The 279,589-nt window shown below is 50.4% G+C and overlaps 9 protein-coding genes across 13 annotated transcripts; 2 read left to right on the forward strand and 7 right to left on the reverse strand.

The window, feature by feature from the left end:
* Positions 1-8,252: 8,252 nt before the first annotated feature.
* On the reverse strand, positions 8,253-16,240 carry LOC113989607 (protein SCO1 homolog, mitochondrial). Its single transcript, XM_027724349.2, has 6 exons — positions 16,100-16,240; positions 15,927-16,017; positions 14,959-15,156; positions 13,933-14,025; positions 13,706-13,821; positions 8,253-9,212 (listed from the first exon to the last, which is right to left on the reverse strand). The coding sequence occupies exons 2-6, from the start codon at positions 15,955-15,957 to the stop codon at positions 9,084-9,086; spliced, it is 567 nt and encodes a 188-aa protein (XP_027580150.1). The 5' UTR covers positions 15,958-16,017; positions 16,100-16,240; the 3' UTR covers positions 8,253-9,083.
* On the forward strand, positions 16,006-18,994 carry ADPRM (ADP-ribose/CDP-alcohol diphosphatase, manganese dependent). 2 transcript variants are annotated; one of them, XM_027724348.2, is made up of 3 exons: positions 16,006-16,873; positions 17,374-17,490; positions 17,817-18,994. In XM_027724348.2, exons 1-3 carry the CDS (start codon positions 16,321-16,323, stop codon positions 18,101-18,103), a joined length of 957 nt encoding a protein of 318 aa, XP_027580149.1. In that variant the 5' UTR covers positions 16,006-16,320; the 3' UTR covers positions 18,104-18,994. The 2 variants fall into 2 exon arrangements, with proteins under 2 accessions (XP_027580149.1, XP_039239994.1); XM_039384060.1 differs by lacking the exon at positions 17,374-17,490 and having other exon boundaries at positions 16,267-16,873.
* Positions 18,991-25,286, reverse strand: TMEM220 (transmembrane protein 220). Its single transcript, XM_027724350.2, has 6 exons — positions 25,145-25,286; positions 24,978-25,007; positions 24,094-24,154; positions 21,592-21,715; positions 20,740-20,799; positions 18,991-19,670 (listed from the first exon to the last, which is right to left on the reverse strand). The coding sequence occupies exons 1-6, from the start codon at positions 25,214-25,216 to the stop codon at positions 19,538-19,540; spliced, it is 480 nt and encodes a 159-aa protein (XP_027580151.1). The 5' UTR covers positions 25,217-25,286; the 3' UTR covers positions 18,991-19,537.
* Positions 25,287-28,273: 2,987 nt separating this feature from the next.
* On the reverse strand, positions 28,274-30,326 carry LOC120323755 (maestro heat-like repeat family member 5). Its single transcript, XM_039384063.1, has 6 exons — positions 30,235-30,326; positions 29,814-29,969; positions 29,273-29,374; positions 28,898-29,000; positions 28,567-28,626; positions 28,274-28,480 (listed from the first exon to the last, which is right to left on the reverse strand). Exons 2-6 carry the CDS (start codon positions 29,934-29,936, stop codon positions 28,344-28,346), a joined length of 525 nt encoding a protein of 174 aa, XP_039239997.1. The 5' UTR covers positions 29,937-29,969; positions 30,235-30,326; the 3' UTR covers positions 28,274-28,343.
* Positions 30,239-36,316, reverse strand: LOC113989605. Its single transcript, XM_039384062.1, has 14 exons — positions 35,460-36,316; positions 34,904-34,983; positions 34,586-34,711; positions 34,361-34,440; positions 34,123-34,243; positions 33,720-33,809; positions 33,222-33,326; positions 32,841-33,006; positions 32,272-32,366; positions 31,669-31,818; positions 31,334-31,488; positions 30,838-30,973; positions 30,619-30,753; positions 30,239-30,411 (listed from the first exon to the last, which is right to left on the reverse strand). The coding sequence occupies exons 1-14, from the start codon at positions 35,587-35,589 to the stop codon at positions 30,319-30,321; spliced, it is 1,662 nt and encodes a 553-aa protein (XP_039239996.1). The 5' UTR covers positions 35,590-36,316; the 3' UTR covers positions 30,239-30,318.
* Positions 36,317-38,538: 2,222 nt separating this feature from the next.
* LOC120323758 (maestro heat-like repeat family member 5) lies at positions 38,539-40,591 on the reverse strand. Its single transcript, XM_039384069.1, has 6 exons — positions 40,500-40,591; positions 40,079-40,234; positions 39,538-39,639; positions 39,163-39,265; positions 38,832-38,891; positions 38,539-38,745 (listed from the first exon to the last, which is right to left on the reverse strand). Exons 2-6 carry the CDS (start codon positions 40,199-40,201, stop codon positions 38,609-38,611), a joined length of 525 nt encoding a protein of 174 aa, XP_039240003.1. The 5' UTR covers positions 40,202-40,234; positions 40,500-40,591; the 3' UTR covers positions 38,539-38,608.
* Positions 40,504-48,004, reverse strand: LOC120323757. Its single transcript, XM_039384068.1, has 16 exons — positions 47,934-48,004; positions 46,261-46,380; positions 45,725-45,856; positions 45,169-45,248; positions 44,851-44,976; positions 44,626-44,705; positions 44,388-44,508; positions 43,985-44,074; positions 43,487-43,591; positions 43,106-43,271; positions 42,537-42,631; positions 41,934-42,083; positions 41,599-41,753; positions 41,103-41,238; positions 40,884-41,018; positions 40,504-40,676 (listed from the first exon to the last, which is right to left on the reverse strand). The coding sequence occupies exons 3-16, from the start codon at positions 45,813-45,815 to the stop codon at positions 40,584-40,586; spliced, it is 1,623 nt and encodes a 540-aa protein (XP_039240002.1). The 5' UTR covers positions 45,816-45,856; positions 46,261-46,380; positions 47,934-48,004; the 3' UTR covers positions 40,504-40,583.
* Positions 48,005-55,560: 7,556 nt separating this feature from the next.
* Positions 55,561-149,996, forward strand: MAP2K4 (mitogen-activated protein kinase kinase 4). Of its 3 annotated transcripts, XM_039384053.1 has the most exons (12): positions 55,561-55,600; positions 88,818-88,920; positions 101,256-101,351; positions 106,924-107,098; positions 115,376-115,495; positions 128,401-128,520; positions 129,780-129,831; positions 130,220-130,347; positions 143,883-143,960; positions 144,939-145,087; positions 148,399-148,444; positions 149,047-149,996. In XM_039384053.1, exons 1-12 carry the CDS (start codon positions 55,576-55,578, stop codon positions 149,158-149,160), a joined length of 1,206 nt encoding a protein of 401 aa, XP_039239987.1. In that variant the 5' UTR covers positions 55,561-55,575; the 3' UTR covers positions 149,161-149,996. The 3 variants fall into 3 exon arrangements, with proteins under 3 accessions (XP_039239987.1, XP_039239988.1, XP_027580156.1); XM_039384054.1 differs by lacking the exon at positions 101,256-101,351; XM_027724355.2 differs by lacking the exons at positions 55,561-55,600; positions 88,818-88,920 and adding an exon at positions 99,341-100,936.
* Positions 149,997-161,264: 11,268 nt separating this feature from the next.
* Positions 161,265-196,401, reverse strand: MYOCD (myocardin). Of its 2 annotated transcripts, none has more exons than XM_039384067.1 (12): positions 196,293-196,401; positions 185,978-186,043; positions 181,743-181,798; positions 177,277-177,352; positions 174,938-175,099; positions 170,818-170,993; positions 170,002-170,127; positions 169,258-169,511; positions 168,757-168,910; positions 166,711-167,661; positions 162,915-162,972; positions 161,265-162,266 (listed from the first exon to the last, which is right to left on the reverse strand). In XM_039384067.1, the coding sequence occupies exons 1-12, from the start codon at positions 196,345-196,347 to the stop codon at positions 161,704-161,706; spliced, it is 2,697 nt and encodes an 898-aa protein (XP_039240001.1). In that variant the 5' UTR covers positions 196,348-196,401; the 3' UTR covers positions 161,265-161,703. The 2 variants fall into 2 exon arrangements, with proteins under 2 accessions (XP_039240001.1, XP_039240000.1); XM_039384066.1 differs by lacking the exon at positions 196,293-196,401 and adding an exon at positions 195,531-195,599.
* Between the last annotated feature and the right edge of the window lie 83,188 nt (positions 196,402-279,589).

Below are 279,589 nucleotides of genomic sequence, written 5' to 3' on the forward strand. Positions count from 1 at the left end.
GCAGACAAATAGTCGGCTTTTTGCCTTTCCTTTTAGGTCACCAGATTTGCTCCTAAGGGCAATTCAGTAAAACTGACCTGCTTATGAGTTCACGTCTAACAGCAAGGACTGTGGCCGTTCCCCCTGTAGCACAGACCAGAATATGTGCTTCGCTCAGTACAGACTCACTGCCCCAAGGTTGGGGAGCTCCTAAGCAGCCCCAGCACACACTGTCCTGGAGAGACAGCTAGTCCAGTAGCAGGGACTGGAAAGCCTTGGCTGTAACTAGCAACTTCAGTGCATAAGGGCAGGCTGTACCCAGCTCTTTTGACTCCTCAGAAGTCCGTACATTGCTTCTTTTACCTGACTGAAACACAACCTGATTTGCAGCCAGGTGCTGGAGAGCCCAACTCAATGCTCAGACTCCAGCTCCATCCATTAGTTCACCAGAGAGCATGTGAGACCCCTCACTCATCCCAGATCCTAGCTAGGGCCCGATGGGAGCACATCTTTGGAATGCAGGGTCAGTGCTGGGACCGTGCAAGTCTTATCAAGTGAGAAAAGGCTCACAAAATGTAGATATCTGCAAAGGCACTGAGAAAGGAAGAAAGAGCAATGATATCTCCAACCATACATGGCCTTGGCCCAGGGTGGGGATGGGCAAGACTTGCTCTCTTCCTCAGGCTGTGAGCAAGCAGCAAGGATGAAGTGGCTCTGGGTGGCTGCAGGAGGATGCTGAGTTTCAGCTTCCCACAATGACCAGAAAACTTTGTCACTGAAGCTCAGTGCCATGGTTGCAGTTTCTGAAGAACTCCCACAACAATAGCTGACCTGAACCCTGAGTCTGCACCAGCTGAACCCCCGTGTGAGCAGCACAGCACTGCTCACCCCAGAGGAGGGGGTCAGGGAAAAGCAACAGAGCTGGGAAGAGCTCGGAGGGTTGCAGAGCCTGTGGCAGCCGCCGTGGAGGAACACGAGCAGAGCGGCAGCCACATGGCCAGGTGTCAGCTCAAGTGCACACCTCGGTCTTCCAGGCACCCCACAGTTGCCCCCAGGTCGTTCCCATCCCTTGGCCTAATGCCAGGTGTTTTGGTGCCCTCTGCAAAATCTGCTCTGGCCTGTGCTTAAGGCAGCTGTGCCAGTAGAAACCCCCCTGCTGCCTCCTTGTAACCCCAATATCCAGGAACAGGGACCTAAGACACAGAAGCAGCTTCAAATCCATGAGCCCTTGCAACGGGCACAGCAGAGCAGTCCTGAGCACTGCAGCCCTCTTCCCTGCCCTCTCTCACTGCCACTGCAGCTTGCCCCTGAGTCAAGCTGGCTAGTTTGTGCTTTGGAGTGGCTTGGAAGTGCTCCTGAGATTGTTTTTGTCTCAAAGAAGGTGCTGGTACAAATCTGTGCCAAGCGGAGCATGGTTGGCGACAGCTGGGCCAGCAACTCAGGAGCACCCACAGAACCAGGCCAGCAAGACCCTGTGGTGACCCACCAAGCCCTGGAAGCAGAGGGGCCCAGCAGGCACCAACAGGAATGGGAGCTTGTTTGGAGGCAGCAGGTAAATCTAGTCCTGTGGGAAACACCTGCCCTGAAATTGTCCTGGACAGTCCCTCCAGGGTACACAGCAGGATGCTCTGGCTGGGGACAGACCCCAGGGACTGCACAAAGCCCTGTGTGAGCACCCATGACCAGGGCAGCCCTCACTGCCCCAGCACAAGGCTGGAGCTCCAAAAAGCCCTGCTCCAAAAGCCTCACGCTGGGGAACAGCTCCAGCTCAGTACAGAGAGCAGAGCTGCTCCACAGCTCCTGGGCAAAAACAAACTCCTTTGGCATGAACACTGAGGACCTGGCCCAGACTGGACCAGGCCAGGGAGCCACAGCCTCTGCTGCACCCGCCTGCACAAGGGAGCTTGGCAGCTGCTCATGGAGCAGATACATTCCTGTAATCTCCTTATGATCAAAACTGGATTTGGGCTGAGCCCTTTTGGCTATCCCTGCAGGCACAGAGAGTATTTTCACACTGGGAGTATACATGTGACAGAGTATGGAAAAATAAAACCTGATTTGGATTTTGCCCAGATGACTGTGGACCAAGGCCCAACCTGCCTCCCACATCTTCTCAGGAGACATCAGCTTGCTTATCTGAGAGGTTTCTTCTTTAGATGCAGACAAAAAATAGTGAAGAGGGAAAAAATGCACACAGAAATGTGTTTGGAGTACATCTCTGGGACATAAAAGAGGTGCCTGGGAACAGTCAGTGTCCATTTATCATGAAGTAAATCCCAATTGCCTTTTGTGATGGAATGACCAGATCTGCAGCTGTAGAGAGAACAGTGGGCACTGACCAACCTCAGCTTCCAGAACCACCTGCCACAACACTGTTGGGTCCAAGAAAGGAGTTCATGGCCTGGTTGGGTGGGCAACTAGATGGGTGAAGAACCTGGCTGGCAGTAGGAGAGAACAGTTGTTGATGGGTCATGTGCTTGGAGCAGCCCCTTTGTCAATCACCCAGCAGAGGAAACACCACACTGGCTTATCTTGCTTTGCAGAGGGCAACATGGGGAGGGACAGCCAATACCTCTGGATCAGAGCTGCCATCCAGAGGGATCCAGGCAGGCTGGAGGGATGTGCTGACAGGAATCTTATGAAGTTCAACAAAGACTAATGCAAAGTCCTGCACCCAGTAAAGAAATCATCATCATTATCATGGCTAGGTTTGGTGAATGAAGATTTGGCAAGGACTCTATCCACACTTGCGACAAAACCTTCGAGCTCGCGAAATGGATTTTTTAGGTGAGACACAGCATGCGCAGAACTGGGTCCACCCTTTAGTCCTAAGGTTCATCTGCCAGGGCTGAGCGAGCTTGGACGGTGGCAGCGAGGTCCTCAGGACGTAGGTTTAATTAGAGTGACCTTCTCTTAGATGGATGGCCTTACAGGGCTGACGAGCTCCATCTGCCCGGGTTTGGGATTAGAGTTGTCCTTCTAGGATGACTGCCAGAAGGCTTGTGAGCCCATCCTGCCCATGGACACATTTTATCTGGCCCTTCAGTTTTGATCTGTTTGGCATAGGAGACCCTGCCGAAGGCATGTACCATCGCCAGCATAGCTCGCAACCTCATAGGGGCACACAAGCTTCTCCCCCGCTAAAACGATTGGGGCAAGCCTTTCACTCCCTACTTTTCCCCCAGTCACCTACACTCAAACCCAGGGATATTCCCAGGGACATTCCCTTGCCCAGAGCACCCTTTCAGGATACTATAGTTCCAAAACAAACCATTCCTGGGCAGTAGCCACAAGCGAGCCAAGCTCAGCACATTCTGCCCTCATGGCAACAATGCCAGAACAGAGAGTGATCCCAAAGGCACCCCCGGGCAGGGTGGGCACACAGATAAGGGGTCCCTGCACCCACCCAGGGCTTGGGTACCTCCCACAGCCCCAGCCCAGCCTAAAACCCCCAACCCCCTGGAAGAACCCAATACCTACCCTGACCTTACCCTCCCCCTCACCGTGTTACCACAGATCTTCCCTCACACTGCTCACTCGAGACACTCCAAACAGGACTGCCCCGTCCACCCTCCCGCCAGTCCAGGGACCCCATGGCCTGCCCGACCACCTCCCTCTCCCCCAAACTGGACTGGCAAACCTCTGTGCGCTCCAAAGTTTCTCCTCTCCTCTCCCTCGAGGCCACAACCCCTGCCGGGCAGTGCAGTGTGGCCCCCAGTACGGAAAACATCCTTAAAAAAAACCCCACATGCTGGGACTGGGCTGGGAACAGTTTGAGAATCTGAGGTCAAGACAGTCAGGGACCTTGAGCTGGTCATCACATACAACACAGAGAGGACGAGGGAAGAGGGCTTGCCCAGACTGGGAAGGACAAGGTTTCAGGAGGATCTAACAACAGCCTTCCAATACCCATGAGAAGGCTGTCAAGAAGATGGAATCAGTCTCTTCACCCTGAAGTTAAAATGCTGATTGAAATGAGAAGTTCAAACTGGATTTAAAGAAAAATACTTGCTTTAGCAGGAAACATTTTTTTACCCATCTAGAGAGGTTGTGCAGCCTCCATCCTTGGAGGTTTTCATGCCCTAGCTGTTTAAAACCTTAAGCATCCTGGTCTGACCTTGCAGCTGCCCCTACTTTGAGCAGGAGGTTGGACTACAAACCTCCCAAGGGTCCTTCATATCTGTGTTATTCTATGATCTGGGCTGAAAATGTAATACAGGGTTTTGCAGATGTTTAAAGCCACAGTCTGTACCTCTTCAGTCCCTGGCTCTGCCCATGCTGGTGCTGAGAAAATTCCTAAAACAGCCAGCCTCATCCAGGTGGCTTAAGTGTCACTCATTAGTTGAGCTCCTCCATGGCATGAGGAATGCGTTGTCTTCCTTGGGTAGACAAATGAAGCTTTTCCTCATTCCTCGGATGGGTATCTTGTCACTAGCCCCCAGCCTGGGATGGCACCAGTGTTATGGATCTCAGCCACTCAGAGGAAATGGTATTTTCCAGGACACATATCCTGGGGTCGGGTGTGCCTTGGGCACACACAGCAGAGCTCTGTGGATTGGCCCCAGCCAGGACTGTGCTCTGTCCTCCCTCTGTCATGGGCACTCAGGGGCTCCCATCTGCCCAAGGTAGCACAGGTTCACCTTGCACAGCACCAGGCTCCAACAAATTTGGTTCCCAAGTGAAACTTGTCCTCCAGTAGTTTCCAGAGGGGAGACTCACTTAGGGAGCCCAGCATCCCCCAGCCCCAGCCCAGTGACCAGTACAGCCCCACCACAAACCTGCCCCTGCCAGAGCTGAGCTCCCTCCCTGTGGGCCGGGCACTGTGCTCGGGGCTACAGGGAATTTGGGTACAACACCTACAGAGGGAGTTTGATCCATTTCTAATACTGGACTGGAGAAACACTGAACATCCACTGACAAAGCATCTCCAAGCACCCACAGCACATTTGCTGTCGCCTCCAACCAGTTCTGCCTCCTCCCACTGATCACCTGGCACAGTCCTTGGGCCTCCTAAACATGCAGGGAACAGACCTGTGCTCCCTGCTGTCAGCAAGGCAGGGCAGTGAAATCCTAACAGTTGCCTAAACAACATTTTTATTGTTTTTAATAAACAAACAAAACTCCAAACAAATAAGAAACCAAATACCAAACAACAACAACAAAGCCAAAACCCCACAAACAAACACAACAAAAACCCTGCCTTACTACCAAAGAAAGCTTCCCTCCTGGGAAAGGCCAAGGGAACAGTGATTGGCACAGTCAATGTGAGAGGCAGAAGGGAGCAGGACATCCTGTTGGGAGGCAAGGGACACATCCATCCGTCCTACATTTCTCTGGGCCCTTCCCACACAACCCTAGGTCAGCTGGCTCTGCCTCTCAGGGCACAGAAAAACAAGACAAAGGACATGACACTTCTGTCAAAACATTTTGGAGAAGTCAGGAACCCTGCATTTGTCTCTGTAGCTGAGTCAGCTGCAAATGAGCTTTAGGGAAATCAGTGTAGATGGGGTGACCCTTCCCAGGCTGCAGCCCATGAGCGGAGTTTGCAAAGCCTTGGGAAAGAGGCACCCCTTGTCCAAATCCTGCTTTAACTTGGCTCAGCTGTAACACCAATTCTTTCTTCTGAGCAGGTGTTTCTGACTAATTTGTGTTATTTTTACTTACTATTGCCTCATACAATCCTGGTTTTACACTGACTGTACTCTGTGCAGAATAAGGTATTTGGCACTAACACACTGCTACAATATTTGAAATACAAGCCTGCTGTGACAGCAGAGACCTTGAGAAGGGCAGACAAAGGCTGCTGTGCAGAGCAGAGCCACGGGATGGTAAAAGATGGGGCAGAGACTTGTCCCTGAAGACTCCACAAACACCAACAACTCACAAGGGGTTGAATAAATGACCTGAAGGTGTCACTCATGAAAGAGATCGAGTACCCAATGTATGTGAAAATGCATGGGAGGGGTCATGTGGAGTCACGCAGCAGAAAAGGGAGCATCTTGCAGTAGGACCGACTTCATTACAGAGCCAGCACTTGTTGCACAGACATGGGGTGAGCAGTAGCTGTTTAGCAGCAATTTACCATTATCCAGCAATCATAGAATCATAGAATCAGCTGGGTTGGAAAAGATCTCTGATATCATCAGGTCCAACCCTTGATCCACTGCTGCCGTGGTTACTAGACCATGGCACTAAGTTCCTTCAGGAACTACAGTCAGTATCCACTATTTCTTTCCTGTTGCCAGTAACAACTGATCAGAACCTACTGCCCATCATTGTGGTGAGCAACAGGCCCTCTCCTGACATTTTTGCATGAGTGTCTCCTTTCCATCAGCTAAACCTCCTCCCTCTAAACTCCTCCTGCTGTGGAGCCTGCACGTGCCCCGTTCCATGCAAACCACCAGCAGCACAGTGATTTTGGGGAAAGCTCAAGGAAACTGCCATGCTTCTCATAACCTGGGAAACAGAGGGGTAGTCAGAGCCCCCAAACACCAAGGGAGGGTTCAGTGAGGAGTCTTGGCACTGGCGTGGGAAAAGGGAAACACCCACATGGCACAAAGACAATGCTGGTATATCAGTGCTGCTGCTGACGGAGATTCCCACGTTGCCACAAGAGATAGGGACCCAGGCCATGCCCTGTGCTTGGAACAGGCTACCTTACAAACTCAAACCATTCCTCTACTCAGTGATCAGTTACATAAAATGGCTTTTAAATAAATACATCCTCCCTCTTCCTTAGCCCCACAATCAACCCTCTGCACTTTTACCTTTGAAATAGTCTCTTTCCCGCTCCTTTTGGAAGACAGATATGGCTGAAAAACAAGTATTATGAGTCTTTCCATTCCCTAAAGAGTCAAATTACAATATTGAAATCCATCTTTTCTCCACAGGCTATCTTAAGTGCTTGGGAATAATTAGGAGAAGCACAAACAGACTTTAAAGAGGCAAACAAAGTGTCCTCCTGGATCAGCTGCTCCATTGCTCAGTCCCAATCCCATCACGTCTCCTACATCAATATTGGATGCACATTGGCTGACAGGAAGCTCAGCATTCCCAGCAATGTTCACTGGGAGCCCAGAAAGCCAACCATACCCTGGGCTGCATCAAGGGAAGCATGGCTAGCAGATCAAGGGAGGGGATTTTTCCCCTCTACTCTGCCCTGGTGGAGCTCCAGAGGTCTCCAGCCCAGCTTCCACAGGATTATCAGCAGCAGGTCAAGCCATGGCCTGTCTTGTTTCAAAACAAACTGGTGCACAAGCACCTGCACATAGAAATGCAGGGCCAAGAGGTGCCAAAAGTCAGCTCTGTAAGGGAAGTTTTGAGAATTAGTTACCTCCAGGATTGTGGGGAAAAACAAACAGCGAGGAAAGGCTTTTCTGAAACAATGCTGACACTTGCAACCCATCCATGAAAACAAAATCATTATTGCCAGGGTACCACTTATCACAGACACTAATACCATTGATAACACATTGGACTTGATGCACCTTCTTATTGATAGAAGACTCAAGTGTGAAATTTCCTTTGGAACCACTCCTATTGCCTACTGCAATCAACCCAGCCAGCACAAAGAGGAAAAATAAAAACTAATTTCCTTTTCAGCTGTTGAGGTTAAGCCTAGCAGGACACTTTTCAAAACTCCCACTGTAAACCGATAAAAAAAAAAATCTTGCTTTAAAAGACAAAAAAACCCTTCTTTAAACTATGTAGTATTTGAAAGGCAAAGAAAAAAATATCCTATCTTGGAACTTTGGGAATCTTCCTTCCTTGAGAGACCTTTACAAGAAGAACTCCGTGTGAGACATACTCTATCACAGCAACATTCCAGACACCCTCAGGAGGCACTACAGTACAGGGCAGTTGATGTGGGCCTGCACTCCTCAATTGTGGTTTAGAATTGCTCTGGAACAGGTCAAGTTTACTGTTTTTCACAATTTTGGAAAGACAGAAATTTTCTATAGACCCTGCACCTTCCCTCGGACAGGAATGTTCTCTCCCACACTCAGAACACCAGTGCTACCTGCAGGAATACTTGTGTTCAGTCTAAGACACTCTGGGACTCACGCCAAGAACTCTTCTGGTTTGTCTCCTATGGGCCATTCTGTGGGGTTCAGCTGCCTTAAAAAAGCACCTTAGGCTTTTGGTGTGCACAACCAGAAATAAAGACTGCTTTCTGCAAAGAGGGAAAACACAGCAAGAACATGAAGCTTGACCGGCATACAAAGTTCTGATGATATTCTAGTCAAATCTAACTAAGGAAAGAAAAATATATATTGCCTATACAAAGAAATCTTTATTTTAAATGCTGCACTGCATAAAATGCATCTGATTGCCAGCCCTCTGCATGGACACAGCCCCCTCCACCCTCCTACTTCCCTGCTCAGCACAAGCAGAGCAACTATGCACACAATCATTTACGCCAGAAGAAAAACCTATTTGCAACCCATTTCTCTTTTCCTTATAAGTGAACAGTGTTCACCTGGAAAAATCATTAGAAAAACCCCTTTCATTTCTGCATTCAGATGAAGAGATCATGCACACTACAGGGCTGGTCTCACGCATGGAAGCTGCCGGTGCTTTCCATGCCCTTCACCTTCTTAACCTGGATAAAGGAGCACTCTTAAGGCTCTCCTGCTTTTAACAGTGCAACTGCCTCTCCCAGAAGGCAAGACAGTACAGAAAAACCAGAGGGCAGAGCTCCTCTGAGAATGCCATGGCCCCATGGCTTTTCACCAAGCAATCCTCCTGCAGTGACCATCCTTTGCTGGTGTCTTGCCAAGGGATACCAGTTAATTTTACCAGCAGCACACACATTCTTCCCAAATGAAAAGTGCTTTCCATTTTTTGCTCCCAACAATGTTTCAGAGAAGTCCCAAATTTCACTTGGTAGCCTGGATCTTGCTGCAAATAATATCCACGGGAAAGGCTCTGCAGAGATCTTTGGTAATGGTAATTTGCAGAAACAGGATTGCCTTTCTTGTTTGGAAGAAAGGACGCTTGTTGTGATAGGATGTTACACTTGTGTGCTTCTGCTTTAATGCCAGTGTCCAACCACAGCCAAACCCACAGGTGATGTTCACAGCAATCTTTGAAGACCTTGTGTTTTAGGATCTGTATTTTCTCATGTGTGCAGCAATAGAAGCCGAAATCTCGGTGCTCCTCTTATTCTGGCCATAATAGTCCACAAAGTCACCATCAGGCCCGAGGAGGTACATTATTATTGTGTGATCCACCTGCAAGAGAGCACAACACAGCTTGGTAAGAGATTACAGAATCACACACCACCAGGTCAGAAGGGACCTCATGGATCATCTGATCCAATCTCTCTTGGCAAAAATACAGCCTGGACAAGATGGCCCAGGACCCTGTCAAGCCAAATTTCAAACGTATCCAATGCTGGAAAATTGCCACTTCCCTGGGGAGATTATTCCAATGGCTGATTGTTCTCATTCTGAAAATTTTTCCTCTTGTGTCCAATTGGAATCTCCCCACGAGTAACTTGTACCTATTGTGCCTTGTCTTTTCCGCATGACTCCCCGAGAAAAGGGAGCTTCCATCTTCTTTGTAGCCACCGTTTAAATACTGGAACATCCTGCACATCTCTGTCAGCAGCAACAGTGTCTAGTTCAGCCTTCGGCAGCTGCAAACTTCTCCACAAGAAGGTAAAGCAAGACAAGGAAAACCTCAGCATCACTGCTTCTCTTCTCTCAGGCACATGCTGGGATTGCTGGGGTGTCTGTGCAGGGCCAGGAGTTGGACTCACTGATCCTCGTGGGTCCCTTCCAACTCAGGATATTCCATGATTCTATGATCACCTCAGTGACCTCTGCTGGTTTTACCCAATAAAATAAACAGAGAAAACTCGTTGCACCCTCAGAATGTGTGCAGAAATACTTTCAGCAGACAAGTCTTGTCTAAGCGGGGGCCCCTTCCTGCAAACCTGAGGCTGATGGTCTTCTCCCAGTTTCCCTCTACTTCTCATGATGCTCCATGATGGTCACAAGGTATTCAAGTTCCTGCTGCTAACAGAATGTAAATGCAATATAAACAGGAGTATTTTATTAAACCAAGCTCACTGTCAGCAAACAGCAGGATCCAGCACCTCACCATGGTGGGGGAGCGGAGCCAAGAGTGGCCACGGGATACAGGAACAAGCAGGGCAGGGGCCCCCCCTGCCGGCCCCGAGACACCCTCACACACGGATGTCCTGGGCACTCCCACTGGATTTATACCAAAATTACAGAATACACCAAGTCGGAAGTGACCCACAAGGATCATCCAGTCCAACCCTCAGCCCTGCACAGGCCCATCCCCAAGAGTCACCCCCTGTGCCCCAGAGGATCAGCCAAACCCTCCTGGAGCTCTGGCAGCCTTGGGGCTGTGCCCACTGCCCTGGGGAGCCTGGGCAGTGCCCAACCAGCCTCTGGGGGAAGAACCTTTGGCTGACATCCAACCTGAGCCTGCCCTGACACAGCTTCAGCCATTCCCTGGCTGCTGTCCCTGGTCCCCCCAGAGCAGAGCTCAGTCCCTGCCCCTCCTCTGCCCCTGCCCAGGAAGGTGGAACTGCAGTGAGGTCTCCCCTCAGTCTCCTCCATCTGAACACACCAAGTGCCCTCATTAACTCCACAGCACATTTATTTAAATGCCACTGCAAACACTGCCTGCACCCAACTGTGACCACACCTTTATCAACAAAGACACAAAGTACTGGCGATGGAGGCCACGAACCTGTGATTGCTGGGGACTGAAACACACCTGTGCACTGACTTGGGTTTAATTCAGATATTTTACTCCAGTTTCAAATTCCCAAGATCAGATCACAAAATCAAATTGAAGGAGACAATTTGTCTTAAGCAAGATAAATCACAATTTAGATCCTTCCAATGGAAGCTAGCATAAAAAAAATTGAAAAATCAGGTTGCCTGCTCAGGACATCTTAACTCCCTGGGTAGTTTGGGTGCAAAAAACAGTTTTTCAGTCTCTGCCTGCCTGAAGCCTGCACTGTTCCCACTGAGTGTTCTGAAGGTCACAATTTGAGTTTCAAATCTTGTAAATTGCAGACTAAAACATATAAATTGGATATTCTGGTATTGATAATTACAGAATTGAGATTATTAAATAGGAACTAGTAATATTGAAGTAGTACTTGAAAAATTAAAATAGAAACTATCATTTCAATGTTCTTTTCAAGTCAAAACAAGCAGCAAATGCTGCAGAGGACTTGTTCCTCTTCCCTACCCCACAGCAGACGACAGAGAGCCCACTCCTGCACAGACATCAGACTCCATCATCAGCTGGGAACACAGGTCCAGGCAAGACATAAGGAGGAAAAAACTGGAAGAACTGACAGAGTATAAATTACCTGGATCTGTCTCAGGTAGGCACAAGACCAGCCTCCAGCTCTCCCTCCCAGGCCTGCTGTTGCTGCTATCCTGTTTGCACTCTGTTCCTGAGTCCTGTGTCCCCTGCCCTGAGCATGCAGAGCCAAAACCCAAGAGCCCATGAAGAATCCTGGGGAGATGTAGATATACTCTTCCTCCCTGGCACCACATCTGGGGCTCCTAGGCTGCTCTCCTACTTCCAATTCACTGGCCTTTCTTCCTTGCTGCCCTTCCCTCCCCTCAGACTCACAGCCCTAACACAGAGCAGTGGTCCCCTCCTGGATCCTGAATCCCTTCCCCTATGCCCATTGTCACCCTCCAGCCTCCCTCCAAGCTGCTGTCATCCATGGAGTTATTCTTCTTGGCTGAACCCCCATATTGTCCCTTCATGGCCATGCCAGGATCCAGGTGTGCTTCAATAGAATCCACAAGTAGTTCACTTGCTAAGCACCAGCACTCATTCAGCTTTGCTGGCCTCTTTCCATCAGCCCTCCTCAACTTCAGCTCACTTATTTAGTGTCAGGTTCTATGGAGTTCTTTCCCTCTCCTGAGCAAGCATCCTTTGCCAATCCTGTTCCTATAACCTGTTGTTGCATTCCCACAAGCCCCCTTCTAAAAGTCTGATATTAGGCAGTATCTTTAGATTGATTTCATATTGATTTAAATTGTCATTCAATTTCTCCATTCAAATACAGTATCTTAGTCACAGGCTTCTGTATCTTTCCAGTTGCCATTTCAAGTGAAAACAAGTTATTGATCTCCCACGTCAGTGATGCAGAGCAGTGGACATCACCAGTGATTTCATCTTCTCTTCACTGAGATCATGTGTTGCTCTTGCTCCTTCTTTCCATGCACCACTTTTTTTGCTCCCCCAATCTTTTTGGATAATTTTTTTGCGGGAGTCACGTGGTTTTAACACAGATTAAGAATCAACAATACTGAATTAGACCAAATTCAATTTGCCTCAGCATCCCACCCCAAACAGTGGCCAACAACAGTCGCTTTAAAAAAAAAGAGTATAAAATCAGCACCAAAAATACGTTACCTTCCTCTATTACCTCCCAGTTTCCAAACACTGTCATCTCACAGACTTCCTGAACTACACAAGATTTCTGTGCATGTCATAACCCTCAAAAGATTGTTTTTTCCAAAGACTAAGAACAAGTCTCCCTGTGGACTTCCACCCTTTGCACCTGTACCAAGGGATTCCACTCCTCATGTGCTCACTGCAATGAGAATCATTACCTTTCCTTTTGAACCTGTTTTTAGTTTCTTCTGATGTCCTCAGTTCTTGTAATGAAGAAAAAAACAAGGCAGATCACGTAAGATGTAACCTCACTCTTCCTATCACCTGTACCTTCTTTACTCTTCCAGCTTGCTCAGAATTTGGCAAGACAGGAAGGTCTTGGCAGCAGCTCAGAGCCCTATAACCAGTCCTGTCCCTTCCAGAGAAGTGGAAGTTTGACTACCCAGTTCAGCCTCACTTAAACCTCATTTTCTTCCTTCACACTGTTACTTATGTATTTTATTCCCACTTAATTTAGCATTAATGAACATGCTCTCTCTTGCAGGTTGTTTGTCACAGGAAGAAGATGCTCACAGTATTTGCAGGGAGATATCCAAGTCTCTTGCCAGGAAGACTCCATTCCTTGGTGTCAGTTTGGCAGAGAATGAGTTCTTACTCACTTTTACTTCTCATTTCTCCTACTTCCTATTTCCTTATGTCATAGGTTTGAAAAGAGATGTTGGAACTTTTTCCTAGGGTCCCGTTTCCCCCCACCCATCTGTTTCTGCTCCCAGGACATTTTGCCTTCAGTTTCCCCCTTCCTTGCCCGGGTTGCTGCAGGTTTCTCCCCCTCCCAAGAAAATTGGGACTTTGTTTTGTTTCTTCTGAAATTTTTTGATTGCATCATTTGTTGTTTATTCAGATTTTGTTAATAAAAAGTTGTTCTTTTCCTTTTCCACACTTCCACCTGAGGTTTCTTCATTTCTAAGTTGTAATCTTGTTAAACTAAGACACCTTAATTTCCAAGTTCCATTTTCTCTTTGGAGCACACAGGAAGGCAGCCAGTCAAACACATTACATTGAACTAACTGCCAGCCTTACTGGTTCCTGTGCTACTGTCTGCAGGCCTGGGCTGGGACACGTTTTGAACACGCTTCAGTGAGGTTCTGAGCTTGTAAGAGGACACTTTGGTTCTGACTGAGACAAACAGCTTAACAGATCAGTGCAACAAGGGCTCTGTCACCTGGAACTTCAGCACAGATCCAACAGCTGGTTTTAAAATCTATATGCTGCTCTTATCCACAGCCTTTCAGTAGGCAAAGGTCCTACTCTTACTTACTATGTAGTCGTTGTCCTCATCCTTGGGGCCCTCGCTGTAGTACACACGATAAGCTTTAGCCACTTGGTCAATCTGTGCCCTGGTACCAGTCAACCCGACCAGCTTTGGAGAAAATTCTAGACAGAAACAAGACGTACGCATTTTAGTGAAAAGAATCCCTTCAAGAGGCTCCTTTCCAGTGCTCTGTATTACATGCTATGAGACACAGAGAAAGAAAGCAGTAATACCTTTAACATATTTGGCAATGGCTTCTTGGTTGTCCCTCTCAGGATCGATGGTGATGAAGAGTGGGGTCAGATTAGGCAAAGATGGAATTTGTTCTGTGACATTAACAATTATTGTTTATTTTACAAAACCAGAAATCATTTTTCATCTCCCTTCAAACAAACTCACAGCCAAGTAACATCAGGCCAAGCCCACCCTAAGGAACTAAAAAGGCCATTTTGTGCAGCTTAATCTATCTAATTTGTGAATGATTCAAATGCTATGAGACCCAATGCTCTGTGTCTGTGCTGGGAGCTTCCAGCTCCCCCGCCCCCGAGCCCCTGCCCTGCTCAGGAGGGATGACAGACTGGTTGTGCTGCAGAAGACGTGGTGGTGTGATGCACATTTGGAAGCACAGTGGCGCACACAAGAGAAGCATGCTGGGATGGGGGAACAGGAGGAAATGTGAAGACACAATTCAGGCTCTTTCCCTCATGTTCCAGCCAAAGCCTTGGCTGTATTTCCTTCTCTTTAGTCTGTTTTCCCACTTGGCTGGGTTTACCACTATCCCTGCCCCATAATTCTTCAGGGCCTGCAGGCTGAGAAACTCATAACACATGGCCTTCCCCCTCCCTCCATTCCACAGCACAGCCGTTCTGCTTCAGGAGAGACCCTCACAGAGATTTGTTCTCAGGATGAATAAAATAGAGGGAAAAAAATCCTAACACACCTCACAGTCACTTCTTGGCAAAAATATAATGCAGTGCATTCCCTGTGATCTGCCACCACCATGTTTTATTCCCAAGTCTCCTGTTATGGAAAGACCAGTGCTGTCATGTTAGACCCTAGTGACAGGCAGATTGATCTGTGGATCATTTAGCAATTAATTCAACTACTGAATAGCAGCCAACAGCATTTTTTAAAGAAGATCATCAGTTATCACCATTTGTGACATTTCATTAGAACAAACCTGACCCTCCCATTAGAACAAACCTGACCCTCCCATAAACAGGACCTCTACACCCACTGAATCCCCTGAATTCTCATACCAATTTCATCTACCACTGCAATCATTTTCTCCAGTTCATCGGGACAGACGTCAGGGCAGTGAGTGAAGCCAAAGTAGATCAGCACCCACTGGCCCACGTAGTCCTTGCTGGTTCTGGGCTGCCCCTCGTGGCTCACGAGTGAGAAGGGCCCTCCCAGCAGTGGCTTCCCAATGCTTCGGTTTCGTTCCTTCTCTAGCTCTACAAAACACAAGAGGAGATCAAACACATCCATGTCACAATCCCTGCTGCTTCCCCGGTGAGCCTTGGAAGCAGCCAAGTCAGGCACCACACTGGGTCATGGGCAGGGCATTGCCAGGTCAAGATCCACCAACACCTGTCACGTAGAACCCAATGTGCACATGGCTTCCAAAAAGCATTCCTTTTGGACAAAATCAAATATATCACTAAATTCCTCTGAAACATAATATCTTTCTTTATTGTTATCTGATTGCATTTTTGTTTAAAAAGAAAGGGGGGATAAAGAGAGAAAGGCGATTTCCCACTTGGCCTGGTGGAAATAGGAAAAAACAGCATCCTTTGCAAGCTGAACATACCCTAAGAGCTGTAATATCTCCGTTTCCAACAGTAAATCCATGAAAAGGAAAGGTATGGGCATTTCCTGTAGGAGAGGGCAAAGCTCATGTGCCTCACAGAGGGAACCCAATGTGCCCACAACACCCAGCTCCCCGTCTGAGCTGCATCGCCTGGTACAGCACATGCAGCCAAACACAACTATTCTAACCTCAGAACTTTCAAACGCTGAATTTTGCTTTTAATTTTTGAAAATTTTCCACGGCACTTCCGTACACACAGGCACGGAGTGACCCTCTGCAAAGCTGTGATACCGAGAGATGCCTGAGCGGATAAAATACACCTAAATATAAAAAATACATCGCCTGAGTACAAAAAATACATCGTCTGAACACGAGACGCGGCCCCGCCGCTGCTCCTCCATCGCTCGCACTCACCCTGCTCCTTGCGCCGCTTCACCGCCTTCATGCCGACCAGCAGCCCCCCGCCCAGCACGGCGGTGGCCGCCAACGACCGCCACGACACGAGCTGCGGGGACAGGGGTTCAGTGAGCGCGGAGGGGCAGGGCCGGCCCGCGCCCCCTGCCCACGGCCCTCCCTCCCTCACTCACCCGCCTCTGCCCGCCCGCCCGGCGGCCGCTGCCCGGCGGCAGCTGCGAGAACGGGCGGCTGTGGGGCGCGGGCAGCCCCGCCTGGACCCGCCCGGCCGGGCTCGGCAGCGGCCCCAGCGCGGCCCGGCCCCGCCGCACGGCCCCGCCGAGCCACCACAGCGCCATCGGCCCCGCCATTCCGCGCCGCCCGCACCGCCCCTTCCGCCCGGCCCGCGGCCGCCATGGAGGCGGTGCCGCGCGTCGCCTTCGGGGTCATCGCCGACATCCAGTTCGCGGACGCGGACGATGGGCACGACTTCGGCGGCAGCCGGCGGCGCTACTACCGGCACAGCCTGCGCCTGCTGCGGGACGCGGTGCGGGCCTGGGCCGCCGAGAGCCCGCCGATCGACTTCGTGCTGCAGCTGGGCGACAGCATCGACGGGCTGAACGCCCGGCGCGGCGAGGCCGAGGGCGCCCTGCGGCAGGTGCTGGAGGCCCTGGGGCGGCTGCCGGTGCCGGTGCACCACGCGTGGGGCAACCACGAGTTCTACAACTTCAGCCGGACCCGGCTGGCGCAGAGCGGGCTGTGCAGCCGCCCCGCGGGGGGCGCGGCCGGGCCCCCGGACGGGCTGTGCCAGGCCTATCACTGCAGCCCGGCCGCGCGGCTCCGCCTCGTCGTGCTCGACGCCTACGATCTGAGCGTCCTGGGCAGGGACCCCGACAGCCCCCGCTACGAGGAGTCCCTGCGGCTGCTGCGGGAGAAGAACACCAACGAGGACCTCAACAGCCCCGCAGGTACACCCGGCACGGAAGGAGCGCGGGCAGAGCGGCGGAGCAGCTCCCGGGGCTGGCAGGGGGGCTCGGCCGTGTGCCCCGGGGCTGCCAACCTCCTCCTCCTCCCTGCGGTCAGTGCGGCCCTAGGCGGGCACGGGAGATGCTCCGCCTTACCCGTGGGAAGGGTCTGTGTTGTGCTCTGTGCCCCACAGTATCAGAACACGGGGTAGCTGTTGGTGAAGGGGCTGTTGCAGAGCACCGACTTGTGCCCACCGCATCCCATACTGGGGGGGACACCAAGAGTGGAAACGCTGTGCATGCAGTGTGACCAAACCCCCTGAAAACACTAACAAAACGCTTCTCATTTGTCCAAGGACGCTGGAGTTTTAATCCAAGAAAAGCAAAAAAAAATCCCGCAAGTTATGAGAGTAAACCATCTATTGTAAGCAGATTTACATAAGGCAAATAGAGGAGCTGTGGGAGGTGTATGCACCTGTGCCTAACCTTCTTCTTCATTGTAGGGCTCAGAGAACCTCAGTTTGTAGCATTTAATGGAGGATTTAGCCAAGCCCAGCTGAACTGGTTCGATGAAGTCCTCAAGTTCTCTGATGAAAACCAAGAAAAAGTTGTAGTTATGGGTAGGTGGATATGGGGGATATATCATACAATCACAGAATTGTTTAGGTTGGAAGGGCCCTTAAAGATCATCTAGTTTTAACCCCTATATTTGAAGGGGGTATATATTCCCAGGGATATATACCGGGAACAGCTGGTGTATGTGAGTTGAGGAAAACATGTAGCAGCTTTGTAGCTCCCCTGAGATACAGATGTAACCTGTGAAGGAGCAGGACAGACCATGTCCATACTGGGGGCAGCTTTCTGCACATGGTTGGCTGAGCTTCACAGCAATGAGACAGACTTTGTTACAGTTTAACTCTCCTGGTTTTTTCCCTCTCAACTGCAGGTCACCTGCCCATTCACCCCGATGCTTCAGACAGGGTGTGCCTGGCCTGGAATTACGAAGCTGCCCTGTCTGTCATCCACTCCCACCGGTGCGTGGTCTGTGTCCTTGCGGGGCACCTGCACGATGGGGGATATTGCCTGGACTCCCATGGAGTTCATCACCTGACCTTGGAGGGGGTGATCGAAACGCCCCCGGAAAGCAATGCTTTTGGGACTATTTATGTCTACGAAGATAAAATGATACTAAAGGGAAGGGGCAGAATTGCAGACAGAGTTATGCAATTCTGAAATGCCAAGTAAATACAGATTGCTCTTCAGGAAGGACTCGGGATAAAAACGTAGGGGATTCAGCTTACTGTTTGCTTGTAGAAAGGTGCATGGCTGATCCTTATTGCTTTAGCTCAGGATACAGGATTTTAGAAATTACCTTTCTGTAAGGAAACAGACCTGATTTCTTTGTGAAAAATAGAGAAGGCCAGTAATTGAAATATTGAATGCAGAATGTTGACTTGAAACACCTAATCCAGACTGGATTTGTTACTGTGAAAACATGCAAACCATATTATGAATATTTTCAAAAAACCACCCACTGTTATTGTCTCGGTGAGCATTAAAGCATGCAGAGTTGTACCTGCCCAGCCGCATTTCAACGTATTTATTTTCTGTGAACATCATAAGGCAGTAATGTCTCATGTCTGGCAGAATACACCCACCCTGTAGCCTAATGCAGCTTTCCAACATTGCTTTAAAAGACTAAAGTAATCCCCAGAAAAGGCTAAGCCTAAAGAGAAGGGAAACCATCTGTGCTACAGCAGGGAATGGTGCAGATACACGGGCAGGGACCTGTGTGTGCACAGCTGTGACCTCCTGCAGCAGTGCTGAGGGAAGGAGCCCTGACACGGGTCTAAAGGTGTTGCTGTGCTGCACCTGGACCTGTGCTGGCTCTGTCCCACCCAGCTCATATGTCCAGTGTATCCACCTGTGCTTCCTTCTCCAGGATGAGCAGCGGGACATGCTTACTGCTGCTGGGCTGCTGCTTGGGTCCTGCTTTCCAGGAAAAAGCCAGTGAGCAGCAGAGCTGTGACAGTGCCAGCAGAGCTGTGACGGAGCCCACATCTGCTGGTGGCAGGCTCAAGTACACATCTCCCGAAAAATAAACTATATGGAGACTTTTGTTGAGTTTTCTTTAGAAAAATAGTGTTTATTACTCTGCAAAACTAGTGATTTTCAGTTAATAGCAAAAATAATTTTTCAAATATATTCTATATATCATTTTAGCACAGGAATAGAAATACAGACTGCTCAATTCCCAGTTAGTCTCAAATGGATTATCCAGGCAGGTATTTGGAAGTTCTATGGCTGTAAATAATCATGTATTGAAACAGTGTTTGCTTTACTTGTCCCTTATGTTACAGAACAGTAGATTTCCCAAAGTACGAGGTGGTTAGAGAGTGATCCAGGGATGCCAGGATATATACCATTAGAACACATTAGATCAACAGTGCTTTGAAAATGTAGGAAGCAGCCAGTTGAACAACAGTTTCCACAGAAAAATTCCTCATTCAGATTTGACAGTGTTCCTCAACTTTTTACCAAAACTCAAATGGTACTGCTAGAAGTAGCCAGGCATTCTTGTATCCTATCAAACTGACACTAATCTTTCATTAATCACCAAAAGCAAAGGCAAGTACAATCAGAATGTTTAGACTTTCTCCTACCCAGTTAAATCACTGTTTTGCAGTGCTCTGGCCAAGCCGCTCGCAGCTCTTTGTTCACATAAATGTACAGCCATGAAGCAAAGGGGAAGAGGGCGACCACGACTGCAGCGGCCAAGCAAACTCCTCCCAGAGGATTCCTATAAAGGAACAAATGCAACAGAGCTACATCAAATCAGAATTGTTAAGGTTGAAAAAGACCTCCAAGATCATCAAGTCCAACCTTGTACCACATACCACCACGCCCACGAAACCCTATTGTGAAGTGCCAGTCGTTTTTTGAACACTTCCAGGAATGATGACTCCACCACCTGGGCAGCCCCATCCAATGCCTGACCACTCTTCCAGAGAAGGAATTTTTCCTAATATCCAACCTGAACTTCCTCTGGTGCAACTTGAAGTCATTTCCTCTTGTCCTGTCCCTTGTTCCCTGGGAGCAGAGTCTGAATCTCCCCTGGCTCCCCCCTCCTGTCAGGGAGTTGCAAAGAGCAAGAAGGTCCCCCCTGAGCCTCCTTTTCCCTAGGCTGAGCCCCCCCAGCTCCCTCAGCTCCTCTTTGTGCTCCAGACCCTTCCCCAGCTCTGTTCCTTTCTCTGGACACACTCCAACCCCTCAATGTCTTGTCTGAGGGGCCCAGAACTGCCCTCAGGATTGGAGGTGCCTCAGCAGTGCCAGCACAGGGACAGGCACTGCCCTGGTTCTGCTGCCACACTATGGCTGGTACAAGCCAGGATGTCCTTGGCCTTTGTGGCCACTGCTACAACTGCTATGAAACATTCACATCTGCCTGCAGCTGGAAAGACAGCAGGGAGCCTTTAGCCACTTTAATGTGGCTCCTGTGGATGCATCAGCAGAATCCTTTACTGGAGAGGCACCATGTGCCAGCAGAAAATAATTTTCTGACAACTCAGCTACAAAACCAAGTTGGAATAAAAAAAAGCATCTTATACAAAGAGAAAGTGTCCCCATTATGGCAGGGGAGCAGAAAAAAATGTTTCGTGTAGCCTTACATTTCCTCCCGCCCTGACTTCTATCTGTGTGAGATCCTCCAGACTGTAGCACCAGCTGCTACTGCTTGGGCATCTGAAAGGTTCAGAGGGTGACATGAAACAGAAAAACAAGCTGCCAAAATCAACTATGTGTTTTCAAGGACCTAGTCACTAAGTGTGAACATAGTAATGGATTTAAAAAAAGGAGAAAATAAAACTTACTTTGCTGAACTGCGACAAAGACTCATCCATATTGTAATAATTACCAGACCAAACAACTCTCTAAAAAGCCAAATGAAAAATAGATCAGAAAATAATACAAGCAGATTTCTGTGTTCAGAGAATACAAATTTTACCTCCAAAACAAGTGGAGTAGCAGCTGCTCCTTTGGAGAAGTTCAATATATTTTACTAGCATTATAATTATAAAGGTATTTACAAGGAGTAACTTTGCATCACAAATCTACAGACATGACCTGGCTAAACAGCTGCAGAAATTCCTGCCTCCACTTTTTGCTCCACTGCTAGACTTAAGTTCCACAGCACATTTCTCTAATTAACACAGTGCAAACAGCAACCCAGTTTTCTAGACCATGAACAGCTGCCAGGGCTTCACCTCAATACAGTACAAGCACCTACTTTAGGCAACACCCAAACGTCAGGTGAGAAATCCTCCCTCCTCCTCAATCTCTGGCAGTCTGGAGGACTCAGCAGCCCATGCCAGATAAACATGCATATGGTATCACCTCAAGAGTTTTTGTAAGGTTAATTACCATTCCTGCAGCTCCAGCAAGAGAGTGCAAAGCTGTTTCACTGTTCTTGTGTTCTGGACTTTGAAAGCCAGAACTGCCCCCACATAAATCTACCTGCCACAATCAGGCAAGCAATGACTGCTCACTCTCCCTGAGTCCAAGGAATCACTGGTTTGGAGCATTATGGTCCCTTTGATCTGATTCCTCTGGACCAACAGCACTCACTGCAACAGCCCAGCAAATAAAGTTTTGGAAGGTGACACCAGGATGAGATGGCCTGGTGAGCTGGATTTGGGCAGGGGCAAAGAAAACCCACTGTTTACCTGCCTTCCTCTTCGTGAAAAATGTTTCCTTGAGCGTAAGCAAACAAAGAGCAAGCCAAGGCAATGGTCCCAACCACACAGCCAGCAGAATGAAAGTCACACAGGGTCCTCCAAACACCATTATCTGAGGAAAAGAATACACTGTCAGCAACTACCATGAAGCATGAAGTAAACCTATAAGTCTAAAAGCAATTGAGTCGCTAAAAAAAGGTGCCTTCAACACACACACCTTAGGCAGGAAGATGTCATTATTGCCAGTATCTTTATGACCAGAGAAATCTGCTAAAAAGTACTGTGAAAAATAAATACTACTGGGCCTAGGAATGCAACTTCTCGGCATCAGAACCTCAGTGAAAACTTTCCTGTTCTCTGCAGCAAACACAACAGGCTGCAGCATTTAATGTGCATGGGAAAAAAAAAAATCACAAGGTGTATGGCAAATGGAAGTTCTCCTGAGCAGGAGGAACAGCCTTTCTGGAGCTCACAGCCAAAACCAGGTGCTCAGCATGACCCCAGGGGCCCAAGGGAGCCCAGGAGAGGCCTAGCCCCTAGGCAGCCACCACTGTGGGGAGCATCTGACTTCACACTCCCTGAGGAGACTCTGCCTCAGGTGTTGCCTGATGATGATGAGCAACACTGATAACATCTCTGCCTGGGGACTGATGTTTTTAAACAGATAAATAGAGATGATGAGAAATATCTGAATGGCCCACAGGTTCTTGTGGCTTTCCATGTCCCTTTCCAGGGGCTCCTGAGGGGGAGGTAAGAAATGACACTGACAGTTCTCCCTGATCTCAGCAATGTCAACAGCAAAAAACTAAAGTTAAAAGCAGGTTTTCTGGGGCATTGACCCCTCTGGGCAAGCATTAAAGGTGATGAGCTGCCAAGACCCAAGAGCTCAGAGTGACCCAATGCTGTAATCAATTCCCCATTTGACTGAACTGCAGCTCAGCACAGGCAGAATCTGGGTCTTCCACAGACCTGAATGGCAAATATCCCTTGATGTATTTACATAAATCTCCAGTTATAAAATAGTTGTGTCATGACAATCTTTATTTTCTACAGATCTTGGCACAGGTAAAACTCTACTTGAGAGCTTAACATGCAGATTCTCTTGACAAGCCAAATGCCACTATGTTGAAGCTACACCTATCACACATAATAAACCTCCCCTGAAATGTTCAAAACCACAAGCAAACCAACCCTCAGGGATTTTGCTTTATGGCTGCTTCCACTTTATATGCCTAAGGCAGCGAATGCCTGCAATGGTGTCATTTGTGACAACAGCATGCACTCCTGAAGGTTTTCTTTTTTGGTGTTAAATGCGATTTTAGTCTATTCAAAACAAATATTCATCCAGAACAGATACAGTCACTTTGTGTATATAAAATGGCCTTATTCTGAAATTATTTCTACTGAATGAAAATACAAAAAAAAATTAACTACGTTCTGGAGTCCAGAAACAAATCTGGCCATAGAATCATAGAATCAACTGGGTTGGAAAAGACCTCAGAGATCATTAAGTCCAACTCTTGATCCAACACCGCCATGGTGGTGGCACTGATGCCACATCCAGTCTCATCTTAAACACCTCTAGGGGCAGTGACTCCACCACCTCCCTGGGCAGCCCATTCCAAGGTCTGATTACTCTCTCTGTAAAATTTTCTTCCTAATGTCCAACCTAAACTTCCCCTGGCACAGCTTAAGATGGTGCCCTCTTGTCCTTCTGCTGGTTGCCTGGGAGAAGAGATTGATGCCCACTTGGCTACAACCTCTTGTCAGGGAGTTGTAGAGAGTGAGGAGGTCTCCCTGAGCCTCCTCTTCTCCAAGCTAAACAATCACAGCTCCCTCAGCTGCTCCTCACAGGACTTGTGCTCCACACCCTTCCCCAGCCTCATTGCTCTTCTCTGGACCTGTTCCAGCACTTCAATATCCTTCCTGATCTGACTGATTCTCTGAACATGTGAAGTGGCATTAGCCCCTGTAGCATCCACCCTCGGAAATTTTGACCCCAGCCTTTGAACATTGCCATTGCTCCCTGCGTGCTCTGTGGGGCAGCTGCAATACCTGGCACTGAACAAGACTTTTAGTGCTTTCACAGGACCGTGCTGAGCTCAGCTGCTCTTGCATGAGGTAGATAAGCAAAACCATAGATTTATAACAAGGAAATAAAGTGAATTAATGTGCTAAGGTCAATACCAGAGCCAGGTTCAGAGTAAGCTCCCAGGCTTCTGAACTGGGGTGCAAAGGCAGGCCAGCCCAGCTGTGGACTTTTCTGCAGGGCATCTCTTCACCTGCAGCACATCTAGCCACCAGCATTAAACCAATGACCAGCTTTTGTAAAAGCGGGTCCCATAACCTTTTGCCTTCAAAAGATAGTAGGACATGTTCCCACATGGCCTGATTTTAATCTGTGGATCAATAAAAAACAAACAAACAAACAAACAACCATTTTGGGACAAAATCTGAACAGAGACACTGTTTTGCGCACCAGTATCATACCTGTTATTGAAGGGTTGATGCTGACAAGCAGTGTCAGGGCAGCTGGCACTAAGTACACAACCTGTTAATGACATATAAGTATACTCTGTAGCAAAACTGAGCAAGGTCAGGAAGCAGAAGTGCCTGCCCACAGCAATACTTCTCCCCTTCACAGCAGCTTGTCAGAGGCACAGAGCAACTCCCAGTGCCTCTCCCTCAGGCATTGTTAGTGCTCCTCTTCATCGTCACCACCCAAAATCTCGGGCCATCAGCCGAGCGCCAGCCTTGTTCCTTAGCTCCTGAGTTACCAAATGCTGGCTGCCTGATCAGTCACTGCAGGGCCCCTTCCCTAAATCCTGATATCCCAGGAAAAGCTCTGACAGGGTCCTCCCACCCTGTGTGGGGGGCTTTGCCCACCCTTCGGTGCCGCTGTCAGCGGGGCTCCACCGCCGGAGACACGCAGGGGCAGCCCCTGCCCACCCAACAGCTCCTGTCACACAAACAGACGGTGCCCCTCGCCCCCAGCCCGGCGCACTGGGCCGGGGCCACGGGCCGCTCCTGTGCCCGAGACAGGGCGGGCAGAGCAGGGGGTCTGTCCCCATTGCCCCCCAGGCCGAGCTGAGCGGCGGGAGCGTCCCGGGGCTGACTCAAGGCGAGTGCAGGGCGATGGGTCACGGGGCCGGCTCGGGGTGCTCCGCACGGGGAACCGATGCTGTGTAGGGCCAGGTGCAGATCTGGGGTGAAATACGGCAGATCCTGGAAGCATGGCCTGATTCCAGCCGTCGCTGCAGTAGAGAAATCGTTTTCCCGGCGCCTGCTCGCTCTCCAGCTGGAAGCCGTGAGCGGGTTTCCTGCGGCGACCCCAGCTCGGGGGCAGAGGAAGGGGAAGGGCGACCCAGACTCACCGTCCACAGCCCCGCGTCGGGGTCGTTCACCTGCGGCAGGAGGAGCGCGCTGAGCCTCCGCCGCCGGCCCGGCCGGGGCCGCGCCCCGCGGGAGGGACGGGGCCGACGGAGGGGACCGGAGGGGCCGGGATCGGAGCCGCCCCCAGCCCGGGCGACCCCGGCCTCACCTGCACGGCGGTCGCCAGCCCGAAGAAGGCGGCCATGAGGAGGTTGCAGAGCCGCCACAGCCGCGCCGCCATGGCCGGAGCGGGTACGGGGGGGGCAAGGCCAGAGGGGCGGATCCGCCCTGCCCGCCGGCAGAGATCCCGATCCCGGCCCCAGCCCCGATCCCGGCCCCGATCCCGGCCCCGATCCCGGCCCCGATCCTGACCCCGATCCTTGCCCCGATCCCGGTCCCGGTCCCCGTCCGCGCTGCAGCCCGACAGCAGCGCAGCCGCCTGGGCCGGACCGTCAGCAAGTCTGTACTGTGAGGGTGGGGAGGCCCTGGCACGGGGTACCCGGAGAAACTGCGGCTGCCGCATCCCTGGAAGTGTCCAAGTCCCAGTCTAGTGTCCAACCCCGGTCTAGTGGAAGGTGTCCCTGCCCATGGTAGCGGCATGGAACAACATGAGCTTTAAGGTCTCCTCCAACACAAGCCATTCTGTGATTTATCACTCCCGATTTTTATTGGGGACTGGAAAATGCTTGCACTCAAACTCGAGCCAAGTCCAGAGCCGCGTGGCGCTGGGTACACTGTGCATATCCCAGGAACTACAGAAAATCCAGGGTTCTCCAGCCCTTCACTGCCTGTACCGCTGATTATAAACACATAAACAGCTTCACACCGGCAGAGGGCAGGGTTACATTGGCAGTGACCCTGAACTGAAATGCCGCGAGAAGGCTCGGGCAGCAGATTCTCCTTTAGCCAAAGCATCTTCTCCCAGGGAAAGACCCAGCGAGGGCTCAGCTTGTCCCGGTGTCATCCGCCACCTGCCGCTAGCAACAGGTCCCAGTGCTTGTTGCCATGGCACCTGCCCCCGGCAACGGGTCCCAGGGAGCCACCACGCAGGCAGGAACAGGCAGGGTGTCCCTGGGGACACAGGCCTGCCTCAGCCCTTGGCACTCAACTGCCCTCAGAATGTCTCCAGACCCCACTTTGCTCTCGTGTCTCCTCGGGACATCCCAAGGAGCCCCAAGTTCAGACAGCCCTGCGTGCCCCCAGGACATCCCTTTCCTGTCCCCACACTGCAGAGTCTGGCCTCTGAGCCCTTCAGTCACATTAAATGCATAACGTTTGCTCAAGCTTAACAGAAACGGTGGCTTTTGTCGCCTCTTCTCTTTCTCCCACTGACCAGCAAGAGCTTTGCCCCACTCAACAGCTCTTCCAGCACCGGGCTGCTCAGGAGCCCTCCCAAGGCCCTCGCCGCACCCCAGGCCCCTGCGCGGCACCCTGAGCTGCCCCAGGGGTGGCTGAGTGGCCCTGCCAGGCTGGCGGAGTCCTGGGGGGGCTTAGGGCTGAAGGGGGGAGGATGGCACCCAGGGGGATCCAGCTGGAAGGGCTGGGATCCTCAGCGTGCCGGGAGCTGTCGTCTTCTGGCACAGCCCAGCTGAGCAACCGCATTGGTCCATCTGAGGGGCCAGGAGCTGTAGTCCTGCTGTTCTTGCCTCAGTTCTGTGTCTCTTCTACAAAATCAGACCAAAGAAGCCCCCAGAAGCCCAAAGGGCCCTGGAACAGCCCCTCTCTGACAGCCCCAGAGGTGCCCTGGAGCTGCTGCCCAGTGTGACCTCGCTCAGGCACCTTCCGAGCCCCGCTCTGCCCTGGGGGGCTGGTGTGGGCGTCCGCGCTGCCCGGGGACAGCCAGTGGGGACAACTGGCAGTCCAGGAAAGACGTGGGCAAGGCTATCTTGGCAAAGAGTCCCCCCACTTTGAATTTCCATCCCATCCCCTCAGGACTTGTTCATTTTCCCTTTCCTCTAGGCCCTCCAGGCCTAGAGCTCTCCTCAGACCCACAAGTCCTCTCTGAACCCTCTCTTGTGCTGGGGCTGCCTCAGCCTGGTCCATTTGCCCCCTCAGCACCCTAAGGCACCTTTTGATGTGCTCCAGAGGCCACAGTTTGTCCCCTTGGTGCCCACAGTACCCCTCCATCCCCCTCCTCGCACCCTCCCTTGGCCCTCGATGGACACAAAAGCCCACGGTTTGCTCTTCTGCAGCCAGGAGAGGCCTCTTGGCCACAGTCCCACCACAGGACTCCTCCACCTGCCCTGCAGCTGTCTTCAGGCCAGATCACACAATCACAGAACCATTTAGGTTGGCAAAGACCTGCAAGATCATCGAGTCCCAACTTGCACCCATCCCCACCTTGTCCACTAGAGCAGAGCACTGAGGGAGTGCCACATCCAGTCTTGTCTTGGATACCTCCAGGAATGGGGATTTCACCACCTCTCCGGGCAGCCCCTTCCAATGCCTGACAACCATTTCCATCAAGAAAAGCTTCCTCATGATCTCACACAAAGCCTCCTGAGGCCTTCAGTGCCCCCCAGGCCCCCCAGCAGAAACCACCCTGCCAGGGCTTTCCATGCCACAAGTGTAAAACAGAGCTCTTCACTCATTTCCAGCTTCAAGCTCTGGAGCCCCAGCAATTCCCAGGAGCTCTGGGATCCTCTGCAGCCCACTCAGGGCTGAGCGTTCCTTCATGATTCCATCCTTCTATGCCTAGGGGGTCCACCGGAGACCCTTTGAGGCCGCACAGCTGCAATGCAGGGCTCAGTGGGGCGTGTTGGGGTACCGGAGATGGAATTTGGAGCCCACCAAGGAAACGTGGGACTCTGCAGCTATAATTCAAGGGCTTGCTGCTGTGCCACCTCCTGGGGTGCTGAGCCTGGGAGGACACAGGGGTCACAGAGTCGGGCACTGTGTGGGGACACAGGGATAACTTTGGCTACCCAGGCTGGAGAAGAGAAGGTTTTGGAGTGACCTTCCAGCCCCTTCCAGTGCCTAAAAGAGGCTCCAAGGGAGCTGGAGACGGATTTTGGACGAGGGCCTGGAGTGACAGGACAAGGGGGAATAGCTTCACACTGGCAAAGGGCAGGGTGACATTGGCAGTGGCCCTGAAATGGGGCGAGAACACTCGGGCAGCAGCTTGTCCTTTAGCCAAGGCGGCTTCTCCCAGGGAAAGCCCCAGCCAGGGTTCAGCTTGTCCCACAAGCCTGGGGCCAGGGGTGCTGAGGGGGGAGCGTCCCGCTGCCTGCGGGACAGCCCAGGAAGGACACGGTCGGCTCGGCACGCTCAGCACCGCACAGCTGAAGGACACCAGGGCTTTGGGCACATTGTTCCAGCTTTATTCAGCCCCAGTCCTTTAGCCAAGGCAAGCTGCACCTCTGCCGGGCTCACGGCCAGCAGCAGCGCAGTGCTCGTAGGAGGCCTCTTGGTCTTTGCTGCACGCAAGGACTCCTCAGAATGGAGGTTGTCCGAGCTGCCAGGGAGCTGACAGAGATGTCCCAGTCTTTCTCCAAGGGCTGAAGTGCTGTGGCGGAAAGAAACAGAGCCCAGATAAAACCCCACATCTGCAGAGAGCCTCTGGATTCCCGACAGACGGTGCTCCCCACTCACCGCTCAGGATGTCAGCCTGACTCTCCGTGGTCTGCTCCCTCAGGCGCCGTGTGATGAGTCCTGGGCACAGAGCTCCATTAGCCCCTGCTCCCCAGCCTGCTCCCAACAGCAGGGCCCCCAGTCCTACCCTCCTCCCCCTCAGCAGGGCTGAGCCCAGGAGCCCCCAGAAGCTCAGGGCAGTGGGACTGAGCAAGGCGGCCACCAAGCCCCGCTGCGTGGGCAGGGCTGGCAGAGGGAGGCAAGGCCCTGCGCGGGGTGGCCGGGCATTGCTGGGGCAGCAGCGGCACAGGGGCCAGGCTGCCCCAGAGGCACCGCAGGGGCTGGCACTCACCGATGAACCTGACGGCCGCCAGGCGCACGTTGGCCTGAGGGTCCTGCAGGTAGGGCAGGCTCTGGTGGATAAAGTCTTCAGCCCTGCTCCTGCTGTTCTGAAGCTGCAGAGAGAACAAGGCATGTCTCTCCAGGGCTGTCACTGGGGCAGTTGGCTGGAGCAGTGCCTCCTGCCAGCACCTCCTGGGACGGAGAGGCCTCCCCTCCTGCTGGCTACAGGGAGGGGACAGGGGCCTGCAGAAGAGCCCCTGGGGCTCTGTTCTTGAGGGCAGCAACAGGGATGCAGCTCCAGGCTCTGCCCAGCTGCAGAGCCCCCAGCCCAGACCTGGGATGGGAGCAGCCCTCCCCCAGTCCGGGCTCCACAGCTTGTCCTTACCAAGCACGCTCCAAGCTCCCACAGCCGCTCTCTCTGCAGCAGGTGCTTGAGCGTCTTCCACTTCAGCAGCTCGGCGGCAGCAAGAAGGGCTTCCCTGGAGGCCTGCAGGACAGCATGAGCTCAGGGATGGCCCGGGGGCCTGGGCAAGGAGGCCTCTTGGCTCTGTTCCTGGGGGGGTCCTGCCTTCAGGAATCTGGGACGTGCCCTAGCCCAAATGTCTGGGAGGCTTTTGGAGACAGCCCTGGGGGACAGGCATGGAGGCTCAAAGGCCTGGCCTCTGACACAGCCTGTGGGGATGCCCCTGTTCAGGCCGTGGTGGCCACGGGCTGCTGCCGAGCCCTGCAGGAGCAGGCAGGGCAGGTGTTGCACAGGGCCGTGCCAGCTTCTCCGGCCCTGCTGGCGCTGGCTCCGCACGGACCTTCCCACGGGCTGTGCTGGGGGAGCGCTGCCCGCTGCCAGCAGCCCCTGCCCCGATGCCCAGGAGCCCTGGGGGCGTCAGCCCAGCCCTCTGTGTGTCAGGGCTCAGCCTTCAAACCTGTACCTTGGCCACGCTGGGGACCTGGTCGCTCATGCGAAAGAGGAGAGGCACCAGTGCTCGCCACACCTCCTTCCTCATCCTCTTCTCATCCCTGCCGACCACGAACTGCAGCAGCTCTGCGAGCATGCGGATGGACAGCTCTCGCAGCTCGCTGCACTCCTGGCAGGAAGCAGGAAAAGTGAGCTTTGCAAACAGCAGCTCCCTGCCCACAGTGAAGAGGGCCCTGATCATGGCTGCGGGGAGGGCAGCGGCTCCGGCCTCACATCCCAGAAGCAGCAGCACTGGGCTGCACGGCCCAAAAGCCATCCCAGGAGAGCCCAGGGGAGCAGAGCTGGCTCCAAGTGCTGCTCGCAGGGCTGGGCTGCAGGGCAGCTGTCATTGCCCAGTGCCCATCTGAGGGGCTCAGGCTCCACATCAGCCTTACCGAGTCAAAGAGGGGCAGGAGCCTCCCCACAAGCTGCACAGCGATGAAGCTGGCCTTGCTCTTCTTCAGCTGATGCAGCACATTTCACAAGGCCAGCAGGATCTTCACCTGGGCGTCTTCGCTGCCAACTTGCAGGATCTTTATCATGCCCGGCAGGAAGAGTTCAATATTTCTGGCCTGTAGAGAGAAGAGAATGTCCATTGGGTGAAGAGTGCTGTGCCGGAAAAGCTCCCCAGGCAGCCACTCCAGGCCCCACCATGGCAGGGAGGGTGTTTAGAGCAGTCACCCCACGTTCTGAGTCCCAGGCCAGGCCAAGTCACTGCTTTCCACACAGCCCCAGCCCCCGTTTGCCGACAGGGCTGCCCCTGACACCGCCCTGCTCACCATCTCGGCTCTCTGCGACAGCCCGACGAGCCCTTCCAGCAGCAGCCCGGCCGTCCTCACGTTTGGACAGCCCTGATGGCTCTCGACGTCGGGCTCGTCAGCCAACTCCTCCGACTCAGCCTTCCTGGAGGATGACTGCAGGAGCAAACAGAGCCGTGAGGGGCCGGCAGAGCCTGCAGGGCTGGCGGGAGGGGACCAGGGCCTTTAGTGGTCACTCACAGCCATGGGCTGGGTGCGGGGGCCTTCTGCGGAGCAGCGGAAGCACTGTGTGCACAGCAGGTTGGCAAAGTCCTCCAAGATCTTGGCCAGTGTCTCCGGCATGGAGGACATCAGCTCCCACAGCTCCGGCGCAGTGCTGGATGGCAGAGAAGGCAGAGCGCTGTCCGCAGGGTTGCCTCAGCCACAGTGCTGTGGCCTGGAGCAGCCCCCCAGAACCTACCCCTTGGAGCCCTGGCCGCGCGTCCCCGGGGGCCCTGCCCGCGCAGGCAGGATGGGGCTGAGGGCGTGTTCCCCGTGGGGCTGGAGCACCGTGCTGGCTCTGGGCTGGCTGGGCCAGCTTTGGCCGCTGTGAAGCAGGGCTGGAAAGCGTGGGGGGATGGAGGGCCTGACTCTGCAGGCTGTCCCGCAGCATTCCTTGACTCTGGCAGCCGGAGAGTCTTGGGGTCCCTCTCCCCACAGGGAACAAGCCCACCCTCAAGGCCATCAGGGCCAGTACCTGTCTCCTTGAAGAGCCGCCTTGCACAGGAGGATGACCACTGTGGTGGGGTACAGGTTGGTCATCAGGCGAAGGAGTGACTCCGCTCTCTCCCACGCTGCCTGTGTGCTGCAGTATGGCAGGCTCTCAAGGATGCTGCTGACTATCTTGGGCCCCTGCAGGAAATACAGGTGAGGATGGCACTGCCCCGGGAGTGCAGCCATGTCCTTAGTTGCCCTTCCCATTCCTCTCTGCTACCTTGAGGTGGCTTGGGGGGCCCAAGTCACCTGTGCCTGGGAGGGAGGGATGCAGGGAGGAACAAGGCCCAAGAGGGCTGAAGGGCACAGGCCACTTACGTCCGTCAGCCAGACGTCCGGGTCCTCCAAGGCCACATCCAGCAGGCTGCTGGGCACCTGCTGGTCGAGGATGCTGGCATCTCCCAACGCCTCGATGGCCACGAGGATGACGTCTGTCCTCTCGTGGGACTGCAGGTATTTTCCAAAGGCCTATGGCAGCAAGGAAGGAAGACATGTCGCGCTGAGCGCCCTGATGGTGCTGCTTGGCTGAGCAGCTCGAGCGGCCCTGGCCGGACGTGCCCACCACTGCTGACAGCAGCGCCCGCAGCAAAGCTGGCAGCAGTGCCTGCAGTCCCTGCATGGCAAAGATGAGCAGAGAGGGCCCTCCTGCTGGGGGAGGAGGGCTCATAGGCACAGGCTGCTGGCCCCACCGAGAACCAGGGACTTGCTGGTGGCCAGGAGCACCGGAGCTCCTGCTGGGGCTGAAGCTGCTGCTGGGCCACTGGAATGCAGCCCTCGTGCTGTCCTTGCTCAAGGACGGCGGGAACCCCCTCCCCAGGGAGCTGAAGGCGCGCCAGCCCCACTGCTGCGGGGTCCTTTGGCTCGCACCAGTGCCCTGCTGGTGCCACGGACAGGAGTCCCAGCAAGGGCGCAGCTCCTTACCTTGGCACAGTCCCTGGGGCTCAGAGAACACAGTGCGGAGGTGGTCACGGCTTCCCGGTGGACTTGGTCTGCTCTGTCCTTTAGCCTGGATTCGACTAAACACCAGGGCAAACACACAAGAGTCAGGAAGGCAGAGCAGCTTTACCAGCAAGCTCGCCAAACCTCCCTGGCATCTGTCGGCCAGGGGGCAGGACAGGAGCAGTCCAGGATTTTGGGAGGGCATCAGGAACAGCTTCTTGCTACAGGCACTGGAGGGACCAGCCAGGGTGGGGGATCTGCTCTTCCCCACCAGGGAAGACGTGGCTTTGGGACAGGGAAGTCCAGAGGGGCTTTGGCTGTGGGGCCCACAAACCAGCGGGCTGCAAGATCCTGAAAGGAAGGGGAGGAAGGAGAGCAGCAGCAAACAGATCCTGGCCTTGAGCAAAGCGCTCAGGCCCTGCAGCAAAGTGGCAGCTGGGAAGCTCTGGGAAGCAGCTGGGAGGGGCAAAGGGGGTCAGGAAGCAGATCTCTCAGGAGATGTCGGTGTGCAGAGCAATGAAGGCCACCGCTGCTCTGCCTTTTTTACTTACAGATGAACTCAGCCAGGGCAAAAAGAGCATGGAAAGCTGCATAGCATGTCAGCTCCTCAGAGAAGCGGAAAAGGATGAGTCGTCCCAGCAGCTTTCCTAGGAGCGGGAGCTGGATCTCCCCAGAGCAGACAGGTCCAGCAGTGCCTCTTCTGATGTTGGCGTGGGCCTGGATGAGGGAGGCATGAGCAGAAGGGCTGAGGGCACAAGGGTGGTGCCAAAGCCCCCCTCTCGAGAGTCTGCCCAGGGCTGGATTCCTGGAGAGACCAGGCTTTGCAGAGCCCTGCGTCCCCGTCTCTCAGAGTAGCCATGTGGGCAGCAGCCCTGGCCTGGAGAGCAGCAGGGATGGGGGCATGGCCTGGCTGGAGGGGGCCTGATCCTTACCTGCAGAGTGGAATAGTCGGACAGCACACAGGTCAGCACATCTATCCTTGCCATGGCCCTCTCCCTCACAGCCTCTCTCTCGCATCTGGTGAAGTCCAGCAGCAGCTGGGACGAGAGAAGCAGCGGGTGAGCCCTGGGAGCAGACTCCAACACCAGCAGCAGCACAGCTCCACTGCTGGGCCGCACTCGCCCCATCCCTCAAGGCTTCCTCTCCCCTCCAGCAAAGCCTGCAATGGGGTGTCTGCCCCAGGTCAGGCACAAAGGCCCAGAGCCAACCTCATGGCCAAGGAGGAGGGCAGGTGCCACCCTCTGCAGCCCCTGTGCTCCACGAGAGCCTGGGGCCAGCCCCCGCTTCCCCGCAGGAGGTGGGCACCCTCCCAGCAGGGCACTCTGCCTGCTCGGCCCTGCTCTGGGCACCACTCAGCCAGGAGTGGGCAAACCCTCCCCTCCAGGCTGAGGAACAGCCCTGGGACTCCCCCCTTTTTGCTTGTGCCAGACCTCCAAGATGCCCTGCAGCTCCTCGCTGACTTGAGAGGCAGGAAAGCTGAGCACCATTGTCCTCAGCATGCTGTCCATGGAGTTCAGGGTCTGCAAGGAACACAGAGAGCAATGGCAGTCATTCTGCTGTTCCTCCCAGCCCCAGGAGAGCCATCCGAACCCCCCGTGCCACAGGAGGAGGAGGAGGATGCCCACACGTCCCGGGAGAGATATGGGCATAGACAATCTGCGAGGGCAGAGCAGCCTGTGGCACGGGATGCGGCCAGGCCCATGGGAAGGGGACAGAGGCGCGAGGAGGGGAAGTACCCTGCCCTGCCTGGGATCCCTGCTCCTGTGGCAACATGGGATAGCCAGGGAGCAGGCCAGAGGGGCTGGAGGCCCCTGGAGCTCAGCCAGCACTTACCTTGATGTAGAGGGCAAGGTCCGCTTTTGGCATTTCCTTCTCTGCAGGCAGCCAGAAGACACTCGAGAAACACGCGCGGAGGAGGCTTTTGGCTTTGCCCTCCAGCGCTGTGTCCACCAAGCTGCAGGGAGAGGGCAGGACACGGGTTGCACACGGGTGCTGGGAGCAGCCCCTCGACGACTCGTGCGGGTGGCATCGGACCTCTGGGCCAGGGGGCCCACGACAGATGGGCAGGTACCTCAATTTCTCCAGAGCCAGCATGGAAAGATGCCGAAGGTCTGTGCACAGCTGGTCCCTTGGCTCTTCTTCCAGCAGCGCCTGCAGAGCACAACCGGGATGGCACCTGCTGGCAACTGCCAGCACCCAGGGCCTCCAGTCCCTGACCCGCCCCAGCACTGTCCGCACAGGTTGCCTGTGCCAGGGGGCTTTGCTCCCTTCGCCACATTGCCCAGGGTGCCCTCACCTTGATGTTCTCTGCCAGCTCGTACTTGTCACAAAACAGATCCAGGCCCTGGGTCAGGCCGTGGCTCAAGGCGCTTCTGCACAGCACAGAGATGCTCCGGAGAAATGTGGTCTTGTCTCTCTCCTCCTGCCAGCCGGGGGACAGAGACACAAACACGGATTGTGAGTGGGCGGACACAGCCAGCGGGACCGCAGCACAGGGGGTGCAGTGCCCTGCGGGAGAAGCAGCCCTGCCCTGCCAGCACCCCTCCAGCAGCCCGGCAGCACAGCCCCTGCCAGCAGACAGCAGCACAGCCCCCCTCCAGTTGGCCGCAGTTACCTTGTTGGGGCTGGTGACAAAGGCCAGGACGGAATCAACAGCTTCCTGCTCCTCCTTGTAGATGGGCAACCAGCTGGCATCTAAGGGGGGAAAGAGCAGGGAGAGCTGCAGAGGGTCCAGCGAGAGGAGGGAGCAAAGGATATCTGCCCTCCACCCAGCTCTCTGCCCACTGCCTTGGCACGGCCTTCCCTTGCAGCTCCTGGCTGGAGGGTGCCTGGCAGAGGAGCTGCCATGCTCGGGAAAGCCCCAGTGCCCCGGGCTGAGGAAGGCAATGGCAGACAGGCAGGAAAGGCCCAGGCTCCCACAGCACGACAGACTCATGCCAGCCCAGCTGGCCCTCTCTGCCCACAGCCCAGAGCCTCTCTGCCCTGTCCTTCTTTGGGAGAGGCTGTGCTGGGGCCACGCTCCAGCCCTGAGCAGTCCCAGCTTTCAGGCAACATCATGGCTGACCCCAGGACCCCCACTGTCAGCTGGCCAGGAAAGTGGGATCCTGGTGTGCTACAGGGTGTGGTGGTGGGCCCCAGCCCTGCCCAGCCCCACAAGGCCCCTCACTCACCCAGCTTCAGGGGCTGCATGGCGGTCACCTCGTAGGAGGACGGAAGCTGCAGGCCTGGAGAGCGGCTCTCCTGGGAAGAGCTGTCTTCCATCCAGGCCTGCCTGGGGCAGGCGGGGGGTCTCCTCTCCATCCTGTGAATCAAAGAACACAGGGGAGCCTGCCTGCGGAGGGCGTCCGAATGGTGGAGTCGAACACCCCCAGAAAAAATGCCGCGGCCAAATCGCCTCAGGCAAAGGGCCTCAGGCAAAAGGCCTCAGCAAAAGGCCTCAGCCAAAAAGCCAAGGCAAAGTGCCTCGGCCAAAAGGCCAAGGCAAAAGGCTTCAGCCAAAAGGCCTCGGCAAAGCGCCTCAGCCCAAAGGCCGAGGCAAAAGGCCTCAGCCCAAAGGCCTCAGCAAAGTGCCTCAGCCCAAAGGCCAAGGCAAAGCACCTCAGCCCAAAGGCCGAGGCAAAGCACCTCAGCCCAAAGGCCGAGGCAAAGCACCTCAGGCAAAGCGCCTCGGCCAAAAGGCCTCGGCCCAAATGCCTCAGGCAAAAACGCTTTGGCAAAACGCCTCAGCAAAACTCCGCGTTCCCACGGGGCCACCTGGGGTCGTGGACAAGACGTGGACTGCAGTCGGGGGCTTCTCGCCAGCGCTGCACTCCTCTCCTGTCCGGTCGCTGTCCTGACGGACACTGACCCACCGTGGGCCACGGTCGTGCTGAGCACACCTGCTGCAGTGGGTGTCACAAAGGGCCCCTCTGTGACCCGCTACCGGCCGCTAGCAACAGGTCCCAGTGCTTGTTGCCATGGCACCTGCCCCCGGCAACGGGTCCCAGGGAGCCACCACGCAGGCAGGAACAGGCAGGGTGTCCCTGGGGACACAGGCCTGCCTCAGCCCTTGGCACTCAGCTGCCCTCAGAATGTCTCCAGACCCCACTTTGCTCTCGTGTCTCCTCGGGACATCCCAAGGAGCCCCACGTTCAGACACCCCTGCGTGCCCCCAGGACATCCCTTTCCTGTCCCCACACTGCAGAGTCTGGCCTCTGAGCCCTTCAGTCACATTAAATGCATAACGTTTGCTCAAGCTTAACAGAAACGGTGGCTTTTGTCGCCTCTTCTCTTTCTCCCACTGACCAGCAAGAGCTTTGCCCCACTCAACAGCTCTTCCAGCACCGGGCTGCTCAGGAGCCCTCCCAAGGCCCTCGCCGCACCCCAGGCCCCTGCGCGGCACCCTGAGCTGCCCCAGGGGTGGCTGAGTGGCCCTGCCAGGCTGGCGGAGTCCTGGGGGGGCTTAGGGCTGAAGGGGGGAGGATGGCACCCAGGGGGATCCAGCTGGAAGGGCTGGGATCCTCAGCGTGCCGGGAGCTGTCGTCTTCTGGCACAGCCCAGCTGAGCAACCGCATTGGTCCATCTGAGGGGCCAGGAGCTGTAGTCCTGCTGTTCTTGCCTCAGTTCTGTGTCTCTTCTACAAAATCAGACCAAAGAAGCCCCCAGAAGCCCAAAGGGCCCTGGAACAGCCCCTCTCTGACAGCCCCAGAGGTGCCCTGGAGCTGCTGCCCAGTGTGACCTCGCTCAGGCACCTTCCGAGCCCCGCTCTGCCCTGGGGGGCTGGTGTGGGCGTCCGCGCTGCCCGGGGACAGCCAGTGGGGACAACTGGCAGTCCAGGAAAGACGTGGGCAAGGCTATCTTGGCAAAGAGTCCCCCCACTTTGAATTTCCATCCCATCCCCTCAGGACTTGTTCATTTTCCCTTTCCTCTAGGCCCTCCAGGCCTAGAGCTCTCCTCAGACCCACAAGTCCTCTCTGAACCCTCTCTTGTGCTGGGGCTGCCTCAGCCTGGTCCATTTGCCCCCTCAGCACCCTAAGGCACCTTTTGATGTGCTCCAGAGGCCACAGTTTGTCCCCTTGGTGCCCACAGTACCCCTCCATCCCCCTCCTCGCACCCTCCCTTGGCCCTCGATGGACACAAAAGCCCACGGTTTGCTCTTCTGCAGCCAGGAGAGGCCTCTTGGCCACAGTCCCACCACAGGACTCCTCCACCTGCCCTGCAGCTGTCTTCAGGCCAGATCACACAATCACAGAACCATTTAGGTTGGCAAAGACCTGCAAGATCATCGAGTCCCAACTTGCACCCATCCCCACCTTGTCCACTAGAGCAGAGCACTGAGGGAGTGCCACATCCAGTCTTGTCTTGGATACCTCCAGGAATGGGGATTTCACCACCTCTCCGGGCAGCCCCTTCCAATGCCTGACAACCATTTCCATCAAGAAAAGCTTCCTCATGATCTCACACAAAGCCTCCTGAGGCCTTCAGTGCCCCCCAGGCCCCCCAGCAGAAACCACCCTGCCAGGGCTTTCCATGCCACAAGTGTAAAACAGAGCTCTTCACTCATTTCCAGCTTCAAGCTCTGGAGCCCCAGCAATTCCCAGGAGCTCTGGGATCCTCTGCAGCCCACTCAGGGCTGAGCGTTCCTTCATGATTCCATCCTTCTATGCCTAGGGGGTCCACCGGAGACCCTTTGAGGCCGCACAGCTGCAATGCAGGGCTCAGTGGGGCGTGTTGGGGTACCGGAGATGGAATTTGGAGCCCACCAAGGAAACGTGGGACTCTGCAGCTATAATTCAAGGGCTTGCTGCTGTGCCACCTCCTGGGGTGCTGAGCCTGGGAGGACACAGGGGTCACAGAGTCGGGCACTGTGTGGGGACACAGGGATAACTTTGGCTACCCAGGCTGGAGAAGAGAAGGTTTTGGAGTGACCTTCCAGCCCCTTCCAGTGCCTAAAAGAGGCTCCAAGGGAGCTGGAGACGGATTTTGGACGAGGGCCTGGAGTGACAGGACAAGGGGGAATAGCTTCACACTGGCAAAGGGCAGGGTGACATTGGCAGTGGCCCTGAAATGGGGCGAGAACACTCGGGCAGCAGCTTGTCCTTTAGCCAAGGCGGCTTCTCCCAGGGAAAGCCCCAGCCAGGGCTCAGCTTGTCCCACAAGCCTGGGGCCAGGGGTGCTGAGGGGGGAACGTCCCGCTGCCTGCGGGACAGCCCAGGAAGGACACGGTCGGCTCGGCACGCTCAGCACCGCGCAGCTGAAGGACACCAGGGCTTTGGGCACGTTGTTCCAGCTTTATTCAGCCCCAGTCCTTTAGCCAAGGCAAGCTGCACCTCTGCCGGGCTCACGGCCAGCAGCAGCGCAGTGCTCGTAGGAGGCCTCTTGGTCTTTGCTGCACGCAAGGACTCCTCAGAATGGAGGTTGTCCGAGCTGCCAGGGAGCTGACAGAGATGTCCCAGTCTTTCTCCAAGGGCTGAAGTGCTGTGGCGGAAAGAAACAGAGCCCAGATAAAACCCCACATCTGCAGAGAGCCTCTGGATTCCCGACAGACGGTGCTCCCCACTCACCGCTCAGGATGTCAGCCTGACTCTCCGTGGTCTGCTCCCTCAGGCGCCGTGTGATGAGTCCTGGGCACAGAGCTCCATTAGCCCCTGCTCCCCAGCCTGCTCCCAACAGCAGGGCCCCCAGTCCTACCCTCCTCCCCCTCAGCAGGGCTGAGCCCAGGAGCCCCCAGAAGCTCAGGGCAGTGGGACTGAGCAAGGCGGCCACCAAGCCCCGCTGCGTGGGCAGGGCTGGCAGAGGGAGGCAAGGCCCTGCGCGGGGTGGCCGGGCATTGCTGGGGCAGCAGCGGCACAGGGGCCAGGCTGCCCCAGAGGCACCGCAGGGGCTGGCACTCACCGATGAACCTGACGGCCGCCAGGCGCACGTTGGCCTGAGGGTCCTGCAGGTAGGGCAGGCTCTGGTGGATGAAGTCTTCAGCCCTGCTCCTGCTGTTCTGAAGCTGCAGAGAGAACAAGGCATGTCTCTCCAGGGCTGTCACTGGGGCAGTTGGCTGGAGCAGTGCCTCCTGCCAGCACCTCCTGGGACGGAGAGGCCTCCCCTCCTGCTGGCTACAGGGAGGGGACAGGGGCCTGCAGAAGAGCCCCTGGGGCTCTGTTCTTGAGGGCAGCAACAGGGATGCAGCTCCAGGCTCTGCCCAGCTGCAGAGCCCCCAGCCCAGACCTGGGATGGGAGCAGCCCTCCCCCAGTCCGGGCTCCACAGCTTGTCCTTACCAAGCACGCTCCAAGCTCCCACAGCCGCTCTCTCTGCAGCAGGTGCTTGAGCGTCTTCCACTTCAGCAGCTCGGCGGCAGCAAGAAGGGCTTCCCTGGAGGCCTGCAGGACAGCATGAGCTCAGGGATGGCCCGGGGGCCTGGGCAAGGAGGCCTCTTGGCTCTGTTCCTGGGGGGGTCCTGCCTTCAGGAATCTGGGACGTGCCCTAGCCCAAATGTCTGGGAGGCTTTTGGAGACAGCCCTGGGGGACAGGCATGGAGGCTCAAAGGCCTGGCCTCTGACACAGCCTGTGGGGATGCCCCTGTTCAGGCCGTGGTGGCCACGGGCTGCTGCCGAGCCCTGCAGGAGCAGGCAGGGCAGGTGTTGCACAGGGCCGTGCCAGCTTCTCCGGCCCTGCTGGCGCTGGCTCCGCACGGACCTTCCCACGGGCTGTGCTGGGGGAGCGCTGCCCGCTGCCAGCAGCCCCTGCCCCGATGCCCAGGAGCCCTGGGGGCGTCAGCCCAGCCCTCTGTGTGTCAGGGCTCAGCCTTCAAACCTGTACCTTGGCCACGCTGGGGACCTGGTCGCTCATGCGAAAGAGGAGAGGCACCAGTGCTCGCCACACCTCCTTCCTCATCCTCTTCTCATCCCTGCCGACCACGAACTGCAGCAGCTCTGCGAGCATGCGGATGGACAGCTCTCGCAGCTCGCTGCACTCCTGGCAGGAAGCAGGAAAAGTGAGCTTTGCAAACAGCAGCTCCCTGCCCACAGTGAAGAGGGCCCTGATCATGGCTGCGGGGAGGGCAGCGGCTCCGGCCTCACATCCCAGAAGCAGCAGCACTGGGCTGCACGGCCCAAAAGCCATCCCAGGAGAGCCCAGGGGAGCAGAGCTGGCTCCAAGTGCTGCTCGCAGGGCTGGGCTGCAGGGCAGCTGTCATTGCCCAGTGCCCATCTGAGGGGCTCAGGCTCCACATCAGCCTTACCGAGTCAAAGAGGGGCAGGAGCCTCCCCACAAGCTGCACAGCGATGAAGCTGGCCTTGCTCTTCTTCAGCTGATGCAGCACATTTCACAAGGCCAGCAGGATCTTCACCTGGGCGTCTTCGCTGCCAACTTGCAGGATCTTTATCATGCCCGGCAGGAAGAGTTCAATATTTCTGGCCTGTAGAGAGAAGAGAATGTCCATTGGGTGAAGAGTGCTGTGCCGGAAAAGCTCCCCAGGCAGCCACTCCAGGCCCCACCATGGCAGGGAGGGTGTTTAGAGCAGTCACCCCACGTTCTGAGTCCCAGGCCAGGCCAAGTCACTGCTTTCCACACAGCCCCAGCCCCCGTTTGCCGACAGGGCTGCCCCTGACACCGCCCTGCTCACCATCTCGGCTCTCTGCGACAGCCCGACGAGCCCTTCCAGCAGCAGCCCGGCCGTCCTCACGTTTGGACAGCCCTGATGGCTCTCGACGTCGGGCTCGTCAGCCAACTCCTCCGACTCAGCCTTCCTGGAGGATGACTGCAGGAGCAAACAGAGCCGTGAGGGGCCGGCAGAGCCTGCAGGGCTGGCGGGAGGGGACCAGGGCCTTTAGTGGTCACTCACAGCCATGGGCTGGGTGCGGGGGCCTTCTGCGGAGCAGCGGAAGCACTGTGTGCACAGCAGGTTGGCAAAGTCCTCCAAGATCTTGGCCAGTGTCTCTGGCATGGAGGACATCAGCTCCCACAGCTCCGGCGCAGTGCTGGAAGGCAGAGAAGGCAGAGCGCTGTCCGCAGGGTTGCCTCAGCCACAGTGCTGTGGCCTGGAGCAGCCCCCCAGAACCTACCCCTTGGAGCCCTGGCTGCGCGTCCCCGGGGGCCCTGCCCGCGCAGGCAGGATGGGGCTGAGGGCGTGTTCCCCGTGGGGCTGGAGCACCGTGCTGGCTCTGGGCTGGCTGGGCCAGCTTTGGCCGCTGTGAAGCAGGGCTGGAAAGCGTGGGGGGATGGAGGGCCTGACTCTGCAGGCTGTCCCGCAGCATTCCTTGACTCTGGCAGCCGGAGAGTCTTGGGGTCCCTCTCGCCACAGGGAACAAGCCCACCCTCAAGGCCATCAGGGCCAGTACCTGTCTCCTTGAAGAGCCGCCTTGCACAGGAGGATGACCACTGTGGTGGGGTACAGGTTGGTCATCAGGCGAAGGAGTGACTCCGCTTTCTCCCACGCTGCCTGTGTGCTGCAGTATGGCAGGCTCTCAAGGATGCTGCTGACTATCTTGGGCCCCTGCAGGAAATACAGGTGAGGATGGCACTGCCCTGGGAGTGCAGCCATGTCCTTAGTTGCCCTTCCCATTCCTCTCTGCTACCTTGAGGTGGCTTGGGGGGCCCAAGTCACCTGTGCCTGGGAGGGAGGGATGCAGGGAGGAACAAGGCCCAAGAGGGCTGAAGGGCACAGGCCACTTACGTCCGTCAGCCAGACGTCCGGGTCCTCCAAGGCCACATCCAGCAGGCTGCTGGGCACCTGCTGGTCGAGGATGCTGGCATCTCCCAACGCCTCGATGGCCACGAGGATGACGTCTGTCCTCTCGTGGGACTGCAGGTATTTTCCAAAGGCCTATGGCAGCAAGGAAGGAAGACATGTCGCGCTGAGCGCCCTGATGGTGCTGCTTGGCTGAGCAGCTCGAGCGGCCCTGGCCGGACGTGCCCACCACTGCTGACAGCAGCGCCCGCAGCAAAGCTGGCAGCAGTGCCTGCAGTCCCTGCATGGCAAAGATGAGCAGAGAGGGCCCTCCTGCTGGGGGAGGAGGGCTCATAGGCACAGGCTGCTGGCCCCACCGAGAACCAGGGACTTGCTGGTGGCCAGGAGCACCGGAGCTCCTGCTGGGGCTGAAGCTGCTGCTGGGCCACTGGAATGCAGCCCTCGTGCTGTCCTTGCTCAAGGACGGCGGGAACCCCCTCCCCAGGGAGCTGAAGGCGCGCCAGCCCCACTGCTGCGGGGTCCTTTGGCTCGCACCAGTGCCCTGCTGGTGCCACGGACAGGAGTCCCAGCAAGGGCGCAGCTCCTTACCTTGGCACAGTCCCTGGGGCTCAGAGAACACAGTGCGGAGGTGGTCACGGCTTCCCGGTGGACTTGGTCTGCTCTGTCCTTTAGCCTGGATTCGACTAAACACCAGGGCAAACACACAAGAGTCAGGAAGGCAGAGCAGCTTTACCAGCAAGCTCGCCAAACCTCCCTGGCATCTGTCGGCCAGGGGGCAGGACAGGAGCAGTCCAGGATTTTGGGAGGGCATCAGGAACAGCTTCTTGCTACAGGCACTGGAGGGACCAGCCAGGGTGGGGGATCTGCTCTTCCCCACCAGGGAAGACGTGGCTTTGGGACAGGGAAGTCCAGAGGGGCTTTGGCTGTGGGGCCCACAAACCAGCGGGCTGCAAGATCCTGAAAGGAAGGGGAGGAAGGAGAGCAGCAGCAAACAGATCCTGGCCTTGAGCAAAGCGCTCAGGCCCTGCAGCAAAGTGGCAGCTGGGAAGCTCTGGGAAGCAGCTGGGAGGGGCAAAGGGGGTCAGGAAGCAGATCTCTCAGGAGATGTCGGTGTGCAGAGCAATGAAGGCCACCGCTGCTCTGCCTTTTTTACTTACAGATGAACTCAGCCAGGGCAAAAAGAGCATGGAAAGCTGCATAGCATGTCAGCTCCTCAGAGAAGCGGAAAAGGATGAGTCGTCCCAGCAGCTTTCCTAGGAGCGGGAGCTGGATCTCCCCAGAGCAGACAGGTTCAGCAGTGCCTCTTCTGACGTTGGCGTGGGCCTGGATGAGGGAGGCATGAGCAGAAGGGCTGAGGGCACAAGGGTGGTGCCAAAGCCCCCCTCTCGAGAGTCTGCCCAGGGCTGGATTCCTGGAGAGACCAGGCTTTGCAGAGCCCTGCGTCCCCGTCTCTCAGAGTAGCCATGTGGGCAGCAGCCCTGGCCTGGAGAGCAGCAGGGATGGGGGCATGGCCTGGCTGGAGGGGGCCTGATCCTTACCTGCAGAGTGGAATAGTCGGACAGCACACAGGTCAGCACATCTATCCTTGCCATGGCCCTCTCCCTCACAGCCTCTCTCTCGCATCTGGTGAAGTCCAGCAGCAGCTGGGACGAGAGAAGCAGCGGGTGAGCCCTGGGAGCAGACTCCAACACCAGCAGCAGCACAGCTCCACTGCTGGGCCGCACTCGCCCCATCCCTCAAGGCTTCCTCTCCCCTCCAGCAAAGCCTGCAATGGGGTGTCTGCCCCAGGTCAGGCACAAAGGCCCAGAGCCAACCTCATGGCCAAGGAGGAGGGCAGGTGCCACCCTCTGCAGCCCCTGTGCTCCACGAGAGCCTGGGGCCAGCCCCCGCTTCCCCGCAGGAGGTGGGCACCCTCCCAGCAGGGCACTCTGCCTGCTCGGCCCTGCTCTGGGCACCACTCAGCCAGGAGTGGGCAAACCCTCCCCTCCAGGCTGAGGAACAGCCCTGGGACTCCCCCCTTTTTGCTTGTGCCAGACCTCCAAGATGCCCTGCAGCTCCTCGCTGACTTGAGAGGCAGGAAAGCTGAGCACCATTGTCCTCAGCATGCTGTCCATGGAGTTCAGGGTCTGCAAGGAACACAGAGAGCAATGGCAGTCATTCTGCTGTTCCTCCCAGCCCCAGGAGAGCCATCCGAACCCCCCGTGCCACAGGAGGAGGAGGAGGATGCCCACACGTCCCGGGAGAGATATGGGCATAGACAATCTGCGAGGGCAGAGCAGCCTGTGGCACGGGATGCGGCCAGGCCCATGGGAAGGGGACAGAGGCGCGAGGAGGGGAAGTACCCTGCCCTGCCTGGGATCCCTGCTCCTGTGGCAACATGGGATAGCCAGGGAGCAGGCCAGAGGGGCTGGAGGCCCCTGGAGCTCAGCCAGCACTTACCTTGATGTAGAGGGCAAGGTCCGCTTTTGGCATTTCCTTCTCTGCAGGCAGCCAGAAGACACTCGAGAAACACGCGCGGAGGAGGCTTTTGGCTTTGCCCTCCAGCGCTGTGTCCACCAAGCTGCAGGGAGAGGGCAGGACACGGGTTGCACACGGGTGCTAGGAGCAGCCCCTCGACGACTCGTGCGGGTGGCATCGGACCTCTGGGCCAGGGGGCCCACGACAGATGGGCAGGTACCTCAATTTCTCCAGAGCCAGCATGGAAAGATGCCGAAGGTCTGTGCACAGCTGGTCCCTTGGCTCTTCTTCCAGCAGCGCCTGCAGAGCACAACCGGGATGGCACCTGCTGGCAACTGCCAGCACCCAGGGCCTCCAGTCCCTGACCCGCCCCAGCACTGTCCGCACAGGCTGCCTGTGCCAGGGGGCTTTGCTCCCTTCGCCACATTGCCCAGGGTGCCCTCACCTTGATGTTCTCTGCCAGCTCGTACTTGTCACAAAACAGATCCAGGCCCTGGGTCAGGCCGTGGCTCAAGGCGCTTCTGCACAGCACAGAGATGCTCCGGAGAAATGTGGTCTTGTCTCTCTCCTCCTGCCAGCCGGGGGACAGAGACACAAACACGGATTGTGAGTGGGCGGACACAGCCAGCGGGACCGCAGCACAGGGGGTGCAGTGCCCTGCGGGAGAAGCAGCCCTGCCCTGCCAGCACCCCTCCAGCAGCCCGGCAGCACAGCCCCTGCCAGCAGACAGCAGCACAGCCCCCCTCCAGTTGGCCGCAGTTACCTTGTTGGGGCTGGTGACAAAGGCCAGGACGGAATCAACAGCTTCCTGCTCCTCCTTGTAGATGGGCAACCAGCTGGCATCTAAGGGGGGAAAGAGCAGGGAGAGCTGCAGAGGGTCCAGCGAGAGGAGGGAGCAAAGGATATCTGCCCTCCACCCAGCTCTCTGCCCACTGCCTTGGCACGGCCTTCCCTTGCAGCTCCTGGCTGGAGGGTGCCTGGCAGAGGAGCTGCCATGCTCGGGAAAGCCCCAGTGCCCCGGGCTGAGGAAGGCAATGGCAGACAGGCAGGAAAGGCCCAGGCTCCCACAGCACGACAGACTCATGCCAGCCCAGCTGGCCCTCTCTGCCCACAGCCCAGAGCCTCTCTGCCCTGTCCTTCTTTGGGAGAGGCTGTGCTGGGGCCACGCTCCAGCCCTGAGCAGTCCCAGCTTTCAGGCAACATCATGGCTGACCCCAGGACCCCCACTGTCAGCTGGCCAGGAAAGTGGGATCCTGGTGTGCTACAGGGTGTGGTGGTGGGCCCCAGCCCTGCCCAGCCCCACAGGGCCCCTCACTCACCCAGCTTCAGGGGCTGCATGGCGGTCACCTCGTAGGAGGACGGAAGCTGCAGGCCTGGAGAGCGGCTCTCCTGGGAAGAGCTGTCTTCCATCCAGGCCTGCCTGGGGCAGGCGGGGGGGTCTCCTCTCCATCCTGTGAATCAAAGAACACAGGGGAGCCTGCCTGCGGAGGGCGTCCGAATGGTGGAGTCGAACACCCCCAGAAAAAATGCCGCGGCCAAATCGCCTCAGGCAAAGGGCCTCAGGCAAAAGGCCTCAGCAAAAGGCCTCAGCCAAAAAGCCAAGGCAAAGTGCCTCGGCCAAAAGGCCAAGGCAAAAGGTGCTAGGGGGGTGATTTGGGGCCCCTTTCAGTACCTAAAAGAGGCTCCAAGAGAGCTGGAGATGGATTTTGGATGAGAGTATGGAGTGACAGGACAAGAGGGAATCCCTCACCTGGCCTCTGAATATGTGCAAGAATGCCCTGGAGTCCGTAAGGAGAAGTGTGACCAACACATTGCAGGGAGTTACTATTTCCACTGTTTTTGGTTTTTGATGTACCTGCAACTTTTGTTTCTGTCGTGGGTCACCAGTGGACAAGTGCGTGGTAGACCCTGACTGGGGTCCTGCAGACAGCTTCCAGGATGGTCAGGAGTCCAGATAATGTGACTGCTTATGTACCTGAAAGAGAATTAGATCTTTGTCTTGGTGAATTCACGTGGACAAATTTGTGCAGTAAAACTGGCAAATTGTTATGCAAAAGTATAAACCCCTGGAGAGGGGCCTGCCTGAGCTGCTGTTTCAGCATCCAGCTCCAGCTCAGCCACAGCCTTGCCTGAGTTTGCCCATGGAGCTGTTGATCGAGCCCTTGACCCATGAGGTGACTTCCCAACTTGACCTCACCACCATGGATCTCATCAGCCATCACTGGGCTGTGTCTGATGCTGGTTACACCCACCAGGGCTGATCCTGACCCATAGGTTGACTTTCCAGCTTGACCACAGGTTTGCCTAGTCACTATGAATTGTGCTGGTGATCTGGAATCTCAGTTGGATCCAGCTGGGTCTGCCCTGCTTGCCCTGTGCCAGGGTGGTGGGATGGGCTCGGAAATTTGGTGATGTTGGAGAACCATGAGTGTAGGGAAAGAATAGTGAGTTGGAAATAAGAGGAGAATTCTTTCTTTTCCTTGCTAAGAGAGTGGGATTTAAATGGAAATTTTTGTAATGGTCTAGAATTAGTTTTGTATTTAAAAGATTCAGTCATTTTGTGTCATCTGGAGAACAAAAAAGGATATTGCTGCCTCCTTATTCGCAGATCATTTATGACCAAAAGTGCAATATGTGATGAATTGAAAGTAGGTGCTTTAGAAATGTTATATCTACCATATCCATCTGCCAAAACTGAGCCTCTGTCAGATCAGTTCTCCCACTGACTTCAGTAACAGCATCATACATTTCCCTCAGCCCCCAACAGAATCAGGTCTTGATAAATTGTTATGTGGAGGACGTGTAACTCTCCACATTTGTGGAGAGGATTAGTGCTTGTCTTATAAGATTTTTAACTGAGTCTTTCCTTGAGCAGGTTATGAGATTTACTGCTGAGAAAGCCACAGAGAAGTAAGAGTTGTCTTTGTAAATGATTGCCACTGTTACAGCTCCACTGAGCAGGCTGTATATTCATAATAATTGTGTTACTCTGTACGTTAAACAATGTCCGGCAGCTACAGGCAGAACAGTAGGCCATGTTCACTATAACTAAATTCCTCCCTACATTTACATTGATTGACATTCCCTTCCTGAAGCCCAGAAAAATCAAACCACTCTATGGGCCATTCACTTTAGAGTTGGACTCGATGATCCTTGTGGGCCCTTTCCAACTCAGAATATTCTGTGATTCTGTGATTGTACAGGCACACTTAGGAGTACAACTTTCCTCCTATTCACAAGCACTCCAGGAAGGGACTACAAATGATTAAAGGAAAGCTGGAGAACTGCACTCCACATTGTTCTCTTCCCAAACCCAGCTTGAAACTTTGATTATCAACAGCAACAGTCCAAATATTCCTGCAATTTCAGAGTAGGTCCCTGTGGGGCTGCACTCCCCAACTGAGGCACCATGAACTACATATGCCATTCCCCTGGTTTGGGTTTTTTAAGGAGGAGGACCTCACTGGAGAGCATGCAGCAATATTTGTCTTTCTGACGCAACCCCTGTCTCCAGTCCCTTCCCCTCACCTCAGAAGGAGTAGAGCTCTAGTAATGAATCACCTTCATGCCTTGTTTTCCGGTCTGGGATAGGCTCTTGATTGTATTATTTTCTAAGGGAGGAGAGGTTATTTTTGGCTAGAAAATGGAAATGTCAAGGGTTAAAAAGCAACAGTGGTGTTAAAAAGAGTAAGAAGAATGTAAGAGACAGCATGTCTTTCACTAGGGTAATTTATATGACAGGAAAATAAAAGCGGACAAGCTTTTCAGGCACAACAGCTCTTCTGCATGCGAGAAACAAAATTTTTTCCAACCATACCAGCTGATCTTCAAAAAGAAAACTGATCTATGATGAACTCTGACTCTTGAATTTGTCTGGTCACAAGCTATTGTGCAAAGCTGCACAGCCCACCTGGTTTCTGTCACAGCTGGACTGCTGCTTGCCACCTTATGGGCTGCATGTCAGGAGAGGAGAGACCAGCTGGGAGAAACCGGCGGAGACTGAGAGGGAAGCAGAGAAACAGCCAGACAGATACATCCAGGGCTCTGTGTGGAGTGGGACAAGGCTCTGCCGAGGGGATCAGGGGGCTGGGCTGGCAGAAAGCAGCTTCCGTGGGCACTTGGGAGGGATGGTGTGGAGGGTTTGGCAACCCTGTGAGTGAGCAAAGTTCAGTGACACAAGAGTAAGAAGGGGCAAAAGGCCTCTCTGTCGCTCCTGAGGGTAGGGTGGGAAGGAGGGGCTTGCTTTACTAACTGTGGCGTCTGAATCTGCCTCGGTCTTTGCTGCTCTAATTCAAAAGCAATCGAGATGTAGCGTGCCTTAGAAATAAAAAGGTCTTTCAGTGTTTGGTGTGCTTACTGCAAAGAAAAGGTCGAGGCTGTTCACTTTAAAGCTTTACCAACTATCCCGGACCACTTCGTATAACCACCCTGCTCCAGGGACAGAGACTGCCGGCAGTGTCCCCAGCAATACTGCCTTCTCCCATGAGAGGGAGGCCAAGCACCTTTAATACCCCTGAGTAGAACTTGAGCTACTTGTTCCTCAATATTACGCCAAACATTCCCCTCCTTATGCCTCTCTGGATCTGCTACTTACCCCACAGTAGTCTAAGCTTATCTCCAGCAACTCCGCCTGTAAAGGCTGCAGGGGTGGACCCAGCAGCCAAGCTGTGATATCCAGACCCAGGCCATTTCCCAAGATCCTGTACCACAGATGTTACTGAAACACTGCCATGGTCATCTATCCTAGTGACCCATTCCATAAGGGCCCTCATCCTTGTGCCACAAATGATAGATTGGTTTAGATTAGCTCAAAACTGCTGAAAAGACTCTGGGTGAGCAGGTGAAGGGTTTGGGAGCTTTGGTGTGTTCCTGACCCCCAAACCCAGACTACAATTCCAATATGGACATCTGGGAATAAATACATGGTCATAGGTGATAGTGTCAAAAGAGCTCTGGATTTAGTTGCCCTAACTGGTGGGTCAGGTGCCAGGAGCAGGAATGGGTGGAGCCCACCTTACTGAGGAAGGGAGCAGCCCCATGTTTCCTGATTGACCATCTTCAGGGGACATGTCTGAAGTGTTCAATAGATTGACCTTCTTCTTGTCCTTATTAAAATCCCATATTAACAACCTTCTTACTACCTCATTAGTTTTATAGACTTCACCTAAACTCATGGTTTATGATGGGTTATGCTTTGCCAGCTTCTTTCTTTAGTCCTAATTTAAAGTCCTTCTCAATTCCCAGAAAAGTTCTGGTACAACTCATTATACAGGGCACTTTTATGCACCTAGAACGCAAGGGGATGGACACCAGCCTTCGTGAACTCATCAGGAAGAAATGCTGACAAACCATTCTCATGTTCTGATGTGGCAAAATTTTTTAGGCATAAAGTGAAACATAATGACTTTAGGAGGGCTTTTAACACTGGCTGTTCTGATCCCTTCTTGAGAAGATATAAGGGCACAGTGAGTGCAAAACTGGTGAGATCATTGTACCTCAAATGGTATTTATCAGTGTTTGTCAAAGTGGAAGGACATAGTGAAGGGATTTTTGCAGGGGTCCATTCTGATGCCATGTCTTTTTAGTTACTTCAGTTAACAACCTGGATGATTAATCCATGAGTGCTTTATTCAACATGCTAATTACTTCAGGCTGTGGAGGACAGCAAAGACAACAGGATTCAGCACTAGATGGAGAAACAGGCTACAACCTACAGGGTGACATTCAACAGGTACAACTTCAATCATTACTTTTATGAGCAGGTTCAAGTGAGGGAACTGGGTGGATGCAGTTTTCCAAACAAACAAACAAACAAACAAAAGAGTCCAAGGTGTAAGAGAGGGCAAACTGAACACCAGCAATGGAAAAAAAGGCAAAGACCACCTGGAGCATGTGAGCTGTAGCCTCCAAGGCAAGCTGGAGTAATATGCCTAGCTAGGGATGCTGTACTTCAAAAAATGCAGATGGACAGAAAAAAAAACATCAAAAGAGGTGAGTGAAGATGCTGGGAGGCAGAGAAAATGTGAAGAAAGACTGAAAGAAATAAGTAGATGTAGTGTGTAGGAGAGAAAGCAGAGGCAAGGAGGTGAAGGGAAACATTGCAGTTCATTGCAGTTCATTGCACATCATCAAATGCCTAAGGGATGACTTTGAAGAAGGCCATGGCCACAGCACACAGGGCAGGATATACAGTATTTCAGATCAAACAAAAACCCCTGAAGTTAGACTTTCAGATAATGTTAGGACAGAAGTGTGCCAGAACAGATTGTTGGGGAATGGCACAATCTCCATCACTGGAAGTTTTTAAGGAAAGGTTTCACAAACATATCAGAACAGGTATTGTTGATCCTCCCAGATCCTCCAGGTATTACAGTGGGGGGAAAGTATGATTTTGTAAGCAATCCACATGCAGGTGTCGCAAAGAAGAGGTGGAAGCCAGCTGTCAGCTTGTGCCTGTGTTTGCCAGCAGGCACTGGGTTTCTGTATCGCAGCCCACAAGAAGCCAACCTTGGACATGCACTCAGGGTTAACACAGAAGAGAAGGCTTAAGCAACGTATGGAAGAGAAGGAAAAGATTTGAAAACTGGGGGGGGGAGGTGTCTTTTGTGTCAGCACCTGGACTGCACCCCCCTCCCCAGAGGTTTAAATCTCAGCATGTAAGGCCAGGTTGCTGATAAGAACAAGCAGATTAATCAGCATCAGGTGGCTTTGGAGCACTTGGAAAAAAAGAAATAGAAGAAGCCTGAGGGGGCAGGGCTTGTATGCATATATAGAAACCACTCTTCACTCTTTTCCCTGGGAGCTGTTTTTAGTCAAAGCTTTTACTTTGGTTCCCACATAGGCTGTGTTACAGTTGTGTTGCTGCTCTGTATTGCCCTATCCTGGGGCTGTGAGCCAGATCTGACCTGGGGACTTAACTTCAGCCCTGCCACACTGCAGTAGACTTGTTTGGAGTCCAGACTGAGCCTGGTCACTGCTGCCATGGGACTACCCTGATCCCCTGGCTCAGGTCTGGCCTCTGGCTGTGGAGACCACTGCCCATCCACCAAATTATGCTCCTCTCCTGTGTCCCTTCCCATGCAGAGCAGCCACCCATGGTGCTCCCCAGTGTTGTGTAGGTGAAGGTGTAGGGTTGGGATCCCGCTTTGTGCCAGGCAGGGAGATGTCCCGTAGAGGAATGTGGAGGAGGGCATAAGGGCATATCTTCACCTGGACGTGTGTGCTGTGTGCCGTGGGATCTGTGGTCTTTGTTACAGGCTCTGCCAGGTGGCGGCACTGATGATTACCACCTGTGGTGCCCACACAAAACCACAGTCAGGAAGGGCTGTTCCTGTGGGAAGCTCTGGATATAAGTGTATCCTGTTCCTCTCCAACCAAAGCAGTGGAGGGGACAGACTGGAAGCAGCTTTGGAAGAGTTAGCAATGTCCCTTGAGAGGGCAGAGGCTGGGGTGGAACAGTGTAGGGCCGCAGCCTAAGTTCAAACCCAGATCTTGGCCTGTGTGAGCAGGGTGATGGTGTTCCCCAAAAGAAAAGGAAAGCTGCATCCCTGACAGGGAGGGAGGTGATTTTGCTGGACTAGCAGGAGCTGGCAGCAGAAACAGGGAGATGGTCAGGGCCAGCTCTGACCTCCTCTGCTTCCTGACAAAGGTGAGCTTAGCAGAAAGTGAGCTGGGTTTGGGCAGAAGGCTGAGCTCCTCCTGTGCCCCAGAGACTACTCCAGCCTGTCTCCCTGCCCCCACACACGGCTGAGCAGGGAAACTAGAAGAGTCTAGCATGGGAGAAGATGTTTTCCCAAGTTCAAAGAATATGAGGAAATAAAAATCTTGGTGAGATAAATCAATATGAGCTGCGCTGGGGGAGGAAGAAGGAAAAACGAAGGCTGGGGGAGGGGCAGCTCCTCCTCCCCCATCGCACTAGCACAAAGGGTGATGGTTGGCAGCTCCTGGAGGCACTTCCAGTGTGTGTTCAAGGCTTGAGGAGTTTCCTGTATTATCACCTCCATGGTGGCCTGGGCAGTGGAGGAGCAGGGAAAAAGGCCTCACGCTTCTGTCCAACACTTGGACATCCATCTCTTTCCTCAGCAGATCTCCATTCATAAAGGGGGTCAGCATCATTTTTGTTACAAAAAGGAAGACACAGGGACTCCTGTAGGTGAAGGGACTCGCCCATGTCATGCAGAGAGCTGGAGGGAGCCCACGGCTCTGGGGAAACCATTCCACTGCTCTAATTCCCAGCATGTGCTGTCCCCACGACTAGGACAGTACGTTTACTGGAGTTAAGAGGACGGGTCAGAAACCATGTGGTGGAATGAACAGCAGCGGCCAAAGGCGGAGAGAAAAGAAGGGGGAGGCTGATGGTGGCAGGAAGGGGGATGATGCCCGGAGTGTCATGGAAAGCACGGGAGGGAGTCGTGCCTTGCGGTCTCGGGGGAGTCAGGAGAAGTTTGCAAGTGGGAGAATCCCCAACCCTGGAGAGAAGATGAGAAATACGATAGAGCTGCTCGGGCCGACCGCTGGCCCCCCAGGGGCCTGTCCGGGGCCGGGGGCCAGAAGCGCAGATGTCCGGGCACCCCCGGCCCAGGGGCTGCGGGCCCGGCGGTGCGGGGTCCCCGCAGAGGCTGCAGGCGGTGCCCCCCGGGCCGAGCGAGCGGGAGCGGAGCGGGGCCGGCCCGAGCGGGCCCGGGGGTGCCCCAGTACCGCCCCCGCCCCGCCGCAGCGGTGCCGCAGGCGCGGGGCCCCGGCGGGGAGGGGTTTGGCGGCCCCAGCCGGGGGCGGACGGGCGGCGGGGCCGTGTGTCCTGCCCTGCCGGGGAGGTCCCTGCGCAGCGCCGCCGCCGCCGCTCCCGCTCCGCGCACAATGGCGACTCCCAGCCCCAGCGGCGGCTCCGGCGGGAGCGGGAGCGGGCCCGGGCCGGGCGCCGCCGGCAGCGGCGGCAGCAGCAGCAGCAGCATGCAGGGTAAGCACCGCCGGCCCGGGCAGCGCCGGGCCGGGCCGGGGACGCCGCGGGGCTCGCCCTGCCCGGGCCGCGGGGACCCCCTGGCGCTGCCGCCCGCGCCCCCCGCGCCAGGCCGCGGCTCTGGGGCGGCGCTGCCCGCAGGGAGCCCCGGCTCAGCCCCGGCGGCCCCGCTCCGGCCCGGCCCCGCTCTGGCCCGGCCGCGCCCGGCGCGCTCGGCGGGAGGAAGCGCGGCCCTGGCCCTGCCCGCCGGGGCCTGCCCCGAGCTCGGCCCCGCCGCGGCACAAAGGCCGGACGGGACGCGGCTCCGGCCTCTCCCGGCCGAGCTCGGTCCTGCGGCCGCTCCGGGGGCCCTGCGCGGGCCGCGGCAGCAGCAGCAGCGTCCCCGGGCCGTGCCCGCCGAGCCCCGCGGAGCGGCCGGGCCGGGGCTGCGGCGGGACGGCTCTGCCCGGCCATCGCGGGCGCCCCGGCCCTCGCCTCCGGAGTGTGCTCTTCTCGAGACCGATGTTTAAGTAAAATCAGCTCAGCGTGAACTTGCGGTTCAGTTTTGTTCCCTTCGGATGGAAATTTACAGTGCTGCAGCAGGGTCATGTTGGTTCCCGCCGGCACTTGTTGATGGTTGAGCAGCCTTGCAAAAACGGTGGATATTTATTTTTTAGAAAGGCCTCGGCAAACACCGTTTGAGTTTCTCCTTTAAAGTTGGATCACTGGAAAATACTCTCTGCTTGAGCAGCATTTTAGTCCTTGTTAGGCTGAAGTGGCACAGTGCTGGTTTGTTTTTTTTCAAATTAAATACAGTAATGGTAATACTGAAAAGCTGTTTGACCTGTTTTGGGAGCAGGAAGAAGGAAAGGTTGCTCTCTTTGTGACAGAGGTGCGGGTACTGTCAGCAAATAATGTTTGTCACAGTTGTTTGCTATAGTCCACGTTCTGTTCTCTCTAGGATGGTCTGCGCTGAAACTGATGGGGACTTGTTTGGGCAGAGAACTGATGGTTAAACTGAAGAGTTTGGTATATGTGGAATAAGAAGGTGAATTTTGGCTGTTTGTAGTTTCCCCTGTGCAAAGGATTGGGTACCCACTGGGCCTTGTCAAGGTAGTACTATCCACCTTTCAAAAACCAGAATCCCAGACCTTGTGAATTAAATGCACGTGTTAAAAACTTGACCATGACATACCAAAGCTGTTGTGACTAAACAAGAACTAGCCTTGTTGCAGGGTAGTTAAAACCCTCCTTGTTGCCCCTTGTGTTTCCACCTGACCCATTTTTCTTATTTGCGTTGTTCCTCTGAATCCCCTGTGTCTCCAGGGCTGAGGGTTGGATTTGCACCGTGATCTCAGAACCTGTGATGCCCCGTGAGCTTGTGGTGGTGTATCATCTGCACCCTCTCTCCAGGTGGAGGAAGGGCAGTTGGTTCTGTTGTATCTGGTTTAAGTGGCTGTTTAAATATTGACTCAGGACAACGGGCCAGCATGATGATACCCAAGTGAAGGCCAGTGTTGGGGTGGTTTTTCCTAAGGCAACAGCTGAGTGTTTAGGTGCCTAGGAGGACTGGAGCGTAGGATCCTGGGAGCGCTCTTGAGCAGCAGGTTGCTGTGGTGGTGATGGTTCTTGGAACCTGCAAGAAACTCCGTCCCAGGAGGACAGAGATCCCTCTGTTACCATGCCATCTGTGGTCTGTGGGTGGGATAGGAAGGCACTGGACATCCTGCAGGTGATCTGCAGGCTGCTGGGGCAGGTCTGGCTGCCCTCTGAAGTGCTCTGTGGCCTTGCCCACAGCACATATCCCCGCTGATGCCAAGGCAAGCTGACATGAACAAAGTGAAGCCCCCAAAAGTGTCGAGTGTTCCGCAGTTGGGATGCCCAGTGTGTGCTTGTAGTGGGGCTGGGCAGGCATGGGAGCCTGGGAGGTGCAGGAATGCGTTGCTGGGTGGGGAGAAGAGTAGGTAGGACTGCGTCAGTGTCGATTTAATTGGTTTGAACAGCATGGCAGGGTGGAGCAGGGAAGTCATTAAGCTGGAAACAAGTAATTATATTTTAAAAAAAAAGTTTTACTCAGTTAATTTTCAGCCAGAAACACTCCGACCTGGCTTGTGCAACTGGTGCTGCGAGGGACGTTGGGAGCGGGAGAGAGTGGGACAACTCCCACGCCAAGGGGCCGTGGCAGTGCTCCTCTGGACAGCAATCTGTTGTATTTGGAGAGCCTGCCCACAGGACATGTGCTTGGGCAAGCTGAACTTAGGTGAGAGACCCTCGCAGGGAGTTCTGTTTTGCTGTGAGGGCTGGCAGTTTCATAAGGGGGATCTGCTATCAGGGTGTTTGGCAGGGGCTGGGGCTGGGGGATAGTTGGAGGGTGGTGGTACAGGGGAGAAGTCTTCATGGAAATTGAGACCCATCACATTGATGTCTGGGGCTAAGGCAGTAGATCCAGAAGGTCTCTACAGGCCACCTTGTTTTGTTTTTAATTTGATATCCTACAGCATTTTTGATGAACACAGACTCAAGTCCTCCATGCGGAGGTGACCGTATGGAGATGAGGGGACACTGTGCTGTCCTCGTCCTGGGCTCACAGTTCAGCCATGGTCCTCAGGCCCTCATGATCAAGCAAGGGGTTGCTTCAGGTCTTCTTGTCCTTACTTTTCTGTGTGCCCCAGCTTCATGCTCGTGTCTTCTCTTGTCAGCCTGCATTTGCCGCCCGTGCCAAAGGACCTGGAGCTTTATTTCTTCCCAAAGGGTCTGCCGGCCAGTGCAGTTCATGGTGCTGTGTTCAAGGCACAGCTAAGAGACAAAGGAGAGCTGGAATTCTAAGTGTTAAAATAGATCCTAATCCATAATTTTTTAATGTTTATTGCATGCACACTGGAGTCTGTCTGGATGCCGGTGACTGCTGGTGCAAAGAGTTGTTGTCCGTCTTACTTGCGTAATGTTGAAGCTTGGGAACGGTTCAGAATATTTAGTGTCTTGGATGTTTTGGGGAGAAAACAGATTCTGTGGGAAATGGGATACCATGCTTTGACAGTGATTTAAGGAAAAAACAACCCTCAAACCGTAATTGGAGCAATTTTGTGTTTCTCTCATTGCCAAAATTAGTAATAGTCATTACTGCTCACATTATGAAAAAAATGATCATTTGAAGAATGATGGTGTGAAATCTAAAAATGTAATTAATTTCAAGGCATAGGGAGAATTTTGATTCTAATTACAACCTTTGGAGTCACTCATCCTAACTTCAGTGCCAAACAGGAGTTGTTATGGACTCAACTTCTACGCTGGGCGTTGGGGAAGACTAGAGGCAACTGGGACTTCTCCAGATCCTTGCTGCATGCTCTGGTGTCTCTCAAAAGCCAAGCAGAACTACTGTATGTGTACTTCTCAGAGTGTACATGATGGCTCAGTTGTGTTGGGTGGGAATTCCTGACCCGTTCAGCTGGAATTCAGGATTCTAAGTTCCCTTCACATGTGTCTGTGGTCCTGTCTGTTCCCTCCTTGATGTCTTTACCCTCTGTACCTGGCTTCAGCCATAACCTTTCTGTTTTTAGCAAAAAACAGAGAAGGTCTTTCTCTGGTGAGAGAGTCCTCTGTGGATATGAGGGAAGGAGTCTGGGCAGGGAGGTTGCCAAGAGGTGCATGAGGAGATGAACTAGATTCCCTGTCTCACCCTTGGATGCCATTCAGAACATCAGTGACTTACTGGAATTGGGTGATCTGTTTCTGCCTGTTTATGAGGAAGCTCTGCCCTCTACCTTTCTCTTCCTGATGGAAAAGAGCTGCTGGGAGGCTTTTTAAGGCTTGGGAGTTGTTCGTGTTTGGCAGGTGACGGAACTGGTGAGCACTGCGATGGACTTTGTCAGTCTCCCAGTCAGGTGGGTTTGGTGTGGGTGTGTAACCGTGCCAGTGGGGTGGTTATGGCTCCTGCAGCAGTGCTGGGGGAAGCAGAATATTTCTTGAAACCATTTGTGGGCATCATGACTAGAGTGATCCTTGGTACAGGAATTCACTAAGAGATGCCATGATTCCTGTGTCCTCCTCTGCTGTAGCGCTGCTTTGGTGAGTGCATTGAGTGACTGGAGCAGCTCCCCTCCCCACTGCAGAAGGTGGACCCAGGTCTGGCAGGAGGAGAGAAGTGAGATATTGGATCTGCTGGAATACAGAGTGGGCACTGTCAAAAGGTTGGCTGGGGGACTTGCCTCTCTGAGCAGAGGGGCACCGTGGGTGGAGAAAGTGAGAGGAGTCAGCAATGTAAACATGGCAGTTTGCTTAGGGAACCTCAGAGGGGAATTTGAGGAGCAAGGAGTGAGTGGGAAGGTGCAGGAGTTGTGAAGGAGCAGCAGGTTAGGTATGAAGCAGTGTGTGGATGGCCAGGTAAAATGAAATGTATGATGTAGATATGAAAACAAGGAAGATGGAAAAGAACAAGATAAGAAAAGAGGGGACTGGAGGGAAGAATTAACCCATGTCCTCAGTAGGTAGTAAAATAAGCATTATCTGTCCCTGTGTATTAATTACCTGTTCTTATGCTAATATAGGCCAAGTGAGTTGTGTCTTCAGCAGATTGGAACTGATTGAATAAAATCAGAGGGTGCCTACACCTCCTCTTGCCCTCAGTGGAATTATCAAACCCGTATGTGTTAGCAGACAGCACTGGTGCAGGCTGACACTGGCAGATTGTTGGGTGTGTGTCTACTTGGACACGTTTGCATTTGTTATGGAAGGTAAAGATAGTTGAGTGGTGAGCAAACCAATGTATTTCAGTTCATTTTTGCCCCCAGTTTATTCCTTTATGGATCCTGTGGCTATGTCTGCTTTGTGTTTGAGTCTTGGCGGCATGTGAGCATATGTTTGGCATTTTGGCTTTCTATTTTGGTTTAATTGTAATCAAGTGATATTCTTGATCTGTCTGTTTTCCTGCTAAAGGGGCAGCCCAAAAGTACTAGTTAGTCTCCTCAGACATGGGAGGCCTTTTCAGTTATTTTGTGCTGATTTGAGGAAGCCAAGAGTTGTGGAAGTCACACTGTTGCTCATCAAAGTGAGGGTCATCCTGCAAGAGAAAGATGAGTTTTGAGAGGAAGCAAAAAAAAGTCAGAATGTGTACTTTCTAAAATTGATGTTGTTGAGGAGTCCCCCAAATTAAATTCATGTGTATGCAATGAAGCATTGCTTACAGGAATCTTGTGTAACCACATCAAGCTCTGCATGTATCAAACACACATAAACACCTTGTTAGTGTTGTATAGCTGGAATGTACGTGATCACTGTTTTGAAGTCAGGTGTCTTCTGTTGGATTTAGGTTTGATAAGATTTTATGTGAAACTAAAAGTGAGGGTCTGCTTCCCAATGGAGGAAGAGCTGTTCTAGCCTGTGGAGACTGGAAAGGAAAACTGCATGAGGGGAAGAGGTTTGTGTCGTGCTCTGCCCCATGGGGTGGGAACCTACAGGAAATATCCATCTAGGCTTCACTGAAGTGATGTTTAAAGAAATTAAAATCTCTGAATGGATGTGATGCTTCTGGCATCCTCTCACAAAGGCTGGAGTGCATTGATCTGGACCAGCTTTGGAAAGGTGCTGGTGATGTTCCCAGTTCTCGTGTACCTTATTTAAAATGGGCTGCATTGTATTCAAATACCTCCTTAGATGTGGATGTGAGTGTTGCCCTTACCTTGCCTTGTTGCACATGCTGAGACAGCAGCATCCACTCAAGGAGATGGGGATTGCTGTGCTGCAGCAGCAGGCAGAGGAGAACCTGCCTGATTTTGGGGCTGAACCTTTTCATTGTTGTTCAGGAGGCGTCACCTTGGGGTATGGCTTTTTCATGGATATTCTAGTCAGGATGGATTATTATTATTGTACATTCTGTCTACTGGCTTTGAAGAGATGAAAAAATGTTTTGGGGATTCCTGTGTTGATTCTAGTCATTTATGGTTGTTGGGCTGTAACATCTCTTCTGCAATGAGAAATTGAGTCCCTCTAAGTACACCACTTTAGAAGAATTTGTGTCTTTAAGTCAATTGGGCCAGTAGTTATTAATTTTTTAAGCTGTTTTTATATAGGTTTGGTCAGCTTCTGTTTTTTGGTTCTCCCTGTGCAGTTCCGCTGCCACTCCCTTGTCCAATGCCCTCAGTAATGTGAATCTTGCACAATGTTATTCCAGGCTGCTGGCATTCCCTGCAAACGGCTTTTGTCTGTCTTCTGGGTACTCAACGTTTCTTTTCATGTTGAGGACTTGTTTGATTGCAGAAGGGATGTGTGAGCCGTGGTTAAATGATAGTACAGTGCCCGTTGAGCAGGGAAAAAGGTCTTCCTTTCAAAAAGGTGTGTTGCTATAGCTAGATTAGTTACTGTGTACTAGTTACTCATGGTAAATCCTTGGTGAGAGACACTTCACCTGTGTTTCTTTGGCTCAGCTCGTAGATAACTTGGATACTGTGCCTGTGCTGGGCTAAGAGTGGAATAGCTATTACATGTTTCTTATCCTTCCATCTGCACATGCCCCTCTGGTGACACCAGCTCTTGTGTTTGGAGGATGTCTGAACAGGAGTGTGAGGCTCATCCCTCGCAGCTGGCACTCACTTGGGTGTTCGGGGGCTTTTAAAATATTGAAATATTTGATTATCAAAATCAATGAGAAGGAAAGTGCTCTGAGTTATCCTGAAGGTGCCAAGGGGTTATGTCATTGTCCATAAAGCATGAAATTGCAGGGAGAGTGGGTTTCATCTCATACTCTGGGATGGCAGGAAGGATTTATGCAGCCTTGGAGCCCTCTTTGGTTTTCGCTTGTGGTTCTTCTGATTGTCTGAACAAGACAAAGTAATTTTTGCTGTGACTCTGCACGCTGTTTTCTACCCCCACCCCACCTCCTTGTACTACTGCTGAGTTGTTGGACAAGTTATCTCTGTTACAGGTCTCTTGCTGAGGTTTGCTAGGTGAACTTACATAAACTGTGTACAAGATGCTTCGATAACTGCCACTGCAGGTGACACCATGTGTGGTGTGGCAGTCTCTCGAAGGGGTGGTCCTGTGCTACCAGATTTAAACTGACTGCAAGTGCTGGTACAGATGTACCTTTTACATACATATATTTTTAATATAGGCAGCCCCTCTGTTCACCTTGAAGGCATCTCCCTTCTTGGGGCCATGTTTGTCCCCTGGCCCCGTGAGCCGTCCCAGCTCAGGACCTGCCTTCCCCTTGTAGGGGCACAGCTCCCTGAGCTGCAGAGCGGGAAGGGGGCAGGATGATGCTGCTGGGGGTGGCAGGAGGGAGGAAACCCACCTTCTTGGAGGCAGGTGGAGAACATGGTGACTTGGCTCTATCACTTTTCAAACCGTGCCGGTATGGCATAGGGGTGTATGCTTGTCCTAAATCCTGTGCCTGCTAAACTGATCTAAGCCCGAGTCAGTTGGTCCCCTTGCAGGCTCCCTTGGGTGCTGACACTGTCAGCCAGCCCTCATAGCTGGCGTTGCTGGCAGGGCAGAGGTGTGTGCTGCCCGGGACAACCTGATGCTTCTGACTCACTGAGGAGCTGCTGTGCCGCTGCCAAAATAATCTGTGCAGCCTCCCCAGATGCTGTTTTCAATCTTTTGTGTGGGGGTGGGCTCGAGTAGTTCATCTGGCTTCTGGTTTTTTGTTTGGTTTTTGGGGTTTTTTTGTGCGTATTTTTACCTGTCAGGGATGAAGCAGATTTCCCCAGTTGCATTGGGCTGAGAAGCTGTGAGTGCAAGAAGCAGCTCTCTGGTGTACTTTGACCTTTACAGGTAGAAGAGCACCCTATTGGGTGCTTCCTTAGCTTCCTTTTTGCCTTTAATCCCAGTGTTTTTACCTCTTGGGAACTGTCCCTTAGTGAATTGGTCTTTTTCCCAAGACCCTTCCTGAAGTCGAAGGGAGATTTGCAGTGGGAGAGACCTGAACTTTCTGTGATTTAATATGGTAAACCCAGAGCACCCAGAGGACAGCAGGGAAGTGTTATAAGCCAAAGGATGTGAAAGAAGACTGATAAACTCTCGCAGCCAAATACATTTAGAAATTATAAGGGAGGCAGAGAGAATTGAAAACTTGCTCTGCCTCAGCAGTTGAGCTGCCTCAACCACAGCAGTAAAACTTTGTGTCAGCCTTAGCATTCAGGAGTCATCATTCTGAACAGGCTGTGGCACTGACTTTGGTTCTAAACTTTCCATTTCACTTTATTTTAGGTTAGGTTCATCTGGTTCTTATGGGCATCTGCAATCTTACTGGGATTTATTTTGTTTCAGGGGAAGCTTTAGATCTTGAAGATCTCCATGATGTGTGTTTTTTGGTCTGCTTAGGTGGATGTTTCTTCAAAATTTGTCCTGCAGGTGCAACACGTCTGTGCCTCCTTATGATTAGGTGGAAAGGTGCCACTGCAATTTTTATCAGATGCCACAGGTTTGTTTGCCGAGTCTGATCTCTGAAATAGTCACAGACCTGTGCATGGTCTGTGACTATTTCAGAGATCAGACTCGGCAAACACAGGTCCCACTGGAGCTCTCTGTGACCCTGCTGAGTGCCTGCTCCACGCCTGCACAGATCCCACACGGAGCCTGTGAGATATTGTTGGCCTGGATTTGCATCAGGAGCATCATGTGATGCTGCAGAGCATCTTCCAAAATGTGTTACCTTGACTCCTCAGGCTGTAGCCCTCTGTGGCTGGATCTCTTCTAATTGCTGTTAGTGAGGAAGTACAGCATGGTATTGCCAAGCATCCTGCTGCCTGTCTCCCTCCGGGCTCTCCTCTCAGGTGAGCTGAGCTGCTGTGCACGTGGAGAGTGCAGTGACGGTGGTGCTTAGCAGGGTACAGCCCATTAACTTCTGCATGAGCATCAAGGGAGAAGTGAGTATGTGTGTTGCACAAGTTGTGTATTTATTAGCTGCTAAATTGATTTCCTCTAATGCAAATCAAAGCCTCTGTGTTTGCCCTTTACCGGAGGTGGGGCCAGCCCTCCAGGAAGCAGACAGCTCTGCTGGTCCTGGAGCAAACAAAGAGTCCAAGTGCCAGGAATTAGTCTGTGTTTTGAATAATTTATTTGATCTTTCTGAGGTGCTTCAGGAGATGCCCTGTGGCTTAAGGAGGACAGCTGTTGGGAGCAGACAGCTGAGCTGAATGGGAGTTTATCCTTTATCTGTTTTTGTCTAGGCTTATTTTTTTCTGTGGACCAAAAGGGTTATATGATTTGCTTTGGACCTAATTCTCTGAACTGAATTAACCATCACTTTGCTTTTGGACCAGAGAGCAAAGTGTTTGTACTTTGAAGAGGTTTGTGGACAGAGATAAAACAGTTTCTCTTAAAAACATATGGCTGTATTGTTTGACCTGGGAGGGGTTGTGGACCAAGATAAAAGCATTGCATTTGGAAATCCCTTCTAGGGAGCAATGGGACCATGTCTGAGTTTTCCTGTAAGACCATTTCCCCTCCTGAATTGTGTCAATTCAGGACCTGGGCTCGTGTCAAACACTGGAAACTTCATCCTATCTTTGATATCCTCTTCTTTCCTCTTGTCCCACTCAGAAACCTGGGTAGACACAGGGTAGGAAGGGGGAAGATGATCAGGATGGCTCTATATAATGCTGGCCAAGACTTGTGGCCCAGAGCTGAGGAGGTTCGGTCCATTCTATGAAGTCTTTTTTGCCTTGGGTTAGTGAGGTCAGTCAGCACGTGGAAACTGCTGTGTTTTAAAGCTGATTTCCTTTGAGATTCAGGGAAAGGTAGAGGTCAGCTCTCTGCTTTCAGATCTAATATATAGCCCAGCTGTTGTCACTAGAAAGTGTGACACTGTGGTGTAAGTTTGCATGCAAGTTTACACAAAAGAATTGTGAATGAGCTCGGACTTCTGTTGGAAGAAGAAAGGGTTGGATGTAAAGGTTTGGAGATGTGCTGCTTTAGGCAGCAGCTTAGCGGTTGAGCTCTTTCTGCTCTGGGACCACATGTTGTAGAATATCTGAATAAGCCTGCCAGCATTCTCCTGAAAATCCAAAATCTATTTTAAAATGTATTTCTAATTAATTTATTTCTTTTTGAGGAGAATTGGAGTAATATCCTGGAGCTTATCCCCCCAGCTGGTTTCACCAGAGTGGTAGCCAGATACTCTTCCTGGGAAGCATTGCCACTGTGTATCAGTGCTAGATATCCTCTGGGCTGGGGACAAGAATTTACTCTCTGGCCTGTTCCCGTGGGTTTATCCCTGCTGATCCCGCTGATGAGGATTGCAGCTGAACAAACGGGAGAAGGCTCTTCTCAGCAAGTGGCAAAGGTTGAGACAGGAGTGGTGGGAGTTGGTCTGTGGCCCACGTCTGTATGGGGTGGGAGGGCTTGCCTGGCTTCCCCATCACGGACATGATTTGGGATCTTCTGTGACTTGAAGAAATTCCAAGTCTGATTTGTCAGGTCAGCTGCTTTTTTCCTGCCCTACAGAAATACGGTAGATGAAGAATGAGTGACTGCAGGATTTATTTCAGCGAAGCCCTGGAACATTTCTGTCCTGGTCATTTGCTTTAATATAGACATGCCTTAGTCAGGGCTGACTTGAACAGGAGCCTGGAACTGAACTGGCAGCAGGGAACCTGCTTCATCACTGAGCTGCCAAAGGTCTGAGCTGCACCCTGCACTGTGCCAGGGCACTGTGCTGCTCTCACAGCACGTGGGATACAGTCCAGGACCTGCTTGTCCACAGTGTGATTTCCTTTTAGTAAATATAAGCTTTCTGGGAAGGTTTATGTTGGGTTTTCCTCTCAAATCTGAGTGATACTGTGGCAGCAGAGCTCAGACTGCCCAGTGTTCATGTTCTCAGAATAATCCTGTGCTGGCATGTCCTGAGTCTTTGAGACCCAGAGAGGTCCCCAGCAGGGCTAACCCAGGTGTCTTCATTCCCTGTGGGTTCCGACATCCTCTGCATTTGCAGCAGGCTCACAGCAATATTTTTATTTTCTTCCAAGTTTCTACCTATAGCTAAAGTATAAAATTCCAGCTTGTAATGCAGAGGCTATTCCCAGTGCTTTGGATGTTGCAGAAATGGTAATTGTGAACAGAACTTCAGAGTGATCCTGTGAAGTACTTTTGCCCAGTGCTTCAGATGAACAAGGCCCCTCACTTTAAAAAGGACATGGAGATACTGGAACGTTCCAGCCAAAGGCAACAAGGCTTGTGAAAGGTTTAGAAAACATGTCTTATGAGGAAGGGCTGAGAGAGCTGGGTTTGTTTAGTCTTGAGAAGAGGAGGCTCTTCCTGAAAAGAGGTTGTGGTGAGATGGGGGCTGGTCTCTTCTGCCATGTCTGCAGTGAGAGGACCAGAGAAAATGGCCTCAAGCTGAGACAGGGGAGATTCAGATTAGATATTAGAATAAATGTTTTCACTGTTTGAGTGGCCAGGCATTGGAATAGTTGCCCAGGAGGTGGTGGAGTTGTACCTCCTCCAGGAGTGGTACCTGGAGGTGTTAAAGAGATGTCTGGATCTGGCATTAGATGATGTGGTGTAGTGGTTTAGGGGTTACAGTGGCAGTGCTGGGTTGATGGTTGGACTTGATGATCTTAAAGGTCTCTTCCAATCTTGATGAGTCTATGATTTGATGATGACCTGTATATGGTGAAAGAAGAGTTTCCTTAGTCCCAAGTATGGCAGTTGTTTTGGATGACTATGGCTTTGATGTGCTCTGGTCTGTGTAACAACTCAAAGAAATACAAAGACCCTTGCAAGTCTCTTTGAAAATAAAAGAAAAATAATCACAGATAGAAATGCAGTGAAAGAATTGTGTCTGCACTGCACGTGCACACACACTCTTCTGGGATCAGCCAGAGCCCAGCCAATGCTCTTACTCCCCTCTGAAGGGGGAACTGGCAAGCTTGGTGCTGGGGGAATCCTGCCATAAGTTTCTTATTTTGTCTCCACTAGTTACCCCTTTCTATCTCATGCATAAGCATATCAAGCTCATCTTTAAAACCAGTTTGGACTCTTGGCTTTCAGAAGACAATTTCATTAGCTGTGGATGTTCTTTGTGTTGTTGGACTGTGGTGATTTCATGATACCTGTGTAGCTGTTAGTGTGGCATCTTCAATAAGCATGTACTGCTCCCTCTGTAATGCCTGTTCCTCAGAGGTGTTGCAGGGTGTGATGGTATTCCTGCTGTGGTGTGCCTTGGGCTAGGCAAAGAACCAGCCTCTGTTCCCCTTTGGAGCATATGGATGCTCCGTTCCTGCTGATGGGAAGTTACTCCAAAGTTACTTTGGAGTTCTTGTTGTCTCTGGAGTTTACTGATGGTGTTGCGTGGAGCAGAAAACACGGCCAGCAGGGCCAGGCTGATACCTCAGCTTCCCCGTTCCCCAGATGCCGCCAAGGGCAGCAGCACCGGGAGCAGACCCAAGCTGTGCTGGTGCCACGAGCAGAGATGATTGTTGCATCATTGATAAAAGGTCATGCAGCTCTCACCTTCTCAGCAAAAAGTTGGGAGCCCTGCTATTGTGGAGAAATTGCAGCATCATAACCCAAGGCATTACAGGTCAGTTTGCTGTGGGGCAGGTGGGCGACAGTGCTGGCTCTGGCTGTGGGCTCTGCACGGGTGGCTGCAAAAGGGGAAAACTTCTCTTTGTGGTGCTCAGACACCTTGCAGAAGCCAGGAGGACCCTTGATGCTTTTGTGTGCAGGACTGATGCATTGCCTTTACTGCGAACTCGGGGGAGAAGGAGTTAATGGGGACAAGGGCAAGGGAAGAAGATAACTGGATCCGAGTTGGGGCTACTGGCTGATATTTTTGCAACAGTCTTCTGTTACCCAGCGTGAGACCATGGGGATTAGCTGGGCAGACTCACAGGCTCCTTCTGTACTGAGGGCCCTCCTGCCCTCTGCAGCAGCAGTACAGCATTTTTCCAAGAACTTTAAAATCCAGTGCACTTGGGGATTTTTTGTTAAGAGACTCTATGGTGCTTGTTTCTTTAGCAGAGAAATTTTGTTTGCCTCTAGTTATTTACCCTAGTAAAACAGCAAGCTTGCTGCTTTCCGTGAGTGTGACAGTGCCAAATTCTCCATGCACATGGCTTTAGTGCCTGCACCACCAGAGCCTGCTGGATCACATCTGCCTCTTCCAAGTGCTGGGTTGTCCTCACTGCTCAAGGAGCTGGAGCTTTGCCATGACCTGCCCCTTATGTCAAGCAACGGATCTGTACCCAGGTCTGCAGTGTGGTTGTTTGGTGTGATCCCTGTGTGATTAGGAATAAATTCTTTACTTAGGAAGAATTTTTTTCCCTGTGAGGGTGGGGAGGCCCTGGCATGGGTTGCCCAGGGAAGCTGTGGCTGCCCCATCCCTGGAAATGTCCAAGGCCAGGTTGGACAGGGCTTGGAGCAACCTGGGCTAGTGGAAGGTGTCCCTGCCCATGGCAAGGGGGTGGAATGAGATGGGCTTTAAGGTCCCTTCCCACCCAAACCGTTCTGCTGTTCTGTGAGCCTGAGTTTGCTGCTGGCAGGGGCGAGGAGGGTTTGGCAGCTCTGTGCAGAGGGCAGAGGGGCAGCGGGCAGTGCTGCTTGCCCAGGTTGCTGTTTCACAGGGGAACTGTTGTTAGCAGCACCCGTGGGGGAATATTGCAAAAAGCCATTGCCTGTGTCTTCCCCTGCTCTGGGCAGGAGTCTTTGATGGAGGTGTGGAATGCTGCGCTTTCCCAGCTCTGGTCTTGTGCTGCGGTGGCAGAGGTGGAGAGGTGGGCTTTTGTGGGAAATTGCCTGAGCATGAGCAACTGGACCATCTGTTTTAAAATACTGCTTAATATGGGCAGATTTACTGCAAACCTTCTGTTTTCTGGGGACAAAACAGTCTGTCTGGGGACAGTCTTAAAGTTTGTTGCTTTTACTCCACACGGTACGTTGGTCCACTCCTTTCCTTCCAGGTGCTGGTGCTGGTCCCCTTGCTGGTGTGTTGAGCTGTGCCACCCCTAAAGGTTGGTTTATAAAATGTTGGATCCTGACATGATGGGATTGCTCTCTACTCAAAGCAGCACAGTCTAAAGTTTGATCTAAAAGATCAATTTTATCTATGATTTTAGAGTAAATATTGAAGCATAAAAGGATATTCTTAATAGTGATGCTCTCCTTTGATTTTGAGCAATGCCTGAGAACTGGTCTCTTTTGCTTAAGAGTTTCAGAGAAACTTCTGTGAAAAAGCACAAAGAAAGCTATGCCATTTTTTTAGCTTAATTCTTCGTTTTTTATAAATATTGGTACTGAGAATTTGCTTTTTCTTCCAACTGACCAACTATTCCTACTCCTGAGGAAGCCCCCATTTCTCACAGTGCTAGTGCACCAAAAGCTGAATTTAAACTTCTGAAAAGGTCACCAATTGTTGAGGTGGCTTTGTGCCTTCTGCTTTGCCTGTGACACGACAGCAGCACTGTGTCACTATACAGAGGCGCTGCCCGTGGCTGGAGCGGAGGGAGCCCAGGGCATTGCTGCCTCCTGAACTGCCACCAACACCAGCTGCTGCCACTGGGGTTTGACTTGCACTTGTTAAAACTTCTGTGGAGTGAAGACCAGGTGCTTTTCCGTGGTGGTGAGGGTGAAGGTACCCATGCTCAGCTTACAGGTGAATACCTCGAATCTCAAGCATGGGTGGTATGGGCACCATGTACTTTTGTGGGTCCCTTCTTGTCCTGCCCCTTTGTAAGGAATGACAGCATGTGAAGAGGTCAGAGACCTTGTTCCCAGAGGTGGTGTGAGAGTCTCTCATGCTGTGTGTGGCCCCTGGGACTTGCAGAACTCTGGAGGGTTCATCTAGTTTCTGTCATTGCCTTAGATGTCTAGTCAAACCCCTGCTGCAGTAAGGTAGAAACTGTATTATGAACCAAGGCTCTGCATGGATTTTTTGTAGGTTTTTTTTGGTTGGTTGGTTGTTTTTGGTTTTGTTGGTTTTTTTGTTTGTTTTTGGTGGGGTTTTTTTGTTTGTTTTGTTTTGTGGGTTTTTTTTATTTTTTTTTGTTTTGTTTTGTTTTTTAAATCTGAATTGTAGAAATCTTGACTCTGCATTTCTTTCAAATTACATAAAGGTTTTTTGTTTGTACTCAATATGCTTATTTGTTACGGCAGTTTTAATATCTGGAGAGATAATTGTTAATGTTTTTTAAACATTCGGTATCTGTGGATTTTATCTCAGTATGTTTTGTGACTGCTGTTCAGAGACATTTCTTCTGAGGTACTGTATATAGAAAATGGTTTGTTGGCCATAACTTTTCACAGACTGATGCTTTTCTGTTTTGGAAAAGCTAAGAAAGATCTTTGCTTCAGTGTTCCAGCACAGAGTGAGCCTGCATGTCAGAATTACTCCCCTAGGAGAGGGTTGGAAAGCACCTATTTATTCTGAGCTAAAAGAAAGCTATTAAGGGTGTACAGATATCTAGGAAACTTGATGTTTGAAGCAGGAATTTCAAACCTCTTTTGCAGGCTAGAGCTGTGTGGCAGGATTACAGTTGGATTTATAGACCTTTCTGGTGAATATATGAGAGGACAGTGACTTAGGTGTGAAAGGAGGTGGAAGGGAAGTGTCTACCCCAGGGAGCTGTGGCCTGGAGGCATGTGGGTGAGGGAGCTGTGTTAATGGCTCTGCAGGTGAGACTGAATTAGAGATGGGTCTTGCTGGGAACAGCTGGCACCCAATGGTTCATATGAACTATGGCAGCCTAAGAAGATTGATTAATATTTTTAAGGACAATGGCTTGCTTTTGTGTCAGTCTTTTTGCCAATTCCCAGTTGTCTGGCATGTTAAGAAGACTGTAGATGCTTCTGGAGGAGATGAGTTACTTCCCCAGCAGTGCTTTCCAGCTGAAGCTGGGATCTTCTGTCAGGCGTAGACAGTCCATGTGTTTTGGAGGGGTTGAAGTCTTCTACAAAACAAAAAAATTCTGAATAAATGATATTTCAGGGGGAAAAGAAAGGAAATAAAAAGGCTTTGTCATCAGAAGGTTTTGCAAAATAATGAGGTTTTCCAGAGCTTGGCAGCTGGGTCTAATGGTAGGTAGCCCCTGGAGCAAACTGGAAATGAATAGGATCTTAGGGAAGGGTTTTTGTTATTTTCCCATTGCAGGAGTGAAGGGACTCTCAGGTGGCTGCAAGCTGAGCCCCAATAACCAGTGAATCCTTTCTGACCAGCTCAGTTCACTGTATTGGCTGTCTGAAAATTTAAGAAAACCTGGGAACTGCTTTGCTGGTGGCAGAAGACTTCACAGCACAGGTGCTGGCAGCACAGGGCCGGGCTGCTGCTGAGAGGCTTCCAGAGAACAGGAGACAAAAATCCCTCCAGCATCACTGTGACTTTCTGACCTTGGCAGTTTTGGAGTGAAAATTTATGTTTCCAACTCCGGAATCCTTAGTGCAGTTTGTTCCGCAAGCAGCGGTGTGCTGGTGGTTTGTCACCTGCTGTGCTGTGAGCTCCCCTCACAGCATGCCCAGAGGTTCATGGCTGGTAAGGCTGTAAAGTGCTTCCATTAAAATAATTTTGATTCCTATGCCTGGAGGCAGAAATGCAGGTAGATCAGACCCAGGAGGCTAAAAGGCATTAAAAAACCCCTCTAAACCAACACTTTAGCACTTCTGCCACAGAGGAGCTGCCACTGGAGCACCATAGTTTGCCTTTAAAATGCAGAACATACACCAGAGCAGCTGAAAATACCGGGTCGTGCCCACGATGCTTTTGAGGCTGGGGAGCTCCTGAAGTGTTGCCTAGTGGAGATCTTCATCCCCAAGAGTTGTGATAGAAATGAAATATGTTTCTGTAGGAACAGCTGCTGTTGTGCTTCTGAGCGTAGGTCATCCTGGTTTGAACACCCAAAGTTGTTCGTTGCCTGAGTTTTATTCCAGGGAAGGTTTCACTAAGGGAGAAGAGCGAGCGCCTGCTCACACACTGTGGGGTTGTTGGCCTGGTTCCTTTGCTGCTTTGGAAATCTGGGTAAAACATGGAACATTTGGTTGTTCCCCGCAGTTGGTCATTGAATCATAGAAAAGTACAGGTTGGAAGGGACCTTCTCATTCCATCCCCTGCCGAGGGCAGGGACATCTTCCACTAGATCAAGTTACTCCACGCCCCATCCAACCTGGCCTTGGACACTTCCAGGGATGGGGCAGCCACAGCTTCTCTGGGCAGCCTGTGCCAGGGCCTCACCACCTTCATCGCTAAACATTTCTTCCTCATGTCCAGGCTAATCCTGCCCTCTGATAGTTTAAAACCCTTGAAGGTAAAGATGAAATGTCCTTGGCAGGAAGTTTAAGCTAATAGATGAGGTGCTGGGAGAGTGAGCAGCTAGGAGGGGGCCTAGTTCAGCCTGTTGGGTGGGATTGGGGGAACCCGTGATGAGCTGTGGGGGCTGGATCTGGCACCTTCCTGCTGGTAGAGCCATGGCGGGAGAGCTGCTGAAAGGGGCCGGGGGCTTTTTTCCCCTGTAGACTTTAACCAGGTGAAGTAAGGAGTGACTAGGAAAGCACTCAAGAAGATTCTTTGACAGAACAAACCCCATTTGCTCCTGGCAAAAGTGATTTACAGCAAAGACAGATTTTGATGTTGAGCATTTTCCATTAAAAATACTGTTGACTGATACATAGTGACAGTGTGTTTGCTTCAATTACCCCAGAGTGTATTTTAATTGTAGTTTTCTCTTTAAACCACTTGATAAACTGCTGGGAGTATATTGCTGACTTTTTGCATGTTCTATGCAAATGTCACATGTATTTTGAAGGAAAGGATGATAGGAGCGTGAATGCCTTTGTGTAGTCTTTTACCCATTTAACAGCTTTTTGTTTCATAGGCAATTTCCGTAGGTATATTAGCTATTAATGAGAATGACAGGAGCTACTGGGTTTTAATGAATTTATTTTTTCAAGTTGTCAGTCAGTGCTCGGTAACTGTTGGTGGAGAAACTGGTGGTGCTTGCAGTGGGCAGGAAGAGTCTGGCTGGACTTGGCATAGGCTGGCATGAAACTGTTGTGCTCTCCCATTAAGGGGTGGTTTCGACTGTGCATCCACTTTTTTTTTGTTCCAGAACATCTTCAATCTGAAGGTGTTTTTTCTTTTCTGAGAAGGAAAAGGCAGTTGCTGTTCTCCATACTGGAAGATCAAAGGTGTTTAGTGGAGAGGGATGCTTTGCAGATCCTCTGCTTGTTGTAAAAGAAAGGAATGTAGCACAGATGTCTGAATTTGTCTTGTAAGCCATTGAGAAGTGGCAGGATTTCATCCCTAGCTCTCTACAGCTCCTTCAGGGGAAAACAGCAGCAAGTGTCTCAGTTCAGGTTGGCAGCTTTGCCTTAGTGAATAATTGGGCAAAACTGCTGTCAACTGAGACATGAGATGTGTTCATGTTCTGTTAACCTGGATTTGGGAGACCCAGACACGAACTGGTTGGTGTATTAAGAAACTGTGAAACGAAGGGGAAAATTTGCAATGCAACTGACTTCCTGCTGTCCTGAAGAGAACAGAGCTTGGCTCGCAGCTTCTGCCATGTGCTGGGATGCATCTCCGAAGGCAGTGGGACATGGCACCAAACCTCCTGTGGCTGAGGTCCCTGTCCCATGGCTGAGCACATCCCTGTCCCATGGCATTTCTTGCCCAGGCACCAACCCAAGCTGTTCTCCGTTTCCAAGCTGGGCTCCTGCCTGCGCCCAGCTCTGCCCTCTATGGGGACAGGGTTGTTCCCAGGGGTACTTCTTTCCTGTTTTTTTTTTTGCTGGTAAGTCTGTATGGTGAAAATGAAAGGGTCAATGTCTTTTCAGTATTTTTTTGCTGTTTCTGTCAGGGTTGCAAACATCCAGACTGAAGTGCATTTCCCAGACTTTGATGTGAAGATCCCCTCCCAATGTAATTTCATTTCTCCTCCTAAATATTTGTGTAGCTTTAGAGGAACGCCATGAACACATGAACAAGTGCATTTTCACAGGGTGATTGTTTTAGTGCTTTGGCTACTTTAAAAATAAAGAATACTGTGAATGTGTGCAGTGACACTTTTTGGAGTGACATCCATTGTATTTCCATGGCAGCAAGAGCTGGGCTTTTATTAGGCTTCCCTTCAGCTCCTTTCTCTTGTTTTGTTTTGATAATGAATCAACTGTGTGTCGCTTTTTGTGCTCTCCTGCACCCACTTGCTAATCTTTCTGATCTGGGGACATGTGAGACCTAAACATGGAATAAAACGTTGTGTAAAGGCAACAAAAGTGAGCATGGAATACAGCTTACAGCTGTCCTGTGCTTGGCAGGTCATGTTTAGGGGGCTCAGTGTGTGTTATTCACAGAATCACAGAATATGCTGAGTTGGAAGAGACCCACAAGGATCCACTTCCTGGCCCTGCACAGGCCCATCCCCTGTGCCCCAGAGGATCATCCAGATGCTTCTTGAGCTCTGGCAGCCTTGGGGCTGTGCCCACTGCCCTGGGGAGCCTGGGCAGTGCCCAACCAGCCTCTGGGGGAAGAACCTTTGGCTGAGATCCAACCTGAGCCTGCCCTGACACAGCTCCAGCCATTGCCTGGCTGCTGTCCCTGGTCCCCCCAAAGCAGAGCTCAGTCCCTGCCCCTCCTCTGCCCCTGCCCAGGAAGGTGGAACTGCACTGAGGCCTCCCCTCAGGCTCCTCTACTCCAGCTGAACACACCAAGTGCCCTCATTAACTCCTCACATGCCTTCAAATCAAGGCCCTTCCCCATCCTCCTTCCCTCCTTTGGACACTCAGTTTGGGGCAGTGTCCCCCCAAACTGCCCCAATACTGTAGGTGAGGCCACACCAGTGCAGAGAAGAGCATTCGGAATAAGAGGAGGGTAGCCTGCTCCCAGGAAAATGGAGCAGGAGACAGAAGAAGGCCCTGGCACAGAAACAGTGAGCAGGTTGGTCAGGTGTGTTTTCCTGAGGGCTCCCTTTGAGCTGTGCTCTGGCTGCAGGTGGGGCCCAGCTCTGAGCTCCCAGAGCAGGGCAGGATTCACATCTCTGCCCCATTTGCTGACAAGAAACCAGAACTTGGATTTAATCATCTCAGTGGTGATTCTCATAGCACCTATAAATGAAGGCAGTTACACTTTTAATGTAGAGTAGTGCTAGAAGATATTCCTTAGGCATATTTTCTTTGGTAGCGTCTATCAGAACAGATCTTTCAGGATACCAACCCTGGCTTTTTTATATCAATAATTTTTTCTTACACTGTGAATCTTAACATATAGGACACCAGATAGTAAGGTGCACATGATTTTCCTTGTCTTGTAACCAATATGTAAAGCTAAAAAAAGTCTGCTTTATGCTTTTAATTGCTGGTGAAATTACTGTCTTACAGTTTTCTCATTGAATAAATTTGGCCAAAATAAGAACTGGAAGCAGTCCAATTATCATATGAGGAAGTAAAAAGAAAATAAAATAGAATCAAGAACAACTCAAAGGGGAGTCTTACCTAAAGAGCATTACACAGTGTTAAAACTGACATGAATCCAATGTCATTTCAATTTTAGGCAGGTATTTAATACTTCAGGGGTAAGCTGTTTGCTTTAACAGCAAAATTGAGACATAATGAAGTTTCAAAGTGAGCATTTGAATATGTGGAACATTTTAATATAAGAATATTTGAACATGTGGAGCAGTTGGATGGCATTCTTCTCTGTGTCTGCTGGTGTAAGATTTGATACTCAGTAGGTTAAAGTAGCAAGAGGGTTAAAAAACAACCAACCCACAGGGAAGTGGTTCTTTGTGCACTGGGTAGCTGAGCTGTGGAAGCTGTGGTGCACAGTGGTGTGGGTTTTAAAAATAAAAATAAATAAATAAACTTTTGCCGAGTTCTTAAATGATTTTAAAATTTTTAACCTAAACACAAAGTAATGAAGTCTGTGACTTCAGTTCAATAGGGAACTTCGGTGCAATTATTGTATTCCACACTGAGATTAAACTTACTGTTTATTGTCATTCATTCATGTATTGGGATCTTTTAGTTAAATAGCTTCTTTCTCCTTATCTTTGAAGGTGTCAACAGTAACTAAGACTATATTTTTTAGGAAAAATGGCATTTTTCAATATGACATGTCTTGTTTGTGGATGTGACAGGGCCTGAAGCTGACCAGTCTCCGCTGGATGTCTCAGGGCAAAGGGACCACCTGAAAGGTAGAAACACTTCATTGCAGATGTGTCTCAGGGTTTCTCAAGCAGCATCAGAATAAAGCTGATGTGATTCTTACCAGCTTTTGTTCACAAATTAGAAATTTGAATTATTTGCTGTGATTTATACCTCTTCTTGTTCAGACTCTGTTTCCTTGTCCAAAAGCCTTGGAAGCAAACAGTTTCAGTAGAGGGAGGATGCCTAGAAATGGCTGTGACTTGCACAGGTAAATGTTACTTCTGACAGGCACTGACTGCTTCTTGTGAGATGTTCAAAAGAAAGGAATAAAAATTAGAATGGATTGGCATTTCCAGACAGATTTTGTACTCCTCCTCCTCCCAGGCAGTTTGATTCTGCATGGAGTCATTCACACATGTGGGACTTGTAAGTAAATACAAATTCAGAAACAGCGTGTGGCCGTGGCTTGCACCACCACTGGCCCACTGGAGATTCATAAAATTCCTAGCAAGTTTTGCTCTGCTAGAGAGGGAGGCCACAGAAATTACCAGCTGGAGGGAGCTGTAACTCCAGAACCATTTTGTTTCTTCAGAGATGCTGAAGCCTTGCGCCTCTGAGCAGTTGGGGTTATGGAGGAAGGTGCTGAGTGACTTGATGGTTTCGGTGAGCGACTCAGGGTGTGTTCCAAAATCTTGCAGAGACAGGTGGTGTGGTGGGTTACAGCCTTCTGCCTGGGTTCAATGCTCTGGTTCCAGGTGATGGAAAAATGGCAGTACTGCTGGAGGAGACAGCGGTGCCTTTCACACCCTTCCTGTGCTCACTCTTGTGAAAGCAGCTGGCAGGAGGGTGCTCAGGGCAGCAGTTTGGGTTAAAACTAACCAGGGGAAAAGGGTAGGGTTGAGCATCTGTGTGGGAAGGCAGGGCTGCTGATTGTGGGGTACCCTGGGTGTGAAGGGACTGGAGATCCTGCTGTGCTTGTCTCTGTGATGGCAGGTCTCCCTTCAGTGTGACATTACAGTGAGACTCCAATCCTCAAGTCAGGGCCTGCAAATAGTGCTGCAGGATAAATATGTATTAAAAAGCACTTTTTTCGGTATAAAAAGTGTAGCAATAAAAAGGTAACGTGTTGTCGTTGGAGTTCCTGTACTGGGGAAGGAATGAGTTTGTGTGTCCTTTGGGCGAGCAGAATGCTTTGAGCTGGGTGGTGGAAGGAGACCAGAGCTCTCCACAGAAGTTTCACCTCCTGACCGTGATCCATGTGCTGGAGCCAAGCTCTGCAGAGGCTTGGGTTTATCCTGGCTGGGAACACTGGGGTTTTACTTATCTGGAACCACAAAGAAAAGGAAAACCACAAAACCCTCAGCTTCCTGCTCTGCAGGTAACATGATTGCAGCTGCTTATTTCTCTATACTCTCACTTTTTGCACCGTGTTTGCTTGCATTAGGAATGGCTGTATTAGGATCTTTAGGTATAATTTTTTTATGTTGTCTTAGATCCATTCTCCCTGCACTGACAGGATACAAATTTTTTGTTTAGAGTTGCAACAGCTGATGTACCAAAGCCACAATCTGTTGTTCATTGCTGCAGATCCCTTGTCTGTTGTTTTGGAGTCAGTGTGTCCATCTATCCATTTCTTTCAGGAAGAAATGTAGATGTTGTAACACTTCAATCTGTATTATCTTTGCTAACAAGAACCTGAAGATTTCTGCCATGTGGGTAAATATCCACAGCAATGATGAGGTCAGTCAGCTGTTGGCTGTTGGAGGCAGTTTCAGCACTCTGACAAGCTCCTGACGGCAGCAGTGCTGTGCCCAAGTCCCTGGTTGACTCCACCCTTCAGCTGGTGTGGTACCTGCTGCCATCAGTCTTTCCAGCACAGCTGCAGAGCAGCGGCTCATTCCTGGCATTCCAGATGTTTTGTCAGTTCAATGACAATGTTGGGCAAGAGTGCCATCACCATGTGTCTTTCTGAAGAGGGTTCGATGCTGCCAGGCTATTAAATCTGCAAATTCTGTTGGAAACACCATTACACAATGCCTGGCATGTCTTGGTATTGGGAATCGCGAGCTCCTTCCGATGCTCATCCCGCTACAGCATATTGCTAATTCGTATTGAATGCTTCACAAGACACTGCAAAGCCAGAATTTTTATGAGTGCACAAGACTTTTTTTTTTGGTAAAAAAATCATCAGTCCAAAAGCTGGTGTTCACAGAGCTGTGGTGTGATGTTCAGCAAAGCCTCTGAGTGCTTATTAAATGTGTTATTTTGGTGCTGAGAAATAACTGAACTTAGAGATGCCTTTGGCTGTTTCTGCTGGATTTCAGCACAAGAGGAGGTTTGAACAAAGCAATGGAAATAAACCAAAATTGGTTTAAATTTTTTTAGATTTTTTAACTTTTTTTATTCCTTGCAGTGTGAATTTTTCTTTGGTTTTCCTTCTCCAATTCCTTGGAAAGCAGAGTAATTCCAGTGCTGGGAGACAAGCTGTGATGTGGCAGCAGGGCAGGGCACTTGTGGCCATGGTGGAGGCATGTGGGGCAACCCACCCCCAGGGCTGGGTCACATCTGTCCATTGCGGCATCAAGGATCTGCTGTCCTGCAGACAGGGAGGGAGCGTGTGTGGATCCGATGGGAGCGCCCTGACCCAGCCATGGCCAGGTCCGTGCTGCTGCTGTGCTGGACGGGGTCCTGCAGGTTCAACAAACTCAGGTTGTGTCTCAAGTGCAAGTGCCAGGGCAGGTCCCGTGTGACAGGAGGAGAGGGTGGGTGGTGACAGGGCACTGGGCGTGGGTGGCAGGTCCTGTCTCTTCTGACAGCCTGCACCTGTGGCTGAGCTGCTGGGTTGGGTTTGTGTTGCCAGACCTGCCTTCGAGCCCCGGGGCTCCAGCCAAGTGCTGGGTTGAGTTGTGTGAGCTCCTGCTGGCCCGGCATGATGGAGTCTGGAGCTCACAAGGAGACCAGAGAATGGGATATGGTCAGGGAAGTGAAACCCAGCAACAGTTATTAAATACAGGGATACCAGGGCTGGCAGAGGAGTGGTTAGAGGATAAAAGAATATCTGAAGGAAGGATGTTGTGGGGTTGGTTATCGCTCTCTTCACTGGCATCTTCTCGGTGCTGTGGGTGAGTGCAAGACCGCTAGAAGGACCACTGCAGCTGTTCTTACACTCTTTGTCTTTGGATCTAGCCGTTACTTTTGGAATTAGAACATCTTTTTCTGAAATCCATGTTGGAGAAGTACAAAAATACATCCTTGCCTTTCTAGAGATAACGCTTTTTAAGCTTAGCATAAAATTGCTTTGTATTTAGTGTCTAGAAGTTCTCTGAAGGACTTAAAAAAGTACAGTACTTTCAAAGAGAACTGAAAGGTTTATATGCACTGTAGACTTGTGTTTTGATGTCTTGCTTAGCAACTGTATACACCTCTGTTATAATTCAGCAGGACTAAGCAAAAATGCTTGTTGGGACCACAAGTTTCTAGGTGTTCTTAAGATCCAAATAAAAATCTTTCCCAGTGTAACAGTGCAGAAAGAACCTAGCAGCTGAGACCAGATTTTTAGAAGGGCTTAGCTCCTCTCTAGGTTGGTGAAGGTAGTGATCAAATGGTTGGGAGAACGGCACACCTGGGTGCTCACAAGCAACAAACCAGCTTATGTGAAGCAGATCCTAACTTGAAAAATTGGTTTGGTGTATTTTTAACTACACATAGATGTCAGGTTGGTAGTATTTGGAAAAAAAAGCATATAGTGCAAAGTTTTGGGTCCAGCCATGGAGATCTGCTGTGCTTGCATTGTGCAGAGGATTATGTCTTGTGGGAAGAGTGGTTGGGTGAGAAGCAGCCCAGTGCTGGGGTCGGAGTGTCACCCCTGCCCAGAGGAGTCTGGGGCCTGTTAAAAGCTTGCTCAAGTACAAGTCTCCTCACTGTAGCACAAGTTGATTCCAAAATTGGACATTGTGCAACTTCGACATTGTCACACACACTTTCTCTGCTTAACCTTTCTAGTTATTCCCCTCTGAAGGGTTTCTGAGATGTTCCCCTCTGCCTTCCCCTGCCCACTTGGACTGGTTGTTGCTTTTAAATAATTTGATCCCTTTTCCTAAATATGCATGTGTGCTGCATGTGGCTTAATGGTAAAATGAGGTGGCAACATTGGGGTGGTGGCACCTGTGTGTGCTCCATGCACTGCTCTCGTGGCTTCAAGGTGGAGCAAGGAGGGAGCACTGCAGTGGTGTCATCCTGACATGATCCTGAGGCTGAGTCCTGGCTGGGCATGTGGTGCTGGTGTTGCCTTGTTGGCTTGTCCTGTGCAGGTGGATGTGGCACCTGGGGACGTGGGTTAGTGGTGTGCTAGGCAGTGCTGGGGAAGGATTGGACTCCATGATCTTGGAGGTCCTTTTCAACCTAAACAATTCTGTAATTCTCTGATTTTGGGTTTCCTGGGCCTCTACTCATGAGCAAGGTTCTGTCCTGTCCTGCCTGCAGTGCTGTCCGAGCTCCATCCAAGCAGTTGACCTGTCTTTGCCCTCTGGTGGCACTTTGGTACCTGCACAGGTCACGCAGAGGCTGCAAGGGCTTGTTTTAAGGGGAGATGGGAATGTGGGAGTACACCTGGACCAAGCTCTTTAAGGACTGGTGTTGCCTAACTGATCCTGTGCCCAAATCACTCACAGAAAAGCAACACTTTGTGGGCAGTGTCTTCCACGTAGGTGATAGCAGGTTTCAAAAATGCCCACTGGATTTAACAAACTTAATGGGGGGAGACAAAAATGAAACTTCCCATGCCATGAGGATGTGGAGCAAAATGTTCTGCAGTGATGGGAAGCAACAGCAGGACTGGGAGGGGGAAGGCAGGGACAGAGAGATCAAAGTCCCTTTCACATCTTGTTTTTTCCTGAGGGGCAGCAAATGACAACCTGGTGAGCCAAGGGCTGGACACCTCCCCTGTGATGTGTGCAGGAGGAGTCAGATACTCCTCACATTTCTGTTGGCATTTTGAGGAATATTTTGCTTAAATGACTCCAGGTTTGCTCTGCTAATCCCATCTGAGACATCAGTGAGTCCGTGCCCTGTGGACCTCTTTTCTGTGCACTTGGGAAATCCCAAACTGCTGTGTCAGGAGATGCCTCCTGGCTTCGTGGCAAAGGGCTTTCCTTGACCTTCCCTACGGACATCTGGACAGCAATTCCTAACTCCCAGTGCTGTTTCTTGCTTTCAGGAGGGTTTACTTGTAGCCTCTTTTGTCTTCAGAATTAAAGAACTTGATATACTACTGCTGAGGTGAAGAGAATTGGTTGCTTCCTCCAAAGTAATTGAATCTCAAAATGGAAAAAACCACCCCCCAGCTCCTCTAATTCCTGTTCTTCCCAATCCATGAAGCTGTGAAAGGGGAGGGTCAGATTGGATCTTAGAAAAAGGCTCTTCCCCCAGAGGGTGGTTGGGCACTGCTCAGGCTCCCCAGGGCAGTGGGCACAGCCCCAAGGCTGCCAGAGCTCCAGGAGGGTTTGGACAACGCTCGCAGGGACAGGGTGGGATTGTTGCGGTGTCTGTGCAGGGCCAGGGGTTGGATTTGATGGTCCTGATGGGTCCCTTCCAAATGAGGATATTCTGTGATTCTGTGACTGTAGGACTCCTGGTGGCTGGATAAAAGGTGTTTCTGAGAGCTGGTGGGCTACAGGCTGTGATTGATATTGCCACACGTCTGGCCTAAGGTATCTAGAGGGATGATGGAAACATACTTGTTGCTTTATCCAAAGAAACTAAATCCTTTCCATTGACCTTAAGCAAAGGCCTCACAGGCAGACTTTTTTTCTTGCTTTTAGACCAAGTACAGGCTCCTAAAAATTAAAAAGTAAAAAAATAAAATCAACCAACCCCCTCCCCAGCCCTCCTCCCTACGTTATATTTTATAATTGTTCCTGTGTTGTTTCATAATGAAAAAGTACCTGGCACGGCCCTTTGCATAATTTATTATTGTTGTCCATCAGGAGGGGCTCCAGGTACCTTGCAATAAATTTTCCAGGGCAGTGTCACCCTTTCTTTCTGGCAGCTGCTCTATGACAGGCTCCACAGAGTTATGCCATGGCTGCCTCAAACACAGGTCTGAGGAATATTTTGTGAGTGAAGTGGTACTGTGAGAGCAGATACAGTCACCTCCTGCCTGGACAGCCATACCCTCCAGGTTCTCTCCAGCAATGTTTCACCACTCTTGGCTTTGGGCTGCAACTGGGAGTGATGTGTTAAATGCTGCTCTCCAGCTAGAAATGAGCTGAACCCCAGTTTGGGGTGGAAGCTGCTGTCTGACCTGAGTGCTGTGCTCCCCTCTGGGCAGGGAACTGCCCCCACAGCCTGGCACAAGCGTGGCTCTACCTTGTGTGCATGGGCTGGGACATTCCTAGGCAGCCCTTGCCCAGGCATAGATTGAAGCTCTTTTACCACAGTTGATCTGCTCCCAAGACTTGGGTAGTTTTAATGCTATTCCTACAAATGGTGTTTCTGTGCAGGGTGGCATCAGGGATAATAAATATTGAAGGTTAATTGTGGATTTTGGAGGGCATAGAGACTTCATTCTCAGGTTTTGCTGCTGGGAGTTTCCAGTCTGAGGGAACTAATCTTAATCAGACTGCAATATCTTGCACTCTAAGCCTAACCTACTTTAGCCAGGCATCATGGTGTTGGTATTTATAGATCTACTGCAAGTGCTGTTGGATGTAGCACGAATCCTGCATTCCAAGTTGCAGAGGTGTGTGTTTGCTGGTGCAGCTGTAAGCCACCTCCTGGCACTACATCCCCCAGATGTCTGCTAAAATCTTGTCTAGTACAAATATTTTGCTGCGGAGTGGTTTCCTGAAGGCAATGGCAAGTAACCCTTCCAGAGTCCTGGCTGCTCTGGTGTTTGTACTCCCTAAGTGGAAGCACACTTGGGGCTGTAGGGGAATTATGGATAAATCCTCTTCCTAATGAGGTGATTCCTAAAAATGAGCTCATTCCTGCAGTGCAGAATTGTCATCTCAGATTTGAAGACTGACTCTTGGATTATACTAAATTGAAGTATAATAAATTGAAGGACAATAAATATCAGTAACAGACAGACACACTGAAAATACTTGTAGCCTTCAAAGTGAATTTCTGTAGCTGCAATTCTTAAAATAATAACTCAAACCCGAGACCCCTTCTTTCATCTAGACTCCTCAAATAGAACTGCATGATATGCTGAAGTTCTTCAGATTTTGTTTTAAAATTTGACTAGTTTTTTCTTGAAAAATGATTTATCATGAGGGTAAGGCTTGAAACCTACTTTAGTCTCAAATTAGTTGTGCTGGTATTGGAGTAGATCCACGAGCAAGACTGGAAAGGAAGGAAATATAACTGCAGGATGGTAGGTGGGCAGGGTCCGTGGGCAGGCAGAGCTGTGCTAGCAGGAGTAGGGAGAACCAGCTGGGAATCCTGGGAGCGTTCAGGGCATCAGCAGCTGCGGGGCTGCAGCTCTGAACACAAGTGAATGTTCTCTGCTGTCTCTACATCAAAGCAGGCATTTTGTTAGCAGACAAGGTACGACAGTTTGATTATTTAAAGCTCTTGGAAGAGCAGAGATCTGTGTCACTGGGGGTTTTTTTCTGTTGCAGGTGAGAGTTGGCACTTGCTTTTCTTGGAGTTGCCCTGGAAGAAATCAGACCCAATAATTTTCTCATAAGAAAATAACTTCAAGCATCCAGCTCTGTTTCCAAATGCAAGCAAATCATCCCTTCCTCCCCGTTTTCTGTCTTTTTGTTGATGTGTTTTAATTTTACAAGGGAGAGATAAAAAGGTTTCACACTTAATTGCAAATCTACTGATTGTCCTTCCTACTGTTTACTGTCACAGCTTGTGGTCCTGTGGCTGTATCTCTGTTTTTTCCTGGTTATACTAGAGTAAGGAAGTTAGAGTGCAGACTTGATTCCTGGAATATCACTTCACAAAGGGAGAGTGACTTCAGCATCTGGACCAGAGAGAATATTCACCTATGCCCGGTGACAGGTGCACTCAGGCTGTGACAGCAAGAGGTTGATACATCAGAGTTGAACTAGGTGGAAGGTGTTTTGGCAGGTATCGGTTTGTATCCCTGCAAGACAGAAACCTTGGACAAAATCCATTAAACTGCTACTGTTTCGAAAATCTTGGAAAGGGAGCATTTTGCTCTGTGTAACATGAACATAGTCAGCAGTGCTATTGAGGGTATGGCAGGCAGGAACAGGAGTGAGGAAATTCTAGGAAGAAATTAAGATTGCTTTCTCCAATAAGTATCCAGCAGGACCCAGTGCCCCTGTGCTGGGCACTGCTGAGGCACCTCCAGTCCTGGGGACAGTTCTGGGCCCCTCAGGCAAGAAAAACATTTGAGGGGCTTGAGCGTGTCCAGGGAACAGAGCTGAGGAAAGGTCTGGAGCACCAGGAGCAGCTGGGGAGGCTCAGCCTCGAGGAAAGGAGGCTCAGGAGGAACCTTCTCGCTCTCTACAACCTGCCTGACAGGAGGGTGGAGCTGGGGGGGGTTGGGCTCTGCTCCCAGGGAACAAGGGACAGGACAAGAGGAAATGTGCCAGGGGAGGTTTAGATTGGATATTAGGAAAAAATTCTTTATGGAAGGAGTTATCAGGCATTGGAAGGGGCTGCCCAGGGAGGTGATGGAGTCCCCATCCCTGAAGTGTTCAAGAAACGTGTGGTTGTGGCACTTGAGGACATGGTTTAGTGGTGAATTCAGTGGTGGTGCTGCGGTGATCATTGGACTTGTGATCTTAGAGGCCTTTTCTAACCTTGATGATTTTCTGATTCTGTAAATCATAGGTGTCCTAGGTGAAGTAAAAATATTAGTACCCAATCTAACTCTGGAAGAATACTTTTGGCCTGCACGTGACCTGCTAGGCAGCTGTTCCTGGTTGTGTGAAGACTGGTTGGCTGTGGTGGTGGTGAAGGGGCCTCAGAAAGAGTGATGAGAACTTAACTGCAGAGCCAAGTGCTTGGATTAGTTCTGGTGATGGGTAGCAGCACATAAATAATTCTGTGCTTGGCGTAGCACCCATTCACCAGTGCAGCAAGGAACAAGTGCTGCTATGAGCTGGAGTTCTTCTGGGGCTGTTGTGTAGGTGGGTTTCCAGTGCTCCCAGATGCTTTTCCTGGTGTCTGTTTTGTCTGTGGTTAATGGAATGCCAAGGGATGTGCATTTGGGGAGTAGCAGGACACAAGGCATCACTCCCTTACCATTGTTTCACGCATAAGCCTGGTGCTAGAATGACAACATCCTTTTAAAAATGGTTTAGAGGACACTAGCACTACCACCACCGCTTTAAGGCTGTGGTGATTTGAAATAAGGATTGTTGTCCTTATGGATAGAACATTTAACTTACTTGCAGTCAGAAAGCTATTCTTGGGTGTCTTTGTTCTTCTCAGAGAGCAGCGTAATTTAGGATGCAAGCCTGGTTAGATTCACTCAAAGTCAGTGCTTCCCTTGCCACTTCAGCTCAGCCAAAGCCCAGACCATCGTGCTTTCATGTCTGGACTTGGTATAACTGTTAACACGCAGCTGACCAAACCCACGAGTCACAACTGGGAAGACCATAAGTCACGGAATTTCATGGTTTCACGTCTGGTGTTGAGGATTAACCTCATTTGTGAAAAAGTGATCTATTCTAAAGTTATTTTTGGTTTCCTTCAAATCATTGCTTCTCACATAATCTTTACAGTAAAAGTTTTCAGAGAAGTAGGTATCATAGTGGTTGATGGTTAGAATTATGTATAAAGTTTGCAGAACCTTTAAAAGACATTTAATCTATGTAAGGTGAATATTTCTGCTGCACATTTTCAGACAGTTTTGGTCTCACAGCCTTGGTGATGACGGGCATTAGTGAATTCCAGGAGCACCATTAGCCCCAGGCCTCTTTGTTGTAGTTGGACAGGGTGGGACTGTATTGAATCTGCGCATAGCAAAATCACAGCAAAACTCTTGCGTCTAGAGAGGCTCTTTTGCCTCCAGTTAGAATGAGTGTCTGCAAGGAATAAGGACATGGAGTTGTCAAAAGTCTTTTTTAGTGTGAAACTCGAGACTCTTGAGTCCATAGCTGAAGCACTCGGGTTTTGGAAGGCTGCTGGGGAACACAGCTTGCTTTGGCTCTCCTCAGACTTCTGGTCCATTTGAGTGTGTTGTTTCACTTCCAGTAAGTGTTTCCATGTGATCTGCGCTAGATGGAAATTCCTGGCATTTCTCAGGATGTTCATTTCTCCCTGGTCAAGTTCCATGTTCATCAGCTGAGCAAAAGCAAATCATCCTGTTTGCTTCCCAGGGACAGCTTGTGCTTCTGTATTCTTTGGATTTGTAGAAAATCCAGCTCCAGATGGTGGATTGACATAACTGAAACTATCCTTAGAAACCTACTAAGATAGAAATCAATAGACCAGTGCTTAACTGTGATAAAAAACATTCTGTCTCAGTGTGAAAACAGGAGGAAACTTGGTGTATAAAGTTTGCAAGTAGCAAGAATAGGAGCAGGCTGTGAGAAGAGATTTTTCTGATCAGAGTTTGTAGTTAATTGTGCCAATTTTGATGTTGGGCCACTTCTAGCTAGCTAGAAGTCTAGCGTTCTCCTGAGCTGTATAAGCGTTGGTGTGAGAAAGGGAAAATCTTATGACATGACATTGTTGCCCTTGACAGAGGCCTGGGGTTTGGGTGGGTGAATGAAACATACTGAAAGAATGATGCAAGAAATCCCTGGACCTAGTCTGAGAGCAGGTTTGTGGTGCCATAACAGGAGCAGTGAGCGAGGGGCTGTGTGGCCCTTCCCTGCAGGTCCCTGCCCAGCACCACCCCTGTGCCTGCGCAGGGGGAGGGTGCAGGGATAAGCGTCAGCATCCTCCAGAGCCTTGGCACTCTGAACTCCATCTGGTTTTGCTGTGTGTGGGAAGGGAGGTGCCCTCAGGGAAGTAGTCAGAAGAGGTGTGGGAGGTCGGTCAGGCAATGGTGGGGTGTTGTGACAGGTCTTGCACTCTCAGAGGGTCCTGTCAGGACCCCTCTGGTTCCTCAGTGCTGCAGACCTTCCCTCAGCTGTGCGTTTGGCTCAGGGGACAGCCACGAGGCACAGAGTGCGCTGCTGGCTGACAACGGACTGAGTGTCAGCTGGGAAGGGATCCTTACGATGACAGTGGTGAGACATTGGCACAGATTGCCCAGGGAAGGTGTGGATGCCCTGTCATTCAGAGTTAGCTTGGACAGGGCTTTGATCAACCTGAAATGGAAGGTGTCCCTGCCCATGGCAGAAGTTGGAATGAGTTGATCTTTAAGGTCCTTTTCAACCCAAACCACTCCATGATTCTGTGATTCTTTGAAGTGAGAGTGAAGTGTTACTGTCACCTGGCACTCTTGGAACCAGCATGTTGTTGCTCCATCAGTGCCTGCCTCTCGCTGTCCTTGGCTTCCACATTGCACTGCCTACTCCAGGAGATTTTGGAGTGGCCAAGTCCAAGCAGGAGAGAAGACTTGCTTATCCTCCTGACTGTGCTGTGTGTATAGATGCAGTCATCTGGTACAAAATGAGGACTTGCTTTGTGTGCATGTAAGTAACATAAATAAGATATTCCTCATGCTACATGGCTCAGTGGAGGCAGGGATGGAGGTCAGGCAGAACTTAGTGATACCAGGCCTTTTCTCTGAGCTGGGGAGAGGGACCCTGCGGCCCCAACTAAGTGTTTTTCAGAAGAATAAGTTATGCGTAATAAACATGTGGAAAGAATCATCTTTATTTGGAAAAGATTAAAGAAAGCTTTGAAAATGCATTGTTGAAAGGTGGAACCTCATGCTGGGAAGTCAGTTTGGCAAGCAAGATGGTTTATGGGTATTTTGGGCATTATTGCATTTGCTGAACTGCATTATTTCTTTCATTATTTTTTTTTGCACACAACAAAGCAAAATACGAGGGTGCTACTGGAGGGGAAGTACCCCAAAGTAGACCAGCTTGCAGCACCAGCAGGGGCCTTTTTCCTTATTCTGGCCGTTCACTTAAGAGTTGGACTTGATGATCCTTGTGGCTCCCTTCCAACTCAGAATATTCTGTGATTCTGAAACTGTGTCAAATCAGAGATCACTACTTTTAACAGGAGCAAGCCAATCATGGTTACCTTGTTGCAGTGTGCTCAGGATTTTTAACAACTAGTGTTTTATCCTCTCCTTGTAGTGCTGCAGCCTAGTCCATGCTGTGCCATTTCTTTTTGGGTACCACGCTCAGGAAGGGCCCATCGCAGTGTTGAGCTCTGTGCTGAGCACCCCTCACCCGGGCCAGGCGTCCTTGCCTTTGCTCTTCCCCACCATCCTTAGTGATGAGAGGCCCAGAATCACTGATGGAACCTTATGGAAATCTGCTGGTGAATCATCACCAGAAAATGGGGATGTGTTTTTTAAGTGGTTCATGCAAAGCATTGGATAATTCATTTCCCGCTGTTGGATTTTTTGCAAGTTCCTTGTGTGACGTTTATGTCTAGCAAATTTGGTGATTTTTAGCAAATGCAACATGTTATCTACCAGTGATTTAAAAGGTTGATAGAGGAAACAGGGGTCATCTCTCTGTGGAAATCAAAGGAGGAGTGACTGGAGCTGTGCCATGGGCTTCATGTGCTGAGCTCGGGTAGTGCCAGCAGCACCTGGCTCCTGCAGTGACACCTCAGGGCAGAACTTCACCCCAATAAGCTGAGCTGTCACTCGGTCCCAGCTGAGCTGGTGTGGGGTGGCAAGTGTTAAGAAGCCTTGACTGGGTATGGGTGGGTGCTGGCCACAGGCTTTCCTGGCCTGCCAGGCTACAGGGTGGGTGTATTTCTTTTGAGGGAGTGCTTAATTCTGAGGTGTGTTGGGTTTATTAGGCTGGTTTTAGATGTATATTGCCATGGTGATCTTTAAGGTCCTTTCCATCCTCAAAGGTTCTGTGATTCTATTAGCAAGGTGGGTCTCTCCTTCCAAGTAACAAGCAATAGGACAAGAGGAAACATCCTCAAGTTGTGCCAGGGGAGGTGTAGATTAAATATTAGGAAAGATTCCTTCACCCAAAGGGTTGTTGGGTCCTGGCACAGGCTGCCCAGGGCAGTGGAGTCACCATCCCTGGAGTGATTTAAAAGATATGTGGATGTGGCACTTGGGGACACAGCTTAGTGGTGGGTTTGGCAGTGCTGGGGGGATGATTGGTCCTTTTCAACCTCAATGATTCTGTGGTTCTCTGATCCTTGTAATATCTCGTGCCCTGAAATTGCTCTAAGTGCTTTGACTTATTTTTTCTTCTTTTTTTTGTGGTCTTGGAGTTACCCAAAACACCTCTTTGTGCAAGGTACAGGAATGCTGGAGAGCAGAATGGTGCCTTTTGGTTTTTCCCAGGGGGGTTGTGGGATGGTGAGGAATATGACACCTGCTCTAGGGTGCAGGTGAAAGAAATTGTTGGAGGCGTCCAGGTGTTGTACCAGCTTAGGGTGGCCAGTGCCTCCTGGGATGAGCAGCAGTGACTGGTTAAGGTATCACCCAGGCAGTGGGAAGCCAGGGGGGTTCAGTTCCAGGCTCCTGGGAAGGTGGGCTGGAAGAGGCCCCATCTTAGGTGTTTTGGTGGGGAGGAATGCAGGTTTCCTGTGGGCAAACGGGGACAACACGGGGTCTTCTGCTCCCCAGTGGGAGTGCTGGGAAGGGACAGCTGCCTTTGTAGACCCTGATCCTGCTATTGCTTGAGCAGGTCATCTCAACTTCAATGGCAAGTACAGAACCAGTGGCTGGTGCAGTGACCAGGACCCCTCCCACAGTCCTGTTTGTTTATTTTGTTTCCTCACACTTTCTCAGTTGGCTGCAGAGCAAAGCTTTCCCTCACCTGGTTACCCTTTGGATGGGCTGAATTTTTCTCTCTGCTTGGCAGCCCACTTTGCAGAAGGAGCTCACAGGCCTCCCTCAAGCCTGGCCATCTCCAGGTCAGGACGCCCATCAGCCATCCTTGGTTGGGGTGTTACATAGAAGGTGTCCTTTCCCTCTGCAGTGCCATCCCCTGGGTCTGGTGGTGTGCCCAGGCCGTGCCAGGCAGGTCAGGCCCCTTTGCCCCCTTGGGTGTGCATGGAGGATGGCCAGGGCCATGGTGAGGAGGTGCCCTGTGGCTGCTGGAACCCTGGAAGGTGATGCAGGTGCTCCACCTGTCCCAGGAGGTGCTCTGGACACCTCTCTTTGGTGACTGCCTTGGAATGAGCCAGGGAAGACCTTGGAGTGTGAGCCGACTCTGTGTCTCCATCCCCATGTCCCTGACATGAGCTGTGATTTGCTAATGTTGTTCTGAAATGCATTTTCCTTTTCTTACAATATGTCATTTTTTCCTGTTTATTTCCAGATGCTCTCAATATTTTGTTGCTGACAAAAAGTTTACTTTATGTTCGTTGTCTCCCAGGTAAACGCAAAGCGCTGAAGTTAAATTTTGCAAATCCACCTTTCAAGTCCACAGCAAGATTTACTCTAAATACTTCTGGAGTTCCTTTCCAAAATCCACACATGTGAGTATAAAGCCAACAGCACAACTAGTGGAACAACTTTGAAATTATTTAGCCAACACCCGGCGTTAGTTAAATGCAGTTTGATTACTCCAGTTATTTGTAGGTTGTTTGAATCTCTCAGTTTGAGTCACTGTAGAAGATTTTTCTTTCCAGAATTAAAAAAAGAAATTAAATTGGGATTGTCCTGTTTTACACTGGAGCTAATGCCTTCCAGAATTGAGATATTGTAGCTGATAATGCTAGATATGCCTGTAATTAATTTCCAGACTGATTCACTGTCATTTTCCTATCTCTTTATTCAGCTTATTACTTTTTGTTAGAAGTTCTTGTTTCTGTGTTACTTGTGAAAGCCATAACTGTGATAGAATTGTTTGCAGCACTAAAATAGACAAAAGTTGAGGATTATCATTTTACCAACAGGGATATGTTTGGGAGTTACGCAGAGATCAGGTCTCGGGGACTTTTCTAGCCAGCTTAGCTCCAGGATATCCCTATCCAAAGTCAGAGTGCAAGAGTGGCACAGAGCTGTTCCTGGCACTAGTACATACCAGTGTACACCAGCGTGGAAAAGATCAGCTTTGTATCCTCAGATCCACCAACCCAGCCTCACCGCAACCGCTCCGTGGGGCAGATGCAGCAGGCACAGAAAGATGCCCCACATTTTTCTTCTCTAAGGTCTCAGGAGTTTTGTCAGTGTCAAGGCTCAGAAACTGCACCTGCAGCCTCTCTGCTGCCTGGGCTCTCCAAGGTGTCCCTGTCACAGGCTGCTCCTGCTTGGCTCTGCATGTTGCTGCCTCTCTCCTGGAGCTCAGTGCCTTCTGCTTCCCCAGGACTTACCCACTGGGCTCTGTTCCTGGGAGCTTCTTTGTGCTGGGGATTTTCAAGCAAGCCATTATTGAGTTAAAAGTATGTTTCTGATGAGTTATTGATGGTAATTACAACATCGAGAAATTTTATAGAGTACTTTAGATGATTCTTTTTAAAACCCTGAGTGACCTTTCCAGCAAGTCCTCCTCTTTCCTTCTCTTTTCCTCTCTGAACTAGAGTATTTTTGCTGGTTGTAGAGTTCACATTTAGATATTTACTTTTTGGGTCTCATCACAAACCCTCGTAAGGATTTTCTGCAAAACCAGATCCGGGGCTCTTTCCTCTCTCTGACATCCCTAGTCCATTAAATAAAGGACTTAGTCTCAGCTAGTGAGTTCCCACCATCAGCCATCTATAGGGATTTGACTTTTCTGTGTTTATCTGTGCGGATTTCTGTCTTGGATTCACTGGAAGTCACAGTGGCTCCTGTCTAGCACAGAAGAGCTTTCAGTGTTAGTCCACGACATGTTAAGTTTCATGTTTGTGCAAGTGACTGTCAACACTGTCCAGGAAGAAGGTGGTGCTTTATCTCTGTGGGAGACGCAGTTGTTGGCAGGGGTTGGATTCTGGGCTGGTTAATGGTGCTATTGGTTCTGAGGGCTTGGAAGTGTTTTGGGTTGGATATGATAGTTGTTCGAGTGCCAAAATTGATGGTGATGTGTCCTGTGCCAAAGCTTTCTTGGGAGGTTCTGAGCTGTAGTGGCCATTTCTGTTTGAAAGAGCTGGATGCTGTTTGTTGGATCGCTTTCTCGGTGAGGTTGGATGCAGCTAATTGTCCTCATGTCCTTTGTGTGTCTGTAGCGGATGCTGTTCCTCAGAAGCAGTGTTGACATCTTCTGGTTGCACTCTTCTGTCAAGTGTTTGTCTCGCAGCTGATGCATCTCCATCTCCTCCCTTCTTCTCAGAGATGCTGGAATGTTTTTTTCCTCGGTTGGCTAGAAACCTTTTCTAGACTTTGGATTTGAACTGGGTATTCCAGACCTCCTTGCCCAGATGTGTTCCTAGTGCAAAGTGTGTTTCTGTTTGCCAAGTCACTTCTCCTCAGCCTGGTGGAGTGGGGTGGCCTGGGCACCCTCCCGAAATGAGCGCTGGCTCCACACTGCTGGGGTTTGCCCTGGGCAGACCCTCTCCATCCAGATGGGTGGATCTGAAGATACGGAGAGGTCAATTTCTCTCATGAAATTTGGGGTTCTGTGGGTTCTGTGACTTGGATCCACCGATCCGGAGGTGTCCTGTTGCTCCTGCCTCCAGGAGGGCAGAGAGTCCTGTTGCCTATGCTGAGCTCTGGCTGGGGCATGAGAGGAGGCAGCCAGAGGTGACCTGCAGCTGCCAGGAGATGGGAATCGCCTATTAGCTGTATTTCATTTGATTAGCAGGTTTTGGTTGGGAAACTGCTCAGGCTGGATTGGTGGATGTTCAGGTGAGAGTGTGGTTTCTTACTACATAGACAGTAAAGGGGCAAATGGGGCTCCTCGTGCCAGTGTGTAGATCAGGAGGGAGGAAACCTGTGTGGAAACTGGAGCAGAGACATGGCTGTCAAGGAGGGGAGGCACATCATGCCACAGGTGGCCTTCCAAATTTCACGCTATAGGGTGTAGCTGTTCTCTTTCTCAATGCCAAGGCTCCATGCCTGGATAAAATGGGTATGGACCCCACATACCCTCCCAAGGTGTGAGTTCAGCTTTCTTTTGATGGTTTGTTTGTTGATCTGGGAGATATTCAGGAGTTTTGGAAAAACAGTTTGGAAGTGCGATGGAAAAAATTTTGGGAATTGCTGTAAGCCAGGGGTGGAGTTTAGCTCCAGTGAACAGGGGGGAGGCACACACAGGCTGGAGGGGACTCGATGGGGTTTCCACAGGGAGGCTTCCCAGGTGATTTGTGTGGGATTTCTGACTCCATTCATTCATACTAGTTCCTTGGTTTTCATGACGTGTTGCCCGGAGGAATGATTTCAAGGCCGTGGAATCTCAATTGCAAAACATGGCATTATTAGCACTCTGCTCAGTGCTTCCCAAATGCCTTGTCTCCCATGGCACAGAGACCCTCTACTCCCACTGTGCTTCTGCCTGGAGACTGTTCCCAGAGCTTCATTGCTGTCATGGGTAGAGGCTTTCAGCTGATACATAGGCTGTGCCCTGGAATACTGTGTCCAGGAGGAGACAGTACAGATTACACAACTGGATGTAGAAGGTTGAGACATGGGTTCCCAAATCTTTTGCCTGCCCCTCGTTGTCTTTTCTTTCCCACCTGTGGAGGTTTTGAGCCAGGTGTTATGGTTTGGGTCCAGGTTGGGGCTTTATCCCTCCAGGCTGTATGAGTGTGCAGCTGTGGGAGAACAGGAGGTGGGAGCCAGAGCAGGATTCAGAGCAACATGGAAAAATGTGAGACCATGTGCAGGAACAGGAGGGGCTGGGGAGCGGTCAGGACCTCTGAGCTTTGCTGGACCATCTCCATGGGGGCTTTGGAGCTGAGAGCTGGTGAGGGCTGCAGTGGGTGGCTTGGCCTCACTGCTCCTGTCCCATCCCCATCCAGCCCATGTCACCCTGAGCCTCTGACAGGACACCTTCCTTCTTCATTGTTCCCAGGACATCCACCACCAGCTGTGTCAGGATGTCTTGAAGGAGGTCACCTTTGTCACAGATGACCAGGAAATCAAGGAAGGAGGAGATGAGCAAGGCTGCAGCTGCTCAGCCTGGAGCCAGGGACAGGAGCCCTCACATCTCCAGTGCTGCAAGGGGTTTGCCCTGAGTACTTTCTGAATTAGAATGTGTTATAATCAGGGCTTTTTGAAGTGACCTTTAAATATGAGGCTGACTCTGCGTGACTTTGAATGAGATTAGAAACTGGAAGTACCTTTCTAGTTCTAGAATTTGGGCTGTGGCTCGCTGAAATCTCCCTTCCTGGTGATGTTGAGGGCTGAGACATCCCTTATTCCAGTTAAAAGATGCTGTGAGTTGCTTTCCTGTGCAGATCCTATGGGGTAGGTGGGCAAAGCCCCAGGAGGATGTGGGGAGCAGCAGGAATTGAGGAAGGGTTTTGGAAGGGAGGTCCATTCTGGTTCTGTGACTGCATGTGATGGAGATTGTGTCTCATTTGATTCAGCTGGGACTGCTGCCGCCAACTCCTCTCTAGAAGTGCAAAGAGGTTTTGTCTAGGCATGACATGGACTCTGCCAGTGCATAGAGTGTCTGGTACAGTTTTAAACAGAATTTTACACGTACAGAGTAAGGCAGAGTAGAGCCTGAATTACAGAGAGTAGTTGAGGAATATAATTCCTACTTGAAAGTATACAGTCTAGAGAAGATGTAAGTGTTCTACTGATGGCTGATGTCCCAGTGCCTGGTCAGAGTCAGCGAGTGATTGCCATGCTGTGCAGGCTGAGGAGCAGTCGAGGCTGTGGAGACCTGCCATGTGAGCCCATGGCTCTCGTAAGTTCAGACTGAATTTCTGACTTAGACCAGATTAACAATTGCTAACTTTGTTTTCCCTGCAGCAGAAGTTGCAGAGGCTGGAGGACACAAGCCATGGTTAGGGTGAGCTCTTCGAATTCAAATCCGTTATACTGACTGGAAAGTATCCCACCTTTTATCTCATCTGTGCTGTGTCCAAGTAGGATTTAGGTCACAAACAAAATTAGATTACTCTGTTATCTCTGTGGAAGCTTTACAGAACTGCTTACAGCTGATGGCCTTTGCTGAAAGGAGGTTCAGATCACACTGACAGGGGAGTGATGTGGTGAGGTGTGACTGTGGCTGTGCACAGCAGGGTGCCTGGCTGGGCTGTGCTGCCCATCACTCTGGAACCAAGTTGTTCAGTTGGCTGTAGATGAGTTTTTCAGTTTTCTAGAAAGTGTTGTTTTCTTTTGGTGCAGTGATGGGTGAATGTTGACTTAGAGGATTTAGACCCACCTGCTAAGAAATGACCACGCACAAAGAATGTTGTTTGGCATCTGGTTTACAGCATGTTGCTATTGGAGTGTTCTGTGTGCTGCCTGGGAAGTCTCTTGACTGTCAGAGGTGCCACCTCTCAAAAATCTGATCACCAAAGTGTTGACTCTGGAAAGGTGACAAAATGAAATAACCTCTCCTAATGTTCAGACTTGGTGTTTGAAGTGTCTGGTGTCCAGTTGAACTCCACAGCCTCCCTATACCATGTGAGTGTCTTCATGGCTTCACTAGGACCGAAGCTTCCAGAGGTGCCCTGTGTGGACCTTCTCCTTGTGACACCTGGGAGAGTAACACACTCTCCAGGGAACTGCCTTAGGAATGTGTTGGATGTTTTAGTGAATCGTCAGGGCTGGGTTCCTCAAAAGCCAGTGGGGTCTAATTGCACATCAGACTCTGCTGCTTCCTTTTTTCTAGATAGTTCAAGGACTGTTGTTAATCCTGGAAAGGTTTTTTTTCTGGCTGTACCAAAGCCTCTCTGATGTGTTTATTGCTCTGCCTGCAGCTGGCAGAGTTCTTTAGAAAGTAACCTGAGAGAGTTTCTACCATTTTTGTAAATGAATACTAAACCTCAAAGTGGAATATCCTAAATTGGCATGTTCACAATTACTAGTGTGAATTTTCCTGTAAATATTTCCTGTCTCTTCCCCATTTCTATCACTGTCATTTCACATCTTTGTTGTCACTGATTTCTGTTACCTCTCTGCCACGTGCTGCCTTCCCATGGCAGAGGGTGCTGATTGGAAGCCTTGGAGGCAGGATTCAGGGTCAAAAGTACCAAGAATTTGATTTTTTTCTGTGACTGATCTGTTACATTTCCTGAAAGTTGCAGTCTCTGAATGTAATCAGCTGTATTTTCAAGTCAGCACAAGTAGAATGGAACCTCCAAGGGCTTAGCAAAGACATTTCAGTGTTTGAAGGAGCCTGTGGTAACCAGGCTTTCATTTTTCATACAAACATCACTGTTGGTTCAGTGCTGGAACAATGTTTCTTCTGCAGTTTTTTCAGGAGCATTTTTGACAAATTTATGAACTTTTCCTTGTATTTTACTTTTTTTTTTTTTCCCAAAAGTTTACAAATTTGTTTGGCCAGTAATCTCTGAGGCCTAGAGGACAAAGAGGTGATGTGGCCTGTAAAATACCCAAATTCCATATCTCAGGCTTCCAGGAGATCACCGCATCAGAGGAGGTGCTGCCAGAGTCAGTGTGAGATTTCAATGTGCTACATTAAGGTCTTTTTTTTTTTCTTAAACTTTGTAAGTTTTGGTGTTTCTTAGGTGCATATCCTCTCTGCAGAGGAGCTTTTTGCTGTCTGCTGCTTCCAAAATAAATTTCTCTATCAGCTTCCACATCCTTTAGAGCTTCACTGCCCTGGTAGGACTGTTCTTTTCTTTTGTGAGGGTTTGATATCTCGGTGCTCTGCTTCTGGCTTTAGGCCTTCCATATCTGGAACCAAAATTTGGACCTCATGTGTCTCCATTCAGCTAATTCACATGGATTTTTCAAGGGTGCTGAGCACCTGCCTTCCTGCCACACTACTGGGACATGGGCTCCCCAGAACTTCTGGAATCTAATCACGTACCCTTGGGTGTCTAAATCAAATCCAGCCTGATGTTATGTATGACCTGGCTCCCGTGGGTTCTGAGTGCTTCACCCATGCTGAATGATTTAGCTTTGTAATCCTAAATGGTTGCACAAATCTCTGTTCCCCATTCTGCAGCTGGGAAGCTGGGACATGCTGTCATTTGGAAGAGGTGAAGGTTAGGCCAGCAGTTTGTGACAGGGCAGGGAGTTAACAGGGATGTCTGGTGGTCTGTGTGACCTGTCCCACCACTGGCACGTTGGGAGCTGCTGTCGTGGTTCTCACTGCACACACAGCCATGGGCAGAGCTGCTTGTTTGGGAGCTGCATTGGGACCTCTCAGCCTTGACCCTCCCTTCAGTCACCTTCCAGTCAGTCACCTTCCAAAGCACTGAGACCTGGCCTGTCCTGCCCAGGCAGGGACAGCAGCTGGGAGCTGTGGTGGCAGGGGGGTTATCCAGGGTGGGATAGGCTGGAGGCTTCTGCACCTGCCCAGAGCCACCCGGGCCCCCCGTCCCTGTGGGCCAAGCTGTCCTTGGCCACTGCACTGGGACATGGGTGTGTGACACACCAAGCACGGCCCTGCTGCACCTCCCCATTCAGGGCGTGGTGACTGGTCTTGGTGCTGCTTCCTCAGGGCACGTTGGGCAAGGGAAGGTGGGACGGGGTAGTGACAGAGCTGTGTTACCTGTGAAGGTATTTTTAGCAGCGTTGTCTCCAGTCTTCCTCTTCCAGAGACACTAAGGTGGTGTCTGGGGTGAGTCCCTGAAGAGCAGTGATTTTGAGTTGACTACTAGATTTTTCTACTGAGTTGAATGATGTGAAGGGAGGTGAAGCATTCTGGAGTGGTGAAAATGGGAAACGTAGAGCAATGAGGTGGAAATGTTAATTTTCAAACTGAACTTGACTTCATTCACCATGAAGTCTGCATCAATGTGGCTGCCTGATGGGACAGAGAGGCTGGACAGAAGAGCAAAGCTGGGGATGTCTCCCTTGGATAGAAGTGTCCTATAAACTTTCCTTGCCATGCCTGACTTTTGGTGAGTTGTGTTGCCTCCCCTTTATCTGGTAGTGTGGCTCCATGGGTGACCCGTGGTTGGCCAGATCCTTCCCTGAGACACATAAGAGGAACCATCCTTGACTCCATCCATGCTCCTGGCAAAAGCCTGGTGTCTGCAGCCTGTGCAGGACTAAGTTGCTGCTTTGGGGATACCTGTCATGCTCCAGAGCCTGGAGGAGAGCCAGGGGTTGACCATTTTTCTTGGTTAGTCAGTTTGGTTCCAAAAGCCCAGGTTTATAAACCTGAACGTGAGGTCAGTGCTTTGATAATACATTCTGTGCTCTGCTGAGGAAGATGATTTAGGAAAGTCTGTCGTCCTGACCATGGAGAGTTGGAACTTCCCCCCAGTGGCCTTGCTGTGTCTGAGATGGGGGATGATGCTGCCTTTGTTTGAAAGCAGTTCAGGGGTTTGGGCTGTGGAGGGTTTGGTTTGGTTTAAGAATTTTGGGTTTATGTAATTCCACGGGTTGTGTCCCGATGGTTCCAGGGGAGCTCTGGGTGTGGCAGGAGCAGAGCTGTCCTGGTCCTGTGAGCAGACCCTGGGCACTCCTGAGCTGCAGCTCCTCCTCACACACTGGAGGACGTACCTGGGCCTGGCACAGCTGTGTCACTCCCCCCATGGTGTAACTGCTGCAGTGCTTGTCTGGGAGCAGGGAAAGTAGGTTGAATAGTTTCAGAGCTGGTATCAGCTCTTCTCTTCCCTTCATACTGTTGTGTAACAGAAGCAAAATTTTCTCTCTTTCCTTTCCTTTCTTTTCTTTTGAGGTGCTGCATCCTCTAGCAAGGACAGCTATGTACATGCTCAGATGCAAACTGGTTGTAAGTCTTGGTCTGTGGAGACTTTCGAGGCATTCAGGACACCAAAATACCCCAGGCTTCTCTGGAGGGTTGGTGAGAAAGTGGAAGACCACAGCTCCATTCATTTTGGACTTTTCAATAACGTCTGAATCTGTTGATGTATTTTCAGAATATTGTAAGACCCATTTATCTGTCCTTTACCATTTTATTTGGTAAATTCTGTAAGCTATTCTAAAACTTGCATTTCGTACTTCATGGAGAAGGTGAGATGTGTTGCCATCTCTGAGCCTTCAAATGGTGTGATTGTCTACATTCACCAGTAAGTTTTCATGATTAAGAAGTACAGGTGAGAATCCAGAATTCCATTTGGCAACTGGAAGTTGCCAAAATTTCTCCCTTCCTCCCTCCTGCCATGAGCTTTTGGGACTTGAGCTTTTTGATCAAAATGATCTCATGGCACCTCCTGTGTTTCCTCCTGCATCCCAGGGTGCCCCAGGGATCCTTTGAGCTGTCCTGCCTAAGAGGGAACACTGAGCATCCCAGTATCTGAGCTTACCAGTTCATAAGCCAAGCTCTGAAAACCCATCAGACAGAACTGATTGCCACTAAAATGTATCCAGGAAGCAGAGATGCTGTTGCTCATCTTTATAAACCATCTGAGAGCATGGACTGCCCTCTTGCTGGTCTGTAGTTTTTCTTCTTCTACCCCATAAATCTGCTTTCTGAGCTTTTTTTTCAATCCAAGATCAATGGAACAACAGATGTCCTACCCTCCCATCCTGTGTGTCTTAGGGACTGGTGTCCTGGGGCATGGATGAAGCCCTGAGGCTGAAGAGAGCCCATATCCCAGTGTTTCCTCCTCCTCCTTGGGCAAATTCAGGAACTGCTGACTTCATACGCAAAACCTGCTGGTGTTTGGAGAAGAAAATGGGATGAAGCAGATAATTATATTTAACATCTCTGAATATATGTGTATAAATATATCTGTGTGCACACAGAGGTTTGGTCTCTACCCTTTTTTTTGGATAAATGTATTGTTCAGTAATTATTTATAAGTAGCAAAGTAGGACATGGCTTAAGCGTGGGGCTGAGCTTGGTGCCTGTGTGTCTCTGCAGTGTTGTGCAGGTGGTGGAGCTGGGTTCTGACCCTGAAGGGCTGTCGCTGTGACTGTTGGACTCCAGTTAATCTGTGTCAGGCACAGACTTTTTTTTTTGATTATGTGGCATACAGAATATCAGAACAGATTTTATGTATGGACCACCACAATTCGTATCTGTGATTGGACTCGAACCCTCTGGGTCCAGATGTGAACCTTGCAAACCATATTCCTGCAGGAAACCTCAACAAACGGCTGCCGTTGCCAGCTCTAGGAATAGACTACCCATTGCTACTCTGTACTTGTATTTGGGACCTCACCGCGTTTCATCAGAGCAGAAGCACTTCCTTTATCTCTTTGGACTTTAATCACCAACTCATAGTAAAATATCTTTTGTTTTCCCTGGCTTTGGAGAAGTGAGCCAACTCTTCTGCTTTGTGGGTTCAAACTGAAGGAATCAGTCACTGCTTTTGTCTTCTGTACATGGTGAGGAATGGAGAATAAAGAGAGGATAGTCTACAGATTCAGAGACTGCTTTGACCCCGCAGGTCATTGTTGACAACTTCTGTTCTCATCCTTTGCACAAATGAGCGACTTCCAGCGTGTGCTATGGAGGACATCTGACCTGAGTGGACAGGATGCACCCAGGAAAATCAGCTGCTCTACAGAGTGCTCATGGAAAGGACATTGTGGTGGCCTGGATGGAATGTAATGGACACGGGACTTGGCCTGCAAGGCTGAATTGTTTTTGCTATTCTGCTTGTTTGAGGAACAGACTTCTGAAAAGGACTTAAATTTTCTGGGTTTGTGGTGTATTCTGTCTGTGAAAACCATAGACATCATCCTTGACATTCTTGGAGAGGCCTTCATGATATGAGGCAAGAACATCCATTTTGGGAGACCTCAGTAAAGAAAGAGCTGAGAATCATAGAATATACAGAGTTGGAAGGGACCTATCAGGATCATCCAGTCCCACTCCTGGTCCTGCACAGGGCACCCCAACAATCCCACCATGTCCCTGATAGTGTTGTCCAAACACTCCTGGAACTCTGTCAGCCTTGGTGCTGTGCCCAGTGCCCTGGGGAGCCTGTTCAGTGCCCAAGCACCCTCTGGGGGAAGAGGGTAATTTTCCAATTATCTAACCTCAACCTAAATGGCCAAGCCGGTCTACATTGGATTATGATGACCTTGAACAGTCTTCTTTGTTGAGCCTGTTTTAATTCCCTCCTTTCTAAGATAAGCTTGGAATAAATACAGAGGAGCAATTGGTCCTTCAAGCTCAGCACAACTGATGCCTTTGCAGAGACAAGTGTGGATCAGTTGGAATTGGTTGTTCCTGGTATCTCTTGCTCCAGCAGTGTAAAGGTGGTTGTCCTCTCTGAGGAGCCATGGGGACTTCGCTATATTGGGTTGTTTTCTCTCATGTTCTTTCATACCAGTGAAAGATGAGAAAGAAGCTTCCCTGAGAACATTGGCCTAACTCCGCTCAACACCCTTAGTTCTCTGTAAACATCCTCACAGAGCTTACAGCAAAGCATCTCTCGCTCTGGAGGGTCGATGGAGAGCACTGTGTCCCACCCAGCTGTCTCAGAGGAGACCAACATGGAAAATCTCACCACGCTACTGGAGCCTGGGACCCTTCACTAGGCAACTGCTTTCTCTGACCTGCATGAGTCTTATGTCTTAGAGAAGGGACACTTTAAAAGTACAACTCAAATTTGGTCTACTTGGTCTTTTCACGAACTCTCTTTCGGTCACCATGTTGAAGATGGCAGTGTCTCTGAAAAAGCGATCTCCGTCTTGCAGTCAGGTGGTTTCTGTGTCTCCCATCTGTCCTTGTCTGCCATAGAAAGAAATACGTGGCCAGGTGTATTCTTGGCTCTGAATTTCAGGTTATTTCGGGCTGTGACGCAACCCAAAGTTTGTGGGATTTTGTTGGGCTGTGTTTTTTTTAAAATTCCAAGTAGAAAATAAATCCCAAAGGAAATGTTGGATTTTCCCTGACTAGGATTGGAATTTTGTGACCTATGGAAGTTTATATTAGAAAAATCACTTGTTAAGAGGGTTTGAAGCCAAACCATTTCTTGTAGTTGAATTAGCAGTGCTTGGAATCTACCCCTCTCAGGTGGTTCCCACCAGGAGCTGAGTGTAGCCCCTGGTTTCCTGTGACTGACTGTCCACGGCTGCAGTGGTCAGTGGTCATTGGTACAAATGCTCCAGGGCTTGCTCTGCACACAGGGCTTAGCAGAAACCCATCTCTCCTGAGCTCCTTGAAGTGCTCTGAGGTAACAGGTCCTCATGTTGGGAAAGATTTCCAGAACTTGAGGGACTAAGAGATCCAGAACCCAGTTATTGTTCCTAGAGAAGTCCTGTAGTGCAGAATGGTGATTAACCTTGTCAGTTGTTGGGCTCTGGGGGGAATAAGTAAGGATGTAGTTGTTCAAGTCATCCAGACTTATTTGGGAGAGGGGATCTGATGAATGGCAAGCCCTCTTGGGAGAGACCACCAGTCCTAGATTGGTGGATTCAGGATGGAAGCTTGATTTCCCTCCCCCCCCCTTTTTATTTAAGAAAAATAATTGTCAGCAAGTTCTGCTTTAGAGAGTTCAAGAAATGCAGAGCAGAGGTGACCAATGTGCCTTGAGGAAGCAGCATGTCACTAAAATACAGGTATTTGGCTAATAAGCTAATGCATGTTTCTAATCACAGTAATAATACAGTTGGAAATGATAATTGCCATTGCTGTAAAGAAACAAATTGCTTATGACTTAATATGTTAAAATGATTTCAAATCATCAGGTGCTGCTTTGCTCCGTAGAAGGGGAGGTTGCTTAGGTGAACATTGGAAGAAAAATGGTACAGCTCATTAATTTGTGATGCCAAGCGCTTGGAGGGCAGTGGCAAGCTGAGTATTGTGTTGTATGTTATTGTGTCATGTGATAACAGCACCATGTTTTCCTGTCATTTCTGCAACTTTTCCTGGCTGAAGTGACACACAAGCAACCCTGGGTATTAATCACATTGCCCCGTTCAGTTTCAAAAGGAGAGAAGCGGACCTCATCCAGAAACTGTCCAGCAGGCTACAGTAAGCTTCCTTGTCTGTTAGCCATTGTCAAATCTTTCCATCCTGCAAAAATGGCATCTCCCAAAGTCATGGAATTGTCTCAGAAATAGTGTCATTCTGTTAGGTGATTGCTGTGTAATAATAATGATTTTGCATCTCAGTATCATTTTGCAAACTATTTATAGTGTGCTCGAGTCCTTTTGTTGATTCTTATGGCTGTGCTCATGCTTCTGTTTGTTGTTCTCTCTCAAGGAGCTGCCCATGGCCCAGGAGAGGGAATGGTTCAGAAAGAGAGTCAGCGTTTCAGAAGGGTTGTTTAATTAATTAGCTCAGGGTTTTCCAGTATTATCCTGAAATTCTCGAATGCAGTGTAAGCCTTGAGCTCCTGGCCGTGGCGGGGTCAATGACTGTGCTACCTTGGCCACGAGCCAGCACTGCAGAGCGAGTTTGGGATCAATGTGTCCAGTGAAATTCAGCGCAGGGTCCACCATGATGAGAGGAGAGGTCTCCTCCGTGTCAAGAGCAGGGTTATTCAAAATTCTTTGTAACTCAGTACTTTACTAGGGGAGCTTAATACAAAATGTTGACATTTTAAAAGCCTCAGCCAAGCTCCGTTGAAGTCAGAGAGATTCTTTGCAGCCTTGAACATGTGCTGGGCTGAGACATGGGGGCTGTGGAAGGGCTGTGCAACTTCCACATCTTGTTATTATCTTTATTTTAAAGTTTTGGAGAAGCATAAAAAGCAAGGGCAGTGCTAGGGAGAATTTCAACCTCCTGGTCACAAGGAAAGGGAGCAAGTTTGCTTTGCTTTAATCTGAGTAAGTCAGAGGTGGAAAACTATTTTCTTCCTTTGCCACATTTCCTGTATCTCTTCTTTATGTCTAATAATCTGCTGTTGAATATAGCAAAGCCTCAGGATAGCTTACGTGGGTCAAAGCAAACCCAAATTGGTTCTATCCCTCTTGCAAGGATGCTCTTTGCTTATCAGAAGCAAAAATTTCTTTTCTTGAGAATCTAAGAGATTTGTGAGAGCACCGACATTTCCAGCCCTCAGAAAAAAAAAAGAAAAACATTTCTTCTGGAGACTTTCTCCAGTGAAAGTTAAACTAGGGTTGATACTGTGTTAGCAATAGCCTGCAGGATCTGAAAACTGTGTTAGAAGTGACACAGACATTGAGATAGAAGAATCACAGTTCTCCAGGACTTCTCCAGGCTGTTGGAAAGTCTTGGTAGGGACTGTCAGCCCCAGTCCTAAGGCATGTTTGTAGTCTGAAGTTATGGACAGTGCACAGTATCGTTCACACCCTGCAGTTTGCCTGGAAGCTTTTTTGTTAGGATTTACACTTCAGCTTTGGCTGATGGACCACAAATCTGTTTTTAAAATGCCGTTGTGTCGAGCAGCTTTTTTACCAAACTTGTAGAGAAGTAGAATATATTCTCATTAACTGTAGTGTAAGTAGGAGCTTTAATGAGAGACTTCTGAGCAGAATCCAGCAGCAGGCTGGCTTGGGAGGCACAGTGGTTTGCTTGGATCTTTTTGCCTCTGCAGATTTTATTCATGTCAGCTGTAACATTGAATATGTCAACTTTTGGGCTGCTTTGAGTCCTGCAGAGCTCTCAACAAAGTGAAGAAAAGAGGATATATGTAGCTACATACAGCATCTTTCTGACCTTGCTTCATGTCTGATGACTTCCAGTTTAGTTTGAAACAACCCACCAACTTTTCTCTGCTTCTCCCAATGGTCCTTCTTTTTCATGCCCAAGGAAGTGCTTGTTTTTAAAAGTTTTGGCCTCCCTGCAGTTGGATGTTAACAGCAGAGCTCAGGGAACTAACACAGCCTGTCTGGGAGCTTCCCAAGGTGACTGGGGGGGTCTCTAGCCCTGGTGGGTCTTCCTGTGCAGGTTCAGCTCTCAGCCTGGTGCCCCGTCCCAGCCCGGCAGCCGTGTCTGGTGCCAGAGCCCGTCTCCTGCCAGGCTGGGCCCACAGAGTCAGCTCTGACAAAGGGCAGCTGTTTGGAGGAGTTGTTGTCCTGCTTGGTGCTCCTAATCCCTGGAGTAACTGCTGTGACAAGCATAGTAACTATCTGCAGTGAGACTGACACATTGGTGCCTTTCAAGTGCAGGGAGCACAACCACCTCCTCAGCCCCTTTTTTTTCTTCTTGCCTTTTAAAAATTTTCAAAACCAAGATGAGGAGTCCTGGACAAGTCGTCAGGAGCTGTAGTCACTAAGATGCATTTGGAAATGCTACTTTTAACTGTTTGAGGAGTATCTAGCCCACTTTAGCTATTTATATTATTTTTTAAAATCATATATAAATCCCCACAAGTTCATCTTGCACGTCCTGAGCATTTAGAGAATATATATCCAATTTTGCTCAACATTCCCAGCCTTAGAGAAGAGAGAAGGTTGGGCTGCACAGCTGAAAAATGAAATGGTAAGGGGAAGCACATGTCTGCTCCCATCTGTGCAAACTCTGATGTGCACTTAATCACAGACTGGCACTAATTACTTTTTGCCTTCACTAGACACTGTGTGGTTGCCCTGCTATTCTCTGAAGCCGGCTGCTGTAGTATCCAGAGCACCAGAATGTAGTGCAGGGCTTAGGCAGCTTTTCTGTGTTTGGAGGCATGTCCACCCCGTGGATTTATGTCCTCATCCATCTGCAGCAGTGCAAACTTAGGAATAGATGTTCTGCACTGGTGATTTAGTTGTTTTTATTGCCTCAGATTTACATCAGAAAACTCCCAATTTAGATCAATGCAGAGTCTGTATTCTAGATTTGCATTTTTGAGCTGCTTTCTTGGCATGGCAATCCATTTGGATTTTGATTTACACTGAAAAATTCTTGATATCAAGTGTAGTTTTTTGACATTAAAGGCAATCATTGCATTCCATTTATGATTCCTGCTTACATGTGGCAAATGAGCTAAATGAGCAAAATCTCTATTCAAGTGTCTGTCACTCTGTCAAACTTTTCATTTGCTTATTTGACCATTTCCCTGGGTATTTGAGAAAAGCTAAGCAGGAGCTGTGGTTGCGAGACAGGGCAGATGGCATCATAAATACGTAATGGAAATGAAGCCAAACTCCGAGATGGAAGGGTTTGGGGGTGGATGGTGGCAGTACAGCTGGATCCAAACCCCTGGAGAGCTGCAGAGCCCTTGGTGCGGCCCCAACAGGGGGTTATTCCCAGCTCCCACCTTCTTCCCGGCAGCTTGAGCCACATCCCTCAGCTGCCCAACAATGACACAACTCGGCTTTCACACACAGCTGGGGACACACAGGCTGCTTGTGTGATGGAATTAATGAATTCCAAATTGCTTTCTCTTCTGATGGAGCATCAGAAAAGCAAAGTTTCCTGGGCAGAAAAACAGAGGGAAGAATGGAGAAGGATTTAATTGCTTTATTTGAATAAACTACATCAATGTTTAAATTTCTTAATTCCGTGAGAGCTTTGGTATGAAGTGTTTTCAAAGAAGATCTGGAAAGGTTTTGCTCAGAAAATCAAAACTCAACTCTGTTAAATGTCACCTCTCTGCTGTTTTTCCTCTTTTTGAAGAGGGCTTAGCTCTCAGTGGTTGTGCTCCTTCGTGCCCACCAGCTGGCTGGAGGTGAGGCAGGAAATGCCAGTTCACCAGTGCCTCTTCGACTGGTGCTTCTCACCTCCCTTCCTCCCTCAAAACCAAAACTATTTTTATGGCACTGACAAAACAGGATGGTGGAGCAGTTAGACAGTAACCTGTTCAGAAGCTGCCTGTGAGACACTTGGCACGTGTGGAGGTCATGTTTCTTTTCATTTTTTTTTTTTCTTTTCTTTTTTCCTCTGTTCTTTTTGACATTTTGCTGCCTTATTTTCATTCCTTGCTTTCTAGTAAGCAACTTCCACGGAGAACCCCATTCAATGCAGTGTTTATTATGCACAGGAGCTCTGAGATAGGTGTGTTCATCCCCCCTGTGCTTTGTTGTAGCACTCTTAGGAGGTTTCCTGAATTTTTCCTAAGTGCAGTGTAGGGACACTGTAGAGAGCAGCAGATTGAAAATCTTGAGCTGGGCAGGTTAGAGAGCAAGAAACAACAGGGCAGACACAGCCCAGAAGTGGGGAGAGGAGCTGCTCCCCAAGGCTTTAATCAAATGGGTCAAGGGTTCTGGACATGCAGCTACTTCAGACCCAGGCAGCACTAACCCAGAGCAGCACAGGAGAGGCTGGAAGGCAGCACATGAAGCCATTTGAACCGGTCAGTTGGCCTTTCGCCCTTGCAAAGCCCAGCATCCAAACCAAACCCAGTGGAGGTCACAGTTGGGTCCCCCATGACACCCAGCTGGGTGGTGTTTGCAGCTGCTGGTGGCCAACATGGGATTTATCAGTGTGGAATCAGCCATGACCTGGTTGTTCCTTGGCTGATAAACTCGATAAGCTCCATGTGTTTTGTTGGATCCATTATTCTGCTCGTGGGGCTGGACGCTGGCCAGGCAAGTGGGGGCTGGATCAAATGCCCAAGTGAAGTGATCAGTCTGAGAGATGAGTTTGACAGATCTGCCCTGTACACAGGGCAGGCACAAGTACCCGTATGCTTTACAGTCCCTGTGAGATCCGTGTGCCCTGCAGTGGGAACTCTCTGCAATGCTCTTGATGCATCTTGAAACGTGGGGCTTTGGCTTACTTTATGACCCAAGAAGTGTGACTCAGCTAATTAATTAATGAAAACCTGAAATTTTGCATAGCATTTTAAGATGAAAAGCGTTGCAAACACTTGTGCATTTCCTCCTAATTCAGTGATAGCATTGATGCATTTAAACAAGCCATTAGGAGCACCTTCAAACAATCTCTGACCTCCTCTGTTCACACATTTTGGACATTGGTCTGCTCCTTACCTAGGGAAATTCTGGTGGCTTCAGTACGAGCAGGGTTTGCCTGAGAAAGTTAATTTAGGTGTTTGGTAAAGACACACTTGAACAGGCAGTTTTTGTTTTCATATGTCACAAAGAACTTGTCTTGCTTTTTATAAATTATTGGCTCTCTCTTTGGTTTTGAATAAATTAAATGATTACCTGAATGTATTAGGATTGGAGGTTTTTTGAGTTATCTTTTTTAATTGCCATTTTGCATTAAGGGCAAACTTTTTCTGAAGTCTCCCTGGGTCACCCAGAAGAGCTTTGCCTGTGTTCGATAGAATCCCAGCTGGAAGGGAGGCAGGTGCCGGGATGTGGTGGTAGAGCAGCAGGAGCTTTGGGGAGATGGGGCTGGGATTGCTCTTCAGGCTCTTGGTGCTGCATGTTCCCAGATCCTGCCCTCAGCCTGATGCATTTTGTGTAAATGAGTGCTTAGAATGACTCTATGAGACACATTGAATTTTATGCCACAGCTGGAGAAACTTATCCTTAATTGAAGCTGTGGGCAAGTGTGTATGTCATTTTTGATTTAACATTTTCCCCTCACCCCCCTACCCCTCTCCCCAACCAAAATCCTTCGTGGAGTCAGATTGTTGCTGTAGCTTTGTGAACCCCTCTTCTAATGTTTAAACAAGTGCTGAAAAGAGACATTTACGGAATATTTAAAATGTGGAAAAATTGCTTCCCAATATTTTTGACAGAGAGAGACTGAGAACACACAGCATTGAATCATCAGGAAAATTGAAGATTTCCCCTGAACAACATTGGGATTTTACAGCAGAGGACTTGAAAGACCTTGGAGAAATTGGACGAGGCGCTTATGGTTCTGTCAACAAAATGGTCCACAAACCAAGTGGGCAAATTATGGCAGTTAAAGTAGGTGATGCCCATCCTTACATTTGTACTTTAGTCCGTTGGGATGCTGTGTGATGGAGAATTAGGGTTCTTCCATCTAGCACCCATCTACTGCTCTGTTCTATTTATTTCTGGTGTAAAGGCTACTGTTTGCTGAAAATACAGTGTATAATGGGCATGTTTTCAAGTGATTTGTGATGTTCTCATAATTGCTGTGCCCTTTTGAAAATGTCTATCAGGAACCTGCTGTTCTGAGGGGATCACATCTCTGGAGACTGATGATGGGGCATGGGCCTTTCACCTCTGGGTCACTGGTTCAGGTACAGCCTAGGCTGGTGGGAGACACACCTTGACATCTCACAGCTTCTTGGTGTCTTTTGTGAACTAAAGTAGAGACTTAAAATTAGCTCTTTAAGTCAGCATGTGCCATGGTGTGGCCTCACCAGGAGGAACTGGAATGGAGTGGATGTCTTCTAGGGAGTGTTGTGCTCTTGCTGATGTATGTCTGCTTTGTGCTTAACCTGTTCCAGAGATGGAAAGTGTAGCAGTTTTTTGGACTGTCTATTTTCTACTTTATGCTACCCAAAAACTCACCTTAAACCCAGAAACAATACTCAGCCTCCTCTCCCAGCTGGACAGTACAGAGTATTCCATCTTGCCACAGCGGGGCTGCTCAATGGACATCCTTGAGGATCTACTTGTCCATGGAGGAGGGCAGCGCCCGTTCTCTCTCTCTCTGGTCCTTTCCCTTGCTCATTGCAGGTGGCAGATGACATTCATCTTTAACTCTGTCAGTAAGATCAACTATAAGTGCACTCATGGCTCCCAGGAAAGAGCAGAAGTGAGCTATGTAGGAGTCTCTGTTGCTGTCTTTTCCAACTCTCTCTGTCTTCTTTGGAATCCTGCCTGATCTGGTCTGGAGACATTCGCCGCTGCTGGTCTCACGGGGCCAGGCGGACTTATCTCAGCCCCAGCTCCAGCTGCTGTGAATATCGAAACCTGTCTCTAGTGTGTCAGGAGTAACCCTCATCCTTTGATCTTCTCCAGTAAATACTGACTTTGTCACAGCAGTGGGATCACTGGTTAGGTCTCTTGAGTGTTTTGGATCACCATGCAGTGGTGTTTCAACCTGGATTTGAATCCCTAAAAGTCTCCAGTGGAGCTAGAGGTTGCCTGTAGCTAAAGGCTCTTTTCTTTCAGTTGCCTTTGGTAGAGCTCATGGGTGTAGTTTGCAGATGATGGGTTGAAAACCGCTTGTGTAATGAAGTAATGCCCGGGCACCTCCAGCTTCCTAAACCCAGGGTGTGTGAGCTGGGTACCTGTAGTTTTACTACTCTACCCCTGGTAGCCATGGGTATGAGGAAGGCACATGCCCATAGCTGAGTGGCTGCTGTCTGGAGCCTGCAGTGGGTACAGCCATGTGGAGAAGGGCACTTTGATGGATTAGCTTGTGTCATGGAGGAGAAGTGTCTGCTGGCACAGGGATTCTCTTGTTCCAGACTGTTTGCATGAGGACTTGTCAACATCGTAGGTGAATGTTGGCAGTGTCAAGGGCCTGTGCTGAGGTACAGCTCCCATCTGGGAGGCAGAAGGCACCAGGGCTGTGTCCCTGAGGCACAGGGCTGGAGATGACATGGCACAGCATGTTGAGCTGCCTTCCCAGAGAAGGAGAGGTGTTCTGAGCCTCAGGAGGGTGCTGGGCTTGGGGACTCACTTTAAAAGAAGTAAAACCTGATTGTTTTACAATGACTAAATTGTGAACTGTTCCAAGTTGTGGGCTGAGCTGGTGCCACCTTCTTTTCTCTGACCCCACTTCTCTTGGGCAAGGGTGGCTAGACCTGCTGGGGAAGGAAGGTAGGAGGGTCTGTGCAACAGTATAATTTCTAAAATGGTAGAGGTAAGAGACTGTTCTCTTTGTCCCAGTGGGAATAAGACATGAAACTGGGCAAAGGAACACCTGTGGGTGGAACAGTCAGTGAGGTCTCCAAGGCAGCAGCAGCAATTCACCAGCGTGGATGGTGCAGGTCTTTGAGATGAGGTTTCAAGATGGGGCTGAGCTTGGTAGTGACTCATTCATCCCACACTCCTCAGACTTTTCTTTCTCAGATTGCTGCTTTTGGGGCAGCCAAGACTGTGCAATAATCTCCCTGCTCTACTCTATCTCAGTCTGCCCTACAGGCCATCCGTGTTTAAGGCTGTTCCCCTCCCGCTCTCTCTGTTTCTCTCAAGCCTCTGGTCTCTTGACAGCAAAACTGTTGCCTTCAAATCCTGTTCCCAGCTCCTTCCTCTGGCTTTTTGTAGCCTATCATGCCTTTACACAAGGAATAATTCCTTGAAGCTTTCCTCCTGCTTGATGTGTGGGGTATCAGTGCTGGGCATGGCTTCTGTGCCCCAGGACTCCCCCCAGCGCGGCCTTTTTGCTGCACTTCCTGGCAGTATTTCTTACCACTGCAGGAAAATCATTCCTGAGTGCTGAAATATCACCAAAATAACTTGAGATCTGCAGGCAGAGGCACCGTTTTCTTCCATTTTTCTTCTTTATGCATTTTGCTCCCATCAGCCCCTGGGTCCTGGCAGATGCAGTCCTGACACCTTCAATGTGTCTTGCTGCTGGCATGAGCAGGGCTGCCAGGCCCTGGATGAGTCAGGCAGCTTTCATCTGTGCTCCAGAGTCAGTGGCAAAGGAGGAAAATGAGCCTAAAATGAGCCTCGTTGTGTTGCTGGCTGAAACCACTACAGCAAAGCTTCAGCTGCTGGAGCATGGCTGGGCTGATGAGCTCTTGTCCCCAGTCCTGCTTGTCCCTCTCCTTCAAGCCTTTGTCATTCTGTCCCTCTGTGAATACCTTTTTCAATGACAAAAAGACATTATGTACCTCTTTGGCAACAGGCTGGAGTGGGCTGCAGGAGCAGGGATCTGGTGCTCCTGAGGCTGCCACCTGCAACTGCTTGTGCATCCCTTACCCTTTCAGCCACAGAGAGCCTCTTCCTAGGGCCATCAAGAAGAGAGGGAGAGGATGAGGAAAGAAGAATCCAGCTCAACAGGTTTTGTGTTCAAGCCTTTCTCATTTTTGCCCCTGGAAAGTGCTTTATTATAATGTTTTTCAAATCTTCCAAATTTTTATTTCCAAATAAAAATCAATCCTCTCAATCATTAGGTCCCTTCCTCTCAGATCTCCCTGGAGATGCACAGTCCCTGTTTCCTCTGGGTCAGCTGCCATCTCAGAGGCACCAGCTCTCTGTGATGTTACCTGGTTACACTTCCAGTTTCACCCAGTATTCTTTAATTTTGCTTCTGGTTTCTTGTTTTCATGTTAGCTTTTCCCAGTCTGGGGCAGTTTGTAAGTGACTTGTCACTAATGTCCTGGGCTTCTCCACTCTAGAGCCCTGGTCCCTTCTCAGGACCTGCTCCAATGCTGTCACTCTGGTTTTGTCCCAGAGGCTTCACGGTCAGTGCAGTTCTTCAGCCCCTTTTGTATTTGCCCTCCAGCAACACCACGTGGTGTGGTCCCAGCTGCTCCAGGGACTGTGCATCTTGTTCCACGAGGGTACCACAAATCTGAGGCACGTTGGAGGAACCATAGAGAAGCTGCATTTTATTTGGGTGAAATGGTTTTCTCGGGAAGCTCGCCCACCGCTGGGAGGTTTATTTCTGCCCCGAGGTTTCCTCCTGGCCCTGGTGATAGTTTACACGAAAAAAGGAGCTTTAAAAGATCCTTGGAATATGGATATAAAAGTACATAAATAAAAAAAAAAAGACCAAACCAGAATGAAAGCTGGGGAACATTCTCCCAGTTGGAGCAGGATTCTCTGCTTTGCACTGAAATACTGTACATGGTGTGGGTTTTGTTAGCCAGGGTACTTCACAAGACCTCTAGAAGGCTGGGAAAACTGCTTGTTTGAAGAGTTCCTAAAATAAATCAGCAAATATTTAGAATAGCCCGGCTTTGCTGTGTTGGATGGCTCCTGTGCAGGTCAGGAGCCCTAGCACAGCAGTGTCCTGAGCCTCAGGCTCAGGGAGGAGGTCTTCACCACCTGTTCTTCCTCCTCAGTCCTCTCAGCCCTTTCTGCCCTGCAGCAGGGAATGCCTGGGACATCTGGGGTTCACTACCAGCAGCTTCTGCCAGTTTCTTTTCAACCAGTTCAACTATCTGAGAAATACATCACCAGGAGACGAGTAGTGTGGTGTGTGCTTTGGTTGACCTTCAAGTTTCTTATCCCGACCCCTTGGAAACATCTTGCACCTCTCTCTAGTTGAATTATGTTTCTGTCAGACATGGTTACAGCTGGGAAGAGGGCATTTGTCCACAGTGTTCAGTTTTTCCCCACTCCAAAAGAAAGTGATTTTCATCTCTATGCCAGAGTTTTCGTTATCTCCCAATGTCTGTTTTATAAACCAGCCCAGCTGATTTAGTCCCACTCTGCAATATCGTCTAGTCCAGCCTGCAGTTCCAGTCAGTGTCCTTAGCCATTGTTGCTGGTTTAGTCTAGCAATAGTTTTTACCTGCTCTGCTTCTGCTCTAAACTTGCCCTAAGAAAATTAAAAGCATTTTCAAGATCAGTAGAGTAATCAGAGATGTCAGACCCATGGGTTGTCCCTGGTCTTCCTGGAGGAGGCAGGAAGCCACGGAGTCATTTCTTGTTAGGAGCACAGTGTCTTGGGGCCTTATTGCAAACCATCATTGTCATTCTTTGCACAACTCGGTGCCCTCTCCCAAATTGACACCTTCAGAATTTTCTGTTTGTCATCTCTTTGGGTCTGCTGACTGAGAGTCAGGGAAACTAGTGCTCCCAGCCCTGCTGGTGAGGGAGGAGGTCAATGAGTAAGGGTTGAAAAGGAAATGGTAGAGAGAGTGAGAACCTCATCACAGGAGATGGGAAACTGGTTGTGATCTACTTCAGTGTGCACTAAATGTGTTTCAGATGGGTAGACAGATATTCTCATCCTCAGCAGTGGCTGGGCAAACTCCTTTTTTCCTGCTGATTTAGTGTCCCCAGTCGTTGCCATCCCCTGGGAGCACTACTTCTCCAGTAGCACTGCCAGGCACTGCTGTGCTGAGCTTTCTGCTAAGGACACAGGTGAGCCCCATGCTCAGGACAGTGCTGGGTTGTCTCACAGCTTGAGTTGGGTTTCAGTCTGGTGTTTATAGCTTTTTTTCTTTTCTTTTTTTTTTAACTGGTCACTTTCCATTGCACCTGAATCTTTCTGTGTGAGAATTGGGCTGGATGGTGTCTCTTCTGTTTTGGGTTTGGTTTCTGGGATCTGTTTTTAGATTCCAGAGTGGCACAACCCACAACACAGATTATCCTTTTGCTGCTGATGCTGCTCAGAGCTCGTTCTTGATGTCAGAAGGCTTTGTCCTAACCTGTGTTTGTATTAAAAGCGCTGGAGAATTTTCTCCTGGAAGATTTGATCCAGTTTAAATTTGAGGTCAACAAGGAATCGTTAAAAAAGAGGCTTTCCATAAGCCTCTACTACAAACCCCTCTTTTCCATCCGTACCTTGTTTGGCCCTGAAGTCACTTGTCAGTGACTTGTCAGTGAGTGCCCACAGGAGTGACCAGGCTGAGTGGTGCAAGGCCTGAGTCAGACCCTGCCCATCCCTGTCTCAAATGCTGCCTTCGAGGAGCTGCCTCACCTTGTGTCTTCCTTCCCTGCCGTGTCCCATGTTCCTGGGGGAGTCTGTCTGTGGGAGATGCTGCAGTACCTTGCACCATTCCTTGGATTTTGGTAGCACGTTGATTCGTGGCTCATGTGGCTCATGTTTGGCCAGTGACTGCTGTTGACTTCACTCACCGTTGGCTGTTCCTTCTCTGTTCTGCTGGTGAATGCTGGTTCCTCATGGTGGACTGGGAGTGCTGGGCTGCAGCAGGCTCCCTGGCACACTCCAGCTAAACAAAGCCATTTTTTCAGCCTGGGCTGACCCCAGCTCAGCACTGTGCTGCTCCTCAGAGTCCTCCCCTTTGAGTTTGCCAGTCTCCAGCACTCTTGTATGAGACCTCCCAATCTTGTACATGTCATTCCCTTCGCTCCCTGAAGCAATATTTGTTGGAGTGTTCATGTTGGCTTCTCAAGGTGTCCTTTGGCTTCCGTGTCTGCCTGGAGCTCTGCCATATAGCTGACCCACTGTCTGTGCTCTGGGTCCTCTGCCTGCCACTCCTCCCTGGGGAGATTGTGTTTGGGAAGAGGAGTGTTTGGGTTCAGTGTTGTTCTGGAGTGCCATTAAAATTTCCTCCACCATCCAGTATATATTTCACATGGTTTCCAGAGCTGGAAAAGTAACAACAGAGAAGGAATGTCAGAGGTGGGAGAAGATGCTGTCAGGGGAAGTTGTGGTGTTTGAGGAGGACACTGTGGGGGTGGCTGTGACAGGATTGTGCAGGTGCAGGGAGAATGCAGAGCAGGGCTGGAGATACTCCCAGATGATCAGGAAAGAGGCTTTTTGGAGTGGGCACAGAATGGGGCGTTTGAGTTACAATATGGAGAAAAGCTCCTTTTGGTGTTGTTCCTCATCAAAAAGGTGACCTTTGCAGTGTGGGCCACATCTCAGTGAGAGACTGAACTATTCCTCATAGGTCTCACCACAGTAGCTTTGGCATCCATCGTCTTCTGTGGAGGTCAGAGCAGTGGCATTTTCATTTCACACAGTGCTGATGGTTTGTCACCTGGAGAGGGACGTTCAGTCTGTTCGGCCTCCCGAGCGCGGGGTGTCCCAGAGCTTTGTGTGCTGAGGGCACATGGCAAGGAAACAGTCAGACTGCTCTGGCTTTCCTCAGTGATGTCTGAACTCGTGTGAACCACACCTGAACCAGTGACCTAGAGGTGAAGCTTTTCAGTTCCATTCCTGACCCGTTGCTCCTGTTCTTGCTCTCTTGGTGACCACAGAGTCCCACCCACCCATGGCACTGTGGGGTGTAGATGTGATGGACTGTGTTTGCTGGGCAGGTATCCTGACAGCTTCCCCAAGAACTCTAGAATTAATGGGGTGGGAAAAGGGCAATCTGAACACAGCAATTACTGGTCTAGGCCAAACTAGAACTACTAGAATGTTAAGAGCAAGTGCTAAAATACCAAAATATCATGAAACACCAAAGGTAAGGAAAATTAGTGTTGATACTGTCCTCATTTTGTGTGGGCCATCACAAAATAGTCCTAAAGTACATAATCATGCACTGTTTCACATATGGTTCTATATGAATGGTCAACCTTGAAAGTACCTTCATACACCTGGCCTTGTGCTGGCTGTGTGTGGTCCTGATGCCACCAGCAGTTGCCCATGGGGCCATAGTATCAGTGAAATGGGTGCTGGTGTCTTGCAGATTTTTTCCACGACCTTGCATAATTTTTCTTTCTTGGATATCCACATAGTTTTTGTCCTCGAGGAGGGTCCAGGCTGCTTCTCTTGCTTTGAACTTGTCACCAAGTGTTTTTTTTTAATGGTCTTTCAACATGAGTCACAGCTTCAGGATCACGATTTCCTCACCTGTGATTCAGAGAATACATAAATTAGTGCAAGATGTTAAATATATCTTTAAAATCACATGAAAAACTGTGAATGGTCTTCTCCATCCTTCATTTAACCAGCTTCATGTTTGAACATGTACAGTTTTCTATTTTCAAATGTGCATTGTTCTTTCAAGCCCAAATGAGACTTCTCTTTATAGATAGTGTATATATATAGTGTATATATACACACACACACATATATATATACACATATTAAGTATCTTTTATGTAGTGTTAATGTTCCCTAGGCCAGTACTAGGTAAAGAATTATTAGTTTGATGAGAAGAGCTTCCCGGACTGCTGCCCCCCATTAGCATTACCAGAGCAGTGTGTTCCTTGGGTTACATGACAGTCCCTTCTCTCTGTGCCAGCCATGGTGGAGGCTGTGGAAGGAGCCTTTTTGGCTTCTGTACTTAGAAATTTTAAACATAGTGTTCCTTGGTTAAATTTCAAACCAGCCTTCAAGGCCCAACCAGCGTAGCTAAGAACTGTGTGGGAATTCGTTTTGAAATGAAAGCCTGGCTGTGGTGTTTTGCTGAAATCTCAGCTCTAATTTCCTTCTGACATTTCATCTGAAAATGTTGATGCTCATGCAAGGACTGAGGGGTTTATAGTCTGATTAAACAGCATTATTCACCTGCTATTTGAGGACACAGCTTAATTCTCTGGAGTGTGTTTGAGCATGCCTGGGGGATTGCCTGCTCTGCTTGGGGCTGGGGTCCCTGGCATGTGTCTCCATCAGCAGGGCTGAGGACACAGTAAGTGATGAAGTCTCTGCCACTCTTCCTCTTTCAGAGAATTCGGTCGACAGTGGATGAAAAAGAACAGAAGCAGCTACTGATGGACCTTGATGTAGTGATGCGAAGCAGTGACTGCCCGTATATTGTTCAGTTTTATGGCGCGCTCTTCAGAGAGGTGGGCACCCCCAAACTTGCTTTGGTTGTAGCACAGTTTGGGTTTTACCTTTTTTTTTTTCCTTTGTAGTTTCCAACCTGTGCTAAGGAGGAGAAAGTTGTTTTGTATTAGGTGTCTTGGCTCTCCACTTTTACTCAAGGGTATTTACCCAGGAGACCCAGATGTCTGGGTGCTGCAGAGCACACACATGCAGTTCCCACGTGTTTTCCCACGTGTCTCTACGTATTTCAGTCTCTCCTGCTTTTCTTCTCTCTGGATGACTCCAGGTCTGTGGCTCCCCTATGCAGTGTGTGCTGCTGGGTTGGGCTCTGGGGCACAGCACTTGGACACAGCTGTGGTTTGTGTTGGTGGCTGTGAGATGTGACCATGGGTAGGCCCTGCACCCCTGTTGGTGTTGTGGTTGCTGTGATGGTACTCACAGCCCCTGTTCCCTGACAGATGTTTCTACATGTCCAGGCTGTGTCAGACACTCCCAGTGGACGCACAGCTGCCTGGAAGCCTTTTGTACCTACAGACTTGTAAGGAAACAAGGGCAGGTGTGCTGGGTCAGACCAAAATCCTGGTTGAGTGTTCTGTCTCTGGCAGTGGCCCACAGGATTTGCATGCAGAAGCTTGTGTGATACTTCACCTCAGCCTCCAGTCATATGGAGCTGAGTGTCTCTTTGATAAACATGTGCCATCTGTGTGCTTAATGACTCTTACTGGATTTCTTTTCTATGAAAGTGTTCAGTTTCCCCTTGAATACATGTACATTTTGCATCCATGGTTCTCCCTCAGAGTCACTTCCCTTGTTTATCTACCCCTTGTTTGACTGTCCATCACCTCAGTTAGAATTGTGGAATTGTTTAGGTCAGAATAAAACCTCTAATATCACAGAGTCCAATCAGTAAACCTAACACTACCATGTCCTCAAGTGTTACATCTACATATCTTTTAAAAGCCTCTGGAGGTGGTGGCTCCACCACTGCCCTGGGCAGCCCATTGCAATGCTTGATAACGCTTTTGGTGAAGAAATTTTCCCTGATATCCAACCTGACCTGCTGTGGCACACCTTGAGGCTGTTTCCTCTCATCCTGTTACTTATTCCCTGGGAGCAGAGCCCAACCCCCACCTGGCTCCCCCCTCCTGTCAGGGAGCTGGAGAGAGCAAGAAGGTCCCCCCTGAGCTTCCTTTTCTCCAGGCTGAGCCCCCGCCAGCACCAGCTGCTCCTGGTGCTCCAGACCCTTCCCCAGCTCCGTTCCCTTCTCTGGACACCCTCCAGCCCTTCAACGTCTCTGACAAAGCTGCTCACAAAACAGCAGGTCCGGTGGGGCACTCCCTGGTTGGCTCCCTCACCAGGGAAGTTCTCTGCCACACACTGCAGGAACTTCCTGGACTGTCTCCTCTCTGCTGCGTTGTTGTACCAGTGGACATCTGGTAAGTTGAAGTCCCCCAATGAGAGCAAGGGCTTCTCCCAGCTGCTTATGGAATATTTTGTCTATCTCTTCATCCTGGTTGGGTGATCTATGACAGACTCCCACCAGGATAATCTGCCTTGTTGGCCTTCCCCCTGTTCCTTACTCACACACACTCAACCCTGTCGTGACCACCATTCTGCTCCAGGCTCCTCACACACGGGGCCACCCCAGTGCCTCTCCTTCCCTGCCTGTCCCTTATGAAGAGTTTTCAGCCATTCATTGCAGCACTCCAGCTGTGCCAGTCATCCCACCATGCCTCCATGAGGGCAGTTATGTCATAGTTTTCTTGCTGTGCAGTGGCTTCCAGCTCCTCCTCTTTGTTGAAGGGTTTTGAATTTTCATCCTGCTGTTTTGAGTGCTCCCATTGCTATTGAGCTTTGAATGACCAGTAAAAGCAGTTGGAAAGCTGGTCTCTTCCATGCAACCTGGCCAGTGTCATGCTGTGGTTGGAGGTCAGACATCAGGCTGAGCCGAGTCCATTCAGTCCAGGTAGGAGAAGAGCCATTGATCGCTGCTGAGCAGTTTGGTCCCTTTGCAAGAACAGGGGTTTTGGAGAAGATTAGTGCCCAAACCTGACTGCTACCTCTCCTTCCTCCTGCAACTCTCCTGCGGGCTTGGATTATCCCTACTCCTGTAATTACTCCAGTGTTGAAGCTGCGACAGTATAGGAGGATGGACATGGAACTCTTACCTGTTTTCCACCACTTCAGCACAAACCCAATACCTGTGCTCAAGGGAAGAAGGAAAATAAAGACATAATGGTTGCTGGTAGTCTTTGGGGGTTATCAGGCATAGCAGCCTGTGTGGAGTCTTGTGGGGCTTTACTGGGGAACTGTTAGAGAAGGTCAGTGTTGTAGCTAAAGCCCAAAACTGGGGCTGAATATTCAATTCCCACTTCTAGAGAGTCTACCTCTGTAATTGTGCCAGGTCACTCCTCTGGCTTTCAATCTCAGTCCCTAAAATAAGGATGATAATCCTTACTTTTCCCATACTCTGCTTTTTCTGATCTGTTTGAACACTGAGCCCAAAGGCATACACCTGCCTCCAAAGGTGTAACCAAACTGACTCTCGCATGCTGGAACATCAGAACCATGTTTGATTCTGCAAATAGTGGTTGCCCTGAGTGTTGCTCTGCCCTAATCGCTCACGAACTATCACGTCTCAACATCGACACTGCTGCTCTTAGCGAAGTTCGCCTTCACGAGGAAGGCAGCCTCAGAGAACATGGTGCCGGTTACACACTCTTTCGGTCAGGTAAGCCCAGAACCGAAAGGCATCTCTCAGGAGTCATCTTCATGATCAAAAACTCTATTGTTCCTAAACTTGAAAATCTGCCAACAGAACATTCTGACCAAATTATCTCCCTACATCTTCCACTACACAACAAGCAACACGTTGTCCTCTTTAGTATATACGCCCCAACTCTCCAAGCTGACCCTGCTGAAAAAGATAAATTTTACAGTGACCTGCGCCGCCTTACCCAGGAGGTTCCTGCAGATGATAAGATCATTATCCTTGGTGATTTCAACGCCAGAGTAGGAAAGAATTTTGAAGCCTGGAAAGGAATATTAGGCAAGCGTGGTGTTGGAAGCTGCAATGATAATGGTCGACTTCTGCTAGAATTCTGTGCGGAGCAACAGCTCACCATCACTAACACTATCTTTCAGCAGAAAAATAGTCTGAAGACAACCTGGATGCATCCCAGATCCAAACATTGGCACCTCGTCAATTATGTCTTGGTGCGTCGGAGGGATGTCCGCGAAGTCCACCACACCCGTGTGATACCCAGTGCAGAATGCCAAACAGACCATCGGCTGGTGCACTACAAACTTAACCTCAATCTTAAATTCAAACCTAAAAGGGGCAGTATCCCAAGGAGGAGACTCCAAGTTAACAATCTCCAATCAGCCACAGTGAGAAACAAATTCCAGGCAAACTTCAAACTAGGCTTGAAAATCATTCTATAGATTCTTTAGATCCCTCTCCTGAAACACTCTGGCACCATATTAAAAACAGCATCCTGCAGTCCTCTGAAGAATTTTTAGGGTTCTCCCTCAAGAAGAACAAGGACTGGTTCAATGAAAACAATCAAGAGATCCAGGACTTGCTGAGGAAGAAGAGAACCGCCCACAAGCACACCTTGCACTGCCATCGTGGCACATAAGAAAAGCAGCCTTTCGCCTTGCATGCAGCAAGCTCCAACAGAAACTCTGTGACATCCAGAACAAGTGGTGGATCAATCTTGCTGAAAAAAACACAATTATGCGCAGACACGGGTGATCACAGAGGATTCTATGAAGCCCTGAAACCGCATACAGGCCTACATACCAAGCCCAAAGTCCTCTACTCAGCGCTGATGGTCAAACACTTCTGAGAGATAAAACCTCCATTCTGAATCGATGGTCTGAACACTTTCAGACTCTTTTCAGTACTAGCTGTGTAGTCCAAGACTCAGCTACTCAGTCCATCACACAACAACCGGTGAAGTATGAATTGGATACTGCCCCCACTTTAGGAGAAACCCTTAAGGCCATACAGCAAGTGAAAATCGGCAAGGCAGCTGGGGTTGATGGAATTCCACCCGAAGTCTGGAAACATGGGGGCCTTGCACTCCATGCTAAATTCCACGAGTTTGTGGTGTGCTGTTGGGAACTAGGCGAACTACCATCAGACCTTGGTGATGCAGTCATCATCACATTGTACAAGAAGAAAGGAGTTAAATCAGACTGTTCAAATTACTGTGGTATTACTCTGCTCTCCATTGCTGGCAAAATCCTGACAAGAATTCTACCTGAAAGCCAGTGTGGTTTCAGAGCCAACAGGAGTACCACAGACATGGTATTTGTTCTCAGACAACTGCAAGAGAAGCGTAGGGAACAGAATAAAGGTCTCTATGTAACCTTTGTTGATCTCACCAAGGCTTTCGATACTGTGAGCAGGAAAGGTCTGTGGCAGATTTTGGAACGTTTAGGATGTCCCCCCAAGTTCCTTAAAATGATCATCTCACTCCATGAGGATCAGCACGGCCAAGTCAGATATGGCAATGCACTTTCTGAGCCCTTTCTAATAACCAATGGTGTGAAACAAGGCTGCGTTCTCACACCAACCCTATTCACAGTCTTTTTCAGCAGGATGCTCCAAAGGGCCACGGCAGACCTCGATGATCAGGACGGTATCTACATTTGAGATCGTACTGATGGAAGCCTTTTCAACCTAAGGCAACTGAAGGCCCACACCAAGACCTTAAACCGTCTGGTCCAGGAGCTGCTTTATGCTGATGACGCCGCCCTCGTTACTCACACAGAAGCAGCTCTGCAGCGTTTAACATCCTGCTTTGCTGAGGCTGCTGAGCTCTTTGGGCTGGAAGTCAGCTTAAAGAAAACAGAAATCTTCTATCAACCGGCACCTCAGGAAGTCTTCCATCATCCCCATATCACCATTGGCCAATCAGAGCTCAAATCAGTCCAGCAGTTTAATTACCTAGGCAGTCTCATCTCCTTGGATGGTAAGATTGACGAAGAGATAGACAACAGGTTAGCAAAGGCATACAGTGCCTTCAGAAAGCTTCATAAAAGAGTTTGGTGAAATAAACACTTGAAGAAAAGTACCAAGATCAGTGTTTACAAAGCCATTCTGCTGTCTACTCTCTTATACGGATCTGAATCATGGGTCATCTACAGCCACCACCTGCGACTCCTAGAAGGCTTCCATCAACACTGCCTCCGTACAATCCTAAACATCCACTGGTCAGACTATGTGACCAATACATCTGTTCTAGAACAGGCAGCAGTCACAAGTATTGAGGCCATGTTGCTGAGAACACAGCTGTGCTGGGCAGGGCACGTCTCCAGGATGAAGGACCAACCACCGCCTCCTGAAGGTCCTGCTCTATGGTGAACTTGCCACTGGCTGCTGCAAGACAGGAGCCCCGAAGGAAAGATACAAGGACTCCCTGAAACAACATCTCAGCCTCAGCCATATTGATCAACATAACTGGTCTACTCTGGCCTCAAATCGGGAGGTCTGGAGACACACCACCTATAACGCTGCTGATGCCTTTGAGAACACACGCAGGATCACCCTTGAGGAGAAAAGACAGCGCAGAAAGAGCTGTGCCTCGCAGAATATACCACCTAAGGAATCTTTCTGCTGTGCCTTTTGCAATCCATTATGTCTATCTTGCATTAGCCTTATTAGCCACCAGCGTGCTTGTAACAAATGTGGATAGAGCCTTCCTAAATCTTCATTCGCGAAGCCTAGCCATGAATGAATGAACAATGAGCCATTTGGGGCCAGTGTGCATTGTCCATGTTCACACAGTAGAAACTCCTGCCAAGTGTGGAGCCTCAGCTTGGCTGGAAACTTCTAGCTTTGCTGAGATATCAATGACAAGGCTGTCAGCTGGTGTGAGGAAAGGTCTGCGGGCAAGACAGTGTCTTACCGGATGCTGATGAGCAGCATGTTCAGAACTCTGCAAGCCTGTCACCTCCCTGCAGCTCTGGGCACATCCCAGAATGTAAATGTAAATACATAAATAATATAAAAACGTACCTCTGTCAGCACCCAAATGTCAGCCTGGCTGCACTCTTTGTCTTGTCCAAAAATCCTGTCATCCTGCAGCCAACTCCTTGCATGCTCTGTCTGGAAGAGGTTTCATTGAGGTCACTCTTGCTGGAGTGGAATCCCCTTTACCCCCTTCAGCGTAAGTGGTGTTTGCTTTGGAGGTGAAAGCAGCCTTCCCCTCTCCTCAATCCCTTACTGCCAATGTGATGTTCCAAGTCATGTACCTCAGAGGTACACAGGTAAGCTGGTAAGCTTGGATAAGGTTTTTTATCTTGTCATGTTAATTAAATATTCCAGTATTAATTAGAGTCTTAATGTTTGGAAAGTAGGACAGCAGAGAAGCACAGAAAGGGAAAAAAGGAATTTCACCAGGATGTTTGGATCTGTCTCACCCCTCCCCCACTCTGCTTATCAGATCTGTCTCAAATAACTGAATGATCCAGGTCACTGCTGCACTATCCCTTGGAGTGTAGGAGCTCAGGAGACATGGCAAAAGACCGACACTTTCTCAAGAAGTCCTCAGCAAACCATGTAAAACAATGTTCCAACATTTCAAGGTGAAAAGTAAGGAAATAAGTTCCAAAAGGCACATCCTTTTGGGTTTAGCTGCTCTGAGCCAGGATTCAAATTCTCTGGGTATGGATGGAGCTACAGATGACAAATCTTTTGCCTGCTCCTAAAAGATGAAGGACTTCCATTTGAGCCTCTCTGGAGGAGCTCACCCACTGAGCAGGCAACTCGTGCAGTTGGATGGTTGGCAGGATTCAAGCTGCTCTAGGAGAAGCAGCTGGGATGGACCCTTCCACAACAGTGAGTGGTTCATATGGAGAGGCAGAACTAAGCTCTTGGATCTAGACAGTTTGGGAATACTAAACCAAATTGGACAAAACTATGCAAGGCCTTACTGTGTAGGCAGACAAGTGTCCCAGCCTGCAGTCTCAGAATCACAGAATATGCTGAGTTGGAAGGGACCCTCAAGGATCTTTGAGTCCAACCCCTGGCCCTGCACAGGCCCATCCCCAAGAGTCACCCCCTGTGCCCCAGAGGATCAGCCAAACCCTCCTGGAGCTCTGGCAGCCTTGGGGCTGTGCCCACTGCCCTGGGGAGCCTGGGCAGTGCCCAACCAGCCTCTGGGGGAAGAACCTTTGGCTGAGATCCAACCTGAGCCTGCCCTGACACAGCTCCAGCCATTGCCTGGCTGCTGTCCCTGGTCCCCCCAGAGCAGAGCTCAGTCCCTGCCCCTCCTCTGCCCCTGCCCAGGCAGTTGGAACTGCAGTGAGGTCTCCCCTCAGTCTCCTCCAGCTGAACACACCAAGTGCCCTCAGTGTCCTCACACGCCTTCAAATCAAGGCCCTTCCCCATCCTCCTTCCCCCCTTTGGACACTCTCTAACGGCTCAATCTCTTCCTTCCATTGTGTCCCCCCAAACTGCCCCAGTGTTGAGGTGAGGCCGCCCCAGGGCAGAGCAGAGCGGGACAATCCCCTCCCTGGCCCAGCCGACCATGCTGGGCCTGATGCCCCCAGGACAGGGTTGGCCCTCCTGGCTACCAGGGCACTGCTGACTCAGGGCCGACTTTCCAGGGTCAGGAAAACAGCTGTGAATACAAGTTCCTGTGGCAGCCTCTGTGAGTACCTGTGTGATTTGGAAAGGCAGAAAATACTTCACAAATATTTCTCCCTCTAATTGTATTTTGTCCTTCTTGTTTCACAGTTTGTGATAGGGAAAGTCTTCTCTGGGTCTTGTTTGTCCCTCGGCAGGCAGCACCTGAACCTGTATCATTTGCTGCTTGTTCTCTAGTCAGAAGGGACAGTTCTGTTTTTCTGTGTCTGTGCGCGTGATGTAATAGGTAACAGTGCAAAAACTTCAAGTTAATTGCCGAGTATGGGACTTCGCTTGAGTTCATTGCACCCACTAGATGAGATTAAATTGCCTTTTTAATCAAACAGGAACAAAGCTGAAAAAGTAGAAGACTCCTTTGCATGGAGTCGGGGGGCTTCAGTGCACTGTGCCCAGGACACATTGGCATTCTGGGCTGCAAATACATGTTACCAGCTGATGTCCGATTTTTCATCCACCAGTATCTCCCAGCCCTTCTCCTCGGGGCTGCTCTCAATCCCTTCATCATTTATACTGCTGACTACCCTGACCCACGTGCAGAATCTTGCACTTGTCCTTGTTGAACTTTGTGAGGTTCACACTGGCCCCACAAGGTTTTTCCATGCTGGACTTCTGGCAGTGCACAGTGTCCCCATCAGTCAGCAGCAATGCTCAGTGAAGAGGATCTGGCTGCTTGTTTCCTCTCAAACCTGCACTTGCTTGGTGGGGGAAGAAGGCTCTGAATGTTGCTGTTTAGAGGGTTTTTAGGTCTGAGGGAAAAAAACAGTCTTCTTTTCTTGCATGTCTTTCAAAAGCTTTACAGCTACTCTGGTTTGAGACAGTAGCTGTAAGGCTGGCAATGTTTGAGTAGTTACTGTGACCACACTAATGGCTCTTCAAAGTACCTGTTCCTGTTGCTTTTCTTCTCAAGAGGGGGAGAGAAAAGGAGCCTTGTCTGACTTGGAATCTCAGGAGTGACTCCTGCAGAGTGCGAGTGGAGCCAAACCAAGTTTAAACCAACAAGTTCAATTCTTGATAAAATTATTTGATGAAAATTTCATTGCAAGTTACAAAAGTGCCTGAGAAGCCATAAATCAGCCTGTGAAGAACTTCTGCTGGCAAGAGAGAAGAGCTGGGATGGATGTGTTGACAGCACAGTGCTGATGCTGCTGTGAATTGTAGACATAGCCTTGCTCAGTTTGATCTCTTTGCTGTTGATGCACAACACCCTGTTTCTATGGACATCCTTGGCTCTGTTGCCATTACTCAATGCATCTGTCCCTCTGACCAGTCCCTGGTCTGTAGGAAAAGTGTCCTTTGTGACACATAAGGATGTCTGGTGGTGGTGACATTCTTCTGTCTCTCTCACTAGTGCAGGTGGAGCTTGCATAAAGAGTTGGCTGCTCCCTGCAGTGTGTGGATGCCATAAACCTTCAGTGTTTGTATCACAGAGTGGTAGGTGGGGCAGGTTGTGGCCTGGTCGAAGTGCTGGGCACCACTGAGCAGAGCCTGGCTCCATCCTCTGTGCAACTTCCCCTCAGGTCCTATAAGGACCTGAGACATGGATGAGATTTCCCTAAACCTTCTCCAGGCTGAACAGTCTCAGCTCTCCTCATGGGAGAAATTCTCCTTTCACTCAGTCATCTTAGTGGCCCTTTGTTGGAGACTCTTCAGTGGGGAGCCCAGCACTGGTCACAGCACACCAGGTGTGGCCTCACCAGTGCCAGATCAAGGGAAAGGATCACCCCCCTCAACCTGCTGGTGATGCTTCGCCTGATGCAGCCCAGGGTGCAGTGATCCTTCTGCACAGCAAGGACACATTGTTGGCTCATGTTCAACTCAGTGTCCGCCTGGACCCCTAGATCCACTCCAATGACATCTCTGGAAACTTAGGGCTCTGCACTGAGATGCTGAAGCATCCCCACTGCTGGTGAAGCAGCTTTTGTGTCTGTTCTGGGCAGGGATATTTTGAATTAAATGCACAGGATGTTTCCTGGACACTTTTTGGAATGCTACAAGTTGTGCATTAGCATCTGGTGATTTCGTACCCAATAAGGGTTAAAATACATTCTTTGGAAGAATAGCTCTAGCAGGAAGAGAAAAATAAAATTAAAATGCTTCTTCTGTCATTTTATAATTGGAAATCACCCTGACCTAAGAGCAAAAATTAAAGAGAAACGTTGATTAGGACGGGTTTGTTCTCACAGTTCACAATGGAGCAGGACTTGCCCACGGACATCAGCACTTCCTGGTATTTGGTCAGGAAGGGGGCTGGGTGCCCAGTGCCCTGCCATCCCTGCCAACCTGCCTTTTTCTTCCCATAAAAATTCACCAGTTTGCCAACAGGTAAGACTTTCCAAGTCCCAGGAAGAGTTAACCTGTAGAGTTTTGAATCTTGCCACCAGCCTTAATAGAGCTGCATAATGGAAAAGATCTGTTATCTTTTTCCATTGATCTTGCTGACATGAATTCATGTTGGTCAGGTAGGTTTTTATATTACCAGATCAATAAGTGCCCACATCCAAGATTTCTGTATGGTACATGCCTTAGGAGACAAGTAAACCAGATCTTTCCTTTGGTGCCTTTGATCATATACAAGGTTTTTTATGCTTAAAAATCAACACTGCATAGCAATTTGTTGTACTTATATGAGGTTTCAGTACCACACTCATCCCAACCCCACAGATGCACAGAGTACACATGGAGCTTTTTTTACAATACTGGCTCTGCTCAGGCTGCCTGCTGCTCCACTTGGTTTGTTTTGCTGTCCAAACACCAGCTGTTGTAACCTGGGCAACTGAAACCACTCACAGTATTGGTGCAGTTGGACACAAATATGAGGCTGCAGGTGGTCAGTGTTGTTCTGGCACTACAACCAGTCCAGTCTCCACAGTCTCAGTACAATAACCTGGGAATACAGCCCCATCCCATTTTTTATATAAAACTGGTCAAAACAGAAGCAGTGTAGAGCCTGTTCATGTCTGCTCTCCCTGCAGAGGGTTTGTAAGGCTCTGTTGGGCTTCCAGTCTTGCTTGATTTGTGCCCATCACTAGCACTGGTGTTCTGGAGTTGCTTGCTCTGAGCCACTCTCCATCATATGGAAGTGCCTCAGCTACACTTTGCCTTTGCTGTTGGTGCTGAAAAGAGAAGTTTTCTACATGTGTTGCCCCATTTCCCTTCTGCAGTTTAACTTGAATGGTTCCTTAACCGAATTCATCCCCAGCTGATCTTTTGGTGTCCAGCAGCCCGAGTTCACCTTTCTCCAGGTGTTCTGAAGTGCTGGTCCTGCCCTTTTCCTGCTGCACTGCTCTTGCCTCTTTCACTGTGATGTCTCTGCTTCCATGTCTGGCACAGCACCTATTCCATGAGTCCCTTTTGCTTTCTTTTGGGTGAAATGAGTGTTTTCTGGGCTCAGGCTTGTAGCAGCCATTTCCCTTGGGTGGGTGACATCAGCTCCTGCTCTGCCTTGTGCTAATTTGAAAGGCCTGGTGCCAAAAGAGCTGTGTAAAATGGAGCTGCCTAGGGCTCTATACCCACAGTCTTCTTCTCCAGCCAGCCCACCAGCGGCTCAGCCCTTCCTAGGAAAGCAGATACCCTCTTCTCAGAAGGGAGAGGCTGTCCTTTGGAGTCAGCATCCCTCCTTTGGCAGGAGACTGTGGGGGATTTGCTGTCACTGGAGCAGCAGCACCTGTAATGTTGGTGGCACGTGGACCTTCCTGGCAGTTTGCTGTTTGTGTAGCTGAGAAGAGCCTTGCTCATGTGGGAGCAGCCCAAGGCCAAGCTGAGAGGCACCACTGCCTCTGCCCGTACCAGCATGTGGTGTTTGGCAGCACCTTTGCTGGCCTCTTCTGTTCCCTCAACCTAAATCTTTGGGCTGGAGGCAACTTGGTCATGGAGTTCCTTACTTGTGTTTCACAGGAGGTCATTCCAAGTGGCAGAAAAGCTCTTTTTGGCCTTAAAACCTCTACAGCTCTACAAGCTTTTCCACCAGATAAATTTAATTGGAGAATTGCTCCTGACACTCCTGAGATGCAGAGATTGAGAAGTGGTTTGGGTGTGTAGGATGGAGCAGGGGCCCTTGCCATTCCTTCAGCATGCCCATATCCTAGGGGTTTTTCCTAATTTTATTTCCATGTATTAACATAGAGTTGAGTTGGTTTGTGTTTGCTTTAGTCAGGAAAAATCTGCCTTCTGTAGGATAATAACTTGGAGAATTTGTCCTCTTATTTGTTACTTCTTGTATCACAGGAGTGTGCAGCTTGTCCTAAGCAGAACATTATCCCGTGCCTGGGGCTGCCCCTCAGCCCTAGGCAGCACTGCCTGCACAAGCCTGCTGCTCCTCACAGAGGGCTTGGGGGTGGTGTTTAACCAGGATGAGACACCCAGAATGTTCTGCATGTAGCTTTTGACAGCTGATGCAGTTTGGGCACTCACTGTGGTACAGTCTGTAGGAGATAGGTGTGAGGATGTCATTTCTGGTGAGGGCAGGTCTGAGTCTAATGGTTTAGTATTTCTGCAATAAAGAGTTACCTCAAGTGCATGAGAGTCTACAGAAATAGCTCATGGAAAGCCTCCTGTCCTCCTCAATGGGGCTAAAATGTTCCAAAAAATGGAAATAACTCGGATCAGTGCATGGCTAAGCTCTCTCTCAGTCTACCATAGGGCAGACACACACTAAAGTATGCTGTGGGGATCCATTTGTCATGCCCAGCAAATCCACTGTGAGCAGTTCAATTTACAGATCTCAGGAGAGTTTGATGAAAGAACACGTTATTCTCCTGTGGCAGTTCAGCTTGGTTTGGTTGAACACGTATTCTGGTATATTTTACAATTTTCTGCACTTTAATTGTTTAGCTGTAAGATGCAAATCCACAATCTCCCCCCACTCTTAGGTTTATTTTCATTTTCTCTTGCTTAGACGGTATCTCTGAATGTTGTGTGAAATGTCTTCTGTCCTCTGCAGGACAGCCATAAACTGAAGGGATTTTGTTTTAGTCTTACTGTGCCTGCTGGTGTTTCCCTGTGCCTGCAGCCTTCTGGAGAGCCAAACAGTGTGCGAGATTCATTCAGATTTAGGCATCTAAAATGTAATGTCAGGTGTGAGATGGGCCTCTGCTGTGGATGGAGCAAGTCTTTCTTTGCTAAAATGAATCAAGCTGAATTCCATCCTTCCTGTCAAATGCACAGATGTAGTGTGTTTCATTGGATTCAAGGGATCTCCGTATGCTCTCTGGATTTGTATTTCTCATTTTTGTCTCAGCAGTAACACAGATTCTTTTCTCTTTCCAGGGTGACTGTTGGATCTGTATGGAGCTCATGTCTACCTCGTTTGATAAGTTTTACAAATATGTATATAGTGTATTAGATGATGTTATTCCAGAAGAAATCCTAGGCAAAATCACTTTAGCTGTGAGTATTTTGTTAAACCTTTTTGTTGAAGCTAATGTGAAGAGTTCAGATCTATCACTCCATGTGAAGATCTGGTTGGTTTGTGCGGCAGAACTGCTGCTGCTTTTTGCACCATGCTGTGAATGGTCCTTGAGGGTGCTTGTGACTTTTCCACAGCATACTGCATGGTGGAAAAGCAGGTTCTGGGGTCAATAATGAGTTCATAAAGAGACCTCAGGACCAGCTTCCTGCTCTGTCTGCTTGAATGTCAGCACCAGCAGCACAGACACCACCCTCCCTGTGCAGGGATTGCTTCGTGTGCACAGGGGAAAGCACTGCTGGAAGCTGTCTCATCCCAAGGAAGGTGCCTAAAAAAAGATGAGCTGTCTCCCTTTTCCTCGTTTGTACAGGGAACAAGGAGTTGGGCATTTTTACCCAGGACAGGTGAACCCCACTAGGCTCTGGTCTCAGTGGGTTTCCCACCTTCACACTCGAGGCACTGGGGAGAGGTTGGTGCCTCTGTGTGGGGGCTGAGGTGTGAAGGGAAAGGAATCCCATCCAGGGTATCCAGGTGCAGCCTTACTACGCAGAGCCCCTTTTCTTCCTTTAAGAATCCCTGTAAAATACCCCTTGGCTGTGCCAAAATGAACTCTTGGTTGGCTGAACACAAGGGCAAGGTCTGGCCCTGCAAAATAAATGTGTGGTTTGGGTCTGTGGTTTTGAAGGGTATCCTGAAATCTCTGTCCTGCTGCTGCCTGTAAAAATCTGTCAGGTCCACCAGGTTTCTGCAGGGGATGCTGGGCCCCTCCAGTCCAGAGAAGACTCTGGCAGCCTCGTGCAAAGACTCCCAAAAGCGCAGGAGACTCTTCAGCGAGTGGAGAACCTGACTGATGTTTTCAAGTCCTGGCCCAGTAAAAAGTCAAGGAATGGGAACAGTTGTTACCTACTGAAAAAATACAGCATAGGGCTTGAAATAAGTTACTGCTCAGGATAATTAATATCAGAGATTGTTTTGACTTCACCCCTTGTTCCCCTCTCCCAGAGTGGGATCTTTCCAGGTCGTGGGGGATGTGTGTTCACTTAAGCACATCCTCTCTCTTATATCACTATCTCTTTGCAGGAGAAGTTCAGAGAAAAATGCTTTTATTACATGGCATATTACAGGAGTGATATCTCAACATACTGAATGTTTTTTTCCTCTGTTCTCGGAGCTCCAAAAATTTAATAATCCCAAGGCTCTTAGGACATCTGCTAATTTTTCATCTGTTTTTCTTTCTTAGACTGTGAAAGCACTAAACCACTTAAAAGAAAACTTGAAAATCATTCACAGAGGTGAGTTCACATCTTTTCTTCTTGTCTATGAAAATAATTGCAAGAATTGTAAACAGCTTTTGCTTCAGTCAAAGTGTGAATAGCACATGCACTGCCACAAGTCTGTGCAGCTTTTGCACAGGTGTCTCCAGTGCCTGTTCTGTTGCCCCTTCAGCCTTTGCTTTTTCCACGTAAGTGTGATTTCAGGGTGGTTGGGCATGGGCATCTGCCTCTGCCCCCAGGCATGGGGCATCTCTGGGACTGCCTCCATCTCCTCGTGCTCCCGCTCAGGATCCTCAGCGAGCACATCCATTGCCAAGGGGTGCGGGCCTCGACCCTCTGCAGCTGCTGCTCCTGAAATCGAAACCTCCAGCTGTGACTTACTGCTTTAAATTTCTTTCCCCTGCAGACATCAAACCTTCCAATATTCTTCTGGACAGAAATGGGAATATTAAACTCTGTGACTTTGGCATTAGTGGACAGCTCGTGGACTCCATTGCCAAAACGCGGGATGCGGGGTGCCGGCCGTACATGGCGGTGAGTGGGATCAGCTGCTGTATCTGTGGGACCTGCAGGACCTCACCCCCTCCTGAGGCCTGGCTCGGCATGGCCCTGCCTGTCATCAGCCTGTTTTCCATGGGATTACCCCTTTCCCAGATGGAACCGAGCTCTGGATGGGGCGCTGCTGCTGGCAGTGTCAGCAGAGGTGTCCAGGCTGTGGCAAAGTGACCGCATTCCCATTTTTTGCTGGGTTCCTCTGCTGCTGCCAGGGCTGTGGTGCTGGAGTGGAGAGGAGCTCTGTGCCTTCCAGCAGCTCCAAAAAAACCCAGCACTCAGGGGGAGCAGTGCCGTTGGAGTGCAGGTCTGCAAGAAATCCATTTACTCTGGTAAGATTATGTCACAGGAGTTATTGCAGAGCAGAATTACAGTGATTATTGCAAACCTCTTTAATTCCAAAGTGTGCCAGAATTTAATTCCAGGGGAACGTGATTCTGGAGAGCGGCAGGAGTAGAGCAGCTGTGTGGAAATTGCTGGGGCTGAGTCGTGGCTCCTGAGAGTCTGTCCTGCTTGTTTGCTGCCCTCCCATCCCAGGGAGAAAAGCTGGGGTGGTGAATTTGGAAGCTCTCTGAGGCTTTTAAACACTTCTTCTGTGCTTCAGGCTGCTTTGAAAATGCATCTCTGCTCTCATGTGAGCTGAGGGTACCTTGTTCAGGGAGCTATGTGCCTGCTGCTGTCAATGTAACTTTGATTTCAGTGCCCGTATTTAACTTTTGTTACTTATTTATCTATGCTTTATTCTATATGCTGAAAAATACTGTCTTACAAACTCTCTTGATCTACCACCAAGGAGAAAAAAAAGAAAATATCTCTCTTTTAAGGTACAGTGCCCATCTGGCCCAGGTCACAGCTCTCAGATGGGTTTTATCTGATTGTGATGTCCAAGGCAAACCTGTCTGCCCTGACTGATCTGTGTAAGTGCAGAGTCTGGATTGCAGAGCATTTGACCTTTTTCTCTCACTGCCCTTCTAGCAGAGGTAGAAACTCATTGAGCTGAACAGGATAGTACAGGTGAGATCTGTTCTTGGAGACTGATGCTATGGTGCAGCAAAGTCTGTGCAAGCACCAGACCCACAAAATGTGGTGAAAGAGGGCAGTTTGTTAAATAAAGACCTTGTGAGGCTGGAGAGGGGCCAGAGCCATGTCTCTGCTCTCAACACTCTTGACGAGTGTGTGGAGCTCCTTGCAGGGAAGAGGCTGGGTTGGAGCTGCCCAGTTTGGTGTGTTGGTGAGGTGTGGGATGCTGAGGGCAGCAGCAAAGAGGGGTGGCCAGGAGGGGTGGGAGCCAGAGCAGTGTGAACTGTCTGACCCGAGGCTGCTTTTGCATCCCAGACTGCAGGAACTTGGACAGCATGGCTTTGTGGGGTTTGGGCTGTCACTGCCTTGCCCCTACACTCTGAGGTGTGTGTCATATCTGCAGATAGAGTTCTTGAAAAATTACTGTCACCTTTTCCCCTCCCGAGTTCAGTGAGTGATAATTTCAGGAATTAATGTTCTCCCCTTTTCTTAGAGCCACGGGTAGGTGGTTGGCTCTGCTCCGGCAGTTGGTGTGGTTATACCATGACAGTTCCCGGTGTGTCTGTCTGCTTCCTTTCCCTTGGGCTGTGAGTGGGTGAGTGCTTCTGTAGCCCCTTGGTTTTCCTTTCTGCCGTCTGTCTTTCCGTATGCACTCTGCTCTTTGTGCAGCTCCATCGCCAGCTCCAGACTTGAGTGGACTTTTAAATGAACAAAAGTGTTCCAGTTCAGTTTGTGTTTTTCAGACCTTGGCATGGCACAGGGTTTGTGGGACAGCCAGCAGCTGGCAAGCAGTGTGGGAGATGACTGGCCTCTTCCCTGCTGCTCTCTGGCCTCAGTGACTCCTTTCCAACTACATGAGCATTTCCATGTACTGGGAAGCCTGGGAAACAGGGAGATGTCCCCAGTGTGCAGGCACATTTGCCAGCTCTTTCTCCAAGCCAGGAGAGGCTGATGTCTGTAGGAATGCTGTGATCAAAGCTGGATATACCTGGGAAGGAGTCAAGCCACCACACTTCTCTCAAAAGGAAAATAGTATTTTTTTTAGTGTAAAATAGACCAAGAGCAGTAGCTGTGTTCAGCCGGGGAGGCTCTGTTAAGGGCTGCTGGATGCTTCTTCCTGATGAGAGTGTCTTGTTTTGCAACCCTATAACACTTGCAGTAATTCCTGCAGCACGAGCACTTGCCCCTTGAAAGAACCTGTAACACCGTGTTCACTGGGGCTGGTCCCCAGAGAGTGTTGGTAACAATAACACTGGATTTTGACCAGTCTGGCTGTGAGCAGCCTGAGGAGGCAGCAGGAGCCATGTCCAGCTGCCAAATAAGTGCCATGGGTTTGAACCAAAAGTGTTGGAGCTGTTCCCAGTGAGCAGCATCTTGGCCTTGGAGCTGCAGTGCTGGGGAGGTTGTTTTGTTTTTGGCTTTCAGTTCCTCTGCAATTGTTATGGTAAGCAAAGGCCTGTTGGTACCTTATGTTCTCTGACACAAAGGCAGGATTGAGTCCCCAGGCAGCCCGTGGCCCCTGGGGCAGCCCCTGGGCCATTCTGAGCCCTCTTCACCCAGATTTGCCCCATGCTGGTGCCAGCACTGGGGTTTTGCTCCAGGTGAGGTTGGGGTGAGGTTGCTCCTGGCCAGCCCTGTGTCCTCCCCATGTGCTGCTCCCTGTGATCCCTGCCTTGCCTCTGGCTGTGTGGGTGCTGCTGACGGGAGTGGGCTCTGTGTGCCACACTGACACTGGTGGCCTTTGTGACATTACTGCTTTTTGCCTTCCGAACACTCCAGTGAACCCAGTGTCTGTGTCAGAGAGGAGAGGGGGGAGACTGGAAGTGCTTGGTTTAAGCAGGGGTGGACCCAGCCAGCATGAGGACCGATGTCCTGCCCTGCCCCACTCCTTTGGGACCTCCAGGGGCAGAGTTTGATGGTGTCACCAGTGTCCTTGGTCACTCAGGTCCTTTTCCCAGGTCACCTGGGTGCCATTGCCCTGTGCTTTCCCCCCTTCCCAGGGGCTGCCCACTGTGCTCTCCGTGAGGGCGTGGGCAAGGGGATGTGCAGTGCACAGATACAGAGCAGCCCTCTTGGTGCCAGGGCATTACCCATGTCCCAGTGAACACAGTCTGTGTGTCCCTGCCTGTGCAGGAGCAGGAGCCTGTGCACAGCCCTGTCTGTGTTCAGGATGTTTTCCTGCTTCTCACTCTCCTCTGGAGAAGGTGGGCAGTCACTGCTGGCATTGGTGTCAAGGCCAGCTGGAGGCTGTGTCCCTGTGTTTGGGTGGCTTGGGCAGGGATCAGACTGTGCACAGAAAAAAAAATTACCCAAGGAAGGTGACAGTGACAGCTCTGTCCCCTCTCGCCCTGTGCTCATGGAAGGGAAGGCTGTAGGGATGCAGGAGTTCTCTGGATCCTTTTCCCAACTGGAGCCACAGCAAGAGCCTGTTTCAGCTTTGCGTTCCTGACCCAATGCCCAGGTTTCATCGGGCTCAGTCAGTCATTTTTCTGCACAGGCAGACTGTGGGTTTGAATTCATGCAACTAAAATCCTCTTGGATGTTCCTAAATATTACTGTATGTTGGACATTTTTTTCCTCTTTCCTCTGAAACTTGGAACCCAGCCATAATTTTTTATGACTGAGAAAACAGATCTGGGAGGAGACTGGGAGACATGTGGCCCCGCCCCTCTGCGAGCAGGGCGGGCTGGATCCAGGCTTTCCTGCCTGTGGCATAGGGAATGCTGGGGAGATGCCTGAGCTGTGAGCGCAACTGTCCCCACTGCCGTCACCGTGTGCTGCCGCTGTCACCCGCGTGCCTTCAGCTCAGAACGTGGCCTCTGCTCACTCATCCACTGGCAGAAATCTGGTTTGCTCTCTGTGAGACTTCTCCTTTCCAGATGTGGCCCCTGCCATCACATGGTGCAGAGCCCATGCTGAGCAGCCCTGCTGCAGTGCTGAGCTTGGGTCTGTGCCTCGGCATTTCACACTCATCCCGCAGGATGGGATTTCCCTCCTTGCCTGTTGGGATGCTCGGCTGCACAGGCAGTTTGTATCGACCTGGGGAAGCCTGACAGTAGCCACCTGTGTAAGCTGACTGCTTGCCCAGCAGTACTGTGGGCAGGACATGAGGTTTGTGGAGAACAGTGCTAAAAGTGGGGGAAAAAAGTGCTAAAAGTGGGGGAAAAAAACACGTTTTGGCCACTAGGATTTAAGTGGGAAGTGCCTGAAAGTCAGATCTGGGAGATAGTTGCCCTCGGGAGGCATGGGATGTTCAGCTGGAAGCAGCTCCTGGCTGCTGCAGGTTTGCTCTGCCTGGGTGGCTGTGCTGGGGTGGCCCAGGGTGGCCCCACAGCCCTGATCAGCTCCCAGAAGGCTGGTTGGAGGCCACAGGCAGCAGAACGGGACTGTCAGGGCAGCAGAGATACCAAGAGGAATGGGCAAGGAACCTTAGGGCAGGGTCAGGTATGGGGAGAAGGAATGAAGGGCTGTGCAGGTTCCAGATGTGCAAGTGTGTATGCAGGTCCTCCCACCCTCCTGGAGCCCGTTTGGCCCTCAGCAGTGGAGCAGGCAGGACACAGGGCCATGGCAGGAGCAGGGCACAGCACCTGCTTTGGGACTAGGGACTCCAGTGTTCATGGAATGCAAAAGCTCCTGTTTCCCATAATATGGGAAGGATTGGAGTCAGGACTGGATCTGGGGGTGAGGGTTGTGCTTTTCAGGATCAGCCTTTCACAGGTGATGAGGCCAGAAAGAGAGGCATTGGAATGCAGCAGGGGAAGTCTCCTGATCCTGCACCCAGACTGGTTGAACAGAAGAGATCTTTAAGAAACCAGATTATGAGGCTCACACTGTGATGACTGCAGCCTGGCCTTGCCACACGATGACTCACCTTTGCTGATGGCCATCTGCATGTTACGTTTGATTTCTGGTTAGGAGGCAGTGACTTCATCTGTAGACACCTTCTTGGTTCCCTTTCTCTGCTGCATCACAGAATCCTCTAGGATGAGAAGTAGTTCCTTTGCTGTGCTTCCTTCTGGACTCCTTTCAGTGTGTGTTTGGAGCTGGCCTGTTGGTTAGGATTTATGGCTGTGGAAAAATAACTGGGCAGTTCAGTGTTTGGTTCAGTAACGACTTCAAGGACCTGCAGAGCATCCCTACCAAAACTTTGGGCCCTTGGTGAGGTTCTGTGAGAAAGTTCCTTGATGGGCCTGAAACACCTGACAGCCCTTTAACACAGCCCTTGGCAGCAGCAGTGGGGATGGTGTTGATGTGTCAAGCCCTGGGGTGCTGGACGTTGGCCTTCCAAAATAATGCCAGACAGTGAAGATCTCCAAAGTCTTGCATTAAAGGTGCCTCTTCAGCTTCTGGAGAATTTGCCACCATGAGGTTGTCCTAGTCATAAATTTTGCTCCTAATACTATTTAGTACGAGTAAGTCCTGTATTAGTGGCTGGCTGTGGGCTCTGGTTTCTGCTCTGTTTGCAGAGTTAAGGAGCCCTGTCTTTGCCACACCCCTTTCCCCAGCAGGTACTTTCTGAGGGATGCAGTCACCTCTTGTGCTTTTCTTTGAGGAGATAGATTAGGGACTGAGCATCTTATTTCCCTTAAGGCAGATTGGCCTGTGTTTAATGGCTGGGCTATAACCCCCTCATATTTTCAACATCCTTTTACAAATGTAGACCCTGAAACTGTGCAAACTCCGTGTTTGTCTCACCTGTGGTGTCTGTAACAAGAGCAGCAGCTCCCAGAGCATCGCCCCAGCCACACACCCGAAGTCTTGATGCTCCTTCAGGATTTCCTGCACTCCTGTTCTGCCCTAGGGGCCTCTGTCACCCCAGAGTGCTGCCTTTTCTGCCTACTCCAGTGAGTCAGCAGCCAGCCAGAGCCCAGCTTACCGAACACTCCAGTCACACATAAGGGCTCTCTCTCCAGGAGCCCTTATGTACCATGCTAGCAATAGTTTTTGTAATAGGCATAATTTAGCAACACTAATTTTATATTTTCATGGATGTTATTAGCAGTAGGCTAAGGAAGGCCACCTTTGAGGTCCCACTATAAATCTTTCCCACTCAACACATAACAGTTGCACTCTGAACTCTTATCAGTGAAGCATTTACTGATGCAAATTATTGATGCTTGAGTTAGTTGGGGTCCAGACCATGCCCTGCACTAGTCCAGCTTTATTACAGGCACATTTACCTTTTCTAACAAGACAAATAAGGTCATTGCACAGTTTCAGGGTCTACATTTGTAAAAACACAACGGGGCCTGTTTACCTTCAATAATGTTCCAACCTTTCTGTGCCTAGTAAGTGTCCCCTGTCCACCAGTCCATCACTTTGCTGCTGTTGAGATCGACGAATTCAGGCAGGGTTAGGAAAGCCAGCTGGGAGGGGATGGTGATCCCATGCGAACTGGCATCTCCGCCTGGAAAATGCTGCTGGAGAAGCTTTTCAATGAAACATTCTCTCACAGTAAATATGTAAAAGAAATAGGAGGGGAGGAAAGGCCATTCTCTAGAAATATGATCTCTGCTGATAATCTCTGGTCAGTCACAAGCTTTGTGGCTGGCCTGGGTGAGGGGGAGGGACAGGAACTCAGAGAACAGAGGGGATTTTGGAAGGAACATCTGAATTCAGCATCCAAGGAGGGACGAATGCTTTGGCTGAAGTATTTTTTGACAATACTACTCTGCTCTCCTGTAGGTGCAGAAGTGATGCACACAGAGCTCGGGTCACTGCTGCTGTCTTGGTGAGGGGGACTCAGGAGCTGGGGGCAGTGGCAGATCCAGCCAGCAGAGGCAGAAGAACTTGTGTTCTCCACTGCCCTGGCAGCTCTTCCCTCATCACACCATGTGTCCTTTGTTCTACTGTGTCACTCCCTGGCCAAGGAGCTGGGTCTCCTCCTGTGACCAGGGCAGGCTGTGGCACAGGATCCTGTGTGACCCCTGGAGCAACTGGCACTGCCATACAGAGAGAGAACACAGTGTCATAGGTTTGTCCTTGGTCACCTGGTGCTGGAGAGGAGAGTATGACCTTAGAAAAGATTTTTACCCAGCACAGTGACTGTGATGCCTCAGTTGCTCCTGTGAATGACTCACATCTCTGCTCTTTGGCAATGAGGTCACCCGTGAGGTCCTAGGTGCCCAGGAGGGGATCTCAAAGCTTATTAGGATCCACATGAAATTACCTCACCTCTAGCAGCCAGCAGAAGATTTTGGTGTCACCAATTGGGGCTGTTCAGCTTGGAAAAAAGCAGGTTGTGTGGAGACCTCATGTTATGACCCACCCCAGAAGGAGAGGGTAACCCAGGTTCTTGTTAATAAATCCCTTGGTGTGGATAAGAGTGAATGATCAGTGTTTGTAAATATATATATGTAGGATTTATTTTAGAATGGTTTTGTTTCAAAGGAAAACAGGTATGCAGCTGTTTTGGTTGTTATCATCTATAGTAATACAGCAATATTAAATCATAAAAATAACACTTAAGGAAATGTGTAAGGAAAGGAAGAGAAAGGATAAACAGGGAAAGATATATATAGTAATCACCTGCTGGATCCAGCAGTGAAACTTGGTAGTTGCAGCTTCCATGTCTGTTGGTTGAAGTGGTGGTCTTGCTCTGTTGGGGGTGGGGGAAGCATTGCCCCCCCCCAAACTCTAAGATTTCATGAGTAATTATACACTACAGGCTCAGGTGGGAATGCCTTGTACCTCCCCTGGGTTGGGGAGTTTTACAGTGGATGGTGTCATGGGACATGTCAGGAGTCTCTGACACCTTCTAAGACCTTAACGCTTCGTATTACATTAGCATCAGTTATGGTCCATCATGGTCTAAAATCTGAGATGAATAGCCCAGGGTAGGTGTGAAATGTCTTCAATACTCCCTGAGGGGTTTTCACAGCAGAGTCATCATGTAAGGGAGGACATTGGCATGGTAAGAAGGATTATCCCACCTTGCAGAATTTGCTTTTTATCAACCTCTTCCCTTATCTGGAAATCCAGTTTGTAGCTTCAGGTGTGCACACCCTTCTGCACCCAGGACAGCTGGGCAATGGCACCCACTTATCTCATCTGAAGGTCTTTTCACAGTAGGCATATTCAGAGAGGGGTGGACTTTGCCCGATGAGCAGCTGTTTCTTTGCAGTTTGACAAAAGTCTTTTGGTGATCATTAACCATTTCAATCTCTGACACCTCAGAGCACCTTCCAGGATCTGAAGGGGCCTACAAGGAAGCTGAAGGGGGCCTGTTCACTGGAGTGACAGGGCAAGAGGGAGTGGCTTCAAACTGACAGAGAGCAGGTTTGGATTAGATATTAGGAAGAAATTCTTCCCTGTGAGGGTGAGAGGCCCTGGCACAGGTTGACCAGAGAAGCTGTGGCTGCCCCATCCCTGGGAGTGTCCAAGGCCAGGTTGGACAGGACTTGGAGAACCTGGTCTAGTGGAAGGTGTCCCTGCCCATGGCAGAGGTTTGGAACAAGCTGGTCTTTAAGGTCCCTTCCAACCAAAACCGTTCTGTGATCTTCTGGGAGATGGAGGGCTGGTGTGAGCATCTCCTGGCGAGGTGAGCGCTCAGGCTCTTATTCAGCCTTGCAGAGTCTGAACTGCCAGCCCAGCCCAGCAGGGCAGTCAGGGAGGGGGCTCACAGGAGTAAAAACATTTTGAGGTCTCAGTGAGGAGGTGAGGGGAGATGTGGGGGGACAGCCCTGAAGGAAGAACAACTTGCTTTTCGCTGTACGAATATTCTCGAGAAATACAGCAATGTGAAAAGTGAGTGACAATGTTCTCCTTACTGAACAGAAGAACTTCCCAAACCAGTTATTGATGGTCCAAAGGATGGTTCCCATTGCTCCTGCAGCACCCTGGACTTCATTTTACACATGTTTCAGTGTGAGAAGTTAGTCTTCATGGCAGGCTGGCAGCTTCCATTTCACATCTCTCTCTTCCTGGGTTGGAGCAGAGGGAGAGTTTGTATCATGTAGAATTTTTCTGCTTTTTGTATTGCAAAAATACAGCACTTTCTGGTCATTCTTTGCTCCTGGTAACCTTTTACTTCCTTTTAGTTTAGGGATGCATTGACCTAAGTAGAAAAGAAGTTTGTTGTGTACTTTTTATTGCTGTGGAGGCAGTTTTGAATTTGTGGTGCATGTGGGATAAAATTCCCTGATTACATAACCAGTGAAAACCCAGATCTGAGCTTCAAGAATTGGGTTTTCTAAGAAATGCAACTTTACTCTTTAGCTACATGAAGCAGCTCAGGAGTACAGGGAGTCCTGTGTGCATCTGTCCTTGTGTCTCAGCCCAAGCTGCAGGTGTTTGTGTAGCTGGGTCTTGGAGAAGAGGGAGGATAACCTGAACCACGTGTGTTCGCTTACCTGGGGTTTGGAGGGCAGTGAGGATCTGTGCTGCTCATTGCTCATTTTTCAGTCAAAATGCTGGTGCCCAGGTGAACACTGAACCAGAGAGAAGTCCCATGGCAGCCTGTACCCTTCTCTGATGCATCCATACTCTGCCCCTTCACCCCATCAGCACAGTCCAGAGGTGGGTCTTCACCTCAGCCATTTCCTTTCCTGCAGGACACCTGGCCTGAGCCAGGCTTTTTGTGCAGCCCTCACTCCAGGTCCCCAGAGTTCACATGGTGACTCTTCCTTAGTTGGTGTTAGTTGCTCCCATGTCATCTACTTCCTGCTTCCCATTTAGATGGGATTTACTTTGGTCTATCCTGCTTTCCCTCTAACTGTGCCACCATGGTCTAGGGCCATGTCCCCAGTGCTCTGCTTAGTGGAAGTAGAAGGCTGCCCCTCAGTGGTGCCTGAGACAACCAGCTCTGTCTCACCAGTGCCACCTGTCCCACCAGTCCCTTTGAGCAGTTGGGCCCTGCCCAGAATGGTTGTTTTCTGTGCAGTCCCCTCCTTCACTGTGCTATGTGGAGAGTGAGTCCTTCGTCTGCAGCTTGGAACTGCTCTACTGTGGATCTGTGCCGTGGATCTGTGGTGTGGGGGGTCACAGCACTGGCAGGGCCAGCATCCCCATAATGTGGTGTGGCCCTGTGCTGGCTGGTCCCTGGTGGCAGCCTCTAGACATGGTGATGTGTCCCCAGCAGCACTCAGGGCAGGGCCACCCGCCGCCATTCCCACACACCAGTGTCTGTCACATGGGGTATGGGACTAAAGAGACAGTCCTTGGTCACAGGGAGGTCCTTGTTTTCCTGCAAGGTGACTCTGATTTGCTTGGTGGTAAGGTACCTGCCAGCTGTGGAATCCATCTTCTATTGCCAAAATGCTTATGGGCAGTGGCCATGAGCCCAGAGAGGTGCTTCACATGGTGGGGACAGTGGTTCATAGTGTCCTGCAGCACAGGGAGCATTGACAGAACCATAGAACCCATAGGTTTGGATTTCAAAGATTACCTGGTCCAGCCCTGCTGCTCACTAGACCAGACTACTCCAAGCCTAATCTGACCTGGCCTTGAACAATTCCAGGGATGAGGCAGCCACAGCTTCTCTGGGCAACCTGTGCCAGAGTCTCAACACCTTCATTGTAAATAATTTCTTCCTTAAATCTAACCTGAATCTACTCTCCTTCAGTGTAAAACCATCACCCTTGTCCTGTCACTGCAGGCCCTGGTAACAAGTCTTTTTGTCTTTCTTATAAGCCCCCTTTATATATTGAAAGGCCAGAGTAAGGTCTCCCCAGAGCCTTCTGTCCTCCAGGCTGAACACCCTCAGCTCTCTCAGCGTGTTCCATAGCACAGGGGCTCCAGCCCTTGGATCATTTTTTGCCCTTCTCTGGACTCACTCCAGCAGCTCCATGTCCCTCCTGTCCTGGGGACTCCGGGGCTAGAGGCAGCTCTGCAGGTGGGGTCTCACCTGAGGGGGCAGAGCAAGAAGGAGTGGGACAATCCCCTGCCTTGGCCAGCTGGCCACAGTGTTGTGCCTGAGGGACAGGGAAGGGATAGCTCCGTGTGTCTCACACCCACTGTTGCTGCTGGAGCCAGGAAGGCAGGAGGAGCCCCTGGTGCCTGGCAGGAGGGGTTGGAGGTGAGAGCTCTGCTCCGAGGGAAGCCAGGGTGTTACAGGGCTGCAGGCACAGCAGAGCAGTTCTGGGAGAGCCCTTGGGCTGGTGGAGCCTGGCTGTTCTGGGCCCTGAATTCCAGGAATGCTGGAGGGGCTGTGTGGGATCATAGGCAAAGAAGGCTGCTGGGGGTTGCAGGTCCATCACCCTGCCTGTGGCATTGAAACAGAGCGGGGTGGACACAGCATCACTCGTGATGACAGTCCCTGGAAGCTGCTTTTCAGCCTGTGACGGGACAGGGAAGTGCCTACCAGGCCACGTCCAGTGCTGGTCAATTATTGATGCCATGTTCTTCTATCCAGCTCCCTACCGCTGGCATCTTCTGTTTGGTTTCTCTTTGACCTTTTGGGCTGTTCACAGAAACACATTGCTGAGAGCATTTTGACTTTTTTTTGTACCCATGAGGTGATGTTATTCTGTGTGTTACCTCAGAGGACAGCTTTGATTTGTAAGTCTGAGCTCCTCTTGTCCTTCCTGAGCCAGAGTACAACCCAGTGCTCACCCATGGGCTACTCCCTGAGATATTTTGCTTCTTACTGAGATATCCAGTGACCTCCTGAAACATCTAAATATATCTGCATGCTGAGTGTTTGCTGCTTATCAAACCATCCTCCCCTCAAATAAGCAGAGACTGGGAATGCACATTTTCCATTCAGATCCTCCCACAGAGTTGTAGAGAAGTTGTCATTGCATTTCTGTTCCCTGTATTTAAAGCAATGGATGCTCTGTTAGCTCTTGATCCCTTCCCAGCTGTCTGGCATTCTGTTGTACCCAGTATGAGAAGTCTGGACTCCTGAGGGAAGGCTGGAGTTGGCTGTGAGGAGGCAGCAGCACGGGGGTACCTGCAGTGCAGACATGATAGGTTTTGACTGAGCTACAAGACGAGCATATGAAGGGCTGATGGTTGTTTTAAGAGAACTGAATTTTAGTGATTTTATTATTTTGCCCTCCCACCAGAAGTATTGGAACATCCATCCAAGTCATGAGAGGAATAACTAATGGATGAGCTTAAGCTGAATGGAAACCACAACCAAAGAAAAAACCAGCAAAGGGCAGAGCTTGGAGGGTGGGATGGGCAGGATGTTCTGGGTATGGCCTTGGAAGCCAGCCTGGTTCAAAGCAGATACTGTAACTGAAAGTGAGTATGACAAAACATATCACTGGCCCTGGGAAGGTGATATCCCAGGTACTGAAGAGCAGTGGACACAGGGAGGCTGTAGGAGAAGCCACCTGCAGAACCACTGCAGCTTGGCAGAACCTTCTCTGGGGCTGTGGGCGTGCATGGCCTGGGCAAGTTTCCTTGGAGAAGGTGCTGGTAGCTGAGGGAAAGGGAGAGGTCTGGCAGCAGTCACAGCAGGGGCAGCCACATGTGGGTGGTGGGCTGCAAAGAGGATTGCTGGCAGCACGGCAGAGCAGTCAGGAATGCCATGAGGCATTCCCATGGGATCTGGGAGGTGCCTGCTCATGTGGTGAGTTGACAGTAAGTTGTCTGCTCACTGGAGTGTGGAGGTTGCACTGAAGGACTTGGTTCATTGCATGGCACTCTTCAGCTGCATCTGCCATGACATTGTAGTAAAATGTAGCTTACAAAGTAGCCGGGGCTTTCAGAGTCCTGTACCTCATAATTTAGAATTTATTGCAACTTGGGTATCTTTATTATTGTTGTAGCCAAAACTGAATGAGACCCTGTTTCTTTTGATGTTTTAATTATTATATTTTTTACTAAAGAAGGCAGACTGATGTTTCTCATAAGTTAACATGCAAGGCATAAAGAGTTTTTTTTTGCTGTTATCCTCTCTGGATAACTTGCTTTTTAGGTGCAAACCTCCCATGTCTGGCTAAATATTGTTTTCTATTGAAGATATTTTGGATATCTGAAGACCTTGTAATATCATAGTTGCCTTCAAGGGATGACCAAACCTTGTAAAGAGGAGCTGTTCTTAAAATGCACTGTTTTTATTACCTGTTGAGATTCGGCAGTCAGCAGCCAGCTGGGGAGAAGAGTTCGGTAGATGCTGCTAAGCCTCGGGATGGTGGATGAGATGTTGATTCCAAGCCTTATGATCCCTCGGGAACAACTTGGCTGTGAAAACAGAGACTTCCTGTTAAAGAAATCCCAGAGTTGGACAAAACTAAATAAATAGACAGTCACCATTATTCAAGGTGCTTGTGCAAAAGGAAAAGAAAACAACCAAAAGATTAGACTGTGATAAATGGCCATTTCCCATCACCTCTTCCACTACACCTCCATAAAGTCAGTGTTTTAAGCGATTCCTTAAGACTTTTCTCTGCTGGGGTTGAAGGTCTGCCCTGGCCAAAAGTTTGCCTCTGGAGCTGTGCCAGTCTCTGCCTTGGTGGGACAGACTCAGAGTTTCTGATAAGTTTGCAGATGCTTCTCGTTGCTTCCTGCATGGCACAGTGCTTGACTGAATCTTCTTCCCGTTTCAGCCGGAAAGGATAGATCCCAGCGCCTCCAGGCAAGGCTACGACGTCCGCTCAGATGTCTGGAGCTTGGGGATTACATTGGTAAGTGGGGATTTGACCCCTTTCCTGGTGGGGAGCCTTGGTGCCCTTTGCAGTGGGATGGTATCACACATGGGAAGCCCAGCCCAGCTCCAAGCCCAGCCCAACATGTTTGCATGTTGTGATTGAAATGGGCACTTCCTGGCTCAGGAACAATCTAAATCCCATCCAGGCAGATGGTTCTCCTGAACCCCTGCAGATACCTTTGGCTGCAGCTGTATTTTGCAGAGAGCAAGATGTGAGCAGGGAAGAGGTGTTGGATTGTAAATGAATTTTGTGTTCAAAGTCTGAGCTGAGGAGGGATGGTGAGTGTGGTGGTGCAGGGCAGAACACCCAGCCTGTGGGAATAAGCCTCTGACAGCCCTGGCAGCTGCTGTACTTCGGCTGCACAGAGACTTTGTTTAATCCTGGATTCTGGTATTCTGATTCCTCACTGGCTTAACCACAGCACTGCAAGATGCACACACTGATGCAGTGAGAAACTTTTACCTTCTCCAGGTGGTGAAGCGGAAGAGAAAGCAGAAGCAATAACTTATGGACTAGTAGCTTCTGTCTTCCCCACTGATGTTTTAAAATGCTCATTTCCATTGTCCTGTGAGGAGCAGGGAGTTGGACTTGGTGATCCATGTGAGTCCTCTCCAGCTTAATATATCCTATGATTGTATGATTCTCATTATCCATTTTCTCTGGTAGTTGTTAGGATGCTTGGAGGATTTTACTCTCCTACACTGGTTTGTTGTACAGTCAGTGGCAGATGTGGAGGCATGGCCTGACCAGGCTAAATCTGGCCGTGCTCCTCACACAGGCAGCATTTACTGCTGGGTGAAACCTTCCCTCCTCTTAGAACCATACAGGGAACAGGATGAAGAATCTCATCTCAGCCTTCCTTTTGAGGGGTTCAGTGTCCTTGCAGACATTCTGTTGCCCTGACTGAACTTACCTCACGTAAACCTGCCTGGTGCTGTTGCTGTCTCCCTGCAGTACGAGCTGGCCACGGGGCGGTTCCCTTACCCCAAGTGGAACAGTGTGTTTGACCAGTTGACACAAGTAGTGAAAGGAGACCCACCACAGCTGAGCAACTCAGAGGAAAGGGAGTTCTCCCCCAGTTTCATCAACTTCGTCAACTTGTGGTAAGTGTGTCCTGCTGAAAGCACTTGGGCTTGTTTTGTCACTGCTGGGTATTTGACAAGGGTCATGTGCCCAGCACCTCCTGGCTTTTTTTCATGTTCCTGCACCAGCATGAGGGTAAGGACCTCTCACATTTCAGTGGTTTGTAGGTGATGGGGGACTTTTCCAGGTGGCAGCTGAAGGGCAGACATTGGAAACTGCTCCTCAGGGAAGGGGTGAGGAGAAAACCTCTGAGTGGCTGTGCTAGGGAGAGGCATGGTAAGACCCATGGTAGGAGGTTTGTGTGAGCAGATAGGGGCCTAGCCTGTGCATTCTGTTCCTTGTTGTCACAGAGCCTTGGGACAGACCTGCTGTTTGCCCTTTCTTCTGCAGTTTGAAGCCAGAGACACTGGGCAGCGTTGTCCCGTGATCGGGCAAAGAGGATCTGTACTGTCCTGCCTTTGCCTGGCAAGGCTGGGAGCCTTCCTGCCCACTTCTTGGGCTGGGCTCAGCACAGTGACTGCCAGGACCTGTGGCTGTGGCTTGCTGGGTTGTTGGTTTCATGCCTTGTGTGAATTGAATGTTGAGATCAAGACTGGAGATGGTTTTCTGCAGGCAGGGCCTCTGCAGCCCTGTGTGGAGGATCTGTGGTGCTGCTAAGGGGAGCCTGGGGAGTCTCCCCACCTGCCAGAGCTGTGGGGTCCTGCTTAGGGTAAGGGCTGATTGGGAATTTTCTGGTGAAGCATTTTTCTATCTAAATGAGAAAGGTGGTCAATATAATTTTGTTAACCAAAGCACAGGTGAGATCCATCAGTGTGACCTGCATTTGTCTTCTGGGACCTTCTGCCTTGAGCAGACCAGATGATGGACATCCCCAGCACAGGGGTGGCCACCTCAAAGCTCTGTGACACAGGAAGGCTCAGCACTAGACAATTTCAACTTTCAAGAGGTTTTGTTTCAGAACTTTCCATCCTCTTGGGTTTGGATTGTAGTCTAGTTCTGAATTACAAATTTTTAAGGAGGCCAGCCCCCTGTGAGGAAGGCCTCGTTATTGTTTTGGGGATGCAGAAAATCAAGCATCAAGATGGTTTGTGGCTCAGAAGTTTCTATTTTTCAGTCAAAACTGAAACTGCAACTGTAGCATTTGCTTAGAAAGGTCAGAATTGCTTTCCTTGTGTACAAAACAAGCACTGGTGTGTTTCCACATAGTTCTCCATGGAGATGCCATATCATCAGACTTTGCAAAGCCAGGAACTTGCTGTGGTGCCCTGTGAGTTTGGCTCCAAATCATCCAGCAGAGGAGCCTGTGCACCATCTCCATTAAACAGCCATGTCTTTGGATGCAGAACCATGGAATGGTTTGGGTTGGAAGGGGCCTTAAAGGCCACCCCATTCCAAGCGCCTGCCATGGACAGGGACACCTCCCACTAGCCCAGGCTGCTCCAAGCCCCGTCCAACCTGGCCTTGGACACTTCCAGGGATGGGGCAGCCACAGGTTCCCTGGGCAACCTGTGCCAGGGCTCTACCAGCCTCACAGCCAAGAATTTCTTCCTAATAAACTAATAAAACTACTATCCCCCTTGTCCTGTCACTTCCTGCCCTTGTAAAAAGTCCCTCTCCAGCCTTGCTGTAGGTCTCCTTTAGACCCTGGAGGGGGGCTCTATGGTCTCCTCAGAGCCTTCTGTTCTCTAGGCTTATCAGGTCAGTTTGTATTTCCACCCCCTTTCCCCTTCCTTGGGGCCACTACTCCGGATCAGACACAGCACACAGAGCCCAGGGCAGATTTCAGCCTGATTCTGGGTTTGTTTAACCTGGTTTTGTAAATAATCTGACTTCTGCCTGGAGTATTTATGGGGTCTTCATAGCAACACTGCAATAAATATTTCTCGTAATAACCTTTAGTTCGGTGCGAACAGTGATCTGTGGGGTTACTAAGCTGGCAGGTCAGGTTCCCAAAAGCTGTGTGGTGGGTGATGGCATAAACATCCCACAGATGTGCATCTAAGAGTCTTCTGGGTTTGTGCATTCAAAAGTCAGGAAAAATGTCAAAAGAGAGTCCTGCAGTATCACTGCTAGGATAGATCAGTGAGGAAAGGATATTGTCATAGAATCATGGAATCACAGAATGGATTTGGTTGGAAGAGATCTTAAAGCTCACCCGGTTTCACTGCCTGCCACAGGCAGAGGCACCTTCCACTGGACCAGGTTGCTCCAAGCCCCGTCCAACCTCGGCTTGAACACTCCCAAGGATGGGGCTTCTCTGGGCAAGAAACATTTATTGAACATTTCAGTGTTAAAGAGTTCCTGATATTTCTTTCAGCACTGTGAATGCCTAGGTGGAACATTTTTCCCCTTCAACCCAACTTCCTGAATTAGAGGCTTATCTGGAGTCCCACTCCTGGAACTGCTTCCTACAGCAGTTCAATTTTCTGCTCTGAAGTCTCCAGTCTGTGCTTGGCTTCAGCAGCTATGGAGCCCTGAGCTCCTGAGGATCAGGATCCTTGGAACTAGAGTTCCTGTGCAGTAGTGTGTGGCTCCTGGTGCTGCCAGTGGCCACCCCAGGCAAGCAGCTTCACATTGAGCTGGGAAAGGAATGAGGGATTTCTCAGAGTGCTTTAGGAAAGGGGGTGTGGACATTTCAGAGCAAAGCTCAGTCTGTGAGCTCAAGTTTTGCTTTGTTGCCTTACAGGTGTTGCAGGAGCAGATTGGAGCCCCCAGAGAGCCTTGATGGGGTCAGGCAGGGAATTGCTCTGGGGTGGCAGAAGCCTGGAGAGGGCTGTGTGGGACCAGTCACCGGGTTTGTGCCCCCTCTGCCCCACAGGCTCTGTTGGCAGGGCAGTGCTGGTGACCCTCAGCTGCTCCATGGGGTGGAGGCCACACTGTGGTGGTGCTGGAGATGGAGAAAGGCCCAGCCAGAGCTCCTGGGGATGGAAATGCAGCTGTTGGGAATTCGAGTGACTCCCTTTGTTTGGGAAAGGTGCCATATCCACCCATTCTCTTCTCAGTGGTGCAGCTCTGGCTCCTGGGGCAGGGGCTGTGGTGTCAGTGTCGCCCAGTCCATCCCCTCTCTCCACCATGTCCCCTGGGACAGGGCTTTGGTGGCCTTTGGTGCCACTCGCTGGCCCCTGCCCACACAGCTGGGATGGCTGTGAGGGAGGGAGGCAGCTCCTGTGGTCACTCACAGTGCAAGGATGGATTTTCCAGGAAACCACAGGCAGTGAGTCCCCCTGGACAGCAGTGGGCTCAGCATCATGTCCTGTAAAAATCTGTATTTGATGTCTGTAACATTTTCCCCCATCCCACCTTCTCCTAATTCTCTTTCTGCTTTCTTTAGCCTTACAAAGGACGAGTCCAAAAGGCCAAAGTACAAAGAGCTTCTGGTGAGTACACAGTGTATCTGAGCTGGGGTGGTTCTGCAGTCACACAGCGGGGCTGGGACACACGTCCCCTCCTCAGGCCATCCTGGCAGGGTGTTCAGCTCCAGGGCTGGAGGAGGAGCACCACCTCCATGCCACTACCATGGGTGTCTGTCCAGCAAGGCGAGAGATCAGCAGGGGAAGGTGCCCTGTGGCATCAGATCAGGGTCCCTGCAGGGCTGTGAAAGGGGTTTGCTTGGTGTCCCGGCCCAGGGCCACCCTGACATTACAAACCAGCTGCTCTGAGCTGGGTCTGGCCAGTGCGGCCTCCTGGGCAGAGCTGAGAGTCAGGGTTCAGGAGAGCAGGGCTTGGGTTTGACTTCCACAAGCCACTCCCTGTCTCTCCTATCAGCTCCTGACACTCTAGAGTCCTGTCCTACCTCCATTAACCTCCCACATTAAAGACAGATTCCCACTGTGGAAAAGCCACAGACCAAGCTGTGTCCTGTGGCCACCACTAAGCCCTGTGTTCTTGCACCAGGCAAAATCACCTGCTCAGCTTTTATCTGGGGAGCCAGCATGTGGCAGGAGGGTGACTTGTAACCTTGTTTTTTATCTGATTTCAGAAACATCCCTTCATCCTGATGTATGAGGAACGCACAGTGGATGTTGCATGCTACGTTTGTAAAATCCTGGATCAAATGCCAGCAACTCCCAGCTCTCCAATGTACGTGGATTGATATTGCTGCTACATCAAACTCTAGAAAAAGGGCTGAGGGAAACAAGCTGTAAAGAATTTTCATCACATATTGCAGTGTTTTTAATGCTCGCCCAGACACCATGTGCAATAATATTGGTGTTATTTCCATCCTGTCTGTATACTGTTGTCACATATAAAGTGCATCCCTGTAATACCTGATCACACAGTGTTAGTGTTGGTCACAGAGAGACCTCATCTTGCTCTTTTGTGGACATATTCATGAAATGTGGAAATAAGTACATTTATTTGTTGACCGTGATTGGATAGCACCTAAAATTAATTTCTAGACTCAAAACTTGGAGAACTTCTCAGCAGCTACTGGAAAGATTTTTCTCTCAAACTCTTCCAATTGTTGTTTCAAGTAATAATAAAAAGCAAACAAACAAAAGTTAGGCGTTGTCTGTCTGAACATTAAGAGACTTTGCCTGGCGGGAGAAGAACTTGCTTAACCAACGAGATGCTTTGCCTTCTGGAGCTGGGAAGGCAAAGGAGAATTTTATTCTTCACAAAGTGCAATAGATTTACTGCTATGAAATTCTGTTGCTTTACAGTCGCAGTGTACTTTCTGGGGACAGTGTGCTCAGCTGAACTTCCTGTTAAAGAGAGATCATGTTAAATATAGTGAATATGTCTTTACCAAAAATATGTTGCATTGAAAGAGGCTAACATTAAACTATTGAGATGGGACATAATGTATTCTTCCTCCTTTTACCAAGCCAGCCACTCTTCACTCTTAACTAGATGTCCTGTAAATTGTTACCTGGTAAGATAAGACCTTTGACCTGAAGAATTATTAAACTACTTGATTGAATTTAACCTGCTTGTGACCTGGTTTATAGTGCTCACCACCCTCTGGCTTTGCTTTGCCTTTGCCCAGTGCTGTCCACAGAGGCTGCAGCTGCTTTAGTGTGCTGTGAGTTCTGGCCACTGTCGTGTTCCTTCTGTCCCCAGCCCTGGTGCTCTTGCCTTTTCACTGGCCCAGCCCTCCCAGCCCAGTGTCCCTCCTGAGTCCAAACCTCAGCTCTTCTGTCTCGCCACTGCCGGCAGGATGGACGGGTGTCCTGGGCTGCCGCGGGCTCTGTGCCCATCACACTCTGCTGACCTTGCTGGAGACTGTTCACCACCTTCTGGATACTGAACCTCTTTTGTGACCCTCCATAACTCCTGTTGCTGCACCCTGGAATGAACCTCCCTGAGACTGGTGGGTGCAGAAGGAGATGAGGGAGTGTCTAATGCCTTGAGGATTCTTAACTGGCCCAGCAAGGCCGGGCAAGCTGTCATCTTCTGGCCCATTCCTAAGTGAAGCAGCACATCAGGCTTTATTCTGTTGGTTTTAATTGACGTATTTTTCAAAGATTAATCTTTCCTGAAAACTTCTCCAAACATTGCAGTTTTCAGGTTGAGTAGCACACCAGGGATAAAATGGAAGCTACAAGGGTCTCTGCTTTCCATTTTGGGCTGGTTTAGGCACTTGGTAGGACTTCACCAGTGTTGGAGCAACCTCTTGTGAGAGCTCTGCAGCCAACCTGGACCCAGGCTGCCATGGGAGTGAGGGCACTGTGGTGCTGGCAGGACCCCAAGGAAGGGCTTCAAACCAAAGCTACCGAGTGCAAACCAGGCTGGTGCGGGAGCACCGAAGACCAGCCCATCCCAGCTGGGAAAGGAGAGCCAGGCCATGCTCCTGGGACAGCTGGTGTTCCTGCACCACGGAGGTGACATCTCGCAGCACCGCACGTCTCCCACTGGCACCGAGGCCGGTGTGAGCCCTGGGGATCCCTTAGTCCTGACCTTCCTGGACTCTGTTCCTCTTGGGCTGCTCCTCAGGCGAGGCAGTCACCAAAGTCTTCCCAAAACAGACAAGGCAGAGCTTTCTGGAGTAACTGGTCATTCCTGGCAGCTCTGGTGCATCCCACGGAAGGATCAGTTGAACCCGTACATGGAGTGCGTGAAGTGATTCTGCCCTCAACCCAGAGCCTTTCTCAGGTAACTCCCCATGGAGCTGTGATTCCTCTTTCCAGCCTTCAGCACCCTCTAATGGGACCATGGACCCTCTGTGTCCCATGGGGCAAGGGCAGCCACACGTGCACAGGCTCTGTCTGCCTCCACTGTGCATCTCCCCAGTGACAGGGAGCCCAGAAACCTTTCAGAAGGCCAGCACACCCAGAACACAAGCACCTGCCTTGCTCTTGCCTGCCCCTTTTGGGAGGGCTGGGCCCATGCTCTGGTGCTGACCCGTCTCAAGCAGCAGGACCAGTTTGCTGGGAATGGAAAGGAAAAGCTCTGATCTGCCAGTGACAGTCAGGGCTGAGGTGCTGTGGCCTGGGTGACCATACAGGACAGGTTTAGCCTATTCAACATAGATTAATACCAATTATTAAGGGTGCACAATTGATTGCAATGTATCTTTGTTAAAAAAAAAAAAAAAAAAAAGAAAAAAGGTGTATAGTGTTCAGAAGCTGTGAAAATAGTGTAAGAACTGTACATTGTGAATTCTGGTTATTTTTTCTTGTACCATAGAAATGTATAAAAAAATATCAAAGAGCTGATGTGCAGGGACGTTGCCTTATTGTCTGTAAAATGAAGCTCAGGAACATAACTGCTTCAAAGAGCTTCCCAATATTTTATCTGGTATCCTGGTTTGACTTCCTCCTCTATTTAAGCTATTATACATGGATCAGAGTGTGTACTAATTCTATCCTTTTGCCTGCAGGTCGGTTGTAATAAAACTAAGATGCAACTGTGACCTTGTTATTTTCATTTTGTGAGGTCAGACATGAATGGGAAGGTTCACTAAGAGCTGTGGAATACCTGCCTTCAGGGTCTGTCCTCCAGGTGGAAGAGGGAAGCAGCCTTCGAATCTGGTTGTGCTAAATAAAAGAAGTGTAGGGAGCCCTGGATATATTCTCTCTCTCTGGAAGACTGCTGGGCCCTCTGCGTGATGTGGGTGCCTCTCAGGTGGGCACTCGGAGGTTCTGGAGTTTCTCAGGACCTGTGAGGAGGGTGGGTGGCTGTGCCCATGCCCCAGGAAAAGGGCAGCCAATACTCCCAGCCTTGCAGGCTGATTCAGTTTTGCAAGAGCAGCCAAGGTCTGCAGAGCTCTGATATCTCAGAACCCCAGGTAATTCCTACTGCCTGGTGCTGGGATAAGTGTCTCTCCTGCCTGGAAGCTATGGAGGGCTTGGAGTCTGCCCTGTCAAGTGGAGCCCAGGAGCCCCACTGGGAAAGAAGAGTGTCAGGGTAGAGGGCCCAGCCACGAGTGCCTGTTCTGCTCCACCTGGATGGATAGGATGGTCCCAGGAGTGCCCAGCTCAGAGAGGGGAAAGCCAGAGCATCCTGCAGGGATCACTGGTCATGCCACAGCTCAGGATCAGGAGTACTTGGGAATGGGTGGATCGCCTGGCATCAGCCCTTGCAGTGTCTCATCACTTGGAGGGTGACAGTTGTGTCAAGAGAAAGGAAGGCAGGTCATGGTGCTGAAGAAAGTCTTACTGTATAGAGATACACAGTGGGAAAGGTTCACGTGGCTGCAGTCTGTCAGTTTGCCTAAATTCCATGTTTGCACCACACCAAGCCCTTTTCTGGAACTTCTCGTTGCCAACACAATACTTTGGAGAATTTTGGATCACCTGCTATCCTCACTCTTCAGTCAGAATCCAAGATCGCTCATTTGGTGAAGGCAGAAGACAAAGTCTGAGCACACACCAGGGAGGGTCCTTCCCTGCTGGGCAGCCACTGGAGAACCCAGATCCTCATCTTACAGTTCCATGGATTGGGGCTGCTCTGGGACTCTGTTCCTTTGGCACTGCCACCTGCCTTTGCATCCTGGGATTTGCCCTGAGGAAGCTGTCACAGCTGAAGGAGCTGACAGAAGCTGGTGGCTGCATGTGAGTCCACCTGCCCATCCCTGCACAGGGTGTTCCTGTGCTCTGCAGGAGGGAGAGGATCCCTCTCAACTCTGTTCCCCTGTGACTGACATACAGGAGGGAACATATTTGCAGGCATTTCAGTTCCTCTCCGCTGCTTCTTGTTGAACTCATGTTCCATTTTTCCTCTGGACTCTTCTCTTGCCCATCTTTCCTTCACTCCATTGCTGAGGGTCCCATTGTCACAGTGTCACTGCTGAAATGGTACAGAAAACCTCCCACCACGTCCCAGATGCCCCTGTTGTCTTCAACAGGATCCATGTCTGCACAGTGCCACTGTTACTGCTCCTGAGAGCCCTTGGACAATCCCAACCTTCCTTGCTTGAGTGACATATGATGGTTTTCTCCAGCCCCGGAGCTGGGATTCTTCCTGTGGGCACCACAGTCCACACAGCCTCTCCCTCTGTTTCCATACTCGGTGCCAAGGCTGAGGAGCCAGTGTTTGGACCAGCCTTCCAGAAGACTTGGAGCCACTGGCCACTGTCTTTGCTCAGTGGCCCAGACTGGCACCTCACACCAGTTCCTCAACACCTTTGTGCCCACTGGCCTGGCTGAGGTGCTTCTCAGACCTTCACCAAGCATCAGATAACATCCAAAAGAGCACACTGTGCTCTGTTATGGTTATTGTTTGTCTGGGGAGCTCCAAGACCAGCTTTGAGGTTTGGATGAGCTCAAACCTGCCTGGACCCAAGCAGGGTGAATGCAGATGTGCTGGTGTCCTGTCAGGAGCACTTTGAATTGAATAGGCTGTATTCCCACTAATATTCTGGCATGGCTTCCCCTGGTCTTCATCCCAGCCCTGCGTCTCCTTTGGTGGCCAGGTGAGTACAAATGAAGGGTTCAGGCCTGTATTACAGAGGGCTCCCCTGTGCTGGCACTGCTAGGGCACCTCCAGTGCTGTGTCCAGTTCTGGGCTCCTTGTGATGAAAAGGACATTGAGGGGCTGGAGCATGGCCAGAGAAGGGAACAAAGCTGGGGAAAGGTCTGGAGCACAATTCTGATGAGATGCTGCTGGGGGGGCATAACCTGGAGAAAAGGAGGCTCAGGGGGGACCTTCTCACTCTCTGCAAGTCCCTGACAGGAGGGGGGAGCTGGGGGGGGGGGGGGGGGGGGGGTCGGGCTCTGCTCTCGGGGAACAAGGAAAATGGCCTCCAGCTGTGCCAGGGGAGGGTCAGGTTGGACATCAGGAGGAATTTCTTCCTGGAAAGGGTGGTCAGGCATTGGAAGGGGCTGTCCAGGGAGGTGGTGGAGTCCCCACCCCTGGAGGTGTCCAAGGAAGGACTGGCCGTGGCACTCAATGCTCTGGGCTGGGGGACAAGGTGGGCACAGGGTGAACTGGATGGGCTGGGAGGGCTTTTCCAACCTCAAGGATTGTGGGATTCTGTTAATACCATAGGTGCTGCTTTTCAACACAACTCCATTTTCTCTTTGACTCCTGATAGAATTCACACACGTGGCCATTGCTTTGAGCATAGTAAGGGGCCAGGGAAAGGAAGGGTTTCTCTGAGGAATAAGAAAACAGCTACCGAAATTTTTTCTTTATGTTTAAAGCTGTGCAAAGCCCTTGGAGAAGAGGATGAAGCACAAACTCCCTCTCCTGGAGAAACAGAGCACCGTTGTACTGGAAATAGAACAGCAGGGCTGCTCTGTGGGGCACCTGCCAGACAGGTTTTGTCTTTGCAAAAATCCCAGATGGAAAGGCTGGACAGGCCTTACCATCAGGAGAGTGTGGCATGTCCAGACAGCAAATCCCTGCTCATCTGCAGCAGCAGAGCTGAGTGCAGGGCTGTCACTCTGCAGGTGTAGCTGTGTCAACAGTCCCAAAAGCACAAGTAGGCAGGCTCTGGAGGGCTGGGAGGGGTTGGTATGTGCAGGAAGGAGCTTCTCACACCTGAGGAGTGCTGGCTGGCTAGGCTGTGTGTGGTAAAGTCTGTGATATCTGTGGGGCTGTCTATGCCTGTGCCTGTGGGCGCAGACACCAGAGCTACACTGAAAACCATCAGAGACAGTGCTTTGTGTGAGCCCAGCACCTCGATGGACACCAGACACCTGCTCTGGCTCCCTGGCAGTCATGCCCTGTTGTCCTGACCAAAGCACTTCTGCTCTGTACCTCCTTTTCCTAGACTTGGCCCGTACTCAACATAAGTTGGTTCTCACAGATAGAAAGTCAAGAGGAAAATGAGGGCCAGCAAAATTCAGATGCCTCAATTCCCTCTGTGCCTCCGGGAAAAAATTTGCTTTGCTATCTGACCATGCAGGCAGTTCTGTGCCTTGGCCAGACAGGAGAGAGTAGCTTGTTGGGTGGAGGTGGAAGCAGCCAATGTGGCAGTGCAGGTCATGTTCAATCAGATTATTTGAGAAGAGGGGGAGATCCTGCCTGAGCTTCCAAGGAAAACAGGTTTCTCACCAGGTTCAGAATGGGCTAGCAACCCCCCTACTACAGCACCCTGACAGCTCCATGATGGACTTATTCCAGGTGATCCATCTTGAGAGGCTTGGCAGCTTTCTGAGAAGAAAGAGCTTCATCGTGAGGCCCTGCAGACACTGTCAGAACCAGTTGATGAGCCCTCCAGTTTGTGAGCATCCCCTTGGGAGGAAGCTGCAGACCCTGGTGAGGTCTCCTCTCAGTCTCCTCCAGGCTGAACAAGCCCAGCTCCCTCAGCCAATCCTTTTATGGCTTCCCCTCAAGACCCTTCATGCTGGTGAATGGTGGGATGTTGTGGCTCAACCCTGTGCCTAATGTAGCTCACAGCTGATCTCCTGGTTCCCTGCACCAGCAGGAGGGAACTAAGTAAGAATGGAGGACAGAAGGATTCAGATCCTGGAACTGCACATCAGAGTGACTTCCTGAAGACATTTGAACCTCATCCCAATTTCAAGGGGTTGGTGGAAACCACCTTGAAATCCAGCCAGTTCCTGCTTCCTGAAGAAATGTCAGTGCGACTGAAGCCACCTTTTTGGTGAGATCACAGCACCTACGTGTGACCTGGATGTCAGAACATTTCCAGAGAGGGGGCAGAGCCCCTGGCAGGTGCTGACTGAAGGTGGCACCGGGGAGGGGTTATTTGGGTAGGAGAGATTTGGGTGTCCCTGGAGAACATGTTATCCCCAGGTGAGCAGTGCAGAAGATGCTCCTGGGCCTCCTCTGGGGTCCTCTGCTGCTGCTGCCTTGGAGCCCAGTAAATGCATTGCTGCTACTGCTGCTGCTGCTTTGGTATAAATTTTTCAACTAATAACCGGTAGTACTGAGTAGTTCTGCTGTGTATAAATATCCTCTATGCAGCTAGAGTGGAATGGGCTTTGGAGGACAGGACATGACAGCAGAGGCTGCAGGAACAGGCACAGGGTTCTTGAGGCTACAAACACCTCAGCAGTGGTCACTGGTCATCAAAGGGATGGGATTTGGGGGTAGGGTAAAACCAGCCTTAAACAAAGCGAACAAAAACAAGCCTCTGGCAGAAGGAAACCACAGATGCAGCAATTCAGGTGTAATGTGGGGTTGGTTACAAACCAAGGAAGGATGAGCATGTTTGCAAAGGTGCTCCTCCTAGCAAAGGCTGAGGCTGCTGCCTTGTGCTACAACACCCCACACCCTCCTCCACTCTGAAAGCCCCAGAGAGGCAGTGGAAGGTAAGCAGGACCTCCAGGAAAAGGGGAGCACAAGTATGTCTGTGAGCACTGATTTTTACTGTATGTAACACTTCTGGTGTATGTTAACTTCTAATGGTCATTTGAAGTAAGTAATCCTAATTCTTTAGTTCTGTGCTTAATATGTGAATGAAACTACCAATAAATTCATGGATTTGTATAAAAACATGTTTCCTTTCATCTGCAACAAAGTGTTAAGTGTATGGAATTGGTAGGAATACAAGGAACTTAGTTCCTAATTTGCATGCAACGAGCTGGTAGAAATTTGAGGGTGGGAGTGCTGTGATATAAAAAACCAAAACTCTGTGAAGGACACACAGCCAAGGTGTGCAGGTAGTTCTTAGGGTCTAAAAACCCCTGGCCATACAACTGGGTCCCTGCCAAAGCTCCAGAGTGAACAAGAGTCTGGGCTTTAAAACCAGAACTTGCCTTTGCTGAAGCCCCCTGAGACCCTCTGCCCATCCTGCACAGCCTCAGGTGGCCTCAGGTGCTGCAGACAGGGGGGTGACAGCAGGTCGGGGGCGCAGAGGTCCATGCATGGGTGAGGAGTGGCCCTGGTGTGTCCCCAGTTCCCCTCCCCAGTGAGTCTGGGGTGGACAGAAGCTCTGGGGGAGGTGGCCAGGGATGAGCAGAGGGATCTGGATGGGTAGAGGGTGGCAGTGTGCTTGGGGAGGGGGATGCTGAGCAGGTGTGAGGGGCTGCACCCGCTGGCAGTGGTGGCCCTGGGTGGGTGATGAGGAGCAAGGGCTGCACAAGAGGAGTCTGAGGGGCCCTGAGGACTGGGCTAGGGGTGGAGGTGGCACTGGGGTGCAGCAAGGGGTCCTGGGGGTGCTGCTGTGAATGTCACAGGGTGAGGGGGTGGTGGAATGTACTCCAGTTGTGGCACCGGGCTCTGGGGCTTTTGGTCCCCTCCATGTGCAGGGTTCTGTGATGGGTACATGTAAGTTCCTACTTATGCTGCCACCTCATCCCACCCCACCAGGGCAGAAGGGCTGAGAAACAGGTATTGTTTCCCCATGTCACTGGAGAGAGAAAGTGTGCTTTAACCACAGTCTATCTTGACCTGGGAACTGGTGGAGAGATGCTGTGGATGTGTCAGTGCCTGTTGTGGAGGAAACATTGGATGGAAACACTGAGCTCACATTTTAAAAACCTCATACAGGCATGAAAAATGTTAATTTGACAATTGGAACTTTTTTTTTTTTTGCTTTGTATTTCCTCTATTTTTCAGGAATGAAGGCCCAGAGAGAGTGGGACATCACTGGGATCATTCAGCTTGGTATTGAGAGGAAGGAAAATCCCAGAACCCTAAATTCCTTGGGACAACCTGTGTGGGAAAATCACCTACACATGGAAGGCTGAGTATGAACTGACCCAAGGCAACGCGAGGAGAGAGCTTGTCCCATCCCAGTGTGCTTTCCCAGGAGGCTGCTCTGGTGGGGCTGGAGGGCCACTGGCTGGGGCAGAGCTGGGCTGAGCTCTTCTCCATGCAGGATTTGCTGCTGGGATTGTTTGGAGATTGGAAGGAGACCTCAGGAGACCCTCTGATCCCTCCCTCTGCCCGCAGCAGGTCCCTGGTCTGGACTCAGCTGCCCCAGAAGTGCTGCTCCAAACTTTGGCACCTGACAGGTATCTTTCCTGCACTTGAGAGCTGTGACTCCCTGGACCACTCACTCTGCTGTTTGCCTTTTACAAGGGGGCACTGGCAACACAGGCTCCCAGCTGCTCTGCTGCAGGTGCAGCAGCACAGGCAGGCTCTCCTCAGTAGGGCAAGGGAGTGCTCCAGTGCATCACTATTCCTGGAACAATCCTAGGCTGAGTCTTGTCTCATTCTCTGAGTAACTGTGACCTGGCTCAGCCCAGGTAGTTTATCACAGCACAGCTGGCTGCAGGATGTGGGTTAAAGCTTAAAAGATGTTCATAGGAACATAGGTTATTTGTTCATCTACTTTTCATATTCACTTGAGCCATATCTCAGGACCATTCCAGCTTCAGCCTACCTGTGCCCCACCTGGGTAGTCCCTCCCTGCACACAGGTGGGCAAATACCTGGGGAATCTTTTCTAATCAAAGGAAAATGCGGTGGATCTGGAATAGATGCAGGGGTAGCAGGGGGAAGGAGCCAAGGTCCTCCTGGGAAGAAGGAGCCAAGGTCCCAGCCTGCTCTGCCTGAGGGCAGCAGGAGGTTTGGCTGCGAGCCCAGTGCTGGCAGAAATGCCAAGGGGCTTGGGCAGGGTGCCAGCCACTGCCTTTGAAGGGGACCCTGACCAGAGAAGTGGGGTCTTCAGGAGAACAAAGCAAAATCAGAGCCAACAGAAGAAAGAGCCAGCAGAAACAAGAGATTCCGGCTGGTGTGTTCAGGAATCTTCCAGGAGAAACCACAGCTGTGAAAGAAATATTTCTGCCCTTGAAGGACTGTAGCTGTCCCAGGGCATGGAGCTGGCACCAGATGGTGGCAGCTGGGATGGCTGTGGCTGTCCCAGTGGTGAAATCAAACAGCAAACTGCGAGTAGACAGAGTGGCAAGACAAGGGTTTTAATAATGAAAGTGTTGCTGGTAACATAGGTAAGGAAATGTGCTTGCTTACAGGTTTGAAGCTGACAGCATCCCTTTAAATAAGGAAATACATTTGCTGAGAGGAGAAAGTTACCTGGAGAGCCCTGTACAAGGCTGCAGTGGAGCAGCTAACACTACTCTGGGTCAAGTGCTCTGAATATTCTCCACAGACTGGCTTCTAAAAATCTCTCACTTAGAAAAAGAAATTCTTTTTAAAAAAAGGCAACCTGTGATTGTCTATCCTAGCAGTGCCCTGTGACATTTGTACAGTAGAAAAGTGGTGCTTTAAATAGTGACTTGAAAGCTACTGCCACGTGCTTTATACAGCATGCAACAACACCATGGACTGGGGACCCCACCGGGGCTGCAGAGCCACCTCCGACAGCTCCAGCATCCCTGGGGAAGTGCCACGGGAGCCATGGCCAGGCTGAACCTCCTCCCAGTGGCTGCATCTCCGTGTGCTGTCCTTCCAGTAACACAAATATTAAATACACTCAGTCTGTAAATAGTTTAACAATCTTTGTCAGCAACAATATTTACTTAGGCAAAACCAGAATTGCAAAGAACAGACGTGTCCATCACACAGTCTGCAGCAAGTTCTTTGGTGGAAGCTAAGAAGTGAAGCAAAGGCTCCTTCTTGCTAGAGCCTGAGGAAGAATATTGCACAGAGACTCATAGGAGACATGCTGGTGATTCCACTGCGGGAGAGCTTCCTTCTCTGCCGGCTTTGGGAGAACGGGCTCCTCCAGGCTCGGTGATTCACAGCTGTTCTCCGGTAGCCTTGCTCCGGGCTGGGGGAGCAGTGACACTCGAGTAAACTCGGGAAGAAGGGGATGACTGCTGAGGACTGAGGAATAGGCAGAAGGATGGAGGGTAGATGGCAGAGGAGGGGAGGCAGCACAAGCAGAGGCTCACACAGACCCACAGCCCTGCTCCATGTGCCGGTCACTGAGTGTTCCTGTCTGGCTCCCCTTGCTCCTGGATCAGGCGGGGAATGAAGATCACCCTGACTTGGCTGTGCACAGAACAGCCCCTCCAAAGCCCAGCTGGTTCTTTCATACCATTTGCTCCTACCTTGGACCAAAATACATCACACATGTCTGTGTGTCCCATGGATGTGGCACACAGCCGTTCCACTGGGATGGCACATCCCTGTGATACCTGCACCCGCCTCCTGAACACCTGCCTCCAACCTCCACAGCTCTCTGCTCCAAGGTCACAGCCTGATCCAGTTCAGACTGCAGCCACGATGGCTCCTGGGCTTTTTGCCCCTCAACACATGCCAAGGTGCCACCATGAACATGGTGGTCTCCATCTCTCACCCCCCTGGAGCAGAGCTGGGCAAGGACTGGGCACTGCGGCTTCGGGGTAGGAGGGAAGCAGGAGCCAAGGCAAGAGACAAGGCTGTGCAGAGCCTCCTGCTCCTCAGCCATGGCCTGGGCACAGCCAAGGTGAGGCCAGCAGGGTTGTCTGGAGAGCCTGGATAGAGAGGGAGAGGGAGAGGGAGAGGGAGGGGAGAGGGAGAGGGAGAGGGAGAGGGGAGGAGAGGAGAGAGAGAGGGAGAGGGAAAGGGAGAGGGAGAGGTTCGGAGAGGAGAGGTTCGGAGAGGAGAGGGAGAGGGAGAGGGAGAGGGAGAGGGAGGGGAGAGGGAGAGGGGAGGGGCGGGAGAGGAGAGGTTCGGAGAGGAGAGGTTCGGAGGGAGAGGGAGAGGGAGAGGAGAGAGAGGAGAGGGTTCGGAGGGAGAGAGAGAGAGGAGAGGGCGGGGAGAAGTCGGGAGGGGAGAGGGAGAGCGTTCGGAGAGGAGAGGGAGAGGAGAGGGAGAGGAGAGAGGGAGAGAGGAGAAGGAGAGGGAGAGGGAGAGGGAGAGGGAGAGGGAGGGGAGAGGGAGAGGGGAGGAGAGGAGAGGGAGAGGGAGAAGGAGAGGGAGAGGTTCGGAGAGGTTCGGAGAGGTTCGGAGAGGTTCGGAGAGGAGAGGAGAGGAGAGGAGAGGAGAGGAGAGGGCAACATTGGGCTCTTTGCTCCGTGATTTCCTGTTACCACCCAGGTGAGGTCATCTCACCATGCAGTCTTGTCATAAGCTGCTCCAGTTCTCATGAGAGTGACTACTAAAACTGGGGGGGAAAGACTAAAGAAAGAAAACTGAAGTTCTTGTCAATCAAAGGAAGTGTTTTTTCAGGCACTGGTGTCCTCTGTTGGGATGTGTCAATGGAGGAAAACCAAAGTGTCAGAGTTGTGCTGTCAATTTGCAGTGACGGGAATTTCAAAGAAGTTTATATGCTGGGAAAATGACTCCAGTTTCCCCTGGATGAGGCACGTTAGCCCCGCATGTTTTCCGGCACGACAGAAACACTGCACTGCCTGCTGCAGGCTCACAGCATCCACCCCCAGCACCTCCCTTCACCACTGCTGCAGGTGCAGGTCCATGCTGGTGTTCAGGTTGAGGTCGGTAACATCCAGGAAATCGATGTTGAAGATGCTGGGACCCACGGGGGTGAGTGACCCGAAGCCAGTGGCAGAGCTGGGGGGGGTGAGGTCCAGCCACTCCATCGTTTCCCATGGAGACTCAGTGAAACTCATTTGTAAACTGGAGCCTTCGGCAGGGGAAGGGGAGAGCTGGGTTTCCATGGGCGAGAGGGGAGTCTGTAAAATCTCCTGGGAGTTGAGCAGTTCATCTGCTGCTTTGCCAGAGAACCCCTCCATCATCCCCTCAAAGTGGGGCTCCTCTGTCCCCATCTTCAGCAGGGCCATGTCGCTGACCCTGCCCAGGGGGCTGTTCAGCAGCACCTCGAGGTGGGCGTCGCTGCCGCCCGGGCAGTGCTCAAAGGGCAGCGGCGCGGGGGGGACCTGCTCGAAGGGGGCTGGGGGCTTGGGGAGAGAGGCACCAGTGCTCCCTGGAGACACCGTTATCTGAGGTACTTTCTGGAGGCAGGACCGATCTTCCTTGGCAGTGGCTGGCATTTCTGTCAACAGATGAGAGGGATTTGAGGTGCCCTGGCAGTGCCCACCACTGCTGGGCACAGGGGCACCACCACAGTCCTCCACCTGGACTCTTGGGCTTCCCCCTGGAGACCTGCTCCCCACTTGATCCCCTTGGCACTGCTCACCCACCCCCTGCCACGGGAAACCTCGCACATTCCTGCTTTCTGACCTTGATCCCCTGGGTTTGGACACAGTCCCCAGGGCACGAGCACTGTCAGCTGTCCCCAAAGGGCTGGGATAGGGCACAGGGGAGGGCACCAGCAGTACTGTACATGGGAGATGGCACTGGCAGCACTGGGAATGGTGGGGGACACTGGGGGCTCAGTGTGGGGAGGGGGCTGGCAGCACTGAGCACAGGCTGTTGCCCTGCTGCCCCTTCTCTCTGCGCAGTCTGCACAGGTGACAGCCAAGCCCAGACCACCCCACCGGGATGGCACACACACGAACAGGCTCTGGGAGGGCTAATATGCCTTTGGATTCAATCTCAGTGGCTGCTGGCACAGGAGGGCTGATGAAAGCTGTGTTCAACTCAGGCAGCTCTGCTGGGGTGCACAGAACGCACTGAGGCTCAGGGACCAATGCTGGCTGGGAGGGGAAGCCCTGGAGGGGAACAGAGAAGCAGTGCATACCTCCACTCTCAATCAGCACGTCCAGGAGCTCATCCATCTGCTGACTTCGTGTCATCTGCTGCAGCAAACGACAAAGAGGAGAATAGAGGGCATTAGGAGGAGAGTCCCTCCAGCCACAAGCCAGGTAGAAGGCTCTAGATCCCCAAAAAGTTGGGTCTGGTCCCCACAAATGGCTTCCTCCCATGCAGGAGAGAGGCCACACCAACATGAGGCTGTCAGTGGTGTTCAGGTGGGCACTGCAGGGACCTGGGACATCACGGTGGATCCAGGGACCAAGGTGCCCTGCTCTGCCACCAACCCTCTGCTCAGCAGACACCACAGCCTGCCCTGTCCCAGGGCCACCAAGACACACTGACATTTTGGCCCTGGCACCTCGCACTGCCACTGCCTGCACTCCCTGCATTGCCCAGGCATTTTCCTCTCCTGCCTGGAAACTGCCAGGACTTCCTGCACTCCAGCATGAGCCAATTCTCATCACTGCGACAGCATCACTCTGCATTCCTAAAGCCACCATCATTCCTGGCACTGAGGCTGCTGCTAGATTCTCATGGAAGGGGTTCATGGGCGATGGACAGTCCTCCCATGGGAACAGCACTCCGGGATAAGGCTCAGGGGGCAGATGGCACAGAGCATTAACAACCCCTGTTGTTAATGGGCTAAGGAGTGAAGGTGAGCTTCCTGGTGACTGGGGAATGCTCAAGGGTCTCTTCTTCACACAGCACTGAGCACCCCAAAGAGGAACACACCAGCACCCTGGATGTTTGAGGGGTGTCAGGGTGTGCACAGCAGACACTGTCTTGCCCAGTGTGGTCTCTGACTGCTTCATGGCAGCCAGTCAGCAGCTAACCCTTAAAAAAAAGCCCATGCCTCTGAAAACAGGCCTGTTCTTCCCAGAGACCCCAGAAGAGGTTGGAACTCCTGCAGCTGAGTCCCACTATCTGCAGAAGGACACCCTGGGCAGCCCCAGCCCTGTAGAAAACAAAAACCATGCAGTTACCTGCTTCACTGCATCCTCATAGGGTGGAGGCTGCTTTACCTCTGACAGGGCTGGGCTTGACTTAAAAAAACTTGGGGATGGAATAGAAAACTTTTGACCTGCCTGCACAGCCATCTGCTGGGGAAATACAGGGAAAGGGAGTCAGTGCACAGGGAGGCACAGAGGGAGGCCCAGCTCTCTCATCCCTGTTAAGGTCAGGCTGGGGCCAGGAAAAATAACTATTTTGTGGGTCAAACAAACAAAATGCCTGGCCTTCCAGCAGGGTAGAGGCAGGTAAACTAACTCCCTCAGCCTGGTTCTGAGTCCCAGGGCCAGGCTGACCTCTGGTTCCTGCTGGAGCACGGGAATGGTGTCCCAGAGCATCTTGGTGCTTGGCCCAGCCGGGGATGTGCAGGGCAAGGGGAAGACAGAGAGGGGCTGTTGGTGGTTGGCTGCACTTGGCCACTGATGTGGCACCTCCTAAGCTGTGTCCCAGCCCCTCTCCATCACTGCCTGTCTGGGGGCATCTCACAGAGCCCAGGCCAGGGAAGACCACGCAACAGAGGGAAACCTTGGCCTGTGCCAAACACCTGCATATGATTGTCAGCTTTTTGCCAGGCTCCCATTCCAGGAGAGACCTCTTCTGAAGGTCCAGTGCCTGCCAGCTGGTGTCCCCATCACTTCTAGGCCCTTGTGTGTTCTTCCCCACTGCCTTGTCCCATGAGAGCCAATGCCACGGGAAGCAGTATCACCCCTGCAGGTGGGTTGGATCCAGGGGTGGATCCAGGGCAGCAGTGAGATCACTCGGCCTGGCCACGCACATCCTGGCCACCCTTCTCTGGAGAGCAGCTGGATGGAACACCGTCCCTGGCTCTTGAGGAACAGCACTCCAGTGCTGGGCACAGAGTGGTTCTTGCTGAAGAAGGACCCTCACCCTTGGGACTGTCTTGCAGGCAGCAGAGGAATGCTCAGGATGGTGGTGTCACAGCTGAGATGAGCTACAGGACACCATGGGACCATCCCCTCCATATGCCCCTTCCTCTCAGGCTGGGAGGGAGAAGCTGGAGATGACCCCACAGTATCACTGCTCCCTCCTCACACTCACTGACCACTGCCCAGCTTTCCAGAGCAGCCCCACTGCCTCTCTGGAATATCATCTCACAGTACTGTGTCCCACTGCCTACTGCTCCCACAGCTCTGCCCCAGTGCTCAGTTCACCTCTACAGCCCCGTTGCTGGGGTCACCCCCTGCATTCCCTGCTCTTTGCCCCCTGCCCAGCTCATCCTCCTCATGGCCCAGCTCACCCAAACCTGTGTTCACATCACCCTCTTCACCCCTGAAGCAGCCCCACCACCTGCCTCACTCCAACCCCATTGCCCTCCATGCCCATCCCACTGGTAGCCCTGTCTCTGCCCCTCCTTGCCCTAAATTGCTGCCCATTCCCACCTCACTGGCTGTGCTGGTGCCAACTGCCCATGGCACTGCTGGAGGGGTTGGACATGGTGCCGTGCCCACGCTGTGCCACCGTGCAGGGTTGCCCACAGTGTCTGCACCCTGGGGCACACGGCTGGGATGGCCCTGCTCTGGGCTGGGCTGTTCCTCAGGTGAACTGTGTGTGCTCAGCCTGGCCCTGCCGTGCCCCTCCCTGAGGCCTGTGTGCTCACCTGGCACCCTGAAGTGGGACAGGCCATGGGAAAGGTAGAGCTCCTCCCTGGGGATCCCCAGGAGGGAGCTGAGGGGAATTGGGCTGTGATCAGAAGAACTTTCTGGTGCTTTTTGTGTTGGCAGCGTGTGCCCCTCCCCAGGCATTCGTACCTGTCCAGAGGGCTGAGTGAGGAGTGGTGGTTGCTGCAGACCCTGCTGGGCTGGTGGCCTGGTGGGGAGGCACGAGCTCTATCTGCATACCCCAACTGCAGGCCCTGCTTTAGCTTTCTGACAAAAGGTTTCCCGGGATAACTGCTCTCCTCCAAGCCAGTGGTGAAAATCCCTCACACACTGCTGGGAGCCACAATGGCTTGGCAAGATGCTGGAAAGCCCTGCAACCCTGCAGAGGGGTCTCCCAGAGGTGTAGGAACTGTGCCAGGGCTCTCCCAGGAGCTGAGGGATCCATGCTGGTGTTTCCCTGCTGTGTACAGAGCTGTGCCAGGGCTCCATGGGGCACAAGCAGCTGTGCCAGGACTCCCCCTGAGGGGAGAGGCAGCTGGGTTTGGGCTCCTTTAGGGCAGAAGCAGCTCTGCCAATGCTTCCCCAGGGACAAGGGAGCTTTGCCAGGACCCCTCCAGGGGCAGAGGGAACTGGGTCAGTGCTCAACCAGGGGCAGAGAGAGCTGTGCCAGGGCTCCCCAGGGCAGAAGGTACTATGCCAGGCCTCCCCAGGGCAGAAGGAGCTGTGCCAGGGCTCCACGGGGCAGAGGATGATCTGCCAGGAGTCTCCCAGGACACAGGGAGCTCTGCCAGTGCTCACCTATCGGCAGAGAGAGCTGTGCTGGGGTCCCCTGGGGAAGAGTGGAGCTGTGCCAGGGCTTCCCTAGGGCAGCAGGAGCTGTGCTAGGGCTCCATGGGGCATGGGAGCTGTGCTGTGGCCCCCCCAGGGCAACTGGGTGCTGAGGCAAGGCTCCCCAAGACATACCCTGCAAAGAACCCTGCAGTGCCATCAGCTTCCAACCCATCCATCTGGGAAACTCTCTTCCTTTCCAGGCAGTGCCACGTGCTGCGACGGCCCCTGGTGCCCAGCCCAAGTTCCAGCAGTCCCGGGCTGACAGGCCAGGCCTGCAGTGGGCTGTGTGTGCCCGAGGGGGGCTGGGTTCACTCTCACACTCACCGGTGCTGTGCGGAGGCAGGAGCTGCCGGTCGGGGACCCGCTGTGCCCGTCCGCGGGCACGGGGGACACCGGGAGCAGGTAGTGGCTGTTGGGGGACGGCGGGAGGCTGATGTGCTGGGGGCTCTTGGCAGCCCCGAGGGGAGAGTGCTGGGGGGAGCACTGCGGGCTCAGGAATGTCGAGGAGGTGATGGTGCTTTGCCCCGCAGGCTCCAAGCAGTGGCTGTTTACAATGTGGGGCACCTGCGGCACCGAACGGTTACTGAGCTTGTCCGAGCTGCCTGCCTGGCCTTTCAAGGTCTTTTGTTTGGATGCAAATGGACAGCTGGACACAGCGTTTTCTTGCTTGATGGGGACACCAAAGAAATGCTGAGCAGTCTGCTGCTTCTCCTCAAGGCCATTGCTTCTCTTTCGCTTCTGGAGCTGCATCCGCAGCTCTTCCACCTGCCTCTGCTCTTGCTGCAGCTTCCACGTCAGTTCATTTATGACCTTCTGCTTCTCCACCAGCATCTTGTCTTTCTCTGTGTCAATTCCTTCCAGTTCCAGCTGGATGCTCCCTCCGTTCATGCTGCTCATGAGGCTTTCTTCAGCACTGCCATGAACTGGAGATGGCTGGAGACCGAACTGCGGGGAAGACATGGGCCCATCGTTGAAAGTGTCTGGCAAAGAGCCGCTCACAGAGAGATCAGAGGAGGCGGGTGAGATGGGTGGGGTGGAGCTGGTGCTGCCAAAGTGGTAGAAGCCATTTGATAACATGCTGGTGGAGGACTGCGACTGGTAACTCGACAGCGTGCTTGTTGGAGTGACTGGGAAGGTGACGGTGGTGATCTCACTGAAGTTTGGCACCGCGTTGCTGCCGCACTCCTGGAAGGGCCGCAGACGCTCCATCAGTGCTGTCTTGGTACCTGACACAGGCAGACCTCGTATTCGGAGCTGCTGCCTCAGCTCTGACACCTAGAAGGAAAGTCACTCCTGATCAGTCTCAGTGGCAGATGAGCCCTTTAGAAACCCAACACTTCTAACAAGAAGGCTCAGATCACAGGCTTGCAGCTCCCAGTGTTAAAGCTCTGCCCTCCCGGGTGCTTCACTGTCTCACCAGTCACCCTGTGCAGGCCTGACCACTGCACATCCTGCAGAACCTCCACCTTTCCTAACAGGAAAACCTTCCTTCTTCCTCCAGGAACTGTGACTACTCTCCAGGAACCAGCAGTGGCCCTTGGGCCATGGAGGCAACTCAAGATTCCCTTCCTAGCAGGAGGTTTCTCCATGAGCAGGGGACTTTCACACAGACCAGAAGCCAGTTGACAGCTCAGAGAATCGGATCATACAGCTTGGAGCCACATGCTCCATGTTCAGGCATCTGCACAGGATAGTCACCTGAGCTATGGCATTGCTGTGGCCAAACTCATGTTATTTCTACCTCTAACAATGTATGTTGCCCCCAGGTCTCTGCTCCTAGAAGGATTTGACCTTCCCCATGGCTGAGGGTCCATTAGCAAAGTATAAAAGAACTGCTGATGTGTTTCTCCCTTGTGCCCTGTCTTGCCGACATGAGAGATGTTCAAAGCACTGCATGTAGCAGGAGATATCTGCTCTGCAGAGAGCTGAGCTGGCCTGGCTGCAGGGACCACTGAGTCACTAAGGGGAGGCCACGCTGACCTTCCAGCTGGTCTGTTAGAGTACCCTGATGTTCACCATAAAACCACAGAAGGTATGGAGACAGGAGCTGCAGGAGCAGCAGCACAGATCATCCTTTAGTCCTTGCCCTTGGCCTCGCCTGCAGCCTCCCCAAGGCAGACCTAAGCTTTGCTGATACACACACTGGAGCAGTGCAGCCCTTCACGACCTGCAGAGCAGAAAGCCCTCATGTTGAGGTACCACCACGGTGCCCAAGCCCTGCCCCAGTGTGGTGTGCTGTACTCCTGGGCTGCTGAGAGCACAGTGGGTGGGGTGTGCTGACCTGTAACTTGCTCTCTCCCAGCCTGTGGCACTCCACTGCACGCTCAGGCTATGAGATTCTGCTCCTGCTGTGACAAAGTTTGCACTCACTTTGAGATCATCCAGGTTGGATGGCAGAGGGCCTGGCTTGATAGATGAGACACACGCCTGGCCTGAAAAGGTGGTTTTCACTGGAGAAAGAGGGGTGTTGTTGACAGAAGTTGATGAAGAATTTGAACTTTTGACCATTTGTTCATTCGATTGCCTGAAATAACAAAGGAGATTTGGGGTAACTTGTTGGTCCCCTCAGGGTCTCTGTGACCAGCATCCCATCCCTCTGCTCCTTTAGGAGTTGTCTCCTGTATGAGGCCTATGGATGGCCACCCAAAGGAAAAGCAGGCTGGGCTGTAGGAGGTTGCTGGTCTCCCACCAGCAGGTTGCAGATGCCCCGGCCAGTCCACAAAGCCAGAATGGACAGTCTGTGCTGTTCCCAAGCTTTTATGTTTCACTGGCATGCCTCTACCCCCTTGCACTGGCACAAATGGGTACTAGGCAGGGGAAAGTTTGGAGAGAGATAGGACTAAACCCTGCTGCTGTCACAGTGCCACTCACTTTAGCTGTCCTTGGTGCATCCCGGAGTAGCTGAAGTGCTGTTGCTGCTGCTGCTGCTGCTGGCTGAGGATCTGGAGCTGCAGGAAGAGCTGCTGTTGTTGGAGCAGTCTGGCATACGCAGAATCCATGGGTGGAGGGGATTTCTCTGCCTTCTGGTCTGGAGGGATGTACTGGTGGTACTTGAGCTTCTTCACTTTGGGCTTCGTGTCCTTGGGCTTTTTGTGACGGTTCTTGCTATCAGTGGATGATTTGGACTGTTGGTCAAAAAGGAAAGGAATGAGCTGTGAAAAGAGCTCCTGCCACCCTCCATGGGACCTCAGAGGCCTGAGACAAAACAAGGGCAGCTCCTGCTGGTACTCTGACACTCCAGCTCCAAGAGCTGCTGAACCTGGATGTGGGGGACTCCCTCGGGACTTTGTCCCTTCTCATTTGTGCTGGAGAGCACATGAGATGGAGAATGACCCTCCCTGCCTGGAAGGTATTCCAGTGCTCCTCACATTTCCTCCTGCTCTCAGCCCAGGGGATGTTTCCAGTGCAGGACTCAAGCAATTGCCTCTGGCAAAAGGAGTATTGCTGTACCTTGTACCACGACACAGTGAATCAAATTATAGTTTTGGCATAAGGTTTGTCTGCCTGCATTGTTCAAAGCCTTTAAGGCCAGACCCCCAGACCTCTCACACAGGTGGAGTGCAGCATGGGGACACTCCAGGCTGGGATGCAACCAGAAGCACAGGCATTGATTACCTTCACTGCAGAGGGCACGGGGAGCGTGGGGCTGTCCTGCCCCCCCGTCTGCTTGGGGCTGTCACACTGGCTGCCCTGCCCCGAGGCTGTGTCCGGAGCGTGGCCATCGGCACTGGGGGGATGATCCTGCGAGGGACAGGTGAGAGGGGCTGTAGGGCTGGTGCCAGGGGCTGCCCAGCCTCGACAGGGGCACCTGCTACCCCGTTTCTTCACCCCATGTTGTCCCCAGTCCCCACAGATGCCTCAGTCCATCCCAGTCCCCTCAGGTCTATCTCAGCCAACTATCCCCACACCCCCAGGCTATCCCAGTCCTTTCCTAGTCCTCTGTCCCCCAGTTCTTCTTGGTTTCCGAGCCCCCTCCATTTCACCTGAGCCTGCCCAATGCTGGCCCCTCAGTGTCCTCCAGACTAGGCCAGTCCTCCCAGTTGATCTGGATGGCCACAGCCCCTCTGGTCCCGTCCCCCGCCCCCCAGTCTGCCCCGGTTCTTCCCAGCCCCCACAGTCCATCCCAGTCCCACAGTCTGAACTTGTCCACCCTGGTTCCCCATTCCCCCAGTCCTCTCCATTCCTTCCAGTCCTCCCCATTCCCTCAGTTCCCCCCCGGCCCCTCACATTCCCCCGATACCACCCCAGTCCCCCCATTCCCGCCAGTCCCTCGCCCCACCTCGGCCCCGGTGCCTGCAGTGCCAGCTCCGGCCGGCGGAGGGCGCGCCGGCCCCGCGCAGCCCGTGAGGCCCCGGGCGAGCGCCCAGACGGGACCCGGCCCGTCCCTCTCGTGCCCCCCGTTGTGCCCCCGGTCCGGGACCGCCCCCCTACCTGCGGTGTCCCGGCAGCGCCGGGGGGCGGCTCTGGGTCCCTGGAGGCAGCGGGCGGCTCTGCGGGCCCCGGGGAGCCGCGGCTGCGGGGCCGCTCCGGGGACAGCCCGTCCGTGCTGCTGTCCTCCTCCTCGAAGGCGAAGGCGTCGGCCGGGCAGGGGAAGCTGCCCTGGGTGCCTGGGGGGCGGAGGGGAGGCGGTCAGAGCCCGCGGGGACTGGGGGCACTGGGGAGGGGTGAGGGGCCTGGGTGAGCCTCGCGGTGCCCCCAGCCCCGGCCGTGGTGCCCGGGGGGCTCGGCCGCGGCTGGGGGAGAGCGGGGGGACACAGCGCCTGGCCCGAGCCATGGACCGGTCACTTGGGAGTGGGAGGGCAGGGATCTGAGGAGCTGGGCCCATGGACCATTTTCCTTGAGAGAGGAGGGGTCTGAGGAGCTGGAACCACGAACTGTGTCCCTTGGAAGAGGGAGAGAGAAGGGGTCAAAGGAGCTGGGACCATAGACCCTGTTCCGTGGGAGAAAGAGAGAGGAAGGCTCAGAGGAGTCAGGCCCACCAGCACAGGAGGGTTGGTACAGACAGGTGGGACTGGTGCAGCAGGGGCTCTGCCATCCTGCCCCACTGCTGGGCTAAGGCGGGAGATGGGTGTTAGGGTCCCCCGAGCATCCCGGCTGCACACCCACACACGCGCGGGACTCCATCCTCATCAGAAGAACTGAAACTCAAATCAACCCGGAGCATGACCCATCCCCTCACAGCACACGAGCCAACATGGGTGGACCTGGCTGCAGATGCACAGAGGCTCCCAGATCCTGCCTCTGTCCACAGGCTTCACCCACAGGACATGGTTCAAACCATTGCCTTTGCCTTTCTGACAGCCCCGGGCACTGCTGCTCCCGCTGCACAGCTGCTGCACGCTATCTGCTTGTCAGATGGGCAACGGCTCTTGACCCCTAGGTTTTGCTGATAAATAAAGTGCTGGGAAAAAAGAGGTCTCATGTGAGCCTCTGGAGGGCTGCAGGTGGGGGTAGAGGAAGGAGCAGCGTGGCCATGCTCGTAATCTCCTCGTGCTCATGTCTGGCATTTGTCAAGCAGCTTGGCACGCTGATAGCGAGGTGACAAATGGGGAAATAGGAAGGGCCTGGGGACAAGCTTCCACCTGTCCCTGCTGCTGGTCTAGCAATGTGTACCTTCTCACCGACACGGGCCTCCTGCTCTGACCTCTGCCCCCATCTGAGAGATAAGGGTTATCTCAGCTCCCTGTGGCTGCTGGTGCCAGGGTAGGTGCGAATGGAGCCTTGGCTCCCTGCCTGAGCTGCTGCCCAGCCACCATATGGGCTAGGGGTATGAGATCAGCCATGTCCAACCTGCTCTCTTCATATGTCCCTGAAAATAGGGCCTGTGCCCTCTCCATCAGAGGCAGCACTCAAACTGGGTATTCCCTGAGGAACTGCAGCACTGCACGGTCCACCCAGGCTGGGTGGGAGCTGCTTCCCATCCCTGCAGACAGCATGGGTATCACTCTTGGGAAAAATTACTCCAAGCAAGGAGTAGTGGACTTGTGGATCTGCAAGGCTCCTGCTGGGCTGGCATTTAATAAGTGTGTTGAGAAGTGGTGCCAAAGCTGGGACCCTAAGGGACCTTCAGGACACAGCAACAGCCCAGAGCATGACAAGAATGCGCTGCATCCTGCTGCTTGATACCACAGGCCTGTGCCGATGGGGAATGCTTCCCTTATCTGTCCTGCTCTCACCCAGCCCGCCCTGGAGTGTATTGTTTCTCCATCCCGTGTCCCTGCTGTAATCTCAGGCAGGATGGTGTTTGCTCCGGGCTGTTTCTAATGCACTGGGTATTGTCCTCTCCAGCACGTTGGACAAAGTGATGACAAGGACCTGGTAAAAAAGGGTTCTTGTATCACTGCTCAGCTATGCAGGGCACTGGCGGCCTCCTGTCACTGGGACGGTTGGGCTTTCAGTTGGGGTCTGGCACTTTCTGCTCACCCTGCCGGAGGCGATTAGAGGAACACGTCAGCTGAACTTTCCACTGTGTAAACAGTTGAGATTCCAAGGTTAAAGTAAAATGATTTTAAACCCTGTCATCTTTCTGGTATTGCAAAAACAAAAGGCTTAACATTCAGAAGTGCCAGTGCTCATCTCTGCTCTGTGTTCAGCCCTTCGCCCCAAACTGTGAGCACCACAAGCGCCCCTGACTCTGAAAACCAGCGTGAGGATCCTTCAGCCTGGGGCTTTCTTCTGCAGAAACCTGAGGGCTGGGATGGTGCTCCTGGTGCAGCTGCATCACCTTCTTCACGTGGCACCCAATGGTACCAAGTACCTTCTTGTTTGACCCTAATGTGCTGCACATTTCACCGTAAATGGGATGTAACTGGCTTGCAGGACACATTTTTCCCCAGCAATGTGATTGAAGGGCATTGCGAAAGGGAGAAATTTAAAACTGAACAAATCATTTTTAAGCCAAACTTTTTGGGTTTAACAGTTTGGTCCCGTAAATCTCTGGTTACCATGAGCTCCTGACAAGGCAGCTGGGTAGAAGCTCTGTTCAAGCTTCAAGTTCACTTGCCCAGCCTCCAAACCTCAGCTCCAGGGGATAAAGTCATGCTCAAACTGCTTCAAATGTTTATAGAGGGGGGGATTTTTTGAAACTTTTTTTTTTTCCACTGTTCTCTCCTTCGATAAGTGGCTGGGGAGATTTTACTTCAACTCTCCTTAAAAATTCCTCTTCAGGCAGAGTCCTGGAACATTTCAGCTTCAAAGAGGAGAGTTGTGACATGCTGGAAGGAGAGCAGCTCCAGGGCCAGGCTGGAGGAGCCGCTGTATGGACAGAGCCTGCACTTCACAGCCCCAAAACCAAGAGCAGGAACAGTTGTGGGGCAGGACAGAGTAATATCTGGGCCTGGAATATTTAATGTCATTTATGATGGTTTCTGAGATGAAATGAAAGTCAAAGTGTTTCCCGTTTCAACTCTCGTTTTTGGCATCACTCCTGTCACTCAAAGACCCCTCCTGTTCCAGAGTCCTGCCACTGTCCCCAGCTTGCTCTCAGCTCTCAGCTCCAGAACAGACACTTCACATGGGATTATGCCAATGAAAATGATCCCATGAATTGAGGAAACGGAAGCAACAGAACAAGCAGTTTCCAGGGGCAGAGCACCTCTCAGTGCCTCACTGAAGACCTGAGCACCAATTTGGACATGTAGAGATGGCCCCAGGCTTCAAAAATACAGGCTGGTATCCTGTCACTGCAGGATCCTGCTGGTTTTCCTGCTCCTTTTCTCTCCTTTCAGACCTCCCTGTCCTGGCACTGGGCCCTGTGAAATTTGAGTCACCTTTTTGCTCTGTTTCTCCTCCCGCACCAGCTTCCCTGTGGGGAAGTAATTGTGGAGGATTCTGCCTCTCTCCTGGGGGGGAGGTGATGGAGGAAAACCAGGCTTGGGCATGAGGCGAGTGCTGGGGACTGGTTGATAGGAGCGTCCCCTGCTTTGGGGTGTAGGCTGCTTCTCATATTCCCCAGAAGCCTAGTATCCCAGGGATGCTTCCACAATCCCCGGCAGCCAAACTCCCCAGGCATGCTTTCACACCCCCAAGATGCAGCATCCTGCTCTGTTAGGCCCTTCATACCACTAGCATCAGTGGTAAAAAAAAGAACCTCACTGAACTGGGGCCACTTCACCCCCATTAACTAGGATGTAAGAGCTTGGCAGGGCACAAGTGGGAGAATCCAGACTGGCCTCAGAACCACACCTCTGCACCCAACCACGGCGGAGAAAGGAACATTCTGTCTCCAACCGTAGCATTTCCATGCTCAAAGCCTTGTGGAGAGAAGAGGTGTAAGAAGGAAGGCTCTTTTGTGGGGACGTGGCTGAACAATTGTGCACATTTCAGTGTCACTGCTCTAACGTGAGAGCTCTCTGCTCACAGGCAGGATAAGACAGAGCAGGCTGAGCTGGACTGGGCTGCTTACTGTAAAAATAATGAAATTTAAGCAATAAATGCAGCTCCTAAGTCCAGGTCAGTCACTTCCTGCAGTCATTGTGGTACCTCCTTGTGCCCTCGCCAGCCCCTGCCCTGCTCCACGCACACACACAACACACACCTTTCCTTTCACTACCTTTTATGGCCTCTTTCACTGCAGAGTCAACGGAAATAATATTCTTCTCCACCAGCTCCAAAGGACCCGGCCTGAGAGCGATCTTTTCATTGAGGTCATCTGCCAGTCGGGCTCTTTTCAGCTTCATTTGAGTCGACTGAATGGACCCCTCTGCAGCCGAGTCTAAAAGGCCAAAGAAGGCATCAGGACCAGGGGAAACCTCAGCGAGTGCTTCCCTTCATCACAGCCCTGGGGGCTGTGGGCAAAACCTGAGTGTGGCTCAGGGCACAGCAGGAGCTGCTCTGCTGGACTGGATGGGGCTGGTGGGATCTGTGACATGGGTCCTCCTCTGAGCCTTAGGCCCAGCTTCTCCCTTCCCAAACAAGAGCCTCTGTCTACCAGCCTAGATTTGCAAACCCAGCCTATAGCTGGAGCATCCTCTGCAAGGACCAGGAGTGACCTGTGATTAACAAGCTGAGACTAATGAGGGCCAAAGGGGTCTCCAGCTCCTGCCTGCCAGGAGCACCTTGGCCCTTGTGGGCTAGTGCAGATGGATCCCTACTTCTGGGGAACAGCTGGAGAAAAGAACCATTAGCAGTGCTGGACAACTGGAGTAAATGGCTTACATTGGAATTAAAAATAGTGCGTGCTGGGCTGTGGACTTTTGGAGGTGACATGACTACAGTGCTCCAGGCCTTCAGGGAAGAACGAGCTGGAGAGGAGCACAGCAGGTAGATCTGGAAGCTACAGCCCTACCAAAGCCAGCTGAGAAGACCCCAGTTACAGAGTGGTGACAGAAGAGCAGCAACTTCAACAGAAAATTTCCTGAACAAAGCTGATTTGGTTCCTATGGTGGCACAGGCATGAGTAGGGAGGGAGTGGGTTTCTAAAGTAGACCATTTCTGTACCCTTGGGGGTCTAAAGTAGGAATGGCTGATTCTAGGTTGTGCTATCTTCAAAGACTGGGCACTACTCTGGAGGAGATACTGTCAGCAACACAAGCTAAAGGGCTTCATGCCATGGAAAATTCTCTGCAAGAGGCCAGGAGAGCTGGTCTAGGGCCACTTCTGGCCTCAGATTATATAGACCAGTGAACACAAATGAGCTCCTCGAGGTGAACAGTAACAGAAGATGTGTCTGTAAGGCACTTTGACGATGCGAAGTGTCTCATCTGGCCAATTGCAATCCCCTCTAGGTCCTGTTGTGAACAAAATGTACATGTAGGTTCATGATACGCCAAGGCACCTCCATGGAACGCAGAGCACGATGGACAGAGGTGTGAGCAGAGCCTCCAGGTCAGGGGGTGTGGGGCAGCATGTGCAGCTTGCTGAGTACACAGCCAGGCTCTGCTCCCCTGTGCCCTGCCTGGCCCTGTCCATGCCCAGGGCTGCAGCTGCCTCCACATCTGGTTGACAGCTCTTGGCCACAACTCCTGGCCATATTACTTCTGTTATTTAAACCAAGGGAAAGACACTTTCACCTCTTAAGCAATGGTGCCAGCCCATTTTAGGGATGGAAACCCAAGGGGAAAGCAAGGCAGTGACACTGATCCAGCATGGGACCCTGGCTCTGTCTTCCTGCCTGCCAGAGGAAGAAAGATTGCACCCATGCTGAGAGCAGAGGGCAGCATTTACAGCTGCCAGAGAGTGATCTGCTTCTTCCAGCCAACTGACAGGGCTCTAGGAGGGAGGGAGGGAGGCTGCACATCCTCTCTGTCTCTAAGTATCTTGTTATCTCTGGAGATAAGGAGGGACACCGTGGAGTTCTGCTGTCTGTGATGGGATGCAGCCTTGCCAGGTCTCTGGCTGAGAGGGAACACCATGATGGGAGAGAGGAGAGCTGCTGTGGCTCACAGACTGATAGCAGGGCTTTTCATACAGCTGTGCTTGGGTCACTGACTGCATGAGTTGTCCCACAGAATATCTGGAATTCTGGCAGCACAAAATATTCGCTTTGGGAGGGTGTTACAATAACCTGCTATAGGAGTTTCAGTGCCCTGGACAACAAATGCTCTGGGTTTGCTTTTCGTGATCAGACATCAGCTCCTGTGGCTAACAGAGTTCTCTCTCACAGCTGTTCTATACCCACTGTTCTCTAGAGCATCTCATGCTGGCCCCTGGCAGAGATGGCCTTGGGACTGCATTTGCCAGGGAATAAAAAAAAGGTGTGTCCTGCTTCCTGAAGACCAGGTCTGGAGAGAATTCCATACAAACTGTGTCCTATTTAAGTCTGTCTCTTATGAGCAGCTGGGACAAAGTTAATCATGATGAGAGCCCTGAAGGAACACAGGTGGGGCAGGAAGGACACAAGTCCCAGGGCAGGAGACATGAGGAGTGTGTGGGAAGCTGGGGCAATCTTACCTTGCAGAATGTGCATGTTGACCAGGTCTGAGCGCTCAGGCCTGCTTCTGATCTTGTGCTTGAGATAATCTTCAGTCTGCAGAACACAAATGCAGAGGGTTACCTGGCTGGAGCAGCAATAAGGTACTGAGAGCACCTGCCCCTGTGTCATCCCATGGCTCTTTTGGATTTATTACAAGCTGGGTTGAGTGAGGTCCTAAATGGCATTTTTCGTCACTCAGACACCAGCTTGTTCTCGGGCAGGAGTTCTTCAGAAAGGGAACACGGTGCATGGAGCTGCTGACTGATCACTGTACCCACTCCTGTGTCCTTTACAATCATCATTGAGCTTTAGATGCCTGAAGTATTGTGAAGGGAAGGGTGGGACCTATTCCCTGGGAATGGTGCAGGTCCAGCACCTTTGAGAGCTGCACCAAGGCAGCTCTGGGGTGTCCTGTTAGCAGTGCCTTCTGTGGGAAGCCTGGCACTCTGGGGTGGAATATCAAGAGCAAGTAATGAAGATACTCAGACTTCCCACCCAGGTCAGCCATGAGGTTTAACCTTCCTGCAGTTCCTATGCTCTGTGGTTCCTCACCCCAGCTGTGATATGAGGCTGGGAAAATCCATTTTGCAGATCACTGCAGCTGAGCTTGTAATGAACATGGTCCTGGGACCTTGTGCCACCTCCCTCATGGCTTTAGGAACACAGAGGCACACAGAGGTACAGTAACCATCCATTAGGGCCAAGGAAGTCAGCCTTGAGGGCACCTGACCTCAAAAATACAAATATAAGCTTATCCCCTGGTGAAGAAAAGCTAGAGCACAACTTAGACAAGATTAGCTCTTTGCTAAGCTGAGCTGCAAGAAGAAATAGTCCAAAATATGTTAATAGTTCAAAGAGGTTAAAATCTTAAGAATAAATATTAAAGAATAGTAACAAGGAGCTGGAGCACAATTGGAAACCCACAATATAAAATGTACAGGTTCACGAGAAAAAGATCTTACAAGCACTTCTGCAGCCAGGATCAGGCAATGGAAAGTGCTGTCTGTGTTCCATAAACAGGAGAAATAATTGTGCATGCTGCTGAGATGACCACAGGATTTAATGCCTTTTAAAACAAATCTCACTAAACAGATAAATGGCTATTTATCAATCAGGTGGCTAAGCCAAGAGCCTTCAGCAACAGAGAAGAAGCTCCAGTTATGAGGTTGGAAAAGTGGTCAGAGAGTACTCAGAGGAGTTAAATGTCCCCAGGCAGTTTGGGATACACAGGGCTAGAGTAATAGCAACTATCTGTGGTTCTCCAGGAAACTGGGCAAAGGAGAGCATAATGTCTTGCTTTAGAAGAGATGGAGAGAAGAAACCAGGAAATTATAAAGCAGACAGCAAGATATTGGACCAAGTAATCAAACAATCTATATAAGTGGATTTTGAAGATAGCAAGGAGGTGAACAACAGCCAGGATGGATTTATGAAGAACAAACCACATCACATCAACCTAAATTCCTTCTATGGAGAGATGACAGTTTTCTGTTACAGGAATAAAAAATTAATGTCATGTAGCTTGACTTTAAACATGTTTTGACATTATCTTACATGGTTTTCTCATACGCGAGCCAGAGAAATTTGGTCTGGATAAGACTAACATAAAAAAGGAGCATAGCCGTGGATCACCAGAGGAATTGGGAATGGCTCACAGTCTAAACAGAAGAATATATCAAATCCTGTTATGCAGCAATTTTTCCTGCTAGTCAATATATTAATTAGTGCCTTGGATGACAGAAGACGTATTTCTTAACTCTGAATCATTCAAAGCTAACAGATTACAGTGCACCATGATTTAGAGCAATACATGATCTGAAATATATGTGATACAATTTCAGGGACACTTGGGAAGGACTGTGTTCAGGTGACAGTTAGCCACAGCTAAGCCAGTTGATTAAGCACTGTGGGGGATGAAGACAATGCACCAGAGATACTTCTGAGGTGGTCACTACCCTGGCAGAAATTAGTTACTCAATGCATAGAAAAACTATAAAAGGCTCTGGAGAATCTAGTGATCAGCAGCTGACCCACAACCCCAAACCAGGAGGGGAGACACAGCACAGGATGTCACCTGCCCAGTGCAGACACAGCAGCAGCAAGGCCCCGTTCTGTGCCCTAGATCTGAAAGGGTTCATGGACAAGGACTGGACAACAGCTACAGACATCATTGAGTCAGGGATGAGATCAGTGAGGAGGGGCTGAAGGGAGGGGAGACTGGTCAGGCCAGAGGTGAGATTGCTGTAGGGACACAGGATGCAAAATAGCTTTTTAAAGTGCTAGAAGAAAAAAGAGACGCAGTTCTACATGTGCATGCATTTAGGAGAACCAGCAGCGTGCTCAAACTTCAGCTGAACAGCTTGAGCTGGGAATGAGAGGACACATCTCACAGCACAGGTCAGAGAACACCAGAGCAGCTGCTGGGGAGTGGGATGTCTGTGGGTGCTCACACATCAGTCAGGACTGACTGAGGTGGGGCTGTTCTGCTCTGGGGCAGAGGCACAAGAGCCCCTGCAGTCCCTCTCTGCCACCCTTGCTGGAGTGCTGGGTGAGTGCTCAAGCACTACTGAGCCAGGGCTCAGGAAAGCCAGCCTGCCTCAGCAAAGGCAGCCTGCTCTCAGTCCTCCAACCCAGCAATCTATTCTAGGACACCAACTTCAAAGTATGTTGTGCTGGCCTGATGACAGCCCCTAACATAGCCAGTGACATGTTTAAACAAATAATAGATATTTTATTTACTGAAGTCTTTCTAACGCCTTACCCTTCCCCCTGTATTTTTTCCCAGCTTACTTCCACCAATACAATCCCTTGCTTGGACCATGGGCAGGTTTACCTGGTGCCTGTGCCAGGTCGGAGCGAGCTGGTGTCTGCACCGGGGTGCAATTAAAATCACCTAATGCATTTCCAGCTAATCCTCGGATCAGGTCCTGACTTCAGCTCAGCTCCAGTTGCTGGCCTACAGCTGTGGCTTTGCTCATGTTTCTGCTATGACTTCAATTCCTTTGGACCTTATCTGTTTATAAGCTGTCCTTGTGTCTCTGGGGCACAAATGGTGGAGAAAGGCTTCAAATGTGGGCTTTTTAGCATCAGCTGAAGCAGAAGAGCTTGCAGAACACAGGAACAGTTCTTGTTATCTGCTTTCTGTTCACACAACATCAGCTGGGAGGAATATCAGCTAAACCACAAATGCCTTTGAGTAATTATCTGGAAGTAGCCATGGTCTTCCCTGTCCCGGGTCTAAGCAGGGCAACCTTTCAAGAGAACAATGTTTGTTATGGGCTGTGCTCAGTGTCTTCCTTAGGACGCTCTAAAAAAGCCTGAGGTTTGGGATAGACTGGACCATCCTTTCCCATTCCCCAGGCAACTAGCCAGTGAAAGCTTTTGAAGAGAAAGACAAAGAGACACAAATGTATACTTAAACTATAAAATATATGACACTTCAAGGATACTTTGGATTGCTTGAAATTTTGTAAGCATACTAATTTTTCAGAGTCATACTGTGTTTCTTATGCTTGCCATTTATTACCATGGGAGACTTGGGGCAAGTGATTTGGAGTGTGTTTAAGTTCAGAAGAGCACTACTCTGTATTTCACCATCATTCTTCCTTGCGAAGGCCCTTTCCCATGTGACTGCCAGCACGTTTTGTGGATTAATGGAACAAACTCTTGTGCTCAAGCAAAACCTGCATGACTGTGTGATTTCTGCGGTCATCCCTCCAGCTTGGTCATGGCACTTGGAAACCAGGGTGATTTCCCGAAAGGTGGTCAACAGAGTTTCAATGCATTATGGAAATGGCTACTTATCTCTGCCTTCAGCAGTATTTAGGGAAGCCAGATAATGGGGTGGACGGGAGCCTGGTCATCTTCCCCCTTGGATGTTGTGTCCCAGTGGCCAAGCTGCCCTGTGGAGCCCAGAGCCAGGCTCCTGCCTGGGGACAAGTGTCAGCTCCCTGCGGATTTGCTCCAGGAGGCAGCTGCATTCCCTCTGCACAGAACTAGTTAGGATCCTTCAGGCCTGTTTGCTGCTGGCCCTGCTCTAACCTGGCTGACACAGGAGTGCAGAACAGCCAGCACAGGCTGTGGAGGGACAGCAGCAGTTCCACTGGTTGGACACTCACTGCAAGGTCTGCCAATGCCATGCTGAACTGTGCCCTGCCCACGGCCCCTTGCAAAACCCTGAGGCTGCTGTAAAACCCCACAGCTCAGGGCACAGATGCCCCCTCTGCCCTCTTAACCCTTCCTTGCTCAGAGAAAGGCGCTCCAGAACATTTGTGAGCACACCCCATGTCTGGAAGCAGGGGAGATGCTCTGCCCCTCATCCTTGGCCACAGGGCCCGCATGGAGGATGCCAGAGGAGGGGATGGTGGTGGAAGGTGCTTTCAAACCCTGTGACTCATGCAAAGCAAGCCCACGTGTTCTCTCACAGGATGGCTGCAGGAGTTACCTTGGCTCGCTCCAGACTTTTTCGCTGTTCATGGAATGCAGATGGGCTTTTCAGTGCTGCAACAGGAAAGAAAGAGGAGCAGTCAGCACAGGAGCGGAAGCAAGCAGCTACCAGGATATTCAGCAACAGCATTTTAATGAGTGCTATAAAAATAGCAACACAAACTAGCTGTTGTCTTTATTGCACTGCCTAAAAATAACTTAGGAAAGCTCTGGGAAATCCCATGCTCTCAGCCAGTCCCTGGCAGGAGAGCAGGGGAGATGGAGAGCAGGGGGAGAGCAGAAGGCAAGTGGGCAGGGAGGGGGTGCAGGCATTGAAACACAGTGCTCTGTGGGACACGTCAGAGAGCAAATATGACTTTTCTCTGGAATGTTCCCTGCAGGGCATGGAAGGCACCACAGCTCCAGAAGACAGATCTGGGAAAAGGAAACACCTGTGAGGGACCTCGCCTGAAAGTAAAACCTGCAGGTGACTCAGGCTCGAGGTCAACAGGAAAACTAAGACTGCCGCAGCTCTTGGGGTCCGTGGGCGCAGCCTCCAGCGATGGTACTGCAGGGGAAGGCCCTGGAACTGTGGTCCTTTGTCCTTCTTCCATCACTGACTGTCCCTCCCCTTCTCACTGGACATCTGTCCTGTTCCCTGCCCAGAGGCAGCTGTGTGACATGGGACCTCCCTGGCCCAGCCACGGTACCAGGCAGCAGACCATCTCCTGACACCAAGGGGGATTAACTCAGAGGGGCTCCCAAAAAAAGGCCAATAATCCCTGGCTCTTGGACCAGTGAACACCAGTCCCACCAGTCTGTGCTGGAGTCATGGAGAATCTTGCACATTTCCTTGTTTACTGGGGTTTAGTAGAAATAGAGGCAGAATTTGCATGGTGAGGGGGTTAATACTTCTCACATCCTACAGAAATTCTTTTCTGGCTGTGTAAGCAGGCAAAACTCACTGTTCCCACTGGGACAAGGAAGGGGAAGGTGTCCTGACCCACAAAAACAGTCCGCTGCAACTCTCTGTTTGCAACAGAAATTCTCTTTCCATCTTCTGAATGGGATGCAATAAAGACAGAAACTATTTTCACACAGGACATGTGATCCTCCATCAGTCTAGGGGAGGAGGAAGAGAAAACTGAGGAGAGACAGGAAAGGTTTGGAGGCCTCTGAACTGGCTTTTGGTAGGCAACACCCAGGCAACCCCTGGAACCTCCAGGAAAACACAGAAGGCACATTCCTACTCCTGACATTTGGAAAGCAGACGGACAGAAAAGCGTTGCTGTGTCATGCTCTGGTGAGCAGCCACAAGCACTGGCGACAGCTGGTTTGATCAGAAGCAAGATCAAATAGTGCACAGGAGAAATGAAGTTAGCAAGAGAGATGACTTTCCCAACCCTGCTCACTGTGCAGTACTGATGCTGGCACCGTGCTACAGGCACTGACCAAGCACCATGCTATTCCAGAGGAAAATGCTGCAAAGCTCAGTAATTTATCAAGATTTTTGGAGGAATTATCTGGATGCTGCAGCTTGTATTAGTCTGCAAAACAAATAAAGACATGGTACTGATTGTTCAGGGGATGACATCTCAGCACGAAATGGCTGAGGGTCTGGAGGCACCAGGGCAGAGCTGCTGCATGAGGGGTCTATAACCGTGGGACTGTGGCTCTGAGGTTTCAGCGAGAGGATGAGGTGGTGGCTGTGTACAGCAGGAGGGTCTTCAAGAGCACCTATTTTTGCATTCCATCACAGTCAGGGGAACCTTGTCTTGAGGAATCCTTGATCCTGCAATCTGCCTCCTCCTCCTTCTAGGCAGGTGAGCAGGATCTGGCCCAGGGCAGGTGTCTGGGCAGGTCTAGGGAGAGGGTTTATCCATGCTCAACCCTATAGCTGCCTTTCTGCAAGTGACCCTGCATACTCTTGATTCAAAATGCTTTTGCTGGCTCTGCAGCAGTTTCACTGGGACAATAAATCTGCATGTGCTGGTGCGAGAACTGGAAACTTCCTACTCAGTGAGGCTGAGGAATGGGACGGGCTCTGCTCTCGTCTGCACTGGTACGCATCAGGAGCATCTTGTGCAGAATCTGCTGTGCCACGTGCATGCTCCAAGTGTGGGCCCAAACCTGCCTCTCACCATGGAGACCAGCCATGCCCATCTTTACTTTTTCCAGAAGAGATTCTCTTTTCTCTTTCCAGAAGATTTTCAACCCCTGTGTGTTACAGCCATATGGGCTCATTTCTTGACCTCCTGCAATAGCTGTGAACTGAGATCCTGTCCTAGTGCACCTCCTGGAGCCAATCTCACCTGATGGTCCTCAGAGCCAACAGGGTGTGGGAAGATAAGGTTAACAAAGACTTGTTTTTCATGAGGAATGACTGCACATGCCTAAGCCATGGGGAAGCTGGCTGGGGCTCCCATGTATTAAATGCTAACATCTGACACTTCCTCCTGAGGTCAAATGCAGCAGTAAAATTCTGCATGTTTGTTTTTATAATGGCAAAAGTGCCTTTTCTTCTATTACTTTCAGTGAGTGAACTATGCTCAAGTTTCCCAAAACGGTCTTCTTGGACAGAAACCAGACTGCAAAATCTCAGCCTAGAAGTTGGGAGTGCAAAGAAGCTGTAAGTAACAGGACAATACACTTCAGTTGCCATCAGATAAATTTGGCTTAATAAGTGATCTGCAATGTGTAAGGTTCAAGCTGTTGGGTGCCACGTGTGCCAGCTCAGCCCTGCAGAGCAGTGCCAGGTGTGCAAACCTCTCAGTAGGCACTGCTGCTCTGTGAGTGTCCAATGAGCTGTCCTGCACCTTGTCCATGTGTCTGCACCTTTACAGAGTGGACTTTGCAATTTCGGAGATGTTAGACATATTTTTGGCCATGGACTGTATTCCTGGTTCTTGCAGTCCTCTAACAAATGTCACAGTATTTTGTTTAAAGCTTTAGCTCCTGGAGTCTTGGGATTAAAGTGCTTGCCCTTTTGTGGCAGGTAGCATAAAATCTGAATGTTTAAACAAATAAACAGGTGAAAAATGGAAAGAACGTGCATTTATCAGTCTTAAAGCCATTTATCATTTTGGCAGTCATGATTTTGTCATCTTGGTCAAGTTTTCTTAGTGCTTGATGCTGACAATAATGTCCTGAGCAGGTGACTGTTGCTGGCTACCTTGGCACAATCGTTCAGGTGGGCAGGGTGCAGCAAGCAGTGCCAGAGCCATGCTCTTGAGGCAAGAGCTGCATCACAGTCTTCAAGGTCAACCAGAAGAGACAGAAGTGACACAGCATTTGGAAAATTGTGATCTTAGCAGTGAACCCAAGGGGTCCTTGATGAGACAGAAAGGATCCTCTACCTGGGTCCCAGGTAACCACAGATATGCACGTGGAGCCTGAGCTAGGTCAGGATAGAGTATTCCACCGAGCAGGGCTGAGCTCCCAACATCCTTTCTCCAGTGGTGCTACAGGTTTCATGATGCACCTGCAGGTGCAGAAGGGATTGTTTTCATTCACTGACTTTTTGGGCCCCAGCAACTGACTTTCTGATGCTGCCTGACTGCAGGATAATGCTGTCCTGGAGCTTGTCCCTCAGGCTCGAGTGCCAGGTGAGCAGGGGTGAGTGAAGTCAGAGAGGGAACACATTTGTCACTGTGCCACAACCAGCCCAGGTGGGGTTTCACTGGCCTCAGGTGTACCCTGATAGCCCTGCCCTGTGGGGTCCTGGCTGGGCACAGACACGGATCTGGATATATCTCAATCCTCCAGGGATTGCATTTCCGCTCTGGGGCCAAGGCAGTTGCCTGTGGCTGCCTCCCTCCACAGCCTCTGGAATGGGCCCTCTCTACCTCTTCCTTGTCCTGCCACAGAGGTTCCTGGCTTTTACAGGGGGACAGGAGATTCCCTGCCCTTGCCTACGTGAAGAGCTTTGTGAGTCTTCTGTTTGTCCTGCTACAGTGACCCCTGGGACAGGGAACTCTGCAGCTGAACTTTTGGATGGTGGAAGGTAAACATCTCTCCTGACTTCAGTTTGAGCAGGGGCATTACAGTCTGTGTGATAAATGCTGAGCACCTCTGTACAGCACCAGGGACCATCATATTTTTGCAGGGCAGGGAGCAAAGTTCCCCTGGGAGTACTTTGCTCTGAGCTCTGTGGGTCTGAGCAGGCAGCTGGTGCCACACAGTGTCCCAGCAGTGCCCAGGATGAGCAGAGCCCCTCTGAGCCAGGAGTGGGTGGAAAAGGCAGAAGATACTCACGTGGCATGATGCCTTGGTCTGCCAGCTGCTCACGGGTCCTTCTCTGCTGGAGCCGTAGCTGTAAAACTGTGAGAGAGAGAGTGTCAGGGAAAGGTGCAGGACTGTGCTGAGATGCCGATACAGAGCGTGTGGGGGGGTGTGTCTGTGTGTGGCACTGAGGTCTGGCCCTGATCCCTGCTGCTGCTGGACCAGCCTTGTGAACAGAGTGCTCCAAGCCAAGGGGTCTGCCAGGGAGGAGCTGAGAGCCCGCACCCACCCAAGTCCTCCCTTCTGCACCAGTGGGCAGGGCCGGGCTGCTCTGCCCTGGTGCCTGGGACAGGCTGAGCCCTGCCTGGCACCTGGAATAGTGGCCTCAGGTGACCCTGGCTTCAGCTCAAATAGTTGCTGAGCTCTGCACTCTGCAGCTGGGAGGTTCTCCCTCGTCCCATCACTGTGGGTTGAGTAGAGCTTTCCAACTCCACCACCCTTCTGAGGGCCTGACAGCACATTTCCAACCCTGCAAGGGGCATGCAGATATGCTTACTGTACCAAGGGGATGCACATAATGTGGTGAGGAGCAAATAGTGCCATCTCTGTGAACCCACTGCTCCAAGGACCTCAAATCTCCCATATAACTCCTGTTTAGGAGCAATGCGCTGACAGATGGGAATGACCCCAGTGAGTGCCATGGCCTGAGCTACAGAGCATCAATTAGGCATCCAACAAAGAAGCACCTCTCAATATCTGCAGTATGTAATCACAGCCCACCACACACCTGCTGCCTGCCTCATGCAAGGCTGCAAACCTCTGCATGGCCCAGGGCTGCACAGGTTAGTTCATCCCATCTCTCAGGTAGCCATGCCTGGACTTTGACTCCTACACCTTTGGTTTTGCAAATTTGTCTTCAAGAAGACACCTGTATCACAAGGTAGAACATAAAACTTACTTCCATTCTTTCCTGCTGGAAGCTCAGTACAGCTTGCCATGAGGACATACGCCTTCCAGCAGTCACAAAACGACTGCACACACATCCCCTGCCCACCAGCACAGCCCCAGACTGCCTCCCCTCAGCTGCCCGGAATGACCCAGCGTTGGAAGGAGAAGAAAGGCAAGAATAGCCTTTTTGTCCTTGGGAGCAACCTGCTGAGCTCTGCCAACAGCTCATGTCACCAACACAGCTTCCCTGGGACATGGGATGGAGCTCAATAATAATCCCTTCCAGAGCAGTGCCCAGAGCATGAGGCTCCCTGCGATGCCATTTCTTGTGACTTTTCCACGTCTTCTGTACAAACCATATCTCGCATTCAAGGCAAATGTTTAGTGAAAGCCTCGTGTGGGACAATGATCTCCTGTCAAATTCCAGCACTTCTTAGGACACCAAAGATAAATTCTTGTCGTGAGGAAAAAATGTAGCCTTCAGTATTTTGTAAAGTCTGTGTGTGTGCTGCTCTGCTTAGGCCAGGGTGAAGCTGGTGGCTCTAAGTCACTGGCAAACCTTGCTGCCAGGAGAGTCTGTAGCCCTCCATTGCCCCATGGAACCACACCCAGTCGGTGCTGGTTCTGCCCATGGACACAGATCTAGACCCTCACACTCTGGTACCTACACTGGACCCTGTTATCTGCACCCCCTTTGCAGAAGGTCAAACACCTCAAGGGCCCTCAAAACCAAATAACACAGTCCATGCCTTGGGAATGCCCATCTTTCCTCCTGGACTGTAGAGGCAGTTAAAAGGTAACCAGCTTGTGGCAGGTATCTTACACGGGGTGAGCTGTACCTCAGTTTCTGTGTGCAGAACCTTCTCTGTGACTGCTTACGATGCTGAAGAGCTGTGCAAGAACTTGGCCCTTTCCCAGAGGAAGAGATGGATCTTTATGGAATAGGTGAGCTAAGGGAGGTCAGAGACTGTCCAAGAATAAAAACAGATTTGTTGCTCACCCAAGAATGGTTCTCTGCTCTCCTAGTCCTGGTCCAGTGTCCTGGGCATTAGAGTCCCTTGCCTTCAACTGAGGCAATTTACACACAACATCACATCACCAACTGGGATCAGAGACAGCAAAGCCTTCCGGAGTCACATACACCACCCTGCCAAGGACACAGCAGCCTCCCCATCTAGCTGTAAAATATCCTGAGTGAGGATGCTCCATCACTTCCCTTCACAGCTCCCACGTGTGCCAAATTATTTGCACTGTTTCACTGTGACTTCCAACACGGCCAGACCAAGGGTTGTTCCACATCCACATTGGCAGGGGGATTCTAACAGTCAGATAACTGGTTATTCAAGGTCCACATTCCCTGCTGCTTCTGATTATTTCATAGCCCTTCCCAGCAAACAAATAATTTGCCAGTCTCAGGGAGCAGTCAGCTGTCAGCCAGGCCAGTGAGGATAAAAAGGAGATGGTACAAATTCCCTTGGAGCATATCCTGGAAGGTGACGATGAGTTCCAGTGTAGTGGGTATAAGATTCATCATCTGCCGTGATGCAAGAAGTTTTGAAAACATGCATGTTTCACTGCCATAGCTCTCCCTCTACTTGTCTGCAGGAGCAGCACTTGGGAACACAGATTTCTTAGATCCCATGGCCTTCCAGAGAGCGGGGCACAGTCCAGGGGATCCCCTCCTGCTGCAGATGGCTCATGCTCCAGCTGACAGCCTCTCCTTTGCCTCCTACACTGAGCACTGCAGGTAGACCATCACAGAGGGGATCAGGGATTATTTAATGATAATTTTGTGCAAGGAGAAAAAGTCTCCAATTTGGTTTTCATGCTGACAGGCAAAAAGGTTGTGACCCAGCAATGCCACTGACTGCTCCGAGTGTGGGAGCTGAGCTCTTCCCTGGCAGGTCATGCAACCTCCCTGAGGCACAGACTTCATTGTGGACCATGCTGAGCTTACAAACTTCCTTAAGTTTGGCCCATTCTTAAGCCACAGAGCAAGGAGGAAAAGTTTATCCAGCCATGTTTGTTCAGGGCACGCTGTCAAAAAATGTGAGGACAGGCGAGTGCAAGTGCTGGCCATTTCCAGGAGCAGCACAAGCTCGACTGTTGAAACAGTTATTTCAGCCACCAAATATTCACCCAAATCTGTATTTCCTTATGCATGGATACATAACTTGACTCCCATAAATATCTCTGTGAACTTCCAAAGCGTGTTGCAAACCACCTGAAGAAATGTAGTGGACAGTGTCAGACAATAATGCTGAACATCCCTGCAGCAAGAGGCAAAGCAGCCTCTGAGGCAAGTGTTGCAGCTTGGCAGATGCCAGCTCAGGGTTTGCACCTTTCCCTTACAACCAACAGTGCTTAAAAACAGGGTTAGAGGAGCCCCTGGCACCATACAAACCACCACCACTTAGCTGCCCCTTTCCTTGGAATCTGTTGAGGCTGTGTCTCACCAGCTGCATTTCTGTCCTCTTCCTTTGCTGAGCTCCTGAGTCCTGAGCTCCGAGTGCCACCACTCTCGATGTACAGGAATTAATTTTTCATGAATATTATTACTTTTCAAGAGAATTGCTTTTGCTAACACTTTAGAAGAACATTTATGATACAAAGAATGGTGGCTGGAGCACTGAAGAGACAATCTTGGCCCCACACCCCCAGCATCCTTGTTGCCTGACTGCACCAGCTTGAATGGCTGTACCAGCCAGGGGGCAGCCAAACACATTGGTCCTGTGGTACCAAGCTGTGCTGACACCACCAGCTGCCACCAGCTGAGAGAAAGCCTTTCTTTCAGCAACCCTGCTCCCTCCTGTGGTACCCCATGATGAGAAATCCTCCCTGGATGATGTGAGACATGTTGGACATATTCCAGTGATTTCGCTCGTGAACTTCTTCTGTTAGAAAACACTGCTCCTCCCTTCTATGCCAGCACCAAGTCCCTTAACTGAAAACAGTTTTCAGAAATGTCCTCTGCAGTGAGGCTGTGTCATTGGTGCACACAAGACCTCCTGCTGTCAGTCACAGCTGCCTCTGGTGACCCAAGCTCTGAGCACTGCCCGTGACTTGCAGTCGTGAGTCATCTTCCTCTCTAGGACCTGAACTCAGAGGTTTAGGAAGCTAAGAGGACAGCTTCGGCCTTGCCTGGCCTAGTGATGCACAGAAAAGACATGTTCAAATCTTCTCTCCACCCCAGGAGTAGGCAGGTCTGGCCATCTACTTCAGTCTCTGAGGGTGCTTTGAGACCAGTGCTCAGCAGACAGTCAGGGTGGGCTGGGACTTTTATCCCCTGCACCAGAGCATCTCCCACACTGGGGTATTGCCAGAGCACTCCTACCACCATCCTCTGCTTGGAGAATTGGCTTTAGCAGCACAGGGGGCTGAGCAGCACGAGAAGAGAGGGGAGTGCCCTCCTGGCAGGGTTCAGGACTAGGACAGGCAGGCAAAGCCATGGCTGACTTGACCTAGTGTTGGGGACAGTCTGTTTCCAAGAAGGAGGATGGATCAGAGCCTGTCTCTTCCCACCAACACTTGCGTAGTGGCCAGAGCAGGTTCTCTGGAAACTCACAAGGCACAAGGCCGTCTCAGCATTCAGCTTGTTCTTGCAGCTGAGTCAAGCTGCCCAGGTGGGCAGATGCAGATCTATTGCTGCTTCTTGACTTCTGACCCAGAATCTGCCCCTTTCTCTGATGGACCCTCTGGCAGTGGGGCTGACTGAGGCACAGTCCCTACTGCTTCAGCTTTTTCCAGTTTTCTTATGTAGTTTCAAGTGAAATTCCAATAATTCACAGAATCACAGAATTGTTTAGTTGGAAAAGACTTTTAAGATCATCCAGTCCAGCCTTTAACTCAGCACTGTCAAGCCCACCACTAAACCATACCCCCAAGTACCACATCTATTTTTATTGCTGGTTTCCTCCCTGCCCAGGCTGCACCAGCACCTTTGCTCTGATTGGGAACCATGTTCACAATCAGTGCAATTGCTGTTCTCTCATCCGAAATGAGTCACTGCTGCTGCCAGAAGTCATAGTGGGGCAGTTACCTTCTGCTCCCTCCACTTTGTGCTGCACCAGTCAGTGCCTCTGGGGACTGGCAGAGGCACCACCTTATGCCAGCTGGACCCAAGTGCACGACCGTGTTGGGAGTCAGCAGTCTGACAAACAGCTGAAGCTGACACTGCCACTAAAAAAGCAGCAGCAAGTCACTGTCCCCTCTGCCAGCCACCCCAGCAGCTCATTCCTGCCCTCTGTGGCTCAGAGCTGGGGTTTGGGGAGGGCGAGTGCAGATCGGTGGGGCACGGGATGGGGACATCTCTGTTGGGGCCAGGGGGGAGTTGGCAACAAACTGGGAACGGGGAGGAGGGACTCCTGTTTGCAACAGCAGCAGTTTTGTTGCCTGTCAAACAGCAGCTGAGCAAATGTGAAACACGGGTTTGTCCACGGCCACGGTGTGTTCCCAGAGGAACCTGGTGACTTGCCCCTGCTCACACACACTGGATGGCAGAAAACAGCCCTGGAATCATAGAATATCTGGAGTTGGAAGGGACTCACAGGGATCATCGAGTCCAGCTCCTGGTCCTGTTTTGGACCCAGCCTCCTTCCAAAGGCAGGACTGCTGCAGGCTTTGAGATTGGCTTTACATATAATGTCTGAGGCATCGTGTGAGCATGGTGGGGGACAGCAGCTGCCCCATGGGGTCCCTTGACTGTCCCAAGGTCCCAGCAGGGCCGGAGCACAGCTGGAATGCTTGCACGGTGCAGTCACGTGGCTTGTGGCCTTCTCAGGGCTGTGTCTGTCTCCCTCTGCAGCTGTGTCAGGAGCAGGAGCAGTATCCACAGCAGGGTGCCCCACAGGCAGGGCTGGGAGCAGGGGGCTCTGTTCCAACTGGGCAGCAGGCTGGCATCAAATCCCTGATGTGGGGGCTGGACGTGGGTGAACGTGGAGTCACTCCGAGCTGGGTGACAAGCCAGCCAACCTCCTGGGTGCTGACACCAGCAGAGCACCGCAGGACTTGTTTGTCAGGAGCTGCTGTTTTGCAAAACACCTTGGCCAGGTTCTGTCCTGAGCCCCTCCATGGCTCTGTGCTCTGGTGACAGCCATCAGCCACACGGGATTTCTCTGTAGGATCATGTCTCCAGGCCCATGTTACCCTCTGACAACACGGCCCCTATGGGAACCATGTGAGCAGAGATGAACCTCAGGAAGCTGGACATGGCACTGCTCAGCCAGGACAGCCATGGAAAGCCCTGGTCTGTCCTTTCCCAGGTGGGTGCTGCTTTATCTTTTCCTATGCTGTCACTTCAGAGGTGGGAGCATTTTACCTTCTCCCAGGCAGATGTGCTACAAATATGTGTGTTATCTGGGGGATTGCCCTGAAAATCTTGTCTACATTGGTCAGAACCACATTTCTAACCCCAAGTTTGGGTCTTCAGGAGCCTTGGAAGAGACACAGGACCACAGCTAGCTAGCAAGGAGCCCAGACCACCAAATGGGCACTACCAGCTGTGAAATCCCTCTGAGGGCTTTCTCCATCATGATGTGCAACCCTGATCTCACCATGGTCCTGAGAACAGGCTCTCACCTTGGAGTCTTCCCTCCAGCACACCCTGAGCAGCCCAGACAGATGTCCCCTGAAGCACAGTGAGGTAGTTTCAATCTGTGCTACAACACACACCCTGAGAAACGTGACTGTCTACTGAAACACTGAGGTATAAGATGCCAGAAAAACAAAACCAAGCACAAATCCATCTACATAAAGTCGGCGTTCTACAAAAACTTCACAAAACAGTCTCATCAGTTACAACGAGGCCATGGTTTGAACACACACACTGACAGTGACCTGCACGAGTTCACAATCCGAGAGGAAACACAGGCTCATGTTTTATCTTTGGACACCAGGAAAATAAAAATAAAGGTCCGGCCAAAATGCCTGGCCTAACACCCTACCAAGACCAACTCTCTTCTGCCTCTGTTGACCTGCTGATTTTGTTCCAAATCACTCTAGCCACCAGAGGCAGACAGAATGAATTCCTCTCCCCTCTCAGCTTCATTCAAGCCCTATGAGCAAGAATGAATCCTTTCCCTCATGGAGCCAGGCAAGGCTTTTCTGCAACCCCACCCCTATGTGTCCATAATTAGGCCTTGGTACCCCATGCCAAGCCATACAGAGCCTTATTTATAGTGTCAGACTTTCACTTCTCACCAATTATCTAAACTACCACCGAGGTTAGGCAGATATTGGCCTTGCAAGCTCTTTCCATACCACTGTAAGAAAAGGTAAGGGTTAAGGTTAGATTCGCATTTGTCAGTTTTGTCTGTTGTGTCTGATGCTGCTGCTGGAGAATAACTGGTTTGTATTTAAAGAAAATCACATAAATTATTGTCTCTGGAAAGAGTTAAATGTGTTTCTGGAACAGCACTTGGACGTCCTAGTTGATTTATCCCATTGATAGTTGGAGCACATGGGATAGCATGGCAGACTTGAAGAATCATCATTCCTGCAAAATTTGTCAGGATGACCTCAGATCAGAATATTTATCTTTGACAAAACAGACAAAATAAACAGGCACACAAATCCTTGAGGAAGGGGAAGGGGACCCTGCAGGACAGCAGCATGGAGGTGTTTTTCCCTCTCTCCTCTGGAGTGGTTCCTGGTGCCCAGCACTGGGGTAGCTGCTGTTTCTCCACATGGCAGAGCTTTGCTGGTCCTTCACTTGGACCACTGGCGAGACCAGAAGAGGAGAAACCACCATGGGACTTCAGGGAGGATTGCTGGGCACGCTGTGAAAAGCCACTGCTTTTCCACCACCACACCAGCCTTTCCTGGACAAGCTTTCTTTTCCTTGCTACTGATGCTGCCAGACGGAAGCGAGAGACCAGAGAGACGACGCTCGAGCCACACCTACGTCCCACCACCTTCTAGTTGCCACCTCCTTGCTCCATGTTCTCCCTGAAGCATGACACAGAGATTAAAGGGATTCTGGGATGAAGAAACAAGTAATGTATCTCTAGAACTATTTAATACACTCACATAGCTCTTTCAGCTGCTCAGCATGTGCAGGGCATGGAGAGAGAGCAAAAGTTTAGTTACTAAGATTTATTTCAGCCCTCATTAATATTGTCCTGGAATCCTTCAAAAGGGATTCAGACTCATCATGAGTCATGGAGCACAGTTAATCCTTCCCAAACCAGCCTCACACCTGCCTGCACGAGACCACTTCCAAAGCGATGGTGCATTGTCAAGCCTGGCTCCTTGGGGCTTGGAATTTTGGGAGCTGATCCCTCCCAGTTCTTTGCAAGCTACACAGCTCCCTGAAACTGCTGCTGCCCTGTGTGACAGCCCTTGAGCCATGCAGGATGGTGTGGGGCAGGGTGACGGGTTGTTTGAGACTTTCATCCCTCTTCCGAGGAAACGGAGGATGGTAAATCAGAGTTCTGCACCTCCTGCCATCCTTGGGGCTTTACAGCTGACAAAGCCTGCACACGGAGCAGGGACACCAGAGAAAACTCTGTCCCATAGAGATTTTGAACATAAAAGACATTTCATTAAATGTTAGCTTTTTCATCTCTATTCCCCATGTTATTAAAAATCCAGCACAAACTGAAAGCAGCATTATTGACTTATTTGTGTTCCTCAGCATCCTGCTCTCCTCCCCTGTCTCACACACTGCGACAGCCAGAGCTGTGCTGTGGCCATGTCCCATGTCACCTGTAGTGGTCCTGGATGTGGGGACAGCGAGGTGCAGACATGCATTTGGGATTCTGGCAAGCCCAACTCCAACAAAATAAATAGGCAGTTGTGGGAATAAGTCATGAATAAGAATGCTCCACAAATTGACTGTCCTAGAAATGCTGAAAGGCACGAGAATTTATGGACGCAAAGACCCACAAAGTTTACTTTTCCTGGAGAATCATTTGAAAAATATGTTTAGAGAGCCCACTGTTGGTTCCATAATAAAGCCAGCTTACAAATAAACCAGAAATGAGCCTTAAAAACAACCCTGGTTCATTTGAAAAGAATGCAGGGACAATGCACAGCCCATCCTCCGCTCCTCAGGGAGGTGGCAGTGTTGCTTTGTACATGCTGGAGGAATTGTTACAGACAGAGATTTTTTTTCAAATGAACAGCAGTGTACCATAATATACCAACAAAATTTAAGGAATGACTTAATCTAATGAAATGTAAGATCAGAGGGATATGGAAACCACACCAAAGACCTGGACCCAAGCTTTGTATAATTGAGCCAGACTAGGACAGTTGTGTTTGCACACACACTCTGGGGTTTTCAACCAACTGCCAACTTTGTATTTGCTGAGAAAACAAAGTTTAAGTTGACCACCCAGCTATCTAAGAGATCCTGATAACACCACTCATATCTCCTGTCAGTATCATAAATCTCCAATTTCATTATCTACAATGCAGAAAGAGGCAAAAACACACACGGCGTGGGTGACATGCCAGAGCGGGTGCAGCTGATTTGTCTGAACATCCTCATAGATAATATTCCCAGGGAGATCTTCACCTCTGAGAAGGTCAGAGAAAGCACCTCGAGAACGTTTTTTGACATTTCTGTTAAAACTGCAGTTATGTTATTAAAAAAACTACAAGTCAAGATACCCACTCCCAAACAGAGCATACTTACTATAGACACAGCCAGTGACTAAAGGAATGAACGTCCAGCAGAGGGGCTGATCAAGAAGCGACCGTCCCATAGTTCACCTTCACTCACCTTCACTCACGCGGAGCGTCCTCGGAGAAGCCCCTGAGCGGAGCTTCCCCGGACTTACGAGCCGGAGGCATGTTTTACTGCAAACCCTCCGCGAGTGGCAATCAATTGTGTGGCTCTGGTTTTATTTCTCTGATGATGTCACTTTAAATACTTTTCATGTTCCATTTGTTATTTTTACTTCTAAAAATGACGCATTTCTTCAAATTCATTTTTCTCCAATTAGTCACAACCTAATGGAACCAGCTCGGCTGCCTGCCTGTCAGAGACAGTGTCGGCCCGTCCACACCGCGACTGTCACAGACAGACCCGCCAGAGCACCTGGAATACAGGGACGGCAGCAGGCACGTTGTTTATCCCAGATGCCCTTTTGGCTTCCTGCCCAAATCTTTTGCAGCAGGGCCAGAGCAGGAGAACTGGGAACTGCAATTTTACCAGAAAAAAACACAGACATAAATCAAAGACAATGAAAAAACAGGAGGAAAAAAGCAACAGAGAGGAAGGAAGACGCGTCTCTCCACTTGTGGAACAGTCTCTGTAAGAGCAAAGCCGTGACAGCTCTACAACCCCTCGAATCTTTGCTCGCATGCTGCTTCCGAACATTTAATGCAAAACAGTCTGTGGCTACGGCTTTCCCAGAGAGAGAAGGTTTAAGAGAAATCTCAAGGTTTTCCCTACCTGATCTGAATTTGCTCCGAATCAGCAAAGAGTGCTCAGACCCCAGGAGTGTCATGGTGACTCAGGGACCAGATCCAGACGCCCCTCACTTAAACCATTAACTTCCTCCACAGGGAAAAGCCGACCAGACCGTGGCTGGTGCTCAGGATTCATCCAGCTCTCCTGGACTCTTTGGGTCCTTTTACAGCCGGCTGGCAAGAAGCAGCAAGTGGCTTTGTAAGATTTGGTCCCATCCAGCACTGACCCTCCACAGACACCAACTGCTCCCCTTGTGCTGTGTTGAACTAATTAACGTGGAGCCAGCGGGAGCCTCCTCCCGCCCGGAGTTTACTACCAGCAGCTGGGTGTCCTGGCTGATGTCATCGTCTAGCGGGGAGCAGCGACTATCGGAAAGGGTCTTAGCAAAGACAGAAGTTTGATATCTGATACTAATTACTACCGGCCGTACGCAGCCAATCCGGGCGCTCCCCGTCTCAGCCGACTTTGGGAGCCGCTGGAAATATCAACAGAGCCGGGCTTAACTCTTTGCAGCGCGGTGTGAGACGGGCTCTGCCCCCTCCGCTCCCCCCGCGGCGGCCAGGCGGCTCCGGGGCTGTGTGTCCCAGGGGGAAGGGCCGGGCTCAGCCCGAGTGTCCTGGGCGAGGGGACGGCTGGGTGAAGGTCCTTCCCCGCGAGTGCCACCTTGGACACCCTTCCCGTCAGAGAGGACTCGGCTGCCCGGCAAACGGAGCTCTGGCTCCGGCTGCTGCCGCCCCTCGCCCGCACAGAGCTGTGTCCCGGCTCACACAGGGAGTGCGCACAGCGGGGCTCAGTGTTTCACAGAATCCCAGGATATGCTGGAATTGGAGGGGACCCACAAGGATCATCGAGTCCAACCCCTGGCCCTGCACAGGCCCATCCCCGAGAGTCACCCCCTGTGCCCCAGAGGATCAGCCAAACCCTCCTGGAGCTCTGGCAGCCTTGGGGCTGTGCCCACTGCCCTGGGGAGCCTGGTCAGTGCCCAACCAGCCTCTGGGGAAAGAACCTTTTCCTGAGATCCAACCAAAACCCTCCTGCAGCACAGGTGTGCCCAGAGCTGTGCTGCTCAATGCACATCTTTCTCAGTGTGTGGTGCTGTCCATGGGATTATCCACCTGAGAAGCTCACGTGCTGTGGCTCAGGTGGCAGATGCTGCAGGCATCCATAACATGTCCTCCTGTGCTGTGGCACACAGACACTCAGGATAGATGAGGCAGGGCTAAACCTTGGCTCAAAGTTTCCTGTGCTACAGCTGAGCACAGCAATCCTGAGGAGGGTGGGAGCAGTGGTGTGACGAACACAGCTGCAACAGAGGATCCTTCCCCACCTACCAAACATGCTCTCAGAGAAGAAAAGCTTCTTGCACACATACAAAATAAAGAGAAACAGATCCTTTGGGGCTTCCCTTCCCCAAGCCCATGTCTAGTTCACTTTAGGTAGTAGAAGAAGATGAACTGGAGTCACCTTTTAGTGTGTAGCACAAGTGGTACAAGCCAAGCTAAGTCAAGGACAAGTCTCAGCTTCCCTGACACACAGGTCTCACCTGGGAAGCTGCCTAAATTCCCTCTAGATCATAAATACCCACCTGAAAACTCCCTCAGAACTGGTTTGAGGTTTTATTGTATGTGGGATTTTTTGTGGTTTTTTAACTTTAATTTATTTTAATCCCATGGTTTCTGTAAAGTACTCTTACACAGTTTGGGGGAGTGATCGGCATTTCAGGGCTTCTAGATGTGTGACCCCAGAAGCTCTGATTCCATCAGTGCTCCCCACACAGTGGAGAACTCCTGGAGTCCCTCACGCTCATGTAGTCCACGTGATACAACCACAAAAGCGCAGAATCATTTAGGTTGGAAAAGCCCTGTAAGATCATCAAGTCCAACCCTCATCCCAGCACTGTCAAGCCCACCACTAACCAAATCTACACATTTTTTAAACATTTCCAGGAATGGTGATTCCACCACTCACTCTCCTGGGTGGCTTGTTCTCGTGCCTGACTACTCTTTCAGTGAAGAAATTTTTCCTAAACCCTGGTACAATTTCAGACCATTTCATCTTGTCCTATTGCTTGTTACCTGACAGCTGAGGTCAATGAGGCTGTCCTGAGCTGAGGCCCCTCCCTGCCATGGGCTGGACAGGTGATTTCCTGGTCATGCTACATCCGATGAAGTGGATATTCCTTAGTGACTGATGGGGGAGAGGTGATTTAAATAAATTTATCTCCAAGCATTAAGCTGAGCCTGTAACAGCAAGGTGGCAGGAGTCTTGTTCCTTACTAATTTTTCTTAATGTTTAGTCCACTGAATTTGAAATGTCCTGTCTAATGGACTTATCCTCCTAATCAGTGCTGTCCTGAAACAAAAATCGTCATTTAGCAGAACCACACCATGAGCAGCTCAAGGACAAGACAGAACTCACTGACACCCCCAGTCTCAAACTGCAGTTTCTTTTACTTTTTTGCTTTGCGAACTCCTGTTTGATCTACTGCTCCTGCTGGCCAAAGCCCCACTGAGGTACCCTGCTCCCTTTGGAGCCTGATGGTTCCTAATGTCTTTTCCATCGTGCGTGAGCTGGAGCTGCCTGAGGGGTCTCTGGCCATGCAGCCCCTCTCCCCCTGGGCCTGTCCCTCTGCCCCATCAGGACTCTGCAGATGCGATGGATGGGTCTTTTGTTCCACATCTGCCGTGACAATGCCCACATCACCCTGTGGCCCAGAGAAAGTGTCTCCAAGAGTTTTTCGCTCCAGTGCTGTGTCTTCCTGTGAGGATGAGCTCTTCTTCTTCAGACCCCTCTTGCTGTTACTGCAGTCGTTCCTGTTCTTGACCTTTTCTGCCTGCACATTACCATCTCCCCTTTCTGAGTTCAGTGGAAGAGGAATAGAGTGCAGGGGGACATTCCATGGTGTGATGCTGCTTGGGGTGCATCTCCCTGTGGCAGCAAAAGGCCATCAGCAGGGATGGCTTAGGACCAGCAAGGACAGATGAGCGGCCCAAGGTGCGCAGCATCTCACGTGGTGCTCTCACCCTGGGTGTGACCCTCTGCTCCTTCAGAATTATCTGCAGACATGAGGGATGAGCCTGACAGGGCAGCCTGATCTCCTCTGCCAGACCCTCTGCTGAAGAAGGGGTTTCTCCCGTCATCTCCACCGTGGGTACCTTGTCTGTCTTGAGGCTCATGCACAGAAGAGGGTTTGTCCAAAGACCTGACATCGAGGGCACAGACAGTGCAGGTGCCCTCTGGGCCCCTAAAGACCTTCAGTATCAAAGTTTTCCCCTTTCACGGACATGCATCGCCTACCTAAATGATTAATGAAGACAAAGGATTTTTTTTTGTAGCATGGACTACTAGCATGAGTAGTAGGTGAGGTGGATGCAGGCTGCGGTCTCTTAATTTTTAGAGCAGTCTGAAGGTGCCTCTAAAGCAGTAAATAAAACAGAAAAAAAATTAAAAAATCAGGTTTTGACATTCAGAATTTTTTTCACTTGGTCCCACACAAGTGCATTTGTTCCAAGGCAGGAAGCAAAGTATTGTAATGAGCCAAAATCAGGACTACATAAGAAAAGGAAGTAGAAAGGTTGGGCAACGATCAACAGGGAAAAATGGCAAACATTATATTTATTTTTTTTTTGGTGGGGTAAGGGCTGCAGAACCTGCAGCTGAAAAAGTAAGCAGGTTAGTAAAATCCCAGAATTATTAAGAAAGTGGTTTGTGGCCTGCCTCAACTGAGTGGATGGCAGATGGAGATGATTTGATGTGGATAAGTGCTGACTGTTGTGGCAGAAGGGAGGATGGACCCTGGACTCCCCAAGCAGAGCAGCCTGGGAAATGGAGCCTTGTGGAGATCACTGACTCCTTGGGCTCGAGTCACTGTGAGCACGTAGAGATGAAGAGCAAGCAGAAGTTTTCTGCTCTACTGGTTTGGTAACTCTTCACCCAGGCCAATGGAAGCTGAGGTGTGATTTAGCAGGCACATCCTGGTTGGTGATTTTCTAGGGATGTGTGTGGGATGGGATCATCCCGTCTGTCTGACCTGGCCTCCGCTTTGATGGGAAGCCTTCGTTCCTCCTTACTCTTTTCTCAGGGCTTTTTATGAACCTGCAGGCAATTCCTGAGCAGTTCCCTTGGAGGGCACAGATCAGACCAGTGCATATGGGAGGTTGTACTGGCCCTGTCCCAGGGTAGTTCTCTGCCAGCTCAAAGAGTAAGTCTGCTTATCTCTGAGCACTATTACAACAGACATTAAGATGTGCGAGGCACCCAAGCAATCCCCTCGCACAGTGTGAGTTTCTCAATGCCAGGCTTTGCTCAGAGCCTGTCCTGGACACCAGTGCCTGATGGTGTTGTGACTTCGCTCCCTCTTCCCTGGCATTACAAGTCCATGAGGGGATGGATGAGACTGTTGCAGCTTTCTTTATTTCCTTTATCTTTTCAGCTACAGCCTGTTGGCCACTGATAATCCTTCCCCTGAACACCCAGATCCCAACAGTCAGCCTTGGCACTCTGATGAATGACACCAAAAATGAATGGGACGAGTAAGAAAGTTGAGGTGTCAGCCAAAGGGCTCGAGCTGCTGTGAGTGATCTCATCTGAAAACTTAAACCAGAGCTTTCTTTGGGTGGCTGAGGAGAAACTCAAAATGGTCTTGCTTACATGCTTCTCTCCATGCAGGTCCCTGGCCAGGTGATGTTGGAGCCACCACTCTCAGAGCACTGAGTGCTCTTCTAAGGGGGCTGTAGAAACTAGACTGGTGACTTTGGCAGCCACAAGACATGGGACTGTGGCTTCTCAAATCTGAAGTGGCTCCAGTCTCTTGTCCTTGAGTGGCCATTGCTAATGTTGGGCTCTTGACTGTGGAGATGCATAGCCTCGTTGTCTCTATTCCCTGCTTTGTGCATTATTTACATCTATTGATGTTGACTTTCATCTAATGTTTCACCTCTCAGGCATTCAGCAAGGAGAGAACATTCTGCAACTGGTTGCAGGAAGGTTTACTTCTAACTGCTTTAGTCATTTTGAATCATCATCCCTTTTCCCTAATATTTCTGCTGAGAAGCCCTCTCCCAGCACATGTTCCTTTGGCACTCCACAAAACACTTCACTCAGATGTGAAAAATGGTCATTCATTTCTGTCTTTAAGAAGGCATTGGTCCCTGGAAGGCTCTTCCTCTTCTAACCTACAGGCTTGGAGCTAGAGATATCTGAGGAGAAATCTCATTGAAAGACTGGTGGAAACCCAAACCCACTGTAGTCTTTGGCCCACTCTTACCCAGACAGTCAGTGAATACTTCAGAGCAATTGGTGGGCATGATAATCCTCATACATAGAATTTCTTCACATTTCTGCTAAATCTATTCAAAAATTTGCAAACTGGAATGAAGATTTACTTGTTGATAGTTCCTTGGGTCCTGTCTGGAGCCTTTTGTGAAAACGATCATCAGATTTACCCCTCTCCTCACCCATAGCAGATGAGGATGTTGGGTCTCATGCTGAGATTAATAGCACAGACATGTTCCTTTGAATATTTCAGAGTTCTGCGGTCCTCCAGGACCACAGGTCCCAGAGATCTGCTGCTACTCATTTGACAATTTTTTTTTGTAAAATCACTTCTGATGATGCTTCAACAGCTCCTTAATCACATTTATAGGAAAGACGGACCCCAGTGTACTATAGGCCCTGGAGCTGTTGTTACCTGGCCACCATCCTTTCCACCTCTTGCTCTGCTGATGCTTGCATGATGGTTCCTCTCTCCTTGGGATGCTTTACATACTATGCCAATTGTTCATCCCAAATGAGAGCACTGCCCTGCCCTTCCCAAGCCGGGTAAGTAAGGTGAGGTAAGTTGCACAGGTGCTTAGGGGAGAAGCAAAGCAGTCCATGAGCTCCACTAGGCTCCCTACGGCCTCATCCCAGGCAGCCTCTCAGAGAACTAAATCCCCCTGTGCTCTTTACCACTCCTTTGAATTTAGAGACAAGCCTGTGATGGAATGAAGTGATAATGAAGAAAGCCAGGTCGTCAGATTGTTAAACACTGCCTGAGCCTGACTGAGCCCCAGACACTTCTCTTGGTGAGCACTGAGCACAGGCTGTAGCCCAGAGGTACCTCGGGGGGAGCGATGCCTTCCCAGCTGCTGCCTCCCCCTGCTATGGGAAGTGATCAGGCACAGATGGGCTGTGGTAGGAGGATGTGTTTTTAGTTGACCAGAGGCTTCTGAGATGGTGGAGATTCAAAGTCCCATGATGCTGATTACAGAACCTGCTCTTAGAAATCCTTTCTCCCCTCTCCAAAACTTAACAGCCACAAGCTATACCCTGCCAGTAAAACCATGCCAGTGACACAGGATGAGAGGTCAAAAGAGCTGAAAGACATTTTATTCTTCTCCTCTACCTTCCTTCTCTCCTCTTTCCCTTTCTCCCCCTCTCTCTTTCGTCCTCCAGGGAATACCAGTGTCATCTTAGGAGGTGACACAATCTCTAACAACCTCTAATGTGTTGACTCATCTCAACAAATTGCTGAACTGCTAAATTCACAGTCCAGAACTGGTGTTCCCCTGTGATGGTCATTACGTGAGAGTCAGCCCTGACCACGCATATTCTTGATGTCCTCAGGAAACAGAGATAAGTTGTCTCCCATGAACCTCAGACTTAAGGCAAGGAGGACAGACTCTCAGATCCCACCGCAGATACCAAGCCATTTTCCTGGCTGCTGCCTGCCTTGGATAGACCAGAAACCCCACAACAAGGTCCTCGTGTGTTTCCAGAGTTCTCACTGCCCAGCCCTCACATGTCTTGGCCGTGTCTGCACCACAGTCACTGTTCAGCCTTTAAGAAGGCATCACCACAGCTGCAGCACTACCTTTCTCTGGAAAGTGAAACAGGCATGTAGGTACCAAAGACTGCAAAGACCAGGATTGCTTCCCATTCCCGTATCCAGTCCTGCTGTAAGCACCTCTGTAGTAAACAGGGTCATATTGACTGCAGTGAGTGAAGGAGTGAGCCTTAAATACCAGAAAAAATTAGTCATGGTAGGGAATTCCTTTGAACTGAGAAGTCACACCCCAGAGCCACAAGGATATCAGCCCTGCATTGCTCACCAGATCCCAGGAAGCAGTCCCTTCTAATCTCCCAATACACCCTATTGTTTATGGGACTGATTTATTTTAAAGCAGATTGTTTGTTTCTATGTAGATTTGCAACTGTGGGAAAAAGACCCAAATGAGCTGAAGTTTCAGTGAAGCCCCTCTGGGGACTTGGAGGGGTCAGTGTGTGACACAGTGTCTGTGCCCAGAAGGCCAGGCTGCAGCAGGTCTCAGGGCTGTGGATCTGCAGCCCGAGGGAAGGACATCTCCCACAGCCCCCAGGGCTGTTCTGCCAGGCTGGGCTCTGCCTCCTGCCCTCTCAGCCTCGGGCCCATGGCTCTGCCAGTGGCTTTCTTTTTGCACAGGAAATCCAGCTCTGCTCCAGAGAGGACCTGCCATGGTACCCATCCACTCCATGTGATCCAACCACTGCTGGTGTTGATGCCAGCATAGAACGTATTTACTGGCACTGTCAACAGCCAACCCTGAACTGAGCAAACTGAATTCCCTGCAAGACTTAAGGTTGGCTGTAATGCCAAGTAAAATGTCTCATAGACAGTTTGCCACTCTCCAAGATAACAGTTTTTCCCCAGTCCTGGTATCCTGCCAGTCATGTCTGCTCGGATTGTCCTCTCCTGTAGGAATGAGACTGTTTGCCTTTGGCTTCTTTTCTCTAGCACCTGGCAGCTCCATTTGGAGAAGACCCCTCCTGCCCTGGCCTTTTTTCTTGAATCTTCACAGCATGCTCTGGAAAGACAGATCTGCTGGTATGAACTCACAACCCTGACACCCCCATCACTGTGTAGACCAGTGATAATTTGCTGAGTGCTTGTGCAGCTGTGGTGTCCGAGGTCCCATGGGGAGGGACAACTGTACTGGCACAGAGCTCTGTGTTCCATGTCCCCAGGCTGGTGTAACTCTGAATCCTGAAGGAGCAGAAAGGCTGGAAAAAGAGTTGCCTTAACAAATATTTTGCTCAGGAGTGCATTCTTGCATTCATACTCAATACAGCTGGGATAAACTGAGTGTAGGGCAGTAGCCAAGGGCAGGTATCACAGGGAAACCAGTAGCCAAGGCTACCAAGAAACTCTGGACATTCTTTGAAGATGCCTACTGCCAGGATGTCATCATTGTGATAGAGAGTGGAAGAAGAAATCTTTCCCTAGGGAAGACTTTTCCAATGGACCAAGGGAACTTCCCGTTATTGGGTCCCAGTAATGGAGGTAGGGATCACTGCAGTTGTCTGAATTCAGAGCAGAAATGAACCTCCTGCTCTGACACTGCCCCAGCAGAGCTCCAGCTTTGCTGCTGACCATGGCCTTTAGGAACCTGCTAAGAAATGAGCTCCTCTTTGCATGCCTGAGACTTAGCCCCAGGTGAATTACACAGAAAAGAGCTCCTGTGGCTCTCGCCTGGCAAACAGGATATTTCTCTCCATGACCTAGGACAGAAAGAGCCTTTCTGAGCTGGAGCTAGTAAGGCAGTCATGTCTCTGTGAGGCAGAGATGGTCTCTAGGGATTAGCTCAGAGTGATCCTTGTTTGGTCCTGTCTCAGGGCATGTGCAGAGCATGGTCTTTGCTTTGGTCAGGAAACTGCGAACAGGGATGGTCCAAGACAATCCAGTCTTTTACTTCTGATCGCATCTGGTAAGCACCATCACAGCAGTGTTTTGCTACCTTGAATTTGCCACTGTCTGCCAGGCTTTTAAGTGGCCTGCCTCCTCCCTATCTCCTCACAGAGCTTGAAGGCATCAATCTATGGTGGAGGTGTCATGAGCTCTTCCCATTCTGACAGCAGTCAGCCTTGCTTGAATTGGAGCTGTGAACTATTTATCACAGGGCTGCAAGCATCCAAGCAAGGTCCCTTAATTTATGAAGGTCCAGAAGATATTATGCAATTGACAACATGAACACAAAAATACTTCTGCACTTTGCTAGAGCTACTATTAAGCTTCCTGATGTTTTCATCATAATATTTAATTCTTTGTAAATACGCTGAATTCTCCAATCCCAGTTCAAAACAGAGAGATCAGAGAATGAAAATAGGGAGATGACATAGCTGTTTAAAGATTATGTAAAATGTTTTTTACTAGCATAAATATTTGATTGTAAAGCTCTGACTGTTGTGTTTGCGGGGCAGGGATGCACCATGAGTGTGGGGAGCTGCCACAGCCGGGCACTGTGCTGGAGGCTGCCCCATGTCCCTGCCTGTCCCTGCCCGTGTGCTCCAGGCTGCAGGGACGTGGATGCACTGACGCTCATCCCTGACTCCCTGGCTCCAGGCAGGGGCAGAGTGGGGGCCTCACTCCTGACACACGGACTGGTCCTTCAGCAGCCGTGGCTGCAACCGCTCCATCAACTCCAGGAGCCTCAGGATGGAGGGTAGGGAGGAATCAAGGGGGTGAAGGAAGAGTTAAAGACTCAAAGTCTGAGCCTAGTTTGAGGCTGGGGAGGTCAGTGGGAGGGGTGATACTCTCAATGAGGTTGCTGGCTGGAGCACAGCTCTCAGGACAAGTGGGCTGTGCTGGCAGGAGCTCAAGGCACTCGGGGACCTCTTCTCTCCATGCAGAGCAGGGGGAAGGGCCAGGCCAGACGTGGCACATGCTGTCCAGAGGCACGGGATGTAGGATGGGAGACACCAGGAGCTGCCTCCTGACTCACGATTGTGGTAGGACACCAAGGTCAGAGCACTGGCCTCGGTGGGAGGTCCAGCACAGCGGCACCGTGTGCCCTGAGCATGGCCCTGGCTCATAGGCAGCAGGAGGGCCTTGTCCCCCTGTCCCTGTGGGGAGGTGCTGGGGAGGAGGACAGGGGATTCCCTGCAGGCACAGCTGAGGGAGGCAGACAAGTGAGGGGGACTGTGAATTTCTGTGTTTCACAGCTAGGGCAGGCAATTTCAATTTCAGTACACTGGAGATGACATTTTGAGGATTGTTTCCCAATGGAGCTGATTATTTGCTCCCTCGAGGGACTCCTCTAGCACCCATGGCTGCTCTGATGCCTCGGGCCACGAGCAGGATGCTCGCAGGTGCTAAGCTGCCCTTGCAATGGTGCCTGGGGTAAGCCTCACATGCTGCAGCCCAGGAAAGCAGGGACCGACTCCCTCCATCCCTCCAGTACCTTGTGCATGGTGCAAACCAAGCCTTGAGCTGGCTGTCTATATCCTTCCTCCCATAGCCACCCACGCAGGTCACCCCAGGCAAGGGTCCAAGGACACCTTCATATCCCCAGGCTGTGCTGCCAGATACACTCTGCATGTGTCCAGGCTGCAGGTTGACTGTGGGCATGTCATGGTGAACAGGAAGGTTGTTGCAAAGCAGGAACTTGGCTCTGCTATCTTTACCACCAACAAAACGAGCACCCCCTCCAAGCAGCCTCAGGGCGCAAGGAGGGTGAGGCTGGGGCTGAGGTGACACCCCTACGAGCAGGGCAGGACTCCCCAGCCAGCTGGACTTGTGCAAGCAGCTGTGGGACCAGTACTGAGGGCAATGAGGAGCATGTGAGGCTCTCGCCGAGCTGGTGTGTCTTGGAGTGGTGACAAGTCCTTGGCTGCTCTCTGGGTGGCCAGTGTAGGCAGGAAGGATTTTGTGCCTGGTCTGGCTGCTCCAAGCACTGGTGACTCGGTGGCTGGCTGGAAATGAGGGAGAGAAGCAATGGCAGTGCTTCCAGCCTCACCCCCAGACCCCTGCTTTGCTGACCTGTGTCTCCTCTCACCCTTCACTTGATGGGTGTTTGCAGAGAGACTCAGCAGGTGCCCGAGGGGAGGCACAAGTCCCTTTGCTCCATGAAGCTGCTGGGGATCAGGCAGTGCTGACACTGCCAGGCTGTGGAGCAGAGGAGGATGTACCAGAGCCTGCAGTGAGCTCCAAAAGCTGTGGAGGCCCCACAGGGTCTGGCTGGTGGGGTGACCTGGCTTCTGTTCCTTCTGCAGCAGGACTTTGGGCAAGTCAGGTCTCCTTTTGGTTTCCTTATCTCTAACTGGCTGTAATGAGGCAAACCCTCAGTCAAGCCCTTGGAAATCTCCCACTGAGCAGGGCCAGATAAGAGCTATGTTGCTCTAAGCCCTGCAGCAGCTCCAGAGCTACAGAGCAGCCGGCACAGCCCTACCTCTGCTCCACCACTCAGGACACAGCAACACCTTGATGTTTCCATCTGTGTTCGTCCCGCCTGCCCACAGAACCACCTCGGCACAACCACTTGTTTGGTGGCTCAGCCCTAAAGAAGGAGCATGTTTTGAGAGGGGTGTGACGAGCAATAGCAAGGGATATGGAACAAAGCTGGGCCTGGGTTAGTGGCGAGCAGAGCTAAAGCCCCAGATATACATCGGATGGGCTGGGAGCATTATGTATTCCTGGAATGCCTTCTGGTCTTTATTAAAATGAAACCACAGCCAGCCCAAGAGAGCTCATCACCCAGGCACAGGGCCAAGTATAAGTTACTTCTACAAATATTTATTTAACCATATCAATGACAAACTCTTTTGTATAAATGTTTTTATTTAATCATAATTTACCAATTATTTTAAATCAATTGTTTGCCTGATTTCTAAACAGTAATCAAGAGGCTTGCATTAGCATTACTCAGGCGGATTAGATGCATTATTTCACTGAAGCTTGTGCCATCACTTGCCTGCCTTGGCCATGGAAGAGGGTGCAGATGGATCCCAAATTTCACTCAAACTGTCACATTCTTGGAGGACTGTGCACACGCATTGCCAGCCCTCCCCACGCCAGTGACCTCTTGGACTCAGCTGAGTTCCCCAGGCACGGGGATGAACAGACACTGATCCCACCTGGTGCTCTTAGGACAGCACTTTCCTCTGGTCTCCCTGGGCTAATGGTTCCTGCTCTCATGAAGATATCGGCCCCATGACAGATGCTTTTAGTACCCTGCCCCTGCTTAGCCCTTTTACCTTCCACTGGCGTTCCTCAGTGTCCCCTCAGCCCAACTCTGGCAGGAATACATGAGCATGGCCGTGGTGCTTTGGGGCAGAACAGGAGCCCATGGATGACAACATTTGTCTCCGATGTCCAGCACCCTGCTCTCAGTCCTCTGAGCTCCCTCACTTCCTCAGGAACATCCTGGAAAACCCCAGCTCAGAGGCATCATTTTCGCCAGCTCCCTCACACATCACACATGGACCTTCTCCAACCTGATTCTCGCACTTCTATTCTTGAGCTTAGAAAATGCTTAAAATCAATCTGCTCTTCCTCAGGGCTCTGCCTCATCCAGAGGCCTGGGAGGTGTGGTGAGGGCACCCAGCAGAGCTGCTGGGGCGATGGATGCTGTTGGACCCCTCAGCGACCCCGGGGACCCCGTGCACTGCAGCCTCTCGCTCACACACAGCAGGCTGGGGGAGCAGCTCCTCCTACCCGACCACACAGACCCGGGAGGAGCAGGAGTCTGCTTGTTGCCATCTGCAGGCGTTGTTTATTTATAGGATTTCAGTCTGCTACTGTGCTGCACCTTGGCTCACTGCTCTGAGCACCGGCACAGCTCTGCTCACTCCGGGTCTGTTCATCATCCGTCTCCCAGCCTGGGAGCTGCCAGCTTCCCCACAGTCTGATTTCCCCCACAACCGTCCACAGGACAGCTGCACTGCTGCTGCCAAAATACCCTGACAAGCCTTTCTCCTGGGGTATCCAATTGTCTTCCTCCACCAGGCACTGTTTGATCAGAAATGGGAGCTGTGCTGCTGTTAAGCCAGGAGAGCTAGTTCTTCATCCCACTTCCAGCAGCCTCCCCGAGCCTCCCTCTTCCATCACCTTATGGTACTAAAGCAGGAGAGAAAGAAGAGACTTTGAAATTCTCCCAGATGAGGAGGGATACAGAGGTGCCAAGCTTTGTAAAACACAGACTTGGAGATGACTAACTCAAGCACAGACTTTGTCACAATCCTGCAGCAGAGACCCAAAATCACCAGCAAATTTCTCCTGAGATAATTAAAACCCAAACAAACAAAAAAAGGAATTGGGGCAAGTTGTGTATAACCATGGGACTTACCTACTATTTTAAAGATTATGAAAATAGAAATCAATGCTCAATATAACCTTGTAATGTTTAAGTATATGATTTTTCTGACTGATGAGAAGTAGAGGTGCTGCTGGAGCCCGGGCAGCGCTGCAGCGCGAACACGGGCTGTGTGTGCCTGTGGTCAGAGCTCTGCAGCCATAAAACATCACAGCACTGGGAACAGAGAAGTTCTCTGGACAGGTCTCTGAAATGCTATGTAAACACTGACCTATCATTGAAATGTAGATAAATAGGAAACTCCTGGAAATAAAAACATTTCACACACTGCTCTATAAAGCCTTTTCCTGTCCGTATTGAGGAAAAATGAACCAAATGTCCCAGTTTTATGGTATTTTATTTCTTACAAACCTGTTTTTAGAAATTAACTCATTTTTCCCCCTTTTCTTTTTCCTTGAAGTCCACACCTACCCAAGCTGGTCGTGGGACCCAGTTCCTCCCTGTGCAGGTGGGAGGTGACAGTCCTGGGACAAGCAGGGGCTCTCTGTAGCCCCTGCTCTGCTGTAAGCAGCAAGGCTGTTACTCTGTGAGAGCTGCATTCATCCTTCCCAACTGGACTAAGTTCAGCTTTTGGGTCTCCTGGACAGGCAAAGGACAAAAGCAGGTGCTGGCAGAGGGCCACCTGCGCTGCTCATCTCCCACACTGAGCTCAGACTGGGAGGAGCTGCTCCCTGGAGCAAACGCTCCCTTTCCATCAAGCAGAGAGGAAACCTAGATGACAGCTAAGACTAGATTCTAGCTTTCAGATAACTGTTATGAGAGGAGATGAATCCCATCAGACATGGCCAAGATCAAGAAACAGAGGACAGTTGGTCACTGGACAGCACAGAGAGGCAAGAGAAGAGGAATGAACTTGTGGGGGTCAAAGAGATTCCTGATGGCATGAGAGCTGTGCAGTGGTAGGGAAAGAGCAGATCTGGATTTGTGGAAGACAGAGGCACAGGGAATAGACACTGACATTCATCATCATCATCATGGCTAGGCTTCGTGAACGAAGATTTGGGAAGGCTCTATCCACATTTGCTGCAGGCACGCTGGTGGCTTATGAGGCCAATACGTAACAGACAAATCCGATTGCAAAAGGCACAGCAGAAAGACTCCTTAGATGGTGTATTCTGCAATACACGGTTCTTTCTGCGTTGCCTTTTCTCCTCGAGAATGATCCTGCGTGTGTTCTCAAAGGAGACAGCTGCGTTATAGATGGTGTGTCTCCAGGCCTCCCGATTTGAGGCCAGAGTAGACCAGTTATGGTGATCAATATGGCCAAGGCTGAGATGTTGTTTCAGGGAGTCCTTGTATCTTTTCTTCGGGGCTCCTCTCATGCGGCAGCCAGTGGCAAGTTCGCCGTAAAGCAAGATCTTAGGGAGGCGGTGGTCCTTCATCCTGGAGACATGACCTGCCCAACGCAGCTGTGTTCTCATCAGCATGGCCTCGATACTTGTGACTGCTGCTTGCTCTAGAACAGATGTATTGGTCACATAGTCTGACCAGTGGATGTTTAGAATTGTACGGAGGCAGCGTTGATGGAAGCGTTCTAAGAGACGCAGGTGGTGGCGGTAGATGACCCATGATTCAGATCCATATAAGAGAGTAGACAGCACTATGGCTTTGTAAACACTGATCTTGGTGCTTTTCTTCAAGTGTTTATTACGCCATACTCTTTTATGGAGTTTTCCAAAAGCACTATATGCCTTTGCTAATCTGTTGTCTATCTCTCCGTCAATCTTACCATCTGAGGAGATGAGGCTACCGAGGTAATTAAAATGTTGGACTGATTTGAGCTCTGATTGACCAATGGTGATGTGGGGATGATGGGGGACATCCTGAGGTGCAGGCTGATGGAGGACCTCTGTCTTCTTTAAGCTGACCTCCAGACCAAAGAGCTCAGCAGCATCTGCAAAGCAGGATGTTAAACGCTGCAGAGCTGCTTCTGTGTGGGCAACAAGGGCGGCGTCATCAGCATAAAGCAGCTCCCGGACAAGATGGTTTAAGGTCTTGGTGTGGGCCTTCAGTCGCCTTAGATTGAATAGACTTTCATCAGTACGGTATCAAATGTAGATACCGTCCTGATCATCGAGGTCTGCCGTGGCCCTTTGGAGCATCATGCTAAAGAAGACGGTGAATAGGGTAGGAGCGAGAACGCAGCCTTGTTTCACACCATTCTTAATTAAAAAGGGCTCAGAAAGTGCGTTGCCATATCTGACTTGGCCATGCTGATCCTCATGGAGTGAGATAATCATTTTGAGGAATTTAGGGGGACAACCTAAACGTTCCAAAATCTGCCACAGACCTTTTCTGCTCACAGTGTCAAAAGCCTTGGTGAGGTCGACAAAGGTTACATAGAGACCTTTGTTCTGTTCCCTACACTTCTCTTGCAGTTGTCTGAGGACAAATACCATGTCTGTGGTGCTCCTGTTGGCTCTGAAACCACACTGACTTTCAGGAAGGATACCTTCTGCGATAGTGGGTATTAGTCTGTTCAAGAGTATTCTTGCCAGGATTTTGCCAGCAATGGAGAGCAGAGTAATACCACGATAGTTTGAGCAGTCAGATTTAATTCCTTTCTTCTTATACAAGGTGATGATGACTGCATCACGAAGGTCAGATGGTAGTTCGCCGAGTTCCCAACAGCGCACCACGAACTCATGGAATTTGGTGTGGAGTGCAGGGCCCCCATGTTTCCAGATTTCAGGTGGAATTCCATCAATCCCAGCTGCCTTGCCGATTTTCACCTGCTGTATGGCCTTGAGGGGCCGCCAGACACTGACATTAGAAAGCATCAAAATGGGCCAGGAAAATCTGATGGGACAAAGCAGGGCTGAACACTGAAGCAAACCCTGTGCTTGTCCCCTACCTTCTCTCCATTCCTCCTCTAAACCCCTCCCCAGCTGGCCAGCCAGAGCTCTGTAGATTTATGATAAAGGCATGGAATCTGTCAGTCTTAGGATGTGAAGACCTTCAGTCTGAATCTGTTCAGTGCTAAAGACCACAGGACCAGGTGGTCCAAAGGGACAAAAGAGTTTGAAGCCACAGTAAGAAAAAGAAACTGCCTGACAATGATCTGCAGGACAGACAAAATCCAGCAGAAGCTGCACTTTTCATGAAATGGCAAATACTTGTTCAGGACAGGGACAACTGTAGAAAAGTGGATGTGCAGCAGGACATTTATTCCAACTTATTCTCTCTGAAGAGTGGGCCTCAGGCCATGCAGCTTCAGACCCCTAATCCCAAACTGGTCATCCAGGCACATCTGGAAATGTTAAATATACTGGAGAGCAAGGAAGGATTCCTGGATTCTGAATTCATTTTAGGCTGAGTATTTACGTAAGTTACTTTTCTTATCTTCCTGAACTATTTATAGTTTTGTTTGTATGTTTGGGACTCAGACGTATCCCACTATGCTTCAATAAATCTGAAATATCTTTGCTGACAAAAGAAATGTTAATATTCATTGTATTCAGCTACTTGCATAGTTAATATTTTAGCAAATCTTCTCTGGGCAGATGTTGACTCATATAAATTCTTAATTTTTATTTATTTTAATAAGAAAAAAAGAAGTTAAGAATTAAATATTGAAGTTGAAGGGTATCCATACTATGAAAACTAGGAATAAACTAGACAAATAAATCTTCTTTCCAAAAGATCTAATATTGTCTCTATCACTCCCCACCACACAGATTAAGACAATATAAAATGACTTTCAAATACCTACCATCACCAGGATGGTGCTGGTGATGGGGTATAACAACAAGGCTGATTCCCACCCAGAATTTCAAGTGTTAAAGCCCAAACAAGCCACCTGCCACCGAGTTGGGGACCAGCACCCCAAGCCCTGACACTGGGTAAGCTGGGCAAAGGGATGAGATAGGGGCAGTGCTGCATGAGGGGCTGGTAATGAAAAAATACATGTTTTTTGGTCAAGTGAGGAAAGTTTTAAATTTTTATTTAAGGGAGGGGATTCTGCAAGGGACATGGTGTTTGGGCTAAGCGCAGGTAATTTTGTCAGGTTGCCAAGCAGGATGATTTAAATAACTCCTTCCAAGCCTCTTTTAATAAAACCATCTTTAAACATGTCCAGTTTCTCCAGACAAAAGCTGCAGAGGGAGCTTAGCAGAGTCCTTGGATTAGTGTAAAATGAGATTTCCTCGAAGTGGCAGCCGGGCTGCCTTGATATTGCAGTGGGGGTGGCAGGGACAGCCCCAACGCTTCTCTCCTGGAGTGGTTTCAGGACTATTGGTGCAGAGCACGGTGGTGTGGGATGAGAGAAAGCAAAGGTGTGCTCAGCCCTGTCCCGTGGGCTCAGTGGGGTGAGCTCCTGAGCTCCACTAGCTGGCCCTGCTGGAAACGAAGATACACAGACTCTGCTCCTTTAATGTGCCTTAAATATTCTGGAAATGAAAGGAGGCAGGTTAGTTTGATTTCATTTACTCTGAGATTTTATTTTAATGTAGGTTTGATAACTAAATGAAAAACAAATGTGGGATATTAAAGGGAGGCAGCCCGGCCCAGCAGCGGGAACGGGACCGGTGCAGGAACATTTTTCTAAAGATCCCTTCTGGAATGTTATTTTGAACTCCTTGAAACTGCAAAGGTTTTTAGACATTGTGTGTTTTGTTAAATGTCCCTTGAGAATGCTGGGTTTAAAATTAGTCAAACTCTTTCACTTTTTTAAACCCTTCCCTAAAATAGTTGATATAAAATTTGGTGGGAATTCTGCTGAGAGCTTAAATTGGCTGAAACAGACGACCTAATGGAAATGACATTTGGGGAAAAAATGTGAAAAACCTGGTTTTCTTTCTGGCTTCCAATGACGTAATCAGGACATGGCAGGACTGCCTGCTCCTCCGAGTGTGGCCCTGACCCCGAGGCTCTGGTCACCAGTTTCCCTCGTATGGAGAAGGAGGGAAGCAGCTGGGAGAGAGCTAAAAGAAGGTGACTGCTCTGGTAAGGTACTGCCCGTCCTCTGCAGTTGGATTCCTCCATGGGCTGATGTTCACCACCCTCAGAGAGCAGAGCCTGGTGAGCAGGGCAGCAACATCCACATCTCTGTCCAGAGGTTGTGGTAGAGCCATTAGCCTGGATAGTTTTCATGCTCAGGACAGGAGGGGCAGACAGGTTGTGACCAAAAAGGAAATATATGAGTTCTCTTGGTGACACCCAGGGCAGGGAGGTCTCCAGCCCAGGGGGATGTGGCTCATCTTCCTGGTGGTCACATTACTGCGGGTGACCAACATCTTTGTGACAACTTCTGGATGAGACTGTGTCACCTTCACCCTCCAACGTGTTGCTCTGGGCTCTGTGCCCTGCTCCTGTTGTGCTCTGTGGGTGTGAGGAAGGTTTGCACTGGCAGTACACAGCACTCCTCCATGAGCTCCGCCCTGTTCAGTGCTGAGCTGTGATGGTTCAACACATGTCCCAGAAACACATCTGGGACCTTCCCCAACCCAGTAGCTTATTTACTCAAGTCATTTTGTCACCTGGGGAGATAAAACTGCCTTCACACACCTCAGGTTCCTCTCAGCACAGCTGGGAGATAAGGACTGAGGGGCGCTGGCTCCTATTTGCCGTGAGCCTCGGAGGAGTTGGAGCAGAGGCCTCTTTGGGAAGCCACCTCTGCTATCACTGACAGGTGTCAGCTGTGTTTTGAGCAGCCAGCTCAGCTGGAGATTAGCCAAATGTGTCTCCTGCCCAGAGTGCTCAGGCTCTCCAGACATGTCTTTAAAACCCGGAATGGGAAAGGATTTTGAGTTGAGATAGGGGGCTTTATTCAGAAATGGTCTGACCTAAGGACCCTGCTATCAGCAGCCCCAGCAGCCATCACAAATGGGGTCCTTACCAGGAGATGATAAGAGGGAGGAGAGGCTGTTCTGCCATCACAGACCTCAGTGTAGGTCTGGTGTGTAGGGGGTGAAAGTGTCCTTTGCAGTCTGCTTTCTGACCCCTGAGGTGTACCAGAGACACACTGGTATGTGAGCAGACCCCTTGGGATGTGGTGATCCCTTTGGAGAAGTAAAGGTGGGTGAACTCTTGCTGTGTTACTGAGAAGGCACTTGATTTGTGGGGTATCCTCATGCCTGTGGAAGTTATATCAGCCACTCAAACGGGCACTTCCACTACACAAACACAGCCACAAAAGTCAGCGGTGCCCTGAAGCCTCCAACCTGCTCCTATGCACATGCAGAGTGTGGGAGCACAGCCAGCAAGCAATGGAGTTCTGGGGATGTGGGATACGGTTGCGGGAAGAGATGAATCAGCGTGTGGAGAGCAGGTTCTTCCAGCAATGCTGCAAGGTCTTGTGGAGAAAGCAAGGACTGCTGAAGGGGAGATCAAAAAGCAGCCAAGAACACCACGTGCTCATCCCAGATGTGCAGAGCCAGAGGTTCCTGAGGGGGGTGGGTGCACATCACGTTGGAGAAACTGCTCTAGGAGAAAGAGCAGTGGCTGGCACAGATGCTCAGGGAACCTGCCTTTGTCACCCGCCAGCTCAGGGAAGTCCCTGTCCAGCAAGTCACTTCTTGGCCTGCTTCCTCTCCCACACGGGGTTTACTGAGATGTTAAATTCCTCTGCATGGGGGTGTCCCTTGTCATGGTCTGACTCCTATTCTCGTTACCTCATTGTAGAAGGCATTTTTCTGGAATTTGTGCACTGATGCCCATCCAGTCAGATTGCCTGGAGCACCCTGCAGCTTTCTGCAGGATTTTGCTTCCCAAGCATGTCCAATCCATAGGTTGCAGTGAACAGCCAGACACAGGAAAGGCACGTATTCTGGGCAGGACATGTGTCTCCATGGCATGCAGCTGTTGTGGGGCCTGTTCTAGTAGCACTGAAAAATGGCATTCCTCATGGTACCCACATTTTTATGCCAAGCTAAACTTTCTTGCCCTTTTCAGAGGTATTTATAGATGGGAATCTTTACAAGAATGAGTTTCTGTTTTGGAAGGAATAGTTTTGTTTATTACTAACTCTGATTTGAGTGTATGTGCTCAAAGATGCAAGCAAGTGACAAAAATGCCACCTAAGAATGTGATAAGTGAACCCCTGGGGATATTGATGAGGAAAAATGAGAGAGTCTTTAAACTGGATGCTGAAAAATTTGACACAAGGAAATATGCTCCTCCTGTTCTGGATGGTGTGTGGGGCCAAGGAGCAGTGGCAGGCAGTGGGACTGGCAGGGTCTGTGTGCTGTGAGTTCACAGGGAACTTTTGCTTCCACACTGCGGACTGCTCACACCTCACTGGAGCACCATGGGCTTGGTTCCAGTGCCTTGCAGAAAGAAATTGTTTTTGCCCAGAGGAAAAACATTGGCTAAGAGGACTGTGTAAAGTTGCCCTCAATTAGACTCATAAATGTCTCTGAGCTGACTTCTGAGCTGTGGTGGGAGGACGGGCTGGCTTGGGGGCAGGACATTCCACTCGGAAAGAGTGGTGTCTGTCAGCAGATGAACTGGAGGATGTTCACCATTGCCATAGTGACCAAGGGGACAACCAGTAGACACAACGGGGATGGCTGCGTGTGCATTCCTGGCAGCAGGAATCTCTGGGAACACAAGATGGCAGGCATGTCCCACGACCCCTCCCCTCACTGGCTGCCTGCCCCCGTCCCACCTCCATGTCCTGGATGGCCAATCCCTTTGACTTTCCTTTCTCCAAATCTTGAACACATCCACACAATTCTACCTCCTGGTACCTACAGCCTCCCATCCTGCATGCCAGGGCTGGAATATACTCCTGAGTCTATGTGGGCAGACCTTGTCCAGCAGCAGGCAGTTCTATGGCATTGGAGATCTGATGAAAAGCAGTGCAGAACTCTTGAAACCAACTGAACAACACCCAGAGCTCTGCTTGATTCTCAGATTGCTGGTGAATACAATCCCTGCCTTCAGCAAGAAGAGAATTGCATTACCACTCTGGGTTGCTGTGGTGGACAGTTCCCGTCCCTTCTTGGCTGCACACCAAATGACCAAGAAAATAATCTGTGCAATAGCCCGGGAGAAAAGAAAGAGTTTTGGTTTTGTCTGACTCTGACAGTGTCTGCATCTTGACACGAGCTGGGGTGGATAGGAATTCAAGGAACTTGCCCCTCCCAAACCAATAGATTCAAAGTATTTTGACTGCAGATTGTACATGGAGCAATTAAATAAAGAATAATGTAATGCAAATAGTGCAGAAATGAGAGGAACAATGTTTAGAAGCCCAACAGAAGGAAAGGAGGCTTCAAACACCCATGTTTTACCTCTGGCAGTCTACAGAGGTCAAAGCCTTCTCATGAGGTGCAATGCAGGGCTGCACCTATGAAGCAGAGCTTGGGTAAGAGACTGCTTTTGGGGAATCTTGCCCAGAACAGGGCACTTCTCATATCCCTCAGGAATTAGTGAGAAGCTGCTGTAGTAAAAGCATGGCAAGCGAGATTTTCTCACCTTCCTTCAGGTAGATGAGTCAATATAGTCTTGCCACTGCCTGATTAACTCTGAGAAGATAATACAGCTTCTCACCTTCAACCACTTCCATTCATTCTTCTTTCCTTGATATTTGTCTCTGGCCTAACATAAAACTTCGTGACTTCATTAAATACCAAAAGTACCATGGAAAGGTCTGTTAGAACCATTAACACTATTCCTGGTTTGAGCGAAAATTCCTCAGCTATGGTTTTGCTTAGCTTCTGCAGCTTTTAGCACAAGAGGACCATGGTTCACAGCAGGTGCCACCTCATATTATTTAGGAGTGCAGCAGTGGCTTCTCCAAGGCTGCTGACACAGTCTGGGATCAGTCAGCTTCTGGCAGCAGGGACTACACCTGCTCAGACCCCCTCAAGATTGATTGTGCTCCTTAGTGACAGGGTCATATTTGGCCCAAGGTGACCTTGCCCTGCAGTCACAAACAATTGTCACCTCCTACATGGCTGCTGCTGCTGGTGACAGGTCTGTCCAGCTATTGCACTACTTGCTTTTGCCCCAGCATTAACCAGATACGCAGAAAACAGGAACCACCTGTTTGGGAAATGCCAGTGTTTTGGGAAACCTCCCCAAGAGAAGGAGTGGACTGGGCTGTCCAATACGTGCTCTGGCAGGACAGCAAGTGGCAATCAGTGAAATCTGGGCAGGCCCATCCAGAGATATGTGGTGTTGTGTCCATGCCACACTAACAGCCATGCACTCTGCCAGCTGTGTGTGCTGCTGTGAAAAGGTTGGTGATGTGTTTTCAGAGCATCTGGACACTGCAGATCAACTTCCCACAAGTGCCATTAACAACTGCCAATGGGACACAGTGACAGTTCATTCAGAACTCTGGAGCACAAATTTGGCCAGGCCACATAAACAGGCACATGATGGTAGCCTGAGGTGATGAATTTTATAGAACCATGGAATGTTTGAGTTAGAAGGGACCTTAGAGATCATCTAGCTCCAACCCAATGTCAGGGGCAGGGACACCTTCCACCAGCCCAGGTTGCTCCAAGCCCCATCCAACCTGGCCTTGGACACTTCCAGGGATGGGGCAGCCACAGCTTCTCTGGGCAACCTGTGCCAGGGCCTCCTCACCCTCACAGCCAAGAATTTCTTCCTAATATCTACTCCAAACCCACTTTCAGTTTGAAGCCATCCCCTCTTGTTCTGTCATTCCAGGCCCTCATAAAAAGTCTCTCTCCATCTCTCTTGCAGGTTCCCTTCAGGTCCTGGAAGGCCACAATCAGGTCACCCCAAAGCTTCTCTTCTCCAGACTGAACAATCCCAACTCTCCCAACCTTTCCTCTCAGCAGAGCTGCTCCACCCCTCTGATCATTCGGGTGCCTCCTCTGGACTCTCTCCAGCAGCTCCATGTCCTCCCTGTGCTGTTCCCCAGGGCTGGAGCAGCACTGCAGGGGGGTCTCACCTGAGGGAGCAGAGGGACGGAATCCCCCCTCCCCTCTGCCCATGCTGTGGGATCAGACCAGCACAGGGAGGGTTTCTGGGCTGGGCCATGTCCAGCCTCTCACCCCCCAGCCCCCCAAGTCCTTCTCCCAGGGCTGGGCTCCATCTGTTCATCTCTCACTGGGGTTGGTACCAGGGGTTGCCCCAACCCAGGTGCAACATCAGCACTTGGTCTTGTTAAACCACATGAGATTCCCATGGGCCACCTCTTGAGCCATCCAGGTGAAATTTTGGATCTCTTTTCCTATTTCAGCACTATTTATGTCATTCTCAGTGTACATATTCCACTGTATTCCAGTGCACAAAAAGTTTAAGTCTGCAGACAGTGTGATGGGGTCAGGAGTCTTCCAGAGCTTTGAAACAGAGATACCAAGCTGCCCTTTTCAACAAAGGACCTTTAAACAGAAAATTATTTCCAAGAAAGCCAGGAAGTTCAATGTGAGATAGAGCGTAAATCAGAAGACTTTGCAAACAAGAGGCCCTTGGCCCACTGAGACATGTTGGGAGGTCTCTTCCTCAGATTTGCTTTCCAGAAGGGAACCTTTACATGGGACAGGAAAACAGGAAGGGATGTTCAGTTGGGGTGGGCACAGTTCCTGACATGTCTCATTTCATGTCACCCCTCCTTCATCCCTGGAAGATGCCAGCTTCCCAAGCAAGCTAAGGCACAGTGGCAGCTCTGGAATGCACTCCTGATTATAATCCTAATCGTGGCTTTTATTGCTCTATATTTTTGTAGCTATTTCTAATATCGCAAATATTTGCCTTGCCCTGATTTTCTGAGATTTGTGTCACATTCCCAGCTGCCATCTGCTCATGATGCCATCTCGGAGAGATTACTGGGTGGAGAACCACACGGATCAATCCCTTCAGCCCCTTGGAGGACCTAAGCCAGACATGGTGGGGAGTCCTGTGATATAGGACTCATCATTAGCCCATCCTGCAGGGGTCCATCTGGGTCTTATCCTCCTCACTGATGTACACTAACAGCAGGGAAGGCTGGGGAAAGGGACAGATCCTGGCCCTGTCCTTCAAATGTAACTGGGGTCCAGGTTATGAGCCCTCTCCTGCATTTGAGATGGGCCAGACTCCTCTTGTGGAGAATCAAAGGTCCTTGGGACCCTCCCTCTTACCAGGGGGGAGTGATACACTTGTAGGAAAGAGGTGATTGAATCTCCTTTGGAGGTGATTTGACACCAGAACTGAATCTCACCCATGTGCCTATGGCCCCTCTTCCAGACTCTTGGTGCAGCAGCTGCCTGGGATGTCCCACGCTGGCAGAGGCAGCCCAGACCCACCTGCTCCTGCAGCTCCTGCTAAAGGATGACTTTTCTCCACCCCCACAGCCCTGGGAGGTGCAGCTGACTCTGGTTTGCACGTGCTGTCCCCTGTTTGCCATGCAGGCAGGTTTGTGGACAGGCTGTCTCCAAGCAGTGGCCTGCAGCAGGGCTGGGAGAAACCTCAGCAGTGACTCAGACAGAGGTCGGACCCCTAGATGTGTGAGTGCCTGCAGGTGCCAGGAGGGAGACAGTGGAGAAGTGAGTGGATAAGCAGCTGCCAAGCACAGTGACCCTGCACACAGCTGTACCCAGGGTGGTGCTCAGCAGCCATGGGCTCTGTCCTTACCCAACCTCCTCACTCGCTACTTTTCACCCAAAGCCTTGTTGGCCCAAACCCCCCTTGAGGTCAAAGTACTTCTGAATTAGGAGATACCCACCACTGAAAATTGTGTTTTCAGGACCCCCATCCTGCTCTAGGAAGCTCCTGAAATGCTGTTGGAGCTGCTTCTGGTTTCCTTTCCAGCCTGTGCTGGTCTCCATTGCTGCATTCCCTGGCAGCCACTCTCCCCACCTGTCCCAAAGAGGTTACACAGCAATTCTCAGGAACTCACAGAGTACTTCCCTGGAAAGTCAGCATGGCTGAGCCTGGCACTGCACTACTTCCTTGCCTTGCATGGAGAGGAGCTCTGTACCACGCCTGCTTCAGCAGCACCACTGCCCCCCACCAGGCAAGCTCCCCATCCTGCTCAAACTGCAGGATTTAGCACCTTTTGAGCGTACACAGCAGTGCCTGGCTCCCTGTTCTCCCTGCAAGGACCCAGAGGGCTGCAGCAGGTACCAGTTCCTGCTCCCTGAAGGCCTCTGGAGAGACAGACTGGCATGTTCCCAAATGGAGATGAGAAGAGCAGGATACCTGGCAAAGTGTGCTTTGCTGCATCTCTGCCCCATGACCCCACCTTCCTTCCAGCCCTTTTTGCTCCCTCCAGACAATGGGCAGGGTGGGATGAGGTGGGGGACCCAGACACTGCTCAGCTGCAGGCGCTGGTGTGGTCAGTGCAGGTAGAGGCATTGCTGCACCCTGGGTGCTGGGCACCCCTGGGCCCAGCCAAGGAGTGGCTGCAGGAGGGCTGGACATGCACGTGCTGTGAGTGAAGGAGCTGTGCCAGGCACCAGGCAGTGCACAGGGCTGCAGCCACATTTCTTACCTGCCCAGGTAGAAACCATGACTGGGAATGCTTTACTATGGTTTCCACCCCTGTTGGGTGACCCAGAGGAAAGAATCATAGAATCATAGAATCAACTAGGTTGGAAGGGACCTCTGAGATCATCAAGTCCCCTTGATGGACTGCGGTGGTTACTAGACCATGGCACTAAGTGCCACATCCAGTCTTATCTTAAAAACCTCCAGGGACAGAGAATACACCACTTCCCTGGGCAACCCATTCCAATGCCTGAGGTGGAGAGGCCAGGGAACTTGGGCAGTCTGTGACCAGTACAGTGACAAGAGTTGTCATGGCAGCAGCTCCAGCACAAAGCTCGCAGAAAGGACCTGAGGCAACACTTCATCCATGGGAAGATGTGCAGAAGATACCACAAAGCTCATAAACAAACAGGTCAGACTTTGGAGAGCACTTCACCCCCTGGTGCTCAGAGCAGTTGCTCAGCATCCCCCGGAGCCAGTCCCCCAGTAAAGAAGAGGATCTTTGCCAAGATGTGTGCTCAACATGGCTTGACATCCAGCTTGTGGGATTTCTGGGAGTGCTGGGGTTCCTGGTGAGCACGTGCATGGATGCTCCACGCTGGGGCAAGTGTTTGCAAAGCAGAAACATGCAAACTCAATCCCAAGTGAATATTCATCTGAAATCTCTTTGCAGAGTGTATTTTTGGGTGTCCTGTTTAAAAGCCATCCAGTCAGGGAACAGAAACAATGGCAGATGATTTAAGCTATCAGTCACACGATGTGAACCGAGCAAACAGCCAAGTCGAGGGATAGTGGTTTATACTCTCTGCTCATGAATAAGGGGCACATTGGCAGAGCTCGGGGGGAGCAGCTTGATTTCTGGCTGTGGGGTCTCTCTGCTCCCCCTTGCCAAGTGCTTGTGTGAGCAGACTTGCTGAGTCTCACCAGGAAAGGGGGATTAAAAGCTCCTCAGCATGAGAGAAGCTGTCACTACCCTGCACTAATGTGTCACAAGCACATCCTGCTTTCCCTTCACTCACATCTCAGCAGGCTCCTGCTTCTTTCCTGCTCTAGATGTATGATAAGAAGGATTTACTGAGTTCTCATGAGGGTTGTGCTTGTCTGTCCCTCTACCCATTACTGAGCCTTCTGCACACCCCCTTGTCCCTACCTGGAAGTGAAGCTTAGATTCCCTGGGCTGTGCACATCTGGTCTGCTCAGGGAGGAACCAGGATGACCAGCTGCAGGAGCTGTGTGTGACAGACACTCTGTCTGCCCTAAAAGGGACCTTTGTGCCACTGTGTGGTACAGAGATTTAGTGGGGGGTAACTTCTGAGACACCATTTGTTGCTTGTGAGGCACAGAGAACTAGAATGTGAATATTCAGCAAACCCTCTCCATCTGGCTACACCCTGCAGCAATGCCTCTTCTCATCTCCCAGAAACTCCTGGTCTGGAAAAAATTGGACTTACAGTGTGTCCTGGGAGATGAAAGACTGAGCAAAACAAACAGACCATTCTGGAGAGATGAGAAAATTTCAGAGGAAGGGCTGATAACCAGAACCTCTGCTTCAGCTCTCCTCAGCTCCCTGGCCCTGGCAATCCCCCGTGCCCAAGGCAGATGTGCCAGACACACAAGCCTTGTCTGCTTGTTCAGACAAGGAACCATCAAGCTGCAACTCACCCTCTCACCCTACACACAGCAGTGTGCTCTTATCCTCCAGTGAATGTCTCCACTGTAAAGCAATGTGGATAGTCTGAGTGTTCATAGGGAAGGCTGTTTCTGTGTCTCACTCCTGACCTTCAGACTGTATTTTCTCATTTTCAGATTGAATTCATAATGATCAGTTTATACCCATTTTTTCTTTTACCAGTAAAGATCTTTAGCTTAAGGATCTTTAGCTTAAGAACAGATCTCCTTAATCTCTGGAATTCACCCCAGACTTATGTCCAGAGAGTAATGAATGTATCTCTCCTGAAGCAGGCAACCAGACCTGCGTGCACTTTTCCAGGCAGGGTCTCTCCAGAGCTCCCTGGCATTAGTTTCTCCTTGTCATTCATGGGAGGAGCCATCCTGAGGCATCCTGGCATTGCATTTACCCCTTTCACAGTGACATTACATCGGTGGGTTATACTTGTCTTATGATAAACTCATGCACTCCAGTCTTCCCTATGATTTCTAGCAGCTGAACTCCTAGTTCTGGAGCTCACTTCCCGAGGGCATGATTCATGCTGGGATGTCACAACCAATTTCCAGCACTCCAAAATAACCAAAACTAAGATACAATATTATTCATCTATTCAACAGTGTTGAGACCTGCCAAGGTCTCTCCTGTCATGGCTCAGACCACCACCACAGCAGCAACAGTAGTGCTCCCAGGACTCACTGTTTTGTAAATTATATTAATTACTGTTACTTTGACTGCATGGGGCAATGTCTTACAGGGCATTCAGAGCTCCAGGAAGAAGGTCAGGGCCAAATCCTACTCTAAGACTGTTCCCCAATGGGATGTGCAACTGAACCCATGCAGTGTGCAGCTGGGAGACTGTCACTGGTGTATTTTATATGGTGCTTATTCTGTTTGGAAAAAACAGGATTATTTGGTCTAGCAAATTTAGTTTCCATTCTCTGCAGTCTCCAAAATTTCCTAAGACTGGAAAAAATTGAAACCACAATGTTCTCTGACAATAATGCAGAAAACTCACCACCTGAGGAGTCAAACCCCCAATCATTGGCTTTTAAATACACTGCAGAAGACATGAGGTTTGGCATAAACCAGAAGTTTTAGCATGGAAAGTGACAGAGAACCTGTGGGAAAACCAGGCAGGAAAAGGCAGTCAGAAGGCTGCAAAAGGCCAGTTGCTGCTCCTGGAGGGCCATGGGCAGGTAGTGCAACTCCAGAGCCTGTAAACTGGTTTTCTTTCTTTGGCCCCAGAAGAACTGTGTCATATACTTGCTTTGGGTAGATCCAAACTGTTTCCAAGGTATCCCTGAAAATCCTGAACTCACCTCCCACTCTATTTTGTCCCTTTCCCTGGATGCTCCTGGGTTGGAGATGGAGGTGCTGAGCCCTGCTGGGCTCTCTGGGGGTGCTGGGGCTGAGCCTGCCCTGTGGCAGCTGTGGGGGTGCTGGACCTGCCAACCAACGGCCACGTGATGGGACATAACCCAGAGGGTGCTGCTGGTGGGATGAAGTGTTCTCTGGAACTGGCAACAGGTTTATACCCACAGCCCTGACACAGCCTGGGGGTCACAGAGGGGCTGGGGGGAGGCTGGGCTGGGACTGGGAAGGTGAGGAAGGCAAGCACAGGGAAAGTCAGTGCCAGAGCCTCCCTGACCCCAGCAGCAATGGCAGAGCTCTGCCTTGGTACCCAGCGGGCGTGCAAGGACCCTCCAGCCTGTGCCAGACACAGTGTGTGAGGGGCAGGTGGGCAGCCTGGGAGGGGGCAGTAGCCTCTCATTAGTACCACTGTGCTGGGCAAGGAGGTGACGGCTGCCCATGGTTTAGGGTACCCTCCCCTCAATGCTGAGTTGCTGAGTTGGCTCATGGAGAAGCTGGCTCCAGTCCTGGCACTCCCTCCTTCATGGACTCGGTCACAGCTGCCTCAAGTTCCCTGCCTGGATCTGGTGGTGATGGGAACCTTAACCTGGAGACCTGTGCTCCATGCTCTCACAGAGAGCCAGAGCACAGCTGGGGAGCACAGATCCAGTTAGGGAGGTTGTTTCTGCCAGAGCCAGGCTGGCATCTCCCTCTGGAGGCTGCTCTGAAGTGTCTGCACTCCCAGAGCAGTCTCTCTCTGCTTCCCTGTGGTTCACTGCCAGCAGGTCTCATCTGCTATCAGCAAAGGGATCACTGCCCAAGGGCAGGAAGCAAGTAAAGTAAAGCAGATAAAATCAGTGAGAGTGGAGGCCCAACAGTAAGTCAGGTGAAGGTGAAGTGTGCTCTGGAGCCAGTGAGCAGGTGAAATGTGCTCTGGAGCCAGTGCATGTGGAGTTTGGAGAGGGATTTCTCGCTTCCTGAGAGCACATGCCATTGTGAGTACATGCACAGCCCTTGCTGGGAAAGGCACTTTTCCAGCTCATTTAATTGCACCAGTGCCAGAACTCGGAGGGGGGTTCGGGAACCTTCTCCCTCACTGCCTCAAAACCCAGAGAAAATATTCCTCATGCTTCAGCATGAAATCCCAGAGCTGCCTCCCATGTCTCCTTAACAGAGTAAACACGATGGCATAGGCACGTGTGGGGCTTGGTGGGAAAAGACAGGAACTCCATCTCCACTTTTGTTGCTCCCTTTACAAATAAAGGATGAAACAGAGATCAGATAAATTAAAGCCTTGCTTTTGCCCCTTCGGGAAGCTCAGGGAACTTTGGTGGCTCAACGCGCTGAGAGCACGTGCAGCCAAAGCCAGATGAACAGGAAAAACTGACCCAGCATCTTCAAAGGATTAAGGCAGCAGGCATAAGCTGTACACCATGTAAGGCTCTGACAGGGGGAAGCAGAGCTTTTTAATGAATCACTGCACGGTCTGCTCTCATCTGCCTTTCCCTGCGGGATGAGGCAAAGTGACAAGCATTCCCTGACCTGCCTCAAACACTCAAACAGCATTTCATCATTCCCCTCCCCACACTGCAGAGAAGCAGAACAGAGATACACAAAAGCTGAGAAACAAAGCTCACGGCCTCCTCTTGGCCTGTATCCTCTTCCTTTTCCACCAGTACAGCTGATTCCTCCCTGCCCTTTGCAGGGGCATCTCCTTCTGGGCAGCCTTTGCAACCTCTTGTCCCTGGTCACAGAGCTGGGAGAAGTGACACTGACTCGCCAAGCTTGACATCCCAGTTCCCATAGGCTTGGAAGACTTAAGTGATGCTGGAAGAACCATGTCTATATGAAAAGAGGTTTAAAAGCAATCAGAGAATTGAATACAGAGTAGATCTTGTCAACTAGCTAGTTCCATTAGCACTGTCAGGAACACTAAGAATACAGACATTACATGGTTTGAAAATGTTTCCAAGAGTTCTGTATATTATTATGTTATCTCTGATCTAAACCCCTGTTAGGGATTTCATGCTCTTAGCCTGTGTTTGAGATTCAGCACATTAATCAGTGAGATCTCTCTGAGATGTGTCAACAAATTCAACCCTCTGTTCCACGTTAGCTGCTCTGAGCAAATGAGCACTGTGTTTAGGAGCAGCTGGAACCTGCAGGGGCTGTGTCGCCCTGCAGGACCTCTCCAATGAAGAAGCATCTTTTCAGTGAAGATCACAAAGAAACAGACCAAGGACACAATCCTTTCTGTCCACCCTGGCTGCTTCCCTCTTCATAGTGCTTCTCTTGAGAGGTGAAAATGGAGTTTCAGAAAAAGGCAGCTAAATTTTGAGAACTTGTATAAATGGAGAATTTGAATGTTGATATAACCCAGGGAGGATGAACGCTCCACATGCCCCTGGCCTGCACACAGAGCAACCAGGATACCCAGCATGGCCTGTGCCCAGGCCCAGGAGTGCCTCTGGCAAGAGGGGCCCTGTGTCACATCCACAGGGTCCTCTGAGGGGGAGGAGGTGAGAATCTGGCAAAGGGACAGTGGCACTCAGGAGAAGGGAGCAACAGACTTCTGTACCCCAGTGCTCTCAGTCACAAAGCAAACGGGGGTGTAACCATGGAGCCAGCAGGAAGGGGGACAGAGAACCACAGAAATCATAGAATGACCTGGGTTGGAAGGGACCTTAAAGATCATCCAGTTCCACCCCCCTGCCATGGACTGTGGCACCTTCCACTAGCCCAGGTTGCTCCAAGCCCCGTCCAACCTGGCCTTGGACACTTCCAGGGATGGGGCAGCCACAGCTTCTCTGGGCAACCTGTGCCAGGGCCTCCCCACCCTCACAGTCAGGAATGTCTTCATAATATGTAATCTAAACCTACCCTCTGTCAGTGTGAAGCCATTCCCCCTTGTCCTGTCAATACATGCTCTGTAAAAAGTCCCTCTTCAGCTTTTACGTAGACTTCCTTTATGACAGAAGGTTGGGAACTGTTTGTTATTCCCTAACTTGCGCTTCTTACAGCGTGGGCAGCTTGGCAAGCATTGGGGCCCATGAATATTGGTGGTTCAAGGTCTGGGGACATGGCGTTTCCATCAGCCCCAAGAACTGAGAGCACCCTGGGGCCCATCTGTATGAAGCCCAAAACATGAAGGAAGAGATAGTGCAGCAGCACGTGCCAGCAGGGCTGTGCTGCTGTGTGGGTGCCAAGGGATGAGGTTCATGGTGTCAGAGGCTGTGGGAGCCCCAGTGCTCCCAGTCTGAGCACATGTGTGTGTCCCGTTGTGAGTGACTATGCTCATGGAAGGGCGTGAATGTTTGTTTGAGAGCTTTGGCAGCGATCAGTGCACATGTGTGCTCGTGGTTGTGTGAATGTGCAAGGCAGACATCGTGCATTTCCACACGCCGTGCCCTCAGATTTCGTTTCCCTCCTAATGCATCCCATGCCTGGCAGTCTGCTGGCAGCACGGTGCCATACCCCAATGCACACCAGAAATCCAGGCCAGAATTATTCTCCCTGTTGACCAACATTTCTGAGACAATAGAAAGATGAAATTAATTGCAGAACTCATGTTTTTAGAAGTAAATGGAACTAAGCAAAATGTTCTCTGCCAAAATCTGATCTAGTAAGAGTAAGAGTGAAAGGGAAAATAAAAAGAGAATGTTACGGGAAACACTACTTTGTAACACTGCATTTGACAGCAAAGATAACCTTGGATACAACGTCTGATCAAATCCATATTGTCCCAAGAAGGTACCACTGTGCTAATCAGCTGCATTTGTAAGGGCTGGAACAACCCTGAAGCAGCAGAACTGGGTAGAACACCCCTGGAGCAGCACTGTCACGCAGGATGCTGTCAAGAGCTCATGTGCTCCTGCAGAGCCCTGGACCATTTCACTGGCTGCAGCACCAGTAAAGCTTTGCATTAGCACATCACCTGGCTGTTGGTGATGCCCACCACAGTGTGTGCATGCTGAGTTATCCAGAGATTGAATTTTTTTAAGCAGCCTTTGCGATGACAACATCAGCCCTCCGCCTGTGTACGTCCATAGTGGTGGTGCAGACCAGCCTGCGCCTCCTCCACGCAGTAACAGGACTGAATTTCTTACAAATGAGGATAATCATAACCTCAGTTAACAACACTGCCTTGGGGGTAAATGTATCATTGCAGTTGACTTGTTCCTCTGGTTTCGTGACATCCTTCTCAGAGCTTTTTTGACAAGTTTTTATGCTTCACCAGATTGGTGGTGCTGAGGACTTCTTGCAGTTGACATTATTAAAACTCAAAGGGCAAAATGACACCAGCATCCCTGAGAGATAGTGGATCTGGAATTGACCCTGTACCAGAGAAAGTCTGTCTGGGAACCACATGCAGGCAGAGGCAGGAGCCTGTTCACAGAGAAGAGAGCGATTCAGGGTGCTCTGCCTCCCTCCCCTTTTGGATGGAGCAGCTGCCGTGGTCCTCTCCTGCCTGGCCTTGCTTTGGTCCCTTGTCATGGTCACAGAAAAGCCGTGCCATGAGAGCCTCTGGAGAGGAGGAGCAGAAGTGACCCTCCGTCGGGACAGAGGACACCCCGGGCTGGTTTGAGGAGCAGGACTGACCGCTGGCTAGGGCGGGCTCTCCCTGCACGGATCCTGCCTCCCAGCAACAAACTGTGCTGAGCTCAGTTCCAGGGAAAGCCTTAGGGCTTTTGAGAACATGAAAGACAGCTCAAGCAGTGTCCAAACTGCCTGACTCCACCTCATTTGCTGAAAAGTGAGAAGAGGGGGATACCCGAAATAAGGAGTTTTCTGAATATTTATTCAAAACATGACAACAGATAAACTCCAATCACATGTTGCATTCAAATATTGGAATATTTATTCCAAATATGGTCCTGTTACAATTGTATGATAAACATGAAAGCGAGAGTGCAGTTATTTATGTCCTGCCTTCAGCTTCTCAATAGCATGTTTAAGTTTAGGGTATTTATGCTCTTTCATCCAGCTGTCTGACTTTATCAAGTCCTGTACAACTTGTGAGAGGCAACCATGCCAGCAGCAGAGCAAGCCCAGCAGACCTTGGTAGAATGGGCTTCCCTCGTGGAAAGCACATTATGTCCCTCCTGCTTCTCTCCTGGCCCCCATGGAGAGGTTCTGGCAGAAAACTGTTGTATTACATAGTCCCCTGGCAAGGAGGGAAGGCCTTTCTCCCTGTCTGGGGCTGGAGGAGGTTCCAATATCATTTAAATTGAACAATAACTTGATGGTAGTGAGCAAGGGTTATTTGGGGTGCTCCAAGAAGGCACGTACTGTGCCCAGAAGCAATGGAAATTTAGGCAAAGGGAAGTTTTGACTAAACAGCCAAAAAAAGCTCTTGGCAGAACCTTCTGTACTCTGTGGAGCCACCTCTCCCATGGCAGGATGGATGCCCTCCTTTACTGCTGATTTGGAATTGGATTCACACTTACTGGTAGGGTATTGTGTTTACCTTCACGCTTTGCTGGCCTCTGGCCATGGACTGGAACAGTCGAGTCCTGAGGAGGGACAGGGATGGAGCTGTACCAGCACAGACATTGCCTGGGCCTCGGTCAAGCTGAAACACCTCAGAGAACAGGGCCAGGGAGTCCACATCTACCTGGTGGAACAAACCTAGAGGCACCTGGGTGGGATGAGGGAGACTGGAAAGCCACTATCACCTGAGGTGAATGCAAAGTCAAGAAGGAAAACACACCCTCCTTCTGCTCCATCCTGGTTCTGGATGAAGGATGTCAGACACCCACTGTTGACTCTGACTAGTCTGAATTGTAGGCTCCAGCACTGGGATTCCGGGCTTAATCAGAGACCACAGGGCTCTTTGCAAGTACGAGTTTCCTAAGGGAAACTTAGTGGAAGAAGAACTAATAAGGGATAAAGTCACAGAGTTGGGAAGACAAGAGATATTCCTCCTGACTTGCCAAACCGTGAAAACAGCAACATGCCTGCAACAAAATATTCCAAGGATAATACAGATTCTAGCAACAGGTCCAGAAGACAGATGTCCTGCCTCTCCAGAGGATGGGCAGCAAAGCCACTAAGTATCAACAGTAATGGCAAACAAATTCCACCCAGTGACACTGAGCATGGCCCTGCACATACACTCACACCTCCAGTGGTTCCTGAGCACAGCTGCTTTCCCAGAATCTGCCCAGAGCAGAAATTTTGCACACAGCATAAAGCTTCCAGAGGAAAACCAGACAAATAGGTCAAGTGCCTACCTTGCACTTAAAAATTAGTGGTGGATAATGCCTTAAATTGGATAATGTTGGATAAAGTCTTAAATTTATCCTCTGAAGCTTTGTCACAGGAGATTTCTTGCCCACATAAATGCATAGTGTGCATCATAGAATGGTTTGGGTTGGAAGGGACATCCAGTTCCATTTCCCTGCCATGGGCAGGGACACCTTCCACTCTTCCAGGTTGCTCAAGCCCCGTCCAACCTGGCCTTGGACACTTCCAGGGATGGGGCAGCCACAGCTTCTCTGGGCAACCTGTGCCAGGGCCCCACCACCCTGCCATCATCTCCTGAGGTGAGGTGAGTGATCGACCCCTGGTAATGAATGGTAGCCTTTCACACAACTCTGTTGCAGGTTAAGGTTCTACCCTTGGGAGCACTAAATGTAAGCCCATTTTTGGTTGGTTTTGACTACACTTTTGCATGGGTCTCCCGCTTGAGATCAGCAAACATAATTCCTTTGAATGCAAAACTTTGCACTATCAGCTCAAAAATTCACTTGTCAGACTGACCTAAGTTTAACTGCACTCCTTCAAGTCTTGACTGAAGTCATGTAATTTTCCAACACCTGCAACACTTTTCACTTCACTGTGTGAAGCCATTTATGTATTATTGAATATTAATCTCAGTAAAGCTGTTTCTTTCTCATATATGTCCGTTTATTCCCCTACTTTTTCTTTTTTTTCAGACAGAAAGACAATAGTGAGCACAGAGATGGCTTTATTATTAGTTTGTGTGTGTAATTCAGAGAACAACAAAGCAAAGAGGCACATGCTAAGACTCATGTACAGAGTGCCTGCCCTCTGAACTGCTGTGGGTTATGTAGATGAGATGGTCTGAAAATAGACAATCAGGCCCCCAGGAACTGAAAATACAAGTCCAGTCTGGAGTCCAGATCATAAAACACATGTTTGTAGAAACACCTTCCTGGATAGGCAGAGGGAAATATATTCTGGACTGCACTGTTTCAAGGTGGACAGATAAGGGCAACCCCAACTGCAGCGGTTTCTTAGAGCACACTTTTGTCCTCTGCACAAACAGGTGCATTACTCCACCCAGCTCTGCTCCAGGCCTCAAAGTGCAGGTTTCAGAGCTGTTCTTGCAGCCCAGAGGTTGTTCTACATCCACCAAACAGAACCCCATCACCTTCCAGAAGCCACTCCTTCCCTGTCGGCCCATGGACGTACTGCTCTGTGACACCCCCTGCTCCTGCCCAGGCGTCACAGCCAAAGCAAGGGGATTGTGCCGGCGTCTCCCAGGCTGGGATTTAGCCCAAGCATCACAAAGTCCTGCACGTCTGTTGATGCTGATGGTGGCATCTCATCTGGAAGGAGCCCAGCACGTTTCTCACAGCCTGGCTGCTGTGGTGCCAGAGAGAGAAGACGTGTCTGTGTTTGTCAGCTGAGACCACTAGCATCTGCTCCTCCATCCTCTCTTCCTGTAGCTGTGCTAATCCCTGTGTTCTCTGTGGCTTCCTCAAGGCCTGTACTGGGAAACAACAGTGGACAGCCTTCTTTGGCTGAAACAACAGTGGACAGCCTTCTTTGGCTGAAACAACAGTGGACAGCCTTCTTTGGCTGAGCTAAAACCAAGGCTGGAGGCAGGGAGATAAAACCAGTTCTCCCACTGTGTTGTACTCAGAAGAACTAATTGAGGGGCCTATTAAGAAACAATACACAGCAATATTCACACTAGAGAGCCATTTGTGCAGGCCAGAACCACGCTTAAAAACATCTTCCTGTTCTTTTGCCACCCGTGTTTCATTTCCAGTCTAGGAAAATTGAGCAGCAGGGGAAGCTGAGAACTTGCTGACTGCCTCAGATTGCTCAGTAAAGTCTCCCAATAGCTACTGTCCATCCCTGTGATCTCAAAGCATTGCTGGCATGGAGGATAAGCAGAGGGAATGCTGCACGTAGCAAGGGAACCAGATTGATTTTTCTGTCAGAGCATCACAAGTTTTCTGCTTAGAGGCACTCACTGCTCATGCAGGTTTTTACACTCTGGGTCAAGTAGAGGATTCTAAACCCTTTGATCACCATTAATCTACAGCATTCCCATTGCCTGAACGCTATTGCTTTGAGGAAAATAGCTGATTAGAGGTGAGGGCAACTTGAAGACAGAATTTGGCTTTGGCATATGAGAATTTGGGCTTCAAATATGGTAAAGATGAAGCTGATAGAGGGGGCAACAGCCTAAAGAAGAGGCTGAAGTGTGGTGCCCATTCCAGGATGATTGTGGGCTGGAGTTGTCAAGGGATTCCCAAGGCTGAGCAGGACAAATGCAGGTGAGAGATGGCCAAGTCACACATGTTGCTGCAGGAAGCAGGATGCTTTGGGATGGAGGTTAGTAGGGCAGGCTGCTGCTCCAGTGCTGGCCTCTCTGCAGACTGAAGGAGATACCAGCTGCAGAGCCATGTGTCAGAAATGCCTCCTCAGAGCACCTGGCTGCTGCAGAGGGGAACAGGGAAAGGGATCAGCAAGATGATTTGTGCTCAGGCAATTTACCAGGAGACAGTGCATGCAGTCATGCCATCAGCCTGTGCAGGAGGAACAGCAGGGCTTGGATATAAGAGTTATGGATACAGTTAAAAATGATGAATGGGCTTCACCCAGGAAGGGGAGCAGGCAGAGAATTAAATTAGGGTTTGCAGTCATACAGCAGCAGATCGAGGAAGTCAGCCCTGTTAGAAAGGCTTGTCCTGAGTCCAACAGAGCCATCCCTGCACCCCAGAGGGGCTCATCCCTGCCCCACTCGGTCCTGTGTGACTCACTGGTGCAGGGCAGAGTACAGTGCAGCAAAGCAACCCTTTTCCCTGCTGATGGTCAGGGAACCTGAACCTTGGAGCACCATCCCAGAGGAGCTGGGGAGGCATCTCTGTTCTGTGATGGAAATCCCTTCACCAGGAAGGACCCTGTGCTGCAATGAGGCATCAAAGCTTACTGGGACACCTTCTAGGGAAGAGAGCACCAGAGGTTGAAGCCACGATAAAAGAGATTGCACATACAGGAGGGTAGCAAATCAGAAGGGCAGCTCTGGAGGGAGCCCAGAGAGCCCAGTCTAGACTCACATGGCAAACTAGAAGCTAACCAAAGTGAGTTGAAGTAAATCCCAATCCAAAATCCAGCACCAGCCTCAGGAAATTGCCCTCTGTGGGTTAGGAAGGGATGTGGCCTTTCTCATTTTATTTGTAATTCCGGAGCAGGGAGACAAATATTTACTGAGATGTTTATTTGAGAACAAGTTGGTGGGAAGAAGAGCATGGTTGATATCAAAGGAATGCTCATTCGTGTCATAGCCTTTGGAAACAGCATTTATGATTAATTCATCTTTCTATGATCAGCACTAGCCACAGAGTGTTTGCTATTTATTTATTCATTTATTACCCTTTTCTGTATCCATCAGAGTGATTTATAACATATAATCAACTGAAGATCATTAGTGCGTGACTGAAGAACTGGTACAAGCTTATCTGCAGGACATTGCTCGGCAAAGCACCAAATTCTCTTCTGAATTTATTTTTCCCCATCAATGCATCATCTAAGATGTGGTGTTTTCTTGAGCCTGGCCATTCCGAAGATGTTATTTCCCTTTGGGAGGCCCTGGTTGTTCAAATGTTCAGCAGTTGACAGCTGCCTGGAACGCACTGCAAAAGGATTAAAGCCAACAACATTTCTATCTTTTCATCTTTCTAGCCTTAGACTGAAACAGGCACTGGCTGCTACTTGTTGCTGCTATTCACGATAGAGCTGGTGTTACTGTGACCTTTTCTCTGTTATGTTCTTATCTGATGTTTGCAGGACTTTGTATAATTGAGGGGTTTATGTGTAATGATGTTTCTGGGTCACTTTCTCTCTGTTTGTGGGAGAATTTATCATTGGTGAAAGGTGTTGCAGAAGGGACATCACAGCATGAAATCCTCTGAGGCAGTTACAAGGAGCAGCTCCATGCTGCTCTGAGCAGGTGGCCTCAGCCCTGGGCAGAGAGGACACCCACAGCCCAACTGGGATGTTCCAGGTCACAGGAGGCAGGAGCTATGGCAGCAGGGGAAGCCAGAACAACTCCTCTTGCTCCAGAATTGTTCTCCTCCAGCAGAGCCTGGGGCAGTCCAGCAAACAGGATATGAGTTCAGCACAGGCTGGAGTGTATTCTCAGTGCAAGACACCATTTCTGATAGATACTCCCCTGTTCAGGCTGCACAGCTGCTCTCAGGACCATCCTCTGCTCTGGCAGTATGAAACCTCTCCCCCATAGTGCTCATGTGGCAGAACATGTTGCTGTCACCCCCTCTGCCCATAGTCATGTTACCACTCACAGCCCATCTGTGACATGTCCCTCTGGTCCTTGTGCCCAGCTCCCTCAGTTTGACATTTTCCCTGGGGAGGACATGGTTTCCCAGTGGTTTTGGGCTTTCCTCCTGCTCTGCTCATTGTGTGCCAAGCCTAGGAAAAGGCTCCTGCAGTAGCCACTTGTCCATGCAGATCCCAGTGATGCTGGTGGAAATGGCTGAAACCCCACACATCTGGACATGGGTTTTCCACTGGTGGCTCAGTGTCAGGCACAGACCTGTTGGAGGTATGAGAGAGACTCTGCAGCTACGTGGGCTCTTCCACATCCATTGACTACAAAAGCTACTGGAGGAGTTGTGGGCCTAAGTCAGCTCCCAACACACTTTAGACCAAGTTTCAACGGCAATTTTAGCTTCGAAGGTAGGACAGAGCCTATTGTGAACAGCCTCAAACTTTGGATGAGTCTCGGTGTTGCCCCTATGTAAGACCCTAAAATCAGCAACTTCTTTTCCTCATACCTCCCGGCTTAAAGCATGGATCTCTGGAGGACTGACTGGATCTATAAACTTCAGCTTCTGGGATTGCGAGATGTAACACTTTCTGCCCAGCACTGACTTCAGCACCACACAGCACACAGAATCTGAGTGATATTTCAAATTTTTGAAGGTTTTATGACACTTTATTTGGGAAAATAAAACCATACTTAGGAATAATGACTGTGTAACATCCCTGTCAGGGGACGTATTCCCAGCACCCACAGAATATGTGTGTGTCCTGTTTTGAAATAAGAACAACAGACTCCATCTCCCTGAGGTGGAGCACATGCTCTGCACTAGAGGAAGTCAACAAGCATTCCCACCCTGCAGCTGTGTGGCATTGCTGAAAAGCAAAGAAATACTAAAGGAAATCCTGTAAGAATACAACTCCAGTGGAGAAAAGCAGGTACAGTCCGGTGGGAAGGTTTGCTGATTGCAAAGTCATTTCTTTATGAATAATAAAAGTGTTTTTAAAAGGAGCAATCCTCTTATGTCTTCTCCATATGACTGTTGTACCAACACCTCTGAAATATAGTGGAGAAAAGAATCACAGAACCATAGACCTGTCAGCAGGAAGAGATTGTCAGAGCCTGCTGTCCACACTCTTCCCCAAAAGGGAATTAGCAGCAAAACCAGGTCAGGTCAGCTATGGCTTGTCTACTTGAATCTTCAGGACTCCCAGGGATGGAGAGCCCATAGTCTCTTTGGGTGATCTGTCCTAGTGCTGCACTGCTCTCTTGGTGAAGTTTTTCTGAAGTCCATTCTGAACCTCCACCAAGAGTGGCTTTTCACACTTGTTGTGTTGTCTCCCGTTCCTGAGAAGAGCTGGAAACATCACCTTTGTCTCTGCTCTTCAAATAGTTGCAGGCTCTGTTTGATTCCCTCTGAACCTCCTTCTTGCCAGATAAAACAAGTCCAGCTCCTTCCACCTCACTTGAGTTTTTCTCATCTACAGTCAGCAGGGGACACAGCATGGAAAACGCTCCTCCCGGGGTGTTTTCATCAGTAAGGAGCAGAGAGACACAGTGAAGGCCCTCAAGGCCTTGCCAAGCTCTTCCTGCAAGTGCTGTGCCTTGTTCACAGAAGGGTGCACCACTGGGGCATGTCCAACCTGGCATCCACCACAGCTCCCAGGTCCTTTGCAGCTGCTCAACCCCTCAGTGATGAGCCTGGGCAGGGGAAGGATTTTAGCAAAGCTCTCCCTATAGCCTATTTTTGGCCCTGCAGAGCCAAGGTAAAGCACAACATTGCAGAGCAAGCACTGTTCAGGACGGAGCTCCCTTCCACAGCCATCCTAGAGGTCAGGGGCAGCCAGTCCAGGGAGTGTCTATGCACCCTGCCTGTTTTGGGACTTGGCAGAGCCTTTAAGTCCATCTATTATCAGCTGAAGAGAATCATAAAGACAGACACAGATGGGTGACTACAGCCCATCTAGCCAACAATGCAGCCTCTGGCAGTGATCAATAGCAGATGCCTGTGGAAGGAGATGAGAACACCTTCCTAGACTGTGGTCTTCACCCCCAGCAATGCAGCTCAGGGGCTGTCATGAAAGCTTTGGCTCTCTCTTGTGTGTTGTTATACAGCAGTTGTGTCTGATGTACTAGGCAGGAGTGCTCTAACTGATACTGGTTGAAATTTTAAGCAAATCAAGGGACCCACTTTGGTCCCACCTCTGTGATCCACGTCCAGCTTCCAAATCCAGTGACAGTGCTGTACACCAGCACAGTGTTATCTCATCACACTGGGCATCACTAACGTCCCTTATCCGGAAGACATCTGAGGGTGGCTGGGCAGAGGATTGCTCTGCCAGGGAGTCAGTGGGCAGCCAAACACGCATTGCACCCTACAGCCTGGCAGGCAGGGGCTCAGACATCCCAGTGCTGCCAGCACCACGCTGGGGTAGCAGGGATGGACATCTCCACTCTACCCATGCCGGTGTCAGTACTGAGGTGACTGGCACCACCCAGACAGGATGTGTTCAGTGCCAGAGGGTGCGGGAAGCTGGTTAAAGGCAGAAAGAATGGAAAATGTTCACTGCTGTTTCTCTTTAGCTCTAGGAACTGATCCAGCTGAGATAATAACAGAAGAGTTCACTTTGCCATGTCAAATATGCAGGTACTTTGCTGCATTAAGATTTGATGCCCTATTCTTATAAAACTGGCCCCTGCTGATTATGAGAAGAGAAAGTTGCCCATAAACAATGTTTTATTTCTTATTTAACACAAATTCTTGGGCAAAAGGAGTCAATCAATTTTTCATAAACTATAAAACAGAGATAAGTTCTTGGGATCATGTGTGAGTCCCTGTCAAACAGAACCGATAAGTCCGTGATGCAGTACAGGGAGTGCTTTGCAAGTATTGTCCAAATGACCTTTTCATTAGTTTGCCTTAAGCAGTTAATCTCTTTTTTCCAGGATACAGTTTATTTTAAGCCCCATTACATCATATATGCATTTTAAATATTAATTTTTCTTCCATGTCATGCCTAGGAGGATTTGGTTGTTTTTTACCTTTTTTTAATGCAGTCCTCCCCATCTTGCTGGGTTTTCCATCAGAGTCACAGTTAAGGAGCTCCAGGCCAGAACTGAAAGTGCTTGTTTACAGGGAGTATGTGATGCCTGAGGGGCAGGATGTGAAGTCCTGTGATTTAGGAAAGCCTGCCAGTCCAGCATGGATTGGACCTCTCTGAAGGCAGCCCTGTGATGGCATGGGAACGGTTGGGCCAATGAGTGGAGGCATTTACTGCCTGTGCGTGGGGTACCATAAACGGGAGAAATGCAGGGCTGAGCCAGTGTGCCTCAGCAGGGCTCCAGCTCCTGCAGCAAAATACTTGAAAATGATTTAGAGGAAAAAAATGTGCTTCAGAAGTGTCACTGGCATGTTGTTGTTCCTGCCTTGTAAATCATTTCGAGCTCCCTGTGCCACTTAAAAAAAAAGAGGTACCAGCTGCCACCTGCCAAAGGAGCACAGAGTCTTTAAACAAAGCTGTTCCCAGCCTCACACTGGCCCTTGCAACCGGTGCAAAAAATGGCTTGACAACACCTTCAATGTGTTCCCATCTCCCTGTGTTTGGAGTCACTGACCTCATGGCAAGAGAGCCCTGGTACAGAGCTCAGCTTCTCAGGGAGTTCACACTTTATTATTAGCCACAGTTGAAAGAACAAAAATAAATCAACTTTGTTCTTCTGAGTTGCAAGTAAAGCAGAGATCATGGTATTTTTAAGCGAGGTTGCAAAGGGTAAAGCAGGAACATGTTTTGTTGATATCCAGGGGTAACATGCCCTGTGCTCAGCAAGCCTCTCCTCTCCAAAACGGGTTTGTTTTTCCCTGCAGAGGGGAGCTCCCACCAGGCTGTCTCAGCTCTGCACAGCCCTGCTGCTGAGATCACCTTGGCTGGACACTCCCCATGCCAGGATCAACTCCAGAATTCCAGCCTTTGCCAAGAGAATCATTGCACTGCTGCCATGGAGGATTCCTGCTCACCTCAATGGATACTGGAGAAAGGACAGGGCAGTCTGTCCTCACCAGGACCGGGATGGCTTCCAGGTGCTGCTCTCAGACCTGGAGGCTGCAGGTGGGAGCCCTTATTTCTGTTTTGGCCATGTTTCCTGCTTCTCTTCAAGTAAACTTGTGACAGAGAGCAGAAAGGAAGAGGAACCTTCCTGCCCCCATGTAGCCTTGACTGGCTCCTCAGATTTAGTGTCTGACTTAGTTCTGCCCCAGGAGGAGGACAGGAGGCCACTGTGGAGAACTGGGCTGAGATAAAATTCCCGAGTGCTGAAACTCCCCATGCCCTCATCAGTCTTGGCCTTGGCCATGCTACACTATTGCTCCTGTCCCTGCAGAGCCAGAACAAGGAATTAAAACATTTGCATTATTTCTATAACCATGAATTTCTGACTTTTTTCTGCAACACTTCTGTATTTCCCCTGTCCTTCTCACTGATAACACTCAGGTTTTTCTTTATGTTCATATTATGCAAACTGTTTCACAGTTCCAACAGCACTTATTCTGAGAGTCACCTCTCCTCCCCTTGTTGCATCTCATGAAGATGTGATCTACAAAAATTACACCCTGGACCATTCTTTGGACAGATTTTTTTATTCTCAGCTTCTGTTGCAAACTTAATAAATATATATCCTTTTCAGCAGCGGCTTTTTTTTTTTTTTTTTTTTTTTTTTTTTTTTTTTTTTTTTTTTTTTTTTTTTTTTTTTTTTTTTTTTTTTTTTTTTTTTTTTTTTTTTAGCCAAAGGGATTCCCCTCTCTGCGTTTCTGAATGGAACTTCAGTCCACAAACACACTAAAACAGCACAGGTTTTAAAAAGTAAAGAAAAGTATTTCTTGTCAGGGGTGAGGCTGAGTGTCCAGATGTGCTGGGGGCCACACCACAGATCCTGTCCTGTCCAGGACTGTGGGCACCAGGATCTCTCCCTCAGCAATTCGACCAACAGGAAAGGGAGTTTAACTTAGAGGCACTTCAAAAGCAGAAGTACTTTCTGAATATGCAGGAAGTCAGATGAGTGTTATCTAAACCTAAAGAGCCAAACAGTGTTCGTAGCTACTTGATGAATTGTTAGCAAACTGAACTTTCTTGATGACTCCAGGCCCACCTTGCCCAGCTCCGGGGTCTGCCCAGCAAACACCTCCCGGGACCTGACCCTCGTCATCTCCCAGAGCACAACAACGCTCAACAAATGCACCAGAGTGTTTTGTGCACCAGGAACATATGGACACGATCTCAGGCAGACTGTTGTGGCTGCTCCAACACATGAAATGTAAATTGTGAAAGTGAAATCACAGGGGAGCTAATCTGCACGTTGTATTAGACACAATACCAGCGTGCAGGCAGATAAGCACCGAGTGTGAAGTGTCCAGAAGGAGGAGGTTTCACATTCCACCTGACTCAATGGAGCCTTAAAATAGCACTTCCCACTGGAATACTTTAAACAAAGACATCCAAGGGATTATTAATACCATGAGAGAGAAACCAGTTTTATGTATTCCAACAGAGACGGGCAGAAAGGGAGTGTTCCAGGTTGAGCCGTGCCTGGGTGCATGTGCAGCTCTGCCCTTCCCACACACACTGGCTCTGCGAAGGAGCTGGGTTTCATCCCACTGCAGGTGCCTGTGGGTTCTGCCAGCCTTTCTGCATCCCAGCAGGGAAGGAAGCAGGAGCTGTAGCACTGCTGCTCCCAACCAGCTCCCGGGAGTGATCCTGCTGTGGGGAGCAGGGTGAGTGCAGCGGGACAGTTCCTGCCCCGCAGCCCCCTGTCCTGTCCCTGGGGCTGTAGGGGGGACACAGCTCCGTGTGCCCCTCAGCTGGGGCAACACACAGGCTTTTGGGTGCAGCCATGAGAATCAAACAGGGACTTGAGATCTGTTTTGGAGACACCCCCCCCCCTAAAATGTGCTCTACCTGGGAGTGCTTGGGAGAGCAGCAGCCTCTGCTCTTGCCACAGGCAGCTCTACCTGCTGGGCAAAGCTCTCTTGTTCCCTGCCTGCACAGGATCCCTGCCCTCTCAGAACTACCACCTGCTCTGGGCTCAGGCCTGTCTGCTCACTGGGATGTGGTGGTTCCCCTCCTCCTGTCAGCATGTTGGCATCCTCCGGGAGAGCCCTCCTCTCTGCAGCCACCCTGTGCCCTCTGCCCTTTCTCAAAGGACAGGGGAAGTTTGGCAGCACAGACCTCTCTAATTTTTTGGCTGTCCCTTTGCTGTGTCTGACCCCATTCCCACCATTCCCTGGAGCCCCAAAGCCTCCAGCTGCCATCTACGTGCAGTTTTTCTTTGTAGACTGCTTTTATCTGGGTCTTGGGGGAGAGAAGAACAGAGGAGATGCATAAGCACAACTTCCCATATTAGTTTTCCCAGTTGCAGAGTTGTACAGAGCACACAGAGCCCTCATTGAACTGAGAATCCTGAGAAATGTCTCAGTTTTTTTTATTTCCACCACTACATTCCTACACATCATAGGGAACACCAAACTGGAATTTACATTTGCAACATGCTTGATGAAACGTCCTGGGACACTTATATCCTGCTTCCTCCATGGACAGGTACCCTCCAATGGGTGCTGCTGGACTGTCCCTGTCCCCAGCACCTGGGACACAGGTGCACAGAGCTGCACATCTCCTCCTGAGGCTTTGCCAGATGTGGCACATCCATCTCCCAGGACACCTGTGTCTGCCCAGCCCACGCCTGTTTGGAGTCTCCCAGTGGGAACTGCCAGAAACAAACTTGAAATCTCAAAAGATCACAGGGAATGTGAAAAAGATGACGTGGCAACACAGAGGTCAGGGAAATGGTGTAGGTTAAAAAAGAAAAAAAGGTTTGTTTTATTTTTAAATTCCAATCTCTAAATCTGTGTAAAAATACAAGACAAATAGATTCTAGAACACAATTTCCTTCAAGCCTGAAAATGAATCCTCCCCATCAGCATTCACTAGTCCTTGGCTTATGAAACTTCGTACAATTAAATGTCACTGAAGAGAAGCACTGCTGGGAGAACTGCACACAGACAAGACAGACGGGACATTCCATTCCATAGCAATTAATAGCAATTGATATATTTCACAGGATGTAATTAATAGACCCACACATCTGAATGAGCCCTCCCTGACTGGTTTTCACACTTTTTTATGATGTTAAGTATGATGGGGGAGAACAAACCCAGCCTGCAAAGCAGCACTGGCAGGACTGTGGGAACGATGTGTCATCTGGTGAAATCTGTGATGAAGCAAGAATTTATCCTGGCTGGAAGTTTCCTGCAGATTGTTTCATCTCAGTGAAATGTCCTGAGAGCTCCCTGGCAGGAGTGTTCCTGCAGGCTCCTCTGACCCTGTTCTGTGGCTCAGGGCTCAGCGGTGCTGCCCGGATACTGGTGGGGTTTGGGGGACCCAAATACTTGATTCAGTTTGGTTTTAAGTACCAGCTCTTGATGCAGTATTTTGATGGAAATCCAACAAGGACTGTGACTGCTAAGGACTGTCAAATGTTAATCTGCTGCAGGTGCATTGCACCCAGTCACAGATACACTTGTTATTGTCACAAAATTCGGTAAAGTTTCTGCATTTTGACTGATTTGTTCTTGTTCTTCCATTTTCAGTGTTTAGGGTGAAGCATTTGGCCCCATAGTTCTGGTTAATATTTCATACAAAAATATGAAAACCAAGGATGTGTAATTATTTTTTCACATAAAAATATTGTTGTTGAGTTAAAACACAGGGTCTGTTATTACCTTAAAAACATTAAAGAAAGACAGAGTATCGTAAACAGAAAAGCAGAAAATGATTTATAATAAACATGTATTGAACCAAAACTTCCCCAGAGCTCTGTGGGCTCTCCCTGCAGTGTTGCTGGTGGGTTTTGCAGCACTTGCTCCCTGGGCACGGCCCCACAGTGCCCGCGGCAGCCCCGGTGAGCACTGACCTGCCCAGCACTGCGGGGACTGTGCCCAGTGGCTAATCTTCCAGAATGCACACTTTTTCCAGCTTGAATTCCTGACACCGAGCACACTCCTGGGACACAGTCCAAGCCCAGGCAGAGTGAAATCCTAAACTGTCCATGAGACAGCATCCACGGAGCAACAGACTGACAGAAACCCCGGCGAGGAGTTTCCAAAGCAAACATCGTGTGTGCAGCGATAGGATCTGAGATGAAGGTTTTTTTGCTGGAGTCAACCTTTTTTGTTTTCCTTATGGCAAATACTAATGAACTCAATGGTAAAATATGGCATTTCCCAAACAGCAAATCTCCTCCCCAGGATGCACCATCTCCGGGACGGGCCTGTCATCAAGCCTTCGCCTTTAATCACTCAACACATGTTTTCAATCCGCATGTTCACATGGTAATAACTTCACTCTATTAGTTTTCATTTGTCAGACCAAAATGCCCTTTAGGTTGGAGCATGCTGTAGGATATTGTCCAGGCAGGTTATTCTTAGCAACAGATGAATTTACAAAGAAAAGGCAGGTCTGCAGTTCAGCATTTGCTTTTATTGCCTGCACTGCTCCCGTCATGCCTGGCCTCCAGCCTCTCCTCCAACCCCTTCCCATCCAGCAGCCACCACCGGCTGCCCACTTTGCTCAGTTACTAAAAAATGACGATGAGACCATCAAATCCAGCTTGTTTGGGCTTGGAAATTCCCTTTCTGCCTCTTTCCACTACACCAGTGGTGAACAAAATCATGTCTCAGGAAGAAGCCAACAAATCCAACAGAACTGGAATGGTGTAATTCTTCCCTGTGAGGGTGGGTAGGCCCTGGCACAGGTTGCCCAGAGAAGCTGTGGCTGCCCCATCTCTGGAAGTGTCCAAGGTCAGTTTGGACAGGGCTTGGAGCAACCTGGTCTAGTGGAAGGTGTCCCTGCCCATGGCAGGGGTGGATTGAGATGGGCTTTAAGGTCCCTTCTAACCCAAACCATTCTGTGATTCTCTGGTGGATGCAAATGGTGATGTGAAAGGGTACATGTCATCATGCCACTGCAGGAATACATTGGGTCTGCTCAATAACCCCCGTGGCCTTCATCAATGCTGAACCTCTTCTTTCTGCTTTCCTTTGGGACATTGCATTTCCAAGACATAACTCTGTGCTCAGGTTCATATTCTGAGCTCCACATCCTACCCATCCCATCTTCTATAAAAATTAATTCATTGCCTTTCCTGAGCAGGAGATGCTCTTGAAGATGACACCCTGCCCACAGGAGGAAATAGTTTGAGACTGACCAATAAATTACTGGTAAGATGCTTGTTTCATGATGGTTCCTAAGTGCCCTGTGCTGCTCACAGATATCAACCATATCTTCCAGAAGGCTGTTTCAGCCTATATATGGTCAGAAGATCATTGGGCCAGCATATTTGTTTTGTTGTGCTAGAATCAGATAGCCAGGGCCCATCTCTGACTCCAGTGGGGTGGAGAGACAACACTGCAGAGTGTGACATTTCTGAAATTATGGAGCCTATGAACTTGAATATGAGTTATACAAGTTATTGCTCCTTCACAAAGAAAAATTGCTGGGAAGAAGAAGGGGAGCGAGAAACAGCAGCAGAAGCATTAGGGATAATAAAAAAGCCGAAGAGTCATTGCATAGCTCTCAAAGATGAACAAGAGTTAGTCCAAGTTGCCTATTCCAGTATTAGTAGAAAAGTATTTTCCACAATCTCCTTTCACTGCTATTGAATACAGGAGTTTTTGTCTCTCAGTCTTGGGAGGATGCACATAGGGAGTTAATACCCATTGACCATGTCAGCTTTGCTGTGACCAATACTTTCTGTGCCAAGTTCCATCAATCATGACTTAAATGATTATGGTATGAGTTGCAGTTCTGCTGCATCACTGTCATTGAGGGGAAACTGAAGAAGTTGGTTTTTCATGCAGACAAAAGCAATCACAGAAGTCACAGGCTCCCTGCGTCTGTACCAGCCTGTCCCTCATTTCTCCCTGCTCAGGTCCCAGTTCTGCCCAAAGCCTCTTCCAAGCCCTCATCTGCCTGTCCCTGGTGCCTCCCCTGCCCTGTGTGCACAGTAGGGATGGGATCAGCTGCTCTCTCCATGGGCTGAGGTCAGCCAGCCTGTCCACTGGCAGCAGCAGCACCTTGCAAAGGCACCATGAGGAATAGTCTCCTTTTCAGATGCAACAGGGCAGGGAAAAAATTGCAGGATCTGCTCTGTGCTGTGCTTCCCAAGGGGTGCAAGAGCAGGGCCATTGTGGAGCAAAGGCTTGGCAATTAATAGACCCAATATCAGCCAGAGGTCCTGGACCTCCTCTGACAAATGGGATCCACATCATCCATGCACTGCTACACCTCACAAGAGCAAGGGACCCAGATGTTTTCTATCCAAGGGAAAGATCTCATCTAGGTGAGACTTGGCAGGTTCCCAATGGCCGTGGATGTTGATATCCATGCTAATATCTGTGGTATGGATAGGAAGGAGCAGGTCTGTGAAAGAAGCAGCCATTTCTCTTCGGTATACACTTGTTCCCTTGGAAGATTTTGCTCAGTGTTTGGAGTAGATACTCAGGGAATATGTTACAAATTTCAATGTACTTCCACCATTTTATTTTTGAGTTCCTTGAAGTCTCTGTCAGAAGGCACTGTTGCAATGACAGTGTATGTTAAGGTGGTTTCCAGGTATCAAACAAAAAAAATTATTAATTTGAAAGAATTGTAACTGGGTTGGTTTACTTGTGTTACTGCTGATTTACATGAGCAGAAGTACAATGTAAAGAATGAAAGTCTATCTGTAATGTTTAAACTAATAATTTGCAACAAGTCTCCACTGCTGAATGAAATCCTGAATCAGTCCATCTTGAAAACACAATATATGCTGTCAGAATAAACATTTCTCTTTACCAAAGGGGACTCAGAGAGCACACACACAAACAAAAGTCTCTCTAGTAAATCCATTAATATCCATATTGTCATAGCATTGCATCAAACCACAGATATAAATCTGTCTCTGCACTGCCTCTGACATTAAAGCTTGGAATAACGGATTTGCTTCCTGTTTGTGAATAAGCAGAATTTTCTTTCAAGGACATATAACCCCTTCCTATTATTTTTTGAGGTACAATTACCCACAGCCTGAAAGCAGTGGTATTTGACTCTTATATTCTGATGAGAGATGAAATGCAACTTTGCATAAGAGTGTGATAACTTGTAGATCCCAAAATTCCCACAGGTTGATGCACTGCCTACTTGTACCTGTGAATTGCCCAGAGCTGCTTTTCAGTGTGCAGGGAGAAGCCAAGAGAAAGTGAAGACATTCAGACATCTCTGTCTATGCTTTAAAAGAGCCAGGATTTATTATTTCAAAAGTTCAGCACATTTCCCAGGGAGATTTCTGAGCTAGTTTTGGATAACAGCTGACTACCGGTATCTCACTATTGAATTGGAATCTTGTGGACAACCCTTTCTCCAGGCTGTGATGTGCTGCATGGGATAGCTGTCAAAAGCCATAAATCTGAGCTACAAGTATCAGGTTTTCATACTTTTCTGTCTTTTCTTCAGCCTAAGACTAAGATGGAATTTCCTGAGTGTTGGGACACTCCATCACAAGCCTTTGTTACACACCTGTGTTCCAGAGAGGATCCCACTGTAGCCTCTGATTCCCTCCTCTGACCCTTCCCTTTTGGTCTCAGATGACAACTCAGTAAAAAGGTCACCCTGCAAATGTTATACCCTTGACTTTTCAGGATACAGCAGATCCAAGAGCATGTCCACATCAGTCTTGGTGAGAGAGAAAGCGCTGCACATGCTGTGAACAAGAGAGGATGCTCTCCAGGCACCTCTTCTGATGCTCTCCTGTTATGGGTCCTGCTGGATACAGTGATGGCTCTCTCAGGGATGCAGATGGATGTGCTCTGAGGTGTTTCTTCTCTTCAGAAGGACATTTTCAGCCTCTTGGGCTGCTTGCTCAGATAAAGTAAGAAATTCTGGGAAAGTCCCTTCTTCTTTAGTTTTTGATGGTTCATTACCACCTCACCACTCAAAGCACCAACACACCAGCTGGGTTATAGCTTATGCCAAAACAAGGTGTTTGCTTGGAATAACATGTTGTCCCACCAGTCCACAGAGGCTTCTGAACAGATGCATGAAGAGGACTCAGGCAGAAACTATACCTTGGTTTCTTTTTTATTTTTGTGTTATTGTACAGAAGGACAGAAATCCACCAGCAAGTTTCAAGAATTTGGAGCAGCAGGGACACTGGAATGACCTCATTTTACAAGAAAAGGAGTCAGAAGCAGAAAATTACTTCTTCAGAATGTGGCAGGTAATTAATGGAAGATCTGGGAATGCCAGCCCTAACTTCTTAGTGGGATGAAAATTTGAATGTTTTGTTCAGGAAAAACTGATCTGACTAATTTTTTTTTTTTTCCCGAAGAAAACTGGAGCAACTGAATGTCCTGACACTGCCCATTTTGTCCTCAGCTCTAAATCACCACCCTGCAACTTGGGACAAAACAGACAATTGCCTTTAGAGAGCACAGAAGCTCTGGAAAACTCCAAGAAACCCTCTGCAGATGGCTCTGAGAGGGAGTAATTTCATTTCATTGCTCCAGGTGAAGCCTAAGTACTCCATTCCTCTACGATATGGGCCCTACAGTCACATACCACCAACCTGTCCCCAGCAATTCTTGTAGTTTGAGATGTATGAAAATACATTTACACAGAGCTGGAGACACCCAGTGAAACCAGAGCCTCCCTGTGCTGTAACAAATCTTCCTCTGGCAGCAGCTTAAGGAGAGGAATGAGAGGAGGAGATCACCCCAATGTTATTAGTGGTTTCACACAGGCAGCAGCATTGCTGGGCCGTATAGAAGCGCATGCATAGACCCAGGCCCCCAGCAGGAATGATTTATCTCCAAAAGAGAGTTTGTTTCTGTTCGTGTTTCTGTAAAGTGGCTTTTCCACTGGACAAGCTCCTTTCCAGCAGCTCTTGCCTGTCCAGCTGCAGCTCCCTGCCTCGAGGGCCTGCTGGAGACTGTCTCCACAGCACTTGCTGCTCCTGCCTATAAATAACATTTCAGATGCCCAGGCCACACAGTCACACTGCAGGAAAGGTCAGGAGCGATCGTCATTGCCCAGAGAGATCACTCTTCATGGCTGAGGCTTGTCTGGACTGCAGCCAATGCTCCAGACCTTATCAGGGCTGGATCTCACTGGGAATTTTCTGATGAAACATTTTATTGGAAAATGCTGATTCATAGACATCAAAATGTTTCATGGAAATGCACCAGTTTTTATTAATTTACAAGGAAACCCAGACATTATTTGGATGTACTAGTGACTGGTCTGCTGCCAGGGTATCCCATGGCTTCCAGTGTGTCTGCTTGTGTCCTCTGGGCTGCTCCAGACACAGAAGCCCACACTGCCAAGGCCTCTGATGGCCTTGCTCTGATTGAGCTCTTGGCAGCCCTTAAACCCTAACATGAGATGGGCTGTGGGTGTTTTGTGCTTCTGAGGTGTCACCAGGTGCATTAGGGACTGTGGGCTGTCACTGATTCTCCTCCTCCTTGGAAAACAGGGAAAAATGTCTACTCTCTTTCCAGAAATATAGAGAGATTTTTCTTTTTTCTTCATCAAAATGACAATAATCCAAGTATCCTGGCACAGGTTTTCAACTCTGGGCAAACAATCTTCAACTTGTCAGAGCTTTCCTGGAGCAGGAGCCCTGCTTCACCCCTCAGCCTGGAACAACAGTCCCACCTGGATCCTTTCTCAGTGCCTCCTGCCTTGCTTTCATATACCATGAACTCATGGCAGCAGAGAGTCACAGACACAACCCCCTGGCTCACTGCCACACCTGGAGCTAAGCTGGGAATGGGCCATCCACAAGCAAAGGTTATCCAGAACGACTCTGTCACCAGCTTCTCAAGCTCCTGGTCCTTGGCAGCCCTTCCCCCAGTGCCCCAGGACACCAACCCCTGCAGTGTTGCACTGCCACGAACAACAGAATCCTACTTTGGGGATTTTGCCCCAGCAGAAACCATCTCTGGTAAGTCTTTCTATTGGGTGAAGTCTTTATGCTGCTCCCATTGACTCTGGTACCTTGCTGCTGCTGGGCCCCTTGAGGATTTGCTGGCTGGTCTTTCCAGGTTGCTGTACCTGTGCAGGACCATCTATCAAGGTCCTTCTCCACTTAGCAGGGCAATAATCTGATTATTATCCTCATGGCCTTGTCCCTTCCCTTTAGACGCTCCATGACTGCTGTCCCGTTTGGTCTGTGACTTTCAAGGACCATAAAACCCAAATCTTACCCTATCCTAGAAGAGAGCTTCAGCTGAGGTGTCTGATGCAGACAACTCTGGTTTTCAAAGTAAAAAGTCTGAAAAAACACCGATACACTGTTCACTGTTCACAGAGTCTCTGCAGACACAGCATCCTCTGACACTCAATCCTTCAGTGCCTCCCTTAGCAGCACCAGGCTCTGCACAATCTCCTCTGGGACCAGCAAAAAACCCCTTTGTTTGCATCACCCTATGACTGCTCTTGTCTCTGCTCTGTGCTCCTCAGGAATTCCCTATGTCTGCTCCAGCATCCATCAGTGTCCCATCTCTCTTTTCCCATCCCCATGGTCTCTCCTCCTCTCCTCATACTCCCCAGGGCTTCCCGTGCCTTTCCCCTGCAGCCCAGTCAGTAAGGTTTTACCAGATCAGAACATCCAACACGGCACCGTGTAAAAATCAGATTCTCCTGCTCCCCTTCCCTGCCCTTCTGGAAGGCTGAAATCCCTCTGGCACCTGGGGCTTCTCTGTGACAAGGGGTAGATGATAAGACTGTGGGCGGAAAGGGAACTGATGATGCCAAGTCCAAGCAACTGGGGATGACAAATGAGCAGAAAGTACTATGAAATTAGTAAAGTCTTTGCTGACTTAGAATAAAAGGCCCTGCTGTGGAGCAGGACACTTTGGTGTGCCTCTGGCAGATCTGGTTGGGGCCTCCCCTCTGTCCTGTCAGAGACATGCCATGGCAGCATTCCACTTTTGCTCCAAGAAATCCCACTCTCATGCCTGCTCTGAGTATAGGAAGATCCTTCTCTCCTAAGAGCAATGTGAACCTTAGCCATTGCCATTTGTCAGTCAAAAAAGAGGAAGAGAAAAAATGAAAAATATTCAGATTTTCAGCCCTGTTCTTCCAGCCAGCACTATGCCAACAGCTGAGGATGAATGACCCCTGATCCCTGATGAATGATCCCTGACTTCCCCCTCCTGCTGAAGGACCTGGAAGGGAGAAGCTCCCATATGAGTCCTAGGAAATGCAGCTGCATTTCTCTTGTGATCATCTAATGCTGCTGTTTTCTTGCAGAGCAGAAACAGAGAATTTTATTCAGGAAACAAGCCAGCAGAGTCACAGCAGCTCAGAGCAAGTGAAAATCAAAGTGTCTGGAGAAGGTGAAAAGTGCAGAAAAGGGGTTCTCTTACAACTAGACCTCCAAGATCAGAGATAGAGGCTGTGTGCCTCAGTGCCAGAGTTGAGTTGGACAGTTGTAGTGGTTTGAACCTTGTTTTCCCCAGAGGCTAAGAGAAGTGGTAGACCCCAAGGGGTGGAAACCCCTGGAAGTTTTGAAGTTCTGCCCAATGGGCGCTCCTGCAGAAATGTAAACATACCACAACCAGACCGGAAGAGTTGTAGTTTGGCTGTTGAGGAGAGGTGGTCATGTTGTAGAGCCACGAGGAAGGGGCTCTGAGCCCCTTGGGCCCTTTGGGGCCCTCCCAGCCCCTGGCTGGGGGGCTGCAGGGACCTGGAACAGCATAAAGCTGGGCTAGGCGCCTGTAGTTATGCCGGGAGATGTTTTCTCCATGGGCGCAGAGCAGCAGCCGACACTGACCAGAGAAACGGTGGCAGAGAGCCAGAGATAAGGACCTGAACTGGAGGAGTAGCAGAAGCAACATACAGCACCAGAGAAAGGACTCCTGGAAGGAGAGCCGAGAAAAAAGAGAGCCAGCAGCAGAGAGACGGAGTTTGGGGTAAGACTGTACCACACTCCCCCAAAACTCCCTTGAGACCCCTCTTGGAGAAGAGGGACATGGACTCCTATTTTGGAGAGCAGTTTTGGACATGCAGCACCGGAGAGAGAGGAGCTGAGAAGCTCAGAGCGTCCTGGAGCTGGACCGGGACGGCCAGATGGAATGCGGGGGGAGTTGACCTTGGCTCCCCCCTTGCACTGCTGCCACGGTGGCAGCCTGAGAAACAGGGCACAGAGGCCCTGCAAGAGATACCAGACCGTCACGAAGACCCCCCTGTGTCTTCGTGATATGACGTGGTGAAACGACCTTGTCTGGGGTTACGAAGTCCACGGAAGACCCCTCGGTTGTGAGGCGATGGGGCCGGGGGAGCTTGAATACCTCCCTCGTGGATGCTGGCAGAAAGCCAGCTATCAGCTGCTGCATGCATGAGGAGAAACCTGCTGCATTAGAAGATCCTGCTGCTTAAGGACTGGAAGGGATCTGTCCTTCTTTCCCTCCTGGACTTTTATTTGGAGGGGAGAAGAGATCTGATCCATTGTAAATACTATATGTCATGGTAGAGATAGTTTGTGATCATGTGTATAATGTGATATGGTATTTATTTGTACAGTCATTGTAATATATTCCCTTTCCCCCACTTTGAGTCTGGTGTGTTTTGTCTGGAAAAACCCATCTCACATTAGGTTGAGATGTGGGAGGGGGGAATGGAGCTAGGGAATTGGATTTTGGGACTATCTCAAACCATGACAACAGTTTTGCTCGTTCTGTCCTTTCTGTTCTTTCCTTCCTGTGAGGAGACTGAGCTGCAGTCACAGCCAGACCTGCAGTGACACACAACCCCCAGCGCCCACCACACCGGGTGTCACGGGGTGGGCTAAACTCAGGGACACATTTATCCTGTCAGTCTGTCCCATGGACTAATCCCCTTCTTGGGCTGGAGAGGCTCAGCTCTCTCTGTGTTCAGATACCTTCATACTGTCACACCCCTAATTGCTCTTTCCTTGCTAGTGGTTCCCTGTTCCTGTGCTTTAGGTGCTTCTACCCAGAGGGTGGGAGAGGTTTCTTTCACATAAAACAGATTATTGCAGAGATGTGGGAAATGGAAACAGTTGTAGGAAAAGTGAAGCTGGCCACAGGTTTACCTGAGCTGGAGTTTGGGTGGGTTTTTTTTGTACAAAAGGACAAAGGAGAAGGTCTTGTGGAACTAAGCTCTTCACAGGTACTCTGGGGACCAAAAGGGGGAAGTGGCTAAACAGCATCTGTGAGAAGGAGATACAGGAGAGATTATTGCCTAGACAGCATTCCTGAACTGCTGGGATAGGGGAGCTTTGTAAAACAAAACAAAGAAAGAAAGAAATTAAGACCTGAAAACAAGATTTCATCTGAGCAAGGTAACATTCCCCTTTGTTTTGTACACATTGCAAAGGATGAACTGTGAATTGCTGGAGAGACACAAAGAAGCAAGCCTTTTTTTTTTTCTTTTTCTGAGCGAATTAAAGATTATAAGCTACAGATTTCTTCTATTTTTACGGAAACAAACTCTAAGTAATTAAAATGCTCTCAGTCAGCTATAGTGGGTTATGCTATATATGGTTAACAGACTGACCTGGATCCACAACTTCCATAACACTCTATTCTTGCGTCGACTTTGGCTTGTTGATGCAATCGCTGTGGGGTTACACCGTGTGCTAGGAGCTGCAGTCTGGGCAGGTGTGAGCTTTCCATCTGATACCACGTGTGCTATCTCCAGGCTTTTCCCTATTTTCACTCCAGCAGGATGGATGCTGGCAGGCAGCTGCCCAAGGCTGAGTGAAGGGGACCAGGGACAGTGGAAGGGCACTCAGTGCTGGACGTGTTTCTGCTCACAGCCTGGAAGGAGCCCAGGCCAGTTCTAGCATTGTTGGGGGTCTTGGCAGCCAGGAGGGAGCAGTGCCAGCCTCTGTTTTCCACTGCCTTGATCTTTCACGAAGATTGCAGTATAGCCAGGACAGGGTCTGAAAGGGGAATTTTGATGCTTTCCAAGATGTAACTCAGCATAAGAGGAAGAGAACAAAATTATAGTTAGCTGGAAAGAAGAAGAAACCAGGACCATGTTCCTGAGTGAGACAGAGATGTCATTCCTGGACTCTCCTATTTCCTGGGGTCATAAGTGGTTTTCATGCTCTTCTTAGAGATGTTTTAGGCACCTGCTCCTTCTCTTTCTCTGATACTGCCACCCACCTCACCTGCTTGTTTCCTGTGAGGGGGCAGTGGGACCTTGCGGAGCGTAGGTGTGTAAAATCCATACTCTTCCTTCCTCCGCAGGGACCTTCTCCCTGTCAACAACTCCCTGACAGGAGGGTGGAGCCAGGGGGGTTGGTCTCTTCTCCCAGGTAACAAGTGACAGAATGAGAAGAAACAGCCTCAAGTTGCCTCAGGAGAAGTTTAGATTGGATATTAGGGAAAATTTCTTTACTGAAAGGGTTGTAAAACATTGGAACAGGCTGCCCAGGGCAGTGATGCAGTTGCCATCCCTGGAGGGATGGATGTGGATGTTGTGGATGTTGTACTTGGGGACATGGGTTAGTGGTGGGCTTGACAGTGCTGGGTTAACAGTTGAACTTGATCATCTTAGAGGCCTTTTCCAACTGAAATGATTCTATGATAAATCACTGTGTTTCTCTGAGAGCAGCACATGTGCCATGCATAGAAACATCAGGATTTGCAATGGACAGGGCCAGGCTCTACAAACTCCCCCACACTGCAAATACTGACTCTTACACCACCCTTCCAATGGCATCTCCACTGTGGGAATACTTAACCTTTTTCTTAATAGAGAATCACAAAAGTTCCAGCCCCTGTGCAGCAATTCCCAGAGCTGTCCTCTGTGTCTCATCAGTCTGTTCCATTTCAGGTGACACCCTTTGTGCAAAATGTGTCCCTAAGGAGCTGTCATGGGCCTGCTGGGCCAACCACCCAGGAAGGAGTAAGTCTTGGAAATAATCAGTCAAGGTGCAAATGAGTATAATTCTGCCTCTAGAGCTGGGAGATATACATCTGTTGCAATGTTCTAGGAGGTACTGGCAACTTAAACAGGTTTTTAAAGACACGAGGCAGGCATGGAAATGTAACACTCCTTATGGCTTTCAAAAATGGTAAACAGAATATCTGGTTTTGAAAAAGGGAAATTATGGAGCATCTAGTTTAACATCCATTTCCAGAAAAGTACTTGGACAACTAATCGAGCCAAAAAACAAATACTGAAGCAAATTAGGGAAAAGAAATAAAACCCAGTCATTATGCATGTGTCAAATCTAATCCTTCTGCGACACTTGTGGATAGGGAATAAGCTGTACATGTCATCTATCTTCTGTTTAATGAGGCTGTTGACACTGTCTGACTTGACATTCTCAAAAGCTTTTTGGGAAAACATGATCTGTAGGAAACTGCCCAAGGTGCTGCAAAATGTTTGGAAAGGCACACTCAGAGAGAAGCTCTCTGTGTATCGCCTTGTCTTCTATGTGTCCTCTACAAAGTGGAGTAGAAAATGATTTCATTTACTAAGAGGTGAAGTTGGAAAAGGACACATGGATGCAGCAGAGCAAGGTTACAGCTAGAAATTATTCTTAAAAAGAACTGATGATGTGAGGACAGTTACAGAAACAAACCCAGAGAGAATTAGTCAGCAATGGCCTATTGCACGTACAGAATGTACAGAGCAGACTGTTCTGCAGCTGTTTTGTGCCAACAGACCTGGGTCGTGAGCCAGGTCAAGACCACGAACGAGGGTACACGAGTGTGAGAAGGGCAAGCACAGGGCTGTACAGTGCAGACCAGAAAATTCATCCCTTACACTGCCTTCTCAGGGCAGCACAGACCAACCCCTGTGAGCACTGTGGGCAAGGAAGGAGAGAGACCACAGGAGAGAGCCCAAAGCACAGAAAGAGACACCAGAACTCCAGAAAATAAGACACTCAAGTGAAGACGCAAGGACTGAGGGACAGTCCAGTGAAAAATGGGCTGAGGGGAATCCTGATCAGATTTTTAATCTAGGGAGGACTACCATGGAAAGGAACAGACTATGTAATTCTCTGTATCCATGTTGAGTAGCACTACGAGATATGAGCAAGCACTTCAGGATGGGTTGGGGAAGACTTGAAATCTTCTCCAACCAAAGAAGATTTTTAAGAACAGGGTGGACAAACTTCTGTCGGGAATGACTGAGGGAAAGCTAATCTTGGCTTCGGGTGACAGAGGTTTCCTCCAGATGTACCCAGTGTGCCACGGGGTCCTGTGGATTTCGAGGGGATGTGCAATGCTCAGTTCCAGGCTCATGACACACTGTGGTGGTTTGTATCATTTGCTCCCAGAGACATGCTCTCAGTTTAGCAGCTGAATGCTGTTTCTTGACTAAGAGGAGCCTTTTCCCTCAGCTCATCTGTGCTCCTGCTGCATGAGCCATTCCTCACCCTGCGCAGGTGCTTAAAGGCAAGAGACTGTGAAACCCTGGCAGAGCCAACCAAGAGGCACCTCAGGAAGTCAGGTACTACAAGAACCCTATTTCTCACCTCAAATCACTGACCATGATTGGAGCCTCTGTAGGCAACAGGAAATAAGAGGTATCTGTTTCCCTGGAGTGTCAGAGGCAACAGGGGTATAGCGCTGGAAGAGCTGCCACGGGAGGAATGTTGCCTGTTCCTCAGGTTCTTGCAGCAGAGCTGGGACTTGCACCCCTCAGGAGGCCACGGCAGAAGCAACAAATCACTTAAACAGGGCTTCAAAAGGCAATTAGACAAATCCATGGAGGAAGTACCCCCTAAGGCCATGAAATCTAAAGCCTTTCTCTTGGTAAAGGAAAGGCTGTGGTTGGGTGGGGAAGTGCTACTGTATGATTGCCCTGATTTTCCACATTTCTTTTGACTTCTGGTGCCATAGATGAGGGGGTGAGATGAAGTAACCTCAGCCCTGGCCTAGGCAGAACTGTTCTGTGTTCCTCGGCTGCATTCTCAGAGCATTCATCCAGGATGGCCACAAACCCAGGGGGTTGTTAACAAACAATTGGAGCTGGAAATGGGATAGAATCCTGTGCCTCGGAGTCAGGCCACATCCCAGACTTGCTGCATTCTGGATGCTGTTCAGGAAAAGCCAGGAGCCCTGTCCTGCTCTGACTCTTCTCTAAGCCAGCCATGGGTTTCTGCTGTGAGGGGTCAGGACAAGGTTTAGCTCCAAGCCTTTCTCTGCCAAACAGATTCTCCCCCGTTGGGGAAAAACAGCAATAAAACAAACCAGGAAAGCAAATGCCATCCCATGGGCAGAACATGATTTTATTTAACTAGCACTAAAGTTTTCAGATGCAAATAGCTTATTGAGTTGGACAAAAGTCATGGCAATAAATGTTTCTTTCTAACTTCACCCTACAAAAATATCTCGGAATAATAGGATTGCGTTTTTCCAAAAATATTCTTTATTGATTTACAGCAGTATCACATTAAAGCCCAGCACTAGAGTTCCTTCATTAATGAAATAAGACACAAAGTCTCATTATATTAACAATTTTCACAGAGTAACTCAGTAAGCTATTTTTAATATTCTCATGGAGGCATGCCAGAAGGATAATATTTTTATGTTCTATAGCAGAGAAATATACTTTCAGACAGTTTTGATTGACTTCAAAGTGTGCTTGAAGGCGCAGGCATGTTTTCCATTCCTACAAAGTGGCCAAGGAGAGTAGAGTCTTATCACCAGCACAGAGCAAACCCCCATAAGAATGAAATCCCAGAGCCACAGTGCCAACTGTTTCCCACGCAAAGGGAAGGAGGTTGCAAAGAAAATATAGTCTCTCCTGCCTCTTTTAGGGCGGTGGAATGAATCATATTCATACCAGGAATGCTGCATTTCACACAGCTACAGGTAACTGAGCAAAACCCTCTGGCCTTTCTCCGCAGCTGCCATGAGATGGGAATCCTGTCTCCTTAGGCACTTTCAGACAGCACCCACTGTACCTTTTCCAGTGCAGGTCTCCCTCCAATGTCTCTCCACTCTTTCTATATGTTTCCTTGGTGTTCCATCTCAGGAACAGGGAGCACCAGAACACAGCTGCTCTTGGGGATGTACAGCATGAGCACAGCCACATCTCAGAGCAGCCCCTGCACCTGTGACTGGACCAAAGTGCAGGCATGATCTCAGCCTCCTTTCTGCTGTGCTGTGACTGTTGCTCTTCATCTGATACCTACTCCAGCCAGTCCCACATTGCAAAGGGCTATTTCAGGCCTAACCAGGGGCTCTTATCAGCTTTCAGGCTCCTTTTCAGTGGAGTAAATCTCTACAGAGTGAACAGGTTCGCACCACACGTCAGGAGATGCCTAGGGCTTTTAAGGCGGGTTGACATTTAAACCCAGGTTTCAAGCCCTGATGCAGTGCTAAGACAGCCTCCTTCAGGGGACCTTTGGGCTTACAGCAATGCTGCTGATCATGCCCCCCAAGTGCACAGAGCTGAGGGGACCAGGCGCAGATCAGGGGGATGTTTGTCCGTGTCTGGACAAACCACACCACACAGACAGACAGATTCTGTGCCATCCCCTCTGTGGCTTCAATAGAAGCATCCAAGTGCTGGCAAAATCTCCCACTTTCTCAGGATTGCTGCTCCCTTCTGATCTCCTTCCCTGCAGGAACAAGTCTGTGTTTCCCTCCCTTCCTTGGTGTGCAGAGCTCACCAGGGTGGCAGAGCACTTTCAAGGTGATGCCCAGCACACCCTCAGGGTCTGTAGAAAGCTGAGGAGACCTGCCCAGCTCTCTCGAATCATGCCCACAGACCTTCATGCCCCACTTCTTGCAAAGTAAGAATTAAAATAAACTTCCAAGGCTTCAAGTACCTGGGCTGCAGTTGCAAATTCTGGGAGCCAGCTTAATGCTCACTCCTGGAAGTTCTTATTTTGAGCAGTGAGTGTGCCAGTACCACAGACAGGAGTTGTTTGCAGGGCTGGGCTTAAATCATCACGTTCACATACCCACGTGCCAGCCTGGTGTCATACCCATCACAGGCATTCTAGCTGAGCTTGATTACCCCATTTTGGGATGTTGCAGAACCCTCCTGAGCCATATGAGTGCAGAGGAGGCGATGGAGATGCTGCAAGGGCTGGAGCCCCTCTGCTCTGGAGACTGGCTGGGATAGCTGGAAGTGTCCAGCCTGGAGAAGAGAAGGCTCCAGGGAGACCTTGGAGCTCTTTCCAGTGTCTCAAGGGGCTCCAGGAGAGCTGGAGAGAGACTTTGGACAAGGGCCTGGAGAGACAGGACAAGGGGAATGGCTTCCCACTACCAAAGGGCAGAGTTAGATGGCATATTAGGAACAAATTCTTCCCTGTGAGGGTGGGGAGGCCCTGGCACAGGTTGCCCAGAGAAGCTGTGGCTGCTCCGTCCCTGGAAGTGTCCAAGGCCAGGTTGGACGGGGCTTGGAGCAACCTGGACTAGTGGAAGCTGTCCCTGCCCATGGCAGGGGGGGATTGAGATGGACTTTAAGGTCCCTTCCAACCCAAACCATTCTGTGATTTCTGTGATTCTTATGCCTGCTGGTGGGAACTTCTTGACAGGACTGAAGGCACTTGGTTCAAAAAAAAAAGAGTCTCTTGGCAGCAGTCTCCTCTACTTCCAAACGGGCCTCAATTGCAAACAGATGGTCATAATTTTGAAACCCCAAGAACCACAGGATGAGGCTGCAGCATGCTTGAAAGCACCTTCAGGAATCTCTGGCAAGACCTCTGGTGTGACAATGATGTTTATGGACGACATGCATCCATCAGGAAGGGTTCTGTCATGTTTATGTTGTTACGATTCCTCCTCTGCTCATCACATCTTTGCAGTGACCACGTTCCTGCTGAGCACTGCCCCGGTCGTTTGCAATTGCAGTGCCGAGTACAGAACGTGCAGTGCTTCTCCTGCTGGCTTCACATTAGTCTCTCCTCTAACTGATTTGGACAGTAATACTGTGACAAATCCACAACCACCTTGGTCTCCATGCCTGTCACTGTGCAGCAAACCATGGCTGCTTGTAGCTGCAGGCGACAGCTGTGCTGGCAGCCTTGTGCTCCTGCTGCTGGGGCACTGCTGCTCCAGTTGGGAACAGTCCCCAGCCTGTTCCAAGCCTGTTTAATCCTCCAGGACTCCTTGCTCTTGGTCCCCTCACAGAGAGGCTCACTGCTTGGTGTACATGGGCATGCTAAAGCTCTGGCCAGCCTCCTGATGCCATCTCAGTTAGCAGTGCCTTTATGTCCCGATCCTTGTCCTTCTTCTCTTTCCCTTCCCTGGGTATATGGGAGCTGTGCTTCTGTCTCAGCAGTGCTGCTCAGTGTTTGTGTCCCATTTCCACACAGTCTCTTGCATCCTGGCCAGTTCATCCATCCTTGCCCAAACTGCTCACCATCAAGGACAATGTCTATTGTCCTGTATCCTGGCCAGAACAGCGCTTCCCATCTGGTATGAGCATTGTGGGACTGTGGTTTTGGGAGAAACACCCATAAAAGGAACAAAGCAGAGTTCATTACCCTGAACTGATTAGTGTTTAATGTTCACTCCTAACAGCAATGTGTGCTACACCTCTGAAGACATCTGCAATGACAACGCCAGCCCCTGCAACTCTCCAGGTGCTGCCCACCTCCAGAAGGTTTAACAATTCCTTGGAACCTCCACAACCAGCCCTGCAACATGAGAAGGATGGAGATGGTGAATATGGAGATAATGAGAGAGCCTGGCTTTGTGTTGTAGAGGTGCTTGTTCTGCTGGGTCAGTGTGGAATTGCAGCCATGGCCATGATGATGGTTTGTCATAAGAGGTAGTTTGTGGCTATTTTTAACACTAGACAGGAATCATCAGCCTGTGCAAGGCTCAGCCAGGCTCCTGTGGCCTGCTCTGTCCACTGGTGTTCAGTATGCTCATCTCTCAGTGAGTCTTGTTATCCTTCTGCCTTCCATGTCCATCTTCCCATGTGTGCCCCTCCACGAGAAAGCCCAGGAGCTCTCAAGCTGTCATGGTGGGTGAGAGGCACACAGAGCTGAGCACCTCCCTGGGGACTCACAGCCTGGACAGAAGGGTTTGTAAAGCACAAACCTCAGCAACATAGGAAGGAAAGTAGAGGCCCTACCCCAGCCCCAGTGGTCTGTAAAAACCCAGTGAAGCTGTAACCACGGGGATCTCTTGTGTCCCCACTTCATAGCCTCTGGCACTGCCTGCCCCTGGGCAGCAGGATTTAATGGGGCGGGGGAATAAGGATGAGGAAGCAGAAGTTTTCTCTATCTTCTCGGAGATGAAGTGCAGGGGACACAAAAGGCATGCAGACCCAGGGTTGCAGCAGTAGCTATGGAGAGATTTTGCTGCTGCTCAGCAGCCTCTGAAGGAACAGCCCTCTCCCTGCAGCGTTCTCTGTGTCCAAGCCAGAAACAGGCCTGATTTGGCCCTAAATGCACATATAACAGAGGCACAGCTGTGAATTTCCTCTCTTCTCATTTTAAAATATATGAGCTGTTTTGCACAAACCCAGTATGAAGCAGCTTTTCTCATCCTTGGAGCTGTTCTCCACACACCACCCCAGCAAACTACTGGGAAGCAGCCACGGCACTAAACATCTGTACAAACATGTTGTGCCAGATGTTACCAGCACTGGGCCTGGAAATGGATTCCTGGAAGTGCCAGCCCTTCTAGCCTGCCCAGAACCAGCCCTGAGAAAGCAGGATCTCCAACAAACATGGGAATGGAGCAGAAGGGCTGCGATCGCAGCCTGTCCCTCCCCAGGGATATTTTGCTGGTCACACAAACAGAGCACCCAGGCACACAAGGAAGTGTGAGGGCAGATGGAGACATTGTGGCAGGAATGTCAAAGGGAAGGAGGAACTGGTCCCAGCCAGCCCCACATAACCAGCTCTGAACAGGTCTCCCACAGAGATGTTCCTGGCTGCTGATTACCCTGGGAGCAGGCTCTGTGCCTGGCAGGCTATCTCTCCAGTGCTCCCCATCTCTCCATTGGTGATGGGGATGGATCGGTGGCTCCAGCTGCACTGTCAGCACACAGGTCTGGACCAAGCAGTGACACAGGTGATGAGTTCCTGCACTGCCTCCTTCCAGCCCCAGAGCAGCCAGCATCCTGCCCTGATTGCTTTGTCAGTGCGCTGTGGTGGAAGGGCACAGGAATCACTCGTCCATCCCCTCTGCAGCAATGTGGAGACCAGTTCCTCCCAATTCTCCTCAGTTCCTGGCTCACCATGGAGGGTGGACATGGCTCCTCGAGGAGCCTGGCACCCTGTGGCAGTTCTCTCCCAGCTGCCTGAGGAAGCCCCGTACCCAGAACCCCACCCTGCTCCTCATGGGAAGCCCTGGTGTGAGTCCACTCACCCTTCCCACAGCAGCAGCCGGTCCCCAGGCCCTTCACCCCGGGCTGCCACTATTGCTGACAATTTCCACGAAGTCAGTTAAGAAAAGAGCTTGTGCTGTGCTGTGCCACGGAGGATGTCATGAGGATTTGTGTGGTCATGTGGTGCCAGGTGGTTTCTGTGCCGTTCCTCTGCAGACCGCGCTGAGCTGGGCAGCCCCGGGCGCGAGGCCTGCGGGGCCCACACGTGCACGGCCCCGCTCACGAACGTTTGTGCACACAGACAGCACACACAACTTACGTGCTTGCTTTCCTTGGTGTCTCTTAATTTAAAAAGTCATTCAGAGTGAAAATGTGTTTCCTCTTTGTGAATGGACAGATCTAACACAGATGGTGCATTAACTGGAAACATCTCGTGTTCCAGTCTCTTCATAGATTCATTCTGCTCAAGGACAGAAGCCTCCATTTATGATTGTCTCTTCAATGCTCCTGACCTCTAAAACTTGGAGATATCCAGCTAAATGCTGCATCATATCATAACATCTTCCCAACACTGCAAAAGCACAGTTTTGAAGGCTTTCAGTGTCGACAATGAGGTATTAGGGGTAACTTGCTGATGTGGAGCAAGGTTACTTGGCATTTGACTGCAGTGAAGCCCTACAGGACTGTGTGTCTTCTGTTGACAGCCTTCTGTGACCCCTTTGGGCTGCTGCTCACCAGCTGAGAGCACTGAAGCACCCGAGCATGACGAGCATGACGCAAAGGCCAGGGAAGCTTTCCTAGATGTTTCTGCGTAAAGGTGTAGTTTTCTTTTACATAAGAAAGGATCTTTTGAAGAAAGAAGTGCATCTCAGCTAAAAGACCTAAAGTGCTGGAGATTGCAAAAAGTCCCCAGATAGGGTGGGCTTAGAGACAAATTACCCTGAAGAGCTATTTAAGCCTCATTTGTTAGTCTGTTTTTCTATTAGGCCAGCTTATCTAGGGAGTTATAGCAATAGATGTCTTTCCCCACCATTCCCTGTTAGATGCTCTACTTGGATACATTCATGCTTGCTCATTGTGATGTTGTGGATGTTCCCATTATCTCCAGAAATAACTAATTCTGTCCAGAATCCTCCTGATTTTTTCGTGTCAATGAGCCTAATGTGCTATTGAGTCCTGCAGGTTAAATGCTTGCAGAGTAAACATGGTGTTATTCTTGCAAGAGGATGTTTTCTTTTTATCATTTCAGGGCTAGCAGGTTTCATACCACAGATCACAGTTTCAAACCCAAGTTTCACGCGTTCAGGTATCATTCACGTGCCATTCATCAGGCTTGATCATGAATTAAGAACTGTGTCCTGGATTGAACTTTACCCTTGATTGGCTACCTCTCAAAAGCAGCTATAAAAGAAAGGGAGATGTTGAGCAAAACCTGACCACAGGTGCTCCAAGCAATGGTCTCAAGGATGTGGAAATCATTAAAACAACACAGAAATAACCACAAATGTAAGTGAGATAAAATACAAACTCAGACTGTTCATGGAGCTATGAGCGCTCTTTCCCAGTGTAGCAGGGAGAGGAAAGCTTATAGTCATTGACACCTTCTGTTTATTTAACCACAGGCATGGTTACAAGGGAAGGAAAACAGGCAGAGCCTGGATAGGGAGTGCTAAGGCTGCATGGACGGTGAGCTGAGGAGAACCAGCCTGGGGGTTCAGTCCTCCTGGGTGCTGAGTAATGGTCTGGAGCAGTGGGACTCTCAGCCCCAGCCCAAGAACAGACTCATTGCCAATAATAGGACCTCTGTTCTGCTGCATTTTGCAGTGCTCAGGCTGCAGTGACCTCCCAGCAGGATGGGGTCACTCATGAGAGTGTTGGAGGACTTGCTTGAAAGCACATGGAGATGGAACAACAAGAAGGATCATAACAAGTAACTCTCCCTGTTTCTATTTGATTTCTGAAAGAGGACACCAAAGCAGCTTTGAGTCATAATATACCTGAAAAACAAATGGGCATGACTCACACATATCCCTCCATGGGAGGGTTGTGGAGGTGATTACACAGGGTTGGGCATAGCCTTGGTTTTGATCAGAGACCAGGCAGTTGGGCAGGGACATCATGGGACTGAGAGCAGGACTAGTCAATGGATGAGGAAGAGAGGAAATGATTCCAGTCTCTCAGCTACATTCCTCATCCTACAGGTGATGTCCCTATCCAGCAGAAAAGGAAACCCTGCCTGGGGAGCTTGGCCAGGGCCTAGCACAGCCAGTGGGTTTCTGTTCTGGAAGACGAACTTAGGACTTGACACACAAGCAAATTCTTCCCTGTGATGGGGGTGAGGCCCTGGCACAGGTTGCCCAGAGAAGCTGTGGCTGCCCCATCTCTGGAAGGGTCCAAGGCCAGGTTGGATGGGACTTGGAGCAAAGTGGTCTAGTGGAAGGTGTCCCTACCTGTGGCATGGGTTGGGAAGAGATAGTCTTTAAGGTCTCTTCCAACCCAAACCATTTGGTGATTCTGTGAAAATGAGATTCAAGGTGACTCTCCGGCTACCCAGGAGGTGGCTGGAGAAGGCAAAGACCAATCTGTCCATGAGAGGAGTCCTCTGCAGGTTCTCTGCTGTTTCTGTCTGAATGCATCCCAGCACATCAGAAACTGGGAGAAAACAGTTCTGCAGTGTAGCCCCCTCTCAACAAACCAGTGCCTGCAAACTTGCAACTAGCAAGGGCCAGGAGCCAAGAGCAACGCTGATCATGAGGTGTCAGGAAATGTTTGCCATGACTTTATCCTTAAAATAACCCCTGTAGACATTTTGCTTAGCAAAGAAAGGTTCTACCCAACCTCTTGGTGCACAAAGGAAGACAGAGCCCCAAGGAGGAATGACAGGTCACACAATGAATTCCTATTAAAATGATAACTCCAGGTGGCCAGCAGGGAATGGAGTGGGGCCACAGCTGGGTCCAAGGGAGGGTCTTTGTCTTCTGCCACCACTGCTTTGATTGCTCAGCCAGACTGAAAGCTTGGGAGAGGTTTGAGACATGCAGGCAAATGGGTTCCCTCCAGCTGTCTTAAAGAAAAAAATACAGCCTTGGGAACAAATGAACCTCTCGGCGTTTTAATAGAAAAGTGATGTTTGTGGTGCTTGTGCAAGTGAGATGCAACTCAGAGCTCTGTTATAGAAATTTTCATCTGTGACAAATATGTTATGAATGACTTGTCTTGAAAACGTGCCAACATGTAGGTGCTGCTATCACAACATTCAGTGACTTTAACTTACTGTGTGCGTTCCTGCGATAAATCATGGAAAACCTTGCTTGTGCTATCTTTAGTCACTGCACTGTTTCACTCTCACAAGTCACTCACAGCTCTAAAAATACAGTTTATATCACTGGATTCCTGGAATTCTTTTAGTTCTTACATTCTGATTTAAGTGGCATTAAAGCTGGGCTTTGCAGTCCAAGGCTGCAGGCTGATATTTCATTGTGGATTAGGTATCACCTGGGTTCAATACAGTGTTTGTAATATTTATTTGATTTGGATCCAAAGGTAATCTGGAAAGTCTTCCTGTAGATACACCTCTTACCTAGCTGTGTGGAATAAGGGCTAGATTTTGCTTAGGACTAGATAGTAATTTAATAACCATTCCAATACAGAATTAAACTAAAACACATGCTCACCACAAGAATTGAGTTGAGACTGTGGGGTTTTCTCCCCAAAACCTGTAGGTATCTGGTCTCTTCTGGCTTCTCTGCTGTGATGTGATGACTTCTAGGTCAGACATGCCTTCTCTTTTTTTGGTTTCACTTACGTGTATTTCATAGTAGTTATTGATTCAGAAACACCAAGAACAAGAAAGTCTTGACCTCTGACCAGCCTCTCTGGATTTGATTACCAGCTCACCAGTGATGGATAGTCTGAGCAGAATTTAATGCTTTCTAATTTTCCTTGATAGGGTCTATGAAGCACGTTACTTTTTTTTTTATCCCAACTGGCAGCTCAACAAAGCCCAGCAATATAAAGCTCCATTTGTGTAATAAACTGTTGTACAATCTACTACTTATGAACACGGGCCCTGAAAATGTGCAACCTTTCTGCACATTACATTAAACACAAACCAGATGGGCACTGGAAAATCCTCCCCTTTGTTGCAGGGGGCTAAAGGGGCCGGTGGTCAGAAGGTCTGTTTCACTACACAAATAAACAGAAGAGTTTAACTACATTATTTTCCAAAATCAGAAATGGGAAACCTATGTGGAAACATTATGAGGAGTTTGCAAACACGCTGCTGGAGTGGTGTGGGCACAGGGGAGCCCTTCAGCTCTCCCACCTGCAGTGGCCTCATTCAGTGGCTCCGCAGACCAGAGCCTTCACCTGCAGCCAGAGCTCTGACACCCAGACTTGGAGACATGTGGGTGGAGGCAAATGGGTAAAATCAAACTCTTTTCTAAAGGGTGTCTGGGTCAGAGTTGGGCATCTAAACTCCGATAGTCACTGGAGAGAAATGGGACCCTCCAGAGTGGACTGAGCCCTGAAGTTGTGCTTTAGGTTGGATCTTAGAAAAATGTTCTTCTCCCAGAGGGTGATTGGGCACAGCTGACACAGATAAAGTACAGGTGTGCAGTGTAATGGCATGGGATGAGGGAAGATGAGCTGGATGAGCTGTGATGGGATGAAAGCTGTTACTAGCTGAAGAAACTGATCCTGGGAGCGTTGACGCTGCTTCAGAGTGTAACCACTGGCCCTGGTGTCAACATCTGAGAGGGTTTCAGGTGGATCTGAGAGGGAAAAGCAGCTTATGGATCTGAATCCTCCAAACTGGAGGTTAGAGAGTGCTGAGCCTGTAGATGAGTGAGCCTGTGAGGGATGATGTACCTTTGGATTGGGGTGTGATGACCTCTGGTACCTGCACAATGGGACTGTGGTTCATGTTGTGCAGTGCAGACACTGTCCCTCATGGTTCACAAACTGAAGGCTCCAGCACTCCAGGGAGGTGGTTGCTGGGGACCCCTTGCAGGGGCCTGTGTTCCCACTGCACCAAGAATTATCTTACTGCTTTTGAGTCTGCCTTTGCGTGTAACCAACCGTGGGAGGAACAGAGGTGTGGGCAGAATACAGTGTATCCTCACTCTGAGGATGCCATGCACTGACCTTGCACCTCAACAGTCTCACTGCATGGAGAGATGAAATGGAGTGAGGAGAGTTGGAGATGGTGAAGTCACTGCACTGAGATCAAAGTGCCTCTGGCAAGGCAGAATGCCAGAGCCCACGGATCCTGTGCCCAGCAAAGATGCACAATGAGCAGGCTGGGGAGGCTAGACCTCACCTCTAAACCCAACATCACTAGTGACTTTAAGAAGACCCAGAGTCATATTTGCCTCTTCTGAGGCTCTTCTGAGACAGAGTTCACAGGTCAGCCTGGCTCAGGCCAGTGTGGACCAGAATTTGGGAGGAGATGATGTCACTGGGTGTATAAACACCATGGGCTGTGGATTGGGCACAGCCATGGTAAAAGGGCAGCCTGACAGTGTTATATCCTGGGGCAGGTCGGGGCCAGGGGCTGGGGGTACAAGCCCAGGGGCTGGGCAAGCAGAGGTTGGGATTCCTGCTTGTTGTAGAGGTAACAGTCTCCATTTTCCCGGACCTATGCATCCAGTCCTGGGACTTTGTAGGTCCTGCCAAATGGGCTTTCTGGTTGCTCAAAGGTGATTTATTTTCACAAATTTAAATGAAATCCCCTCAGCCATTTTTTAGTAATACTAGAGTTAAAAAGACTATTTTCCTATTTAAAAATATTCTAGCTAGACTGTTTTTATTAAATCAAAGTTAAGTCAAATAAAGACAGCAGTTTGAAAGTTGAGACCTGGGCAGGAGCTAGTCCTTGCTGAGGAGCTGTGCCCTTGACAGATGGGTGTCTGTGCAATGTTCACCAAACCACCACAGATCACCAGCCCACAGGTGGATGGAGCACAGAGCAAGGGGCAGGTCCTGCCTGGCTGAGGTGTGCACACCTGTACCCTCAGGGGATGGGATGCCACAGGACAGGAGGAGTGGGGGGTTCACGCATCTTGCATTTGCTTCTCCTTACATGCCCTGGGAGAGTCCTAAAAGCTTCATCCCTCTCACCCAGCTCATTCCTAGGCACTGTCTCCTTCAGTGGCACGATCTTGGATGGTGGGTCCCTGCTCCCTCCTGCTGCTCTCCCTCGTGTGTGTGGGATGAAGGTGGGAGTGCTGAATACACCCCTGTGGCTGCCCTTCATGGGGGTGGGATATGAGGAGACACTGATATCTTGCTTTTTTCCTCAAGTCAATTCCAACTACTGACCCCCCACCGAGGGACAGGGTAGAAGGTCATTGCTGTGACACTCCAGTAAATGGCACTGAGGGGCACAGGGAGGCTCTGCTCTGGGCAGGGACGAATCAGCTACAGGGCTCTGCATGTCCTGCAGGGCAAAGGGAGGTGACAGCTGTGGGGGCAGCCTGGGGGACCACGGGATGTCCCCTTCCCTCTTCCCTCGAAGCCGGGTGCTCCTCAGGCTCCACGGGCCCTGTGGGAGCTGTCACACCACAGAATGGGACATCAAAGGCAGTCCTGGGTGCCACATGACGTGTGTGACACTCGGCGGCCCTGCCAGCTCCCAGAATGATGTGAGATGAAGGGAGCCGGCTGCTCCCACACGGGATGGCAGGAATAGCTGAGCCCCTGTGCTGTCTGAATGTGCTAAAGAAAGGGAGAGGAGGCAAACGGACAAGAGCAAGGGGCTGGAGGGATGCTCAGGCTGAGGAGGGGGCTCTTCTTACTTAGAGAGGGCAAACAGCCCAGGGTGGAGGGACTGCAGGGGTGGAGCCACGTGCTGGTGGGCCACCAGGCCTAAGCCCCAGGGGACACGAACTCCTGGCAGGCAGGTGCTGGTACTGCTGCAGGGCTTAGGGAACAGTGCTGGAAGCCACGATGCCTGTGGGCACGTGGTGATGTTTCCTCCTTTGCCTTCCCATAACAAAATCCAGGTGGAAAATGGATACAAAAAGCAATGTGAAAGCTACAGAGAAAATGTGATTTTTTTTTTAGCATCAGCGAACAGTTTGTCCCTTTACAAGTCCACGTCATCTTTCCTGTTGTTACTGTATTATCTTAGGTACTCTTTGATATTTGGGACTGTAAGAAAGAATAGCCCTCACGGGTATGACTGAGTCTGACTGTGGGCAGGCCCTAGGTCTGGCTCTCTGCTGTGTTACTCCAGTCTGACACCAGTACATTGCCATGATGACATCATTTGGATTATTTCTGATTTATAGTGATTGAGAAAAATTGAGTCCTGTACAATAATGCAAACAATCAAAGACACAAAGCAAAAATAGTGCCTTCAGGCTGCACTTTCACATTGCATGATATTTTGAGGACTTAATGTCAAAAGCCTTAGAGTGCACAAAAGGAATTTTTTTCATTTCATGTATTATACAGTTGCCTGAAAGAAATGGCAAACAACTCCTCAGCCTAAGTGTGCTTTGCACAGGCTGAACTGGGGGTTTTCTGCCCATCGGCTTTCCAGTGACAGACCTCCAATGAAACTTGGAGCAATATCTGCCAGCAGGAGTAGCTGTTGGACCCATGACCAGACAAATGACCCTTGCAAAGGCCTGGACAAAATTCTGATCTCTGTTATGTCAATCTGAAGCAATTTTGCTGAGGACAAGGTTATCTGAAACACCCAGTGCCCAGTGAGAGCAGAGCAGTCTATTGGTGCCTTGGCAAATCAAATACCCTTTCCATTTCTTCTCCACTGATCAACTTCACTCTAATTCCCCAGCAATCCCATTGCTACAGTCAGAACACCAGTCTTCCTAAGACCTTGAAATTCCACATTTCAGCCAAAATTATGCCAAACACTTGGATCACAAAGAATATAGTAACTGCCTCAAGTGTGACAACAGCATTTATGGCTGACCCAGGAATACTGAGATCAGGAGTATACACTTCCATTAAATCTGAAAATCATGCCATCAGAAACATCCTCAAAAGCACCACACATAAGAATAATGATGAACCACAAACCCAGCATATGTTAAACCAGCACTGATCCAATCTCCATTCCCCTCTCTTGACACCACCAGGTGAAGAACTCACCATTCTTCCGCTCCGCAAAGGGCGGGGGCTGGAGCTTGGTGCCATCTCTCACTTCACTGGCAGATTTTTCCTTGAGTGCCTTTTCCTCTTCATTTCCACCTGGTTCACCTTTATGGTCAGAGCGATCCTGTTTGATCCCACCATTCATCACCGTGCCTGGAGGGGCTGGTCCAGATTCTGGCTGCTCCACTTTGGATGAGCAGGGAGAGAAGCAGACACCAAGGTGACCTCTGGAAGAGAATAGGAACTGGTAAGGACAAAGTCTCAAATCAATCTGGGGAACAGTGAACAAAGGCTGGCATTTGTGAAGGATCATACCACAGACAATTAATTACTGACACTTTGCATGGGAAGACTTTAGAATTCCCTATTGCCTGCTTCATTTTCCCCGTCTGCTGGGTCTGTATCCTTGGCTGCTTCGCTAGAAGAATTTCCATCCATGGACACAGAATATTTGCAGAAAGTCAGGGGTATTTTCAAAAAACACAGCCATGGGGTACCCACACAAGAGAGCTCTTAAACTGTCAGAAATACAGAATAAATCTACAAATGAGAACAATCTTCCTTTGTATGACTCTGGTTTGCTGAGAAAACTGTGTGACAGAATAATTCCACACAACATAGATGAAGCTGCTAATTATGTGACACACACAGCAAAAGAAAAGAGCAAACACCAGTCAGCTTTTACATGCAGGAAATGTATAAACACCCTGCAAGGTCAAATACATGTGCAAAGCCTATACTCTGACATCAAAGATGTGATTGGCACTCACCAGTGCTAAAGCCTTTATGAAGAATTCAACCACATCAGGTACAAAATGTTGAGAGTTTTTGAAGGATGGAGGAATTGTTTGTTTACCACATTGTTCTACTTCGAGGTTTACGTGGGGCTTATGGTCAAAATACATCAGAAAAGCTCTCAAAGAATTTCTGAAAATTCAAGTTGTGCTTCTGCAACTATGTATGCAAGGAGATGCTTGATGATGCTCCCATCTCACCAGAAACAGGGAGGGAAAAGATTCAGCTCACATCAACCATGTTTGTGGGATGCAGGCACATGGGCCAGGAGGGGCTGTGATACTAAGCACAGCAGAGGAAAGCTGCAGGGACTGTTTCAACAGAGCATTGTCTGAAAAAATCTCCAGATGCTGAGTGAAAGTGATTGCTTGTAAGAGTTAGCACAAGTTCCTAATGAGTCCCATCAGGAAAGAGCTGAGGAGAACTAAAAAAGGTCATTTGTAGAGAACAAGAATAGAAAAGTGTAAGACTGATTCAGTGATAAAATCTGATTTAACACAAAAAAGTTACCAATTTACTGTATAAGGAAGTGGGAATAGTGCATTGTATATGATACCATCTCCTCCACACTCTGTGTGCCAGGACTGTCTCACACCCCTCTCCCTACCCTGCACCAGCAGGGATTTTGCCATCTGCTTTCTCATCTACCTCGCTCCACCTGCTCTGACCATTCCCCCCACAGCCTGTCCCTGGCTGCAGCTCAGACACTGTGTCCCTCTGTTCTGCCTTACAGTGTGCTCCACTTCTGGGAGATTTCACACAGAGTGCCCATAGGGAGGGTGCACTGGCCAGGAAGAAAGTCCCAAAGATCCCTGTGTCACTTTGTCACTTTGCAGGTGGGATATAAAGCTGTCCCCATGTGCATTGCCTGGGACGGACTGTGGGCACACCCAGCCCTGCTGCCTGGGCTCAGAGACTGTGCAAACCCAGCCCTTACCACCACAGAATCCCAGAATCCCAAAATCCCAGAATGTGCTCAGTTGGAAGGGACCCACAAGGATCTTCCAGTCCAACCCTCAGCCCTGTACAGGCCCATCCCCAAGAGTCACCCCCTGTGCCCCAGAGGATCAGCCAAACCCTCCTGGAGCTCTGGCAGCCTTGGGGCTGTGCCCACTGCCCTGGGGAGCCTGGGCAGTGCCCAACCAGCCTCTGGGGGAAGAACCTTTGCCTGAGATCCAACCTGAGCCTGCCCTGACACAGCTCCAGCCCTTCCCTGGCTGCTGTCCCTGGTCCCCCCAGAGCAGAGCTCAGTCCCTGCCCCTCCTCTGCCCCTGCCCAGGAAGGTGGAACTGCAGTGAGGTCTCCCCTCAGTCTCCTCTTCTCCAGCTGAACACACCAAGTGCCCTCAGTGTCCTCACATGCCTCCAAATCAAGGCCCTTCCCCATCTTCATTACCCTCCTTTGGACACTCTTTAATGGCTTCAGATCTTTCTTATATTATGGTGCCCAAAACTGCCCTAGTATTGTAGGTGAAGCCCTCCCTTCTGCTGTATGCTTCCACCCCTGCCTTCTCCACTCACCACTGTGACTCTTTCATCATCTCCTATGTCCAACTATTCCTACCAAAGCCTGACATGCTGCCACTACACATGGAAATGGTCCTGCGGGCATCCAGACAGGGCAGGGCTGTGCTGTGTGCCACACCTTTGAACAGACAATCCCAGCTACCACCTCTGCATTTGAGCTTCCCTGAGCAGCTTGTGGTCTCTTTTCTAGTGGGGTGGCTGCTATGCAATGCCCCATCCCCACTGTGACCATCCATCCACTGGTGGCTGTAGGGCTGCAAACCCACTTTGACACAAGCAGCTTTAGCCCCTGAACTCTCTATTTAATTCAAGACTAACATGAAACATTCAGTAAGTGTTTACATTGCTGTTTTAAAATGTCTATTTTTCTGGACTTTTTGAAGTTGCTGATATGATGCATCTTTCCAGTGGGAACAGTGGGTGATGACAGGACAATCCAGCAAACTGCATCTGCTTACAAAAATGAGACTTTGTTCAACTGAACACTAAATCTTTGATAAATTAGCCAGGGCTCTGGTGACGTACATGTTGAACCAATATGACAGTTTTATATGGATTATGATTATTGTTTTTGAAAAATAGAGAGCATGAGCCAGACATCCAGTGTCGAGGCTGCAAGACCACCAGCTGAGGCAAAAGTCTTTCAGAAAGGCTTCTTGCAGGCACTGTGTACAATCTTTTTGCACTCAGAGCATATGCAACATTTTAATGTGCAGTGAGTGTGCCGGGGCCCTTACTGTCTGAGCCAGGAGGTCACGTTGTGACCCCGCAGACACATGTTTCACAACACATTCAAGCACCACTGGCTAAATGGTGTTTTTTTCTGAAGTGAAATTTGGCCTCAAAATATTCCACATTGTTCCCTTGCTTAGCCTGAACTGATTGTATTTACAAAGCTTAGACACACTTTTGAGCCCTAGAGCACATCTCCCATCAACCACTGCTGCCAACACATAAATTGAAGGCTATGCGCACTACAGGTCATGTTCCATTTCTCCCTGCCTATAAATATTAAATTCATTGCACTGGACTACCATGGTAGCTCATGGGAACTTCCTTGCAAGACACTGGAGATCCTGTGGAGCAGATGCCTGAGGAGAAGCCTCCTTGTTTTCTGTCCAGAGACCAACATAGGACAGGCTCAGACTCGCTTCCCCCTACACATGCTCACACATAAAGACCCAGGTGGGACTTGTTTGATTCTACCAACCATTTGAAGTTTAACAAAGACAAGTACCAAGTTGCACCTGGAATGGGGCAACCCCTGGGATGTACAGACAGAGTGGGAACAAGAGGCTGGAGACAAGTGCTGTGGAAAGAGATCTGGGAGTCCTGATTGATGGCCAGTTGGCCCTGAGTCAGCAGTGCCCTGGCAGCCAGGAGGGCCAACCCTGTCCTGGGGGCATCAGGCCCAGCATGGTCGGCCGGGCCAGGGAGGGGATTGTCCCGCTCTGCTCTGCCCTGGGGCGGCCTCACCTCAACATTGGGGCAGTTTGGGGGGACACAATGGAAGGAAGAGATTGAGCCGTTAGAGAGTGTCCAAAGGAGGGAGGGAGGATGGGGAAGGGCCTTGATTTGAAGGACACTGAGGGCACTTGGTGTGTTCAGCTGGAGAAGAGGAGACTGAGGTCAGACCTCACTGGGGTCTACATCTTCCTTGTGAGGGGCAGCTTCATCTCTGCTCTCTGTGACCAGTGACAGAACCCAAGGAAACGTCTGGAGCTGTGTCAGGGCAGGGTCAGGTTGGATCTCAGCCAAAGGTTCTTCCCCCAGAGGCTGGTTGGGCACTGCCCAGGCTCCCCAGGGCAATGGGCACAACCCCAAGGCTGCCAGAGCTCCAGAAGAATTTGGAGAATGGTCTCAGACACATGGTGGGGTTGTTGAGGTGTCCTGCGCAGGGAGACTTGAGATCTAAACTGATGTTTCCCTTCCCATGTGGATGGATTCTTGCCCGTGAGGCAGTGGCTGTTCAGGTGAGGTACCTGAGCCCTTTTTGTGCAGCCAGGTCATGCCACTCATGGCATCATCTCACATGTTCCCTTTCTTGACTCTGAGTCACAGCAGTGTAGGGTGTTCATGTGTCACCTCTTGTGTCCCTGGCACCTACTGCCACTGTTCTTGGGGCCACAACACAGGCAATTCACACTGTCCCTGCCCCAACGATGGATCACACTGGGCAAAAACCCTTGGGTGCTGCCTTTCTCCCACTCCTGCAGCTGCAGGAGGAGGTAATGGAGCAGCACACCCAGACAGGCTGCCTTTCACCCCTTACCTTGCTCCTCACCTCCCCTTACCCTGCTCCCCCATCCCCTGGGCAGCCAGTGCAGTGCCCACAGACACCACAGATTATTTTGAGTCTGTCTTGCTGGGGGAGATAATTGGATAATTCTAAAATATTTTTATTTTTTAATATTTTTAACTTCTTCTCAGGAAAAAATGAACAAAACCATTAAAATAAAAAATTATTTTTAGAAGTGAGGAAAAACTTTATCTCGCTGAGAAACAGTTTTGGCTTTAGCAGTTCATATTCCAACAAAACTATTTGTTTGGCTGGAAAATTCCTAAACTGAAAAATTCGCTGTCCAGGTCTTAGCAACCCCCTTTGACATCTCAGGTCTCCACCTTTCAAGTAAATTGCTGGATCATGGTTCTTTCTAACTTTCCAGAAGTGAGCTTTGTGTCAAGGTGTGCACCAGGAATACCAGAACTCAGATCAGCCACTCAATGGAGCAAAACAAACACTTCCTGAGCCCTGCTCTGGGATCTAACACAGGGACTGACACCTCTCCCTCTGCTCGGTGCCACTGCTGTCCTCCAAATGCACTTCAACAACCTAAAAAGAAAAGGCAAAAAGGAGATGGAGCGCGTCTGTGTCACATGAAGAATGCAGGGCTCCAGGCCTGCGTCTGAGCAGAGGCCTCCAGCACCACCCGAGGCAGTCCTGCTCGACCAACACTTTGGATATAGAGCCTATGGCAGCAGGACTGGAGGCAAATCTACAGGGTTGAGATGTGACCTGTGTAGGATTAGCCACAATACCTCAACATGCACTTTGCTTCTAACATTTAGAAACGTCTGCTTGAACAACACCAACCATATGTATTTTGACAAGGGGAAGTGCCGGATTCTGCCCCTGGGATGTACGGACAGACTGGGGAATGAGATGCTGGAAAGCAGTGCCGGAAAAGGGTCCTGAGGGTCCTGGTGGGTGCCAGTTGGCCCTGAGTCAGCAGTGCCCTGGCAGCCAGGAGGACCAACTTTGCCCTGGGGGCATCAGACCCAGCATCGCCAGGGAGGGGATTGTCCCGCTCTGCTCTGCCCTGGGGCGGCCTCACCTCAACATTGGGGCAGTTTGGGGGGACACAATGGAAGAGACAGACTGAGCCATTAGAGAGTGTCCAAAGGAGGGTAATGAAGATGGGGAAGGGCCTTGATTTGAAGGTGTGTGAGGACACTGAGGGCACTTGGTGTGTTCAGCTGGAGAAGAGGAGACTGAGGGGAGACCTCACTGCAACTCCAACTACCTGGGCAGGGGCAGAGGAGGGGCAGGGACTGAGCTCTGCTCTGGGGGGACCAGGGACAGCAGCCAGGCAATGGCTGGAGCTGTGTCAGGGCAGGGTGAGGCTGGATGTCAGGCAAAGGTTCTTCCCCCAGAGGCTGGTTGGGCACTGCCCAGGCTCCCCAGGGCAGTGGGCACAGCCCCAAGGCTGCCAGAGCTCCAGGAGGGTTTGGCTGATCCTCTGGGGCACAGGGGGTGACTCTTGGGGATGGGCCTGTGCAGGGCTGAGGGTTGGACTGGATGATCCTTGTGGGTCCCTTCCAGTTCAGCATATTCTATGATTCTGTGACAGTTCCAAGAGGCTGGGTTCTGCTTGGGTTGCTGTGATGCAGTTTAATGTTCTGCACAGTTCTTCCCTGCCAGCATGGGCCAGGCACCTAACTTTCACTTTCCCCCTTCTCACATTTTCCCCTGTGCCACTCCTGCATGCACTGAGCTGGGAATGAGCAGGGCTTACACTTCCTCAGATACTGGATCCATCAAATCCACCCTTGTCTTCCTATTTGCTCTATTGGAGGTTGAAGTGGAAGTAAATACATTTAGCTCTAATGTATGTGCAGTGTCTCTTAAGCCATCATGACCCACCATAAAACTTTACATACACAGAGAGAAAAACCAGGAAAGAGATGTTCAGAGATGCAGTTCAGCCTTATCAAATTCTTCACATGTTTGTTGTGGTGTGTTTGTATTCCTGGGCTTCTGCTTGCAGGAATGTTGCTGATAAAACCATCTCACTAAACGTAGACTTCATGTGTTTTAGCTGGTGTTTAGTGTTCAGACAGTAAAAGTAGCTCTGGATTTCTGGGGGTAAATATCCCATGAACATTTGCACTGGCTTGCTGCAAATGCTGGTGAAGTCCTGCTGTGTACAAACTCCACAGGATTCCTGCCTGGTCCTCAGAGCCATGTCATGTTTGGCAAGGCAGAAGGCAACTCTGACCACTCTGTCCCTATACTCAGAACACCAAGAGGCCTTTTCTCCCCTGAGACTCTCCTGTGCTGCACCACTGCTATTATCTCATGGTTTGCCTTGCAGATCATGTCCCTGTTGGATGATTCCCCTCACTGAACTCCCTTCTGCCTCCTCAGAGATGCAGAAAGCCCCACCCCATGACGGCACTGAGGGCAGCAGCACTGCAGGCTGTTTCCCACAGTTCTGCACATTCCTGCCATGCCCTGGAGAAGTGACCTGCTCACCACTTAAACCTCCATGAGAGGAGCTGCAGGGCAGGAGGAGTGCCTGGATGGGGACTTCCCCAGTGAACAGAAAACAAATCAAGGAAACCTGCCACAAGCCTGGATCCCCCCTTCACTGAGGAGCTATTCCATGCAGCTTCTTGTGCAACCCCTTCGTGGGGTCAGTGCCAAGACCCAGTGAACAGAACTGTTTGAATATGACACTGTAAAATCTTCACTCAAGGCAAACTCACCCAGTGTTTGGTCACAGTGTGATCTCCATGCTCACACTGAGGTTTGCCAGCTGTTTGCACCCCCAGGAGTTTTAGGACAGGGTCTCCTTCCCAGCCTCCCAATTTTCAGCGTTGATATCTGCTCCAAGCTGCCCATAGGCCATGAGGCCTTAGACAGCAGCAAAGAGCACAGTGATGGGAAATGGCAACTCTCCTGATCCAGGGCAGCTCCTGGCCTCCAGCCTGGGGTGGATGATGAGGGATAGGGGCTGTTCTCAGGGGAGTAGCTCAGCTCTGGACTCAGCCCCAGCCCCTCGAGTTTTGAAAAGGAGTGATTTCTCCTTCATTTTTCATAAAAAGAAGCTTTAATTCATGAAAAATAGCAGAGGGAATGGTGATCAGGAACTGGGTTATTCCCCAGATCCCCCCAGAATCCACCTCTCTGTCAGTCCTTAAATAGGCTGAAAATATCTGGGACAGAATCAAACTCACAAATTATGTGATTCTGAAATAACTAATCCTAAAATTAACTCCTCAAGAACTGATTCACTGCTTGTGCGTCCATGTCCATGGCACACCACTTAGCACCCAAGGGCCTTTCCCAGGAGAAGGACTCCCTCATGCTGCACTGTGAGCACAGGCAGGCTGGTGTGACCTCTGTAAGGTAATTTATTATATTCTAGTAGCACCCAGAAGCTAATGTGGAGACTTCCTACCATGTACAGCATTGCATGTAGTCATCATGTGGTAGTGAGAGAAGATAAACACAGAAAATTCTTGGAGAAGAGAAAGCTCCAAGGAGACTTTAGAACACCTTCCAGTGCCTAAATGGGCTCCAGGAGAGCTGGAGAGCAACAAGGGCCTGGAATGACAGGACAAGGGGAAATGGCTTTAACCTGAAGGAGGGTAGATTTACATTAGATATTAGGAAGAAATCCTTCCCTGTGAGGGTGGGGAGGCCCTGGCACAGGTTGCCCAGAGAAGCTGTGGCTGCCCCAGCCCTGGGAGTGTCCAAGGCCAGGTTGGACGGAGCTTGGAGCAACCTGGGCTGGTGGAAGGTGTCTCCGTCCATGGCAGGGAGCTGGAACAAGACGGTGTTTAAGGTCTCTTCCAGTCCAGACCACTCTGTGATTCTATGAAAATATCAGAATTGAGAACCTTAAAAGTGAATCTGAATGACTCTGGGTCAATATGGTGGCACATGGTGACCACCACAGGAACGTAAGGCTGCCAGTGATGTAGCTGGAGTCTAACCTTGTCGCAGGAGATGTCTCCTGGAGGGTAACGCACCTGATGGGCTCAGACTACCCCCACGACATCCCAAAGAGGGATGACATCCCTCTTTATTGTCCTGCCTGCAGTGCTGCAGAACTAACACTATTACTACTTCCTTCCCTTGCACAAGAATGGGATGTGTGGATACGCCTGGCAGAGCCAGGATGGGATCTAGGGTGAGCCCAGGGGGACATTTCTGAGTGATGAACTGCGGGGAAAAGGCAATGGCAAAACACTCCTTCTGCTCCGTGGCTGCTACTACTTCTTCAAGACTTCATGATTTTTATTATTAACCTTCCTAAAGGGAACAGGTTGAAACCTTTGCTAACCAATAAGCTAACTCAGGGAGCTGGAAGGAGGCCTGTGCTATACAAAATCCCTCAGCTGACATCTGTGCAAAATCCAAAGGGTGCCCAGTGCCAGCTGCCTGATCAGACACAGAGCACCAGCACCCTGCAGTAAACATCCAAGGCCTTGAGAACAGTCTGTCTCAGGTCAGCAGCACAGTGCAGCTCTCAGAGCTCTCTCTGTCATTGTCATCCATCTGACCAAATGCCCACAATGCAAGTTCAGGCACTAGAGCCTAGTACTCACCTGCCTGTGCATTCACCAAGGTGAAACAGGAGCTTCTAGAGCCTGTCTGTGAGTTAAGGAGCAGGTGAGCTGATCTGTTTCCTAAAGCACACATTCCTTGCTTCTGGCTTTAAAAAGTCTCTGTGTGATGCACTCACACGGAGAGGTTTGTCATTAGCTAAGACAGGGGCCACACTGTACCACTTCCAGGAATTATTCCAGGGTGTTCAACCCTGTTCAGACCCAGCACTGATCTCTTCTCAGTGGTGACCAGTGACAGGACCCCAGGGAATGGCCTGGAGCTGTGTCAGGGCAGGCTCAGGTTGGATCTCAGCCAAAGATTCTTCCCCCAGAGGCTGGTTGGGCTCTGACCAGGCTCCCCAGGGCAGTGGGCACAGCCCCAAGGCTGCCAGAGCTCCAGGAGGGTTTGGCTGATCCTCTGAGGCACAGGGGGTGACTCTTGGGGATGGGCCTGTGCTGGGCCAGGAGTTGGGCTCGATGATCCTTGTGGGTCCCTTCCAGCTCGGCATATTCTGTGATTCAGAGAAACTTGAAAAAAATTTATTTCTTTGCTCCAAATAGTATTTAACACAGCCCTCATCACCTTACAAACAGGAAGCAAGAAAGCCATCCCCACCACAGCAGAAGGGGCAC

Source organism: Pipra filicauda, unplaced genomic scaffold (genome assembly GCF_003945595.2).
Source record: "Pipra filicauda isolate LSUMZ 115617 unplaced genomic scaffold, ASM394559v2 scaffold337_size785800_pilon, whole genome shotgun sequence".
Classification (NCBI taxonomy): Eukaryota; Metazoa; Chordata; class Aves; order Passeriformes; family Pipridae; genus Pipra; species Pipra filicauda.

What these genes read in the sequence shown, in the direction of transcription:
- LOC120323758 (XM_039384069.1), bottom strand. Translation starts at nt 40,201, where the DNA reads ATGCTCGCAGAGCTGCTGCAGTTCGTGGTCGGCAGGGATGAGAAGAGG. An exon ending in GGGAGCTTGGAGCGTGCTTG is followed by an intron (nt 39,266 to 39,537) that starts GTAAGGACAAGC and finishes TTCTCTCTGCAG; the next exon opens with CTTCAGAACAGCAGGAGCAG. An exon ending in GGCGGCCGTCAGGTTCATCG is followed by an intron (nt 38,892 to 39,162) that starts GTGAGTGCCAGC and finishes CTCTGTGCCCAG; the next exon opens with GACTCATCACACGGCGCCTG.
- LOC120323755 (XM_039384063.1), bottom strand. Translation starts at nt 29,936, where the DNA reads ATGCTCGCAGAGCTGCTGCAGTTCGTGGTCGGCAGGGATGAGAAGAGG. An exon ending in GGCGGCCGTCAGGTTCATCG is followed by an intron (nt 28,627 to 28,897) that starts GTGAGTGCCAGC and finishes CTCTGTGCCCAG; the next exon opens with GACTCATCACACGGCGCCTG. An exon ending in TCAGGCTGACATCCTGAGCG is followed by an intron (nt 28,481 to 28,566) that starts GTGAGTGGGGAG and finishes TTTCCGCCACAG; the next exon opens with CACTTCAGCCCTTGGAGAAA.
- LOC113989605 (XM_039384062.1), bottom strand. Translation starts at nt 35,589, where the DNA reads ATGGAGAGGAGACCCCCCGCCTGCCCCAGGCAGGCCTGGATGGAAGAC. An exon ending in ACCTTGCCCTCTACATCAAG is followed by an intron (nt 33,810 to 34,122) that starts GTAAGTGCTGGC and finishes TGTTCCTTGCAG; the next exon opens with ACCCTGAACTCCATGGACAG. An exon ending in AGCTGCAGGGCATCTTGGAG is followed by an intron (nt 33,327 to 33,719) that starts GTCTGGCACAAG and finishes CTCTCGTCCCAG; the next exon opens with CTGCTGCTGGACTTCACCAG.
- MAP2K4 (XM_039384053.1), top strand. Translation starts at nt 55,576, where the DNA reads ATGTGCTTGGGCAAGCTGAACTTAG. An exon ending in GGCAAATTATGGCAGTTAAA is followed by an intron (nt 107,099 to 115,375) that starts GTAGGTGATGCC and finishes TTCCTCTTTCAG; the next exon opens with AGAATTCGGTCGACAGTGGA. An exon ending in CTTGAAAATCATTCACAGAG is followed by an intron (nt 129,832 to 130,219) that starts GTGAGTTCACAT and finishes TTTCCCCTGCAG; the next exon opens with ACATCAAACCTTCCAATATT.
- TMEM220 (XM_027724350.2), bottom strand. Translation starts at nt 25,216, where the DNA reads ATGGCGGCGCGGCTGTGGCGGCTCTGCAACCTCCTCATGGCCGCCTTC. An exon ending in GGCTGGCGACCGCCGTGCAG is followed by an intron (nt 25,008 to 25,144) that starts GTGAGGCCGGGG and finishes CTCCTGCCGCAG; the next exon opens with GTGAACGACCCCGACGCGGG. An exon ending in CATCAACCCTTCAATAACAG is followed by an intron (nt 21,716 to 24,093) that starts GTATGATACTGG and finishes TCTTTTCCTCAG; the next exon opens with ATAATGGTGTTTGGAGGACC.
- LOC113989607 (XM_027724349.2), bottom strand. Translation starts at nt 15,957, where the DNA reads ATGAAGGCGGTGAAGCGGCGCAAGGAGCAGG. An exon ending in TGCAGTGGTAGATGAAATTG is followed by an intron (nt 14,026 to 14,958) that starts GTATGAGAATTC and finishes TTAATGTCACAG; the next exon opens with AACAAATTCCATCTTTGCCT. An exon ending in ATGAGGACAACGACTACATA is followed by an intron (nt 9,213 to 13,705) that starts GTAAGTAAGAGT and finishes GCTCTCTTGCAG; the next exon opens with GTGGATCACACAATAATAAT.
- MYOCD (XM_039384067.1), bottom strand. Translation starts at nt 196,347, where the DNA reads ATGACACTCCTGGGGTCTGAGCACTCTTTGCTGATTCGGAGCAAATTC. An exon ending in CAACATGCACATTCTGCAAG is followed by an intron (nt 175,100 to 177,276) that starts GTAAGATTGCCC and finishes TTGGCCTTTTAG; the next exon opens with ACTCGGCTGCAGAGGGGTCC. An exon ending in GCGCTGCCGGGACACCGCAG is followed by an intron (nt 170,128 to 170,817) that starts GTAGGGGGGCGG and finishes TGTCCCTCGCAG; the next exon opens with GATCATCCCCCCAGTGCCGA.
- ADPRM (XM_027724348.2), top strand. Translation starts at nt 16,321, where the DNA reads ATGGAGGCGGTGCCGCGCGTCGCCTTCGGGGTCATCGCCGACATCCAG. An exon ending in GGACCTCAACAGCCCCGCAG is followed by an intron (nt 16,874 to 17,373) that starts GTACACCCGGCA and finishes TCTTCATTGTAG; the next exon opens with GGCTCAGAGAACCTCAGTTT. An exon ending in AGAAAAAGTTGTAGTTATGG is followed by an intron (nt 17,491 to 17,816) that starts GTAGGTGGATAT and finishes TCTCAACTGCAG; the next exon opens with GTCACCTGCCCATTCACCCC.
- LOC120323757 (XM_039384068.1), bottom strand. Translation starts at nt 45,815, where the DNA reads ATGGAAGACAGCTCTTCCCAGGAGAGCCGCTCTCCAGGCCTGCAGCTT. An exon ending in AGCTGGCAGAGAACATCAAG is followed by an intron (nt 44,706 to 44,850) that starts GTGAGGGCACCC and finishes TGTGCTCTGCAG; the next exon opens with GCGCTGCTGGAAGAAGAGCC. An exon ending in CGGACGTCTGGCTGACGGAC is followed by an intron (nt 41,754 to 41,933) that starts GTAAGTGGCCTG and finishes TATTTCCTGCAG; the next exon opens with GGGCCCAAGATAGTCAGCAG.